A 233,911-nucleotide genomic window follows, 5' to 3' on the forward strand; every position below is an offset into this window, starting at 1 on the left:
TAAAAATTGATCAAATTTACACTGGTTAACCCTGACCCAGAGTCTGAGTGTGAACACACCAAGTGGTCTGAATGTCTATATCAGGCAGTTGTGTCTATGACAACTGTGGGGGGATCTTTGTAGTCAACACTGATTTGTGGGATCATATATCGCAACCATGAAGTCATAAGCAACTGGATACAAATTAACCATTTGAGATACTCACAGCAGGATATCTTTATTACTGGAACAGTACTACACAGAGTTTACAACTAGCTAAGAACAGAATTACAGGGACAGCAATAAGCATAGTATACTGACACTTGCTTGGGTGCAGTCTAACACAAGGTGCTAAAAGGGGCTTATTTAAGGAATGGTCAGTAATCCAAAAGATAAACTTTCCTAATCCTGTACTAAGACAATGATTGGCTGAAAGATAATCCCCTTAGACATTTGGGGAGAAGAAAGTTCTACAAAATCAATTGTAGAGGATGTCCAGCTTACATACTATCAGTACATTCTTGGTATCTCAAAAAATACACCAATCATGGCAATATATAGTGAATTGGGGAAATTACCTCTTGACTCTTTTATTAAGAAACAAATGATAAAATATGCCAATCGTATTGCAAATTCCACAAATACTCTACTCCGAGAAACATACTATGTCAATAAAATTATTAAAAGTAAATGGTTTAAAAGACTTGATTTGATATTAAAAAATATAAACCATTCTTATCTTTTAAATGAAACAAATATTATCTCATTATCAAAACTAAAAACAATTGATGAGAAATTAAAAGAAGAGTTTACAACTGAGTGGAAAAATGAAATAAATAATGACAATAGGAAAAAATCAAAAAAATAAACTAAGAACCTACAAACTTTTTAAAACCAAAATTGAACAAGAAAACTACTTAACAATTATGAAAAACAATGAACTTCGCAAATCCTTTACAAAATTTAGACTTGGCAACCACTGTCTGAAAATTGAAACAGGCCAGCATATAGGTTTGGATTTTAAAGACAGAGTCTGCAATATGTGCGACAATGACCATGTTAAGATGAACAACATTTTGTCATAAATTGTCCTCATTACAACGAAATAAGATCAAAACTTTACATTGTAGCTAATAAATGTATACCAAATTTTGACAAATTTAGTAATGAAAATAAATTCATATCATTACTAAGTAACGAGAAAATGTCAATTCCTTTAGCGCAATATTTAAAAAACTGTTTTAATACAAGACAGCAGCACCTACATAAACTAAGCCAGTAACACATTCCATGTATACAAATTTATCTTTCTTTTTTTTTAATGCTTTTTTGTTCCCTTACTTTTTATGTAGTTATTTTTCTTTTACTAATATTTGATTTGTAACCCTTTTCATCCCCTCCGGGGGATGTTGTGTGTTAATAAATAAATAAATAAATAAAATAAATAAATAAATAAATAAATAAAGTCTAACTAACATTACAATGCTTAATCAAGTAAATCAATTAAGAAAGACAGTAATTCGACAATACATATAAAACAAGAATGAATAAAATCAAGCAAGCATAAGTATCATTTCTAGACATTTAAATGCTACAAACTAACACAAACCTAAAACATGTCAGAGTAAGCCAGCGATAACAACTCATTATAGGGGTTGTTAGGGAAACAATTAAGATGAAAATTACAATATGGCTGATATAGTTGACCAAATTAAAACCATAGCAACAAAAATGTGCCAATTCATTTAGACATTAATTTACTTAACATATTATTCCAAAAACTTCAAAATTGGGAACATCAGAATTCTATTCCATCTAGTAACCAGAGGAAACAATTGGTTTAGGACCAAAAAACATTTTGCATGTATTGATTATTTTTCCATGATGTTTATATGGTAGATCGGAATTTGCAGTTGCCAGAATGTTCATTTCATGGTCATATCTTCAATTCTCTAATTTTGGTGAATATTTTTGTCATTTTTGGTAAAAAGTGATATTTTCGACTTCTTGTTAAAAACCGCAAGTCCAATTGCTTTGATATTACATATATAGGTACTACATGTGGATCTCTCTCAGATTTGTTCATTTTGTAATGATATCTTTAGTTCTCTAATTTTGGTGAATATTTTTGTCATTTTTGGTAAAAAGTGATATTTTCAACTTCTCGTTAAAAACCACAAGTCCAATTGCTTTTATATTACATATATAGGTACTACATGTCAACCACTCTCAAATTTGTTCATTTTGTAATGATATGGTCAATTCTCTAATTTTTGTGAATATTTTTGTCATTTTTGGTAAAAAGTGATATTTTCAATTTCTTGTTAAAAACCTCAAGTCCAATTGCTTTGATATTACATATATAGGTACTACATGTGGACCTCTCTCAAATTTGTTCATTTTGTAATGATATCTTTAATTATCTAATTTTGGTGAATATTTTTGTCATTTTTGGTAAAAAGTGATATTTTTAATTTCTTGTTAAAAACCGCAAGTCCAATTGCTTTGATATTACGGTACATATATAGGTACTACATGTGGACCTCTCTCAAATTTGTTAATTTTGTAATGATATCTTTAATTATCTAATTTTGGTGAATATTTTTGTCATTTTTGGTAAAAAGTGATATTTTCTTCTTGTTAAAAACCACAATCATTTATGGTGAAAAATGATATTTTTGAATTCTTGTTGAAAACAGCAAGTCCCATTGCATTGATACTATGCATATTGTTCATTTTCTAATGATATCTTCTGTTCTTTAATTGAAATGTGCATTGCTAACAGCGGAGCTATCTCAGTCGAGAGGCTGCTTGTTGTTGCTTTGCTTACTAATTACATCCACACTAAAATTAATGTGGTTGATTGACAAGCACATATTGTATGTCCATGAAATTATTCTCACTATTCAAATCGGACACAAGCTGTCATGAGTTAAGGGCAGATAATTGCTGTATATCATTCTATAACTTTTTCACCACCACCCAGTTGATCTGGGATGTAAACTTTCAAATTCTATTGCCTGTTCTCCACTACATGTTTTTGCTCAATAGTAGAACTGTAAAATCTGTATTAGAAACCTTGATTTCTATAAAAATGGTACAATGAAACAGAGGGAATACGGCTTCTATTTGAGCATGTATACATATGAGGAATCGTCTTTTTGGGGTTTTCAATTGTTGACAAAAATGGATGTGGCTTCTAATACAGATTTTATGGTATATAAGATTTGTATGTGGTCGAAATAAGTTGTATTGTACATATGCAGCATATATTTGCTTGTAAATAGAGGCGCTTTTAATGGAGCAAATATGGTATATATGCGTTGATGTTACAAGGCCTAAAATTGATTATGCCCATTGATTTTTTAATCCAGTGTGTGGTCCAAAAATGAGATCGTATAATTTAGGTCCATATGTGATTTTCATATTTCATGCATTGTTAAAAAGACTGGATATATACGAGATGTAATAATGCATGTCAATATGTTTTCAATTCATTGAAATTTGTCTAACTAATAACTAATGTAACAAAATATATCCTCATCAATCTCTCTGCCATGCCTGGGTCAGTATCAGTCATACTTTGTATGTATTATTACACACGGTGAACTACTTGTCTGCATCATTTTGTACTCTGATTAAAAATTCATAATACCCAGTAATTATAGTTAGCTGATGTGAAAAATTACCTCGTAAATAAATAAATAAATAAATATGAATGCATTCAATAGAACAAGGCAGAGAGTGGCTCATCAAATTTTGAATCAAGTTGATGCGACATGTAAAATTGTAGCTGATTGGGTACTCAAACTTAATACTTAGCCATCAAGCCAATAGGAAAGCAGTTTGTTTGTTGACAAATATTTTCAACTTATCACATCCTGCATTTAATAAATGCTTTGACTAATACAAAATATAGTGTTATGGACAGCAATATGTGAGCAATTGAGTTGGTTTGATTTAAAATTGGTCTTAGATTTTGTGAAAATTGTTGGACTAATGTTTTGGTAGGAAACAAATAAATTAAATTAAGCTGCATATTTTTATTCTATTCCATAATGCATATGGCCAACTGCTGCAATGAATTGACCAATCATGTGCCCTGAACCTTAGCAGTTAGATAAAAGGATCCGCTGTCTTAACACTCCTGCATTGGTATGACAAAGGTGTGCTATTTTGACTGCTCCTTCGTCAAAAGATCGATGTCGGATAAAAAACTTAATTCCTTTAGTTTTTTTCCAAACCTCCCTACCCCCCACTGAAACTTAATTGATGAATATTGGTCATGGCGTCAGACTACATTCACCATTAAATACAAATTGATAATCGGACAGTAGTATTGCATAGCAGTTGGTTGTCGGGTGGAGGTAAAAAGATTTTACAAATGCACCTCATTTGACACACAGATTTACACTCGAACCAAACCATTTTTCTGTTTTTTTTCCCTTTTCGGTTATTTCTGTCCATGATTGATTTCTGTCCAAATACTCCAAGATTTTTTTGACTTCAATAAAAAATAAAATCGTTTTTGTAGGATGGAAACTTTTTGAGGTCAAACCCCCCCCCCACCCCCAAACTAAAGGAAATAAGTTTTTTATCCGACATCGATCTTTTGACGTCGTCTGTTGTTGAGTATCCCTTAACCATTGCAGCCATTACAAAAACCGCACTGAGTTCTTACACTAATTGTAAAATGGATTGTTCGCTTATTGTAAGAAGATTATCTTTCATTTGTCCTCTCCTTGAAGAATCTAAGATGCGACTTTTAAAGTGGATTGTTTACGTGAAGTATGTCAGTCCGCACTTAGAGTATTTAAAACTTTCCTCCCTGGTGTCGGCCTAGCAATCACTGTACCTTTTAACCTGTCATATACACACTCAGTGCTAATGCTGAGAGAGACTTTTATCCAAACACTGCCAATTTGTTCACTGGTGCAATTTTTGCCAATGTGCAACAGTAGTGCTAGTTTAAATTAATTCCACCTGTACATGCATCCACTCCACTTATCCTTTCATGGACGTTTTTGTTTAATTTGATAAAACATCAGCATTTGTCATTTTTTGTGAATAATTGAGAGCCAAAAATTCACCATATTTAGATGCTCTAATTGAAGCTCCATCCTTTCTGTTACAATGTACCATTCCATTGTGATGCAGCTTCTAATACAGACTCTCGCCATTTTTGTCCTAAAAATACACAAAATGTCAAGGAAGGCTAGATTTCATTTACCAGTAATGTTTATACAAATGTCACATATTATAGGGGTACTGATGAAAGTTGTTTGTAGATGAATTGATGCATGCATGCTTAGAAACATAATGATCAAATAACTTTGTTTTTTTAGTGTACGTGTATTGCCTCAATCTCTCTGTATTGGTGGTTGTAGTACTTTGGGGCATCCTCAGAACTAATAAGTATTCCAAGCATATTGTCAGCTATTTGCATACTGGCAAACAGTATTTGTATGTTTTGTTCTGCTTCATGTTTTAACATGACATGGCTTCAAGCAGTATGTGTGTTTTTATCTTTATCGTGTTTTGACAGGACAAGACTTTCCAGCAGTATACATGTATGTGCGTCTACATTGATATTCCAAAAAAAACAAAACAACTTGTCTTAACTTGGCAATCAAATCAAAACTATTACTTCTACAATATATTGTGATATTCCAAAACTCATACAAGTAATTTGACTTGTGAATTTTGAAGTGGTTAAATTACGCATTCTGTATTACTGAGCAGATTAAAATAAGGTCCTAGTTAGTTTTTTCTTCTCTTCATTTTTGCAAATATAATTTAATTTGTTTTTTCATATAAATTTTATAATTTGAATAAAACTAGTAAAATGAAACTCAAATTTTATTTGAAAAAATGGGGGAAAAAAAGGATCTTATTTTAATCAGATTGTCACTGATTATTAGTTAGATCCAAGTGGGGAAATTGAAATGACTATAATCTCACTTTATTCATCTATTCATGATGTTGTTGATTGCCATATCATACTTTGAGATAAAGTCACAATATTTTCAATAATCTGAAAATAATTGCATGGCCTTTGTCAATGTATGGTAAAATGGCTTTAAAAATGTTAACTATTTTTTCTTAAAAACTGTTTACCTTCAAAGTATCACATTTATCATATGTTTATTAAAACTAAAATATTGTTTTCCTAATAAAAACATAATCTATTGACTACTATATCGTTAAATTATTGGGACAGGGGTGTTCTGTAAATTTTAAAACTATAATCATTTTGGTTTTAGATCAATTTCATTTGTCAGAATGGGTTCTCACTTGAGGTAGATTACATCTGATGATTTCATATTTGAGGCTGGTTAAATCAGTTTGATGGGTCCATATTTGAGACTGGTTTAAATCAGTTTGATGGATTCATATTTGAGGAAGTTGAATCAGTTTGATGGATTCATATTTGAGGCTGGTTAAATCAGTTTGATGGATTCATATTTGAGGCTGGTTAAATCAGTTTGATGGGTTCATATTTGAGGCTGGTTAAATCAGTTTGATGGGTTATGTTTGAGGCTGGTTGAATCAGTTTGATGGGTCCATATTTGAGACTGGTTAAATCAGTTTGATGGATTCATATTCGAGGTAGTTGAATCAGTTTAATGGATTCATATTTGAGGCTGGTTAAATCAGTTTGATGGATTCATATTTGAGGCTGGTTAAATCAGTTTGATGGATTCATATTTGAGGCTGGTTAAATCAGTTTGATGGGTTATGTTTGAGGCTGGTTGAATCAGTTTGATGGGTCCATATTTGAGACTGGTTAAATCAGTTTGATGGATTCATATTCGAGGTAGTTGAATCAGTTTAATAGATTCATATTTGAGGCTGGTTAAATCAGTTTGATGGATTCATATTTGAGGCTGGTTAAATCAGTTTGATGGATTCATATTTGAGGCTGGTTAAATCAGTTTGATGGGTTATGTTTGAGGCTGGTTGAATCAGTTTGATGGGTCCATATTTGAGACTGGTTAAATCAGTTTGATGGATTCATATTCGAGGTAGTTGAATCAGTTTAATGGATTCATATTTGAGGCTGGTTAAATCAGTTTGATGGATTCATATTTGAGGCTGGTTAAATCAGTTTGATGGATTCATATTTGAGGCTGGTTAAATCAGTTTGATGGGTTCATATTTGAGGTAGTTGAATCAGTTTAATGGATTCATATTTGAGGCTGGTTAAATCAGTTTGATGGATTCATATTTGAGGCTGGTTAAATCAGTTTGATGGATTCATATTTGAGGCTGGTTAAATCAGTTTGATGGGTTCATATTTGAGGCTGGTTAAATCAGTTTGATGGGTTCATATTTGAGGCTGGTTGAATCAGTTTGATGGGTCCATATTTGAGGCTGGTTAAATCAGTTTGATGGGTTCATATTTGAGGCTGGTTAAATCAGTTTGATGGGTTCATATTTGTGGCTGGTTAAATCAGTTTGATGGGTCCATATTTGAGGCTGGTTAAATCAGTTTGATGGGTCCATATTTGAGATTGATCTCATCAGTCTGATGGATTCATATTTGAGGCCGATCCTGTCAGTCCACCGGGTTCATATACAAGGTTGATCTTATCAGTCCTATAAGCTGATCAGATTCGTCTAATGAATTCAATATTGACAAGAAAAATAGACCCCTGTTTACCAAACCTGCAAGTAAGCAGTGAAGTTTGAAGTAGCAATGATCTGCTTTGTAAAAATTATTACTATTTGTTTTTGAAATCAATATGCATCAGTCTGCACAGACCATAGCGATTTTTTAATTAAAGACATTTCTGCCAGCTTACAACAAATATTGCTAATACTTCATTCAGTATTATTACAGTGATTTTTAGTACACTGAACCAGAAACTAGGGCAGGGTTTTCTAATAGAACCTAATACTAATGAGAAAATAACGCAGAATCAGGTGCATATGATTGAAAATAAATCAATCCGGAAATTTACGTACCTGGATAGCAACATGGGAATGTTGAAGAAGTCCATCCATTACTTCCAAGAATGGTTAAGGCCACTTATCCTTCATATGCAGAGGAAGAGATTAGGAAAGTTATTAGCAATTAAGCTTAATCTGAAATTACTGCAGTATTTAATCCATTTGGTAGTTCTGAGCCACATGGGTGAAGTCATCACTGTAAATGTCATTCTTTTCAAATTTGAGATTTATTCATATTATTGTAAAGTACAAGAAGTGATAGGCATTCTGTGGCTCAAAAGCCAGAGAGATTTGCATAAATGGAAAAGAGAACACTAGAGGGCGCTTCAGGTGCTTTGTTTATTTGTCCATGTGGGCATGCTGCCACTTTTGCCTCAACGAGAGGTCAAGTAGAATTCTTGTTTTGCATCTACTAAGTATTTTATATATGGCTATACATTGTGTGAGTGGAATTCCCATTGAATTTAATGTTTTGTTGGAAACTCCTGAAAATATTCATATCAATTACAAATGACATATAACTCAATCAGCCTATTTCACCATGGAAACCAATGAAACACTTAAATAATGAAGAATTTCCTGTTTCTCAGAAATTCAAATTATCTGTCATCTTTTTTTTTCATTTTCCTAAATGTTGTGATTCCATATGGGAGAAAGTAAAAAGAAATATAATGCTATTTTGTTTTCCAATTTTGTCTGAACCTTGCAAAAATCAGAGCAAGTAAATTCATATAATTTCAGGGGGACTGGTATATGCCTCTGCTGACTTTCTGAGTTGGGCAAATTAATTTCAGTAATCTTATTTTTTCAAAATCTATTCATTGAAAGTTTTAACAACAAAAAAACCACAAAATGCAAAACTGATTGTTCAAGCATTTGCCTTAATTATGCAGCACATATTTGGTTAGCAGAAAGCTTTCAATAACATCCTTGCCTGCGCATTGTTACACTTGGGGCAGGTGTTAAATGCATGAATGAAACGATCACGCAGAGAACAAAAAATAATCATTTTTGTTGAGTGTTTTTGAAAATAGAAATTGATTTCAATGGAGCATATTGTCCAAATGAACACTAAATTGTAATATACATATCATTAGAATATTTCAATAGCGTCACTGAATTTTTTAATTCAATTCATTAATGGCTATTAACGCTAGGATATATTTCTAATACATTGATACACTGTAAGTATACTTAATTTGCATAAATTGTAGCTAATTAGGAATAAACTAATTGCCCAAATTTGATGACAGTTATCTTGCTCTAAATTCATCATAAAAAATATTGCAATGCCCTAGAATAAAATTAAGGTTAAATAGACTAATTGTTTTGGGTGATTATGACTGAATTTTACCAAATACTAATTAACTGCCAAGGTTTATTACCAGTATTATTCTTAAATAACTGTGTCTACATTTCCTCTCAAAGGAGGTCTTTTTGTTCCGGTTTTGTGGCTGTTTTTCATTCACCATTAGTTGGTAGGTTCATTCAGGTTATTTATTTGTTGTAATACGTAGAACGAGACACAAATTTTTTTTTATATTAAAAATGCATCATTTAGGAATGACGGCACCAGCATTACAGACGGCACTAGATTTACTAAATGGCTTATTCATATAAAGCCTAATGATCGTATTCGGTTAAGTTTCACTAGACTTATTGTTACATTATTAAGATTGATGAAATATGATTGGTGCGTAATAACGACCTGAATTCAGGATGTGCGTCACCGATTACTAATCTTTTCAACGTTTCACAGCAAACATTTCCCTGGAAAAACAAGATGTTTTCTGAAAATACAGTTCACAGTAACACACTTATAATTTTTTTACATTATTTGCTTTTTCAACATTATTTTAAGTTTAATGTGATAAGATTTTTTTGAGGGGAAATTATGATTATTAATCAGATTATTTTGTTTGTCGTTACGATGTAATGTGATGAGAATACTGTTAATTTTTTTCTCCTAAAATTTTTATTTTTTATTTTTCAATTTTTCATTTTTAAATTTATTTTGTTTGTCATTACGATGTAATGTGAGAATACTGTTAATTTTTTCTCCTAAAATTTTCAAGAAACATTTCATAAATTGTTATGAATTTTTCTATGTTTTATTTTGAACTAAACAGATATAATTTACTACTATCCACATGTCTACTTTAAAAAATTTGAAACAAAATAAGAAGAGGGATCTTGGTATGGTGTTCTATATGTCATAGTGGTAGTGACATTGTTGCAGAGGTAGTGATGTTTTGTTATACATCTCACAGTGGTAGTAACATTGTTGCAGAGGTAGTGATGTTTTGTTATACATCTCACAGTGGTAGTGACATTGTGTCAGAGGTAGTGATGTTTTGTTATACATCTCACAGTGGTAGAGACATTGTGTCAGAGGTAGTGATGTTTTGTTATACATCTCACAGTGGTAGTGACATTGTGTCAGAGGTAGTGATGTTTTGTTTGGTATGTCACAGTGGTAGTGGTATAGTGTCTAATATGTCAGAGGTAGTGATGTTTTGTTATACATCTCACAGTGGTAGTGGTATAGCATTTGATTCATCAATGTGTTTGTGGTATACTTGCATTGCGTGCAATGATGAAAGTACTGGCAGCAATATTTTTAATGTGATTTCTTACAAATATGAATTATTGATATATCACCTTAACCTGTCTTAAATAGGGACAATAGAGTTATACATGTCATCAACTCATCATCCGTTCTTTATAGCTCTTAGTCTTAATATGCTTAGTACCAGTTTCAATGCAGGCACACAATCATACCAATCAAATATGGCTTAGTGGCCAATCAGATTTGTGGTGTTAACTTTTTATTTAGCATAATTTTTTGGCAATTAACAAATATTTCAAATACTTTTCATCAATCTATCAATGTTTATCTGACAAGAAGGGTAATGTACTTATTTTCTTCTTCCAAGAAAAACAGGATTTAGAGAGATTATTTCCATGCTTAAGTTATTATTCCTCAAGGGTATTCTACTTAGCTTACTGTGCCATTGTACGTAGAGCTACATTTTTTTTTGTATCTACGCAATTAGCCTCAAGTACTGACTTATGCATTGTACATGTGATCAACATGTATTGCGGTATTTCAACTAAATTTACATGAGAAGTACAATCTTACAGAGAAGTAGATTGAAGGAGATCAAATAAAATTATTGTACTCTCATGATTTGTTCTGTGTCAAAAGTATGTTCTGCCTTGAGTCTCGTTATAGAGGAGAATTAATTAATTCTGTCCAACCAATGTCTACATCTCTTGTATCTGATCAGATCTTGCTAGAATTAATTCTGTCCAACTAAAAGATATCATAATACTTGTATTCGTACTGATTTTGATATGAAAACTAAGCGTTTGGAGTCCAGTGTCAATAGACCACTTTCCATTCATTGTGAGATCCTACATTATGCGTTAAGTGTACGTAAAAACAATACAAACAAAGGAGATAGCATAGTAGTGACGTCAAAACATGTGGGATTTGACAAATGTGATAGTTTTCGGGGGTATTTTCATGATTTAGAAAATGATAAAGGGTAGCTTAACGAAATATTTCTCCTCAAAAATCATAATTTCGATATTGAGCTACAAATAACAAATTCAAATAAAAAATCGTATCGTTTGATTTTTGCTATTAACAAGATCTCGTAGTGAACAGAGAATCACCTACGGTATTAACTACACTACAAAGTCAGTACTCATTAAATATTAGTTACTTGAGAGAAAGTATAATATTTAGCAACTTTGATGGCAGGTGCATGTGCTTTTCACCATTTATTATGGGTCAGTTTCTTTCATACACACAATTGATTGGTATTTCTGCTTGAATGTATTTTTTTACGAGTTCATTGCGCTTGTATGAATCACATACTAAATGTATGTGAGAAATAAATGTGAACTCTTTCAAAAAAGGCATCTGAATATACTTTTAAACAATAATTTATAATTACCTTCTTCCCAGTTGTTGGCAATTATTTTGTTTTTTTTAAATATATGTAGCAATGAAATGCGGTAATAATCAGTCTATCATTGAAGTCCTAAAATGACCATGGTTTGTATCATAATGTTGCAACTACAATACTTTAAAGTATGTACACTTTATTTGTAAGAACATATCGTAACTGTAAGTTTAAAAACGTTTGACACAAGAACCAAAAGTCTGAAAGCAGATATCATTTTTATGATTAAATAATAGTTTAAATAACCATAATTTTAGTTGGAAAAACAAAATCTACTGCCTGCCAACTTAGAATAATCTGTAGTGATTAATTTTTGTGTGTGTACATATGTGAATTGCCATTACCACTATTAGCGTGGATGGATACAATACCCACGTTATTTGACGACTACCACATTATTTGACGATATCCACATTATTAGAGGGTACCTGCAATTTGAGACATACCTACCTACATTGTCTAATCAATTTTCCATCGAGAGAGGTCAAAATAATGTATCAGTATCAGTAAATGTTATATATAAAGCATCTGTGAAGTACCAAACCTTTTTGTGAGATGCAGTTATTAGCTGCGATTAATGTTTTAATCATTTGTATTTCAATGTATGCTACTCAAATCATAATGACATCAACCTTTCGAGTAATTTTTATCAAAGTACTTAAATGAAATCCATTAACACCTACACTCAAAATGGCTATTGTAATTTCTTTAGAAAGCTTCATTGAAAGCATGCGAATGCTGGTGTTTTTGTATTTTCCCTTTGAGCACCAACATCAACTTCAGGCACCATCCACAAAATAGTTCCAGTTATAGTCTGGTCAAAAATTAGAATTAAATTCAGCGAAAATTACAGAAAATGAGAACTATTGTAATTTCTTTAGAAAGCTTCATTGAAAGCATGCGAATGCTGGTGTTTTTGTATTTTCCCTTTGAGCACCAGCATCAACTTCACCATCCACAAAATAGTTCCAGTTATAGTCTGGTCGAAAATTAATTCGGTGAAAATTACAGAAAATGAGAACTAATTCACCAAAAATTAAGTGGGGGAAAATTCAGCACTCAAAAGGTTGAAATCATGGATCTTCAGCTTTTACAGTGAAAGGAAGAAGGCCCAAAATGAAACACTTGATGTGAAGATTTTGAACTTGCTCATTAATATAATATTGACACACAATGTCACAATATCATTTCTGGATTGGTCGATTTAAATATAAAAATAAATATTTATAAAATATTTATAACACCCCCAATTTACTGCCATTCACTATACAACATTTGACACTATCTTTATAATTGTTATTAAAAAGTACATGCTACCTTGGAAACATGGGACTCTATTTCACAAAAGCCTCTTGCATTTCATTCAATTTAATGTAATTTACTACCATTGATTATTGGTTATTGATGCATGTGTGTTAACTTTCATGGAAGTCATTGTACTCTGCTTGCTGAATGAATTGGGTAGTGTTGAATTTTAGGGGCATTGTGAAACATACATGTATGAGTATTAACATTGATCATAATGGAGAGCAGGAAGGGGACATTTTATTTGTGAGCGTTATAAGTTATGTACGAAATACTATGAGTCATTTTAATTTCGCATGAGGCAAATCTTTGCAAATTTTTGAGTCAGTGAAAAACTTGTGTAAAGTGTAGCAGTGAAAATTTCTCAAGAAACCTATCAAGCAACTTTCGTGATATTTTGTATTCCCAAATGTCATCAAATAATTGAAACTCCTAACATTGAAAATTAAGGTAGCGAGAAGGGTTTTGTGACGTTTTTAAATAAAACATTCTCTGTCTGTTGTCTCGTTTAGAACAGTAATTTAGGTTATATATATCAAAAGACTAAGTATAGAGGTACAAGTTCGCACAAACTGGACAGTCATTGTTTACATAATTATCACGTGACATCAAAAATGGCGAACCTTGTAAAAATGACTAAGTACGCGATTGCGAGAGCACACTGCGGAATTTCCTGGTGAAATTTACGTCATGCATTGTCCGTAATCAAGCCCATTGAAATGCGTCTCCGATAATCAAAAGAGCTATTATTCCGATTTCTATTCAGGTTTGTTTTTTTGTCCTTAAATTATTTCATACTTGGCACCTTTAACAGACTATTATTCTGTGACAAAGCATTTTCTTTAAAAACCCAGACATATTTCGCACCATCATTATCTTTTGAACGATAACTGCGAGTTTGAATGTCCTAGTCCGAACGCACTTGATTTGGCGGCGGTCCCAATGAGTCGTACTCGATCAAAACTTCAACTCAAGAAAAACGCGAAAAACAGTTTTGGTTAATAAAACACTGTAGATTTGCTGCATTATTATAAATATACACTAAAAACGGCCAAACATATTAACCACTGATATCATAGAACTCATAAAGAGTGTCAGATAATGAATAATTTCAAGCTCGAGCGTGAAAAATGAAGAAAACTGCTGGCATTTGAGTCCGTACTCAGGAACGTTCGGGTTTTCCATTGTTATGCAAACGAACAACGAAGGATAATCCTCTGACAAACATTACTGTCCCACTGTACATGCTGACAGTTTACAAACAAGCTAATCCTTCAAGTGTCTCTGATAAGACATCTAATAAAACGGTTTTCATGGTGAAACAAAATGGCCGATGTTTGAAAAAAATTGCTGTGTCAGAGCGCGACACTGAGTGGCAGATTTTTCTTTGCCTCGTCTGTCAACGCTTTCTTTCTTTTCTTCGCCATTGCGTTAGAAAAAAAATGTATTAGTAAAATAGAATATTGACTTGGAAAATAAAACGATTTAAAAGAAAGTTGTGCAAAGTTACAGTACTCCTTTCGCACTACCTCCCGCCCGCTTCCGCTTTCCAATCACCTTTTTCTCTCGCTTTTGCGACTGCTTGTTGAATTCGACCAGACAATTTCCGCTTCATTTTCGACCGCGCAAACCCTGAAATATCACCGCCCACCTGCTCGCTCGCGCGCATTTAAAATTCGGACTAACAGAATAATTTCCGAGGTTCACATTGTCTTATAATTGTCTTTCTGTTTTTTATAGATGTTGAACAGCTGACAAAAGTTCAAATACTTTTTTTGTTTTAACTATCTATAATTATATGCACGCAACCTGACCCTTTGACCTCGATTTGGCCTGGACTGAATATTTTATTTTAAACAATATTCTGACGTGAAATACAAAATGTATTTCAACACAAGTACGACATGGTTGTCTGAGGTTTCTTTCCTGATTGTTGAGTCTTCGCAATGTGTTTTGTATAACTATTGTTGTTTCCCCCCCGATGCTAAAGGACCGTAAATCTAAATGGCAGTTACATGCATGGGCTGAGTGAAAGAAAATATTTCTAAGCCTAAAATAAAACCTAATATTACACCTCTTTGTGTATTTGTTAATTTTACATATGTTTGTCATGACAGTATGTTTGTAAATATCTAGAAAAATCTCGTCTTTCGTTGATAATTTCGATTGTTAGTTTGGAATGTCGATCCCCGTTGGTTTCTCCATACTCAGGCTGAGTTTAGAAAGAGCGTCGATCAACACCGTGACAATCAGCCGAGAGAATACAAACATTGACCGTAATTCATGGGGATCATGTCCGTAATTTGTGGGCTGAAACCCCAAATAATTAAACAAGTATTATTATTTTAATATATATTTTATTTTACATCGCAAAACTAAACCATGCAAAAACAGAGCTAGAGTTGTTCGCGGTGAAACAACCGCATTGAAGACAATGCAACTTCAACTAGCCATTTCTTACCTTGAAATAAAAAAAAATAAAAATTCGAAGAGCATCGGGGAAAATATTAATAATCATCCTTATCAATCGCTTGCTTTATTTTATTCGAATCTATGAAATTCACGATTTTTTTTTACATTTGTTGACAACTTCCGCGCTAAAAAAGTTATGGCTATAACTAAATTTGACACGTTTTTCTTTTAAGCCCAATAAATTATTCATACATGTCAAGCTCTGTTCGATTCTTTCAGGGCATATGGCCGTTTTTAGTCGAAAATATTTGTTGTGGGAACACTTTTATGGTACGTATACGGTATAGACCGAACTCGTTCAATGATCGTGACTTAATTTTAAAAATTCTATGTCAAATTTTACCAGACGTGGATCGATGTGGATTCGGTATCGTTATTTTTGGAATTAATCACTAACATTTCCTCGTTTCTCTGCTCTCTCAAAAGGAGTTACCTAGGCTTTTTTCACGTAACTGTCTCATTAAAAAAAAAATATTACATCTAGAACAAGCACCCAAAACACGTAACAAGAGGTCCCAGTTCAGTTGCTTTCACGATACAAGTGTAATACAACTATTAGATTTGAAGTGTCGTTCAGAATGTAATAATAGTTAATACTAGTTGTATGTTCACACTTTACTATCAAAACCACCATTTCGACCACCCATATGCCAGTGATCAGTATTTGGGCGAGCGGTCAATGTTTTCAATGAGCGAGCGAGCGAGCGAAAACAAAACGCGATTAAAATGCGGTCGGTTTCCGGTCGGACAAGACCGCGTGGTCGGAAATTAAGCGATAAGCGGTCGATGTAAAAGCGGAAGGTTGGGCGAAATGAGTACTGTATGACCATGTTTCTCGGTCGAAGTCTCGACTGACAATAATGCTGACAATGGACGTTAGATAAACACGCATTGTTTGCAACTGGAAGCTTATCACCCGTTATATCAGAATCGTCAACAACAGAGTATACAGATAAGATGTTATCATTTAAACCCTTTCAAAGATAAACATTATGCAAATATCCACGAAACGCCAGTTGTAGTCTTTTCTGCTAGTGTTTTAAAACACTAATTTGAGCAACGTTATTTCGCAATTTCGATCTTTTGTAAACCCGGGGTGATGTATCAAGGTCTAAAGTAACCGTTTTATCAATTTGTGAAAAATCAAGAAAAAAGTGAAAATTTCCCTTCTCGCTACCTTAAGTGATTTTGCAGTAATATACATGTTACTTATGAAATAGTCATGCCTATGTGCAGTACTGTTGTACAAATCTTAAAAACTTAAGAATGGATTTTGAACAAAGTTGCTTTATATTGGTGCTTGAACAACTGATAACCTCTATGCCATTGCTCTTTCACTGACTTTTTGAATTTTCATTTTCTCAATATGTTCATATATTCTATATTCATACGGGAGCTTACAGAGTATGGTATATTTAAAGTTTGATTGGAAAGTTGTTTGTATTCAATGGGAAACATCATTATAGACAAATATTTTCAAAATTCAGCGAAAAAAATTGTAGTTCATTGACCAGAAATTCTACCTTCTAGCCTTACATTTAATGGCTATGTATTATAAGATGCGTTTATATTTAAATTACTTTATACTTTAAACAACAATGATTCTATATATTCTGTATTCCCACGGGAGCATACAGAGTTTAACTTTGATTTGAAAGTTGTTTGTATTTCAATCGGATGCAATATCGTAGACAAATATTTTCAAAGTTAAGGTATTCCACCAAAAAGTATAGTACATTGACCAGTAATTCTACCTTCTAGCCTTCTCCTTTTAATGGTTATGTATTATAAGATACGTTTTTTTAAATTACTTTATACTTTAAACAATGATTCTATATATTCTGTATTTCAATGAGATGCATTATCGTAGACTACCGGTAATATTTTCAAAGTTAGGGCATTCAATGAAAAAATATAGTACATTGACCAGTAATTCTTCCTTCTAGCCTTCTCCTTTTAATGGCTATGTATATTATGATAGGATAGTTTATTTGCAAAATACACATTACATACAAGTACTAATTATTATCACGTAAAAAATAACAGTCAAGCACAATGTAGTGTCATTGAACTGAACCCAGATGTGACTGAAATAATCTCTCTCATAAAACTATTAAACCAACTCTGTAAAAAATGTTATTAGTGCATAATGGTTCAGTTTTATTGTTTCACTGATACTGAAGAATAATCAGGATAACTTCAGGATGGAAGGCTCATCCTGATATTATTTGGTGATAAAATATTGTAAAGTTACACCATAAAATCTCAATCTCATTTCTGTATGACTATTCAACTTTATTCTATGCATATTTTTCCCTAAATGATTTATCTTTTTGTATGTGAACATCACACAGAGCATTGAACTGTGTGTGCACCAGAATAATATTGCTACTGTACTGATAGAAATACTGTACTGTGGAATACTTTATTTTCGCTGGAATTAATTTTCACTGAAAAGGCTTTTTGGGCGTTTTGCTTGGAATTTATTTTCACTGATTTTTCATGAGTTTAATGTGAAATATAGGAAAAAAAGTATATTCGCTGGATTTTATTTTCACGGAATCATCCGTTCAGCGAAAATAGCGAAAATAAATTCCAAGCGAAAATAAGTATTCTACAGTATTTCTAAAAATGCTATAAATATTATTATTATTATATTGCTCTATTAGTAGCCCATGCATTCATAAATTGCAGAGGAGTGTATATGGTCAAAATAAGTCATATTTTAATGATCCAGTTTACAGTCTATGCAGTTGTTTGTGTGTCTGTCACTTGAATATAGTTCTAACCAATAGTGTCGCAGAACACTGGATGCTTGGAAAAGGTTCAATTGCATAAGTACATGTATCGCCACATTAAAATACACAGAATTTGTGAATAAACACAGACACTACCCAAATGGTCAGAGATGCACGAATAAGTGTTTTCATTATATCGTTACTTGGGATTTCTTAAAATGTAGGTTTCTATTGCGATTTTGTGATCATATATAGCATTGCCAATGACTTCATTATTTCATTAATGTGGTCATATACTTGCATACACTCATCTTATGAATCCTTAGGAGTAGTTGATTATAAAGTTGTGTTTTACAAGTAACTCTTGATATTGGATAGACAATCTATGGTACAAATCCAGTGTCAGGTGTATTCACTGAAATATGATCCTCCTCTGTACAAACTGCTTTAATGTTAGCCTGGTTACCTCCCTATTATTTTGCTGGTCCTTCGGCTCTCTCCATTGTACTACAGTCTCGAGTTGTTATCTAAATTTTGCTTTTATGGTCAATGGGGACGGTGACGTGGATTTGTTGATGAAGATAGCACACTGGTAATATATGTCAATGTCTCGAACAATGGATATGACAGTTATATTTTCTCTGAGTATGGGCTATATCATCTGATAGTTGCCATAGAGATGAAATTGGAACTGCACCTTTCTTTGTGATGTTGACATGCCAACGTTTACAGACTAATACGAAGATACCTGAAAGACCCATGTAAAAATAGAAGCTAGCCTAGCATATACCGTAGACCTTATTATAATTGAGTACTTGTTTTCTAATTACGTAATTATCTTTCAGATTTCAGATCTCTGTGGAAGTTAAGACATATGTTACCAGTGGTGTTGTGTTCTACATTGGTGGTTTTGGTGATGGAACTGGAGACTTCACCTCATTGCAGATTGTCAACCGACAGCCAGTGTTTATGTTTGATAATGGTGGTGGGGTGCTGGTGTTGGAGAGTCATAGGGTCATCAATGATGGCCAGTTCCATAGTGTAAGTACAATTTATAGCATCAATGCACTGGTATCTTTGTGTGATTGGCTATTGACTTTATGGTCACTACTAAACCATGTTCTACAATTTGCAATTATTAATATTTTATCTAAATTTACAGAATTATAGAAAGGGGTAAGTTATGGTAACCTGTATCATACCTTATTGATTTCTTTAACTCTAAGCTTCACAAACAACTGTAAATCAAGTTACAATTTATATGTTGTACTGTCTTGAATTTAAATCTGAAATCAATTAAACTCAATTTAAAATGCAACTTTATATACGGTTGCAATTTAAGTAAGTTTAATTAAATTTTAATTAAATTGCATTCATATATATAGGATTGCAATTTAATTTAAAATTGTAAATAATATATCGCAAATTGCTCTTTGGTTGTGTCCTGATTTTATTTGATGCCAAAGGATGTTGAGCTATACCTTACTGTGTGAAGAAAAACTTTGGCCTTCTCTCATCACTTCAACCTACAAGTTGAGTGATATGATATAGTCCATGTCTGGCATTGCTATCGTTGTCATCATTGTTAACAATTTCTTGTGTTCATAATAACTACAGTCATTGCTGCAATAAATTTGACATAGCAGCATAATTGTACAATTGGAGCTTAGAAAACTTCTAGTGGTAATGTTTATATCCCTATTTACATAAAATTCATTGTAAACCTTGTCAACAAACAGATTTGGTGAAGGATTTTACTCGAGTATGACATGAACAGCACACAAATATATGACAGAAACAATGCAACTTGAAACAGATAGAGTATTATAGTTCTTCTTTTAGAGGATGTGGTGGCCCTGAATAGTGTTGTTTAGTTTACGTTGTCACACTCTTATATAAGCAATGAGTCTCCAGACAATAACAAAATATCCAGGTGTCGCTATTGATAAGAACTCCCCTGTGTACTCAACATCCAGTGTGCCTAAATTAAAGCAAAGTGGCCACTGATGTGAAATTGAAACAAAACTGCCAATGATGTGAAATTGAAACAAAATGGCCACTAATGTGAAATTGACTATGCATTTGTATTCGTTTGTCCAATCTTCCATAAACTCGGTGTATATTATCAATCAGTATGCATTCTTGACTAAGTGTGATTTTCACGGGTCTTGCTTATATGTTTTGAGAAATGTGGACAAATGTGGCTTTAAAATTCTCATTAGACGACATAGGTTGTACTCAGTATGTGAAGTATGTATGTATGGAGGCTGTAATTGTATTCCCATGGCAACAAAGATATAATGCTTCTCTTATGAATGTTAAATTGTCATCTGATCATGATTGGATTGAGATTAAGAGGCTAAAGATGAAAATATGTAAGCACAGCTGTGATTGGTCAAGCATTTGATCAGCTGTCAGGCAGCCATTTCTCTAAAGAAAAGTTCACTATGTATATTGTCTCAATATGACATGCAAGAATGCAGAATATAGTATGTATTCTGCAAATTACACTATTTAAAAATGTCATCAATCAATCAAATGAGTTAATTTGCTGGGAAGCAGTCATGTTTTTAGCAAATTTGTTTCATAATTTGACGTAAACATCAATCTCAGGCAGTTAGTTCATGAACTCAAAAAACAACTTTGACTTTATCAAGCTGTATTAAAGAATAATTGATTGAAGGGTTTATTCTTGTACCATTTACATTGATACTTTCAGCACAACAAAGGGATTCCCTTCATCTTTATAAATATTTAAAAATTTCACAATGGAATTAAAATGGCCAATTGAATATCACATTAGAATGTTTTCGCAATGTGCTCGTTGGATTCAACCATATTTTATTTGTATATGTATAAAAAAGCCTCAGATTTGGTGAGCAATTCTCTAATTTTGATGTTGAAAATTTATATTATCAAATCTTTTTTTTTTTGAAAACTACTAGTCTGATTGCTTTGATATTTGACATACAAATGTATTGGATGGACCTCCATTAATTTTTTTTTATTTTGTAACGTTTTTACTTTGAATAATTTTTTTTTAAATTTTTGATAAAAAAAAATTACTATTGACTGCCTTTTGAAAACTGCCAACCCAATTTCCAATAATGCTACTAAATCCTGAATCATTAGACAGTGGAGGTGCCTCTAAAGTTTACTGTTGTCTGAGACTTAATTTTATGATGCAAAATTTGTATTTATTTTTTTAACAATTAGTAAAAAAAAACTTTTAATTATTTATTTTGTGAAATGTGACAAGTTATTTGTGACATTTAAATGATTAGTATTTTGCATAAATATTTAATGATCTGAATAAATTATTATGCATAAATAATTAGCTTATTTGCATATTTATATTGCCGTAACTATATTAAAGTCCAATTACTAATGTGGTCATAGTGTCTGGTTGGTGTTGGGTGCCTTGCAACCATGTTTAAATATGTTATTTGCACAAATATTTAATGATCTGAATAAATTATTATGCATAAATAATTAGCTTATTTGCATATTTATAGTGCCGTAACTATATTAAAGTCCAATTACTAATGTGGCCATAGTGTCTGGTTAGTGTTGGGTGCCTTGCAACCATGTTTAAATATGTTATTTGCACAAATATTTAATGATCTGAATAAATTATTATGCATAAATAATTAGCTTATTTGCATATTTATAGTTCCATTACTATAAGTCCAATTACTAATGTGGTCATAGTGCCTGGTTGGTGTTGGGTGCCTTGCAACCATGTTTAAATATGTTATTTGCACAAATATTTAATGATCTGAATAGATCATTATGCATAAATAATTAGCTTATTTGCATATTTATAGTGCCATAACTATAAGTCCAATTACTAATGTGGTCATAGTGCCTGGTTGGTGTTGGGTGCCTTGCAACCATGTTTAAATATGTTATTTGCACAAATATTTAATGATCTGAATAAATTATTATCCATAAATAATTAGCTTATTTGCATATTTATAGTTCCATTACTATAAGTCCAATTACTAATGTGGTCATAGTGCCTGGTTGGTGTTGGGTGCCTTGTAACCATGTTTAAATATGTTATTTGCATAATTATTTAATGATCTGAATAAATTATTATGCATAAATAATTAGCTTATTTGCATATTTATAGTGCCATAACTATAAGTCCAATTACTAATGTGGTCATAGTGCCTGGTTGGTGTTGGGTGCCTTGCAACCATGTTTAAATATGTTATTTGCACAAATATTTAATGATCTGAATAGATCATTATGCATAAATAATTAGCTTATTTGCTTATTTATAGTGCCATAACTATAAGTCCAATTACTAATGTGGTCATAGTGCCTGGTTGGTGTTTGGTGCCCTGCAACCATATTTAAATATGTTATTGGCACAAATATTTAATGATCTGAATAGATCATTATCCATAAATAATTAGCTTATTTGCATATTTATAGTGCCATAACTACAAGTCCAATTACTACTGTGGTCATAGTGCCTGGTTGGTGTTGGGTGCCTTGCAACCATGTTTAAATATGTTATTTGCACAAATATTTAATGATCTGAATAGATCATTATGCATAAATAATTAGCTTATTTGCATATTTATAGTGTCATAACTATAAGTCCAATTACTAATGTTGTCATAGTGCCTGGTTGGTGTTGGGTGCCTTGCAACCATGTTTAAATATGTTATTTGCATAAATATTTAATGATCTGAATAAATTATTATGCATAAATAATTAGCTTATTTGCATATATATATTGCCATAACTGTAAGTCCAATTACTAATGTGGTCATAGTGTCTGGTTAGTGTTGGGTGCCTTGCAACAATGTTTAAATATGTTATTTGCACAAATACTTTATGATCTGAATAAATTATTATGCATAAATAATTAGCTTATTTGCATATTTATATTGCCGTAACTATAAGTCCAATTACTAATGTGGTCATAGTGTCTGGTTAGTGTTGGGTGCCTTGCAACAATGTTTAAATATGTTATTTGCACAAATACTTTATGATCTGAATAAATTATTATGCATAAATAATTAGCTTATTTGCATATTTATATTGCCGTAACTATAAGTCCAATTACTAATGTGGTCATAGTGTCTGGTTAGTGTTGGGTGCCTTGCAACCATGCTTAAATATGTTATTTGCTGAAATATTCATGTTATATTATAATAATCACCACTATTTGCATATTCCTTGTGTCATGTTGTCCAATTTCTATTGTGGGTTCTTCTAGCCTTGTATGGCTCTGGCTGGTATCTTTAACCTTTTCACCACCTATTTCGTCTTTTCATCACAAATTCACAAAATAGTCTCTTTTATAGTCTGCACTTTCCTTCAGAAGTTGAGACAAAAATAGCCAAATTTCTTGAGTAAAAACAGAAAACAGAATTTGCCTTTTGGCTCCAAAGTTCATTTCCAGAAATGTTGAAAAATATACAAAAAAAATACAAAAAAAAATACAAAAAATTTGGGCAAGAAAGTCTGGTGGCAAAAAGGATAATCTTTTCCCCCCATGTCTTTATTTAGATATCCATTAAACTGCTGTGATATTGAAGTAAACTTAATAATGCTACCTATGACTGACAGCAGGCTCTCAGATTTCAAATCCGTTTTCGGCAAAATTGTTTTATTTCAAAGTTGCTTTAATTTTGCCTCGGGTTGCAATTGACTTCTGATAGATTCTATATATACAATTGTAATGTCCTGAAGTTTATTTTTAACATCTTTAGCATGTATACGTTAACTGGAATTGAACGTAGCTGTGACAGAATGCTACCATAGTCAGTGCTATTTAAATGCTCTTCTTCAAAAATAGAAGTACATTTTTGGGTAATTGGATTTCATTTCATTTGTTTTTGAAAAAAACAAATTACTGTGGGAAAAAGTAAAGTCATTCTTGTGTGAATTTAACTTGGAATAATATTTATCTTTGAGTTGTATGTGTCTTTAAATTTTAAAATAATAAATTCTTTGTAAAGTAAAACTACTTTATAGTTTAATGCGTAATTTGGTGGGAACTAGATTACAGACTTGATGCATGTCATGGAAAGTTAGCTGACTTGTCACAATGACATAGTTATCATTTTTTTTTTTTTTATTAAAAATGTTTTTGTGCCAGGCGACAGTTCCGAACATTGAATGTCACTGTTGTCTCTCCTGACTTTTTTTTTGCAAGTGCTAACTGCAAGTGCTAGTGCTGACACATAGTGCATTTTGCCACAGAAGTCATTTCCTGTTTGGGACTACATGACAGGGCTGTGTGGCCATCTCCCTATCAAATGGTTATCATTTACTCTGAAATTAATGCGAGTTTTCTCGTAAAAGCAGTAACTAAACCAATCATGATTTTTATGCAATGAAATATATTTTTTACATTCATATTTTAATAAATGTTATTGATGCCCGGTAAAAACACCCAGGGCTTATACTCTGGGAGGGGCTTATGCTTGAGGAAGTACGGTATCTGCCTGGACCACACTTTAGTGTGCAAAGTTGAAAAATTCATGTAAACATCTATTTTAATTTCAGAATTGTTAAAGCTTTAATATAGTTTTGATTAGGAGTATATTCATTTTGAGTTCAATATTTCCATTTCCACAGTTTCTATAGATACTAACTATTGATAATAATTTATCAAGCTTCCCAAAGTCGAATAACTTGAAGTTGAATAGATATATTTTTCAACAAATATCTAGCATACTGGTGGATATAACTGTTGCATTCTTTGAAACAGATCTCTACCAGCCTCCCTATAGGATTGTGGCTTTCATAACAACTGGCCTATCTGATTGTTTTTACAAGTGTTTCTACAGACCAGTTTGTGAAAAATGAAACATTCAGTCAGTTTGCTCCCAGATTACAACCATAATGAATTAGCATGGATATATACATGTAGTTGGATAACTCGCTAAGAGTTTGCAAAGTTAAAGCTTGGCAATACACATGGGTGTGTGTTAAACAAGAATACAGATGTCTGTTTCATACTACAGAAACTAGATCTGATAAATCATGTTTCTGATTGGGGACCTCTGAGATTGTAATTTTCCTACAGTGTGAAATTAGATTCCTGCAATACTTTAGCTTAGCCCAAGTAGAGATTAATGGATAAATGTATGATTATACCATAGAGAGTTCTGTCTTTCCACCAGATAATCTACATTTGTATCTGTAAAGTTGTTATAAAAATTTCCTACTGTGAAATACATAAAAGTGATCTGTCATTTTATGATAAATGTCTCGTTTGCTAAATTTAATTAAATCTATCAGCTTTTTTTCATTGACATTTTATTTCACTGCAAAAAATGTTCATGAATTTCCCAAGTCATATACTTATCACATTTTTACCAGCTGCATCATGTTATTATGCTGACATGTGTTCCCAGTTTGTGGTCTGCATTACCTGCAATGATCACAGCATCTAACATATGTAAGGCCGATCGGTAAATTAACTTTGTTTCATGGTGGGAAAAATACTTGAGAATCATTGTTGGCTTTCTGCGGTCTTGCAGCTAGGGATTGATTGTTCTTCATTTGATGTTGTCCAGACTGAATGGGAATACAATTTTTGCTAAGAATTGCAACCAAGATTTTATGATCTAAAAAACAGTCAAACCAAACAAACAGGAATGTACGAATACAAGTCCCAATAGATCAAATACAGTATTTCTGAAACGAGTCCCCCATATGGTAAATTCCATTATATTTTGAATTAAACATTATATTACTAGCCGAAGCGCTGGAGATTTTATCCCTGATATTTAGATGGCAAATAAAGCGGTCAAGTACATTCATCGGTTAACAAAATTGAGACAAACTTTTATTAACATCACATAGCAGTGGTCCGTACAATAGCAATAGTCAATACTTCCTTTCTATTCTATTTCTATTCTAAAACATGTGTCAGATTCACACTATAGTAATAATGGTACAGTATATGTTAATTATAACAAAATTTAAACAAAACTGACCCATTTGGTGGAAACCTGATTAAATTAAACGGTTACCACTAATGGTCAAACCCTGACTGTACTAAACCGACACATTTCTTCTGATGAATAAAACGTGATTAAACCTATTTCTTTTAAAGGTGTAACGCTTATGAAACTAAACTGGCCCAATTTGTCGAATGGTAGAACCCTGATTTGATTTCTAGAAGCATGTCTTCTTTCCCATTGAGTGTAACTTTAGTACAGCAAAGTAATGCAGATTATCGTATTTCAAGAAGTAGACACTATTACACTCTGATCTAACTTGCACTTGAGGAGGATATTACCACAAAGGAGGTCTTCATAAGCTCTTCTCATCTTTTCTAAATATATAAAGATAATCGGTACATTTGAAGCTCTACAGAATAAACCTCAACAACAAAACTGCATTATATCACATAAACTGACGTACTCCAAGGTTCAGGGCGGTGTCACTGACTTCCTTTCTTAATTACACTATTAACAGACCGTTTTCCATTCACTGTGATATTCTGCATTGTTTATGAAATTGAATATATAAAAGGGACAAACAAAGGTCATAGCATCCTAGTAGCATCAAAACATCGCACGACATTTGACAATTGAAAGTAGGCTCACCCACAGTTAAACCCACTGGTGTGACTTACTCACTGGTGTGGGTCACCCACAGTTAAATCTACTGATGTGACTCGCTAACTAGTGTGGCTCACCCACAGTTAAAACCCACTGGTGTGACTTACTCACTGGTGTGGCTCACCCACAGTTAAATCTACCGATGTGACTCGCTAACTAGTGTGGCTCATCCACAGTTAAAACCCACTGGTGTGACTCGCTCACTAGTGTGGCTCACCCACAGTTAAATTTACTGGTGTGACTCACTAACTAGTGTGGCTCACCCATAGTTAAAATCCACTGGTGTGACTCACTCACTAGTGTGGCTCACCCACAGTTAAATCTACTGATGTGACTCACTAACTAGTGTGGCTCACCCACAGTTATATCCACTGGTGTGGCTCACCCACAGTTATATCCACTGGTGTGACTCGCTCACTAGTGTGGCTCACCCATGTGTAGTTAGACCCACTGGTGTTACTCAATATATTATTGTGGCTCACCCACAGTTATATCCACTGGTGTGACTCGCTCAGATCACTAGTGTGGCTCACCCACAGTAATACCCACTGGTGTGACTCACCCACTATTATGGCTCACCCACAGTTAAATCCACTGGTGTGACTCACTAACTAGTGTGACTCGCCCACAGTTAAACCCACTGGTGTGACTCGTTCACGAGTGTGGCTCGCCCACGAGTGTGGCTCGCCCACAGTTAAATCCACTGGTGTGACTCACTAACTAGTGTGACTCACCTACAGTTAAATCCACTGGTGTGACTCACTCACTATTATGGCTCACCCACAGTTAAATCCACTGGTGTGACTCACTAACTAGTGTGACTCGCCCACAGTTAAACCCACTGGTGTGACTCGTTCACGAGTGTGGCTCGCCCACGAGTGTGGCTCGCCCACAGTTAAATCCACTGGTGTGACTCACTAACTAGTGTGACTCACCTACAGTTAAATCCACTGGTGTGACTTGCTCACTAGTGTGGCTCATCCATGTGTAGTTAAACCCACTGGTGTTACTCAATATATTATTGTGGCTCACCCACAGTTATATCCACTGGTGTGACTCACTCACTAGTGTGGCTCACCCACAGTAATACCCACTGGTGTGACTCACCCACAGTTAAATCCACTGGTGTGACTCACTCACTATTATGGCTCACCCACAGTTAAATCCACTGGTGTGACTCACTAACTAGTGTGACTCGCCCACAGTTTTATCCACTGGTGTGATTCACTAACTAGTGTGACTCACCTACAGTTAAATCCACTGGTGTGACTCGCTCACTATTATGGCTCACCCACAGTTAAATCCACTGGTATGACTCACTAACTAGTGTGACTCACCCACAGTTAAACCCACTGGTGTGACTCGTTCACGAGTGTGGCTCGCCCACGAGTGTGGCTCGCCCACAGTTAAATCCACTGGTGTGACTCACTAACTAGTGTGACTCACCTACAGTTAAATCCACTGGTGTGACTTGCTCACTAGTGTGGCTCATCCATGTGTAGTTAAACCCACTGGTGTTACTCAATATATTATTGTGGCTCACCCACAGTTATACCCACTCGTGTGACTCACTCACTAGTGTGGCTCACCCACAGTTATATCCACTGGTGTGACTTGCTCACTAGTGTGGCTCACCCACAGTTAAAACCACTGATGTGACTCACTAACTAGTGTGACTCACCTACAGTTAAATCCACTGGTGTGACTCGCTTACTATTATGGCTCACCCACAGTTAAATCCACTGGTGTGACTCGCTCACTAGTGTGGCCCACCCACAGTTATATCAACTGGTATGACTCACTAACTAGTGTGACTCACCTACAGTTAAATCCACTGGTGTGACTCACTCACTATTATGGCTCACCCACAGTTAAACCCACTGGTGTGACTCGCTCACTTGTATGGCTCACCCATGTGTAGTTTAACCCACTGGTGTTACTCACTATATTATTGTGCCTCACTCACAGTTAACACCACTGGAATGACTGACTCACTGGTGTGACTCGCTCAATAGTGTGACTCACCCTCATTTACCCCCACTGGTATGATTAACTCACGAGTGTGGGTGACTTACTAGTTAAATCCACTGGTGTAGCTCAATTCTCTAATTTTGGTGAATGTTTTTGTCATTTTTAGTAAAAAGTTATATTTTTGACTTCTTGTTAAAAGCCACAAGTCCAATTTCTTTGATATTACATATACATGTACTACATGTGGACCACTCTCAAATTTGTTCATTTCATGATGATATCTTCAATTCTCTAATTTTGATGAATATTTTTGTCATTTTTGGTAAAAAGTGATATTTTCGACTTCTTGTTAAAAATCACAATCATTTGAGGTGAAAAATGATATTTTTGAATTCTTGTTGAAAACAGCAAGTCCCATTGCATTGATACTATGCATATTGTTCATTTTCTAATGATATCTTCTGTTCTTTAATTGAAATGGGCATTGCTAACAGCGGAGCTATCTCAGCCGTGAGGCTGCTTGTTAATTGATTGTCCTTCAGTGTATATTAATATTTTCTTGGATTTTTCAACTAGTTTTTAAAAACTTTGACATACGATCTTGCTTCAAACATCAGAAATTGCAATTTAATCCCAAAAGATGTTATATCAAAGAAAAGACTGCAGGATATCTGTCCCTGTCTTTTCAATTGTCTTTGAAATGAGATTGATGACTTACTGAATTCCCACTCGTATCAATTCTTATTCTTAAACAATGTATGCAAAAAAATTGAGCCATACTCTTCTTTTACTCTTTCTGATCCGTAGCTCAAAACTGAAATTTGAAAAATTATTAGGAAATTTTGAAAAATCTATTTCACAATTTTGTCAGTAATGCTGAAATAAGCTGTGGTTTGTACATATATGAGTGAATAGTCATAGTTACTAACATATCAGTATAATCATGAGAACATTCAGTCATCAACTGACCATACCATCCATGTAGATACTTGTCCCATAATGCCTCTATTATAAGCACACATATTATTTACACCTACATTGAAAAATCTACAGAAATGACTTCAACTACCTACAACTCACCCTATTGAATTATTTTAAAGTTTGCTACATCGTGGGTTTGGTAACCATGGTTACTTGTGCCAAATTTTGGTTTTGCACTTTTTTTAGAAATTTTAATATTTTTTTGTTTAGTTTTTGACCAAATGGATATAATTTCCTGTTTACTTCGGAAAGGTCTTAATCATGATTTTTGTAAAAAATCAAGAAAATATTACTGGTTACATTGTGTCATGTGTAAAATGGTGTATTAGTGCTGCTTAGAAAAACACATGAAAAATCTTGAAAATTACGCATATTAATTGTGCAAAGAATGCTGGGAGAATAAACAATTAAGCAAACAAGATGAAAAGAGGCCAACGTGAATGAGGTTATTGTCCCCTAAGGGCCCTAACTGTCGCAACCTATTTACTCTGACCACCCTAGAAGTGAATATTCCTGAATGCATACCTGTCATTAACAAACACTGATTTTTCTTATTCTCTTGGTGCAACAAAGATATTTCCTTCATCTTTATAAATATTTATAAATGTCGATGGAAATTGAATCCAAATTACCCAAACAAGCGCAGTGAACATCAATGTCATTTGAAATGTTATTCTATCAACTAATATATACTTCTGTTTCAGCTTGAATTGTGAAATATTTATAAAGATGAAGGGAATGCCTTTAAGTTTTAACCAACTGATAACTTTTTTTTTTAGATAATTGCATTGCCTTGACTTGCTGACTATTCATTTCCTTGTGTCTGATAACATAATTCCAAGCTGGACAAAATCGTATTACCCAACACTGCCAGTTTGTTCTTCTTGTATATAAAAATATAAGAACTTAATGTAATTCCCTGCAGTTAGGATTTGTCAAAGCTTGTCAAGTAACAAAATGGTTAATACAACCCAAATTTAAGACTGCTATTCTGCATATACTGGTTAGCATCTGTTAAAAGTGCATGTCTGATATAAATATGTGCAAGCCCCAAAGGTTGCGTAATTTAGTAACCTGCTAATGCAGTCTAAATGTAGATAATAAGTACACTCACTTTAAGGTTATTTTACCACCTAAATAGTTGAATAATACCTCTTATGTAGATGCTTCTATTTCCTACTGGGTAAAATGTTTCCTGAATTACTCTGCCATTCATGTTACCATGGTTACATAATCAGTGTTATTGACCTTTGAACTCAATTTTTTTTATGTATTTTCTATAATTTTTTACGAAATTTTTACAGTTAAAAATATGTTGAAAAAGACTGAAATATTGTAATGGAGGTTTATTTTATGATTTAGTAACTATAGAAACATTTTTTGTGTGCAAAAACAGGGGGACGCATTAATGTAAGAGTTAATGTCATTTGTACATCCTGTCTATAACAAGGTCTGGTGAACAGGAAATGACATCAGAGTGACCCCTCAAATGTAGAACTGTTACTAAAAACATACAAAATTACAATTATAAAAAAAAATTTAAAGCACAAGCTGCGAAAATAAAATGCAAAAAGAGCTTCCCAAAGCTTACTGAACCTGGGGAGGTGTCGCTATCATGAATGTTAGTGGTAGCCGCAGCGAAAATTATAACTATGTGATTGAGAACAGCAGGAATAAACTACATGAGTGTTATAGGTAGAGGTGACTGGCAGAAGTACCTGTAACTGAAATGAAATGATGGATTCTTGGTAGAGGCAGTGTTGATTTGCTGCTGAAGTAGCTTACTTGTGAAAAGAAAATATGGCGGGAGCTGTACCTACATGACTGGTTAATGTTACATTACTAAGAAACCAGTGTGAAATCAACACAGATGTAGTGCATCGATAAAGACTTGGTGCATCGACACTGACCTGGTGCATCGACACTGACCCGGTGCATCGACACTGACCCGGTGCATCGACACTGACCCGGTGCATCGACACTCACCTGATGCATCAGCACTGACCCGATGCATCAGCACTGACCCGATGCATCAACACTGACCCGATGCATCAACACTGACCCGATGCATCAACACTGACCCGATGCATCGACACTGACCCGGTGCATCGACACTGACCTGGTGCATCGACACAGAACTGGTGCATTTCTACAAAATTGGTACGTCTATATATAGAACTGGTGCATCGACACAGAACTGGTGCATTTCCACAAAATTGGTACGTCTCTACAGAACTGGTGCATCTCTACAGAACTGGTGCATCTCTATAGAATTGGTGCATCTATACAGAACTGGTGCATCTACACAGAACTAGTACATGAACACAGAGCTGCTACTTCCATTCAAACATCTATACATGATATGGTGCTTCTACTCAAAATTGATGAATCTCAGTCAAGTCACTTAATTTCAATGTTGACTGCTTTCTACAAAAAAATAGCTGCAAATCACATATCTGATAATGTAAAAAATCGTGTGACTGTTGACTCTGAACCTCATCTCACCTTTTTCGATAAGTAAGGTGCCTGATTGAAATGCAGTTCATTTGCTGTCTGATAGAAACTCATTAGTGGGCCTAATAGGGTGCGGGTGGAGATAACGAAGCCATGAGATGAGCCGTAAATTGAAACAATACAAGTTAATTTAGATTACAACCAGGTGGCCATGATGGACGGATCAAATCCCAAAGGTATGATGTACTCAGTTTTCCGGAAAGTTCTTAAATTCTCACTCAATACATGTCTTAAGTTCTTAGATGAGATTGGCACAGCTGTTATATAAATAACTGAGCATCCTCTTGACTTGTGTTGCTATGTACTAGAATACATTTCTATTTACATTTTCCATAAAGACACAGAGTGAGAAAACAAATTCTATACACTATATTGGACTGTAAGTTACATTAGTTTGGCTAAAAGTACATCCATATATATTGCATTGTTTCAATTTACAGCTCATGTATTTCATTTTCATGGAAACAATTATTTTGTGATTTTCTTATGGCAATTTGTGGTGATGGCCAGTTTGAAAACGTGAAATTCTATCGGCTGTAATTCTTATAACAATAAATCAATCAGATTGTCAGATTTCTTTGAGGTTTACACTATTATAGTCTTGTTATATGCTGTTATTAACAAAAACTAGATAACAAATATATGGTCAAGCAAAATTCTGCTACTACTACAGGTCAAATTCCTTGATTTTTAAGCCATTCAAAATTGGTTCCTATGGTAACACTTCTCACCATACATTGTATCTCAACATTTTTGGTACAAAAATTAAATATAATAGTATAGTATTACTTCTACATATATCTATATATATATCTATCTATATATGTATGTATATATATATTGGGTATGAAATTTTGATGATTATTATGAAATAATGCTTTAACATAACCTATAGTAATTGTTTCAAAAATGTCCTTTTTTCCCCCAACCAGTATTTTGTAGTGATGAAAAACTTGAAAAATCAATAATTTTTCAGCCATATTCATTAGGTTACCCATGATGCACCATGTCATGAAGGAATTAGTAGTTTCTGTCATTAACATTGGTTTTGCAATTGGTTAGTAATTTTTAACCGAAATTGTTTGTGATACACATGACAGGGTATTGAGGCCACCATGTCTAAAAATCAATACAGGATTTGGAATGTTAAATGAACTGGACCAGATGTGATATTGATTTTCCATTGATTAAAATCATCTAGTTACTTTTTCGTCATAAAAGTTTCAACTTGATCACCTTGTTTAAACAGAGTAATCCATCACTAAGTTTAGTTACATTCTGAGTTAATTGAATTTGAAATAAAAGTGTTTGTAGTGTCCGGTGTTGTTTTTATGTGTGACATGAGCGGGTCGTATCAATGAAGGTTGATTAATGACGTACATGTACAGTAAAATAGTGCATTAATAAGCGTAATAAAGGCATGTAACTTCCATCTGAGTAAGGCAATCTCACCTCCACCCCTACATTAATTACTACTGCTGCTTTCATAAATTGACATAATATTGATGTGTTCATCAACATTACACGGTAACATTTATGAAAACTGATGTATGGAGAAGCTTATGTTTGAATATACAGTTAACCCACCAGTGTATGCAGTATAGAATAAGATAGGTGATGTGTTAACCCACCAGTGTATACAGTATGGAATGAGATAGGTGATGTGTTAACCCACCAGTGTATGCAGTATAGATGGATATAGTTGTTAACCCACCAGTGTAGGCAGTATAGGTGATGTGTTAACCCACCAGTGTAGGCAGTATAGGTGATGTGTTAACCCACCAGTGTATACAGTATAGAATGAGATAGGTGATGTGTTAACCCACCAATGTATGCAGTATAGAATGAGATAGGTGATCTGTTAACCCACCAGTGTATGCAGTATAGAATGAGATAGGTAATGTGTTAACCCACCAATGTATACAGTGTAGAATGAGAGGTGATGTGTTAACCCACCAGTGTATGCAGTATAGAATGAGATAGGTGATGTGTTAACCCACCAGTATATGCAGTATAGAATGAGATGGGTGATGTGTTAACCCACCAGTGTATGCAGTATAGAATGAGATAGGTGATGTGTTAACCCACCCGTGTATGCAGTATAGAATGAGATAGGTGATGTGTTAACCCACCAGTGTAGGCAGTATAGAATGAGATAGGTGATGTGTTAACCCACCAGTGTAGGCAGTATAGAATGAGATAGGTGATGTGTTAACCCACCAGTGTATGCAGTATAGAATGAGATAGGTGATGTGTTAACCCACCAGTGTATGCAGTATAGAATGAGATAGGTGATGTGTTAACCCACCAGTGTATACAGTATAGAATGAGATAGGTGATGTGTTAACCCACCAGTGTATGCAGTATAGAATGAGATAGGTGATGTGTTAACCCACCAGTGTATGCAGTATAGAATGAGATAGGTGATGTGTTAACCCACCAGTGTATGCAGTATAGAATGAGATAGGTGATGTGTTAACCCACCAGTGTATGTAGTATAGAATGAGATAGGTGATGTGTTAACCCACCAGTGTATGCAGTAAAGAATGAGATAGGTGATCTGTTAACCCGCCAGTGTAGGCAGTATAGAATGAGATAGGTGATGTGTTAACCCACCAGTGTATACAGTATAGAATGAGATAGGTGATGTGTTAACCCACCAGTGTATGCAGTATAGAATGAGATAGGTGATGTGTTAACCCACCAGTGTATGCAGTATGGAATGAGATAGGTGATGTGTTAACCCATCAGTGTATGCAGTATAGAATGAGATAGGTGATGTGTTAACCCACCAGTGTATGCAGTATAGAATGAGATAGGTGATGTGTTAACCCACCAGTGTATGCAGTATAGAATGAGATAGGTGATGTGTTAACCCACCAGTGTATGCAGTAAAGAATGAGATAGGTGATGTGTTAACCCACCAGTGTATGCAGTAAAGAATGAGATAGGTGATCTGTTAACCCGCCAGTGTAGGCAGTATAGAATGAGATAGGTGATGTGTTAACCCACCAGTGTATACAGTATAGAATGAGATAGGTGATGTGTTAACCCACCAGTGTATGCAGTATAGAATGAGATAGGTGATGTGTTAACCCACCAGTTTATACAGTATAGAATGAGATAGGTGATGTGTTAACCCACCAGTGTATGCAGTATGGAATGAGATAGGTGATGTGTTAACCCATCAGTGTATACAGTATGGAATAAGATAGGTGATGTGTTAACCCACCAGTGTATGCAGTATAGAATGAGATAGGTGATGTGTTAACCCACCAGTGTATGCAGTATAGAATGAGATAGGTGATCTGTTAACCCACCAGTGTAGGCAGTATAGAATGAGATAGGTGATGTGTTAACCCACCAGTGTATACAGTATAGAATGAGATAGGTGATGTGTTAACCCACCAGTGTATGCAGTATAGAATGAGATAGGTGATGTGTTAACCCACCAGTGTATGCAGTATAGAATGAGATAGGTGATGTGTTAACCCACCAGTGTATGTAGTATAGAATGAGATAGGTGATGTGTTAACCCACCAGTGTATGCAGTAAAGAATGAGATAGGTGATGTGTTAACCCACCAGTGTATGCAGTATAGAATGAGATAGGTGATGTGTTAACCCACCAGTGTATGCAGTATAGAATGAGATAGGTGATGTGTTAACCCACCAGTGTATGTAGTATAGAATGAGATAGGTGATGTGTTAACCCACCAGTGTATACAGTATGGAATGAGATAGGTGATGTGTTAACCCACCAGTGTATGCAGTATAGAATGAGATAAGTGATGTGTTAACCCACCAGTTTATACAGTATAGAATGAGATAGGTGATGTGTTAACCCACCAGTGTATGCAGTATAGATGGAGATAGTTGTTAACCCATGGGTTTGTATAACACAGAGTAAAATAGCTCCTGTGTTAACCTATCATTGCATAGGACAAATTGAGATGGCTGTTTGTGTTAACCTAACAATGTACATGACACAGTGAGATTATACTGCTGTGTAAACCTACCAGAATGCATTATGTAGAAGACCTGATAAAAGCTAGGTATATTGTTGGTTACGCAAGGATTGAGTGCACATCACAGTAGGTGTTGTTGACTTATGGAATCAGATTAAAATGCATCTCAGGAAAAAGTACAATGATTGATTTTTAAATCTTTGATTTGTACTGCCTTGTAATTAGAATTTAGCCGACAGGGTACCCCTAATTGTGTATTGATTTTGACGTGGATTTAAAATGTCATGATTGCCTCATACCATTTGATGTTTTTCCATTGAAACTTTGAAACTCTAATCCTGCAGACACCGTAATTGGTAGTGTTAATCCACAGGCTATGTACAATACGCTACATGGTAGATTTGATACGCTCTGTTTGAGGATTCCTCTTCATTTGTATATATATATTGTAAAACACATTTTAGAGAATTTGACTCGATGCAAGAATTAACAATCTTAATTTAGCAGAAGTCCGAAAATACAATGGGTTTCATTAAAGCTTGAATTTGTTTATACTCTCCTTTGCGATGCAAAGAAAAAAAATATTGCTTGCTTGTATCCATACATCCATTTTTTTAATCTAGATTTTCAATGGACAACGTTGTAATAGTCATGCTAAGTTTTATTTTAGGGAACATATTACTTTAAATTTAAATTGAATGAAGCGTCTGGATCTTTCAGGTTAAATGTTTTATAATTATTTATAAAAGTCCCTGAAACAAATTCTCACTTTCATGAAGCCTGGTCTATCATTGTGATAATATAAGGTTATTACGAGAATATCTCAAAGTATGCACGAAGACAGTACAGCTGGAGTATCGTCCAATGCGCAGCAGAGGTCGATGTGCGGCGTACTTTCTGAGTGCATACTTTGAGGTATTCTTGTAATAACCTGATTATTATACATCTTTTTCTTCCAAGGAAACACCATGTCGAAATCCCAAATGTTTAGAACAGAATCAGCGAACTTCTTTGTGCAGAGTCCGGTCAAACCCTAGTGGCAGCCATGTTTGTTTTAATTATTGGAGGACGCTTATTCGTGTAATCATTCCATATTTGGAATTCGCATTTCCTAATATGGTAGCATGAAAATTACGGCACGCTGTAACTTGTTTGGTGTTACGGTGACAGATGTATGATAATAGAAATTATTTTAAATTACGAATTAGCTAAAACGACACGTTATCTCCTGAAGATGGCACTTGATATTCATTTCACTTTAGATGTATATACTGAAGAAAGTCAACATAGTAACAGCTCTCCTCAAATTTCATAGCAATGTGATACTGTGAATTAATTGATGTTGTCACTGCACAAATCTACGAGTTCTTGTAATGTTTGCTTTTGCAATAATAGATTGACTTTTGATGAAATTTCCTATATATAGTTTTTGTGTAATTTCATGAATGGTGTAAACAGTTTAAACATTTTTTGTTGGAGTCCGGCATTATACAGATTTATGGGTTGTGGTCTTGAGTCACTAAATGTTAATTACACATGCATACAATTTGTTTTAAATGATAAAAAGTCTATGAACTTTTTAAATTACTTTTTTCAAATTTATTTGTCTGGGATCTTGGTTGGACCAAACTTGCTTTAATTGTTGGTTCAGTTCTATGCTGCAATGGCAAAACAGAAACAAGAGTATCAGTGTACATGTATCTATACTGAGTAATGGTGGATAGAAGCCATTATTTTCACCATATTTCACCTTGCAAATATAATGAACGAGCCCAGTACAGAGAGCACTCATTCTCATTGTCGTTGCCGCTGTCGTTGCCATTGTCATCACTGTTGTATCTATTAGCTGATTAAAGTTGGAGTCCTGTTGATGATAATTTTCTGATAACCATCGCTCTGAGACAATTATCTTTGCAAAGCTCTGTACATATGAATATTGTTGTGCAGCACTGTCAGCTGCTCCCGGTACAAACAGACATCAACTTGCAATAGTGTTCACAACAGACTGTACATACGGTCACCTTCTTTCAACAATGATTCCCCATACTTATGATCATTACCATGCAGTTACATCAGCAAATCATATAAGCAGCACAATGTAACATGCGTTTATGTGTTAATAATACCTTGTTATATCTTTTCATTTACATATCATAGTTGCTACAAATTAGTTTTTTTCCTGCCACAGCAGTTATCACCTTATCTCATAATTCACTTATGCATGACTGTTGTACGTCCTTCATTATCTTGTGTCCTTTTTTTAAAGTTCTTATCTCGCAGCGTGATAACTGAATGCTTTGCTCTCTATGGACTCTGATTTCAATCAAACATGTATTGGAGTTACTGGCCTGTTTCCGAGTCCCCGCTTTCATTTAGTTCCTGTTTTAATTTTCTGAGACAATTCAATGATTATTGGATTTCTCACTGAACTTTGTCAAAGGCCATCAGCGTTCACCCGAGGACATGACTCTTTGCATATCAACTAGGTACATATATTAAAAAAGATTCTTTGAAGAAACATACATGTAGTTCTGGATACTGAATGGTTTACAACTGTCTGTAACCTAAGATTTTTTTCACACTATCTGCAATACACTACTACTAGAAAAAATACTTTAAATCATTTTAAATGATAGAATACAATACAAAAGAATAATTTATTAGAAAGAATGTTCTTTTTTAGTTATACATTAAACATTAAATAATATAATTTTAATGATAACAAAGTCTTAAAATAATTTTAAGTTTAAAATTACTTTTACGTGATTTTGTTGCTTATTTACTGTATTTTTACTTCAAAGCTCTGAAATGCAACAAAGCGTTGCTACTTTTTAATTGTCTATATATTTCCATTTGTAAAGTTTCATTTATTACTTAGGACAGATTGTCTTATATGGTATTATTATTCTATATATTATCTTGAAATCATCTGATTTACAAACGTCATTCTGCGTGAATTAACAAATGAGCCTCAGGGTATTTTGATCAGATCTCAAAGCAGTTTGCGCTGAATTTAAATTTTACAATGCATTATGGGAGAGAGTCTCCTATTGTATATATAATAGAAAACTATTATATTATCAGCTGGAATCTGGATGAATTGAATGTCAACTTGTTGAAATGTTTTAAAATGTTAGGGCTCATTTCAAAAATAATATATAACTTTTTCATCCCTCGCAAAAGTTTGAGATATGACATAGAAACCAGTACAAAAATTTTATCATTTTCTGTGATATTTTTAACCCAAAATTTTTCTAGCATTATGGGGTTTAATACATTAAACTAATGAAAACATGAGGGTGTGGCTTATAATCTTCAGTTTGACCTAATACTCTTCAAGCCTTTCAGCACCAAAGTCAACTTTTGTCACTATTCACAAAATAGTTCTATGTACCGTATGTGCATATTAATTAGGTAATTTGCATATCATTAACCTTTGAGCACCAAAGTCAACTTTTGTCACCATTCACAAAATAGTTTTATTTACCATCTGTGCATATTAATTAGGTAATTTGAATATCATTAACCCTTTGAGCACCAAAGTCAACTTTTGTCACCATTCACAAAATAGTTCTGTATACTGTTTGTGCATATTAATTAGGTAATTTGCATATCATTAACTAATTGAGCACTGAAGTCAACTTTTGTCACCATTCACAAAATAGTTCTATATACTGTCTGTGCATATTAATTAGGTAATTTGCATATCATTAACCCTTAGAGCACCAAAGTCAACTTTTGTCACCATTCACAAAATAGTTCTATATACTGTCTGTGCATATTAATTAGGTAATTTGCATATCATTAACTAATTGAGCACTGAAGTCAACTTTTGTCACCATTCACAAATTTTAAACCCATATAATGTTTTAATAATTTTTCCAAAATTTGTTCAGGACTTGTAGCCAATAGGAAATTATGTCCATTTGGTTCAAAATTAGCAAGACAAAAATTACATAAAAACAGTCAAAATGTTGCACTAAAATATTGCTCAGAAAAATTATTAAATATAAATAGTTGCTACAATTATAGTCTGTCAATTTATGGCAGGACAATGCGGTGACCATAGTGACGTTTAATTCTCGTAAATTGTCTGTAATGAACTCCCCACTGTGCAATATTAAATGAGAAGTCAACGCAAGCACAGAATATCTGTCATCCTTGAAACATGCTTTTTTCCACGTACTGTATAACCTGTCCTGGCGAACAGACACGTAGATGACCAAGAAAACGTACATCTAGATTGTTATGTTATTGATGTCAAATTTTTTAATAGCTCTGGTATCATCTTAATCAAGTGAGCTGTAATCATATTACTGAATAGTCTGTTGCCGCACACGCCAACTTTTAACATTTTTGGCTACTTCTAGAAAACTTCCTGATACTTAATATTTGTTTATACTGAAATTCTCTAATTTTGATGAATATTTTGTTTTTTTAGTCAAAAATTATATTTTTGAATTCTGTATCGTAACAAACAGGCAGTTTTCAGACAGTATACAAAAATAAAATGTTTGTTTTGATTCTTGGTATATAACTATTTTTGGTGGGCCTCAATTTTGGTGAATAGTTACATGCAAATATGCACAATTGTGCCCTTAGTGTGTTACCATGGAGATCTACTTAAACTTGCGGTCAATAGGATAAAAAAATCAATAATATTTGTATTTTATGATGATGTACGTTGATCAATACAGTAGTCCTTTTTAAAAAAAGTACTTTTATAATAGTTGTGACAAAAGGTCAGATTAACAGTGAATGTATCAGATACAAATGATTTCTGGAAAACCTGAATGGATTTTCCAAAAGTAACCTGAGATTGTTTTCATCAAATATATGCAAAGCACAAAAGGGAAGTAATGAGTCTAGTGTGTTTTCAAAACTTCTGAGCAGATTTTAATGTAATTTGGTAAACAGATACCTTTAGGTAAATGCTTCATGTCCATGCATATTAAGCGGCTAATTTGCATAATCACTTTCCCATTTTATCCTAAGCAAAATCTCTAAAATATCTGGATTTTAATCAAATCTTACACCTATTTGCGAGTAACATGCAGACATGTTTAGTTTTAGGGCTGTGTCCATGTCACCGTCATTGACAGTTATTATGGAGTTTGATTTTCTAATATTTTTTTCGTAAACCACCAATGATTGCTTAATATGCTGTATTCATGTAGAAGCTCTGCAGAGTTAACTTTGATTGATCTGGATAAACTTAGCGTGAACAGTAGATCTAAAATTTGATTTCCTGAATGTTGTGATTTGTCCATCTATTGAATTTATGTGAAAATGTGAACGACCCATGGGATTGACAGCAAAAATAACAAAGTTATTCACAAAATATATAAATAAGTCAATTTGTCATCATTCATCATTAACAGGTTGGAATTAGATTTTCGCGCTCAATGCTTTGAAAATCAGGCTGTGATGGCATCGCATGAAATAAGCATGGCTTCTTTGCACACACAGTAGATTTGAAAATCAGGCATCACATGGAATAGCCATGGCTTGTTAGCTTGATCTTTCATCCCTGTGTGTGAAGCGCACAATGAGAGTCTTTGCAGTTGATCTGTCTGTCTGTATGTGTGTATGTGTGTCTGACTGTTCCACTGGTATCTCAAGAACCATAGGTTGGTTTTTCATGAAACTTGATGCATAGATGCTCTGAGCTAATGCACTTACTTGATTAGCTTTTGGTTTAAATTCTAGCACCTATTTTGCATGATAAAGCTAATTTTTTAGCTGTTCCATGACTGTTCCACTGATATCTAAAGAATCACTAATTGGATTTTGATAAAACTTGGTGCACTTGAAGCTCTTGAACAATATGTAGATTTGATTAGTTTTTACATCACATCACATCTTGGTACATCACATCTTGGTACATCACATCACATAGATGTCATAGGACACTGCATATATTGTGTTTTCTCTGGCTTGCCAAATTAAAGTGGCTTGCAGTAAACATGCATGCATGCATGCAATTCAAATTAATATGAATCTACCCCAAAACTTGTATTACAATCCAATATATTCAACAAAAATACGAAATATATTTATATTAAAGGCCAGTATTTGAAAAACTGCTTTCAAAGGATTTGATTGGTATGTGATTAAAATCACCATGGAAACTGAATGAACTGAATGGACAACTGGTAAATGGGGTATCAGACTCACCTATGATGGCTGCTCTATCCTATTAGTAGGAAGGTGTTGAAGCTGGGGAACTGAACTTTCAATTATTGGTCAAAGTAATAACCACTAATTCTACTGGTGTCACCATAGAAACTATAATGTTAGGATTTTTCACTCTCCGTTTAGACAAAGTCTGTAAAAGGGACTTATGGGTTAGTCTTTATGCATATGTTTAGGACTTTTCACGTACCCAACATCTAGTCTGATATGGTATATACAGGCGATGATTTTGTTTTTAGGTTAAAGATGGCCGACCGGTAGCCATTTTTGTTGGGAAAATACAATAAAATCAGGTATTTTGACATACTGAAGCAGATCTTTGGCATGTTGACTGACTTTGTGGAATTAGAATTAACCATTATGGGTAGATAATGCATGCCACTCTCAAATAATAATTTAAGTGTGCTGCTTGTTTGCTGTGGATATTTGTTTTCTTGTTATAAACATGAAATATTTCATTGTCACATGTACACACTGTAACCTGTGCATCTCCATAGTGAAATATACCCTGATACTTTTATTTCTCACTTTATAACAAACAATAGACTGATAATATAGTCTATAACATGGCCTTTAGCATTAAGTACTCGATAGGGACTGTGCATTGAAAAATACTCGTTGTTGAAACCTTGACACTGACAATATGTGGGCATTTAATACATATTTTCAATGCTGTTATTACATCTGCATACAATTACTGATATTAAATCTAAACATACAAGTAGGTGCATTAGGGTATTTTCTAGATTATATGACATATATATGTGTAATCTATGCTTGCGGATTTCAAGAGGATACTCTTAATCCTTGGGATTGCACTATGGCTTTGTGAGACACCTTTTATCTATAATAAATGGAATATCTTGCCCTGAGATTATAATAACACTGACGTTGTCATAACTAGTACAGTACAACCTCAGCATAACTTAACATTTAGCCTGCGTAAACCTAGCTTAAAGCTTACTAAGTTTGCTTTTAAAGGCATCATATATCTAGATTGTGTTAAGCCTTCTGCCTAAATATGTCTCGTATGTCTTAATAAATTCGTAAATATGTAAGATTAAGTAAAGTTTATTTGTGACAATGATACAGGTTAAAAAACCTGTTAAGTTTTTATGGAAAGGCAACACCAGCTTGGTCCTAGCTTGTAAGTAAAGTAAAGCTAGAATAGAATGGAATAGAATAGAATAGAATAGAATAGAATAGAATAGAATAGAATAATGGAATAGAAAGAATAGAATAGAATGGAATGGAATAATGGAATGGAATAGAATGGAATGGAATGGAATGGAATGGAATGGAATAGAATGGAATAGAATAGAATAGAATAGAATAGAATGGAATGGAATGGAATGGAATGGAATGGAATGGAATGGAATGGAATGGAATGGAATGGAATGGAATGGAATGGAATGGAATGGAATGGAATGGAATGGAATGGAATGGAATGGAATGAATAGAATCTGTAATAAATACTACCATGAGTTTTATTTATCATATTTATGTTTGCCATAATGCATTTGAACTGCATGCATGCATGCAACAGAAAAAAACACAGTAGTGCATGTGTTCTGAGGGTGCTTTTTTTAATCTGATGAGCATATACCCCCGGTACTATTTGGTAGAAAATTTCATTTCAACCTACTACTAGTGAAAAAACTTAGGTGTTAGTACTAATGGGTATTGCAGCCTACTGTGTTCAGGCATTTCTGATACAATCAACCAGCGAACAAAATGCTACAAATAACTGAAAAATAAAGTTGTGCAGCATTGAAGCATTGAATCTTTCTGCTAACAAGGTTCCCAACATTATAATTCTGTGTGCGTAACAAAAATGTTCTTAATTTTAATCCTACTACTATAATTAAGTTTGACAAAATTGAAAAATAAAATTGACTTTTCGCTGTGATTATATGAATCATTAAAAGGTTACTGTGCAGTTATGATATTTGATGACTCCAAGTATTTTCTGTTATTTCTTTTACTTCTCTCTTATTCTAGCTATTACGATTACTTTTGGTCAATTTTATTTTTAATGAACTCCACTGCAGCGGAGAATATTTCGAATATTCCCTCGCTGTTTGAATGTAATCACGGCATGCCATATCGTAATCAACAAATCCAGAGAGAGCAGAATGATGGGAAAATTATCAGAAATTGAATTTGAGAGAATTTTCATTGCATGCACTGTTGAATGCAGATGACTTCATCATAAGCACATTACAGCAGATATCAAAGTTGATCATCTGTAGAAGTGTTATTGCCTTGGAAATGCTACTCAAAATATTTTCAACATGGTGCATTATTGTGTATAATGACATTACGGTCATTAACCTTTTCATCACAATATCACAAAATAGTCCCATTTATAGTCTGCACTTTCTTTCAGAAGATTGGGACAAAAATAGCCTAATTGTTCGAGCAAAAACTGAGAATTGACTCATATTTGTTCTCTTGGATCCAAAATTGAGGTTCAGTTCTAAATATTTAAAAAATATCTAAGAAAAAAGTGCAGAATAATTTGAGTGCGAAAGTCTATTGTTAACCTGACAAATATCCTGACTACTTGCAATATCTAGAGAGCAATTTTTCTCTATTTTAGAAAATTAAAATGCGTTTTCTATAATAAAAGTATTCATGTGAATAAGCTATATTTATTTCATGGCGTCAATTACTTTATTTGTATTCCTCTGAAGAATTTTGATGATAAGTTATAATGCTGGCTATATTGGATTTTACTCATTGTGATTGGTCTGTCAATCATCCAAGCTACTCATGCACACCACGTGATTAAAGGAATCCGTCTTGAGATATATACATGTTTGTTTTTTGTCTGATTAGAGACCGTATGAATGTACATATAGATATGAATTCAGTTCTTCAATATTCTCGCAAGTCTGCAGCGACTCGTGAGAATGTGGAACATAAAAATGTGGTATTTTCTTGTTGGTGCTGTATATAATGTCAATTATTTTTCAGCTTATATATTGAAGAAATGTGCTGATGTAATAATACAGTTACCATGAATTTTATAATGAATTAAAGCAGGGGAGTCACTTACACATGTGTCAGATGGCCATAGCGTGTCATTGTTTTCAAGCAAGCGTCTACCCATGAGCCTTTGCATCTTTTGCGTGTGTTATCATCGTTTAGGACTTGATTCCCACGCGTACACAGGTGACGACTTTCCCGCTTTAACACATCTACTCTGAAAGTCATATGTTACTAATCTAGTATACAATAAATGCAACTGTTAATTTGGAGCTGCAGTTGTAATAGAATAAATATGGTACTCATTAACATTCAGCCTTCCATTTTAGTGCCCTAGAAGGCTATTTTATTTATGCTACCGATTATATTAAGAATGTATTAATAATCTAGTATACATTAAATAAAACCATCTTATATAATATCGCAGTTCAGGGTAATGAAGCAGTTTAATAATTTTCTTTATCTTCACATGTAAAAAGAATCCAGGCAATCTGATTGGTTCGAAACAAGCAGATTGACCTTTGACATCATGTCTTACTATCGCTAAATAAGCCAATGCCAAAAGATATTGATGGTTTTACGCAATATTTCCTGAATTATGATTCGAAATTTCATTAATTCAAAAACGTCTGGTAATTGTTTGCTAAAACATGTGCATGATGTAAAGGTATATATAACATCAAATTTGTGACCGTACAATATCAGTTTTTTGAGCTGTCAATGGTGTAAACTTTTTACTATTTTGGCTTCTTGAAATCTACAAGCTAGATTGCTTTGATACTGAGTGTACCAAAGACCTCACTTAGATTCATTCATTTCATGATGATATCTTTAATTTTCTGATTTTGGTGAATATTTTTGGTAAAACTTTGTATTTTTGACTTCTCCAAATCCACGTTTTTTATATTGTATGATAGTATTGTTCGTGATGATATATTCAATTTACTAATTTTGAGGAACATTTTTGGTTAAAAACTGCATTGATTTGTTATTATACATAAAGATACTACAGGTGGACCTCTCTCAGAGTTGTTCATTTTGTGATGAATTCTTTAATTAAAATGTGCATTGCTACAGCGCAGCTATTTCACCCAAGAGGCTGCTTATTAAACTTTTATTTCTTTCTCGACAAAGAGTCGGAACAAATGAAAATGACTGAATCAGATATTGTAGGGTTACTTGTATCTTCTATGAATTATAAATGTCTGGTGTAGCCCTTATTGTGTTGTGTGCACTCTGAATCTATTTTGTTGTCCCATTGGAATCCTAAGAGTCAGTTAGCCCCATATTTAATCTGAGAAACGAGATAGGCTATTAATATATTATCAAAACATAATAATCCTAGATTATGGATAGGTATTTTTCAGATAGCAGATAATATAATAAGCTTGTATAGGACAGTCTCAGTGTAACTTTATAGGGTGATGGCCGTCGCGCAGCGTCCTGTTTAATACGAGACATATTGCGACGTACACAACACATGTGAAATACAGTATTTACATGAAATTTGCAGACGTGCTGCATGACGACCACTGCCACTGAACTAAACTACTTTTAGCTGGCTTAGCGTTCTATCAAATCAATCATATACCGAAATTTTGCGAGTTAATCTGCCTAAATATGTCGCATATTAATAAATACATGTACTACATAATTGAAATTACTAGTGAAAATGTCATACTCACTTTAAAAATTGTAAATTTGTATAAAAAGGCAAAGCCTGAGTTTTTATCTGATTGTCATGTATTTATAATAGAAAAACTGTACTTAAGTATATTTTTGTAAGATTGATGTACAAATATAAACCACAGAAATTAGGATCACATTGAGGCTGAAAAAAATAATTTTTATGTTTCCTGTTACATAGTACCCATTTTATCAAAAAGTTTATGTTATGCGAATTAGCTATGGTCATTCCAACAAATTGTATTTTTTGATTTCATGAACTTCTATGTAGTGAATAGACCATTTTCCGTTCACTGCGAGAATCGCGCGTTATGCATGAAATCGAACGTAAAAACAGGACAAACAAAGGTCATAGCGTCGTAGTGGCGTCAAACATCGCGTGGGATTCGACAAACGCGAAGTATTTTGGGGGACATTTCCATGCTTAATAATGTGCTGTCCACATTTGATGATAGGCAATTTTGCTTAAGTAAGGGTATTCGGAAGCAATATTCCTCTGTCGAAGATCGGCCGGTCGATGTGAGTTACGAAATAAAGAAATTCTAGTTCAAAATCAAATCGTTCGATTTTTGCGGCAGACGTTCGACGCGCGTTTTTCATACATCTCGCGAGATCTCGCAATTGTACAGAAAATCCCCTATTACTAGCACGTAGTTTTCACATCATATTACCTTAATACAACTCACTTAAATAAAAATAAAAATCCCGACCAACCTACCCAGTATTTTTTTAGTTTGTTGCCAGAAACACCGTTTTTTTGGGGGGGGCCTTAACCTACATGTTTTGTGTTTCATTCTTTCTGAAATCAATCAATGAATGAAGACATACATGTACTCGTGACCCTACTCAAGATTTTTTTTTTTTTTTTTAAATAATCTGTATCAATTTAAAGACTTGTCTCAAGTTATTTTGTGTTTTATTCTATGAAGCAAGTTTCACGTTCTGGCTGGTTAATAAGGTAACAGTTCATAGTCATCATTTTGATAAAGTTTTACTTGGATAGGTAGTCAAGTTACAATATTGAGAGAGCCCAGACTCTCGTGGCATTTGAGGAATTGTTAAAAATTCTATAAAATTCCTGGAGCCTTAGTTGCACTGATAATTGCAGGAATAAATGTTTAATGGAAATACATAATTTATTGATTTCCATTTCCATTCCCAAGTGGAATTTTTCTTTTGCATGGGTGAAATCATTTAATCAATCTATATGTATAATTGTATTATTGAAATCCATTAGGACTTGAAGATTATAGAATTAATCACAGATCCTCAACAAAAATTTGTATAGTTAAATATATTAAACTTATTAATATAAATAATTTAAATCTGTCTGTATTGGTTGCTTTTTGTTTTGACATATGGAAGTAAGATTACAATGGCAGACAGTTAATATTCAGCTGTTGTATTGCTATGTATTATCAGTAAAACAAGAAAACAAATACAGCTATGTTTATCAATAAGTCAATAATTCAGATTCATGGGCCTTAGTAGAGAATCTGTATAATTAATGTTATTGCTCAGATCATCAAAATTGTTTGGTTTTGAATTTTTTCCTATTTCACTCAGTAATATATATTCTACCTATTACTACAGTTTTGCAGTTGTGTAGACTAGTATGTATCGGCATTTTCAGCATCTGTACAAAAAACTATGCGAATCTATCGTATAATTTTTTGTTCGGCATTTTTTTTTCAATAAAATAATATATTATGTCAGTGTTCAAATGGTGAAAGCCAATTTATTCTATGAAAAAAGATTGACTCGTGTTTCACAAGATCTTCATTGAGGATCTGTAGCATAGTTGCATTCCAGGTATCCACTTTCTAATTTATCAAAAGACCCCCTCCAATCACATAAATCAGTGTGTCCTACTTAATAACCCCTCATAGTACATAGTGATTACGAACAGCGGTGCCCACAGTTTAATTTAAATTTATGTGTTTGAACTTGATTCTCCAGAGATTTTTTCTAACTGTTAATAAAATATACATTGAAGTCCAATTATAAATGAAGTGATTGATTAGAACCGGTTTATTCCAGTTGAACCTGTGTTCACTAATCTGAAATCTGTAGTCTGAATACAAGTTAAGAATAATGTCGTGATAATCCTGATTAGCGTACCATTATCTTTTAGTATGCAGAATTACAAAGAATCAAATTCTGAAGGTTACATTCCTAGTAGTTAATGTACCGTAGTGTATCGTGATATGCAGAGCTTTAACATAAAGTTTGAGAGGGTACTCTTCTTCAAGGTCAAATCTGATAAAATCGCAAATAATTTTGTGAATGTCAAAGGGAACATTGCGAATTCATTGGAAATTAAAGCACTTGTGTTCAATACTTCTATGAATGCCAAGCCCTGTATATGTGTGGGTGCTTTAAGGATAACGCCATGTGCAACGTAGTGTATCATGATATGCAGAGCTTTAGCTTAAAATTTGAGAGGTCAAAGGTCAAAATTGCAAACTCATTGGACATTAAGCCAATTGTGTTCAATACTTCTATGAATGCCAAGCCCTGTATATGTGTGGGTGCTTTAAGGATAACGCCATGTGCAACGTAGTGTATCATGATATGCAGAGCTTTAACTTAAAATTTGAGAGGTCAAAGGTCAAAATTGCAAACTCATTGGACATTAAGCCAATTGTGTTCAATACTTCTATGAATGCCAAGCCCTGTATATGTGTGGGTGCTTTAAGGATAACACCATGTGCAAGGTTCTAATAATTTTGCTATGTTTGTATCTTCTTTAATCTAGTTTAATGAATGTTTCCTAGAGTGATGTATGTGTAGATTCAAACAATGCTTTCAGTATTCCCCTTGTATTGCCTAGTCACAGTGACTGATCACACTAAATATCACCCATTCAAACAAATTATAAAAGAAGAATGCAATTTTTTCCTATTTTGATTCAACACCCAATTGCACCAGTGGGTTCCAATCAGGCATTTAATGGGGTAATTTGTAAATGCTTTGAAAGATGCGTATTTCATGTGACGGAGAGGTGTGTATTACTATGACAGATATGGTGATTACTGTCACATTGTCCATGCAATCCTATAACTTTGGGGAATTCCAGACATATCCAATTTCTTTTTTTACTCACACCTGGCCCATACACAACACATAGTTCATAAATTGGGTTTGGCCTGACAAAATTAAGTTTGTGTTTACCTGCATCTTTTTTTTCAGCAGATAAAAAAATAAAAAAATGTTTTATTGCAACTGTTCAGAAAATTGACATTTGTACTGATGCTTGTTGTTTTATTTCTCTCATCATCTACACAATTCTTTGATTAACCTGTAAAAACATAAAAATTAAGATGTTTTTGATTACTCAATGTTCATCATTTGACAAATAGCTCTCTGTGAAACAAACAGCTCTCTGTGAAAAAAACAGCTCTACCTAGCTCTCTGTAAAACAAACAGGTCTACCTAGCTCTCTGTAAAACAAACAGCTCTACCTAGCTCTCTGTAAAACAAACAGGTCTACCTAGCTCTCTGTAAAACAAACAGGTCTACCTAGCTCTCTGTAAAACAAACAGCTCTACCTAGCTCTCTGTGAAACAAACAGCTCTACCAAGCTCTCTGTAAAACAGCTCTACCAAGCTCTCTGTAAAACAAACAGCTCTACCTAGCTCTCTGTAAAACAAACAGCTCTACCTAGCTCTCTGTAAAACAAACAGCTCTACCAAGTTCTCTGTAAAACAAACAGCTCTACCTAGCTCTCTGTAAAACAAACAGGTCTACCTAGCTCTCTGTAAAACAAACAGGTCTACCTAGCTCTCTGTAAAACAAACAGCTCTACCTAGCTCTCTGTAAAACAAACAGCTCTACCTAGCTCTCTGTAAAACAAACAGCTCTACCTAGCTCTCTGTAAAACAAACAGCTCTACCTAGCTCTCTGTGAAACAAACAGGTCTACCTAGCTCTCTGTAAAACAAACAGCTCTACCTAGCTCTCTGTAAAACAAACAGGTCTACCTAGCTCTCTGTAAAACAAACAGGTCTACCTAGCTCTCTGTAAAACAAACAGGTCTACCAAGCTCTCTGTAAAACAAACAGGTCTACCTAGCTCTCTGTAAAACAAACAGCTCTACCTAGCTCTCTGTGAAACAAACAGCTCTACCAAGTTCTCTGTAAAACAAACAGCTCTACCTAGCTCTCTGTAAAACAAACAGTTCTACCTAGCTCTCTGTAAAACAAACAGGTCTACCTAGCTCTCTGTAAAACAAACAGGTCTACCTAGCTCTCTGTAAAACAAACAGGTCTACCTAGCTCTCTGTAAAACAAACAGGTCTACCTAGCTCTCTGTAAAACAAACAGGTCTACCTAGCTCTCTGTAAAACAAACAGGTCTACCTAGCTCTCTGTAAAACAAACAGGTCTACCTAGCTCTCTGTAAAACAAACAGGTCTACCTAGCTCTCTGTAAAACAAACAGGTCTACCTAGCTCTCTGTAAAACAAACAGGTCTACCTAGCTCTCTGTAAAACAAACGACTCTACCTATAACTTTTGTCAAACAAAACTGCACAGAATACAAAATTCATTAAATATATAGTAGTGTTAACTGTAAATATACGGATACTGTGTAGTAAATCAATTTTAGCTATCACCAGTGATTTCTGACTTGATGTTAATGATTTTGAATGTTTTGTAACCTTTGGCATTCCCTACATCCCTGGGGTCCCTGTAAGGTCTTCCCTGTGATCACAGTTTGATCCATGAAAGACAGTTTTTAAACACAAGAGGGCCTAGGTTATTGGCAGATTAAGTTGGATGCTAACATACTTTTGAGATTTAAATTGCATTGCATTTCATTTAAGAAGGCTAGATTATGCTGCACTGAGATTAAGTATTATTGTTCACTGGCCCACGATACATAAAATTAGACTTTAGAAATTTGCAATATACTAGTACAGTATTGCACCTAGACGCTGGACATTCGCAATATTTCCAGTACTATATTTCTCAAAAATACAGTTTAATTTTAGTGTTGGATCTGAACTATAGGTTTAATAATCATTTCGGATACATACAAATTTTCAATTATTTTAGCATGAATTTTATACATATCCTTCTGAATAGTGTTTGCATGATATTGTAAATTAATTTGCAGAAAAATGAAAACAAATTATCAGCAAAAATACATACTAGATGAAAGCTATTTTTTCTCATCACTTGGGAAACCTAAATGAACAAACAGCACCTGATAAATGAGACCGCTATAATTTGTTTCCGATGGTTGGCAGACATCCAAGATAATTCCGCCTATTATACAACTGCAGACTAATGAAAAACGTTATTGAAGTTTTTTCACCATGAAACAAATGAAAATAAATCCCTTATATTTATGTCTTAATGGATTTGGTTAATTTTTCATTATTAAATTTGTAGATTTGGCTCTTAAAACGTCTCCAGTATCTCCTGTATTTGTAGGGCAAAAGGTTAATGACTGCAGCAATTTTAATAAGTCAGTTGGGCTGAAAAGAAAAATGCATTTAATGATTAAATATACAAATCTGTCATTGTATGGATATTTTTTGGTAAGTGTTTCTTTTGTGCGCTTCAATCAAAGTTCTTAAATGGGCAGTCAACCTAATAATAAAATAAGTAAAGGTGGTAGGCGACAAATTATTGAAAATTGTGACAAATATTTGATGTTTTACTGAGTAAGAGGTGCCTATAAAATAAAAGACAAAATACAAATAAAATGATGGGTTACCTAGTTTCCATGAAAAAAAAAATGTTATTTCCACCATAGCATTATGTGTTACTTTAGCTCCCATTTTGAATTGACAATCGAAATAATTACATATAATTACATTTATGTTTCATAATAAGGATTAAGTGTTTCCTGTTTATTCACATTTCTATTGAATCATATGGGTTAACATTGCTAAACGAATGCAAAATCTCATTGAAATACATTGTGAAATCACTATTTTTGTGATAACTTGTTATGAAAACAGACCCCCTAAGCTAATTACTAATTTTTTTTTAGACCACTCAAAGACTGGCTATCGTACAATATGTGTATGCTCCAGTAACAGGGAGTCCTGTTTGGTAGTTTAGACGAATTACATGATCATTTTGCATTACATCACTTTACTCTGTGATTTTATGAGCAGTGAGTTCATATGTAATGCATGCTTGTTCATTTTATCTTACACCTGACATTTTTACGTATACGACCAAAAATCTATAGCTTAGACCTCAATAATTACTGTTTACAGTAATATTTAAATATCTATTTTTAAAGCAGGATCAGAAATGATGAGTATGCCTGTAATATTGATGTCAAATGTGATCAATAATCAATATAGTATTATTATTGATCATGCACTTGTACGATCAACAGTATTATTGATTATTCACAATATTTTTTAGGATTCTAACATCTCTAACAATTTTAGACAGAATTTAATGACTTTGTTTCTGTGAAATTGATATTGAATAGTCATGCTTCTGTGTCTACTCAGAGTTGTTTGTTTGCATGCTGAGGAGTCCTGTCGACAAGTTTTTTTTATGGCAATGTTAAAATATGATCATTGTTTAGTATTGCCATCTTTAGCTAAGAATTGTCATGCTTCAAACAAGAAAAGAAAATGTGTATGTCAATTTCCGTTTGTTCGAAAATAACTTAGTCAGTGAACTTAGTGAAATGAGATCAACTTATTCTAGTGTTAAAATGTTTTCCTGTGTAACTTTGCATGTTCCAGTGGGGTTTCGATTTGAGCTTATGGAAATTTTAGAAATTGTAGAAATACTTAAATGTCAAGCCCCATAGCTTTTCTTGTTTTATGTAAAAATTCTACATAGAACATAACCTCCTGGGGTACAAGAGAAACGCATATATTTGGAGTCATTGAAGTATGCAGTAGACATCACACCCTAGGGGTTTCTGGGTAATCTGTTTTTGTGCAACTTTTCAAAGACTCAAATAGCCTCTAGTAATTGACCAATCACAAACAAGATTGCTACTTAAGAAGCAACGAATCAAAATAATTGTTGCAACACTTCGATGTGTTAATGTCAGTTATGTAATTCTTGCATCTCTGGAAATATTTATAAAATTTCATTTTTTTTATGAAATATAATCTCTCATGTGTCTTGCCGCCTTAATATCAGACTACAAAAATATCTTCTGTACAAGTCAGTGACATGTAATTTCTCAAATGATAGTAAGATGCACATGTTTTGGAAATAAAAAAAATATGTTGTCTTGACAAACCTATTAGTTGAATCTCCTCAATATATACAAACCTCTTACTCTTTGTAAAACGATATACTTTATCGTTTTCAATCCCATTCTTTAATTTTTTTTAGGAAATCATTATGGTAAAAATCATTAAAAGTCTATTTTTGACTCCCATGTGCGAAGCACAAAATGGGAGTCTTTGCAGTTAGTGTGTCTGTATGTGTGTATGTGTGTATGTGTGTATGTGTGTCCGACTGTTCCACTGCTATCTCAAGAACCATACATTGGTTTTTGATGAAACTTGGTGCATAGATGCTCTGGGCCAATGCGCAGATTTGATTAGGTTTTGGTAAAAATCCATGCTCGTTAATTACCTAATTTGCATGATAATTAGCTAATTTTTAGCTGTTCTATGACTGTTCCACTGATATCTAAAGAACCGCTCATTGGATTTTGATGAAACTTGGTACATAGATGCTCTGAACATATGCGCAGATTTGATTAATTTTTGGTAAAAATCCGTACATATTAATTACCTAATTTGCATGATAATTAGCTATTTTTTAGTGGTTCCATGACTGTTCCACTGATATCTAAACAACCACTCATTGGATTTTGATGAAACTTGGTACATAGATGCTCTGAACTAATGCTAGGTTTTGATTAGTTTTTGGTAATAATCCGTGGATACTAATTACCTAATTTGCATAATGATTAGTCAATTTTCGGTTTTTCCACTGATATCTCAAGTACTAATCATCACATTTCAATGAAACTTGGTACATAGATGTCATACGACACTGCACAGACCTGATAGTTTTTATGGTAATATCAGTACATATTAATTACCTAATTTGCATAATTAATTAATTTTCAGCATTTGATATAAGTAGTTAGCATTACATTTCAATGAAACTTGGTACTTACATACTCAAGGACTATGCAGAGATTGATTGTTTTCGATAAATATTTGTGCATATTAATCACCTAATTTGCATAATTAGTTAATTTTCAGCTTTTCCACGGGTATCTCAAGTACTAATCATCGCATTTCAATGAAACTTGGTACATAGATCCTTTAGGACTATGCAGAGACCTGATTAGTTTTAGGGTAAATAATTGTGCATATTAATTACCTAATTTGCATAATTAATTTTCAGCTTTTCTACTGATATCTAAAGTACTAATCATCATATTTCAATGAATCTAGAATTATGCAGACCCAATTAGTTTCCGGTAAATATTTGTGCATATTAATCACCTAATTTGCATAATTAACCAACTTTCACACTGATATCTCAGGTACTATACATCACATATCAATGAATGTACATGGATGCTGTAGGACAATAGACAGACCTGAATAATTGTGGGTTAAAATCTGTACATATTAATTACCTAATTTGCATAATTAACCAATTTTAATCTTTCACACTGATATCTAAAGTACCGTAAAAACTCCAAAATTTCGACTGGTTTTAAATAATTTGTGTTAGAAATGTGACGTGTTTTTAGAGTCAAAATTAAGGTGCATTTTCGGACGGTCGAATTTTTCAGAATAGAAATCAGCAAAAAAAAATGGGGATGATAGACAGTGTGCTTCATTAGTTTTTAAAAAATGCAATGTCCGTCAATTGACGTAAACTTCCTCATGTTTCACGGTAAAAGCAAAGGTCGTGGCCGAGTTGTAACTCAAAATCTAAACAAAGTCATCAATCAGTGAGTATTATGACAAGCAAAACAAAACATCAAGACGCGGAGAAGAGGTCAGCACAAAACTAATAGGTCAAAAGACAAAGCTGTCTCGCACTACCTAGGAAAACTTGTGAATGTTCGAAGTACAGGTACCCATTGGACAAAAGATACATGGAAGTTTAGCAAACGATCTCCCCGACCCAGTGCAATGTATCCGGTTAGAATCAAAGCTCACGTGTCCCTTATTTGAGCACCGTACCGGTGATTTGAGGGACCAAATTCTGCCGTAAATTCGCCCTTGGATTAAAAAATATAATGGGATTTAAGAAAATAAAATGGGACTTTTAAGGTGTATTTTGGCGTCATTTTTCGGACATTTCAATCAATCCTGCCGGCTAAAATAGAGTCTAAGTTTTACCGTAGTCATTGACGTCTGTCTATTCAAGAGTACACGTGTATGATTTTTATCGTGACTAGCGTGAGCGGGTAAGCTTCCTTTCGAGAATGAGCTGTTATCACTGTGAACAATGTTAAATTATTCTTCAGATGACCAGTTTATTTTTTAAAAACAACTAATTTTTTTATTTAAAAAAAATCATGCCGTTTTCGCATCATCCAGCTTTTTGATTGGTTAATTAGCGATTTGACCTATTTGACCTAAGAGAACATGGCGGATATCCTACAGCATCAAACGTTTATACGAGACCGGAATCATTCGCTTACGATGAAACTAAGTTGACTTTTATTTGTATTTCATAACCATTCAACAAATTTATTTTGTGTACATTATTATAATCACTACTGAGTACAGTAATAATCAACAATTCAGAAACGCAGCATGCCGAGATTTTTGTGTTCGTTTTTATTTGAAACTTCGTTTATTTAGAATATATTTTCGTTACCAATAAAATAAAAATCTCTCAGTCAATCAGAAACCCGGATTCATGCCTTTGAGGAAGGTCCCGTTTGAACGCTCACATCGGTTTTTTTTCGTTTGTGGGAAAACTAAAACTGGTCGCAATTTTCGAATAAGAATGAGTCGGCAATTTTTAGTGGAGTCGAAAATTTGGAGGTAAATAAAACACCGAAACCCGGCAAATAAATAGGCGGTCAAATTTTTAGAGGGGTCGAAATTTTGGAGTTTTCGCGGTGTTAATTATTCCATTTCAATGAAACTTAGTACAAAGATGCTCTAGGACAATGTACAAACCTAATTAGTTTGGGGTAAAAATCTGTTCATATTAATTCCCTAATAAGCATAATAATTCATAATTTTTTGGTTCTGTTACATTGCGCAGACCTCATTAGTTTTACACTCAAATCTGGTCATATTAATTTTCTGATTTGCATAATTAGTTTTCAGCTAAGTAATTTCGAATTATATTTAATGTGTCTCCAATACTCTCAGCACATGGGAGTTCTTTCTAAGCTTTCTTTGATTTATAAACGGGATAATGCTCTGTGTCAAGGAGATACCATACTTAAATCTCAAGTATAAGGTCATTGTACCTTTCATTTAGCGTAAACAACTCTTCAGAAACATGACAGGCTTGGAGGGTTGTTTTTGATGAGAAATTGTGAATGGAATGAATCATTGCTCCTGGGGGAAGGAATTAGATGCAAAGTTAAGAAGATGTAAGGCTACAATGACAGACAAATCTTCATGAATTTTGCAAGATCGGAAAATCCTCTAAATTTTTTGTATTAAAAATTAAGCAATTTACAATAGAATTAAAAATATCTTGCATTTTGTTTAAAATTTTTTTGTTGAACTCCAATACTTGACTTCTAATGGATGGCATTATCACTTTAAAATTGTGAACATACATAATATTTCTTTTAAAATATGTAGCATCATACATAATATTATATATATGCACATACATTTGTTTCACAGTCTGATTCAAGATGGCCGAATGGCGGCCATTTTTGTACTGAAAATTCATCAAAATCAAGCATTTCTCGACTGTTTACAGATGGATTTTGTTTGAACTTGGTACATACATTGGACATTATATGATCTTGATGTACATCATTTTGTTTATATGAATGTGGTTCTAAAGCCATATTTCTGTCATGCTTTGACTGAATATGTTAAAATTTTGAACATTCATTATACATCATCTCATAGATATACAGATATATTGGTTTGACAATCTGATTCACCGAATGATGGCGATTTTTGTGCTAAAAATCATCAAAAATCAAGCATTTCTGGCATTCTGGAACCTGATCTTGGTTGTTTATGTTTGGATTTTGTTCAAACTTTGGACATACATTGGACATTGTATGACCTTAATGCATGTTTTTCAGATAAGATTAAAAATAGCCGACTGGTGGCCATTTTCTTTTAATGAAAGCGATTCTAAAGCCATATCTCTGATATGTTTTGACTGATGTTCAAATTTTATATATTCATTATACATCATGTCATAGATATACAGATGTATTGGTTTGACGGTCCCATTAAAAATGGCCGACTGGTGACCATTTTGTTTTGATTAATGGTGCTCCAGAGCAATAACTCCCGAAGTACTTGTACTATATTACTATAAACAAACTAAACTATAATATAACTTGATTTGATGAGATTTGATAACTAACAGGGACTGTGCCATGCATGGCTTGTTTTGTGCCTAATGCACTTAAATTTCATTGCCTATATGTGTGGTTCAATTGAAGTATAAATAAACAAGAAAATAGCTACATGTATATTTTGTGAGGTGTGATAACAAAAACATACTATATACATCAACATTCACTGTAATATTTAGACAACCAATTTGAACTATAATAATGTCAGTCGTTACTTAAATGGCACCTATCATATGAGGTAGTTGTTATAATGATCGGTCTTTGACAAATTGTCTTGAAGTTCGTGAAAATAATGAAATTTAACTATGACCTTCTTTTTTGTTATTGAAAAAAACACTTCTATAAATCCAATAAGAGCAGTCTAGTGTATCTGTGCAAATATTGACATTGAACTCTGCTACTTAATGTTATTAGTAACAATTCTTTACGTGGGCAACTAAATTGAATATTGCTGTTAATATTATCTTTTCCTGGGGCTCTTTTTATGGAGTTCAACCATCAATTTTGTTTTTAAGTGATTGCATTCAATATTTGTAACCGTTATCAGTTGTTGTGTGTTTAATATACCTGCCTGAGTTTTTAAATTGTCTCATTTATTTATCTAAAATATTTAAAATGATATTTGTAGTACCAAATGAGAAAAAAAAGGGATAGGGTACCTAGCAGAACTTGTATGGTCCAGGATTATACCGAGTTGGTCATTGAATTTGAATAGTGTTCTGGAAAATTGTCTTTATGTCTTGGAAAGTCCTGAAAATTTTACCTATTGAAGTTGTTAAAGAAAACTTATCATTTGGACAATCACCGTATGAGCTGTTATAATATTCTCATGTTAACAACAACAAAAATAAATGAACAGAAAATATGATAAATATATGGAAAACTGTTAAAAAAAAGGCCTGGGAATAGGTGATTTTCCGTACAATTGCGAGATCTCGTGAGATGCATGAAAGACGCGCGTCGAACGTCTGCCGCAAAAATCGAACGATTTGATTTTGAACTCGAATTTCCTTATTTCGTAGCTCACACGGACCGGTCGATCTTCGACAGAGGAATATTGCTTCCGAATACCCTTACTTAATCGAAATTGCCTATCATCAAATGTGGACAGCACATTATTAAGCATGGAAATGTCCCCGAAATACTTTTGCGTTTGTCGAATCCCACGCGATGTTTGACGCGACTACGACGCTATGACCTTTGTTTGTCCTGTTTTTACGTTCGATTTCACGCATAACGCGTGATTCTTGCAGTGAACGGAAAATGGTCTATTATTTCAAGATATTAAGCTTATAACATGCAAATAACTAGAACTGATTTATTGGTGGAACTAAAATTAACTTTTCAAATGTAATTTCTAAAATTTGGTGTTACATAAATCTAGAAAATTGACTCTTAGCTACTCATCTTTAGTTAATGTAGAATACTTTATTTTCTTTTGGACTTTATTTTTGCTATTTTCGCTGAAAGAATGCTTCAGCGAATATAACTTTTTCCTATATAGTTCACATTCAACTTATTTAAAAATCAGTGTAAATAAATTTCAAGCAAAACACCCAAAAAACCTTTACAGCGAAAATTAATTCCAGCTAAAATAAAGTATTCCACACTATTTCACAAGTTTACCCGTGTTAATAGAGAAAATAAAAGAGAATACTAGAGTACAAAAACACATCAGCCATCAAAAATTTCTTGCCTATTTTACTATGCACATATGTACAAGTGAAGAAACTCTCTGACCAATAAGATTAGATCTTACACACTCTTCAGAGTTTACAGTCTAACTACAGGTATGAACCCCATATGTAAGATCTAATCTTATTGGTCAGAGAGTTTCTTCACTTTTGCACTTGTGCATAGTAAAATAGGGAAGAAGTTATAAGATGTGTAGACGTGCCGGAAAACTCATTATGTGTGACACAGAGTCACTCTTTCTGGGAAACCTGTTCTGTGAACTTGTACCAAATGTAAACAATTGAGAAAAACCGTAATTATCAATTTAAATCTATGTCATCTGTATTGGTTAAAGCCAGAGGGTCATCACCTTTGCACGCACAGGAATTGAGTCCCAAGCGACGATAACAACACACGCTAAAAACGCAAAGGCTCATGGTTAGACGCTTGTTTGTAAACACTAGACAGCTATGGCCTTCTGACGCATGCACAGGTGACGACTCCCCCACTTTAACTATTGTCCTTAAATGTGCATTGAGTGATGTCATAGCTCTGGTCATAAGTGTCATGGTGATATATGCATTATTAAATTAACCAGCTGACTGCAGGTGTTCCGTATATTCCAATGAATGATAAACGTGTTTTCCAATTGTCTTAATTCTGTATAAAATATAGTCATGTTATAGCTGTGTTTGTCCTTTGCAATACTGCACATTTGTGTCGTACCGGGTATCTTAAACTATTTTCCTTAACTTTCAACCTCTTGCTTTGTGGAGGGTCATACGAGGACAGTGAGAATGACTGGTTCTTTGTGAGGGGGAACATAATGAGTGGCCATTGAGGATATCTGGTGCTTTGTGAGGGGTAAGATAGTGAGTGGCCAGTGAGAATATCTGGTGCTTTTTGAGGGGGAACATAATGAGTGGCCAGTGAGGATATCTGGTGCTTTGTGAGGGGTAAGATAGTGAGTGGCCAGTGAGAATATCTGGTGCTTTTTGAGGGGGAACATAATGAGTGGCCAGTGAGGATATCTGGTGCTTAGTGAGGGGGAACAAAGTGAGTGGCCAGTGAAAATATCTTGTGCTTTGTGAGGGGAAACATAGTGAGCTGCCAGTGAGGATATCTGGTGCTTTTTGAGGGGGAACATAATGAGTGGCCAATGAGGATATCTGGTGCTTTGTGAGGGGGAACATAATGAGTGGCCATTGAGGATATCTGGTGCTTTGTGAGGGGTAAGATAGTGAGTGGCCAGTGAGAATATCTGGTGCTTTTTGAGGGGGAACATAATGAGTGGCCAGTGAGGATATCTGGTGCTTAGTGAGGGGGAACAAAGTGAGTGGCCAGTGAAAATATCTTGTGCTTTGTGAGGGAAAACATAGTGAGCTGCCAGTGAGGATATCTGGTGCTTTTTGAGGGGGAACATAATGAGTGGCCAATGAGGATATCTGGTGCTTTGTGAGGGGGAACATAATGAGTGGCCAGTGAGGATATCTGGTGCTTAGTGAGGGGGAACAAAGTGAGTGGCCAGTGAGAATATCTTGTGCTTTGTGAGGGGAAACATAGTGAGCTGCCAGTGAGGATATCTGGTGCTTTTTGAGGGGGAACATAATGAGTGGCCAATGAGGATATCTGGTGCTTTGTGAGGGGGAACATAATGAGTGGCCAGTGAGGATATCTGGTGCTTTGTGAGGGGAACATAATTCGTAGCCAGTGAGGATATCTGGTGCTTTGTGAGGGAAAACATAATGAGCGGCCAGTGAGGATATCTGGTGCTTTGTGAGGGGGTACATAATGAGTGGCCAGTGAGGATATCTGGTGCTTTGTGAGGGGGACATAGTGAGTGGCCAGTGAGGATATTTGGTGCTTTGTGAAGGGGGCACAATGAGAGGCCAGTGAGGATATCTGGTGCTTTGTGAGGGGGTACATAATGAGTGGCCAGTGAGGATATCTGGTGCTTTGTGAGGGGGTACATAATGAGTGGCCAGTGAGGATATCTGGTGCTTTGTGAGGGGGTACATAATGAGTGGCCAGTGAGGATATCTGGTGCTTTGTGAGGGGGTACATAATGAGTGGCCAGTGAGGATATCTGATGGTTTGTGAGGGGGACATAATGAGTGGCCAGTGAGGATATTTGGTGCTTTGTGAAGGGGGAACATAGTGAGTGTTCAGTGAGAATATCATGTGCTTTGTGAGGGGGAACATAATGAGTGGCCAGTGAGGATATCTGGTGCTTTGTGAGGGGAACATAATGAGTGGCCAGTGAGGATATCTGGTGCTTTGTGAGGGGGACATAATGAGTGGCCAGTGAAGATATCTGGTGCTTTGTGAGTAGGAACATAGTGAGTGGCCAGTGAGGATATCTGGTGTTTTGTGAGAGGGAACATAATGAGTGGCCAGTGAAGATATCTGGTGCTTTGTGAGTAGGAACATAATGAGTGGCCAGTGAGGATATCTGATGGTTTGTGAGGGGAAACATAGTGAGCTGCCAGTGAGGATATCTGGTGTTTTGTGAGGGGGAACATAATGAGTGGCCAGTGAAGATATCTGGTGCTTTGTGAGTAGGAACATAATGAGTGGCCAGTGAGGATATATGATGGTTTGTGAGGGGAAACATAGTGAGTGGGCAGTGAGGATATCTGGTGCTTTGTGAGGGGGAACATAGTGAGTGGCCAGTGAGGATATCTGATGGTTTGTGAGGGGGACATAATGAGTGGCCAGTGAGGATATTTGGTGCTTTGTGAAGGGGGAACATAGTGAGTGTTCAGTGAGAATATCATGTGCTTTGTGAGGGGGAACATAATGAGTGGCCAGTGAGGATATCTGGTGCTTTGTGAGGGGAACATAATGAGTGGCCAGTGAGGATATCTGGTGCTTTGTGAAGATATCTGGTGCTTTGTGAGTAGGAACATAGTGAGTGGCCAGTGAGGATATCTGGTGTTTTGTGAGGGGGAACATAATGAGTGGCCAGTGAAGATATCTGGTGCTTTGTGAGTAGGAACATAATAAGTGGCCAGTGAGGATATCTGATGGTTTGTGAGGGAAAACATAGTGAGTGGCCAGTGAGGATATCTGGTGTTTTGTGAGGGGGAACATAATGAGTGGCCAGTGAAGATATCTGGTGCTTTGTGAGTAGGAACATAATGAGTGGCCAGTGAGGATATCTGATGGTTTGTGAGGGGAAACATAGTGAGTGGCCAGTGAGGATATCTGGTGTTTTGTGAGGGGGAACATAATGAGTGGCCAGTGAAGATATCTGGTGCTTTGTGAGTAGGAACATAATGAGTGGCCAGTGAGGATATCTGATGGTTTGTGAGGGAAAACATAGTGAGTGGCCAGTGAGGATATCTGGTGTTTTGTGAGGGGGGACATAATGAGTGGCCAGTGAAGATACAAATGTATCTGGTGCTTTGTGAGTAGGAACATAATGAGTGGCCAGTGAGGATATCTGATGGTTTGTGAGGGGAAACATAGTGAGTGTCCAGTGAGGATATCTGGTGCTTTTTGAGGGGGAACATAGTGAGTGGACTTTGTTACTTTATATACACTGTACAGGTGACAGTGACCTCAGTCAGATTTGTTCCTTTACCAATGATATCTCCAGTTCTATAATTAAATTGTGCATTGCTAACAGCGGGCCGTATTCAATGCCTCAAAAAGATTTATGTTCAAAATTTAAATGCATGCATTTGAGGTTGATTTTGATTACCATTTCTTAACTCCATTTCCATTTCTTATTGTATATACCCAGTAATACTCCACTGGTACCTGAATTGCAGAAAATATGTGTGAGGTGCAGGTTTTTGACTAGAAGCAACATTTCTTTTTGTCTGATCTTTATTCAATTTCTGGACTAAACACAGACTGTGTTTTGAGTGATTTCCTGAATAACAAAGGAAAGCAAGCAGCATGACATGCTGTATGGTGAATAATTTCTATGTCAGTTAACATTACTCAAAGAGGTTATCCCTATCTGTACACTGTGAATAACCTTGCTATTGGCAATCACATAGAAACAGGCACAGCATCAAGTGGCTTGAACCTGTGACATTTCAAATGTTCTTTTAATCTCAATTTAATACTGGAATAAAAAGAAGAAGAGATCAGTTTCTTTTGAAGCATGAATTTTGAATGTCATATTCTATGGAAAGTCAGACTTAATACTGTAACAGTATAACATTATCTTTTTATAGCCCAGAAACATTCAAGTTTTTAGTACCTTACCAGATGTTTCTAGTCATCTATGCATTACCAGATGTACAAGTTCCTAGTCATCTGTTAATTACCAGATGTACAGGTTTCTGGTTATCAGTGCCATTACCAGATGTACAGGGTTCTGGTCATCAGTGCATTACCAGATGTAGAAGTTTCTGGTCATCAGTGCATTACCAGATGTAGAGGTATCTGGTCATCAGTGCCATTACCAGATGTACAGGTTCCTGGTCATCTGTGCATTACCAGATGTACAGGTTTCTGGTTATCAATGCCATTACCAGATATACAGGTTTCTGGTGACCAGTACCATTACAAGATATACAGATTCCTGGTCATCTGTGCATTACCAGATGTACAGGTTCCTGGTCATCAGTGCTATTACCAGATGTACAGGTTTCTGATCATCTGGTAATTACCAGATGTACAGGTTTCTGGTTATCAGTGCCATTACCAAATATACAGGTTTCTGGTCATCTGTGCATTACCATATGTACAGGTTTCTGGTCACCAGTGCTATTACCAGATGTACAGATTCCTGGTCATCAGTGCATTACCAGATGTACAGGTTTCTGGTGATCAATGCCATTACCAGATATACAGGTTTCTGTTCATCAGTGCCATTACCAGATATACAGGTTTCTGGTCATCTGTGCATTACCATATGTACAGGTTTCTGGTCACCAGTGCTATTACCAGATGTACAGGTTTCTGGTCACCAGTGCCATTACCAGATGTACAGGTTTCTGTTCATCAGTGCCATTACCAGATATACAGGTTTCTGGTCATCTGTGCATTACCATATGTACAGGTTTCTGGTCATCTGTGCATTACCATATGTACAGGTTTCTGGTCACCAGTACCATTACAAGATATACAGGTTTCTGGTCACCAGTGCTATTACCAGATGTACAGGTTTCTGGTCATCTGTGCATTACCATATGTACATGTGTCTGATCATCAGTGTCATTTCCAGATGTACAAGTTTCTGGTCATCAGTGCATTACCAGATGTACAATTTTCTTGTCATCAGTCTATTACCAGATATTCGAAAGAAGATTGTGAAATTAATGCACATGGTTTGATATGTTTGCTTTATAGTGATGTTCAGTGGTATTTACTTAAAGGTGTTCAATTGAATAAGTGTTCAGTAGCTACAAACAAAATAATTATATCTGATATATATCAACATGAAATTATATTTACATAATTCAGTATACCAAGATCTTTACTATTATAAAAACAAATCCATTATTTTATTTTTCTTGCAGATCACAGTGATTCGTAATCGGCTTGATGGAACTATTGTGGTTGATGGTAGTGAGTATGTGAATGGCACAGCTCCCGGTTTGGCAACCAGTATGAATATTGACACCGGGTTATATATTGGGGGTGTTCCACAAGATATTTCTACACCAAGACTAGGAACAGTAAGTCAATGTTTTTTTAGTTCAATTTTTTACTGCGAAAACAATGTTAATATTGAGTATCAGTAATGTTGGTCAAGCTTTTTAGCTTTGCTGTCAACTTCATTGAGCGGAGCTAATCATATTACTGATTGTCTGTTGTCATCAACTGTGTCAACTTTTTAGACAAAGTCGACACAGCGGAGCTGTTCATATTACTGATTGTCCGTCTCCGGCGTTGTCAACTTTACAATTTCAACTTCTTCTTCAAAACCGCAAGTCAGAATGTTTTGAAATTTGATATGCAGGTACCTTGGATGCTTCTTTCTTAGATTTGTTCATTTCATGTCAAAATCTCAAAATCTCTGTTTTTGATGAATATTTTTGTAAGTTTTGGTAAAAAGTGATATTTTCGACTTCTTGTTAAAAAACACAAGTCTGATTGCTTTGATATTAATTATATAGGTACTACATGTGGAGTTCTCTCAGATTTGTTCATTTCATGATGATATCTTCAATTCTCCAATTTTAATGAATATTTTTGGTAAATAGTTATATTTTCGACTTCTTGTTAAAAACGGCAAGTCCAATTGCTTTGATATTACATATATAGGTACTACATGTGAACCTCTCTCAGATTTGTTCATTTCATGATGATATCTTCAATTCTCCAATTTTGATGAATATTTTTGGTAAAAAGTGATATTTTCGACTTCTTGTTAAAAACAGCAAGTCTGATTGCTTTGATATTACATATATAGATACTACATGTGGACCTCTATCAGATTTGTTCATTTCGTAATGATATCTTCAATTCTTAATTAAAATGTGCATTGCTACATGTAACAGCAGAGCTATCTCACCCGACAGGCTGCTTGTTACTTTTTTGGATTCTTCTTGAAAACCGCAAGTCTGGATGCAATGATATCATAGATGTAGGAACCTCAGGTGGACCTCTCTCAGATGTGTACATTTTGTGATGATATTCTCAATTTTGCAATTGAAATGTGCATTGCTAACAATGGAGCTTTACATGGATAGCAGAATTGCATAGTAACAATTTCAATGTTACCATGCTGACATCGTTAAACATATCATTTAGTTAGTAGATGAAACTAAGACAACTTTGACCTGTCTGCTTGACTGTACTACATTAACTCAGGGATTCTGAATCCATATAATGTGATTTAAACTTTAGGAGTTTCAATCGTAAGGCTGGAATCCCAGCCACTACACTGGCTCTGAAATCTTGACTAAAAAAATACAAGATTTAGTGTATATTTTGTACTACTGTAAAATCTGTATTAGAAGACGCGACTTCTATTAAAATGGTACAATATAACAGTGGATGCGGCCTATATTAAAGCATCTACACATATGAGGAATGATGAATTTTTTATTCACAATTTTTCAAAACAAATGGGTGCGACTTCTATTAGAGATGCGGCTTCTAATACAGATTTTACGGTAATATGTGAATATCTTCCCCAGACCAACTTGGTTCAACAACTGTATATATAAATATATGCACATCTTAGATATGGAATTCATTATATGGTTATGTGGCTTCATTATAAATGCATAAATTTCATATCTAGAGCACTATTGCAGATATAGATGTCCAATCAGGGAATCTGTCATCTAAATCTAATTTTTTATAATTAGAGTAAACAAACAAACAAACATCGCTGTTAAATTTCTTTCACAATGTTTGCCCAATTTAATTAATGATGTAGATCAATTTATGTCTCGTACACACATTGTATTAAAAATGATAAATGATATTTGTGATTGTATTTTGAATTTTGCATTGATTATTCCGTTACTACAATAAACTGATTTACATTTAAATGAGACGGAATTACAGTTAAACTATAATGTAACAATGGGAAACCCAGGGAGGGCTCAGAAGACTTTGGTACTACTAGGAAACCATATAATAAGGGGACTTTCTATATTTTGACAAGTAAGTATCAGTAATTTCTAAATAAATGGGAGGATTTCAAAATTAAAAATGAAATCGAGTGGACAGGAAATAATAAAATTGGATTTTGATCAGTTGGTGGTCAGATATAATTGACAATTGCTGTCTAAATGGTGAATGTACATGATTAGATACCACCTGCATACAAATAACTCATATTATCTGACTGGCTTTTATTATCCCATATATCATGTGTATTTGATAAGAAAACTTTGACATTCTCATTTATTGCCTAGGAGAAACGCACAAGGTTTAAAATACGACCGTGAAAGAAATGACATTGTCTTTGCATGCCCTCCTTAATTTAAGTAGCTAATATAATCTAAACATGCATTATGCTTCAATGGCTTGTTGCTGATATACTACATCTACATGTATTTTTAATTCTAGCTTTATATTTGGAATTTGTGTAATGAAAACGTCCTTTTCTTAAAATTCTGAATCAGTAGCTAGCTCAAAATCTACTAAATTGGTGGGTTTTATGCTATACATTGACAAAAAGGAAAATATCAATCAAAATTGTAAAATTTTGAGTATTTTCTGAGCACAGCTGTAAGATATGTATGATAAATAGAAGTAGAGATGGAAAAAAAAGAGGAATTTCTACATTTCCGCCACATAGCAACTTAATATACGGTACCTGATGAAGTCTTGGTATTTTCTGAAAAATGAAAAGAAATTCCCACATTTTTCCCTTTCAATTGATGATTAGCCCTTACATAGTATTTCACTGACTCAAATTTAAAAAAGAAAAGAAATTTCTACATTTTTTCCCCCTTTCAACTGATAGACCTTGCATAGTATTTCACAGACTCATCTGTCAAAACGGGACATGTCGGTCAAAACTACCACATCTTGGTATTTTCTGAGTAGTGCTTTGAGATAAAATTTAAAAAAGAAAAGAAATTTCTACATTTTTTTCCCCTTTCAACTGATAGACCTTACATAGTATTTCACAGACTCATCAGTCAAAACGGGACATGTCGATCAAAACTACCAGATCTTGGTATTTTCTGAGTAGTGCTTTGAGATAAAATTTAAAAAAAAAAAAAGAAATTTCTACATTTTTTTTTCTTTCAACTGATGATTATAGGCCTTACCTAGTATATGTATGTCTCTCACTCGTCAGTCAAAACCGAACATGTCAGTCAAAATCTAATCTTGGTCGTTTTCCCGAACATTGCCGGAAATTCATACATTTTTCACCACAGGAAACAGAATTATATTTTACAATTCTATTAAACATATCTTACATTGCACTTGTACATACATATATGTATTGATGGATGGATGAAAGCGTCATCATTTACTGGTATTACCAGGCAACAATAAATAAACACTTGATACTGTCAATACTATCACGTTTCACATATCAATCACCATAGTTACCACAATTAAAGCATTATATAATTTTAACATTTCAAAACTAAAGAGAAGATTTTATGATAGTAACCATATGTTACTGTACTAGAATTTGTGATTTATCATTGTCGTGGCAACTGGTTTGATATTTATCTTTAATAAATTGTCTTTAATATTTTCCCTCTGTGCACTGATATGACATAAGTACTGTTTTAATTTTCCCCTACCAATCCTGCTTGAATTTTCACACAACTTTAAGGTAAACAAAATAAATGTACCATATTTGCTCTATTAGCAGCACATGCTATTATTAAAATGGGGACAATGTGAAGTTAAGATTGTACCTGATTGGCTACCCGACCCCAACAGTTTCATCAATCAGCATGTTTGTTCTTTCAAAGTATCAAATTGAAAAATTGCTCAAATTTGGCATAAACAGTTCACTTGCAGTTTTCATGTATGTGAAAATCCCATCGGAATATCATATTTTGTTTTACTTGCATGTGTTCTTCATTTGAGATGCACTTCTAATAATTTAAAGCATATACGGTAGCTGTATTAGTATGCGCTTTACCACAAACTATCTCAACCTATAAAGACAATAATATGTTTTAGTCCCCCTTCGGACGCAGTCTGAAAACGGGGACTTATGTTTTGACTTCCCTGCGTCCATGCTTCCGTTCGTGCATGCATGCCTGCGTGTGTCCGGACCTGTATCTTAGAAATGCCTGGACCAATCACAATGAAACTTCACACATACATTATTATATTATACATATGCACATCAATTTGTTCCACGATCTGATTCAAGATGACCGAATGGCGGCCATTTTTGTTCTAAAAATCATCAAAATCAAGCATTTCTCGGCTGTTTACAGATAGATTTTGTTCAAACTTGTTTATTAACACATATCACTTTTCTGAAGGGGTGAGAAGGCTGGGTTACAATTGCAAATAAAAATAAAAATAAATAATTAAAACCTTAAAGGAAGACAAGGTAAAGCAAACTAATTAAAGTGTGTGTTGTTGTCAATGTTGCATATCCAAATATGTAGCTTTGTACATTGAGAACCATCACATGTGTCAGAATGCAATCCTCGGGGGGGGGGGGGGGCGGAGCTACGTCACAAGACGTTCCCCGCTGCTAAGACGCGCACCACTGTACATGCATTCCTAGATGGGCTCTGTGCGCGCTGCTGTGGAACGCCGGTCGAGCCGGTGAAGATTCGAGAAAACAACACGAACTCAACTTTGAAGTAATCCTAAACAACAAAATTTATATATGTTACACACGTAGGGCTAATCTTGTTACACTGTTCAGGGGAGTCTCAACAACCATCCCAAAGTACCGTTTTCTGCGAGTTTTTGGCCTTTGTTTTCACCGTGAGGGTTGCCAGGTGGTGAAAATGCCTGGATGTTCACCCCGAGGATTAGGGCCAAGTATAAACATTCCTGTACTATTAAAAAAAAAAAAAAAAAGGCAGAGTTTAAGGAGCTTCTGGCTGCAGAGATGAAGTGGATGGAAGTAGTTCATGATGTTGTGATTTATTTATGGAGCGCGTGCTGATATGTGGGCCATATAGTGTACTTCAAAGTGGAATTCCAGGTGCTATGTCTGTCTACATTACCACTAAATTGATGTAGTCACAGACTGTTTTAAACATGCCGTGTTGTTCTACAGTTGCTGCTGATGATATAATTATCTAATTTGGGTTGTAAATTGACGGTGCTTTCCAAACTAACAGTCCTACTAACGTCGTTTATGTCTGCTATTCCTAGAAATTTATGATTGCTTGTAAAGTTCCAAGGGAATGGCGGTAAAGTCACATCTGATTCAGTGTAAAATGGCCACATTAAACAAATCCTGTGTTTACACATCAGCATTTTTCTTTAAGTCAGCAGTTGAAGGCATATCAATAATGGATGTATTTAACATTTTATATAATGCATGTACATGTGCTGTCTTAATTCAAGATGTTTCAGTACTCCCTAATTGTTCATTATTGTGACTGACAATTGGGAAGTTTTATGCATCTGTTTTATTTGACTGAATTATGGGAAATGAATGTTACTTAATATCTATACTTACATGTATGCCCTAATTCCCACCATATTATCTCGGTAACACTCTTAAAAAATTTTGTTTTTCAAACTGTCACAATTTATGACAAAACAAATGGTTTTGCTTCTCATTTTAAAACCTGTGCGTCACACATTTTTGCAATTTTGTACATCAGTAAAGTGCATCACAAATGCAACAATGGGGAAATGTTTGTTTTATGATGATCTTTTTAATGCATGTATTCGAAAGGATTATTTGATAATTCATGTTAAAGGTTCAACTTATATCTTGTTGTGGTATTAAATAATACCAAAAAAAATCCCATTTACTGTATTCTGAATCATTAATCTTTTCACCACCAGTTCTCTTTTTTTCATCACAAATTCACAAAATAGTCGTGTTTATTCTGCACATTTCTTCAGAAAATTAGGACAAAAATAGCCAAATTTTTTAGGAAAAACTGAAAATTGACTCAAATTGTGTCTGTTGGCTCCAAAATTAGGGTTCATTTCAAGAAATATTGAAGAATATAAGAAAAAATTGCAGAAAAATCTGGACCCAAAGTCTGGTGGTGAAAAGGTTAAAATACAGTGTTTGCAATGCTTATAAAGCTAATACGATATGTGATTTCATATGTGGTACCAACAATAAAGATAATAAATTACATATAATTTACTCTACTTTTCTATCAATGGTATGCTATAGTTGTATGATTTTAGCTCCCGATTTAGCAATTTAAATACAGTCTGTGATAAATTATATTGTTGTGTGTTGCAGCCGTTGTCCTGTCAAATGCATCCTAGTATCTGTTACATCTAAAAATAACATCGTTATTCAGAATTCTTATCTTGAGATCACACCTGATAGTGACGTGTAATGCCCCAGAAATTGATCACATGATCTAACGATGATTCAGTATGCGTCTCTTGAGATTCATTGTTGAATTTTAGCGCATATCAAATTAAAATATCTGACATTTTGTCCTTTGGGACATCTGCAAATATTAAACTTGCCCAATTTTCTGCGTAAAGTTAAGTTTTTATTGTCACATGCCAATTTCTAAATATTTTGTGTATTAGGAAATCCACAAAAAGTTGTTGTAGTGAAGGAATTCATTCAGCTTTCAAATCTGTATGGATAGTGAACGTTAGTACAGGTTACAGATATTAAAGAAATGTGTGTTGGAATCTGAAGTCTTTGCAAATATCAGATTGCTCTGCAGAGACAGCCTTGTATTTGTTTTTGCAATGATATTTGTTCTAACGTTTTAGATTTCATGATTAAAACAGGTTTTTTTACCCCCATTTGTCTGTTCAATCGATTTCTCCATGCATACATGCCATGTAGTATAACTAATATCCAGTTTATAATAACTGGAGACATAGAAATGTTAATACCCTGAAAAAAAAATCTAAAATATTTCTGTGATACTTTTTTTCAGGTTACTTACAGCTTAGATGGCTGCATAAGAAACCTAAAACTCCAGAATAATGTCTTAGATTTGGAATCGTCAACAACTCAAGTTGATGTCACTCCTTGCACTAAAAAAGTTGAGGATGCTGCTTACTTCAATGGCAATGGATTTTTAGTACTTGGTGAGTATTATTCGATTGATCTCGCGACTATCAATAAAATATTACTATCGTTGTTGAAGTCTGTACTTAGTAATAAAATGAAACTTGTCCTTTTGTAGTAGTTTAAGTCTTATAGAAACGTTGAAGTATAAATATTCTTATATTGAACAATTTGACAGGAGCTGAATTTTCTAATCTTATCTGTATAGAGCACCACTGATCTAAACTAGATATAATCTTAAATCCTCATTTTCCTGTTGTTAAAACTGGTGGATATCCAGTGTATTTTATTGCAAAAATCTCCTGCATGACTCCAACTTAAAATAGCACATCAATTTCATTGAGTTTGGAAACTGAATTGAAGTCTGTATTGAGGTTAATGTTGTTTTTAGGTTGCCATGGTAATGTCTTACTGTTGCCTTACACCTTAGCTGTCCAGTAGCAATTAATATAAATGATTTTTTTTTTCATGACAACAATAACTCATGAATTAATTAGCCGTATGAAATAAAGGTGTGGAGATCACGAAGGTCAATTAATCAGTGTTTCATAAATATTGAATTTGCAGACTTTGAAAATTGATGTGTTTGTTCAGCAGTCACGAAACACGACACACTGTGCCATGAACATTAATTATGTCACAACATTATGCAAACGAAAATTCAAAAGTTATTCTGTGAATGTGTTTGATATATACAGTCGCGAATGATAGATGGATGCAAACACTTGAGAGCTTTGTCTGCATTTCCTGCGACATAATTGCGTAAATGTTCCGTTGTGATTCTCCAAGTGATATGTTTCCAACCGAATGCCAGATAAGATCGTGACTCTTGTTTGGATAAAAAATCATCCTGAATGTTATTTAATAGTTATTGTTATTAGTTATAATATTGGTATCACATGTTTTGAATCATGTTCATCATTTTAAGTGTTAAAAGATTACGACGTCCAGGTCAAAGATCGGTTAGGCTGCCAATAGTGATTTTGACGAGTCTGCTACCGATCACAATGTTAATTCAAGTTTGGAAAATGTGGTGTACATATTTTTTATCTACATACATGTATCTCACTTTGGTGTTTTGTGCATGAGAGCTTTCTAGACCTTGAACTCTGGTATTCTGAGAGCACCCACTTTTCTAGATCGAACTCCTTTAAACTGATTAAAATTTTGAGGGCCATCATAACATACAGGTGGGGCTTTGAGGTAGTGACCTTCATGATTTTCTTGAAATTTTGAACCCCAGAGACGCTTCAAGGTTTCATCAAGAGAAAGCTAAAGATATTATTCAATTTTTTTTCGATCTTCAAAATTTGAATGTGACCTTTGGAAATGATGTTCGAGCTGACCAGAAACCAATGTCTTTTTGGCTTGAACTTGTTTTCAAAAGTTTGTATGAAAAGGCAAAGTCTGCAGATAGTCAGTCTACATTTGGATTATTCTGTAGTAAAATTCTCCTTCAAAACAATTTACAGATGGCACAATTTTTTTAATTTACATTATGTACTTCTACTGGCATCACGTACAGCAAATATTCTTTTCATACTGGTAGTACTTCCATCTGAGATTCAATATTAAACTGTCTTTGTTTCAACGTAAACAACAGTTCACCACCATATGCTACTTGTCTACTTTGATGTATTTTTGTAGGAATGTCAGAAAAATTTGTAACGGAAATGTAAATAACAAGACAGTCTTTTGGGATTGCCAGCTGTTGATTATTTAGTCTTCTGTTTGGTGAGAATGCACGAAAACTTTTTCGTAGTGAAAATATCCGAGCTGTGAGTCATAGTAACATTGTATTGATTAACCTAAGATGACTGCGTCTGAATTTAAAATTACATTTTCACCCCACTGTAAGTTCTCTGGGCTTTTGCCATTCAGATTCAGAAAGTGAACAGAAAATTTGTGGTCACCAAGAAACAAGTTTTTTGCGTTAGATTCTGTGCATATTTTTCAACTTGTCTAGAAATGTTTTTCAGTGGCATGGGCTGAAAACGTAGAATATTTTTACCGATATGAATCTTATGATAATGAAAAATTTTGGAAAACATAATATTTTTCTATTGTGTACATAGAATTTACGTTACGCTAGCAGTATAGACAAGAGCATTGGAATGTCATTTGTTTAACTAAACTTTCTCATCCAAATTTGTCTGCACTTTCTTCTTATATTCTTTAATATTTCTGGAAATGAACCTCAATTTTGGAGCCAACAGACAAAATTTGAGTCAATTTTCATTTTTTTTCTAAAAAAAATTGGGTATTTTTGTCCAAAAGTGCAAACTATAAACATGAAAAGAGGGAACTGGTGATGAAATGGTTAAATTCTTACCAATCAGCATGTGCATGTCTGACAAAAAATGTCATGCATGGATCAGACTACTGTATCTTACAATCTGCTGTGACAACATTGCGCACATGTTGTTTTATTACCTAAGACACATGCATGTATATTTGATAACAGGAGCAGGAACAACAACATCATTATTTTTGTTTGTATTCGAACGACTTTTGGCAACCCTGTCACGTGCAAAATGTACACAGCTTGAATTACTAATGTGTCTAATCTAGCTCATGTAATTTGAATGGGGAATCAAATTTTGTTTTGTTCTTTGAATATATTGGACTCAAAACAGTGCTTCACTAACTTGTTCACACAAAAACTAACCTGAAAAACATTTTAGCCCAGTTTAACATTGATTCACTATATTCCAATTTCTGCTAATTTAGTGTCATTTTGGGACTGATTATCATCTCAGTTTAGCATTGATTTACTAGATTCTGAGTTAATAGTTCTGCTGATTAGGGTAATTTTAGAACTGATTATCATCTCAGTTTAACATTGATTCACTAGATTCCAAGTTCTCATGACTTAGTGTCATTTTAAGACTAATTATCATCTCAGTATAACATTGATTCACTAGATTCTGAGTTAATAGTTCTGCTGATTAGGGTAATTTTAGAACTGATTATCATCTCAGTTTAACATTGATTCACTAGATTTCAAGTTCTCATGATTTAGTGTCATTTTAAGACTAATTATCATATCAGTATAACATTGATTCACTAGATTCTGAGTTAATAGTTCTGCTGATTAGGGTAATTTTAGAACTGATTATCATCTCAGTTTAACATTAGTTGCGTTCACGCACAGCTCCTTAGCACGGGCTAAGAGGTCAAATTCCTTAGCCCGTGCTAAGAAAACATGCGTGAACGCTTAGCACAGGCTAAGGAATGCTAAGTACGGGTTAAATCTGATCCGAATTTAAGACGCGGTCTAGACCTTAGCACGGGCTAACGAAGTATGCGCGAACGCTTAGCCCAGGGCTAAGCGCCCTCTGCGGCGACCTTTGGGTGTGAAAATTGTCCCATGTTTGTATAACGACACTATTTCACCAGTCATGACTCCGCGCTCGCTTCCACACTAATCGGGTCACTGTAGTAGAGTGTACAGCAGCTCCAATCATAGACAAAATATATTTGGTTCGCTGTCTACGACATGCATTAATAAAACTCTGTATTCTGTTACGCCCGTTGTATACTGTTTATGTGCATCCAAATAAGTTGGGTCCGTCTTCTCTCGCGTTCCTGTGCACGTCGCTTCAAAATTAGAACGAAACATGCCAGCAGCAGAAATAGAACCTCGCGCGTGTCATCCATTTTTCGTTCGTAAATAGCGGCTTACCAAAGGTCACCGACTAATGGCACACCTTAGCCTGTGCTAACGACTGGCCCTCCCTGTGCGTGGACGCAATTGGGTCTAGCCGAAATGCAAATATGCTAGATAAGCCTAAATCAGTTTAAATCTTAGCCTGTACTTCGTGTAACGTGAACATAACTATTGATTCACTAGATTCTGAGTTAATAGTTCTGCTGATTAGGGTAGTTTTAGACTTTTAGATTTAGTGTCATTTTAAGACTAATTATCATCTCAGTATAACATTGATTCACTAGATTCTGAATTAATAGTTCTTCTGATTAGGGTAGTTTAACTGATTATCATCTCAGTTTAACATTGATTCACTAGATTCTGTGTTCTTTTCGCAATGATGAGGAAAGTTGCAAAATTTTGTTTAGGATACCCTACTAAAAATGAATGTGAATAGACTACACCAACAACTGTATATTTTTCCTAATCCTATCAGGAAACAAAACCATTAATCTTGTTATTTATTGTATACAGTGTCATTAAATCACTGCGCATATTACGATAATGTCTGAAGTGCACATATTGCTTTAATTACATCACTGCACTTTTAGCCTGTCAGAGTACTATAATATGAAAATGATACATGTGAAATAATTGATTTTTTGATTGTGGTAATGAATGAGGCTGAGTGTGAAATCTATGACCCAAGGGGGAGAAATCAACCGTGTAGATTTTTAATAAAACGGCATAAAATAAATGGCTTGACATAATGTATATCGTATCACAGATGAGAAGTTCAGAGTTGGCAGTGATCTGACGATTGATCTAAAGTTCCGAACAACACAGAATGATGGATTACTACTCAGTGTTGCTAATGACCAAAACGATTGCTTGGGTCTGGAATTGGTTAATGGGAAGGTGAGTAGTATGCCCTCTTGTGGCAGACAGTGTACTATCTATTTTCTTTCATCGTTGTTGGACTACAGACATAGATGCGATAATATTGTACTTTAGCTGATTCTTATTCTTTCCAAGTGTAAGACATTCTTTGTGCCATTTCTCAGCTATTGTGGGTTGCTATGCCACTGAGTAAAAATATCACTAAACAGCATTACGTATTTCTCTGAGGTTTTATGTACTTTAATACTTAATGCTGTGAAAAGGCTGCATGTTTGTCAGTCAGAGTCTTTGGTGGCCTTTCTTTTGACACTCTGCTTCCTGTTCAATAAATCGAATAAAAGCTGTATCAGCAATTTTTGCTCACACTTTCAATAAAGTATTTACAAATGATATTTGGTGACTCGCAAAGAAAATTCAAATGCATGTATGAGGACAAGTCTAGAAATAACTGTCCTACTTCACCACTAGAGGGGGCTATATAGAGATAGAGGGATGTAGGGTTATTTATCTATTAATATATAAAATAACAGTTTTCTGAGTTTTCAATGTTCAACAAAATGTTAATTTATTAATTGTAGTCTTGAATTGAAAGAAATAGATTTAACCGAAAAGCATATTGAAGTTATATTTACTTATATCGTTCCTTCCCCATTTTGTGGGTCTCAATTTAGCAATTAAATATAAAGGTGAATGAATTTGTTGTTTTCATTTCAGCTTACATTACGTACAGACAATGGTGCTGGTGCATTCTCTGCAACGTACACTCCAGAATCCTCCTATACACTTTGCGACAACATGTGGCACACAGTGAAGATTGTCAAAGTGAAAAATGCACTGGAGCTTGTAGTTGATGGTCACTACCAAGGTGGAGCCAATGAAGCAGTCAGCAGTTCAGCAGACACTAATAATCCATTGTACTTTGCTGGATACCCTGGTAAGATATATTATTGAAGAAAAATACACATTTCAAAATGATGATGCCGTGCTGAACATATTTGTCAGATAAAATATTGGTACGATAGCTGAGATGTAGTACTGGTATTAGTGACTCTACCTACTCACAGTAAGCTTGCGTACAAGTGAAAATAAAATAAATGCAATATTTACCTTATGGTGGCCATCATCTTGCATGATGGCATGAAACTAAATAAGTTGCGACAAGTTGAGAAATATATTTCCCGATTCCTAAAATCAGAAAAGAAAGGACCAAACTATCACAGTCAAACAATCTGTTGGGGTAATATTAAGACAACCGCTACCAAATTCATCCGAATTCATCTAATTACACGAACATCTAATTACACGAAAAACACTTTTCCAGGTATTTGAAACCAAAATTGTCATTCCAACTCAGGAGCCAATCAGCGACTGTCTTACAGTTAGATGATAATTTATGCCAGTTGACTGTGTACCCACTCACGATTGGTCATTAGAATACTGATGCCAGGCTATAACAATGTGCAGCAGTTATCACACTGTTTTCTGTCTCTATATAAATGATGCACTGTGTTTTGTCTTGCCAAATTATTTTTAAAGGCAGCTTGATGCACTGTGTTTTTGTCTTGCCATATTATTTTTAAAGTCAGCTTGATGCACTGTGTTTTTGTCTTGCCATATTATTTTTAAAGGCAGCTTGATGCACTGTGTTTTTGTCTTGCCAAATTATTTTTAAAGGCAGCTTGATGCACTGTGTTTTTGTCTTGCCAAATTATTTTTAAAGGCAGCTTGATGCACTGTGTTTTTGTCTTGCCATATTATTTTTAAAGTCAGCTTGATGCACTGTGTTTTTGTCTTGCCATATTATTTTTAAAGGCAGCTTGATGCACTGTGTTTTTGTCTTGCCAAATTATTTTTAAAGGCAGCTTGATGCACTGTGTTTTTGTCTTGCCAAATTATTTTTAAAGGCAGCTTGATGCACTGTGTTTTTGTCTTGCCAAATTATTTTTAAAGGCAGCTTGATGCACTGTGTTTTTGTCTTGCCAAATTATTTTTAAAGGCAGCTTGATGCACTGTGTTTTTGTCTTGCCAAATTATTTTTAAAGGCAGCTTGATGCACTGTGTTTTTGTCTTGCCATATTATTTTTAAAGGCAGCTTGATGCACTGTGTTTTTGTCTTGCCAAATTATTTTTAAAGGCAGCTTGATGCACTGTGTTTTTGTCTTGCCATATTATTTTTAAAGGCAGCTTGATGCACTGTGTTTTTGTCTTGCCAAATTTTTTTTAAAGGCAGCTTGATGCACTGTGTTTTTGTCTTGCCAAATTATTTTTAAAGGCAGCTTGATGCACTGTGTTTTTGTCTTGCCATATTATTTTTAAAGGCAGCTTGATGCACTGTGTTTTTGTCTTGCCATATTATTTTTAAAGGCAGCTTGATGCACTGTGTTTTTGTCTTGCCAAATTATTTTTAAAGGCAGCTTGATGCACTGTGTTTTTGTCTTGCCAAATTATTTTTAAAGGCAGCTTGATGCACTGTGTTTTTGTCTTGCCAAATTATTTTTAAAGGCAGCTTGATGCACTGTGTTTTTGTCTTGCCATATTATTTTTAAAGGCAGCTTGATGCACTGTGTTTTTGTCTTGCCATATTATTTTTAAAGGCAGCTTGATGCACTGTGTTTTTGTCTTGCCAAATTATTTTTAAAGGCAGCTTGATGCACTGTGTTTTTGTCTTGCCAAATTATTTTTAAAGGCAGCTTGATGCACTGTGTTTTTGTCTTGCCATATTATTTTTAAAGTCAGCTTGATGCACTGTGTTTTTGTCTTGCCAAATTATTTTTAAAGGCAGCTTGATGCACTGTGTTTTTGTCTTGCCAAATTATTTTTAAAGGCAGCTTGATGCACTGTGTTTTTGTCTTGCCAAATTATTTTTAAAGGCAGCTTGATGCACTGTGTTTTTGTCTTGCCATATTATTTTTAAAGTCAGCTTGATGCACTGTGTTTTTGTCTTGCCAAATTATTTTTAAAGGCAGCTTGATGCACTGTGTTTTTGTCTTGCCATATTATTTTTAAAGGCAGCTTGATGCACTGTGTTTTTGTCTTGCCAAATTATTTTTAAAGTCAGCTTGATGCACTGTGTTTTTGTCTTGCCAAATTATTTTTAAAGGCAGCTTGATGCACTGTGTTTTTGTCTTGCCATATTATTTTTAAAGGCAGCTTGATGCACTGTGTTTTTGTCTTGCCAAATTATTTTTAAAGTCAGCTTGATGCACTGTGTTTTTGTCTTGCCAAATTATTTTTAAAGGCAGCTTGATGCACTGTGTTTTTGTCTTGCCATATTATTTTTAAAGGCAGCTTGATGCACTGTGTTTTTGTCTTGCCAAATTATTTTTAAAGTCAGCTTGATGCACTGTGTTTTTGTCTTGCCAAATTATTTTTAAAGGCAGCTTGATGCACTGTGTTTTTGTCTTGCCAAATTATTTTTAAAGTCAGCTTGATGCACTGTGTTTTTGTCTTGCCATATTATTTTTAAAGGCAGCTTGATGCACTGTGTTTTTGTCTTGCCAAATTATTTTTAAAGTCAGCTTGATGCACTGTGTTTTTGTCTTGCCAAATTATTTTTAAAGGCAGCTTGATGCACTGTGTTTTTGTCTTGCCATATTATTTTTAAAGGCAGCTTGATGCACTGTGTTTTTGTCTTGCCAAATTATTTTTAAAGGCAGCTTGATGCACTGTGTTTTTGTCTTGCCAAATTATTTTTAAAGTCAGCTTGATGCACTGTGTTTTTGTCTTGCCATATTATTTTTAAAGGCAGCTTGATGCACTGTGTTTTTGTCTTGCCAAATTATTTTTAAAGTCAGCTTGATGCACTGTGTTTTTGTCTTGCCAAATTATTTTTAAAGGCAGCTTGATGCACTGTGTTTTTGTCTTGCCAAATTATTTTTAAAGGCAGCTTGATGCACTGTGTTTTTGTCTTGCCATATTATTTTTAAAGGCAGCTTGATGCACTGTGTTTTTGTCTTGCCAAATTATTTTTAAAGGCAGCTTGATGCACTGTGTTTTTGTCTTGCCAAATTATTTTTAAAGTCAGCTTGATGCACTGTGTTTTTGTCTTGCCAAATTATTTTTAAAGGCAGCTTGATGCACTGTGTTTTTGTCTTGCCAAATTATTTTTAAAGGCAGCTTGATGGACTGTGTTTTTGTCTTGCCATATTATTTTTAAAGGCAGCTTGATGCACTGTGTTTTTGTCTTGCCAAATTATTTTTAAAGGCAGCTTGATGCACTGTGTTTTTGTCTTGCCAAATTATTTTTAAAGTCAGCTTGATGCACTGTGTTTTTGTCTTGCCAAATTATTTTTAAAGGCAGCTTGATGCACTGTGTTTTTGTCTTGCCAAATTATTTTTAAAGTCAGCTTGATGCACTGTGTTTTTGTCTTGCCAAATTATTTTTAAAGTCAGCTTGATGCACTGTGTTTTTGTCTTGCCAAATTATTTTTAAAGGCAGCTTGATGCACTGTGTTTTTGTCTTGCCAAATTATTTTTAAAGGCAGCTTGATGCACTGTGTTTTTGTCTTGCCAAATTATTTTTAAAGGCAGCTTGATGCACTGTGTTTTTGACTTGCCATATTATTTTTAAAGGCAGCTTACTCTTTCACATAATATGTTTAATCAAAGACACACACATTAAAGTATTGAAATGACATTTTTGGTATTTTTGATTGGTATTTACAAGCAATATGTTGCTTGTTTTAGTTTTGAGCCTCTGCCACACTGTTGGCTAGAATGCTATTTGAATGACGCCCACTGGACTCCATGGAATGGTGAATTTGAATTTCCTTGAATAGAACTACTTCACAATTATGTTACAAATGGGTTGAGCATAGTAGGTGAGATGGTAATTGTGCATGAAATAAAAAAAAACACTGAAAAGCAAACAAAAGTTGACTACAACTTCATCCTGCAGAAAATATAATGTATCTCAAAATTAGGTGTGGAAGTAAGTTTTTCTCTACCACACCAGTTATCTTTTCTTTTTTCATTGATATATTTTTCGAATGAAACAGGGATTGTTAGATCTCCCTAACAAGTAGCAATTTTGTGTCAAACAGAATCAACCTCTGAAAGTAATTTTTTTCAATGAAACGCCTTCCCTCCCCAAAGTAGCCATTTTGTGTCAAACAGAATCAACTACCGTATTAAAGTCAGATTAGTTTACTGTACTGTTAAAATGTCTTAAATATTGAGGCTTTACTTTGAAATGAAGGCTTTTATACTGAATTCCTTTGAGATATATTGCAGAGGATTTTAGTTCGATTATTCTGAATACTTTATTTTCACTGTCGTCTCACCTATGCCCTTTGAAGATGCAGAAAAGTAGGAAAAGTAGTACCATATTTGCTTATTAGAAAAGACAGAAAAAATGTAGTACTGTATTTGTTATATTAAAAGATACAGAAACAGTTGTGCTGTATTTGTGTTTTGTTAGAAGAAACAAAAAAATTAGTAACATATTTGCTCTTGGGATATACAGAAAACATAGTACCGTATTTGCACTTATTAGAAAAATAGAGAAAAAAGTAGTACCATATTTGCTCTTTTAGAAGACACAGAAAAAGTAATACCATATTTGCTTTTTAGAAAAAGTAGTACCATATTTGCTTATTTGAAAAATACAGAAAAAGTAGTACCATATTTGCTTATTTAGAAGACACAGAAAAAGTAATACCATATTTGCTTATTAGAAAAATACAGAAAAAGTAATACAATATTTGCTTTTTGGAAAAAGTAGTACCATATTTGCTTATTTGAAAAATACAGAAAAAGTAGTACCATATTTGCTTATTTGAAAAATACAGAAAAAGTAGTACCATATTTGCTTATTTAAAAAATACAGAAAAAGTAGTACCATATTTGCTTATTTAGAAGACACAGAAAAAGTAATACCATATTTGCTTATTTGAAAAATACAGAAAAAGTAGTACCATATTTGCTCTTTTAGAAGACACAGAAAAAGTAATACCATATTTGCTTATTTAGAAGACATAGAAAAAGTAGTACCATATTTGCTTATTTGAAAAATACAGAAAAAGTAGTACCATATTTACTCTTTTAGAAGACACAGAAAAAGTAATACCATATTTGCTTATTTAGAAGACATAGAAAAAGTAGTACCATATTTGGTTATTAGAAAAATACAGAAAAAGTAGTACCATATTTGCTTATTTGGAAGATACAGAAAAAGTAGTACCACATTTGCTTATTTGGAAGATACAGAAAAAGTAGTACCATATTTGCTTATTTAGAAGATACAGAAAAAGTAGTACCATATTTGCTTATTTAGAAGATACAGAAAAAGTAGTACCATATTTGCTCTTTTAGAAGACACAGAAAAAGTAATACCATATTTGCTTATTTGGAAGATACAGAAAACGTAGTACCATATTTGCTTATTTAGAAGATACAGAAAAAGTAGTACCATATTTGCTTATTTAGAAGATACAGAAAAAGTAGTACCATATTTGCTTATTTGAAAAATACAGAAAAAGTAGTACCATATTTGCTTATTTGGAAGATACAGAAAAAGTAGTACCATATTTGCTTATTTAGAAGATACAGAAAAAGTAGTACCATATTTGCTTATTTGAAAAATACAGAAAAAGTAGTACCATATTTGCTCTTTTAGAAGACACAGAAAAAGTAATACCACATTTGCTTATTTGAAAAATACAGAAAAAGTAGTACCATATTTGCTCTTTTAGAAGACACAGAAAAAGTAATACCATATTTGCTTATTTAGAAGACATAGAAAAAGTAGTACCATATTTGCTTATTTGAAAAATACAGAAAAAGTAGTACCATATTTGCTTATTTGAAAAATACAGAAAAAGTAGTACCTTATTTGCTTATTTAGAAGACACAGAAAAAGTAGTACCACATTTGCTTATTTGGAAGATACAGAAAAAGTAGTACCATATTTGCTTATTTAGAAGATACAGAAAAAGTAGTACCATACTTGCTTATTTAGAGGACACAGAAAAAGTAATACCATATTTGCTTATTTAGAAGATACAGAAAAAGTAGTACCATATTTGCTTATTTGAAAGATACAGAAAAAGTAGTACCATATTTGCTTATTTAGAAGATACAGAAAAAGTAGTACCATATTTGCTCTTTTAGAAGACACAGAAAAAGTAATAACATATTTGCTTATTTGGAAGATACAGAAAAAGTAGTACCATATTTGCTTATTTAGAAGATACAGAAAAAGTAGTACCATACTTGCTCTTTTAGAAGACACAGAAAAAGTAATACCATATTTGCTTATTTGGAAGATACAGAAAACGTAGTACCATATTTGCTTATTTAGAAGATACAGAAAAAGTAGTACCATATTTGCTTATTTAGAAGATACAGAAAAAGTAGTACCATATTTGCTTATTTAGAAGATACAGAAAAAGTAGTACCATATTTGCTTATTTGAAAAATACAGAAAAAGTAGTACCATATTTGCTTATTTGGAAGATACAGAAAAAGTAGTACCATATTTGCTTATTTAGAAGATACAGAAAAAGTAGTACCATATTTGCTTATTTGAAAAATACAGAAAAAGTAGTACCATATTTGCTCTTTTAGAAGACACAGAAAAAGTAATACCACATTTGCTTATTTGAAAAATACAGAAAAAGTAGTACCATATTTGCTCTTTTAGAAGACACAGAAAAAGTAATACCATATTTGCTTATTTAGAAGACATAGAAAAAGTAGTACCATATTTGCTTATTTGAAAAATACAGAAAAAGTAGTACCATATTTGCTTATTTGAAAAATACAGAAAAAGTAGTACCTTATTTGTTTATTTAGAAGACACAGAAAAAGTAGTACCATATTTGCTTATTTGAAAAATACAGAAAAAGTAGTACCATATTTGCTCTTTTAGAAGACACAGAAAAAGTAATACCACATTTGCTTAATTGAAAAATACAGAAAAAGTAGTACCATATTTGCTTATTTAGAAGATACAGAAAAAGTAGTACCATATTTGCTTATTTGAAAAATACAGAAAAAGTAGTACCATATTTGCTTATTTGAAAAATACAGAAAAAGTAGTACCTTATTTGCTTATTTAGAAGACACAGAAAAAGTAGTACCATATTTGCTCTTTTAGAAGACACAGAACAAGTAATACCATATTTGCTTATTAGAAAAATACAGAAAAAGTAGTACCATTTTTGCTCTATAACATGTATAACATTTTGACCATTCACACAACTCTGTCATTTACTTAGCACTATCAGTAATATCATATTAAATATAATACAATAATTTGCTCATTTCAGTTTTGTTTAATCTGTGTATTTCTTTTATCTCCTCAGACACTGCACTGCAGCAGAAATGTTTGACTACTGACATTAAATTCATGGGGTGTATTGGAAATGTTATAATCCAAGGTCAAAAACAAGACTTCCGTCAAGCTGCTGAACTGGTTGATGTCAGACCAAGTTCGTGTCCTGTTAAATAAGAACATGAAAACTTAGCCTATCACTTGACTTCTCTGGCTGTCACATGACTTGGTCACATGACCTAAAAACTTCCACTCTTCACAGAATTCATTCAGGATTTTTTTTAAATCCAGAAATGATATTTTACCTGTTTGTCCAATTAAAAAATAGTTGAATTAAAATTCTAAATACTTCCTAAATCAATTTTTTTTAGTTCCAAAGCTTTCAAAAGTAATGTTGTGTTACATGTATATTTCACTGTTGTCATGTGATATTTCACTGTTGTCATGTGATATTTCACTGTTGACATGTGATATTTCACTGTTGTCATGTGATATTTCACTGTTGTCATGTGATATTTCGCTGTTGTCATGTGATATTTCGCTGTTGTCATGTGATATTTCACTGTTGACATGTAATATTTCACTTTTGTCATGTGATATTTCACTGTTGACATGTGATATTTCACTGTTGACATGTGATATTTCACTGTTGACATGTGATATTTCACTGTTGTCATGTTATATTTCACTGTTGTCATGTGATATTTCACTGTTGACATGTGATATTTCACTGTTGTCATGTGATAGGCTATGAAACACTGTTAGGATGACAAAGTCAAATGTACTCAGGAAACATTAACAGTTGTAATAGATACATGGTTAACAAGACTTTTAGAGACCTTCCTTTTACTTTTACTAATATCAATTCTAACAAATTTTGAATTTAACTTCTGTACAGTTTAATTTCAAAACATTTAAAATGTTGTTTCTTTTAAATGACAATGATTTTACTTCAGATCTGTCATTGAGACTAACCCCTCCACCACCACCCTCACAATTTTGTGCACAAACAAAATTAAATGATCGTACACTTTCTCCTTGAATCCCTGTAAATTGTGGACACATTTTAAACTTAGTGATTTTAAAAAATTAGTATCGTTGAAGGTATGTTGTCTCATTTCAGTAAAGTTAGTGCCATTATTAAATTCAAGACTGTTCGAAATTGAAAATGACATTTGCCAAATCTAGCCATCAATTATCCAATTTGATGCTGTTTTTCAATCTTTTTCCATAAGTACTTCTGTAATTGCTAAATCAGTTGACAGGATTTTTTAACCAAGCTGCTATAAATCCTCATTTTTAGTTGTGGATATGTCAATTTCAATTTCGCTGCTACAAAAGCCAACTACCGGTTTATCATCCAAATTCTGTAACCCTTAGTCACCCTATTAGCTAGTCATTTAACCTGGTTGCTGCTTTTAATGGCTCTTACCTCCAGTGGATGGTAGTTACATAATTATGATGGTCCAATAAATTACATAATGGGATTATAAAAACAAAATCCTATTACACAGTATGACAATATTTATATTCATGAGAAGTGATAAACCAAGTTGGTTATAGTATTACTATGGCAACTACTGAAATGAAACGTCAAAACTTTTAATGTGTAATGTAGATTATTAACGCAGACAGGTTTTAACATTAAAAAGTATGATGTCATCGTGTAATATTACTGGAGTGTTAAAAGTTTTAAAATCTTGAAACAACTTGAATATACCAGCAGTAGAAATGTTTAAGCAATATTGAATGTATTTTTGAGGAATGTATTTATTCTTTAACAGGACTTGAACAAAATCTGTATCTTGTACAAACTACAGGCCATTACACATGTTTTATGTTTTGCATGCATGCTCATTGCATGATTGGTAAAAACCGACTAGTGACATTGTTTGCTGTTGTCATTACATGTGTTTGCTGTTCTGATAAAAACAAATTGCGGGCAACATTGTCATGACGACAGCATATCACAAGTTACATGTTTTATAATTCGCATGATGATTGGCAAAAATACAAACATGTGTCGCAGTGTGACTGCCTGTACAGATGTTAAAGATCTTATTTAAAAACATTTGAGGAATTTCCACGCAAGCCATTTCATTAACGATTGAGCAGAAATGCTCATTCAAATAATTTGATGAAGTTTGAACAGCTTTGTTTTCTCTTTAATGAAAAGTAAATATGAATCATGAAAATCTGATATACCTTGTGTTTAAAAGCATTGTTGGTGCTCCTTATCAATAAATAACACTATCTGTCTTTACATTTATTCCAATGTCGAAACAAGAGTCAGCAAGATGCTGAGATATTACAGAGTCAGTGACCAGGAAAAACACTTGTCCGTTTCTATTTGGAATACTTTGATGACGTATGTTTCTAGAATAACTTGTGCCAACATGAGTTTATCCACTTCGCTGTCAGCACTAAAAAACCCACTCTGAATCAGAAATGAAGCAAATAGATAAAACTGCTTTGTCCTTCTAATTCTCTCCATAGACTGCTGCAAATGTAAAGTAATGACTGTATAGCTCCAGTAATTGCTGGGCCAGTATGTGGCATATACAGTGTCTCCATTGGGAAATTATTGTCAGTGAGCAACTTTGATTCATTTCCAATTGTCATTACAAAAATCCTAACCATGGGATTGCTTTTATAATAATAAAACAGATTTTATACATGTCCTATTGCTTTTATATTTGCAATGGATTATTTTAATAATGATTGCATCTTTCATGTTTGTAATCATTTTTTTATTATCTTTCTTAGTGTCACAAATCACTAGATTACATGATGCTTGTTTAAAGGTCATTTTAAAATATGATTGCATAAATTGTGATTCTTATTCCATGAGGGTATATTTAAAATGGAAAAACTTTTTTTTACCCCAAGGAGTTTAAAAGACCAATGGGATAACCTGTCTGTGTGTTTTTTTTTTAAGTAAATAAAATAGTTGGAAGCAATTGATAGTGTGTTGATATTTTTTTTTACAATTGTGACATTACAAAGTATTCACGTGATCAAGATCTCTCTTCAGTGGCACACTGCATCAATTTATTCTAAAATTAACTGTATGGAAATATTTTTTTAAAAAAACATTTACCCCAGAAGAGACATGTTGTATTTAAATCAATTAAAGTTGTCACTGGCTATATAAAAGTGCTTATTTAATATGTCTTGATAAAAATAAGATACAGATAAAAAATGCTTTATTCCAATACTCAGAAAATTGACATTTATATTTGGTTATATTCAAAATACCGTACATGAAAATATATTTAATAAAATGAGATAGCTCAAGGCAAGGTTCAATATGCAGCATGAAAATAAATATTTTTGCTACAATAATATAAAATTCATGAGTCATGTACCAAATGTATTGACCCAAATATTCAGCTGATGTTCAGGTTGGATACCTGACATGAAGTAGAGATAGCGCCCTCTACAGTTGCACACGATCTCAGTTTTCAATTAGTGCCAGCGCCCTCTCCAGTTGAACATTGTAGTTTTATTTCGTGTCTGTTGATTACTGGTAAGAAGGAGCAGCTGTAACCTTGACGACCTCAACTATGAGATGAATGACTGTCATTTCAAGATATGAAATATAAATTGAAAACAAGACGAATTTAAAGCCTAATACAAAGTAAAGTTAGTGCGTTTCTTACCAAATTTTATTAACTAAGTTGCTACAAATCCTCATTTTTAGTTGTGGATATTTCAATTTTTCAGCCACAAAAGCCAACTACCGGTTTATCATACAAATTCTGTAACCCTTAGTGATTATTCTGAAGTGATTTATTATTAATCTGATATACACATTGTGTAGTAGCTGTTGCAATAATTTGGAAGCAAATCTATTCATTCAGAAATATTGTAGTTCCACCACTAGATGGCGGTATGTTTTAGAACTGAGATGCGCCGTGTGTATTGCGCATGTGGTGTCGTGTGCAATCCTCAGGGGCGGAGCTACGTCACAAGACGTTCCACGTTGCTAAGATGCACACTTCGATACGCGTTACTTATCATCACTGCACAAAGCAGCTTTGCAAATAAATAAATAAATAATTCAGGTAATAAATCAATTCAGGTATCCACTTGCTTCTATGCTATCGATAAAGAGCCATTGCTCGAAACGTCTAGCTATTTTTAATAGTTATTTAGGACTACGATTACCAAATATTATCTTCAATATATCAGCTTTGCAAATAACTCGTTTGCATATTCGAATATGTTAGAACTACAAGACCTTGGCGGTTAACAAAGTTATGCGAAAGTCACTTCGTTAATTTAACCACTTTAATAAAACGTTTCACACCCTGACTCCGAATAAAATTTGCAGTTAATTAAATTAAAATATACATGACTTGCTTTAGAAAAGGGCAATATTTTACTAGGTGCCAAAACATTATGTTTTTCATAAATGACTAACTTTATAAACTCACTAAAACCTTTGTATTCTATTGCTGTTAGACGCGGAAAATCGAACCCGTTCAAGCCAGAAATAGTAATGAAATATTCACTAGCAGGCCCGTAGCCAGCACTTTTGAATAGGGGGTTCGAAAACAACAATAAATGATACATTTATTTATAATATTCAAAAAGTGTTTTTGAGCTCTGTTACATACATTTTCATATTCTCGGTTTTAAATTCAATTGGTTTACTTTGTGTTACGTTGGTAAGTTATTCCACATAACATTTTTGAACTACTTTACCATTTTAGAGAAGGGGTCCTAGGCCATTCCCCACCTACAGACAAACACATCCACACCCTTGATCCACTACGGCAAAATGTTGTACACAAAAAAGACAAGACTATACGTATCTTAGCATTATTGTCTAAGTATTTTAAGGTTGAATGCTACTAACGAGTTTTTTTGCTCTTCGCAGATGTTAGCGCACATAAAAGTGACACAATTTCATGTCGAAATCTGTCTACCATTATTCATTTTAGTATTAGTCAATTATGTAATTTTATTTCTGTACAGAGCCTCACCACACCGTACAAAATGTAATGGGTTGAAAAGTGCATATCACGTTTTAAAAACAATACAACATCCATGTAAACATATGGTACTAAGTTAAGCTGAATTCATATTTATCTCGTCGCTTTAAAACTTTTAAAAGATACAGAGCTAGTTGATATATGGTGTGGCAGTTTGTGTAGCGACGAAGTAAGACCAGACTGTCAGTATTTGCATAAATCAGCCCTTAGATCATTATAAAATGAACATATAAAATGAACATATAAAAACAAAGTGAATTTCAATTGTCTACCATGCTAAATTCTAACGTATCACTGCAAAAACTAAAAAAAATATTGATCTAACTGTATTTGTGTGTGTCTGCCTAATTCAACATTATGTTTATGGCCAAAACAGCGAAAACCCGTCAGTATATATTTTAGTCTATAATTGCTTGCCAATAAATATCCCAGGTTATAATACTACATTGATTTTTCCGAAAGTACACAGCCTGGATGATTGTGAAATTGAGGCATGCCATTCTTGCTGACAACATTTTTTTTATTCTTTGAGTAAATATCTCTAAGAAATTTGCAGTATCTACAACTTGTTTTTCAAACCAGGCAATGCCGAAACCATATTTGAACAGGAGATTTTTATGTGGGTTTCCCAAGTAAGTCTGCCGGTCTTGTACAATCGTTTAAGCATGATATAACATGTTTTGGGGTTCCAGCTATTTATTATTTAATTTTAACCAATATAAGAGACAACGCTTGAAATAACCACAGCATAATTGCAGCCTTCCACATTCGTCCAACATCGCTATATTGTTTGTACAACTATTAATGCCAAGTAGATATCTGCAAAATGTTGTCTGTACCCTCTCGATTTCCGAATTTTGGTACCCCCATATCGCTACCATAAGAAATAGCTGGCACAATGATTGCATCAATCAAATTAAATGCACTAACCAATAGCATACTACCAAGTTTCTTGCAGTACGTAAATTTGTTGGTTCACTGTAAATCTGTTTTTAGATGGCGGTAAAATAATATGCATATAGTAGCACTGAGTAAACAAATAAATAAACTTCAATGACTAAATCTCCTTTTTATGAACCCACTAAAAACATGTTTGAAAAATATGATTTATCGCATAGTTTTAGTGCTGAAGCAACACTGTGGGATAGTTTTTTGGCTGCAAGAAGCTCTTCGACCTATACAACTTGTGATGATGAATCTTCGTCATTTTTTTAATGATGTTTTCAACCCATAGCTGTACACTATGTCCAATAACACAGACTACACGTACTAATACAATAAGTTGACTACATTTGGCTGATACACTTGGAACAAAGCAGTATATATGCCATCATTAACTTGAAGAATACAAAACTAATGAACCAATATGAAATCGCGGAATCACCGAATAAAAGCTTGCCCATTTATAACAACCTGTTTTGATTGGCTGCTGTTGAACTGAGACGGCGTAACTTCACGATTGACATTTAAAGCTCGTTGCCACCTAAATGCTCATTACTATGCTATTTCGACCGAGTCTGATAGTTACCTCACTGAGTCAAGTGATTTAAACGATGATAATTATTTTAATTAATACTGTTTGTTTTATTATGTTCTAATCTACGATCATAAATCTATTCACTTCCAAAATTTAGGGGGTTCGACCGAACCCCCCGAATTCCCCCCCCCCAAAAAAAAAAAACTAAGGGCCTGACTAGAATACAAGGTGAACTGAAATGTTAAGAAACCCCTTGCCGTGAAATTAGTCTTTAATATTTCTTTCCCAACTATGTAAGTTAACAAAACGTTTTTTTTCTTCGCAGTTTTAGTGTATCTCGTGTGCCATTTCACTACGATAACATTACTCTGCAAAACACGTTTTTACTGAAGTCTGACATTAATGAATAGTTCGGATGTCACATACGTTTTTTTTCCCACTTTTTGTAGTTCGGTTTCAAATGGCCGTGCGTAGTGAGGTGATTGACCACAAAATTGAAGGCTGCCTGTGGCAGAGGCACTATTGCGTAAAGCGCATTATTAATTATTTAATTGACCTATGACCTGTTCAATTGAGTTTGATTTGTCATATACAGGAGAGTCACATTCCTTGCGTAATACCACTCTACTGAGATGCTCTCACTGGGTGTTTGTTTCTTATATGCGACTCTGATTTTCTGGTCATAAAGCAAACAAATTGTGGAAAGTCGTTAAATAGGTTGAAAAATGACTAAAGTTAGCTGGAAACGTTTGGAACGTCACATCAGACTTGAGCGATTATAACATTAATTTCAATGAATAAATTGACAATATTCAAATTTAGTAACAATTCTGCTTTCATTAAATGTACCAAGGAAACCAAAACTCGCTTGTCTATGCGACCAACCGTTTCTGCACCTGTTAATTTTCGCCTTGCCCATATCATCAAAGATGAAAGGGAAAGGTATATTAAGGGAAAAATTGTACTAAAAAATATGTATTCTGTATTTGACATATACATTTCCTTGTTGAAGTATATAATTTTGAAAATCAAATTTGTTTGAGTTTGTTTCAGATATTCGAATACAATTATAGAACTTTTATAATACGAATTTAAAAACACTTCAGAGAAAAAGTGTTTGAAGAATGTAGATTCTCAGTACAGTTGACTTCTCTCTCCACTAGACACCAAATAACTATTTAAGTTGATTTGCATACAAAGCATAGCTTGCAACATAATATTTATCCATAGAGGGTGTTTTTATTTTTCAAATAATACAGTCAACACACAATGAATATAATGAGGCAGTTCATATCAGTGAATCATGATTTTTTTTGACAGAGATACATGTATATAATACTTGGGCAAAATACAGCTAAGATTTTCTATTAACTTTCATTTTTTACAATTCCGTTCACGTCTAAATGCAGCACATTTTTATGAGATGAGGCATTTGTTTATACACTAAATTATTTTGAATAAAACTGGAAATTGTTTTCCATAAAAAATTAAACAAATTAGGCACAAATGTTTTTGTATGATATTTACATAAATCGAGGATATAATACAGGAAAAAATATTATATAACAAAAGGTGAGGTCACTATGTTTCTACCTTCAAGTTGTAACTGTGACGTTTGGCTAGGGCAAACATGCAAAAATATCTACCAACTGTCAAACATGCAAGGCAATTTCCAAAAAAAAATTTCATCATCACAGTCACATACAACACATATTAAATTGAAAAATAGAAATTCCATGAGTTTGACAACAATTAAAAAATGAAGTGCTGCTAGATGACTTGCTTAGGTGGTACCACAGGGAGTTGGACAAACTTATGTATTTTAATAAATTATTAAATAATAAATTGTTATATAACTTTTCTTTTACCCCCCCCCCCTCCTGGTATCGATTTTAAGTAATCACTGATCCTTGTTTATACCAATCTTTCCTTTATCACAACTTTGTTACGCGCTAATGTTATATGCAAATTTTAACGCGCTTTACTTTTTTTGTGTTTTACTGGCTTTCCATATGTCGCTATCAAACATTTAATTTGTATTTCTACATACAAGTACATGCATTGATTTAAATTGTTCATCACATTGCTGGAAAAATCAAAAAGTTTATTTGTAACAAATTTTTTGGGGGTGAATTTAGGCCCAAGTAGCCACCAGTCTGTCAAAGGTCATCAAAATGAAAAACAAATAGACGTTAAAATTTGGTTGTCAGTTTTTATGATGGGGAAACCCCACCGACTCAATGAGGAGAACATGTTCATGCCATTATTTCTTTATACTAAATTTAACAAAATCAGTAAAGTGTATCTGAGGACTAGTAAGAAACTTCGGGGGTGACTATTTTGAATCAAATTGAGAAAATAAATGTTTATTAGTATTCTTCATCCATTACAGGAATATTTGAGCAAAATAAACAACAACAAATGAAACAAAACACTAATCAACATGCATTTGTATTCCATTACAACTTGGCCATGTGCCAAGCATGTCTGGGGGGGGGGTATGATATTGGATACACACAGACTGACAGACGGAACTCAAAATCCAAGTCACTGTTTTTTAGTCAGGACTAAAATCATTAACCATTCATATGTTATGAGATTAGGCAGGATCTCAGAAAAAAAAAATCGATTAGTAATAATTTCTCTTAACAAATCACATACATATGCATAGAATGTAATTATACAAATACATACAACCACCATTATGTAGATGTTGAATCTATGTACATTATACCTTGTCAGCTGATAAAGCTCTGCTGCTTTAGATGCATAATGTGCAAGGAATATCAAATCACAGTTAGATTAGCTGTTTTCAAGATAATAAGATATTCACAAACATTTGAAAATTGAAGTAATCAATAAATGAATTAATCTGATTGAGGAATATTCGTTATGTAATGGATACGGCTTTTGCGGCCCAAGATAGTGCGACGGGAGTGCCTGAGCTTGCGAAGGTGCATAAGCCGTTCGACCATGGGGAGCAAAAGCCATATCCAGTCCATAAATATTTTAAATTATCATATACATTATAGATGTAATTACAATTTTACCACGGCGTGACCTCAAACACACGATGTAATTTTAGAATGACGCGTTTTGTTTTGAATGATGACAGCCAGATGCGCTGGGCCTGGCATGATACGGGAAATTATTGCCCTGATGTGAGGGCGCCCTTCCAATAGCGTTACGAGGCCTGGCAATATGAGTTGTATGATAATGAATCAAATCAATCAACCTACATATAAAATATAAAAGCAATTGGATTAGTCGTTTTCGATTAGAATTGAAAATAGTATTTGTTTTTACCAAAAATGACAAACATAATCAATAAAATTGGAGAATTAAAATTATCCTCACAAAATGAACAAATCTGAGAAAGAATCAGAGTATAAAACCCACACAGTGACAGTAGAGGCTGAAAATGTAAAGTTGACAACATCAACGACGAACGAGTGGTTATATGACTCCGTCAAATTTGTTGACAGCAGAGCTAATTAAGTATATAAAGTATATTTTCTGTCTAATAACACAATTTAAGAGTTGGTACATGTGGATATACTTTTAGAAATTATCAATGCTCATCTGTTAAATATTTATGAATTGAATAAAATGGTAAAATATTTTCTTATTTAAATTTAAGAAACTAATATTTATGTAATTACGAATCATAGAGTTATATTGATACTTCATTGCATCATCTGATGTAACACCATTCATTTAGCAAACGTGATTTCTTTGGCACCATACTATTGTGTATGTTGTGTACCTACAATACCTTTGAATTGAAGAACAACACATAACTAATAGTACTTAATATCAGATTAAATCAGTATCCATAGCGACAACATACATCAATAATCTGAATAATCACTTACTGTGAATGGTTAACTTTACTCACAAGCAGAACGACACCATTCTGAGAAACGAGTACGTGAATCATGTATGATGCCTTCCTGTGCAGACTGTTGCAGTATGCCCATATATATCTGAGCATTGCCAACTGTAGTAATGTAATCCTTCAACATAGATACAATCTCAGTCTTTATAATATCACTAGCTTCTTCAACTTTTTCATCTGATCCACTGTCACGCAGAATGGTGCCCTCAGCGATATCTGGGAAGTGTTCCTTAATAAACTCAGCAACACTAGATTTCTCAGAGATGAGTGTAGGTACACCAGCAGCCATAGCTGTAAGACTGGTTGTTTCTGATTCACTTGATGGACCAGGAATGAACACACAGCACTGCTTGAGATCGTTGTGGACATCGTGTATGGACTGCAGTTGGTGTGTTATGATCTTCAAGTGTGGAGACAAACCCATCTCAGTAAGTTGACGTTTCCCATCGTCAATGGTGACAGGAGATGTTCCAATCAGTTTCCAAACTGGTTTTCTGACAGCAGCTGACTCGTATTCATCAGCCACCTTTCCAATAGCCTTGGCAATGACCTTGTACCTTTAAAGGGATGATACATCAGAATCCGGGATCACTGTCAGCAACGTCAAATCATGACTCGTATCGGGAGTATGATGCATATCAACATCAGCGGTGTAAGGAAGTAAACACATGTGTTCGCGTAGTGGAGGAGACTGGTACACATGCTGAACTTGATTCACGACACCCTGACCAATCGCTACAACCATATCGGCAGATTGCAGCACTGAATGGCTGGATGGTGTACTTTCTATGTCTTGTATGGAGTGGATGAATGGTACATACTTGGCATCTGGGAATACTTTCTCTTTGATACTCAATGCAGCCTCCGCTGTTGTACCAACATGACCAAACACTATCTTCACGTCTTTGTGATAATACTTTAACAATGGAAATATTTCTAGCCATTCTTGGTCTGGTTCCATTCCTCTCAATTCAGCTTGTGATGTAAGTGGTTGTACATTGTTGTTTCTAGCATCTACTATTTCATCGTTAATCGGGTCTGTCATTGTGCAAATCACTCCATGCCCATTTGATGACAGCAGAAGAGCGTCCTCTAGTTGATTTAAGGAGAGTGATAAATTATCTCTCGGCCACCAGTGAGATCCCACCATAAGTACAGTATTCACCTGTGTTGTAAAACAAAACATGATATTCTCAACATTATGAAACAAAATTGAAAATGAAAAAAAAAGAAAATTAAAATGGGAAAGTAACTCACTGATAAAAGTGTAACAATAAAATGATTTTTGAAAATAAAATGGTGATTTAATAACAAAAGTTAAAATGTTAATCAAGATGTGAAATGAAAATGCGAATTGAAAATGTGAATTGAATACCCTCTAATTTTGTTCAAAATTTTCTTTCTTTTTTTCAATATGTGGCAACATACAGTTTGTATTGACATTTTCACAAATTAACAGTCAAGTGATACAGCAGTGACATTCAAAATAAGGGACTGCAGTCATCCTGCAAACAATTATACTTAAAAGAACAGATATTTTATTCTCATAACATCTACCATTGTATAAAGTATTCAACATATTATAAAGAATATTCATTTATAAACAATATTCAGCGCATATCATTGACCCACAGTATAAATCGTATCAGAATAATACAATACATACATATCATATCTGCACCGGCCGCACATAAAATATCCACCACCTCCGTCTTACCACATCTACGCGCAATACCTAAACATGACTCCCTGTCCTTCAAAAATAAAACACGATACAAGAAGGGTGCAAACAATGGGGTTGATGTATAGAATGCACAATAATTATGATTAAAGGGTGGTGGTCATCGAGCTGCACATGTGCAACATTTGTTTTGATAAACATTGATTTTCTCAGCGCAACATTCACTAATTACTGCCAGTGACTTTCGTTACTTTCCAATCACCAATAAATTACCTAATTGGAGCTTTGTAACCTCTTGTACTTATTGATTTATGGTCAAAGTCGCCATATTTCACGACCACCGTCCGTTAACGAATACCAGCATTCAAACATTTCAATTAACATGACAATAAAACAAGCCATGCATGGCACATTCCCTGTTATTTATCAAATCAAATCAAAGTTTTGTTTATATTAATATACTGGTAGTACAAGTACTTGTCTATATTAAGAGAAATTGCTCCGAAACAGCATTAATTAGAACAAAATGACCACTGGTCCGCCATTTTTAATCAGATCGTCAAATCAATACATCTGTATATCTATAACATGATGTATAATGAATATATAAAATTTGAACATCAGTCCCAGCATCAGGGGCCAATAATGTCTGATGTATGTGCCAAGTTTTAACAAAACCATTAATAAACAACCAAGATCTCGTTACTGAATGCCAGAATCGCTTTATTTTTAGCACAAAAATGGCCACCATTCGGCCATTTTAAATTGGTTAGTCAAACCAATATATTTGTACATCAATGAGATGATGTATAATGAATTTTTAAAATTTTAACATTATTAGTCAAAGCATGTCGGGGATATGGTACTAGAACCACATTCATTAAAACAAAATGGCCGCCAGTCGGCCATTTTGAATCTGGTTAAAAAAACAAAATGACATGCATCAAGGTCTCATACAGTCTAATGTATGTACCAAGTTTGAACAAAATCCATCTGTAAACAGCCGAGATATGCTTGATTACGATGATTTTGCAGTACAAAAATGTTGAATCAGATCGTAAAACAAATTGATGTGCTTATGTATAATATTATGAATGGTGTATGTATGAAGTTTGAATGTAATCAGTCCAGGCCTGTCTAAGATATAGGTCCAGGCGAAAGCACGCACGGACACACAGGGGTCAATCCATAAGTCTCTGTTTTCAGACTGCGTTCGAACGGGAACTAATAAAATTAAGTTGATATAATATAATTGGGGTACAGCTCATTTGTAAACATATATATTTGTTTCAAACAAGTGAGACGTTACACAGAACTACAGTAGATTTGTAATGTACATGACAAAACTACCAGTATATAACAAACAGGTTTCCATGGTAATGTTAACATGGTGCATGGGAAATAATTTCAAAATCACATACACAAGAAATCAAGTGCTACTCACTCTTATGTCTGTATTCATAAGGTCTGCACCCAAACACATTAACAACTTTACAATGTTAGTTTGGCCCTGCCAGCATGCAAACCATAATGGACTCTTTTGGAACTGTATAAATAAGACAAATACACTGACATACTGAGAGAATTGTAAATGCATCGGTTATTTTTATTTTATATATTTGATTACTTCTAGTTCAATCAACTCCTGCTTTCAGAGTTCCCAAAACATACACTGAGAGCACTATATTTACATGTTTTAAATTTGGCATTGAATGGGATGAAATCAATACTGTAAAACATATACCTTGTTATTCATTTCATATTTATTATGTCGCAAACACCACGTAGGGATGTATTGTATGCAAATGCATTGGTTGATGCAATAATTATTCATTGGTTTTTAATTTCGCTATTTTCATTGATAAGCGAAATTTACTAATTTAATTAAATCCTTGTGAGCTTGTGGAATAACAATCAAACTTATTGTGTTCTTGCAAATTTTGTGAACTTAAAATCTATTTAATTGCTCGAAACATTCAATCTAATGAAATTAAATGTCAGTGAAAATAAATGGTTTTACAGTGGTTTAATGACTATTAATATTTGGCAACTATGTTTGGTACAGCAACATATTGTTCATAAAATGACAAAAAGTCATGTTATCTGCTACTTTCAGACGACATTTGTGAAAAAAAAAATGATGTCATCTGTTTTATTTTCATTTCAGCTTTCAGCATACTAAATTCTCATAGTCATATTAACTTCACACTAGATAGTTCCAATCATTGATATGGAGTGCAGAATAACATGGTTTTCATTTCAACAACCATTGGCGTGAGATCTAATATCCAACTCAGTCATCAACCCAATTGACAGCGCACTCATTTGACATAATACATAACTGATATAAATATTTATATTAAGGGAATCAGAAAGCATGAATTAGCTTTACTAAGATTATCAATTCACAATGTATCAAATGATATTTGTCGTATTGACAATAATGTTTATATGTACAAATCTACCTAACACATAACACATCACAGTGAAATAAGTGACATTAAAACACTTCATGGCTATGTGGACAAACAATTGGAATAATATATTCAAACATCACGTACGTTAATAATTTGTCACCAATGAAATCCATTGTATCATTTTGATATAACCAGTGACATCCCATTACAGTGGGTCACATGGTACTGTTATAATAATAAGGGCATACTACCTTGTCTTTGTCTTCTATGTCAAATTTCTTGTCAAGGAAATACTTCACATTGGCATCTTTTCCACCAGCACATGCTAGATGTAAACAACCTGCACCGCTCTATAAAACACAAATCACATTCACACATAAAAACACAGCGTAAATATCACACAATACATTTACAGTATAAATGCAGATTCATGGTTTTGCATGTTTTTCAGTCAGATATACTTCAAGAGATAGGTGGCTTTAATCAGAATTGTAGGTAAGTATGGTTTGAGAAGCCTATTTTATGTAAAATATTGTGCTGATTTCAAAAAAGCACTCTTATTGACCTCACGTAAACAAAATTGCAATTTGGACAACATTTTGGTCAAACAATTGTCATTTTTAGTCAAAATAAAAAAAAAAGTTGACATATGGGGGTCTGATGATGTGTATGTGTTTAAAGTGTAAGGAAACATATTATAGAAGTTGCATTGATAATTAAGAATGAAGATGTTGGCCATCACTTGAGAGAACCAAAAGCGCCATTTTTGGACAAATATTGAACAAATTCAATTTCATTGCATATGGAGATTCTTGTAATGTACAATATACAGTATAATGTACAATATACATTATATAAGGATTTGCACAACATTTGACAGAACATAGACTTGGATATTGCGAAGTTCACATTTAGAATTCTTATTTACATACTTTTAAAAGGGTAATGCAGCAAGGCAATTGAAAGACGTTAATATGAACAGATAAACTTCATAGCTAAGGAAGTCAAATACATGTACGGCAAGGTACATTTAAAGGGGAACCAAGACACAAGAAAAAGGGGAACCTACAACATATACACATAGACGAGAAACAGCTTTCCTAAAATTACATTCATATATAAACTTTTTTTTGAAAGAATCTTGAAAGAAATTGGTTGATGTCAATAAAACCTATATTGAATCTCTCGAAAACGAAGGGTTGGATGAACCTAATCCAGATCCATACCACTTGTTGTTCAAAATCAAGGAATTCTATGGAAGCAAGCTTCAGATTGACCAAGAAATAAAAAACAGGGAATCTATCTCTCAACGATTAGAGATGCAGTGGACAATGAAATAAGGAATGAAAGCTTTGTTCCTCAGAGAAATGATTCAACAGCTCCGTGAGAACAAACTCCAAAATCCAATTACAGTAGAAGCAATTTATACTGATCAGTGTACAAATATACCTCCAGAACTACTAGAGTTTGATAGGATGTTGTACACTTGCTCAAAAGATGAAATGATATATGGAGAGATATGATGAATCATCAGCTGAAGATGATATTTTTAAAGCAACTAATGGAACAGTGAAGCCAGCTAAACACATAACTACGTGGCATGGGTTTAAAAAGTACCACAGGTTCCAGAAATGTACAAGAAATAGTTAATTACTTTGACCACTGTATAGGATATCATAATGCAAAAAAATACTAGACCCATATTGCAGCTCAAATTATTAGACAACTAAAAAACAAAAATTGAACAACTATGATGAATCAATGTATCATGTATCAATGTATCACACAGGATATCTGTATCCAGAACGAAGTTCCTGTTCAATCACCAACTACACCATGACATCCTCCGCCATAAGCTCATCATCATCATCATCATCATCATCATCATCATCATCATCATCATCATCATCATCATCATCATCATCATCATCATCATCGTCAGTATTATCAGAATCCTACTGATATAAACAAACAAAACAAGAGAAGTCTCGAAATACCAATTACTGAGCTTGAACCAGTTAGAAAATGCTTAAGATATCACATTTCAATGTTGGATTTTGAAAATATTTCAAACATGATTGAGACAATAATGAATCCGTTTGCCAGCTCTTTGACCAGAAACATCAATTTGTATTGTTTGGCAGATGGTAAAGAAATGCCAGATGAAGTAAAATCTGATATGCTAAGTATGTCTGTTTTGGGGAAGAAGTGGAAAGACGAGTTTCTCCCGGAATGCTTGACGGATTCTGTTAGGTTTGAAAGACCACTACAAAGAAAAAACGTGAGAAACTTTGCCAATGCTGCCAAAGGAGTAAAATAAAGATGAAAACGTCATTGCGATTTGATGGATAGATTAGTCTATCTTGCTTGTACGAGAAAGATTGAGCTTAAAATGGTGTTTTCTTTTCTACTTACACCAGTTCTTCTATCATTGACCAGTATTTATGGCACGTTGAAATTATACAACACAAATTCTGTCGATTTATATTGAAAGTCTATCATAATGCACCAAATACTTTGTTAAGCTTTTCAAACAGCGATGCTTGGACATTGATATTCAAAACTGGCAAAGTGGACTCGAGCTATTTCCGAAGCTGTGCTTTTATAGAAAATTTAAATATCTATTTGGTCAAAAGAATTATTTTAAAACAGTTCAAAAAGACTGTTACAGGGAAGCATTGTGTTCTATATCTGCTATGACCTATGACCCATGTTATGTTGTTGGCGGCAGCCATTACTGTAAGTTTCAATTGTTGTAAACCAGAGTTGTTTTACTTGAATTAAATGAGTTCAAACCTTCATGCTGCATCAATAACATAATAGCACTCATTAAGTTTTTCATAGAGGAATGGAAGGATGACAAATATGTACCCATCAGTATACAGCACTCAAATGGGAAGTGTTGATCACCTCGAACTACCTGAATACATATGCTCACATGTGGAAGCTGATATCCGCCTGGTGAACCATCTCAGCATGCTGTGACCCAAGACGTTCAAGTTATAAGAAAAGTGACACCCAAGTAGCTGAAAATTGGCGTAAGTTGACTTCTGACTCACGAACATTTGCAAGTTCTGATCCAGACAAAACAAACATGGCTGATAAACTCCCTACCATGAACTGGGAATCTGATAACGTAACAGAGTCATTCAGTTTATTCAAACAGCGTATAGAGCTTTATTTCGTCGTGAAAAATGTGAAAGACGAAGAAAAAGCTGCTAATATCTTGCTGGCAACAGGGGAAGAAGGATTACGTAAATTCAATAGTTGAGACCTGTCAAGTGATGACAAGTCAGAGGTAATATACAAGAAATTTCAAGAGTCAATTGAACCAGCCGAGAATTTCAGAATTAGTCGACTCAAACTAACCACATTGAGACAAAAACCTGATGAATCTCTTGACTCGTTTGTTAGCAAATGTAAACTGCTGGCTAATAAGTGTGACTTTGGAAAAAAGGAGCTTCAGGAGCGAATAATTGAATTAATTATTGCCGCTACACCAATACCAAAATTCCAGAAAGAGCTACTAGCAAAGCCTAGGACATATACATTGAATGAAGCTATTGCCCTTGGAAGGAATTATGAAGCTACCAATGCTCACTTATCTGCACTAAAGTCTATGGAACAACCAACCACATCTAAAATAGTTGACGTTGTAAAGTCAGCAAAATGACCACACAAGGAATGCAGAAATTGTGGTTTAACTCATCAGCCGAGAAAATGTACAGCCTTTGGCCAAATATGCAAGAAATGTGGAAAGCGTAACCACTGGGTAAGAAAGTGTCAGTCTTCAGCCAAAAGTGGAAAAACAAATAAGAAATGTGAAACGAAAACACATGAGGTGAGGACAGATTATGAGTCTGACAGTGCTGAGAATTATGGCTTTGATGAATGCACAAGAGGAATGAAAGACAAATTCGCACTGATCAAGATTAGCACAACACGGACAGAAACTCCTCAAAGCAAAGATTGACACCGGAGCTCAAGCAAACTGTTTGAATTATACAACATACAGAACACTGTTTGGTATAGACCATAAGCCAAACACCTCAGAAGTACGTCTCAGCGAGTATGAAGATATGAGTTGTGGGAAAGTTCCAATTCCTGTTGTTGAACACAAAGACAAACAGGAAAGAAATGTAGAATTTTTCATATCAGAGCATGGAAACAACCTATTTGGTTTAAGATTATGCACATGCCTAGAACTTGTCAAATTCCCTTGTGAGGGACACAAATGCTGTACAGAATATGACGTGGAGGAAACTATAGCCTACAGCACCAAAGAGCAGTTAGTAAAGGACAATCCAGATGTATTTGAAGGTGTTGGCAGGATAAACACAGACTACAAAATTGAGCTGTCTGATGATGTAACACCTGTGATAAATCCAGCAAGAAGAACACCAGATGCATTGAAAATACCCTTAGAACAGGATCGCCTAATACAGCTTGGAATCATCAGGGAAGTGCAAGAACCGACTGACTGGGTGAACAGCATTGTGTTGGTCACCAAGCCTAACGGATCACTACGCATCTGTTTGGATCCCCGTGAGCTAAATAAGTTCATCAAAAGACCACACTATTACGCCAAAACACTTGATGATATCCTGCCAGACCTAAAGAACACACAACATTTCTCAACATTGGATCTATGCAGTGGATATTGGAATATACAACTTGACACAGAATCACAACTGCTAAGAACGTTTAGCACAATCTTTGGAAGATACTGTTTCACAAGATTGCCTTTTGGTCTGATATCCACACAAGATGTGTTTCAAATCGACCTTGATAGAATCTTTGGACAAATGGATAATGTACATACAAGATGACATACTGATTGCAGCTGAAACTAGCACACAGCATGGCAAAGCAGTGCAAGATGTGCTAAAGGCCTGTAGACAATACAATGTAAAGCTGAATGATGAGAAATGTCAGTTCCACCAGGATAAGGTAAAACTTTTCATACATATTCTGAGTAAGGATGGTGTATCGCCTGACCCATCCAAGGTGAAAGCTATCCAGATGGAAGCACCAAAAGATAAGCAAGAATTACTGTCACTCCTCGGGCTTGTCAATTAGTTGTCTAAGTTTGTAAAGTTACGTCCACTTACTGAACTGCTTAGAAAATTACTGCAGAAAGGTGTAGTGTTTGAATGGTCTGCAAGTCACGATAAAGCACTTGACCAGATAAAGCAAGCCATAACAAAAGCACCAGTATTGACATACTTCGATGCTAGTAAAGAAATTGCGATCCAGTGTGACGCATCCAGTAAAGGTCTCGGGGCTGTTTTGCTGCAAGATGATAAACCTATCCACTTTGCTTCAAAAGCCCTAACCCCGACAGAAGCCATCTATAGTAACATAGAACGTGGAATGCTAGCTGTTGTTTGGGCAACAAAGTATTTAAAACACTATGTTTTTGGTAGATCCTTTACCATCCATTCTGACCACCAACGTCTAAATCGATAGCAAAGAAACAAATAAACAAGATGCCAGCCAGACTGCAGAGACTAATCCTACAGGTTCAAGGATATAATTACAAGATAAAGTTTGTGCCAGGGAAAGATGTACCCCTTGCTGACTGTCTATCAAGATGCATACACACCAAACAAACAACCTTCCAAATACCTGATGTTGACGTACATATACACGAAGTGTATTTGTCATTGACCGCATCCGCGAACTCACTGTCAAAGATCCAGTTCTCCAAGCCGTAATCCCATACATCACAAATGGATGACCTAAAGAGAAAAACCAATGCAATGAAATTACTCATGCATATTGGCAGCATCGCTCTGAGAAAGCTATCCACAATGGTGTAGTACTAAAAGGTCATCGAATCATCATCCCAAAGGGAATGCAAGACAGAGTACTCCAAATACTCCACAAACAACACCAAAGTATAGAGAAGAACACGTCTCAGAGCCAGACAATCAGTATATTGGCCTGATCTGAACGCAGACATAGAATACATGATGAAAGATTGTAACCAATGTCAAACATATCAGAGAAGTCAGTCAAAACTCCCAGTACAACCAATCCACAGTACTGAACCCATGAACACGATTGGAGTTTGAAGGCTCCCAATACCTTTTAATCGTTGATTACTATGCTGGTTATGTTTGGGCATATAAATTACATAACATGACTAGTTCAACTGTCATCAGCAAGATTGATGAAATATTCTCCAATTTTGGATACCCGACAGACTTAATATTGGACAATGGGCCCACAGCTTACAAGCAGTGAATTCCAAGAATATTGCCAGACTCATGAGATAAGACATGCAACCAGTGCACCCCATCACCAACAAGCCAATGGACACGCAGAAAGAAATATATACACAGTCAAAATTATGCTCAAAAAGTCTCTTCAGAAAAGGGAAAAAAACCTGAGGGAAATCCTGACAACATTGAGAGACACTCCCATAACAGCTGATATTCCTTCTCCTTTTGTGTTAATATTTATCTATACAAAGGTCAAGACCAATCTCCCATTTCTACAGTATGGACATGATCAGTCTACAAATAGTTATAAGAAGAAGATTGAACAGAGAGCAAAAACTTATGGAAGTCAAACGGACATTATACCACTCAAAACAAATTCTCTATATAGATTTCAGAAAAAGCCAGGTCCATGGCAACCTGCCACAGTCATTAACACATTATCTGACAGAAAATACACAGTACAGACGTCTGACAGCACTCAATACCAACGCGATCTATCTCACATCAAACCAGCACATGATAGGCCAACTATGGATATGCAAACCAAGCATACTGCAAGCAAATTGAACCAGGAACCACAAAGAATAAACAACACACCTAACAAAATTAACTCGCCTGCCAAAGAAAGACCAAAGAAACATTGCAAAATATAAGGATTTTGTATTGACATAAACTGTCGAATTTGAAAAGCTCAAAAGAGAGCTATGTTATTCAATTTCTATTGTGTTTATTGAGTTCCAGAGTTTTAAGTTGATTTAATATTTAGATGTTCCATGTATGTTTATTGAGAAAACAAACAAAATTGTTCCAAATAGAAACTTATTATCTGTATCGATACACGACTATATACATTTCCATCCCAGGACTCTGAACTGGTATTTGAACATTTATTGTCTATAAACACTTCGCAGAATACCACTATTTAGCTTGAGGAGGGGGATGTTATGATATCACATATGTATAGTAACTGTAGTAGTGCGCCCTTTCTGAACAGAGAGTACTATATCTGTTATGACCTATGACCCATGTTATGTTGTTGGCGGCAGCCATTACTGTCAGTTTCACTCGTTGTAAACCAGAGTTGTTTTACTTGAATTAAATGTGTTCAAACCTTCATGCTGCATCAATAACATAATAGCACTCATTAAGTTTTTCATAGAGGAATGGAAGGATGACAAATATGTACCCATCAGTATACAGCACTCAAATGGGAAGTGTTGATCACCTCGAACTACCTGAATACATATGCTCACATGTGGAAGCTGTTATCCGCCTGGTGAACCATCTCAGCATGCTGTCTAGAGCAATACCAAGACAGAATGTTGTCCGTGCCACAGACACTGATATTATGATAAACCTGCTGCATCATGCCATACTAGTGGATGTCAATATGTGGATGGATCTTGGACATTCAAGTAATAATACTAGAAGATATGTAAATATTACAGCACTGCCAAACGACATCAAACTTGTACCGGATTCTGTCGTGAATTCGCCCTGGGCCATTAAACGGCAGTTCGGGTTTTTAGAATAATAAAATGGGACTAAGTTTCACCGTAGTCATTGAGATGCATATTCAAGAGTATTGATGTTTATTGCGACTAGCGTGAATGGGTAAGCTTCGTTTCGACAATGAGCTGTTATTGCTGTAAACAATGTTAAATTATTCTTCAAATGCTCAGTTTATCTTTTGAAAACAACTATTTTTTTATTTAAAAACAAATCATGTCGCTTTCCCGTCAAAATCCAAGCCAAAAGATCGTAGAACAGCATCGGCAAATCTCTTCCGTGCTGGGTTCAATAACATTAACATATTTAAATAACCTATGGTAATTTGAATGCGATCATAATCATTCACTTACGATGAAATATATTGAAATGTATGTGCATTTCCATGATAACAGTTCAACGAATTTATTTTTTCACGTTATTATAATCATTACTAGGTAATAATCAACAATTGTGAAACGCAGCATGACCGGATTGCGCTACGGCGATCATTTGCTACTAAGCAATGCAATTTGGTAAATTTGTCAATGAAAATATAAGCCCCCTCCCCTCATATTTTTGATGATCGTTTGTTGAAATTTTTAGCCCCGGCGATTTTTCGGATGAGCGAATTTACGGCAGAATCCGGTAGTAGGTAAATCATTGCCTGGTTATCATGCTCTGACAGAATGTGATTACACATCATCCTTCTTTAGGAAAGGAAAGGTAAACCCATTGAAGAAAGCTGTGAAGATTCCGCATCATCTTGAAGGACTGAGCATACTTGAAGAAAACATCACTTTTGTTGATGATGGGTTTTGTAGAGCAGTATTGATGTTCACTCTACTATGGTCAAGGGGCATTAACATCCGTCAATGAGGCCAGACTGAAAATCTTCTTACAGAAATACAGACCTACCAATTAATCAAGAAAGTCCATTGGAGAAGATGAAGGGAATAGATGCCGGCATGCTTCCACCCTGCAAAGATGTTCTAGTTCAGAAATTGGCACAGCGTAACTATGCGGCACAACTTTGGAAGCATGCAGATATACAAAATCCACTAGAGAACATCAAACCTACAGATCATGGACGGAAAGATGTAAATGGCGTTTTTCTACATGTCTGGTTTACTGGCAATCAGATGCCGTTTATGCTTTCCAAGATTATTGAACCAGAAGATATTCCAGGATGACAATGATGATGACAATAGTGCTGATTCCGAAAGTGATGAGGACAATGATGAGGACGATGACGATGATGATAAATGAGTTGTGGTAAGTTTTAAAAATATAGCAATATTTATAACTAATACATTTTTAAATCTAAAACCAGTGAAATATACCACAAATCACAGGTGCTGGTTATTATAATGGTAGTAGCAAATAATTTTGTTTTCGTTGTTTCTTTCAGCTTGAAGATGATATAGTTGAACAATTCTTCAAAGCTGTTAATATAAGATGTCAAACCCACTTATGATGGACATTATATACAGCTATATAACAGTGTGTACATAGATCATAAATTATGTTTTGTTGCTTTATTAATTATTGGGTAATCTTTATGCATGCTTGGACAATTATTATCTCTGATATAATTGCTAAAGCTTGGTGCAAATGTTTTCATTAATAAATATATTAGAAATGCAGCATACTGTGTATTTGTTATTTATGTTCTGATTAATCTGTCCAAATTTGTCAAAACAAATACAAATGGATGGCCAACTTAGTCATTCTATGTTATAAACATAACTTATATTTTTTTTTAAATTTTGACTAAAACGCCTCATACATATATGTCGCATAAAGTGAGCTTTTGTCCATTATGGGTTGGCGGGTCGTTCATTATTGTTTAAATTAAGACAATTTATTCATTATCAGTTTTCTGATGAGAATAAAACTTGAAGTTGCTAAATTTACTTTACAAATTTTAATTTATACTACTGTACTAGTTAACATATGTAAAGATTGTGAAATATGCAAATTGGAAATGCTTACTGGATTCAATTTTGATCGACGATATGGAATTTTACGAATATATTTATATTCTTTAAATATAACTGTATAAACATGTAAATAGAGACATGCATGTTATTTTTATATGTTAAATTAAAATTTTCTTATTGTAAATATCACTGTCTACAAATACGATAACAACAATTTTTAAAAATACTTAAATGGTACCTTATATGCATTAAAGATTCATAGCAAGATTTAACATTTCTCATTCATATTTAGATGTTAACTTATACTTCAGAAACATTCCTTGTATTTCAGTTCACCTAATTCAAGGTTTATCTATTCCCATGCTTTTTTTTCTTTTAAAAATAGTAATGTTGTCACCAATATACATTTTTGTAAGCAAATTTCGCTTTAAACCTCAGTTGCAGATAGATTGAATAATTAATTATCCATTAAAATACAAATTAACTTTTCCCAACTTCAAAAAAAAATATTAAACATTAGTAAAATATAAACAATTACCGCAGTGTGAATTGATATAACGTGCACTTGCATATGGCTGTCAGTTGGAGGAATGTGAATCCAATCATAAAACAATATTACATCCCTTAAGATCCATGATGTCCATTGTATAGTCGGAATTCAATCAGTTAATCAGTAAATGAATAATAATAAGATAATCACCAATCAGCCTTTTGGGATTTAATGGTGACAACAATGCATATGCGTTTGTCCAATATGTGTAGATGTGAAGTATAAAGTTGATCGCTCCATGTCAGAGATATGGATGTGGATCAAGAACTGCATTCTTTAAAACAAAACGACCACCAGTAGAAAATTTGTAATAAAAAACTGAAGTGCATTAAGGCCCAATAGTGTTCAATGTATGTACCAAGTTTTAACAAAATCTGTCCGTCCATAACAGATTCATTTCCGGAGTGTGTGTTGTTTTGATACATTTGGTCTTTAAATGGCTGTAATTCGACCATCTTTAATCAGAACATGGAACACTTGCATGTGAACTGTCTATTAAAGTTTCTAAACAGTACAGCAATATATCTAAGCAAAATAGTATTTTGAGTATTCGGTGACATAAATGATTAATATTATCGGTATATAATAAAATTATTATATCAAGTTGCTTTGCTATTTAATAGATATTGGAGATCATATTACTGACATTCTGATTAATTTTAACCAAATGTTTAACCCTTATCTTGATAATTATACAAGCTAGTCATACAAAAAATAAACTTAGTTGACATTTTATAATGCTGAATAAGATTTTCAAGTAAGATTATAAGGCACAACATATTGTGTTATTGTAAATAAAGGAAAAGGACATTTTAAGTGATTGTTTTCATCAAACATCTTGACAAATCTACATACCACAATTAAATTTAACTGATCAATCAATATTATCTTATTTTGATAGAAAACATCATTACTTGTATCAACAAAGAATTCTGCTACACTCATTTAAACTGCATGTATATACACATAATCTTCTCATCAACTGATTGCTCCTAGTCCCTTTTTTTAAATATAATTTAACTAATAAGTTAGGAAATTGTCATTATAGTAAGCAATACAAAAAATCTATTTTAATGTGACCACAAGAATAAAATGATGAAACTTATCCGTGTTGATTGCCTTTTAACAGGACAATGAGCTACATACAAGTAATATGAGGTTATAGCCATACAAAATAGTATGCACGAAGACAATACAACAAGAGTATCGGCCGTCACGCAGCGGAGGTTGATGCGAATGCGTACTGTCTAAGTGCATACTTTGCAGTACCCATGTAATAACCTTATTATTATACATCTTTACCCAGGAATACATCATGGGAATGCCGAAATCCAAAACATTCAGAACAGATTTAACGAACTTCTTTGTGTGGGGTCCAGTCAAAATCCTGCGTGCAGCCATGTTTGTTTTTTATTATTTGAGGACGCTTACATGCGTAATCGTTCCATACTAGTATTTGTAATTCACGTTTCCTAATATGGTAGGATGAAAATACCCAGTGCAATACCGCAAAATTACGGCACGCTGTAACGGCGTTACAGTGACAGATGTATAATAATATGTTTTATTAAATTCATTTATTTGCTATAAAATTCGATATCAGAATAACGAGATTTGATTGGTATGAAACCATAACAGATAAATGGACGAATTACACAACAAGTGCTCAACATATTTCTTTGATTGAAATCTATAAACACGTACATGAAATGAAAACGTTTACATATTAAGTTGCAATCACAGTTAGCAATTAATTTGCTGTTATAATAATTACTGTCCCTTCAATATATAACATGTATTAGTTATTTAACTCTCATACAATAATTGTATGAGATATGAACAAAAATTATTATTTTATTTTATTTTATTGTAATCTTCACCTCATAAAAAAGGGACATACAACATTTTCATAAACTTTAAGGCGGCCTCAAAATCTACCTCAAACCCAAACAATAGGCCACAAAGCAAATACAATATTTTGAAAGAGAACCATTCGTCCTTAGGAAATTTAAATGGACAGTTCCTTAGAATAAATCAAAAAGACAAATGTTTGATTCTGAAGGTTTCATCACAGAGAGAAACATAACCGATTAGTTTACAATTACACATTTATTGGAAGTGAAATCTTTGGTTTCTCACCCAGGTGTGACATGCGGGAGCTTTTGAATTAACACCCTCAACTAGAAGGTCTTCATATCACGTTTAGAGATAGTGACTGAGAAAATAAACTACATTCTACTAATATCAAGTGGGGGGGGGCTATTCAGGTTTAATTACAGTCTATCTACTCATACATGTATTGTACAATATTATGCAGAGTAAACAAACAAACTAACTGAACCTCTTTGCAGTGATACGTAGTTTCACAGAATAATGGCGACATTTTTTGGAAAATCCCATATATTTTTGCTAAATTAAAACATTGATCTGCATTCCAACAGTGAATTTCATATTTCATGCATTGGATCAATTTCAAAACCCATACACATTAATTTTAGCTAATATCAAATATTGGGAAATGCATGTTTATTGTTTGATAACTTTGCAATATTCTCTTGACCAAGAGAATAGTATCATCAGCCACAGACAAAATATATGGAGGAATGTTGATAGATTGAATTATGATTGTGTTAGTACTATATAGAATGAATCTTACCTGAATTACTCTAAAGTTAACACACTATATGTAGATTACATTCATTCTTTTATTACTTCAATCTTATATACAGTACTTACAATCTTACCTGAATTACTCTAAAGGTAACACACTATATGTAGATTACATTCATTCTTTTATTACTTCAATCTTATATAAGTACTTACAATCTTACCTGAATTACTCTAAAGGTGACACACTATATGTAGATTACATTCATTCTTTTATTACTTCAATCTTATATACAGTACTTACAATCTTACCTGAATTACTCTAAAGGTAACACACTATATGTAGATTACATTCATTCTTTTATTACTTCAATCTTATATACAGTACTTACAATCTTACCTGAATTACTCTAAAGGTAACACACTATATGTAGATTACATTCATTCTTTTATTACTTCAATCTTATATACAGTACTTACAATCTTACCTGAATTACTCTAAAGGTAACACACTATATGTAGATTACATTCATTCTTTTATTACTTCAATCTTATATACAGTACTTACAATCTTACCCGAATTACTCTAAAGGTAACACACTATGTGTAGATTGCTTTCATTTTTTTATTACTTCAATCATATATACAGTACTTACAATCTTACCTGAATTACTCTAAAGGTAACACACTATATGTAGATTACATTCATTCTTTTATTACTTTAATCTTATATACAGTACTTACAATCTTACCCGAATTACTCTAAAGGTAACACACTATGTGTAGATTGCTTTCATTTTTTTATTACTTCAATCATATATACAGTACTTACAATCTTACCTGAATTACACTAAAGGCAACACACTATGTGTAGATTACATTCATTCTTTTATTACTTTAATCTTATATACAGTACTTACAATCTTACCAGAATTACTCTAAAGGTAACACACTATATGTAGATTACATTCATTCTTTTATTACTTCAATCTTATATACAGTACTTACAATCTTACCTGAATTACTCTAAAGGTAACACACTATATGTAGATTACATTCATTCTTTTATTACTTCAATCTTATATACAGTACTTACAATCTTACCTGAATTACTCTAATGGTAACACACTATATGTAGATTACATTCATTCTTTTATTACTTCAATCTTATATACAGTACTTACAATCTTACCTGAATTACTCTAAAGGTAACACACTATATGTAGATTACATTCATTCTTTTATTACTTCAATCTTATATACAGTACTTACAATTTTACCTGAATTAGTCTAAAGGTAACACACTATATGTAGATTACTTTCATTCTTTTATTACTTCAATCTTATATACAGTACTTACAATCTTACCTGAATTACTCTAAAGGTAACACACTATGTGTAGATTACATTCATTCTTTTATTACTTCAATCTTATATACAGTACTTACAACTGAGTCCCTTGCTGTGATGTCAGCCCCCAGATATAATAGACACGTAATTGATTCCACTGTATCATACCAACAGGTATGTAGTAGTGATGTAACAGCATTCTATAAAATAACAGATAATTCACTATTACATGTGTACATAGTACATGTTTTATAAACTATTAATAATACAACACACATATTTAGAAAGATAGTGTCACATAATGGTGAATGTAATACAGCTGAGTAATGATAACATGTGATTAGTAAATGATACGTTGAGGGCAGTATGCATATTGACTTTTAGAAAGATAGTGTCACATAATGGTGAATGTAATACAGCTGAGTAATGATAACATGTGATTAGTAAATGATACGTTGAGGGCAGTATGCATATTGACTTTTAGAAAGATAGTGTCACATAATGGTGAATGTAATACAACTGAGTAATGATAACATGTTATGAGTGAATGATACGTTGAGGGCAGTATGCATATTGACTTTTAGAAAGATAGTGTCACATAATGGTGAATGTAATACAGCTGAGTAATGATAACATGTGATTAGTAAATGATACGTTGAGGGTAGTATGCATATTGACTTTTAGAAAGATAGTGTCACATAATGGTGAATGTAATACAGCTGAGTAATGATAACATGTTATGAGTGAATGATACGTTGAGGGCAGTATGCATATTGACTTTTAGAAAGATAGTGTCACATAATGGTGAATGTATTGCAGCTGAGTAATGATAACATGTTATGAGTGAATGATACGTTGAGGGCAGTATGCATATTGACTTTTAGAAAGATAGTGTCACATAATGGTGAATGTATTGCAGCTGAGTAATGATAACATGTTATGAGTGAATGATACGTTGAGGGCAGTATGCATATTGACTTTTAGAAAGATAGTGTCACATAATGGTGAATGTAATACAGCTGAGTAATGATAACATGTGATTAGTAAATGATACGTTGAGGGCAGTATGCATATTGACTTTTAGAAAGATAGTGTCACATAATGGTGAATGTAATACAGCTGAGTAATGATAACATGTGATTAGTAAATGATACGTTGAGGGCAGTATGCATATTGACTTTTAGAAAGATAGTGTCACATAATGGTGAATGTAATACAGCTGAGTAATGATAACATGTGATTAGTAAATGATACGTTGAGGGCAGTATGCATATTGACTTTTAGAAAGATAGTGTCACATAATGGTGAATGTAATACAGCTGAGTAATGATAACATGTTATGAGTGAATGATACGTTGAGGGCAGTATGCATATTGACTTTTAGAAAGATAGTGTCACATAATGGTGAATGTAATACAGCTGAGTAATGATAACATGTGATTAGTAAATGATACGTTGAGGGCAGTATGCATATTGACTTTTAGAAAGATAGTGTCACATAATGGTGAATGTAATACAGCTGAGTAATGATAACATGTTATGAGTGAATGATACGTTGAGGGCAGTATGCATATTGACTTTTAGAAAGATAGTGTCACATAATGGTGAATGTAATACAGCTGAGTAATGATAACATGTGATTAGTAAATGATACGTTGAGGGCAGTATGCATATTGACTTTTAGAAAGATAGTGTCACATAATGGTGAATGTAATACAGCTGAGTAATGATAACATGTGATTAGTAAATGATACGTTGAGGGCAGTATGCATATTGACTTTTAGAAAGATAGTGTCACATAATGGTGAATGTAATACAGCTGAGTAATGATAACATGTGATTAGTAAATGATACGTTGAGGGCAGTATGCATATTGACTTTTAGAAAGATAGTGTCACATAATGGTGAATGTAATACAGCTGAGTAATGATAACATGTTATGAGTGAATGATACGTTGAGGGCAGTATGCATATTGACTTTTAGAAAGATAGTGTCACATAATGGTGAATGTAATACAGCTGAGTAATGATAACATGTGATTAGTAAATGATACGTTGAGGGCAGTATGCATATTGACTTTTAGAAAGATAGTGTCACATAATGGTGAATGTAATACAGCTGAGTAATGATAACATGTTATGAGTGAATGATATGTTGAGGGCAGTATGCATATTGACTTTTAGAAAGATAGTGTCACATAATGGTGAATGTATTGCAGCTGAGTAATGATAACATGTTATGAGTGAATGATACGTTGAGGGCAGTATGCATATTGACTTTTAGAAAGATAGTGTCACATAATGGTGAATGTATTGCAGCTGAGTAATGATAACATGTTATGAGTGAATGATACGTTGAGGGCAGTATGCATATTGACTTTTAGAAAGATAGTGTCACATAATGGTGAATGTAATACAGCTGAGTAATGATAACATGTGATTAGTAAATGATACGTTGAGGGCAGTATGCATATTGACTTTTAGAAAGATAGTGTCACATAATGGTGAATGTAATACAGCTGAGTAATGATAACATGTGATTAGTAAATGATACGTTGAGGGCAGTATGCATATTGACTTTTAGAAAGATAGTGTCACATAATGGTGAATGTAATACAGCTGAGTAATGATAACATGTGATTAGTAAATGATACGTTGAGGGCAGTATGCATATTGACTTTTAGAAAGATAGTGTCACATAATGGTGAATGTAATACAGCTGAGTAATGATAACATGTTATGAGTGAATGATACGTTGAGGGCAGTATGCATATTGACTTTTAGAAAGATAGTGTCACATAATGGTGAATGTAATACAGCTGAGTAATGATAACATGTGATTAGTAAATGATACGTTGAGGGCAGTATGCATATTGACTTTTAGAAAGATAGTGTCATATAATGGTGAATGTAATACAGCTGAGTAATGATAACATGTTATGAGTGAATGATACGTTGAGGGCAGTATACATATTGACTTTTAGAAAGATAGTGTCACATAATGGTGAATGTAATACAGCTGAGTAATGATAACATGTGATTAGTAAATGATACGTTGAGGGCAGTATGCATATTGACTTTTAGAAAGATAGTGTTACATAATGGTGAATGTAATACAGCTGAGTAATGATAACATGTTATGAGTGAATGATACGTTGAGGGCAGTATGCATATTGACTTTTAGAAAGATAGTGTCACATAATGGTGAATGTAATACAGCTGAGTAATGATAACATGTGATTAGTAAATGATACGTTGAGGGCAGTATGCATATTGACTTTTAGAAAGATAGTGTCACATAATGGTGAATGTATTGCAGCTGAGTAATGATAACATGTTATGAGTGAATGATACGTTGAGGGCAGTATGCATATTGACTTTTAGAAAGATAGTGTCACATAATGGTGAATGTAATACAGCTGAGTAATGATAACATGTGATTTGTAAATGATACGTTGAGGGCAGTATGCATATTGACTTTTAGAAAGATAGTGTCACATAATGGTGAATGTAATACAGCAGAGTAATGATAACATGTTATGAGTGAATGATACGTTGAGGGCAGTATGCATATTGACTTTTAGAAAGATAGTGTCACATAATGATGAATGTAATACAGCTGAGTAATGATAACATGTTATGAGTGAATGATACGTTGAGGGCAGTATGCATATTGACTTTTAGAAAGATAGTGTCACATAATGATGAATGTAATATAGCTGAGTAATGATAACATGTGATTAGTAAATGATACGTTGAGGGCAGTATGCATATTGACTTTTAGAAAGATAGTGTCACATAATGGTGAATGTAATACAGCTGAGTAATGATAACATGTGATTAGTAAATGATACGTTGAGGGCAGTATGCATATTGACTTTTAGAAAGATAGTGTCACATAATGGTGAATGTAATACAGCTGAGTAATGATAACATGTTATGAGTGAATGATACGTTGAGGGCAGTATGCATATTGACTTTTAGAAAGATAGTGTCACATAATGGTGAATGTAATACAGCTGAGTAATGATAACATGTGATTAGTAAATGATACGTTGAGGGCAGTATGCATATTGACTTTTAGAAAGATAGTGTCATATAATGGTGAATGTAATACAGCTGAGTAATGATAACATGTGATTAGTAAATGATACGTTGAGGGCAGTATGCATATTGACTTTTAGAAAGATAGTGTCACATAATGGTGAATGTAATACAGCTGAGTAATGATAACATGTTATGAGTGAATGATACGTTGAGGGCAGTATGCATATTGACTTTTAGAAAGATAGTGTCACATAATGGTGAATGTAATACAGCTGAGTAATGATAACATGTGATTAGTAAATGATACGTTGAGGGCAGTATGCATATTGACTTTTAGAAAGATAGTGTCATATAATGGTGAATGTAATACAGCTGAGTAATGATAACATGTTATGAGTGAATGATACGTTGAGGGCAGTATACATATTGACTTTTAGAAAGATAGTGTCACATAATGGTGAATGTAATACAGCTGAGTAATGATAACATGTGATTAGTAAATGATACGTTGAGGGCAGTATGCATATTGACTTTTAGAAAGATAGTGTCACATAATAGTGAATGCTGAATAACGATAAGTTGTAATTTGTGAATGGCACGTTGAGGGCAGTATGCATAATGACGGCAGTGAACTTTGACTAACGAGTACAACGAGCATATGATATGATTTCATTCATTTATTCATTTATCTAAATTAACACAAGGAAAGTGAACTGATCAACAACGCTGGTGCTCTATCTAGTCAATAGACCCATACATATGAGCTATGTTTCACAAGATTCTAGTAATTCTGATTGCAACTTTAGATGACGTATTATAAACAGCATTAAAACTAGAGTGAACACCACTCAGCTTCAAACAAGGAGTGGGCAACAAATATAAAAAGTCGTATTTGGAGTGAAAGAATTGTATATATGTAATTGCTATACGAAAATAATAAATATTTGAACCCTATGAACGTTATATATGTGAACACTGAATTATTTGATCACAAACATACAAATTCATTTCGGATTTGAGCATCCACAACAAACATAGTGAAACATCGGATATGCAAATAATTGCAATAAGACAAGGCCAATAAAACAAACACCACTGAGAACCTAGGAATATTGCAATGTTCCAATGGACATTTATAGGGAGATATCAGTTTTCATGATCAGTTCATTTTGGCACTTGATGTATGTCATATAGAGGAGAAGAATGGGGTTATTATAGAAGGAAATAATTGCAATAAGACAAAACCATTAAAAAAAACACCACTGAGAACCTAGGAATATTGCAATGTTGCAATGGACATTTATAGGGAGATAGCAGTTTTCATGATCAGTTTATTTGATGTATGTCTTATAGTGGACAGGTATGGGGTTATTATAGAGGGCACTAATTGCAATAAGACAAGGCCAATAAAACAAACACCACTGAGAACCTAGGAATATTGCAATGTTCCAATGGACATTTATTGGAAGGTATCAGTTTTCATGATCAGTTTATTTTGGCTATTGATGTATGACATATAGTAAAGAAGAATGGGGTTACCATAGAGGGAACTAATTGCAATAAGACAAAACCATTAAAACAAACACCACTGAGAACCTAGGAATATTGCAATCTTCCAATGAACATTAATTTGGAGATATCAGGTTTTATGATCATTTTATTTTGGCACTTGATGTATGTCATATAGAGGAGAAGAATGGGGTTATTATAGAAAAAAAATAATTGCAATAAGACAAAGCCATTAAAACAAACACCACTGAGAACCAAGGAATATTGCAATCTTCCAATGAACATTTATAGGAAGATAGCAGTTTTTATGATCAGTTTATTTTGGCACGTGATGTATGTCACATAGAGGAGAAGAATGGGGTTATTATAGAGGTAACTAATTGCAATAAGACAAAGCCATTAAAACAAACAACGCTGACAACGTAGAAATATTGCAATGTTCCAATGGACATTTATAGGCAGATATCAGTTTTCGTAATCAGTTTATTTTGGCACTTGATGTATGTCATATAGTAGAGAGGAATAAGGTTACCATAGAGGGCACTGATTGCAATAAGACAAAGTCAATAAAACAAACACTACTGAAAACCTAGGAATATTGCAATGTTCCAATGGACATTTATAGGCAGATATCAGTTTTCATTAACAACGTTTATTTTGGCACTTGATGTATGTCATATAGTAAAGAAGAATGGGGTTACCATAGTGGAAACTAATTGCAATAGGACAAAGCCAATAAAACAAACACCACTGACAACCTAGAAATATTGCAATGTTCCAATGGACATTTATAGGGAGATATCAGTTTTCATGATCAGTTTATTTTGGCACTTGATGTATGTCATATAGTAGAGAAGAATGGGGTTACCATAGTCGGAACTAATTGCAATAAGACAAAGCCATTAAAACAAACACCACTGAGAACCTAGGAAAATTGCAATCTTCCAATGGACATTTATAGGGAGGTGTCAGTTTTCATGATCAGTTTAATTTGGCACGTGCTGTATGTCATATAGAGGAGAAGAATGGGGCTACCATAGAGGGGACTAATTGCAATAAGACAAAGCCATTAAAACAAACAACGCTGACAACCTAGAAATATTGCAATGTTGCAATGGACATTTATAGGGAGATAGCAGTTTTCATGATCAGTTTATTTTTGCATTTGATGTATGTCATATACTACTAGTAGAGAGGTATGGGGTTACCATAGAGGGTACTGATTGCAATAAGACAAAGTCAATAAAACAAACACTACTGAGAACCTAGGAATATTGCAATGTTCCAATGGACATTTATAGGGAGGTGTCAGTTTTCATGATCAGTTTATTTTGGCACTTGATGTATGTCATATAGAGGAGAAGAATGGGGCTACCATAATCGGAACTAATTGCAATAAGACAAAGCCATTAAAACAAACACCACTGAGAACCTAGGAAAATTGCAATCTTCCAATGGACATTTATAGGGAGGTGTCAGTTTTCATGATCAGTTTATTTTGGCACGTGCTGTATGTCATATAGAAGAGAAGAATGGGGCTACCATAGAGGGCACTAGTTGCAATAAGACAATGCCATTAAAACAAACAACGCTGACAACCTTGAAATATTGTAATGCTCCAATGGACATTTATAGGGAGATAGCAGTTTTCATGATCACTTTATTTTGGCACTCGATGTATGTCATATAGTAGAGAAGAATGGGGTTACCATATAGGTCACTAATTGCAATAAGACGAAGCCAATAAAACAAACAACGCTGACAACCTAGAAATATTGCAATGTTCCAAGGGACATTTATAGGGAGATATCAGTTTTCATGATCAGTTTATTTTGGCACTTGATGTATGTCATATAGAGGAGAAGAATGGGGCTACCATAGAGGGAACTAATTTCAATAAGACAAAGCCATCAAAACAAACACCACTGAGAACCTAGGAATATTGCAATGTTCCAATGGACATTTATAGGCAGATAGCAGTTTTCATGATCAGTTTATTTTGGCACGTGCTGTATGTCATATAGAGGAGAAGAATGGGGTTACCATAGAGGGAACTAATTGCAATAAGGCAAAGCCATCAAAACAAACACCACTGAGAACCTAGGAATATTGTAATGTTCCAATGGTCATTTATAGGGAGATAGCAGTTTTCAAGATCAGTTTATTTTTGCATTTGATGTATGTCATCTACTACTAGTAGAGAGGTATGGGGTTACCATAGAGGGTACTGATTGCAATAAGACAAAGCCATCAAAACAAACACCACTGAGAACCTAGGAATATTGCAATGTTCCAATGGACATTTATAGGGAGATAGCAGTTTTCAAGATCAGTTTATTTTTGCATTTGATGTATGTCATATACTACTAGTAGAGAGGTATGGGGTTACCATAGAGGGCACTGATTGCAATAAGACAAAGCCATTAAAACAAACACTATTGACAACCTAGAAATATTGCAATGTTCCAATTGACATATATAGGCAGATAGCAGTTTTCATGCTCAGTTTATTTTGTCACTTGGTGTATGTCATATAGTAGAGAAGAATGGGGTTACCATAGTCGGGACTAATTGCAATAAGACAAATCCATTAAAACAAACACCACTGAGAACCTAGGAATATTGCAATGTTCCAATGGACATTTATAGGGAGATAGCAGTTTTCATGATCAGTTTATTTTGGCACTTGATGTATTGCATATAGAGGAGAAGAATGGGGCTACCATAGAGGGCACTAGTTGCAATAAGACAAAGCCATTACAACAAACAACGCTGACAACCTAGAAATATTGCAATGCTCCAATGGACATTTATAGGGAGATAGCAGTTTTCATGATCAGTTTATTTTTGCATTTGATGTATGTCATATACTACTAGTAGAGCGGTATGGGGTTACCATAGAGGGTACTGATTGCAATAAGACAAAGCCATTAAAACAAACACTATTGAGAACCTAGAAATATTGCAATGTTCCAATTGACATATATAGGGAGATAGCAGTTTTCATGATCAGTTTATTTTTGCATTTGATGTATGTCATATACTACTAGTAGAGAGGTATGGGGTTACCATAGAGGGTACTGATTGCAATAAGACAAAGCCATTAAAACAAACACCACTGAGAACCTAGGAATATTGCAATGTTCCAATGGACATTTATAGGAAAATAGCAGTTTTTATGATCAGTTTATTTTGGCACTTGATGTATGTCACATAGAGGAGAAGAATGGGGCTACCATAGAGGGCACTAGTTGCAATAAGACAAAGCCATTAAAACAAACAACGCTGACAACCTAGAAATATTGCAAACTTCCAATGGACATTTATAGGGAGATATCAGTTTTCATAATCAGTTTATTTTGGCACTTGATGTATGTCATATAGTAGAGAGGAATAAGGTTACCATAGAGGGCACTGATTGCAATAAGACAAAGTCAATAAAACAAACACTACTGAAAACCTAGGAATATTGCAATGTTCCAATGGACATTCATAGGCAGATATCAATTTTCATTAACAACGTTTAATTTGGCACTTGATGTATGTCATATAGTAAAGAAGAATGGGGTTACCATAGAGGGAACTAATTGCATTATGACAAAGCCAATAAAACAAACACCACTGAGAACTGAGGAATATTGCAATGTTCCAATGGACATTTATAGGGAGGTGTCAGTTTTCATGATCAGTTTATTTTGGCACGTGCTGTATGTCATATAGAGGAGAAAAATGGGGCTACCATAGAGGGCACTAGTTGCAATAAGACAATGCCATTACAACAAACAACGCTGACAACCTAGAAATATTGCAATGCTCCAATGGACATTTATAGGGAGATAGCAGTTTTCATGATCAGTTTATTTTGGCACTTGATGTATGTCATATAGAGGAGAAGAATGGGGCTACCATAGAGGGAACTAATTACAATAAGACAAAGCCATTAAAACAAACAACGCTGACAACCTAGAAATATTGCAATGTTCCAATGGACATTTATAGGGAGATAGCAGTTTTCATGATCAGTTTATTTTGGCACTTGATGTATGTCATATAGAGGAGAAGAATGGGGCTACCATAGAGGGAACTAATTGCAATAAGACGAAGCCAATAAAACAAACACCGCTGACAACCTAGAAATATTGCAATGTTCCAATGGACATTTATAGGTAGATATCAGTTTTCATGATCAGTTTATTTTTGCATTTGATGTATGTCATATACTACTAGTAGAGAGGTATGGGGTTACCATAGAGGGTACTGATTGCAATAAGACAAAGCCATTAAAACAAACACTATTGAGAACCTAGAAATATTGCAATGTTCCAATTGACATATATAGGGAGATAGCAGTTTTCATGATCAGTTTATTTTTGCATTTGATGTATGTCATATACTACTAGTAGAGAGGTATGGGGTTACCATAGAGGGTACTGATTGCAATAAGACAAAGCCATTAAAACAAACACCACTGAGAACCTAGGAATATTGCAATGTTCCAATGGACATTTATAGGAAGATAGCAGTTTTTATGATCAGTTTATTTTGGCACTTGATGTATGTCACATAGAGGAGAAGAATGGGGCTACCATAGAGGGCACTAGTTGCAATAAGACAAAGCCATTAAAACAAACAACGCCGACAACCTAGAAATATTGCAATCTTCCAATGGACATTTATAGGGAAATATCAGTTTTCATAATCAGTTTATTTTGGCACTTGATGTATGTCATATAGTAGAGAGGAATAAGGTTACCATAGAGGGCACTGATTGCAATAAGACAAAGTCAATAAAACAAACACTACTGAAAACCTAGGAATATTGCAATGTTCCAATGGACATTTATAGGCAGATATCAATTTTCATTAACAAAGTTCAATTTGGCACTTGATGTATGTCATATAGTAAAGAAGAATGGGGTTACCATAGAGGGAACTAATTGCAATATGACAAAGCCAATAAAACAAACACCACTGAGAACTGAGGAATATTGCCATGTTCCAATGGACATTTATAGGCAGATATCAGTTTTCATGATCAGTTTATTTTGGCACTTGATATATGTCATATAGTAGAGAAGAATGGGGTTACCATAGTGGAAACTAATTGCAATAAGACAAAGCCATTAAAACAAACACCACTGAGAACCTAGGAAAATTGCAATCTTCCAATGGACATTTATAGGGAGGTATCAGTTTTCATGATCAGTTTATTTTGGCACTTGATGTATGTCATATAGAGGAGAAGAATGGGGCTACCATAGAGGACACTAGTTGCAATAAGACAAAGCCATTAGAACAAACAACGCTGACAACCTAGAAATATTGCAATGTTCCTATGGACATTTATAGGGAGATATCAGTTTTCATGATCAGTTGATTTTGGCACGTGATGTATGTCATATAGAGGAGAAGAATGGGGCTACCATAGAGGGAACTAATTACAATAAGACAAAGCCAGTAAAACAAACAACGCTGACAACCTAGAAATATTGCAATGTTCCAATGGACATTTATAGGGAGATAGCAGTTTTCATGATCAGTTGATTTTGGCACTTGATGTATGTCATATAGTAGAGAAGAATGGGGTTACCATATAGGTCACTAATTGCAATAAGACGAAGCTAATAAAACAAACAACGCTGACAACCTAGAAATATTGCAATGTTCCAATGGACATTTATATGGAGATAGCAGTTTTCAAGATCAGTTTATTTTTGCATTTGATGCATGTCATATACTACTAGTAGAGAAGTATGGGGTTACCATAGAGGGTACTGATTGGAATAAGACAAAGCCATTAAAACAAACAACGCTGACAACCTAGAAATATTGCAATGTTCCAATGGACATTTATAGGGAGATATCAGTTTTCATGATCAGTTTATTTTTGCATTTGATGTATGTCATATACTACTAGTAGAGAGGTATGGGGGTTACCATAGAGGGTACTGATTGCAATAAGACAAAGCCATTAAAACAAACACCCCTGAGAACCTAGGAATATTGCAATGTTCCAATGGACATTTATAGGAAGATAGCAGTTTTTATGATCAGTTTATTTTGGCACTTGATGTATGTTACATAGAGGAGAAGAATGGGGTTATTATAGTGGGAAATAATTGCACTAGGACAAAGCCAATAATACAAACACCACTGAGAACCTAGGAGTATTGCAATGTTCCAATGGACATTTATAGGGAGATATTAGTTTTCATGATCAGTTTATTTTGGCACTTGATGTATGTCATATAGTAGAGAGGAATAAGGTTACCATAGAGGGCACTGATTGCAATAAGACAAAGTCAATAAAACAAACACTACTGAAAACCTAGGAATATTGCAATGTTCCAATGGACATTTATAGGCAGATATCAGTTTTCATTAACAACGTTTATTTTGGCACTTGATGTATGTCATATAGTAAAGAAGAATGGGGTTACCATAGAGGGAACTAATTGCAATAGGACAAAGCCAATAGAACAAATACCACTGAGAACTGAGGAATATTGCACTGTTCCAATGGACATTTATAGGGAGATATCAGTTTTCATGATCAGTTTATTTTGGCACTTGATGTATGTCATATAGTAAAGAAGAATGGGGTTACCATAGTGGAAACTAATTGCAATAGGACAAAGCCAATAAAACAAACACCACTGACAACCTAGAAATATTGCAATGTTTCAATGGACATTTATAGGGAGATATCAGTTTTCATGATCAGTTTATTTTGGCACTTGATGTATGTCATATAGTAGAGAAGAATGGGGTTACCATAGTCGGAACTAAATGCAATAAGACAAAGCCATTAAAACAAACACCACTGAGAACCTAGGAAAATTGCAATCTTCCAATGGACATTTATAGGGAGGTATCAGTTTTCATGATCAGTTTATTTTGGCACTTGATGTATGTCATATAGAGGAGAAGAATGGGGCTACCATAGAGGGCACTAGTTGCAATAAGACAAAGCCATTAAAACAATCAGCGCTGACAACCTAGAAATATTGCAATGTTCCTATGGACATTTATAGGGAGATATCAGTTTTCATGATCAGTTGATTTTGGCACGTGATGTATGTCATATAGAGGAGAAGAATGGGGTTACCATAGAGGGAACTAATTACAATAAGACAAAGCCATTAAAACAAACAACGCTGACAACCTAGAAATATTGCAATGTTCCAATGGACATTTATAGGGAGATAGCAGTTTTCATGATCAGTTTATTTTGGCACTTGATGTATGTCATATAGTAGAGAAGAATGGGGTTACCATATAGGTCACTAATTGCAATAAGACGAAGCCAATAAAACAAACAACGCTGACAACCTAGAAATATTGCAATGTTCCAATGGACATTTATATGGAGATAGCAGTTTTCAAGATCAGTTTATTTTTGCATTTGATGTATGTCATACACTACTAGTAGAGAAGTATGGGGTTACCATAGAGGGTACTGATTGGAATAAGACAAAGCCATTAAAACAAACACCACTGAGAACCTAGGAATATTGCAATGTTCCAATTGACATATATAGGGAGATAGCAGTTTTCATGATCAGTTTATTTTGGCACTTGATGTATGTCTTATAGAGGTGAAGAATGGGGCTACCATAGAGGGAACTAATTGCAATAAGACGAAGCCAATAAAACAAACAACGCTGACAACCTAGAAATATTGCAATGTTCCAATGGACATTTATAGGGAGATATCAGTTTTCATGATCAGTTTATTTTTGCATTTGATGTATGTCATATACTACTAGTAGAGAGGTATGGGGGTTACCATAGAGGGTACTGATTGCAATAAGACAAAGCCATTAAAACAAACACCCCTGAGAACCTAGGAATATTGCAATGTTCCAATGGACATTTATAGGAAGATAGCAGTTTTTATGATCAGTTTATTTTGGCACTTGATGTATGTTACATAGAGGAGAAGAATGGGGTTATTATAGAGGGAAATAATTGCACTAGGACAAAGCCAATAATACAAACACCACTGAGAACCTAGGAGTATTGCAATGTTCCAATGGACATTTATAGGGAGATATTAATTTTCATAATCAGTTTATTTTGGCACTTGATGTATGTCATATAGTAGAGAGGAATAAGGTTACCATAGAGGGCACTGATTGCAATAAGACAAAGTCAATAAAACAAACACTACTGAAAACCTAGGAATATTGCAATGTTCCAATGGACATTTATAGGCAGATATCAGTTTTCATTAACAACGTTTATTTTGGCACTTGATGTATGTCATATAGTAAAGAAGAATGGGGTTACCATAGTGGAAACTAATTGCAATAGGACAAAGCCAATAAAACAAACACCACTGACAACCTAGAAATATTGCAATGTTCCAATGGACATTTATAGGGAGATATCAGTTTTCATGATCAGTTTATTTTGGCACTTGATGTATGTCATATAGTAGAGAAGAATGGGGTTACCATAGTCGGAACTAAATGCAATAAGACAAAGCCATTAAAACAAACACCACTGAGAACCTAGGAAAATTGCAATCTTCCAATGGACATTTATAGGGAGGTATCAGTTTTCATGATCAGTTTATTTTGGCACTTGATGTATGTCATATAGAGGAGAAGAATGGGGCTACCATAGAGGGCACTAGTTGCAATAAGACAAAGCCATTAAAACAAACAGCGCTGACAACCTAGAAATATTGCAATGTTCTTATGGACATTTATAGGGAGATATCAGTTTTCATGATCAGTTGATTTTGGCACGTGATGTATGTCATATAGAGGAGAAGAATGGGGTTACCATAGAGGGAACTAATTACAATAAGACAAAGCCATTAAAACAAACAACGCTGACAACCTAGAAATATTGCAATGTTCCAATGGACATTTATAGGGAGATAGCAGTTTTCATGATCAGTTTATTTTGGCACTTGATGTATGTCATATAGTAGAGAAGAATGGGGTTACCATATAGGTCATTAATTGCAATAAGACGAAGCCAATACAACAAACAACGCTGACAACCTAGAAATATTGCAATGTTCCAATGGACATTTATAGGGAGATAGCAGTTTTTATGATCAGTTTATTTTGGCACTTGATGTATGTCACATAGAGGAGAAGAATGGGGCTACCATAGAGGGCACTAGTTGCAATAAGACAAAGCCATTAAAACAAACAACGCTGACAACCTAGAAATATTGCAATCTTCCAATGGACATTTATAGGAAGATAGCAGTTTTTATGATCAGTTTATTTTGGCACTTGATGTATGTCACATAGAGGAGAAGAATGGGGTTATTATAGAGGGAAATAATTACACTAGGACAAAGCCAATAATACAAACACTACTGAGAACCTAGGAGTATTGCAATGTTCCAATGGACATTTATAGGAAGATAGCAGTTTTTATGATAAGTTTATTTTGGCACTCGATGTATGTCATATAGAGGAGAAGAATGGGGCTACCATAGAGGGCACTAGTTGCAATAAGACAAAGCCATTAAAACAAACAACGCTGACAATCTAGAAATATTGCAATCTTCCAATGGACATTTATAGGAAGATAGCAGTTTTTATGATCAGTTTATTTTGGCACTTGATGTATGTCACATAGAGGAGAAGAATGGGGTTATTATAGAGGGAAATAATTACACTAGGACAAAGCCAATAATACAAACACTACTGAGAACCTAGGAGTATTGCAATGTTCCAATGGACATTTATAGGAAGATAGCAGTTTTTATGATAAGTTTATTTTGGCACTCGATGTATGTCATATAGAGGAGAAGAATGGGGTTATTACAGAGAGAAATAATTGAAATAAGACAAAGCCAATAAAACAAACACTACTGAGAACCTAGGAATATTGCAATGTTCCAATGGACATTTATAGGGAGATAGCAGTTTTCATGATCAGTTTATTTTGGCACTTGATGTATGTCATATAGTAGAGAAGAATGGGGTCACCATAGAGGGAACTAATTACAATAAGACAAAGCCAATAAAACAAACACCACTGAGAACCTAGGAATATTGCAATGTTCTAATGGACATTTATAGGCAGATAGTAGTTTTCATGCTCAGTTCATTTGGGATATTGATGTATGTCATATAGTAGAGAAGAATGGGGTTACCATAGAGGTCACTAATTGCAATAAGACAAGGCCATTAAAACAAACACCACTGACAACCTAGAAATATTGCACTGTTCCAATGGACAGTCATAGGGAGATATCTGTTTTCATAATCAGATTATTTTGGCACTTGATGTATGTCATATAGTAAAGTAGAATGGGGTTACCATAGAGGCAACTAATTGCAATAGGACAAAGCCAATAAAACAAACACCACTGAAAACCTAGGAATATTGCAATGTTCCAATGGACAATTATAGGCAGATATCAGTTTTCATGATCAGTTTATTTTGGCACTTGATGTATGTCTTATAGTCGAGAGGTATGGGGTTATTATAGATGGCACTAATTGCAATAAGACAAAGCCATTAAAACAAACACCACTGAGAACCTAGGAATATTGCACTGTTCCAATGGACATTCATAGGATATATCTGTTTTCATGATCAGATTATTTTGGCACTTGTTGTATGTCATATAGTAGAGAAGAATGGGGTTGCCATAGAGGGAACTAATTGCAATGAGACGAAGCCAATAAAACAAACACCACTGAGAACCTAAGAATAATGCAATGCTCCAATGGACATTTATAGGAAGATAGCAGTTTTCATGCTCAGTTTATATTGGGTACTGATGTATGTCATATAGTAGAAAAGAATGGGGTTACCATAGAGGTCTCTAATTTCAATAAGACAAAGCCATTAAAAGAAACACCACTGAGAACCTAGGAATATTGCACTGTTCCAATGGACATTTATAGGGAGATAGCAGTTTTCATGATCAGTTTATTTTGACACTTGATGTATGTCATATAGTAGAGAAGAATGGGGTCACCATAGAGGGAACTAATTACAATAAGACAAAGCCAATAAAACAAACACCACTGAGAACCGAGGAATATTGCCATGTTCCTATGGACCTTTATAGGGAGATATCAGTTTTCATGATCAGTTTATTTTGGCACTAGATGTATGCCATATAGTAGAGAGGTATGACATACATTAATATTGATATACAGTAGCTCAAACCATGATTGTTTATCTCACTTGCTAAATTAATTTTGTAAATTGGTGAAGATGCAAATAATTTATAAGAAGTTAATTTTCTCTTCAATATTTGTCAACAAATCTCGCATGTTTTATCATAAATTATGAATATTTATTCAAACATATTATTTACTGATATATCATTAATAAGATATAGCACAATAATGATAATTCTGCAAAGAGATGGGTTGGACATTTTGGTATTGGTGGAAGTAGTCGGTTTTACCACTCAGGTAGGTAGGCGTCATTTCAGTGTGACCATGGTTGGGGTTGTAAACTCCTTTGCAGGCAAAGGCTATAGTATACAGTAAATATGTCAGAACGTAGGTGACGCACTCATATAAAAAGTCAATTTCATAAACATCAATAGATTACAATCATTTCATAGAATGGAAACCAACGTAATTGATGCAGTTTTGAGTGCAAACTTTCTATATCGTAACTTATTCTATGTTGCACATTCAGTACACAGTAAATACTATGCCTCCCCTTTCCCATGATTTATTGCACAATATGAACAAGAAAAGGATAGAAAAAGACTCAAAAATCATGTTCATAAGGGCTGGGTTTTGTGAAAAGGAACTTGAGATTGGGGTAGTCTTTTTGAAATTTATTTGAAATTGTTCTTCAATTACAATTATGGAAGTGACAAGCAATACAAATGCCATGAAAAATACGCTAGGCAAATTAAATTTTTCACAAAAATGACAATAGCAGTCAAACCACATGATTTAGAACTTTTTCACAAGGTAGACTGTGCTGGCAGAGTGGGAGACATACATCAAGTTTCACATCGATTGGACTAATAGATCATAAGCAATTGGTCATTTTCTGTTAATTACAAAATCCAAGATGATTTAGTGATGCGTTCATGCAGACTTAAATTGCATACTATTTTTCATCAAGGTTTAGTATAAAGCGACAAATATATGCATCTGTGTGTGTTTCACTATAGCCATTCGTAATGGAGTGAAACAGTGTGTGACATTAATGCAAGGATAAGAAACATAAGAAACAATCTGACAATGTTCGTACCTTGTCTCGTGTATCTAAGGTTGATTTATCTGTGGCATGGAGTAACTTCATTATATTGACACCTCCATTTCTAGCCGCATAGTATAGTGGAATCATTTCATACTTAAAATATACAAACAGATTGATGTTGATTATTACATTGAATGCAATCATATCACACATGCTGTTAAAAATACGGTATATTGAATATAACGGGCCACAAAATATGCAAAATGCATAACGTTACATGGTAATGTATTACACAGCCATGTGTTACATTGTTTGGTAATTTGGAATGACACTATATAGAATGTGAATGACCGGAATACTCCATCATGTTATTACAAGTATACAAAACATTAAAATATTTAAATATTTTATGGCAAATTTTAGCATTCATTTATATATAAACTGACCTACAATCTTTATTTACTCGTTGAGGAGCATGTCACGCTTGTCCCCATTTGAACGTACAATTCACACTGGTGCATTCTGGGAGTGGTCAATATTCACTACATAATGTTCTTTGACATTGCTTGTATTATGTCTCATTTACATTCTACATGCCGGTAAATTTACGTATTCAAATATGCTAATTAGTACTTTAGTATTTTGTTCAGTGAATATAATGTGTATGAACTCACTAATAATTTTATGAATTCACAGAAAATATGTGTGGTGCCATCGTCCGCCTGCACGGTGTTGCTCCGTTCGGACATTCCTCCCTCTACAACACCGTGCGGTAATTCTATTCATAACCGTGTATGTCACGTGGTTGCGCGATAGAAAGTTTACCGACCAATAGAAAGCTTTGTTACAATGACTGCCAGTAAGCGCTTGGAGCTTTGCGTTTCCGATGTCTTTGGCGTCATTTCTGCCAATATATGTTGCAGTGACATCATGAGCTTTGAAATATAACACCTAGTCTTCTATAATACTCAGCAGTGGCGACAACACTATTACCACGCTCGATTGTCGAAAGGCCGGTAAAGCATAATAACATAAGGATTTACTATTTCCAGTGCGACAAAAAACGAACACATCAGACTCGGCACTAAGTATAGTTTGAATAGCTTTGGTCTGAATATCTGTGAGTTGCATGATGTATGGACGTCGTCGCTGTATTGCCTCGACATCCAAGCCAAAAAAGCTTCCACTTTGCGCAGCGACATTCATTCTCAGGTCAGGCATTTTCACCGCCTGGCAGAAAACGGTATTTTGGGACGGTTGTTGACACCCCCTGAACAGTGTAACAAGATTATCCCTACATATGCAACATATTTAAATTTGGTTGTTTAGGATTTCTTCAAATTTATGTTTGTGCTGTTTCCTCGATTTTAGCTATTTTCACCGGCTCGCACAGAGCCCATAGAAATACATGGTAGAGTGGTGCGCGTCTCGTGACTTTGCCCGCCTTGAAGATTTTGAGAGCTTTCCAAGCGCGTTGTAGAAAGAAGCAATATGATTGGCTGTTGGTAAACTGATTCTAAACTGTGAGGGCATTGTCACATACACATAGTACCAATGAAATACTTCAAGGTGATAGTGGAGTGCTTCGCCGGAACATTCACCTTGAAAATTCAAGATGGTGTGGTGCAATCAGTTCTCCAAATGTCTATCAAGGTGTATTACCATTTTTAGTTATTTTTTTTTTCATTCAAATATTTAACCAGGAAATCGGCATGTACACATTTATTTGCCACATATATGACTATCAAGATAATTGTATTAACCAGTTATTATTTAAATAATGTACATGTATGTTTCTACTTTTTTATATGTTGACAGTCTTGAATACACACAGTTAAAATGTCAGAGCACTTGAGGTATTTATGTTTCAAAATGATTTTATTTCTGTTTTTTGTCCATCAAATGACAAAGAAGTCTCCAACTTAAATAGTTCATAAAGATGTTGTCCATTTGATTTGAAATTTCACACTTGGTGTGAATCTGAGGAACATTCATGTGTTTATGTACCATTTTTGTCGTTTTGGGGCTTAATTATGTGACAAATACAAATATGTGAAAAATTTACACATTGTTACAGGAGAACAAACACACACTTTTGACACGGTCTTTCATAACCAAACGTTAATTTTCAACTGCATGTATTCATTTTTCAAGTTTGTTGTTGTTATATTAAAAAATATATTTACTCACCCTTCCACCCCCAATTTTTACATCTGCTCCATGTGATATCAGCAATTCAGCAATATTCTCATAGCCATGCAATGATGCCAAATGTAACAGAGTATCATTATACTATGTAACAATACATATATTATGTGTGTAAAATATTACCGTAATATGCAAGATATTAGTCATATCAACAATGATGGGAATTTAATACTTTTGTCAATACATTCTTTTAGAAACCTCATAAAAACAATGGTAGGAATAGTTTTGTGCAGGAAATAGTACTTGTCATGTGGGGCTAATAATATTATACCTTGTTGATGTTGGTAGTGGTGTTATTGTTGTGCTTTCAAATATATCTGTTCTAATAACTACATTTATAAAAGCATGTACATGTACATGTATATGTCTTGCACTACTCAGCATTATCCTGTCAACTGAATTATACCCATAATCCACACAACACTATAACATAGTGGTCAATGCTATGTAGATGCATATTTCATGTTATGTAAATTATATATGCTAACCTCATCCTGTGCGTTGACAAGACTTCAGTGATATTACCATCCCTGACAGCAATATGGAGGTCAGTCTGTATACAGTATAAACATAACACAATTAGGAAAGTGGTATTTTAATAACCTAATGTCTATTGTAAATGACTAAATGCCATGAGTTTTACATTTGGCAACACTCTAGCACCAAGCACTCGTATAGGTCGTATTCGTACTTGTTTATGTCTTGTGTACGTATACATAGACAAAATAACAACATTGTTCGCGGCAGGTGGTGTTATTAAATATACATACATTTACAGGCAACAATGTCACAGCAGATTGCTGATTAGTGAGCGACATTTGTTATCAGACATCCACATAACGGCGGGCAAAAATGTAAACAATGACGTCACATTGTGAACGACTTTGAAAAGAAACAAAATACATACAAGATATGGACAAATTAAAACAGATGGCAATTACATCAGTTACATATGTGTTATTCATACCAAATTAATTTGAATAACATCTGCCAAGGCATGCCTGGTAAACTGTTAATGATATGTCCAAATAACCGCCTGTCCGTCAGAAGTTATCAAAATAAAAAAAAAACAGATGAAAATATATTATGTATACCATTATGTCTTCTCTTACTACCTAAAAAATCAGTCAATACATGTTTAAGGACACATGAAAATATAACCAACATGGCCGCTAATTGACCTTTTTAAATCAAATCACAAACAAGCAGCCTGTCGGCTTAGATAGCTTCGCTGTTAGCAATGCACATTACCATTTAAAAAAACTGGAGCTATCAATAGAAAATGAACAATATGTATTGTATCAAAGCAATTGGACGTGCTGTTTTCAACAAGAATTCGAAAATATCACTTTTCACCAAAATTAGAGAATTAAAGATATCATCACGAAATGAACAAATCTGAGAGAGGTCTACCTGTAGTACCTATATATATAATAGCAAAGCAATCAGACTTACGGCTTTCAACAAGAAGATCGCTACATAAAGTCCTTCTAAAAGAACACTAGACTCAGCGAAGTAAGTTATTTTTCTGAATTTATTGACTCATGAGTTGATCAGGCCACCTTAGCTCCGAGTGTCGTAATTTGATAAGTGTATTTTTCGCAATTTCCATAAATTTTTCCGTAAGTCGTTCACGCTCGTTCGTTCAGTCAGCGATGACGTCATTTGAAATGTGATTTCTTTATCCTGTTATAGTTTTCACCGCTTTCTTGAATAAACTGGTTACCCTAACGCAACTGTGTACGAGTTATTTGGGAAGTGGTTGACACCAGTACGAGTACTAATGCACTTGGACCTCGGAATACTTGTAGTTTTCAAAAAGCAGTTGAAAAAGTAAAACCATTGACACAGACGACGATGGACGACGGACGTCGACGGACGCCGACGGGCAATCACTCATACGATAAGCTCCACTCGTAAAGTTGACAGCAGAGCTAATAAAACAAACAGGTGTTCATTAGTCATCCAGTATGTGAGATGTTCATACCATACTGCAAAATAAGATGACTGGTGTCATCACCAGTTGGTCATTTTGAATCTTGTCAGGAAGCAACTTGACTGGCACTAGCATCAAAATTCGACAGAATAAAATACTAATAGACTTGCATACATCGCCATCATGTCCCTAATTTTGACCCCTCTCATGGGGACTATACAAAGCCCAAGTTTACATGAAATCAGTCAAAATTCAACAGAATAAAATACTAATAGACGTGAATAAATCGTCATCATGTCCCTGATTTGGACTTACCTGAGGGGGTCTAAAAACTTTGAAAAATAAATTAGATTGTACATCCATGGTTTTCAACTGTGATATCCACCAAGTTTAATTTGAATAAAAATGGTATTACTGTTTTCCTTTCTTTCTCTAATTGTCCAATGTCACTTCCACCTTTATTCCTGCCATATGTATCACTGTCACTAGGACTCCTGGCTGTAACTCCTTTATCAGTATCTGTTGTTTCCTCATCAGTCACCTGGATCTCAGTATTTTGGACTTCAGTCTTAGACAGTTGATATTATAGGTCATTGGTTTATTCCTCCATCTTGTGTATCATCCCCTCAAACTCTTGTATTTTGACAGTCTGTAATGATGCGTTTTGCTGTAAATTGGTATTGTCAAACTGTAAGCTGGCTACCAATTTGGCAGTTTTCTCATCGTACTGCTGTTGATCAGCCAGATGTCTTTCTAGTTGCTCTAGTGCTTTAATCTTTTTGCATAGCTCATTACGTAATTCTCTAATTTGGTCTACGGACTTAGTGAGTTGCACATCTTTCTGCTGAATTTTCTCTTTCAATTCTTCTATCTTGGCTGTGTTTGATGACAGGGTTTTCTCCAAATTAGATTTGTCGATCTTTAGATTGGCTACCACATTCGCGTCTAACTGCTTCTTTAGTAGGACACACTGATCATCTGTTGACTTAAGTAACACTCTAGTGTTTTGTTCTCCCACGATCTGTTTGATATCCAGAAGAGATTGATACAACAGTCTGTAGAGATCTGTAAATAAAAAAGTACACTGAAATATTTTTACTAAAATTATTGAACGTTACAGACATTGAGTTACGAACATCGAGTTATAAAATGATCACGCCCATGTTATAGAAACCACGCCCAAATTGTAACTCGATGTTCAATTAACAGTTCACAAAGCTTTTTGTTGAACGTTCACATTTAGTTACTTAAACGCAAAGCTAAAGGGTGGTCGCTGTCATGTCATTTGTGTTGATAAACATTGATTTTCCTGTGCTCTTCTAATCAAAATAACGAGTACGAGATTTGATCTGGACGTGATGTGCACTGAGTACCATCGGTGACTCATTTGATACTAATCACCAAAGAAAATATCCAGTTAAAGCTTTGTAACATCTCAGTCTGTTTATTATCCAGTTAAAGCTTTGTAACATCTCAGTCTGTTTTCATTGGCCTGCGCAACGGTCATATGAGACCCATATCTCACTAAAACTAAACTTCAAGTTACGGTCAATATGTATTTGTGTTTGAATACACTTTTACTTTATGTACATCTACGGCAGTGATCGAAATCGCATAAAATAACCAGGAGATTTAGATAGATAACTGATCTACGACCATAACACACTTGAACATATAAGCAATAATTAAAAGAATGTTCAGTAATTATGTCCCTTAAAGTCAGACGATTTGAACACATTTGAAAATGTATTAAATCATCCTTGACTTATTTCAGACACATTGATTAACATCATAGTGAACAACAAATACATTCTGTTATGTGTGTTATTCTTACTATCATCGTCATATGGAGACACTGAGTCGCCATCTTCTCTGATATAAGATTGATGAATTCTGTCTATCTGAAGGATTTTCTTTACACCAAGCTGGTCAAATTTCTCTGCATTCTTCAAGATTAATGAAGACAACATGTCAACATTGCATTTATCTATGTTGAATAAACCAATCGACATGTCACTCTTACTTTTTCCCCAGTATTCAGATTCTACACTGCCGAATTGATGGAGGCTGTTGATAATGTCACCCATCGTTGTCTGTTCCGGATCAAAGTCCATTGCCAGTATGACTCGATCTTTACCTACATAAAAACAAAAGCATTAATTAATTAATTGGTTTACCACAAAAAGTTTACATACTGGCCATATCCCATTGGCAATATGTGACCTAGAACATATAATGTGAAATGTAAATGCACAATTTACCAAATCCATGCTTAGTCATTGAAACCTCTTCTAGGCCACTTCCCTCAGCTACATTCTTTGATTTCTATATTAGAAAAAAAAATCTTTCAATTTATGGCAATGTAGGAATCATTTCAAAATAATATCATTCATATACATATACATGCACATAACTGCTGCCTGGCATATTGGACGATAATCCTTATATTGAACTGAAAAATGGTGACATTGTGAAGGACATGCAGCTAGTGAATTTTTTTTTAAATATTGTGACTTTCAAAGACAATGACATTTTTATGTCCTCTTACATACTATGAAAAAAGACACAAACAGCAATTCGTTAGGATATTATGGTAATCATCTTTTAAAGTAATACTAGGTATACCATTGTTGCAGCCATAATTGATACCAATTCATTGTCTTTTGAGTATTCATCATCTGAAACAAAACATTGAAACAGATACTTAATGGAGGCAAATTGGGATTACAATATACAAGTGGTAAAATGTATATACATAGATACAAATGTGATTCAACACCCGCAATGTTCTGTTTGCAATCGTGGTAAACTAAAAATAGGCCCTGGAACCAGCATACATCGATTATATATAGATTGGGTGGTGGTACAAATTCGCCCTTAATTTGGTCTTGCAAAATTTATTCAAGTATTTTTTGTTAGCGGCAACGCTAATATTGTAATATAGTTTTTCTCCTACATATTTCTGTCAATTGCGTATACATTGAGCAAGTTTGAGAAACAATTAAAAGGTAATTATTAAGTTTTGTAAAATCTACAATGCAACTATAAATTCTTCACATGGAGATGACAGAAAATTACACTTGATATAATTTCGTTTTTTAATGATGCATTCAAAAATGGCACAGACCTTACCGGACGGTCGTCATTTTAAAAAAAAATAGTCACTTAACATCGATTCATACAGAACAAATACGTCACTACAATATCATGTTATGTGACAATATCACAACTTGATGATATCATGCATATATTTGCATATTATTACCTCCAATGACATGGATCAATTGTGCCCGACGTCTTTTGTATTTCCAGATTAGTATGTTGGTTTTCAGAGTAACGTCTACAGCATCTACGCTTTGCAGAAACTCTTCTGTTACTATCTCTTTCTGAAATTCAGTTCAGTTCGCCCGACCGCATTTGAGACCAAATCGTATCTAAGGCACGTACACGCTTGCAGATTATTGGCAAAACTAGACTGTTGCCCTCGACGGGAAGACACTTGGTACTTCCGATTTCTTCTAAGTGTGCAACAACTTTAGGGACAGACCTTATTTTCGACAGAACTTCCTCGATCTTTGATCTGTTTTCTTCATTATCAAGCCTATTGACAAATACTTTCACGTGCAAAGATTCGGGCGTAACTACAAATAAGACACACAATTACAAGTTAATTGTATATTGTTGTTTTACTATTCAAGACGGGAAAAACAAATATCCCATGCATTTTTTTTTTTTTATTTAAACAATATTTTTATTTTGTTTCAATAATGGACATACAACACAAAATATTACATCACAAAATGGAAAAATAAAGAAAAAAAAAACTAAGAAAAAAAAAAGAAAAAGAAAAAGAAGATCTGGTATAACATCTAAATTTACCCATTATCTAACCAATTAGTTAATGGTTCCCATTTCTGATAATGGATAAGCTCTTTGTTTTTGTTTATTGCGATTTGTAGTTCAATATTTCTATTTTCCCTGATCCAACTTTTATATGCGTATTTTGTTGGATGAACCTTTTGAACCCTACATGTATATACATATTTTTTAAATAATAAAATAAAATGATTTAACAGTATATTTTCCGGTTCACATAGACCTATAATAATATTTTTGACATTACAAACCAAATTGGCAATAAGTTTGCAATCACTTTGCAACAGTCTCCACAGTCTCTTTACAACAATACAGTTAACAAATAGGTGTTCTAATGTTTCTTCTTCTTTTTCACAAAAAGAACAGTGGGGGGAATTGATTATTTTCCATTTATACAGTTTTACGTTAGTTGTTAAAACTCTGTGTAGAATTTTGTATTGGAATGCTCTAAGATCTGTGGAGATTGTTGTCTTGAAAGGTAGTTTGAAAATTACATTTTGTTTCATCCCATACAAATGTTGGAAGTCTATGGCAATATTTGGCTCTTCAATAATGTTTTCACACAAAGACTTGTACACCTTTTTGCTCGTCAGTGTATTAATTGCAACATACTTAGAATTCCATTTGACTTTGTTTTGAAAATCACACCACTCATGGGTATTAGCATGAATGTTCTCTCTCCATTCATCTGGTATTGCAGAGATTAGGCCTTGTATAGTATGGTATTCTGTCAAAGTGATACCTTTTACCTTCCAATATTGCCAGTCATGAAAGTTTCCATAGAAATCGATTAGGTCTATTATTCTTAATACTTTTTTCCTTGCCAAACTTTTCAGATAGACTGTACGAAAGCCAATTTTTAAAAATCTATTGTTCCATAATATTTGTTTATCAATTTCAGATGTTGTTTTTGGAGTGTATGATGTCAGAGATGACCATTCCCGGATGATATCATAATAAAAGGGTGGGATTTGATTTTCAAATTCTGATTCATCATAGTTGCAAAAAAACACAAGGTCCCCAAACTTTTTCAATAGTGCCTTCAATATATCCTTCCATCCGGCTTGGCTATCAGAAACAAACCGTTTCACCCACATAATCTGTTGTGCTTTAAAAAAGGAGTCCACCTCAATCATATTCAATCCACCTCTTTCAATATCTGAAATAAGGATGTTTCTTTTAATTTTATCCTTTCCATTCCAAATAAAATTGTAAATAATACTATTGATTTTTTTTTATAATAGATTTTGGCACAGAAATCATTGATGCTAAATATATGAATTGGGAAAGGCCAAAGGTTTTAAGGATCTGTATTTTACCAATTATTGAGAGTTTTCTTCTAGACCATAATGAGCATACTGACTTCAGACTGTTAATTTTCTTTGAAAAATTTTCTTCAATAGACATGTCAGATGCATATGTGAAAAAAACTCCCAAAATTGTTATTCCATTTGACCATTTAATATTTATTTTCTCTTTTGGTCTGTGACCATACCCCAACAAAAGAGCCTCAGTTTTACCCTTATTTAGATTTAATCCTGAACATTTTCCAAATTTGTAAACTGTATTGAAGAGCGGTATCATTGAGGTGGGCTTAATTGTACAGGTTATGTCGTCTGCATACATTACTAACTTAATAAATTTTTTAAAGGTACCAATACCATTTATAGTTGAATTATTTCGAATACTGATTGCAAGTAATTCCACTACTGTTATAAACAGATAAGGGGATAAGGGGTCTCCCTGCCGCACACCTTTTGCAATGGGAAAGTAACCAGTTGACTTTCCATGATTCATCACGCAGGAAGAGATGCTACTGTAAAATGTTTTTACCCAATTTATAAAGGAATTACCAAAATTAAATACCTCCAATGTTTTTATCAGAAAATTGTGATCAACAGAATCAAAAGCTTTTTTGAAATCCAATGATATTAACACGCCATGTGTATTTTGATGTCTAGTTAGCCACATTACATCAAAAACTGTGCGAATTGCATCACCTATAAATCTGTCCTTCACAAACGCACATTGGTCTGGGTGAATGATAGTTGGCAGGATGGCATAAATGCGTTTTGCAATTGCTTTAGAGGCTATCTTGACATCTGTATTAATGAGGGAGATTGGTCTATAGTTTTCAAGGAATGTTTTATCTTTGCCTTTTTTTAGCAATCAGGATTATGACCCCTTGTCTTTGCGACTCTGTTAACTGTCCCTTTCTATGAGAGTAATTTAAGCTATTGAGTAAATGTGAACTAATAATGTTCCAAAATGTTAGATAAAATTCAGCTGACAAGCCATCATTACCAGGTGTTTTATCTTTTGGTAATAAAGTTAAGGCTCTAAAACATTCATTCAAAGTTAGTGCTCCCTCACAAGACTGCTTTGCTTCCTCACCTAGGCAAGGAATGTTAGTACTGTATAAAAATTGTTGAGCGCCCAGTTCTGATTCTGTTAAATGATTTTTCGCATACAAATTTGAGTAGAACTCTTTAATATAGGACATGATGTGATCAGTATTTGTTTCCTCAGTATTGTTAATTTGTAAGCGTTTCACAGTTGTTTTAGTTTTGTTTGATCTCTCCAGATGCAGAAAAAAATTATTACTTTTTTCTCCCAGCTCGTAATGATTACATCTAGATCGTATAATGGAGCCCTGTACTTTATCATTCCAGATTTTTTCTATTTTCAATTTTGTCTCATGATATTGTTCTGTTTTAATTTCATTATCAAGATTATTTTCCAAGTCCTCAATCAATGATTCCAGTTCATGAAGTTTTTTGTTTTTTTCTTGAGCTTTTGATTTTGAATAGGTCATTGTAAAACGTCTTATTTTATACTTTAGATACTCCCAGGAAATCATTGGGTCTTTGCCTGAAAGCTCAGACTCCCACTGCTTGATTTGATTTGATAGCTTTAGGAAATAATTTCTATCTTTACACAAAGAATTATTAAATTTCCAGTAGGACCGACCATGTCTGCCCCATGATTCACTTTGAATACAGAGAGTAATAGCTGAGTGATCTGAGCAGATGGATGGTTTGATTTCTACTGACTTCACAAGATCTTGTAGGGTATCAGAAATGAACCAATAATCAAGACGACATTGTATAACAGGAGATTTTTGTCTCCATGTGAAGCGTTTGCTGTTTGGATTTTTTATCCGCCAAATGTCCACCAGATCAAAATTAGACAGTTTATCATTCACTTTATCTATTAATCGTTTTTTGTATTTTAGATTCCCTCCTTGTTTATCCAGTGTAGGGTTAAGGCATACATTAAAATCTCCTCCCAAAATTAATTGCTTACCCTCACCTAACATGTTATTAAAACTAGAGCCCCACAAATCATAAAACAGAAGTTGTTCACTGGAGATACTGGGTGCGTAGATGCTTCCCAATACCATTCGTAAATTTTGGATGGTAACATCCAGATACACAAATCTCCCTTCATCATCATTGATGTTATCATGAATTGTAATATTGGCTAATTGTCTAAATAAAATACATACACCCCTACTGTGATTAGTACCATGTGAGAAAAATATTTTGCCATTCCATTGTTTTGTCCACTGCTCTTCAACCTCTTGAGAACTGTAAGTCTCTTGCAGCAAAATAATGTCGCATTTTTTGCGTTTCAACCATGCAAATAATTTGGTTCTCTTTATATTGTTTCTAATACCCCTCACATTAAGTGAGAGTAATTTAATTGGGAGATCATTCATGGCAAACTATATTCAATGCCTTAATTGGTTTACAGTATACCAGATCATAAATAAAAAACAAAAAAAACGAGAGAGCGAAAAAGCAGGCAACAAAAGCAACGAGGAAGGAAAAACAAAAAAGGGGGACCAGACCAAACAACAGAAAAGTACAAAAGTTGCAAGTGCCAACAGAAAATGCAAATGACTAACAAAATACCAGTATTGCACAAACAAACAAAACAAAATACTAGACGCTTCTCAGGCATCCAAGCAGATGAACGTTTGGAGGAGCATGCTCGTGTCCCCACCCGAGAGATAAAACACAAATTATGTATTTATATAGCTCAATTATTCCCCTTATTGTGGCATAGCAACCTCAAATAGTTTCTGCCCTTTAAGATAATATCCAATAGGCAATTTTCATGACAGCAAAAAAACCAAACAGAGGTAGATAGAAAACTATACATATACGTATACTAGCTTATGGTTGAGCTATTTCCGGTCTGTAAATATCATCGATACAGTATAACTTAAGCTTTTACCAGTAGACACCCTTGCTTTCAGTGGCAGCAAAAACAACTCTATTCAAATCAAGTATTGACTACATCAGTGTTAGCCGTATATTTTTTACCTTCAATAAATAGTTCACCGTTAATAAATCTTGTACGTTTTCCTTCTTTAAAAGCTGCTTCCATCACAGGCCGTAAGCTTTGTTTAATCTTGTAGTCTGTCATGCACAGGTCTGCCTTAATGAAAATGCCCGTACCTTCTAAAACTGAGCGCCATTTATTCATTAGCATTTTCTTTTGGTAGCGGAGTGGTAGCTTGACAATAATATGTCTTTTATTTGAGTGTCTTTCCATTCTAGTGTCCGTCTTTTTTTGAGTGAAAGCGCGATGAGCATCGTTCACGAGTAGGTCCGCCATTTTGAACTTGTCCGCCGCTAACTGTTTTACAATGGCCACGCAGTTTTCATTTTTTTCCTCCTGTATTCCTCCTATTCGCAGATTGTAACTACGCGAATAACGTTCAAGGTTCAATGCCGCATTCCACGCAGATGAAAATTCTCTTCTCGATACTTCTTGATTGTGGCGTAATTCAGTTACATGGGATTCAGTCTCCTTCTGCCTTTGATGTAGGTCTTCTAGCTCGTCACTGTGGTACTGAATCGATTTTTCAAAATTCGCGGTCTTTGCTTCGATTGATTCTATCCGATTATATAGCTTTCGTTGCTCACTAATTACAGTAGATACCTTCTCCGATATGTCCCCGACATCTTTCTCTAGATTTTGAAGACATTCAGTTAAAATGTGTTTTACGGCTGTCAAAGTAACAGCCTCGGTTGTCTCTTTTCCCTTACTACCATCGGTTTTGGCGCCGCCATTTTGGAAATACTTCGATGTATTTTGGCTTTCGGTTGTCTGACTTCCAACTTGACTTCTTGTTCCACTCGCCATATTACGCAGTTCAAAACACTTCTTTTTGCATAAGAAGAACTTTATAAGGAAGTATTACTACTCAGTACAAACTTTATGAAAGACAGTTTTACGAGCTCTCTCGAGGTGGAGACATCGACGCTGCGCTGTACTCAGCCGTGTTGCATGCTGGGAGGTATGCATGCATGATATATCTACATAATACTGGTTTCGTCATGTGACAATTATTAAAAGTAATGGCGCATTTAGCACAATTCGAATGGCTGAGGGGCAGTGGTCGCCGTGCCACGCAGGTGCAAGATATAGGACTCATATGAACAAAGATGGCAACTTTAACTGTTGCGCTGATAAATGAGAACGAACTGAGATGTTATAAAGCTTTAACTGGGTAAATTCTTTGGTAATTGAAGGGTATCGGCGGTAATTATTGCACGTTGTACCCAGGTCAACCCCTGTACTCTTGAATTACATTAGAAGAGCACATTGTATTGTGGGAAAATCAATGTTTATTAACACAAATATCGCATATACGCAGCATGACGAACATCTAAATTGCTGCTTTAACGCTTAATTTTAAAGTACTATTTCACCATGTTTACATTTTTGCAGTTTAGAATACGAAACTCAAATAGGGGCAAATACAATTTCATAAAATATATACAAGCATACACTATGTCAAAGCATGGTCTGTGAAAAAATGAACGTTTTCGTCAATGTAGACTTGGTAAAGGAATGTAGAGATGCAAAGTTCAAATCGGCCAATAGTTAAATATTGTAACTGTGTACGCTAGGGCGGACATAATGGGCAGGGTTCCAGAAGACGTACCTACACTTTATGCATTTTTTTAATTATGCTAATTTATTCATGACGTGGCAATTTCTGTGCTAATGAATATATATTAATTAGTGGATCAATACATTCTAAAAGGGGCGATATATTATTTGGGGAGAAAGAGTTAGAAAGGAGGAATTAGCAATCCTTAGGGGGTCAATACAAAAGAAGGGGCCCATTTGGAGAGCAGCAATGATCCTCGTGTCTGCTGTTGTTGTTGCATGTGACTTGCAGCTATGAATGGCTTCCATGTGAAGTAATATTCTTGTGTTCTGTTTTTCTGACTTGATTTGTTGATATACTGAAGCTGCTGTTTATGTTTTTAACGTTTTTCATGTCTTTTGTCCAGTCCGCGAATAGATCTTTGAGTTCTCTGCGCACTGTCTTGTCTAATGTACTACGAGTGTCTTCACACAAGTGATAGGACTGTTCTCACTAGCATTCAAAAATGGTACTTACCTTACTGGATTCGAACCAGCAATGTCTCACATTGCTGACATTGTACAAATCCACTGAGCCATGTGGGTAGTCATGCAAATGAATAATTTGTTGTCATATTTAGCTTTATTGCAAAATAGTGTTTGCGAGAAAGGACAGGCAGGCATGGGAATTGAACCCAGGTCTTTCTGATCACTATGTAGACAACTGACCCACAAAACCACGATGGATTGACTGGTTGTGTTTGCATTTAATGAAACTATATAGTGTGTGTATATATATAGAAATACAAAATATTTCTATTATTGAGTTACAATTGTCAAAAACATTGCCAATTTTGTGTTTTTACTTGTGTCAACTATATGCATGCCATAACCTGTTAGTGGAAATCTTGCCAATTGGGTGTTTGCCATTTGCGTTGCCCATACCTGACCCGACCCTAACCCTAATGCCAAGACACGTTCCTGTTAATAATTCCGTTGCCCATACCTGACCCGACCCTAACCCTAATGTCAAGACACGTTCCTGTTAATAATTCCGTTGCCCATACCTGACCCGACCCTAACCCTAATGCCAAGACACGTTCCTGTTAATAATTGCTCAATAATGATATTCTATTGTGCACTGTCTGCGGGTAAGTTGCATTGATGTCAACTGATTAAACAAGTCGCGTTTGAGTAATTTCCACTATTAACAAGTGGTTAAATTGCGACAATAAATGTGTGGACATATATTTGAGACTTGTTTTGGCGTAGACAAGTCATGTTTAATTAATTCCCACCATTAACAAATGGTTAAATTGCGACAATAAATGTGTGGACAAATATTTGAGACTTATTTTGGTGTAGACAAGTCGCGTATGATTAATTCCCACAATTACAAGTTGTTAAATTGAGAGAATAAATGTCTTAACAAATATTTATTACCCCGGTACTTATTTTGGTGTAGAAAAGTCGCGTGTAATTAACTTCCACCATTACAAGTTGTTAAATTGAGAAAATAAGTGTATGGACAAATATTTGAGGCTTATTTTGGTGTAGACAACTCTCGTTTAATTATTTTACACCATTACAAGTTGTTAAATTGAGAAAATAAGTGTATGGACAAATATTTGAGGCTTATTTTGGTGTAGACAACTCTCGTTTAATTATTTTACACCATTACAAGTTGTTAAATTGAGAGAATAAATGTATGGACAAATATTTGAGACTTATTTTGGTGTAGACAAGTCGCGTATGATTAATTCCCACAATTACAAGTTGTTAAATTGAGAGAATAAATGTCTTAACAAATATTTATTACCCCGGTACTTATTTTGGTGTAGAAAAGTCGCGTGTAATTAACTTCCACCATTACAAGTTGTTAAATTGAGAAAATAAGTGTATGGACAAATATTTGAGGCTTATTTTGGTGTAGACAACTCTCGTTTAATTATTTTACACCATTACAAGTTGTTAAATTGAGAAAATAAGTGTATGGACAAATATTTGAGGCTTATTTTGGTGTAGACAACTCTCGTTTAATTATTTTACACCATTACAAGTTGTTAAATTGAGAGAATAAATGTATGGACAAATATTTGAGACTTATTTTGGTGTAGAAAAGTCGCGTTTAACTGACTTCCACCATTCCAAGTTGTTAAATTGTGAAAATAAATGTGTGGACAAATATTTGAAACTTATTCTCGTGTAAACAACTCGCGTTTGATTAATTCCCATAATTGCATGTTGTTAAATTGAGAGAATGAATGTATTGACAAATATTGGCCATATATTTGCGAGTAAATACCTGTCGTTTAATTAATTTCAACATCTACAAGGTTGTTAAATTGAGAGAATAAATGTCTCAACAAATATTTAATACTTATTTAGGTGTAGAACAGTCGCATTTAATTAACTTCCACCATTACAAGTTGTTAAATTGTGAAAATAAATGTGTTGACAAATATTTGAGACTTACTTTGGTGTAGACTCTCATTTAATTATTTTACACCATTACAAGTTGCTAAATTGAGAGAATAAATGTATGGACAAATATTTCATACTCATTTAGATGTAGAAAAGTCGCGTTTAATTAACTTCCACCTCTACAAGGTTGTTAAATTGAGAGAATAAATGTCTCAACAAATATTTGATACTTATTTAGGTGTAAGAACTCGTGTTTGCTCAACTTCCACCATTGCAAGTTGTTAAAATAATGAAATAAATATACTGGTATCATTGGATATTTGATTTAATTATGAAACTTTCTAACAAAATGTTAACTGCTGACTTCGAACCCTCAATCAATAATTCCGCAGACAACGTATAAATACCACAACACCACAGAAGATATTCGTCTGTTGCCTGAATTGTTTTCGTAATAAAGGGAACGCCATCAACTTTAACAACACTTAACACCTTGACTTGGGTCTTCTGTTTATCTCTTGTCACAATCTGGAAACTGTTGAACAAATTGCGCGTCGTCCAGTTTAAGTCGTAAGTTATTTTATTATTTATTCATTTATTCAGTTTTGCATGGTGAAGTTTCGTGATATTTATTATTTTTTCGCGAATTTCTTTGTTTACTTTTATGGTTTGAGGGATTTTAGTTTATTAGATTTACGTTTTTACAGTAGCTCTGAGCGGGACTCGAACCCACTGCCTTTTCAAGCTAATTTTATTTTATTTCGATGGCACACTTGTGTACCACGTCACGACGATTGAAGATAGTGTATTTTGTGACGTCACCACTTCGTGTGTAGGCACGGCTTCTAGAACTGTGCCGCATAATGTAATAATAACTGAATTTCTCATTATGACTCACCATCTTCGCTGTGTTCCGAAGGATTTGCATGAACACCTGGATTAGAACCATATTCACTATGTTCGGAAGGATTTGAATGAACACCTGAATTAGAACCATCTTCACTATGTTCCGAAGCATTTGCATGAACACCTGGATTGGAACCATATTCACTATGTTCGGAAGGATTTGAATGAACACCTGGATTAGAACCATCTTCACTATGTTCGGAAGGATTTGCATGAACACCTGGATTAGAACCTTCTCCGCTGTGTTCCGAAGGATTTGCATGAACACCTGGATTAGAACCTGTCTTGTCATCATCATTATCTGCAACTAAACAAATCAATATAACTAAATATGCAGCTGTTAAAACGTTCTATTGTATCAGCTACAATATGCAAATTTGTATATCTTAATTTAAAGACTTCATAAAAACAATGTCTTTCACACTTACCTTGTTTTAATGGCAGGACTTTGTAGCACCAATTCAGAAAGTTGGTTCTTGATTTTCCCTGTTCAGCATACCGCTCGAACAGATCTCTAGTTAGTTCTACATCACAGATAGCCTCCTGTATACGTTTTGACCATTCTTTTACAGCAGTTTCATCTTTTGCGTTAATGCCAACATCAACGATGACATTTCCAGCCATTAAATTAAACCCTTTTTTGGTTATAATAAACTGGGCTAAACCACAGGAACGTTCAGTAACACTGGAATTCCCATTGCAATACAATGAAGTGCTGTTAGACTAAAGGGCTTTCTAACATCACATTCTACAAAGAGGTCATATTGTCTAAGTCGTGTAACATGACCAGTTATTGAATTGCAATTTGTTATGTCTACGTTTAAATAGCTGGACGCGTTTGCACTCTTGATATACTCTTTGTATGCATCTTCTTGCTCTTTGATAGAACCAATCTCTAGTTAGTTCTACATCACAGATAGCCTCCTGTATACGTTTTGATCATTCTTTTACAGCAGTTTCATCTTTTGCGTTAATGCCAACATCAACGATGACATTTCCAGCCATTAAATTAAACCCTTTTTTGGTTATAATAAACTGGGCTAAACCACAGGAACGTTCAGTGACACTGGAATTCCCATTGCAATACAATGAAGTGCTGTTAGACTAAAGGGCTTTCTAACATCACATTCTACAAAGAGGTCATATTGTCTAAGTCGTGTAACATGACCAGTTATTGAATTGCAATTTGTTATGTCTACGTTTAAATAGCTGGACGCGTTTGCACTCTTGATATACTCTTTGTATGCATCTTCTTGCTCTTTGATAGAACCAATCTCTAGTTAGTTCTACATCACAGATAGCCTCCTGTATACGTTTTGATCATTCTTTTACAGCAGTTTCATCTTTTGCGTTAATGCCAACATCAACGATGACATTTCCAGCCATTAAATTAAACCCTTTTTTGGTTATAATAAACTGGGCTAAACCACAGGAACGTTCAGTGACACTGGAATTCCCATTGCAATACAATGAAGTGCTGTTAGACTAAAGGGCTTTCTAACATCACATTCTACAAAGAGGTCATATTGTCTAAGTCGTGTAACATGACCAGTTATTGAATTGCAATTTGTTATGTCTACGTTTAAATAGCTGGACGCGTTTGCACTCTTGATATACTCTTTGTATGCATCTTCTTGCTCTTTGATAGAACCAATCCCTATTCCAAGTGATGTTTTGTAATCCCATTTCCTATTGGTGTCTGCCACTTCCCCCATCGCTGCTACAATTACACTATGCCGTTTCCAGGACTGTGTGTCCATGATTGATGTATTTTCCAAAGCAAAGATGGCAGCCGATTTGCCACACTATGTTTCTTTGGATTCTCGTCCTCTTGTGGTCTCAACTATCTCATCTGGGTCAGGCATATAGCAATGGAAATCAATGTGTCGATCCATGGACTCAATTATTCTACGTAGATCATCATACACTCGCTTGTCAATGCCTGCTACAAATTAAGCGTGGTTTGCACTTTCTTGAAGCAGATTATCTACAGTCTCAAGTGTACAGGACATAATGTTTGGTATGTTATGAACAAATAGTGCCATATGAGGTTTTTTGCAGACGGTTTTGATTATACCGCATGCAGCATTAGATGTTGTTTCATCTTCAGGACCAATATGACCTATTACCAGCGACACGCCATTCTTAATTGCGTCATCCTTTAAGACAGGAAAGATATGTTCGCAACTCGCATCAAACCAATCATGGTCAGGAGTTTTACGTTGGTAACGGTCACTAGGGAGAATCAGCTTAACACCGTGTTTCTCAGCATCTTTGATAACTTCATCTGATGCGTTGATCGCCATAGAGTAGACAGTCTTTCCATCTTTTACTAAAAGTAATGCTAGTTGTCTATTGATAAACGGAATAGAGTCATCTAGATTGGTCGGTAGCCACCTGTCACATACTAACAGAACCGCACCCTCTTCTTGCCGAAAAATGGCAATCACATGGAAGAAAACAAAAATATATGAAATGCAACAAAGATATATGTGAAAAGCAAAGATGATTTTGTTCATTTCAAATATGAATATATTGTTTACACACCTCATCGTCCAGCTTGATTCTCTTTGCTTGCGTCTCCATATTACAACAAACAAATTTATCTAAAAATGTAAAAGATAATAGAATGTGTATTATTTGTTGTATTTTATCAGTTTTACATTTGTCATGCAGTGATTTTAATTGAAACATTAAATATATATTCACAAGTTACATTTGCTAAATTAATTTACCTAACTCAAGTGGATCGGCAAGACCTATTTTGAACACATTTTTATTTAAATATATCATAAAGATTACCAAATATAGTTTTAGACACAATTGCATGGCCAAAGTGACCTTACACAAACCTAATGTGACATAAAATGCACTGTGGGTTGAGTAGTCGCAACCACTTTGAAATCGGTCACATGGTTATAACACACGACGCTCGAATTGGCGATATATTTATCATTTTACCCAAGTAGTTGTTATCTGTTACTGAAGTCTCTAAGGTTTGCTGGGAAAAATATATTTAGTCACGGCCTTTCATCTTTTGAACACATTATACAGCCTGAGAAATTATCTTTGTCCAATTAAACACTAATCCTAAACTTTATTAAAAGCTATGAAACAAATTGAAAATTCACCATCAATAATAATCATACAAAGAGTTAGTAAATTTCAACATCATAATAACGAAATTATAGCTCACAAGTCACCTCTCATCTTACAAAAGTAATCCAATCACCCCTCATCTTACAGAGAGCCATCATATCACCCCTCATCTTACAAAGATCCATCAAATCACCCTCATCTTACAAAGAGTAATCCAATAACCCCTCATCTTACAAAGAGACATCATATCCTTCATTTTACAAAGAGTCATACGATCACCCCTCATCTATTGAGTTGAAAACTAATGTTTGAATGTCAACAACTGGTGTTGGGAATACCATCCTTAGGAGCTGTTAATTTGTCCTTACAATCTGTGCAGTTGTTCTGGCAGGAGTTCCTAAATAAGACCCATGTTCTGATATTGCCCCTATTATTTTACTTCGACCAAGAACCAAATATAGAATTATATTATGCACCATGCACTGTGGCGTGCATCCAGTTCATATAAATATCAGTCGAATGCAATGTAAGATTACAGAAATTTGCGTTTTATCACTGTCTTAGCAAAGAGGAACATGCATTTCCGTCCACCAAACATTGTTAGCGATTTCAATAACGAGTGCGACATTTGTGTTGATAAACAGTGATTTTCCCATAATCCAATGCGCTCTTCAAATGGAAATCGCAAGAATGAGGTTTAACCTAGGCTCGACTTGCACTAATTACCGCCGGTGACTCCTTTAATAACTTTCAATCACCTAAAATTGCTACAATATGCTAGAACAATGGATAACTGAATCACACACACACAAATTGTTTGGCAGAAAGGAGGTACTTTAAAAAAAATCTAGACCTGAACATAGGCTTAAAAGTACCCCAGACCAAGGCGCAGCTGCCAAACAAAATGATTGGTATGTAAGGACAATGTAAAAATGTGAAAATACAAGGCAAAACGCTGACAAGAAAACGAGGACAAAAAAATGACAAGCAAAAAAATTACAGGCAAAAATGAAAAGCTGGACTAAGCACGGAATTAACTAGTCAAAAAAACTACCCATGGCAGAAGTGATGTGAAAACGCTCTGTCGCTGGCATGCTTATGTACTCCTTATAAACCATTGAGCGCCAATCACCCTGCGCTCTAATCAAAGAATCTGGTACACCAACCATAGCAGCCACAGTTGCACTCTGTGAAAGAAGTAGTCTGAAGGATTTAGACCAAGTGTTTGTGAAGCAAATACTGAGTAAGTGGAACAAGGCTACCAGAACGAGTCTCAGAAAAGGCTGATGACGATGCACTGGCTGGCTGTAAGGCAAGTATATTACAATAAGCCCAAATGGGGCAAAACTCTGACTGAGGTAATGCTGAAACTGGAATAACATTAACGTGGTCATGGCACTGCCTAGATTTAGACATCTGCACATGAATAAGTATGCACAAACCTAAAGTCTGTTCTACACAACTGTTCCTGGGATTGAATGGCAAGTGTGAAAGAGGTACCAAATTGGATTTTTGGAAAAAGGCAAAGAAACTGAGAATAATGCAAGCCCAAATGGTGGCCTCAAAAGGGGAGGTGAGATCCAATCTATGTTTAAAATCCAAATAATGGTGAGGTAGAATGGGGAGTCTGGCATGAGACAGATTAGTCATGGTTTTATCTAAGCCTTGTAAGGTAAGCATGAGCTCTATGTCTGAAAAGCTGCAAAGATCAAAATTTAGAAGTTTGTGCCATGTGCCTAGGAAGAAAGCAGGCAAACATACTGAGTGTGATGGGGGAGACAGGAAAGGGAGTATGCCCAATATTGTCGCAGAAAGTGGTGAATGGATTTAATTGGGACCTGAGATTTTTGAAAGTGATTTGCCTAAACGCTGCCCATTGAGCTGTGCTTACTTGTTCAAGCAAAGTCTTGATTTCTCGAATTCTTTGGATAAAACGTTTAATAAATGACGAAATACACCATCCCTGGAAATTCTTTGTACAAGACAAAATTAATAAAATTGGAGGGTACATAGTAATAAAATGCAACTTCTCAGCCAGACTGCTCCCAGTGAAATTTACGGAATTTATATTAGATTGTTTAAACATATGGCAAGAAATAAACGAGCATAGAGAAGTAGATCAGATTCTATGGAACAATAAATTAATCAAAATTGGGGGAAATCAATATATTACCACAAGTGTGATGAACTAGGAATTAGATACATATCTGATCTATACAGTGGTAAAAGAATGAAACCTTGGGTTGATTTTCAGAGGAGAGGTCTAGAAATGATAGACAAACTAAAATGGATTGGATTGTGTAACACTATCCCAGAAGAATTAAAACTGGCAAGTAATCTGGAACGTAAAAAATAACAATTAGAGTTGAAAATAAACAAATTCACCTGGAAAATATAACAAGAAAATCCTTAAAAGGAGAGCTAATCAACAGAATTTTTATGAAACCCAGAAGTCAGTCAATAATTGAAAATAGATTCACTGATGTAATAGAATGGAACCAAATGTATAAAATGGTCATCAATTTAACAACAGACACGAAAACCAGAGAATTTCAATTCAAACTGTTACACAATATTCTGTACACTAATTATCAACTGCACAAAATTAACCCACAACGCTTCCCAGAAGAAAAATGTACAATGATCACCCAGAAACGCTTGAACACCTCTTTATGTTATGTAAGTATGTGGTGTCCCTATGGCAAGATATCTTTGTAAATCTATGGGAAGCACTTCTGCTCAGTAATGTGCCAAATAAACTTTGTTTGATATTGGGGAATCCTGAATATAGTTGGCAAGTGAACTTTATAAGTCTACAGCTAGAAAACATATCTATTTCTAAAAATTCAAAAAAAAAAGTGCCAAACTACCTAAATTTCAAGCATTTGCTGAAAAGATATTTTGAAATTGAAAGACAAATTGCAAGGCAAAATAATAAACAAGAGGCACATTACAAGAAGTGGTCTCCTTGATTCCTTGTATCACATAATGTACACTTAGAAAATACTAAGGTTTCATAAGTTTTATATGCTATGTAACTTCATTAAAGAAGCCCAATAAAAAATGTTGTAAACACAAAAAAGAAAAACGTCTTGATTTCTCTTGTTCCTGAAAAAGATCAAATGTCTTTGTTTAGTTTAGTTAAAGTCTTTGTCACATATGGTAATTTCCTTTGCTGCAATACTACAAGTGAGCTTGTGAAAATTGCAAATATGTTGTGGGCCAAGGTGCCAGTGTGATAGATTGTCGGCTATGGTATTCTTGATTCCTGGAATGTGGGTGGCTCTGATCTGAATGTTGACATTGGCGGATTCAAGCCATATGTTTCTGGCAATTGACATAAGTGTTGGGTCTCGTCCAGCCCCTGTATTTAAAATGGACACACAAGCATTATTATCGCAGTTGATCACTAATCGCTGCCCAGCAAGAGAGTTACCAAAGGCACGTAATGCAACTAGAATGGTCAAGAGCTCTAGCGATACAATGTTTGATTCAACCCATACAGTGGGGAATTTTTTGTGCAAGTACATGGCCAGTGAGACATGCATCTGTAGAGAGTTGTTCTGCATTTGACCAGTCTGTATTGGGTATCATACACACACCATTGTAGCCAAGCATGAAAACTATCCACCATCTAATGTCTTTGTGGACTTCTCCAGGTAATACCTAGGAGATGAAAGTCCTGTGGGTCTACTGGGATACAGCGATAGCATCACTGAATATCACATTTGAATAGCAGGCATTCATGTCCACTGGAGTTGATTAAATTAACAAGGTTATCAAAGGATGGGTAGCGAAGCTTGAATGGTTTACTTGAGTAAAGATCTTTTGGTATGCCATCATTAACTGAGGTGTTAGTGGGAAATGATATGTTCATGATTACTCTGCGTACTTACGAATTTTTCTTTGGGACTGTTGCAATCTGATTAAAATCTGATGTAGTGTACGAGTTTTAATTATTTTGGCTTTAACTTATTTTAATTTTTTATTACTTTTGTTATTAATGCCTTTTTATTTTATTATTTTACTTTGATTTTGATTTTGTGATTTTTTTTAATTCCGCCCTACATACATCTGACCCGATGCCTATGTAACGAGATTTCAACGAGACCCACTATCGACGATTTTAGTCAACTAATCACAGACCTCCTTCTATAACGCACATGATGACATCACCGGGCAGAGTCAGGTGGCAAACACACTCAAATAAAATGGTGGATTATACCGACGTTAGCGACCGAGAAAAACACGGCTTTTCGGTAAGTTTATCGTTGTCAAATGCAACGAGAGTCATTTTTTATGTTTATATTGTGGCTTGAATGGTTCGAGTTTAGATCGTTATTTTGCGTAGTTATTCTGGGAGTGACGATTTTGTTTCCACCGGTTCGACCAAACACCGGTGTCTTTTTCCAGTCGCTTGCCCTGGAGACGGGTGACGATCGGGCCAAAATCGTCTACGGTATTGAAGCCGTAGCTGTAAATATTCATCAAAAATGTATCAACATTTTGTACATTATACAATAACTTTTTATTAAAGTAATTGAGCTGATTTGGACTGGAATAAAATATTTTTTTGTTTTGAACACATCTCAATTGATCAGGAAATATTTTTTTTCTACAATTTTCTGCTTCGATGCCGTGGCCGGTGACCGTTATATAATTTAAAATCAGTTTGCATTGTTTACTATAGCTGTTTACAGTGTTCTAATCATTACGATTTACTTATTTTTTTGCTTCCATTCTAGATATTCATGCTCAGTGTTTGATGTAAAATTGAAGCGATGACTGAATAAACGAACCATTGCTGGCGAAGATGTGTCAGGAAATGTACACATTTGTTGGAAGTGAAAAAAATATTCAATGTAATGACAAAAATTGTAAAATGTAGCGGAATTTCTTTTGTAAATAAAAATATACTAGCAATTTTCTATTAATGGTTTATTCAAGTGGGCAAAATATAATGTACAGAAAGATTGCCCGCAGAGTATCGCTACTCTGAAAAGTAAGCAACCGACAGCCTGTATAAAAGGGGGGCTGTGATTGGCTGTTACTTACGCGAGATTTGAACGGGACTTACATAGGCGTCGGAGCAGATGTATGTAGGGCGGAATTAAAAAAATCAAAATCAAAGTAAAATAATAAAATAAAAAGGCATTAATAACAAAAGTAATAAAAAATTAAATTAAAATAAGTTTATAGCCAAAATAATTAAAGCCCGTACACTACATCAGATTTTAATCAGATTGGGACTGTTGATAAGGGAGAGTAGGCTAGTTGAATGTTAAATGGGTTTGTCTAGCAAGGTCCCAGGAGTGCACTATAACTAACTTCTGTCAAGACATCGTTGTCAACATGAGATGCAAATGCTACTGATGAATTGTGATTACGTGCCATCGTAACTGGAAGCTTGTCTGCCACATAATTAATAGGCCAACCATATTCTAAAAAGTCTGCTATGATACTGTCATGGTAGCCGTTTAATGCTTTTTGCCACTGTGGAACGTCAAATGTAGATGGCACTGGTATTTGACTGCAACAGTAATTTGGTTGGTGTGAGGCATAAACAATATTGTGTGTGTTAATAAGTTTGGCTGCATTGCTCTGTAAAATAGGTGGCCAGCCTGATAATGGATCTGGCAAATGGTGAGTAAAAGTAGCTGCAGATGTTGTAGTATTGGGTTGACAAGAATCTGCGCTGTAGTGTGGATAATAAAACGATGTATTGGCAAGATGGTCTGTTTTTAGTTGTTTTTCACTGGAGGCCATGCTATCAGAGGTAGGTTGGTAGGCAGCATCGGTGGCTAGATTGTTGGATGAGTGCATAGGGCAGCAAGGGTGGCAAGATGTAACAGTGGTTCAGCAACAGTGGCTAAGTTATTGGGAGGAGGTAAAAACAGGTTGGCAGCAGCAGTGGCTACATTATTGGATGAGTGTATGGGAATAGCATCAGTGGCATTATGTAACGTTTGTCTAACAAAAGTGCCTATGTTATTTTGTGGTGGTAAACGTAAGTGGGCAACGGTGGCAGAATAAATTGTAGTAATGTTAATGTCATTGGATGGCGAACCCAAGTGTGCAGCATAGTCTAGAGTAGGGAGTCAATCATGCTTCGAATGGTGTGGGCAGTCTTTAGTCTGGTAAGAAGCTTAAATAGAGTGGATTTTTAAACATGGACGGCAGATGTGCTTTTCCAGCTCGCCAGCGTAATTCTTGTGGACCAATGAACACTTGCCTTCTTGATATGCAGTATAATATCGGACTGTAGAAGATTTGGGTTTCTTTGTGAGCTTGCTATGTAAACATCTTGCCCTTTCTCTTTCAAATATATCATCCCATGACCTTCGACCTCGCTCAATGGCACGCAAAACTTCAGCATGGAATTGGCGAATTTCATCCCAGGCAAAGGTTTCAGAAAGGTGTAAAAGTTCCATCAAGTACTCTGTGCGTGCTTGTTTATGTTTCTTACTTTCGATGTAGCTAATTATATACAATTCACCTCTGGTTAAGGCTGTCAAGCTGAGTTGAGCATATGGAATTTCATCAGAACCTGTGCATTCTGCTTTGAATGCATATTCATGTGGCCAGGGAACCATATAGACAACTTGGTCACTAGCTTTAGGTGCAACACCGAATTTGGGCTTTCGCTTTTTGGATTTAACGTGGAAAACTTCGTAATCTAACAGCTTACCTTGGGTTTGTTTGGTGGTAGTCTCATCTTGGCTGGATGTGTTCGTTGTACTGGATGAGTCACTGCTGCTGTCTGATGATGAGTTATGATCCACTAATTTGAGCTGTTTTTTGGTTTTCTTGATCGTTCAAGAGATGGAGTCGTCATATTTAGAACGGGTGGTTGAAGCTTGGATGGATTTGGCGGGAGCAGCGGTTTCTGTTAATGTTGATTTCAAATTGCTGTTTTTGAGCATTTGTGGTTGCAATTCGATTTCCAGTTTCTTTTTGTATGGAATCGAGCATTACCTTCTGTTTTCGGCTGGTCGACCGGGAGTCGTGTTTGTCGGTTTTGAGGACCGATATTCATGGTGTTGAGTCACGAGTCTTTTCAAAATCGAAGATAAAAGAACTTTCACTGTTGAGTCGGCAAAATCTTCCCTTCGGACCACTGTGTGAGCTTATAGGAACTGAGCAGGTGGAACAACTACGCATAGGACGGGCTGCCATCGCCATAAATGGACTTCTATAAAAGGAAAAAATACACGACAGCCGGAAAACAAAATACTGAAGCAGACTGAGAATCTGCTGCCACTAGGTGGCGCTAAATACTGGTGGCTACGCTACAACAGAGATAAACTGAACAGGCCAATCTATATATGTGCAGCAATTAACCAAAATTATACTAAAATCAAATTTAACACAATTACCTAATAAAAGCTTGGAAACGTCTCAGTTATTACTCGTTGATCTGCGCAACAGTCAAGTCGCCATCATTGTTTATATGAGACTCATATATCTCACGCATGCGTGGCGCGACGACTACCGCCCTTTAAACTGCGCTTAACTCCATGATATTAAATGAAATTGAAATGCACGTCATGCTACGACGTGGGTGTTTACGTACTGGGTAACACAATACTGCCCAAATGACATAAACCGAAATTATGTAACGAATAGCAGATGACCAGACGTAGCTAGGGTTAGTGCTATGAGCGTGACGGTAAACCTTCAACCCTTTAGCTGCTGCTAAGCAACACTATAATAACAAAGTGTCGCTTCCGAAGTTATGCGCTGGACAAATACTGCATTCAGACGGTCGTTGTACGCATGAAGCACATCTCATTAGTAATCTTATCACAAGTTCTGACAACAGTTACCATAGTTTCACTATTATTGTCACGTTTAGTTTATTGTTTATGCTATTAATCCATACGTTAGACTTTACCCTTGGTAAGGTTTGGACACTTAACGATACGTTGTCGAGGTCAAATGTATACGTTGCCTATTGTACCCACTAGCAATTTGGTACAGAGATATATGGATCACCAGTCAGTGGGCAAATGTGCTATGGCCAGTGTATGTGAATGACAGACTAACATCATGGCAGTTGTGCCATTGAGTTAAATGTGCAAACACCATTTATAGACGGTTTAAATGTTCCATATTGTATTTACTAGATGTTTACTCTAATGTCAAACGCTCGATGAATTAGTGTTAATTGGTTGGAGGGTATTCTAGGCACATGAGTGATCTAAATCGAGCCATTTTTACATGATATACACAAAACAAATTCACGGAAAAAGCGGAAGTGCTTAAATGTGACCAGAATAATACTATCTCACTGTTTGTTGCGATGACCGACACACTAAAATCCTGGAGCTAATGCTGTAATTATGGCTATTCGTTGTGTTGTTTGTTTATCCAGATATTAACGACAACAGGAAATATTGTATACCTGTGCAAGTTGTTCCAAGTCTGTCTAGAACCAGTGGAAATAAAGCTACGACGAATTGAAGTCAGTGTCTGAATAGTCAATCACAACCTCGGCATATCGATCATAGTTTTATGTAAACGCCGTTTTGTAGTGTATTTCTATATAAGAGACACACCGTAGTAAACGTACGCGTACTCCAGGTAAGGTCAAACAGTTCGGGTCATAAGGTCAAACAGTTTGGGTCACCTGCACTGAATGCATAAGGCTACACTGATTTAATTTTATGGATGACATCTTCTGAAGACTCCAAAACTAATGCGAGAGGGCGAAAAAAAAAATCTTGCCAAAAAAAAAATCCTGCTAAATCCACAGGACTCTCCCTGGCCGACGTCAATTGCGTACCAGTCAACAACAATCCCTCCGTTTTTTCTCTGAACTTTTATGCTCACGTATTTTGGTGGCGCAGTCGCCATGTTGGAATTCCCGGCAACGCAATACCCATGTGCAGAAGATCATTTACGACAAAATAGGCACGTTTGGAGGTAGTCCAAAACGAGTTTTACGACAAGCCGGCGCTTTGCGACAATACTATGAGTCAGCAAGTTCCGGACAGAAAACCGATATGTGGAGACTCGTCGTCGGATTTTTTTTTTTTTTTTTTTGAGAACAGGCTAAAACTAATGCGCGCGCGGATGTCATCCATAAAATTAAGTCGGTGTAGCCTAAGGTGAAACTTCAGGTCATGCTATCAACTCATTTGCGATAGGCGTCTTCTACGACACTGGTGCTGATAAAGCAGTCGTTGATGTGAGTCCCATGTGACGTATACGGCGTGTATAAAACACACTGTGTGTTTACACGAAATTCAAACACGCGCTGAGGGGACAAGCCACACAGTCAGTGTACATAAGCATGTCGCTGGGTGTAGAGCGAACGGTGGACGGACGTTTCGGCCGGGGACATTTCGGTCCAGAGTTTCGGCCAGAGCGGACGTTTCGGTCTAAGTAGAGTTCAATGGTCAGATGATCTCAGAGCAACTATGTATTAAATATTTCTGTAAACAACAGAATGCCGATATCACGTAATAGACCATGTATTAAATATTTCTGTAAACAACAGAATGCCGATATCACGTAATAGACTGTGTATTAAATATTTCTGTAACAACAGAATGCCGATATCACGTAATAGACCATGTATTAAATATTTCTGTAAACAACTGATGCCGATATCACGTAATAGACCATGTATTAAATATTTCTGTAAACAACTGATGCCGATATCACGTAATAGACCATATATTAAATATTTATGTAACAACTGATGCCGATATCACGTAATAGACCATATATTAAATATTTATGTAAACAACTGATGCCGATATCACGTAATAGACCATGTATTAAATATTTCTGTAACAACTGATGCCGATATCACGTAATAGACAATGTATTAATTATTTCTGTAACAACAGAATGCCGATATCACGTAATAGACCATGTATTAAATATTTCGTAAACAACTGATGCCGATATCACGTAATAGACCATGTATTAAATATTTCTGTAAACAACTGATGCCGATATCACGTAATAGACAATGTATTAATTATTTCTGTAACAACAGAATGCCGATATCACGTAATAGACCATGTATTAAATATTTCGTAAACAACTGATGCCGATATCACGTAATAGACCATATATTAAATATTTCTGTAAACAACTGATGCCGATATCACGTAATAGACCATGTATTAAATATTTCTGTAACAACTGATGCCGATATCACGTAATAGACCATGTATTAAATATTTTTGTAACAACTGATGCCGATATCACGTAATAGACCATGTATTAAATATTTCTGTAAACAACTGATGCCGATATCACGTAATAGACCATGTATTAAATATTTCTGTAACAACAGAATGCCAATATCACGTAATAGACCATGTATTAAATATTTCGTAAACAACTGATGCCGATATCACGTAATAGACCATGTATTAAATATTTCTGTAACAACTGATGCCGATATCACGTAGACAATGTATTAAATATTTCTGTAACAACTGATGCCGATATCACGTAGACAATGTATTAAATATTTCTGTAACAACTGATGCCGATATCACGTAATAGACCATGTATTAAATATTTTTGTAACAACTGATGCCGATATCACGTAATAGACCATGTATTAAATATTTCTGTAACAACTGATGCCGATATCACGTAGACAATGTATTAAATATTTCTGTAACAACTGATGCCGATATCACGTAATAGACCATGTATTAAATATTTTTGTAACAACTGATGCCGATATCACGTAATAGACCATGTATTAAATATTTCTGTAAACAACTGATGCCGATATCACGTAATAGACTGTGTATTAAATATTTCTGTAAACAACTGATGCCGATATCACGTAATAGACCATGTATTAAATATTTCTGTAAACAACTGATGCCGATATCACGTAATAGACCATGTATTAAATATTTCTGTAACAACTGATGCCGATATCACGTAATAGACCATGTATTAAATATTTCGTAAACAACTGATGCCGATATCACGTAATAGACCATATATTAAATATTTCTGTAACAACTGATGCCGATATCACGTAGACAATGTATTAATTATTTCTGTAAACAACTGATGCCGATATCACGTAATAGACCATGTATTAAATATTTCTGTAAACAACTGATGCCGATATCACGTAATAGACCATGTATTAAATATTTCGTAAACAACTGATGCCGATATCACGTAATAGACCATATATTAAATATTTCTGTAACAACTGATGCCGATATCACGTAGACAATGTATTAAATATTTCTGTAACAACTGATGCCGATATCACGTAATAGACCATGTATTAAATATTTCTGTAACAACTGATGCCGATATCACGTAATAGACCATGTATTAAATATTTCTGTAAACAACTGATGCCGATATCACGTAATAGACCATATATTAAATATTTCTGTAAACAACTGATGCCGATATCACGTAATAGACCATATATTAAATATTTCTGTAACAACTGATGCCGATATCACGTAGACAATGTATTAAATATTTCTGTAACAACTGATGCCGATATCACGTAATAGACCATGTATTAAATATTTCTGTAACAACTGATGCCGATATCACGTAATAGACCATGTATTAAATATTTCTGTAAACAACTGATGCCGATATCACGTAATAGACCATGTATTAAATATTTCTGTAACAACTGATGCCGATATCACGTAATAGACAATGTATTAAATATTTCTGTAACAACAGAATGCCGATATCACGTAATAGACTGTGTATTAAATATTTCTGTAAACAACTGATGCCGATATCACGTAATAGACTGCGTATTAAATATTTCTGTAAACAACAGAATGCCGAAATCACGTATAGACCATGTATTAAATATTTCTGTAAACAACAGAATGCCGATATCACGTACTAGACCATGTATTAAATATTTCGTAAACAACAGAATGCCGATATCACGTAATATACCATGTATTAAATATTTCTGTAGACAACTGTATGCTGCGAAAACGAAAACTTGCGAAATCGAAATTTTAGTCTATAATAATAACAATAGTAATATGCCGTAAAACATACATTGATCGAGTACAGTGACCCCAATTTTTTTATTTCGTTTACTTCATTCTTGTAACATCATTTTTTACATGATATATCATTTATGTAAAAATGAAGAAACTGATTTAGGCATATCACACAATACATTACATAAGTTATCCTCCTTAGATGTAGATATAACGATCAATATCGATTTCTCGATGAATGTGTAGTAAAGCTAAAGATGCTAGAGATATATTTTGCCCCATATATGTATTCAACCTTCTCAATGTATATAAACTGCACTCACATTCACAGCTTGTCACTGAAATGACAGCAAGCAGTTTATGTAATAAAACAAATATGTTTGAAACGTATGATTCATACTTTCAGTGCTGAACTTGATGCAACACACTGGAGTAAATAAGTTGATTGCAACAGGCTCTTCGACCTATACAACTCGTGATCGAACAATTTTGCTGATGGTAAATTTTCAACCCGTAGCTGTACACTAGTATTGTCCAATAAATAACACACTGGGCTACACGCAATAATACAATAAGTTGACTACATTTGCTGATTTATAAAAGGTTGCTATTCATTAAAAAAATGTCTTTTGATTGGCTGCTCTTCAGCCTCTCAGTTCAACACCAGCCAATCAATGCCGGCATAACTTCACGATTGATATTTAAAGCTCGTTGCCACCAAAATGCTCATTATTATGCAATTTCGGCTAAGCCTGATAGTTACCTCACTGAGTCAAGTGTTTTAAACGATGATAATTATTTTAATTATTACTGTTTGTTTTAATATGTACTAATCTACGATCATAAAAATATTCACTTCAAGAATTTAGGGGGTTCGACTGACCCCCCCCCCCCCGAACCCCGCCCCGAACTACATGCCTGTGCCGGTCTTTGGTCTTTGTGGTTGTATTTTAGTCATTTCTGGTATATTTTTTATCATTAAATTAGTTATTTTCAAATACTAGGATTTTATCGACACTTGTGGGGGACGATACGTTGCGGTTATGGAAATGTAACGAAATATAGTATGCAAAATTATCTGCTACACAATCAGCACCAATCACCACAGAAAAACGACTTAATGAAAACTCAAAATATATTCACTGCTGGCAATCCGGAGACTTACAACTCGATATCAACGATATAACACAAATTGTAAGAATCATACAGAATTGGCAGTATGCCCTTGATATACATCGATAAATTCTTGGCCGTGTAAGAAAATTAGTGGGAAAACTTCTAATTGGATGAATATAAAAATTGAAACAAAAGAACACACTGCGGTGGTTTCTACCACGTTCGCATTCATGTCGTCTTCTCACTTCAGAATCCGTATTTTGCAACAATGTTATTGTATAAGTCAGAATACAGTATTATTGAACTTGTATAAAACGTAATGAATAAAGCGATTAACAAATATTGCATGTTTTAATTACAATGCTTCACAGATAAATGATTCAGAAATTACTCCGACAACACTGAAGAACTATGGTTTCTCCCATAGACTTGCGTAACACAAACGTTCGACGCCAAATGGCATAGCAAATAAAAGTCGATAAAAGTACACCGTTTACGTAACACTCACAAGCATTTATTTCTCGCTTTAATGGTTGGGATAAACGTGTTTGAGCTGTCATGCTACGGTATTTTTACATTCGTCATTGCGAATTGGTTTGTTTTGCCGATTGTACTATATAGTCTATGTTGTCTCACCTCAGTGATGCGAATTTACACAACGTACATTTCAAACAATACTTTTAATGAGAACCACTGCATAAACTTTATTAAAAATATACCTACAATGTATAAGACACGAGACGCTCTAACTACCTGTGTATTATAGAACATGTTCACTCTATGAAAACCGGTATGAAAATAACACGGTTAAACCTGATCATTAAATCGAATGCTTTGCGACTGTTGGATGTAAAATACTCACAACAATTAGAGAAAACTATTCCAGGAAGTCTCACTACTTACTCATTATTGAAATTAAATAAATTAGATGAGAAAAACATTTCATTTTCACATAATGTACTACCGTTATTTTGGTGTTGAATCGTGTAAACTGTGATGCTATCAAACAGATAATGAGCATCCATGGCGAGATTTCGTTCAGCACTGCGCCCCTTACGGGCTAAAGTCGTAAACCTTTCGACTATGTCACATGTCAATGTTGACGATTTCTCATTGGCTCTTCATTTTAAAGGTGGTAAATTCGTATTTTGAGTTTGCTTCATAGATGGTTGTTTAGTTCGTGGTTCCATACAAAGACATTTAGAGTATCTGGTAAGTTGAATATGTTCAGCAAGCTGTACGGCGTAGCTGCATTCTGCGTAACATACATATTATTATTGTCGGTTTGCTATTTTTAAAAGATGAAATCTGTAACTCCGTGTTCGGTTTCGCCGTTCGCTAAATTTCCCGGGAACAAAACAAAAAGAAATAATTCAAATTTACGCCGATGGGTTTATGTTCGTAGCCCCGAACTGGACAAAGACTACGTCACACGAGTGAATAGCGATGGGTCTTTCGCCGTCGTGGGTGAAAGACCGAGAACTCCGGAAGTCAGTTATTAGGAAAATTTTAAAAAATATATTCTCCATGGGTGTTCGCTTCGCTTCAAGGGACTGTGGCACAATGCACTGAGGTTGCAGGCTACACAGCTGTTTCTACTATCAATGCATCGCTGTTTAGCCCCGACTGTTCTGCATGCAGTGTTTTATTGTTGATGTTGTAACCATATCAACGAGATGTATCGGCTGGTATCTAGTGTAAGAAATAAACGAGGGATGAAGGCTCCAGTGAGCCCATATTTTTTTTCAACTTTGGGGGGGGTAAAAACAGACGAAAAGAATGCACTACAAGTCTAATTTTAAAATGCAGAGAACAAATGCAGTTGTTGCAACATCGCAAATAATAATAATAATAATGTATTTTGTAACTGCAAGTAGATATGCTTGCAACTCGGTTTTGTGAATCTTTGAAACTTTGATATAGCAGTGAATTGTTTGTATTAATAATTGTAAAATCATTTTGAGCATATTCAGTGTTTTAATTTGTCAAGAAAACAATGAACTGTATTGTTATTTTTCAGCAAAAAATAGTGAATTTAAAACCCAGTGAATAATTAATGCATTTTACAATAACTATTGATTTCATTTTTTGAAAAGCTTACTATATTATATTCCAAATATAGTTACAAGCTGTATTTGTTCAATTGTCCACAAAAGTGTGTATTTGCCAGGGTGACAGTTATAACCATGTCGTAACTAGTTTATGTTATCAGCTATTCAGACAGTCAGTTAAAATCAGATATGGTAACAGTAATTATTTTATCTTATCTAACGTTTTTCACTGAAATGATTGATAAGCGTGTTTGCATAAATCATTCTACAATACACATACATGAATATAATCTGTCTTTTTTTGGTGATATCAGAATTTGCCAGCATGGAGGTAACACCAGTTTATTATGTTCAACTCTTGGATGATAATTATCTGACTGCTACTTTGGAAATGTTAATAAACCGTCCAGAATTCACAAGCTCAATAGGTAGGTTGAATACGTTCACTGGATTGGGACTTAGGCCATCAGTACACCAGGGTAATTATTCCTATGCCCTGCCATGTTAAGGTTGGGAGAAGAAAAAAAATGTGAAGTCTGTACTTATCTGTAAATTATCGTAATAATAATATAGCAACAACATGAATATTTATTTGAATCCAACTAGTTATTTCAAAACAGGTATTGTAAAAAGTCAAAAATGAGCCATGTTATGGTATCTTTGGAGATGACATCGCAATTTTGGATTAAGAATATTAACCAATCAGTTCATTGGTAGTCCATTGTATTTCGGAAGTGTGGTATTAAAAGTATTCAATAGAATTTATCAATAGGCTGGATAAAGATAAATTAACTTATGGAATTGTCAATATCCATAGCAGTCTGTGTTAAAGTATTATTTCACCAAAATTAAATAGTTTTTATCAAATTTTTGTTGTAAACCCACATAAATTGTGGTATTCAGCATAAAACATTTTTACCATAGAAAACAAGCTTAAATGCGCCAATGTGTTAAGCTCACTTCAGATGTTGAGTATTTAAGCTGCTCTGTTTTAGCTTTACACACCTCTTCATTTAATAATCCTGTACCGTTGTCTTCTTATTTCAGATACAAATGTAATTATACTAAGCGATACTACGATAGAAGAAGATAAACTCGATAACATCAAGACTTTTACTATACCTGGCTATTTTATTGACTTGTATCGTAGGCATGATTTAGGCAAAAATGAACGGGAAACTGTTTTAAGCCATGAAGATTACTTAATAGCAATACAATTGATATTAGCGGAGTACAATAAGCAGGTGAGTGTACAGTGATCAGTCGTTGATACATTTGCACCATGAACAAACGTTGATGACCTTTAACCGACCTCGTCTGTGCAACTGTTCCTATGTCATTTACTAAGATAATATATATGTGTAGTGTGTAACCACCAAAGTCGTTGGCATTCCTAGACTTGATTAATTTGTCAATTGGTAACAGACATATTTCCAGTGTCATAATGTTTAATAAGGCTGCCTTTAAGAAAAAACATTTAACCTTTATTGGGACTCGTTATTGGTGACCTTTATGTACAGGTCAAAATAATGTACATTACCTTAAAACAAAAAAAAAGGGTTTTGCTTCTCACTATCGCACATGTTTGAATCTGCACCTCACAGAGGTTTTTCTAAACTGCGGAACAGTGGCACAGCGCCCTGATACTCGTGGCTGGCATCCTCTTATCAAATTGTTGATTGATTGAACTTTAAGTCATAAATATATTTCTTGAGCCACGCACTTCCGTGCTGCCGTACAACATGAAATTTTCTCAAATATATTTTTCTTTGTGAAAACTTCCCAGCAACACAAGCTGACAATGTGTCGGACACCAAATACACTAAAATTACTCCAAAAATATTTCAATGGCAATAAATACACCATTAAAACAGCGCAGAAACTTTCTGGTATGGCGTTCCCTCTTGTTCATTTTTCCTTAGAAAACCCCCTGCCTCATGTATTTTTTTTAGCAATTTTGTGTACCGGGCAAGCTTGTCACATACGAGAGAATAGGGAAATATTTTGTATTCTCTGTTTCAGGGGATGTTATGACAACTCAAATTAAACATGAATGCACATATTGAAAAGCTTGGTTTAATAAATGTTAAATATTTAAACATGTACAGTACAACCCATGCATAAATAAAATTTAGTTAGCTTTCAAAATTGACATCTAAAATTGTGTACCCCAGACCATTCGTCCCGGTGTTATCGCTATCGCCACACGAGACTCCAGCTTGTCTCCTATACAATTTTCTTTCCGCCCACTTAATTTTAATATTCATATGACCTTTGCACTGACATCGATAGCCAATCGCATTCGACCGCGGACGTCACTCTAAATAAACAACTGAATAAATTAATATACCATATTTGGAAGATAGCGGGTAAATTCAACGTTGTTGGTGTGTTCCTTCGGGTTCCGAAGTCGCACGAAACGAGTTCATGTTCCGTTATCTTTCGCAAGTAAAACAGGTCGATATGTATTAAACATGGCATTTGTTTTCTTGTTTTAACCCCCTTATTACGCAAGCTTCCGTCGAAGTGGTGTTTTTTTCGACGATTTGTGGCATGTTGCAAAACGAACGAAACATTGCGGCATTCTTAGCGGTGGATAAGGGATCGACTATGTCGTCACATTTATGTCTCGTTTGAAAGAGAATAAACAACCGCTCAGAAAAATATGTTGCTAATATTTAAGTGTGGTGCCTTGAAATCGCCTGCCCGACGTCCAAATTTCAAAAGGATGTTCGATTTGCAATGACGACCGTTCATATGTACTAGGCGACGTTACTAATTACTACTAGGGTCGGTGTTTGCATTAAGAATTATAGAACAAAAGATCAGCAAAGCGGTGCTTTTGTCGGCGATTTTGTCAAAGGGAATATTGATAAAATGTTGCAAAACAGAATCGCGAGTTGGGTGAAAAATTGCACCGGCGGCATTCTCAGCGATGGCGACACCCGAGAAACACCGTGTCACGGTGCATTCGTGCATCAGTACACCGAAGAAATACATACATATTGTTGCGGACGACTATGTAGACTGTGTTCATGTAGTCTTCGAGTTTGTGGACAGTTAAAGTCGTGTGTGAATTTATTCAAGCCAGGAAAAGCAGGAGGGATAACTTATGGAAATCGTCTTTCCAATTTGATCCAGTGCGACGTTGTGAAAGGAGCGACTCTGTCGTCTCATCTATGTCTAGTTTGTAAGAGAAAGATTGATAGCGCAGAAAAATCCGCCAATAATGTAAAACAGTGGCGTGAAATTGTCAGTCATTCTAATATCTCCCAACCAGTGAACGAAAGGGTTAAGCGTGCTGCCTTGAAATCGCCTGCCAAAACTAAAATGGCGTGTGTCACGTGACTTTGTTTACTAAAGATAGCGTAGGCGTTTGATTGACACTCAACTCATTAGTATTCCACCAATCACAGCTACATCTACTTTCTGGATGTGCGCAGTCAAATTGTATAGGAGACAAGCTGGAGTCTCGTGTGGCGATAGCGATAACACCGGGACGAATGGTCTGGGGTAAAAATTGTGCTGAGTAATTTACTGTAGAATATTTTACTTTCGCTAGAAATTAATTTTTGCTATTTTCATAAAGAATGATTCAGTTAAAATAAAATCCAGCCAATGTATCCTTTTCCTGTATTTTACATTCAACTCCCCAAAATTCAGTGAAAATAAATTCCATATAACACACCTAAAAAGTCTTTTTAGCGAAAATTAATTCCAGTGAAAATAAAGTATGTTAGAGTGTCTGAATATGTCTCCTTAGTAACCTAGGCTAATACCACAAAGAGTAAGTTGAAATTTTTAATGACAATAATACTAGTGTTAGAAATTATAAATTTTTATGTAAAGGCGAAGTCAGCTGATAGCCATCTTGGAATTTAAGTTACACACCACTGTACTGTGGCTTGTTGTATGTATTAATCTTAACACATTTTTTTTTTTTTTAAATTTTTTAAAACAGTGTCATTCCATTTTTTAGATCCGCTGTCGACTTTGTCGAGTGGAGCTTATCATACGAGTGATTGTCAGTCGTTGTAGTCCGTGTCAATGTTTTACTTATTCGACTTCTTGAAAACTACAAGCCTGGATGCTTTGATACTTAGTGTATATGTAGCTTGGGTGGACCATTCTTAGATTTGTTCATTTCATGTTGATATCTTTAATTCTCCAATTTTGATAAATATTTTTTTCATTTTTAGTAAAAAGTGATATTTTCGAGTTGTTAAAAATCACAAGTCTGATTGCTTTGATATTACATATATAGGTACTACATGTGGACCCCTCTCAGATTTGTTCATTTCATGATGATATTTTCAATTATCTAATTTTGATAAATATATTTGGTAAAAAGTGATATTTTCGAATTCTTGTTGAAAACGGCAAGTACAATTGCTTTGATACTATACATAATTATTGTTCATTTTCTAATGATATCTTCAGTTCTTTAATTGAAATGTGCATTGCTAACAGTGGAGCTCTCAGCCAAATGGCTGCTTGTTCAATTTACCCAAAGCTTTTTTTCCTGTTTCAATATCATCACCATAATTATTGAGAATGTAAGTAAAAACAATCTTTCCGAAAAACAATGCCATATTGAAACTGCAGTGATCTTCTTGTTCAAATATCGCTTTTTGTGAGATTTCAGTATGTTAGATATTGACATATAATATATAAGGTGAACAACCAGGTAATTGTTTTTGACTCTAACTAAATAAGCACAATGTTAGCATTTCTTTGTTCCTGAAATGTTTTTTTTCATCATACTAAATAACGCCACATTCATTTGTTTTTTAACAGGACAGTGGTGATTTTGATGTGGACACCAGTGATGTTTTACAGACTGCAAAAACAATCATGAGAATGAAAATGGGATCAAATACTCTGAATACTGATGAGAACAGAATTGCTGAAATAAAGACAATGTACCATGAATATTTAGTGAAATGTAACAGTGCTGACATGGCAGACGTTTACCATCGCATTAAAACATACTTACAGGAAGATGTTACTGCAAAAAACAAATACATTTTGATTGGTGGAACTAAAACAGAATTAGAGGTAAGACTATTTGTCATCCTGAAAGTCTGTGTTTTCTTGATCTTATGACAGTGACTGAGTAGGAAAACAAAAACAAAAAAATACATTGTTGAGAGAGTGGGTTGATTTGATTTTATATTTTCTTGTGTAATTATTTATATGAAATTATTTATATTTCAGCAAAGTTTTATACAGCTTCTTTGTGGTGATCATGAAGTTGCTGTGGTAACCGTTGAAACGCCACTGGAGGAGAGTAACAACAAGCCATCAGGCATTGAACTACTCTTTGATAGACAGCCATGGTCTCAGTTAAACCTCTGTTCGTCCTGTAGTAAATCTTCCCAAATGCCTGCTACTGAGGTAAGCTCTCGTAATTTATTTATAGGTTATGATTCTTCTGAGAACTGTTTTTGTGATGCTGCCCTCTATAGTCTTATGAGGAGGACCTAATCGATCCCACAGTTAAAGGGGAACTGCTCAATCCCATGGATTGCACCACATGCTCATTGGTAATTAACTCTGCCTCTGTCCACTAAGTAAATGAATGCTTATTATGCTCGCTTACTCAAACTGTGATTGACAGGCATTTTGCATATATTAGCCGCCATTTTAAACACAGGATTTTTACTTGTCGCGGCATGTTTCCACCGAAAACAACAACATTTATACATCAAAAGCCCAACCAGATGAGTGTAATCGCTAGAGTACATATTCATGCCCCCATAGAAATGTATTTGGAATCATAGCTTGATTGAAACATCATAAATGGCACATTTCCCGAAGCTCCCCCCACAATGTGAGCGGCTTGGTTCGAATTAGCCTACTAATTGCGGTGGCCATCTTGCCCCTATTTATAGTATTGGTTCTCTTTTAATTGCTGCTACAACACTAATCAGGAATGCCAACTAATGCAAAATACTTTATTTTTGCTACTTTCACTGAGAGATGATTCAGTGAAAATAAAATCCAGCGAATATAACTTTTTTCCTATATTTTACGTTCAATTGTCTTTTTTAAGTATACACCACTTAAGTAAAAGGACTTTACAATCTAAAATTAATTCTAGAGAATATTAAAAAAGTTATTTTTTCTCCCAGGTGTTTGTCAGAAGAGTGATATTTGCATACTTGACGTTATTGGTCAATTCTAGAAATGAGATTGCTTTAGCCAGGTGTTTGAACATACCAGACAGGGAGCTGGACCATCTAGCTTTTACAGCATTAAAGAAAATGGCTAAAGAAAAAAATATGCCAATGTTTCAGGTAAGCTGTTCTTTTATTTTTGCATTATTCAGTTTTAAACAAGGGAACAGGGGCGCAGCGCCCTCATGTCATGCGCCCCCCTTACCCCTGGGGAGTAGATCCTCTGGCAACCATAAAATTGTGAATGACCAAGGATCACATGTGACCTGTCTGATAGTAATTTTGACCCCAAGGAAGCCATAGAATGCTCTATTTTAACTTAGAATTATCAAAAACTCCACACCCTGGTAGGGAGAACCCTATCTGCCCCACTTGGTGGCGCCGCTGTATTGCTAATATGGTTCAATTAATCAAGTCTGAAAGGTATGATATCATAGTTTTGAAAGACTTGGTAAGTTCTTAGATCAGTGGATTCTTTTAGCTGACTAACTTAGAATATTGTTGCATATCAAAACATGTTGGTACCATCATAATTGCAACAAATCAATGGATAATTCTTTAAATCATGAATACTTTCTAATTTATCACAACTTGTAACATACAAAAGAAATACTTTGCAAATACCATGCTCTAGTTCATATTTTGGAGAAAGGATCATATTTTTGGCCTCCGTATTTACTCCAAAACTTTGCCTGCCGCAAAAAACGAACGATTTGATTTTGAACTCTAATTTCTTTATTTCGTAGCTCACATCGATCGGCCGATTTTCGACAAAGGAATATTGCTTTTGAATACCCTCACTTAATCAAAATTACCTATCATCAAATGTGTACAGCACATTATTAAGCATGGAAATATCCCCAAAATACTTTCGCGTTTGTCGAATCCCACGTGATGTTTGACGCGACTACGACGCTATGACCTTTGTTTGTTCTGTTTTTACGTTCGATTTCACGCTTAACGCGTGATTCTCGCAATGTACGGAAAATGGTCTATTGTGACCAATAACAGATTCTTTTTTACCTTGCAGACTGCCATCTCATTTGTGATGAAAATACGTATCAAATGTGCAATAACAGACGATCCATTGTCTCCTTATGTCAAAGGAATGAATGAATTTGTTAATATGATACAAAAATTACAAATAATCATAGAGGAAGATCCAGATACAAGGTAAAATATTGCTTCAACTACTTTAGAATACTTATTTTTCGCTTGGAATCGATTTTCGCTGGAGGAATGATTCAGTGAAAATAAAATCCAGCGAACATACCTTTTTTCCTATATTTCACATTCAACTCGTCAAAAATCAGTGAAAATAAATTCCAAACAAAATGCCCAAAAAGTATATTCAGTGAAAATTAATTCCAGCTAAGGCTGGGGGGAAAAATTAAAATTCTTTTTTTCCATTAGATTTGTGTGATTCTCAAAGAATTGTAAGTGAGATCATTGATCGGAGAGAAGAAATGAAATAAAATTGTATTCCATGTTGTATTCCATAACCTTGTTTCTATTCTGCGCGAGACTTCAGTACTTTGATCATCATACTCCCACAAAAATGTAACTTGGATTTGTTATGCGGCGGGTGGTAAAAAAATGAAGATAAAAATAATATTTTTTTACCATTTTTTTGCGCTTACAAGTCGGCGGGCGCGAGAAATTATGCTGAAATAAAATTATATTTTTATTTCATTTTCGGCTTCTGTTCATTTGGCGGGTTCGCGAAACAATGGATAATAAAAGTCTGGCCTAAAATAAAGTATTTTTTACACTACTAAAATATCAATGAATTTGGGCATTGTAACAGTTACAGGGAATCTATGTAGAATATAAATGTGTACTTGATTGAACCGGTCATATTGATGTCATATGATGCTTCATTATATATACACATGGCTAATATGGTAGAACTGGTTTGTGTGCACACTCAACTGTTATTGTTGTAAATAGTGTGCCCTCTTAACAGGAATGATTTTGTAGGAATCCTGAATCAAAATTGTACGAGTATATGTAAGTGATTGAGGCACACACTTAAATGTTGTAGCACCTGATTTTTTTTTTAGTTTTACACTTGTCTTGTTTATGAAATGTGAATTTTATTTTACCAAATTACGAATTGCATGACTATAGTCAAATGACTACATCAATGTACAATTTTCTGTTTCTATATATATACTATAGTTGCATCACAGCAAATCAGTGGCATCTGGGCACACTGGTTGTAAAATCATTTGTCACTTGGATGGACATGCCTCTAGCTTTGCTCTTATTTGTAAACTTAGAATGAGTGATTTATTGTAAACTAAGATTCTTTAGGGTCTCTGGAAATTAACCATATTAAAGTTTCTAATCACTCCTCATTAATCCTTTGATATGAAAACTTACCAGCTACTTGGATTTCACCTCAAGTTAAACTTATTTGTAATTGATAAAATGTGTGATTAAACAATATTTTGTTTTCTGGACCATAGAGCATAAGGACAAATATGTAAAATATAGGAGTACCGTAAAATCTGTATTAAAAGCCGCATCCCTAATAGAAGTCGCACCCATTCTTTTTGAATAATTGAGAACAAAAAATTCATCATTTCTCATATGTGTAGGTGCTCCAATAGAAGCCACATTTCCTCTGTTGCATTGTAACATTTTAATAGAAGCCAGGGTTTCTAATACAGATTGTATAGTAGGTGATCTGTAAAAAAAAATCCAATCAAGACCACAAGTCTATAAAACATATTTTAATAAAGTTTCTTAGGCTGTTGCCTTACGCAGGTTTGACTGTACAGAAGTTTGATTGTGGATTTTAGTATCAAATCTGATTTCAAAAGTTCAACAGCTTCAGCAATTGTGCCAATAAAGCCAAAAAACAGAAGAATATTTTTAAAATATTTGTGTTTTCTTTATTAATTTTGTTTCAGTTCAAGTTTGAGAAGAGTTCTAAATGTCATCAAGAATACGATATGTAAATCAAATGATGTGAAGTTGAGGAAATCCAGTGTAGAGGCGGTAACTAGGAAACTACATGATGAGATTGATCAGTTAATTGTCACAAATAAGAATGCCAACTCAAAACAAAGCCCTCAAGTTGTAAGTAATATTCAGGAATTTTGAGTATCTGCATAATTGTTGCTAAAAGGGTACTGTACTGCAGAACTGTTTCTATGTAAACAACTTGGATATGCTGGTGTCAATTGACAAGGGTGTTTCTCAGTTGATTATATATATATATATACAAGCCAGAATTTGATGCGTTAACAAACTTTGACAAACAAGCTGCTCTCTGATTGGTCTATTAGGCCAAAAAAACAAAAAACAACTTATATTGCCCTCAAGTTGGGAAAATTGGGTCGGTCGGTCGTTTTTGTTGTTTTTCTTTAAACTCGTGAAAACTAAGTGTGTCGTAAATAGCCAAGGTGTGTGGGGATAAAAAAAAACGCAACCCGATATTTCATATTTTTCAGTCGGTCGATTTTGCTATAAAGAAATTACAATTTAACAGTCTGCACCAGATTTATTCCAGTTTTGCGTAATATTGGTTTAGATAGATTACCACTACAATCTGTCATTCTGTGAACAACTCCTTGCTGCTATTAGAAATATTTGGAGTTTGATATTTTGAGGCTATCGAAGTAATTCTTCTCAAAAATGAACAAGTGAATATTTCATTGCTATCTGGCTTGTGAAAATGTCTCACAAAGTTAAAATGATTCACAATATCTTATTTTTATATTATTTTTTGGGGAACTCGAAAACTTTTAGATCTTGGAGGTGAATCTATTGCCACTAAAGCAGAGACAAATTTAGCCACCGGAATGAGCTCAGTTTTGCATCTTGTGTTTCATGGTTGTTATTCAATCACTATAGATTCCAGATTTGATTTATTACTTTTCTGTTATTAAAATGAAAATATATTCTATTTTCTAGTCTGTTTCTAATGGAGGTAGCATCGCTGGACGCCAGAGTATTAAACTTTTGCGCTTACTGTTAGACCATGAATGTTGCCAAGATAGTGGTAATAATTCAGTCTCTGTGCTGAGTGATTGTTATTCCAGTCAGAAAACACCAATAAGATTCCCCTCACTTTTATCACAATTTAGGTAAGCTATGTCACTTGCATCGGTGGTCATTGTTAATTGTAGAAAACTTTACTAACACTTTTCTACTTAAAGTGTAACTGAATTGGGACAATTGACTTTTTTTGTGTGCAAAATTTATTTATAAACAACATTATGAAAAAAAATCAAGTGAAAAGGATATATAAATTGGGTAAACAGTCAATGATATTCCGAAATCGCGCCATGCCCCCCTCTCCCATCACCTTCGAGTTTTTTCGGCATTACGAGTGTAACCGAAATGGCGCCACCAACGGGAGCATAAAGCATGAGCTAGCTAGCAGACAGGATTGTTTATCATTTTCCATACGCACGCGTTTCGTAAACATATACAACGAGTTACCAAGATCGAGAATTCTTACGAGTTACCATCATATACAACGAGTTACCACGATCGTTTTCATGGGGAAACGCTGTGTTGTTGGCGGGTGTAGTAACACACACGGCGATCGCGTAAGTCTTTATGGGTTCCCAAAAGATTCGAATTTATGACATCAGTGGACCAAAGCCGTCAAGAACACCAGGAAACATTGGGATGGACCTTCTCCATATACCGTTATTTGCAGTGTCCATTTTACGCCCGAATCATTTGTTGATCCACCATCTGGATTCGTTATGAATTATTTGGGTTTCGGGAATAACTGTGTAAATAACCAGAAGAATAATATTTTCCATGTAGAATATGAATATTAATTTGCTTGAAAAGTTTAGAATGTATTCATGTTATTATGCCAGAGTCGAAATAACTAGATCGATCGTGGAACAACAACAACAAAACACAAAATGGCGATTGGAAAATGTAAGCACTGGACGCATTCACCGTTCACGTACTTTGTGTCTTTACATGATTTCTTCAGAAGATCAAGAAACTGAAAATTGCACACTGATATGTGTTTAGAATTTGGATGAACAAAAGACAGAAACTGGAAACCAAGCCGGTCACGATGTTCAAACTCTGTGTCACGGTCATTTTGGGAAGGTACACGATCACCCACATCGCGTACTTTTCTTGCAGGTTCAAACCTGTATGGGCCAATTTGTCCCTGGCACTCTAAAACAAAATCGTGACATCTCTCATTGTCATCATACTCTTCGATTTCATAACTCTCGTCAGACGATAACATAGATTCCGTGTCGCTTTCCGAGCACTGCATACGTATAGCGGCCATTGTGAGACGATGACAAGTTCCCCCCATGACGTCATAAAGTACCCTTGTATGCTAATTAGGTACTCCAGTTGGAGCCTCGCTCTGAGTCGACCAAGAAACTGAACGTGGGCGTGTCCTTATCCAGAACATTATTATTGATCGTTTACTTAATTTATGTACATTTTTCACTTGATTTTTTTTCATAATGTTTTTATAAATAAATTTTGCACACAAAAAAAGTCAATTGTCCCAATTCAGTTACACTTTAAAGGGGCACTTCCAGTTAAGCCTAATCTCACAACAAATTTACTTTCTGGATTAAAATTACAATGGATAACAAAAGGTAGATTAACTTTAAAAACAACATAAACAATAGTGTCCCATGATTCTTTGGTGCAATCCCTGGGATTGAGCGGGTTCCCCTTTAAAGTATTACAACTTGATGCACCGAATCATGTTGGACCCATAGTGGTGTATACAACACATAAAAATATAGCTGAAATTTGAGCATGTACCTTGCGATCACTGTAGCATTTTAAAGTTGCACTTTGACAGCATTCCGAGTTTTATTGGCATATTGGAATTATGTGAAATATTTGATGGTCTAAATCTGTGCAAATTGTGAGAAATGAATAATAAAAATATAAATTTTATGATTATTTCAGTTATTTTATTGAATACTGTTCCAACATGTGTTGATTTACACACTCACTCCAGGCTACAGTGATTTAAAACCAGGCAGAATCCTGACTGATTGTGTGTTTTGTTTTCCCAGAAATTTATGGAAATTCAGGCATGATGCTTAAAGGATGGTGGTCGTTGCATGAATTTCATGTAAATAAACAATGTATTTTTACACACATTGTATACGTCGCTATGAGTCCCATATCGAACATGAATCGGCGTAACGACCACTGCCCTTTAAGACCCAAATTAAAACTATGAATTCTCTCAGAATGCAATTTCAACACCATACAGAAATGAGCAGCTATCTTGGTGGGATGTCTCATGTCTAGCTCTGTGTCAAATGAAAAAAATCCTGTTTCACTGCACAAAATGTGTGCTGTGCATTTAATTAATTAATTAATCACAACAGTATTTTGGGGCCACAAACTAAGACTACTGTACAATATATTTTCGCTTGGAATTAATTGTTGCTATTTTCGTTGAAGGAATGATTCAGTGAAAATAAAATCCAGCGATTGTACTTTTTTTTCCTATATTTTACATTCAACTCATCAAAAATCAGTGAAAATAAATTCCATACAAAACACCCAAAAAGTTCTTTCAGTGAAAATTAATTCCAGCTAAAATAAAGTAGTTTACAGTAGTTTGAATGAACTATATCTGTGGTCCTCACTAGAATCACTATTATGGTGTATAGGATTATTTTATACATTTCCTGGTGAAATAAACAAACTAAATTCTGCTATAAATGACACAGAATCGCTATGTACGAATTAACACAATTTGCATATTACCATTTCTTAGTTAATGTTTGTTTCAAATATACAAGTGGTGTAGCTGTAACTTGAATTGTTAATATTTCTATACTACTTCATAGATCTCCTGATCAGTGTTCTCCAGATGAACCAGAAAACCAGACACTGATTGAAAGAGTTTCCCTCAAGGTCAACAAGCCTCAGGTTAGCAGTGTTATTATTCACTTCCTGGTCGTCATCACTCAGGTGGAATATATCAGTGTAACTTTGCACAAGATGGGGTCTACATGTCTTTTATTAATCGGGGGAAAAAACAATCTGAACAAACAGTACCAGCTGTGATTGGTACATGTGTGCACAGAAAGCAAATCACAATAATCATACTACGATGGGTAGTTGGATACCTTGGTTTATGCAAAGGACTTGGGTCTGTGTTTTCCATCTATTTAGCTTTACCTGGTAGGGTAAACAATTGTATTGCCAAATTTTTTGACTAGTAGTTAAAAATAGGAAGGAAATATTTCATAATTTAAAAGGTGACGTGGTCATCTGAGCAATAAGTTTTAGTTGAGTCAAAGCACATTTTGAAAGAACCTGTCAACAAACTAGCTATTCTCTGATTGGTCTGACTGTCAGGTGTAATGGTTGGGTAGCCAATCAGACACAGTCTTGTATGTAGCTTTGTATTGAATCATAATCAATGGATTTAGAGACCTGTACTAATAATGCTTTCACTAAATGTCTGTTATGAGCAAAGTATTTGGGAAATTCTGGGTCTGTCTAATCAAGGAAAATCAGAACTTTTTCATGTATATTCAACATATCACTTGCTAGATGTTTTTCCCCCTCGCTCATTTAGACTATCGGTTGAGGCTTTCAGTAGGTGGTGTTAAATACCTGAAAATATTCTTGAAATATGGAATTAGTAAATACTATTATACATCTGTCGCCGTAGCGGCATAAGTTACAGTGTGCCGTAATTTTGCGGTATTTACGGGTATTTTCATCCTACCAAATATGGAATTATTATTACGGGTGTAAGCGTCCTCTAATAAAACAAACCATGGTTTGACCAGACTCCACACAAAGAAGTTCGCTGATTCTGTGTCTAAACTTTAATTTCGTCATTCCCATGATGTATCCTTGGTAGGATAAGATATATAATAATAAGGCTATTATGAGGATACCTCAAAGTATGCACTTAGGCAGTACGCCGTGGCGGGAGTATCGATCAATGCGCAGCGGAGGTCATTACTCCTGCTGTACTGCATACGTTGAGGTATCCTCAAAATAACCTCATATTAATATTAATTGTTGTCTTTTTGTGAGTGGTTGGTCTCATGATTGCTGCCAACTTTTGTCAATCATTCTGTTTTAGACTCTTCATTAATGATGTGCTTATATATTGAATTACAGAGTTCATTCCAACAAATCAGTCACCAATCTTGTATGGCATGGGCTGATGAAGACATGCTGAAAAAACCAGCACTGGATCCTCTGATGATATACCAAGATGCCCCACTGTCTGCCACGCATGATGTCACCAGTGATGTCACAGCCAATAACATAAAAAACACTAAAGAAAGTTTTCTAATTGTGAAAAAACAAAAAGATTTGAAAAAGAGAATTCTTGAAGAAATTGGAGATGATGAAATTGAAATTGAGGAACCACCGGTCGAAAATGCTAAAAAAAAATCCAAAAAGAATAAAGAAGTCAAGACTAACATTGTTAAAGAAAGTAAATCCAAGAAAACTAGTAGTGTTACGAGGAATAGAAAGAAAGCTATGCCATTACAGAAAGGACAGAAACAAATGACACAGTTCTTCAGGCTCTAATGACCAGACAATTAATTCAATTTCTGTGTTGCAATTGTTTTATACACGCATTCTTGCCATAGAAACATTTTTGAGTTCTTGTGCACCAGGATGAGTTTCAGCATAGTTAAGCTGCTAATTAAATTAGTTTAGATGTAAAAGCAAATATCTCAAACAAGCAAAATATCACAAGTACTACAATTATCAGATTTATGAATTGTGATTCTATTTGTTAATAAGGTGACAAAATATAAAGAACTTTTGATGTGTCATATAAGTTTGCATGGTATATTTAAGTTTGGGAAGTAATTTCTTGTCTATCAGTTTTTGGATTCTGAACTATATACAGAGTAGAGGTTTAACAATTAAGACAAGTTTTATTCTGAGAGTTTGATTTTCTTTGAATCTTAAACACCCCACATTCTCACTTGAGAATTCAGAAAGTAGATTGACTCTCTGGATGTTTTGGTACACCTGTTTAAGCATTCATGTCATTACCAAAAATGTTGTTGAGGGTAAATAAACATAAATTTGTACCATTTCAGAATAAAAATCTGACATTGGTAAATTTGTTACTATTTAATCTAATCATGTGTATAATTTTAAATTAGATTTATTCTCAAGATTTAATATTTGAGCCAATAGTCCTCCTTGTGTTGGTGGTGCTCTTGAAACAAGTTTGGAGTGAGTTGACTACAATTTTGTTGATTTTTAAAATATGTTAAACTGTATAATTTTATTAGATATTTATTGAAAATTTTTATGTCAAAATTGTTACTGCCATTATATAATTTCTTTTTATTTAATGAAATTTTTAATCAAATATTGTGAGTTAAGGTCTATGATTGCACAAAGCATGGTTCACTTTACCCACAATGCTTGTATACTACAGTATACTTGGGAGAATTGAATGGGGGGACTCACACACTTTGTACTGCAAAATATTTTATTTTCGCTTGGAATTAATTATCGCTATTTTTGCTGAAGGAATGATTCAGTGAAAATAAAATCCAGCAAATGTACCTTTTTTCCCAATATTTTACATTCAACTGGTCAGAAATCAGTGAATATAAATTCCATACAAAAAACCCCAAAAAGTCTTTTCAGCAAATATTATTTCAAGCTAGAATAAAGTAGTTTATACAGTATTAGCCTGGTTAGATTCCTGTTATTTTGTGGGTCTTTCTCCCGCCATTTTGTGACTGTTTATGAACCACAAAATAAAAGGAAGATAACCAGGCTAACCATGTTAACTTTATAGTGCAAGAGCAATTCTGCTGGTTACAATATGGCTCTGTACAGTGGTCAGGATTTTAATAATTTTAACATTTATTTTGAAGCTGTATAACATCACCACGGTTTGATTGGTTGATATTGCCTTGACATTAATTTGTTCAATTGATGTATACTGTAAAATAAACAAGTTATTCTGATAAATGTTTTTGTCCATTATTAATTGACTATGCAAGTCATTAGCAGTTATGTTAGATGTAGGCAGTTGTCAACTCAAAGTAATTAGTTTCTGGCTCAGTAACGTGCCTAGTGTATAAGGAAATTTGTCCAGTAGGTTGCTGGTATCCAGTTGAGTGTCCAATTGTCGCTGGTCAACCACAATTGTCACTGGTCAGCCACAATTGTCACTGGTCAACCACACACAAGATGCAGCCAAGTTGAGCTGTTTGATTAATAGATTTGCTAGTTCTTTAAAAATTTCAGAGACGAGTAATTTTCTTTTTCAACATGCTTGTGGTCTGAGTGTTGGAAGGCGTTGCTGGCTGTATATGCACAGGAATTTCCCTAAATGCCAATACCAACACCAATTTTTAAGACCTAGTCCATAGTTTTTGCACATGGGACAAGAAACTGAAGTAAACTTTACTAAAATGTATAATGGAATAATGACATTCAAGGCGTGTCAAAGAAAACCTAACCTACAAGCTTGGAATAAGTACAAATGCTGACTGGGATGGGGAAAGACCCCCCTCGGAGGGTGGGTAATGTAATGTAAAGTAGGCTAACGTAAAATCAAAAGAAATCGTAGATTCTGAGTAAAGTAAAAAAAAAAAAAGATTACCAGTCTTTTTTTTTTTTGTAGATTCTTAATTTCTAATTAATTCACATTGCCATGAGGTAATTGTGTTTTGTTCATGCATCCACAAGACACAAGTTGCTTGCATGGGTGTATCCATTCACCCCCTTCTCTCTCGACGAATATGTGGAGGCAGTAAGATGGAACGTTCAAGATGGTTTGAATAAATAAAATAAACTTGTCCCAAAATAGTGTTTCAAATAACTTGATATTATTAGGTTTTTTTTTATAAAATGTCTTTATAGAAAACAAAATATTTTACAATAAAACAAACATTTTACACAACATTAAACATTAATCGTTCTATGATTTGAACTGGGTTTGTTGACGTCATAGTAAATATCAGCCGCAGGTATTAAAAGACACTAAATTGTAGAATTTCAATATTTGTTCTCAGTTCCAAGCTATACAAACTTTAGTCGCTTCGTTTTTTGGCCAGCAATGAAAACAAAGTTTGCAGCAGTAATATTCATATTTCCTATAAATATAATAGAAGTGTTACGAAATATTACGTCTATAAAAATATAAAATGGCAACAAAGTGTGCCCTTACTGACGAGACATTACACCATTCTGAATGAGGACGTGCGCCCTCTATAGTTTTTATGTATTTTTTTCCAAAACAAATTATACTGATTGTTCATATAAATAGTTCAGTCATTTCAACCCAGTAAGAAACGTCTGTTAGCCAAAGACCGTATCAGCATTATTGGAAGAGGACAAAAACGTGTGCAGTTGCGCCCTCAGTGTTCTACATAATAGATTCTGTCGTTTCAAACGAACAAGAGTTAAGTCGATATTGCCTATTTGGTGATTTTATTGACAATTGTGACCGCAGTGGACATTCTTCTAGTCCCGGCGATTCATACTCGTAGTCAGGAATCGTGTGACCATTTTCAGTCCCCGTTTGTCTGTCCGTTATTTCATCTTCTGGGTGCATACCACAACAGAGGCACGTTTCAACAAAGTCATCTCTGGTTCTAGCCGCTCTTCTCGACGCTGCCTGGCACCAGGTCTAGAAATAAAAAATTACGTAACTGCATAAAAATGTAAATGACACCAGACATCCAAACCAGAGTTACTTCAATAAGGTAGCAACAAGATAAGGTTTTAAAATGATCTGTGATTCAGGTGAAAACGCTGTTTTACACGCGTTGTGTACGTCGCTATGAGTCCCACATCGAACACGCCGCGGCTCGATGACCGCCGCCCTTTAAAGCGTGTAAGGAATTTCTTGAGTGGATACATAAAATAAAATAAAAAACTAGTAAAATAAAAAAAACATTTATCAAAATATCATCAAGTTCATTAGCATATACTGTATATAAGCCAGTGGAAACATACCCTTACCGTAAATCAAAAATTGCATAGCAAAAACACAGTTATGAACGCAACTACAACCAAAAACATGGAAAATGCATTTAAAAAAATAAGTGCATCAAAGTATACAAACAAATGATGATGTTTCGAAAGACTTGTACTGACATCCACCGTACTTCATTCTAAATACCAATGCGAAAACGCCATGTTATAATTGCTCAACTATCGCCAATAGTCTGCTGCCCTCTACGCCAGTTTATACGTACCATTTGTTTGTGGTCACGTCTTTCTCTATATGCAGCCCAACACCATTCAATAACCACTACTAACAAACCAACAGCAAACCCGCCAAATAAACAGTAGAACACGCCAGCCATACCATGGAAATTTAGCGTCGTTTCACCGGGCGTGGACCCATCTAGGAAAAACAGATAAACAACGGCATATAACATTAATGTAAATAATTATTCAAGTTGACAAAGTGTATATTATATTGTTTCTGGTAATTTTGTTTCAAAAATAACAGCGAGGCATACTTTCTTATTACCAGCGCCCTCTAGCGACGAAATTGGATGACGTAAATGGGTGAAACCTGAAAGAAGGCCATTCACGGCGTCGATATTATTTTCACCTGTAGCTACATGTTTTAGGGGAATTAATTATTTTCTTTAAAAAAATATCGCTTTGAAAGATATTGCTTTCACCAATTTATATCATATTGACGTCACAGGAGAACGTTGTCGCTAGAGGGCGTTTATTTGCAGACTTCTACTGGTGGTGCTGCCATGCGGATTGATTATAGATAAATATACATGTATGTAATATTGCTGCTCGACTCGGTAAGCATCGGTTCGTTACTTGAGTGTGAAGCGTGCTGATGAATACATCACAAATCGACTGGCGTTCGTGAATACGGCTACATCAGACCAAACTTTTAGACCTAGGAAAATAAAGACAGATCTGGTCAATACATACACTATACAATCATATACTGACACAAACATTACGTACCGCCAACATTCTGACAATCTCCTTTAAAATATTTCTGGTTCAATTTATCAATAAATCCTTTTTGACGTAGTCTTAAAATTTCCAGTGTAACCCTCTCGGTATGCGGAGAATTTAATTGTAGACCAATCCCGTATCCAATCTTAGCGAATGTCGCCCCCACCGTTCGCACATCGCAAGGTGGTTTACTCGCTGCGTAGTCCAAAACTGCAGAGTCCCAGATAAATGCGTATTTCCCATTACGGACTTTGTTGATTCCCGCCACGGAGTCGTCAACCAGGGTGTCGTAGGCCTGCATGAGGGATGACATTCGTCGGTAAGGATCGGAGTCCGATTGTTCGAAAAACGACTGCGGTTGACTGTCAGCTACGGTGCCAAAGTAGATATCAGAATTAGCTAAGTCGTCGATAGAATTAATACCTGGAAAGAAAACAATGCCAACATTTAGCGGGCAACAAACTGTGCTGTCTACTCGTATGCCTCTGATAAAGGGCCTTTGCCCAATACGTTACACGCAACAACAATTACCAAACGGCGTAGTTGCGTGCTCACAGGTATGGGTTCCGAAATTAGTTTCTGATAAAAAGTCGCACTTCAAAATATTTATCGTTTTCCGGTTTATATTTGAAATATATTGTTAGTACGATCAGTTTTCGTGTCCTGTGTCCATTTCAGTTCAATGTGATCACAACCAGTATCGGTATAAATATGCTTTTAAAAACGGAACACAAACACACGTGACTTATGACAACTTACCGCTGTTCAATCTCGCCGCAGTCAAATACGCTGCTAAATTAGCTGTATACGTGGCGATGATGACAGTGACAGCTAGCCACCAAAACCCTCCAACTACGCGACCAGATAAACAACGTGGCGTGTACTCGGCCCCCTAAAATCAAATATGCTCAAATATTATTATTACTTAAGATTTCTCGAAATTTAATTTTTGCAATTAATGACAATAGATTTTTTTTTATTTTACATTATGTGTTGTAGAACACAAAACATATATATGTTTAGTGGAATAATAAACCACGCATGCAGGTGGAATTAATAGTACGTACCAGTAATTCGAGCACATGGTTACTTAGTATATTAATTGATGAAACAAATACTTTTTTATGCGTGACTAATTCGATGTAATTCAATAGATGTAAGTTAAGGATAACACAATAACGATTTACCGACCTGATGGGTCCACGAGGCGAAGGCGAACCAGAACGCCTGGGGAAGCGACATCAGTTTGCGTGAGCTATACGAACGCTGTTCACTCAAATCAATCCGCTGAATATACATGCCATGGAAGCCGTACGGACTGAAATAGCTACATAGCGAGACGCCCACTCCACACGCTACCATGGAGACGAAGATAGCGATCCACAAGTCGGTACTGAACGGCTCTAAAAACTGAAAGAGTCGTCTCTCTTTTTTCTCGTGTCCGAGTAAAATAGTCAATCCCAAGTCCAGATAAGGTTTGGTGAAATCGATCGTTTGCTGTCGCTCGTAACTAATGGTAAAAGGAGCAACAGCCCAATCGACTTCCTGTAAAACAAATCAAGAAACAGGTGTTAGCAACTTTGTATCTATGACAACCAGTATTTCGGAGGTAAAATATTTCTCAGTGGTTAACATTTAACTTCAGGCGGTAGAGCTCGTCGCCATCGACAGTTCACTCTACGCTTACACTATTGAAATTCAATTATTATTTTCATATGATCTGCCTCAAAACGAACATAATTGCCATGGCAACAGAAACCGGTAAAGGTATATATTACAGCGCCTTACCCGCTCTTTCAACTGCCGCACCATACCATTCCACTCGCCAGTTTCAGGGTCAAGTGATCCAAAATTCCCATCAGGCACCAGTTCTAATTCGTACTCAAATTGTAACGCCATTTGTAATTTGTCCAGTAAATCTTTGCAAAATCCGTGAAATCTGTCATTTCCGGTTGTGTTATCGCTTCTGACCATCATAAACGGTTCCTCCTGAGACACGAATACATGTATTCTAGTGAGCAACTCTTCCGACTCTGAACACAATGTCTTACAGCGGGTGCCGAAATAAACAAAGTACATGCACTCAGAAAACAGGATTCAATAATACACCGTCATCTTTTTTGCTCGAAATCTGATATCGGTTTAAATCAAAATCCACGCAAAACATATGAAAATGGTTCCATTCACTCATTGCGTTTGAATCTGAGTGGCTTTCACTGTACACAGCGTGAAATAGGACTGTCATTTTGCTGAAATTGACACCGTTGGAGATGTTCTTAAGAATATACTGCTACGTTGCAAAAAAATTATAGGCTGGTCTATTATTTTCTTGACCACTTCCAAGTTCGCCGATATAATTAACTTATTATCTATCGTGCTATTGAAATATTTTGTGAGTGATGTTGACTTCATATAAATTACGAATCATCATCTTCTTTTAGCAAGTTATCTGAATACTGTATTTGTGGATTAACTTGTTGTTTCATTATTTGTTCTTGGGCTATGTTTTGGTAATTTACCATACTATGCCCTCAGTAGTGTTGTAATAAAGTTGTAATACAGTTATCGTAATCCTGACAGTTATTCAAATTTGTTGTTATTTCTCGTAGTCTCTTTCAGGAGTCTGACCTAGACAATGGCATCACACCACAGTCACTCTCCTAGTAGAGTGACTGTGATCACACAAAGCAATGGATGCTGGGAATGGTTCGCTTGTAGAAACAGAACTGTTCAAGACTGTCTATCAAAATACTGAAACACGCAGGGGCACTGGAACCAACAGCTTGAGACGAACACTGACTGTTACTTTTTACGGACTCGAACTTGTCTTGCGATTGTGGGATTATCACGTAAGTTGAGTGACTCCAAATAGGCATACCACTCCAATTTGCATACCCGTAACATATACATTTTTGTAATACATAAAAGTCACTAAATGTATTTAAAAAAATCATCAAACTCACCAATATGGTCGTAATAATCAGTGTAGTATTGCTAAGATCATAGTCGTTGTCCACCGGTGCTTCCTCTGTCGCACCCATGAACGTTATCAATGAGGAGTTCACGTCGATATCTCCCTTTGTCCGCCACTCTCCAATCTGGGAAGATAAAGTTACACTTATTGGATGTCGTTGAACTAATTATGCATAATCGCTATGATGTCACAACACTTTTTTTATTTTGTATAAAACGTTTATAACGTTCACCACTGCAGTGTTCCAGTGTGGAGAGATAAATGTCTGTACAGATATGAAACCATGAGAGCGGACGATGAAAATTAAACAATTACGATTCTTGTCTATTCTAATATGTATATATCTATTGTTAATTGTGGTCACTGGTACGGTTTAGTACCTTACAGTAATTTGCTGGATCATTTCTATGGTCTTACGGTATAATGCCCTAATCTATCGATTTAGTGTGAATATTGTAAAACTTTATCTAGACACATTATTAAAATTTTAATATCAAAAATTATGATATTATCTACGTCTCCAGTTTTCTCGGAAACATGTGTGTATTTATATGTACTCGCTAGCATTCCCAGGCTCGATTAGGGGGGGTATATTAGGGGGGGTATGACCGTGACTTCTGTTGTTAGTGAAATTGTAAAATAACTTTAAATGGAGACACTTTAGAAGAAAATTAAACTCTGAACCAGAAATATTTACGCGAAAACCCATATTAAGAAAAGTGTTGCGTCACTCCCGAGAGATTAATATTGTTATCCTGACATTTTAACGCGAGCGAAAGATAGTGATAGTATCCCACAATGCCATGCTGGAACTCTTGGATTATACTACCTTTAATTAATGTTACTGTACTTACCTGTATTGTGCCATTCGCCTTGAAATTAACAATATCATACACGGTGACAGCCGGCGTCCTTGTATGGGTGAAATTCAAATATCTAGCTGTCCCTGGGCCACTAACCTATAACATAAGCAATACTTGTCGTCAGACTATTTAGAAATGCTGCAAAATATGAACGTGTCCGTTATACAATAGCCATAACCATTCACGATATTGCCTAGGAACGATGCCAGAAATAGCTCATTGTACATTTAGATTATGTAACTGTCACATACTATGTGACGTCACAGGCGGTAGTGAAAAAATAAAATACTAATTGACCATTGATCAGTTTGAAATATGACCGCGGTGATTCACGTGGTGATTTGACGCCATTTTTCATTAGCCAATCATATTTAGGGTCAATAGCTGACCCCAGTTAACAATTACTAGCATCGTTCCTAGGCGTTGGTTGTGTGCGGTTTAGTGCGTGAGGGCGGCACATAGATTATATACAATGGTAGGTATTCGTGTCAAGCTTGGGTAAGGCAACAACTGTTTTTAACAACTCATTTTTTAGCCTTGGCTCTGTTAAATACGTGGCATTTTGTTTTGTTTTTTGATATTCAAATGATGTTTTTCAACGATCCGAGTCAGGGTAATAGTCTTGCATACACTTTTCCATCAGATAGTCAAGCCTTTAGGGGCCATACCTATTCGAAGTTACTAATTCGGTTTAATCTTGTAAACCCGTACAATTCTGAAGATGCCGAAAGGTGAGTAACACTACCTGTTCTAAATACTGCATCAAGACTGATCCGTGTACCCATGGCAACGACTCCTCATCAGCACAAACTTTTCTAGTGTAATTTGGCGGTGACCATGGCAACCCATCTTCGAAATACTCTGTCAGAGCATAAGCGACTGCTAAGATGGCATCGAATATATGGTATACGAATGGCTGCAACGAAACATAGTGTGCAACGGTAAAACTCTGACAAAAAACATCATTTTTACTTGTACTATTACTATACATTTTTAATTAGTGTGTATAAATGGGTATCTTAGAAATTTTTGTCCTGAATTAACAAAAAATGCCCTTTTACTTAAAAATAGCGTTTTTTGGTAATTTTTAAGACCAATATCTCCCTACAACATGGCCGATGTTTTCTGATCTTTTTTAGAGATTTTCATTACACTATGATCAGTACATTTGTTTACGATTTGTGGTAATTTTATTATTATTTGCAAAAGGTTGCTGCAGGTGAACGCATAATGATTGTATAATGAATTTAAATAATAAATACTGAATCAATTTATGATTAATCATGATCTCATTCTGAATATAGTCGAAACACTCGTATATTGCCTGAAAGGTGCGGATCGGACGTCCGCAGCAAAAATCGAATGATTTGATTTCAAAATACTGATCATTGAGAGGAGGATATTGCGTTGATATACCATTACGTCATCAAAATTGTACATCATCATCAAATGTGTACAGCTCATTATTTGTCGAATCCCACGCGATGCTTTGACGTCATTACGACGCTAGGACCTTTGTTTGTCGTGTTTTTACGTTCACGTCGTCTCAATCTGTCAATATGGTTCGTCTGACGGAATGCGCTGCATACGTGTTGCGCCTACGTAACGCGGGAACTCATAGTATACGGAAAACTTGTCCACACAACTTGTTTTACTTAAATATTGTTGAATTAAGGCCTGCGGTAGAAATATATTATCAACTGTAGCGTGGTTTTTACAGAAGCCATTCTCTGTAATTGCATAAATAGAGTTTGACCAATTTGCAAATATTTGATTTATTTTTAAATATTGACGTGAAAATCTTACTTAGAACATTTAAAAGCCTCTATGCATCTATATTAGTAATTATTCACATAATTTCTAACACATTGGCATTATTATCGCGGCAGTCCATTTTGGTAAAATTGATTGCGCCTAATTTACTTGTTTTCAAACATGAAACTCCTAACTTAATTCTACATCACACCTCGCGAAAGTATTTGCGACATCCATCGGCGAGGGCACTGTCACACAACATCACTGCCAGTTGTAGACCGTTCGTTTCCCAGTGAGTTTATTCATTCATATTTACATTTACAGTCCTCGCAATGCATACATAAATAGTATTTATCAGTTCTGACTAAAGGTTGAAGAATACATCGGGATTTGAAAGGTTTACAAATAATCGATATGCCATGTTGGCAATGTTAGGAAAGGCCGATGACATCATCGCTGTTATTTTATAACACAAGTGCGTTAAAAGATAGCGACGTGGTAAACTAGCTAGTCAATCCATGTACAGCGGCCGTGTACCAGGAAATTATTCAACTCCTTCGGGGGAGCTGGATTAAAGAAATGAAGCTGATTCACATAAGTACAACGTAATTGGGCGATGTTTATTACGTTGGTGTCAATTTTGAAGGGGTTATAAATTGCATGTAGCTTAGGAATGTGTCAGTTAGATTCAGGGGGTATTTTGAAATAAACCATACTGGAGTACATGGCGGAGAGTAATCACTTTTAGCAAACTATAAATGACGTCATTCCGCACTGCATTGTAGGTAAAAGAAAGTACGTCCCAATCGCCCGCCCCTATAAATGTATCATTGGTTTTGACGTTTTTATTTCGCCCGTGCTTCCAGTTGCTTCTCATCACCACAGTGTTTTTAATAGAGATACACAATCAACGCAAAATATCATGCATCAAATAGCGTACCTTACGGTGGATTATGTGCAGCAACCATATAATTTGTGGGAGGGGGGGGGGCTAAATAAAAATAAAATAATCAGACCTCAGCGTAAATCATTTTAAAGGGACAATAGCTGTGATTTTGAACATTGTTTTGTTTAAACAAGTATAATGTTATATAAAATGCGACGTGGAAACTATGGGCCCAGTAATTGCTCTTCCCTTCCTTCGCACGATAACGTATAAAATCATCAGTGAGAGAACGTCAGATAGAGGCTAAGCCCCTCAAGATGGCATTTATCCCAGGGCCACGGTAAGTTATCATCGTAATTCCGGACATTCGCTTGATGAAACTAGATTTTAATAGATTGTCACGGTGCCCTCTCAAGTTGCAAGTGGTTTAATGTACAACGTCGGTATATGTCGCATAAACTATGTTTACAACTTGAATGTCCACATTTCAGTAGTCGGCGATGCTCGTTACAAATTTACACTCATGAAAAAGGAAATGTTTTATTAAAAATAAAAATCGGAAAAGAATGATCGATAGTTAATACTTGGTGTACGATGGTGATTGGACTAATTTTATTACGTCATGTTGTCAAATGAACATTGACAGAAGCGAAACTACGTAGAAATGATGACATCATGGACGCTGGTTATGTGGATATGACGTCAATAGTATTCGTCTTTTATAAAACAGAACGTTTATGCATGATGCATTATGGGAATAAAATGGTCGTCCATTTTTAGTATGCTGGGCATTATTACTGAAATTAATTCCTTCTTTTGCTTCAGAATTCAACTACTTATTCATACATAGTAAAACAATTACAGCATTAATACAATTAACGGAATGACGTAAATCGGAATTACAAATGTCTGTACATAACACAATGACTGATGGCGATGGCGGTCAGTACAGAAAATCACAGGGAGTTACGAAACACCAGATCTTCTGTACTTGCAGCTTTCTGTCAAAGTCGCTAACAACGATGACCGGTAAACGTTCTGGGGTGAGAACCAAACTCTTCGACCCGACACCCTCCCGTGTGACTCCCTCCAAAATGTCACTAATAATGTATTTTTTATACCAGACTCAATTATTTCCAGACATTTCAAGTCTCCCTTGACGCTTTTATGTAAAAACTATTAGTATGTAGGTGTAACACGTATACATCGTATTCTGCCACATGAACCATATTGACAATTTGGGGCTTTATGACCGTAAATGCCGTAAACGTCATTTGTTCATTGCAACCGCGTCCAGTTGTGACCTCATTATTATGGCATTATATCCCTGTATTTAAAATATGTAACAAATACATTACTGAGGTAATAAAGAAATCCGGTGCCGTCATAATCGCTTTTTTCATCCCCGCAATGGAGTGACATATTTTCTTTTTCCTTTGACCTTGTCTCCCGCCAAGGATACCATGACACGACAGTTTTGTTGAGTTCTAACTATGATTGTATGCAGACATAATTCGTTCAATCTCTCCCTTTCATCGTCTGACTAATAAATTCCCCATTTGCCTACTTCTCCTCGTTACTGTATAATCGTTGCTCTGCGCTCATTAGTATTCAAGTCATGTGGCGTTACACCCGAGGCTCTTTACATGCCATCAAAACTAAGCAGAGTATGCCGTAACATTACCCGGGGACATGTGTAGTTTATTTAAGCTTCCGGCTGTTAATCCATTGCATTACGGACGCAACTTATTCTAGAATATACAGAATTTCCCTTAGCTATTTGAATTTTTGAAATTTAGTTCATTAAATAGCCTATAAACTGCCCTCGCTTTCCATTCTAGGCTTCCTAAAAAAAGTGACCCACAATGTCTACATATTCGCAAAGCACCATGGGATGCAAATGATAACAAACGCGTCTCTGGCAAACGCATACAATGTTGCAATCATGATCTTTATTACCACGATTGAATGCGAACCGTCGTAGACACGTATCTATGTTCCTGTTATCGCGTTGTACAGCGTTGCTTATATAGCGTTGCACTCACGTGACAATGATGACGTCAATCTTTGAGTTTATCTAAGCATGTGACTGATTTCAGTTATGATTTTTAATAATATGATTTGTGTTGTCCTTGTTTTTTTTTACGAACACTATGTATGGAAATAGTACTTTGCATACTGGCGCAGACCACACTACGCTATCTGCCGGCCAGCTAATTTCTAAACGCAAATCGAACTTTCCCCAGATTTTATGCTTCAATGACTGCGATAGAGTGGTCATTATACAAATTCAAACCTAGTTAACTTCCTGTTGAGCAATTTCAGATCTGACTGCATATCACTGAATATATAAATTAACTTGTGTTTGCCGTCATAATTGAATCTACTGATATAACAATGCAACATGGGAGATCTAGATCAATTGTAATTGAATGCAACGAGTATCCATTTGGTAATTCACAATATTATTTGTAATTTTAAAAAAAAATTCAAGTTAACAATATTAAGTTTCATATCAATATTAATAATATGTGACTTTCCAGTTCATATCACCAAAGCAGAAAATATTGATGTAAAGGATTACCGTCACCATAGAAACCAAACGAGAATGTCGTCATTTCCACAAGAATATTGTTTCTCAAAATGTTCAGCGTTGGCTATTTTGTTTTCTAAATTGTCGGTACATGTATCCCAGTAGCATTGACTCCAATTATTGAAATCAGGGAGAAAACTACATTTAAATGTAAATTCGACCAGAAAACCCTCCCATTGGTGATGCACAGTGCGGTAAATATCAAATCTATAGTATCTGGTGTGACCTCTGACATTTAAGATACGATCACTAAATTCGACATGTGACCCACACAGAAAATGTCACAGAATACTCACTGAACTACCGGCATTTTGTAATTCAAATTTAATAATTTTTACTAAGTGTATAATATTTTCACGATATGCACTAAAATGTTTTTACATAATGAGTAATTTCACATGATATCTTATGGGCGTATACAAACTTGGAAAAGCAATTACAAACGTTTTTTTTTTTATTAAAATCAACACCAATTCATGTATGGGGTATTGACCCATTTTTATCAACACAGACAATCGTAGTCTCGAGCTGTAGACAACCACAATTGGCGACAGACGCTACTAAACCGGAACAGAGAAAAGACAAAAATCAAAAGACGATACGCATGCGCAGTGACAGAGTCTGCCAAATAAATTTATGATCATAACAATCACATTTAATTAAAACGTTGCACGCAACAATTCCACGTGAATAAAACAGTTTCCGATATATTCATTTTTTATTGAGATTGTTCTCACCATAAAGTTACTTAAAAAAATATTACTGTGGCGTGATATAAGAGAGAATGTTAGAACGTTGGGTAATCGTATCTCACAATAGGTCAGCTATATTTGCACGAGCACGTGTCGGTGCCTTATTTTGTTTGATTAGCCTTCAGTATGGAACACGCATTTGACGTTTCATTTGAGAGACGACCATGCTGAATGTCATGGGTCATCAACCTGTGAATTACACTGACGTTAACGAGTCTTAGATAAAGAGCTACTAAATAGCATTACTGGGCATTCTTTCAATGATCCATTAGTCTGAATACAGCGAGAACAGCACCGTATGCTAAATAGGTCAAATTTACACTTTGTTGTCAGGAATCTATTTTACAGTTCGATGTATGTCACGTCAGCACACATCCATCTTGCTATGATAACACCGAACAATATTGCCGGGGTTTCACAGGCTACATTTGTCCAATACAATATATTACAGGTTTGTCAATATTTCATTTTATAAACACATATACATGTAGGTTGTGTTTGTTTCTATATTTGTATTCTCAGAATAAAAAAAATGTGCACGACAAAAGCCAAAAAACTGACACGATTCTTGAATGTGGTTTAAATTATTAAATCTCATGCGCGATAAATCGATTTGTTTACAGGATTCGCAGCTCAACGTCAATATCATATGAACGGTATCGCGATTAGAATGGAACACCGTGACGACCGACGTGGTTATACACCACCCCTCCTCTCACCTCTCCCCAATGTCCTGCCACCAATAAATATATCACCGTCGTTCGACACGTTGAAAATAGAGTAAAAATATCTAGATGATATCTTCATGCGTTAAATTATATCACCCTAAATAACCAATAAGATTGTTCGACTTACCTGTATTGGAAACGTTCCATTGTACACATTCCAGTATTTATGTAAGACTTCTGCTAATTCGCCATTCCCAATGGACGGCCTCGTTCCAACCATTCCCAATAAAAAAGATGGTATCGTGCCATTCGTGTCGTACAGTCCGGGCTGAGTTATAAAAATGACAGTTGTGAGTAAATATAAACAGCACGGTCACGGGAAAACATAGCGTAACTATTACAACCTTTCCCACTGAGAATCTAGATATTATATACCAAAAAATAACTCAATCCAATAGCGGATACAAATTAACGATGTACTTGCTTCCTGGTACGATCTTTTCCTTCAAAATCGAAATACAAGTTCAGAGACAATAGAATAGAATAAATATATCTAAAAAAAATTTTGTACGGGAAATACTGTCTACAATTTACGTGCGAATAATTCTGACCAAAAATTGTTATCATAATAACATTATTTAATATACATCTTCCTCAATTAATATTACTGCAACAGTAACAACTTTTATGTGGCATATTTTCATGTGTTGGATATTAATATTCTTATCTATCAACGAATTGTGCTGTTTTAGGTTCACCAAAAATTTTTGAAGTTCTACTAGCATTGTTTAATTTTGGGTTAAAATAGTCGTCGTTTGGTGTGCGATGTATGTAAAACAACTTTGGTTTATCTTGAGTGAATGTTTTGGCACGTTCGATTCAGTTTGGATAAAAAGATACTGACCAACTTTTGGCATGAAGAGTTCTTGTCAAGTTTTGGCGAGAAGAGGGTGATTTACACTACATAAATAAAATGACATATCGTATTACTACACTATCTAGTATTGGACTTTGGAGAGTAGATATACTACTACATTTGTGTTTCATCATTAATAATGTATAAATGTCTAGATTATTTGTTATTATTTGTTTTGTTTATAGACTGAATGAAACAGAAAGACTGTAGCCCTAATAATAAACTGTACTGTTAGAGTGAACCAAAGAAAATGAGGTTTACGCCGAATAAGACGACGACGACAAGAACAAAAACAACATCAACGATGACGACGAGGACGAGGACAGACATTTCCTCCTCATATGCCTTCACCTAATGATGATCGGGCAAGGTAAAACAACCATGGCTCCAAAATTATTTACATTAAATCAAGTTTTTGTGCGATATTTTACCAATCCGAGAAAACGTTTTTATTGTTACCTGCACAGAGAAAGTGTTATGAACATGTCATGTGATCTTTTTTAAAATTATGCTTTGAAAAAATATAAAGAGAGAAACAGGATGTACAGCGAGGTGATTATGCAAATAAACTATCACGGAGGCCGATAATCCAATAAGCATGAACACTTCTCCATTCGTATCATCAATGCATCGACGCTTATCCCCGTGACGGAGTTCATGTTCACGTGCCACGTTCACTGTCATATTGCAGATTTTGTCACGCAGTTTTCAGGATTTATTCACCGACGCGGAAATGTATGCAAACAAGATTATCGTGAAATATTTCGTGGTTGCAGATGACACCAAATGATAATAATTTGTATATCTGTAGTGTGAACAAACACACATTCACCGATTCTAGATTACATGAAAATTTCATTACGATTAACAGCGTTGATCAAAAGGCGGCTCAAAAAGGAAATGTAAATTGGCGAGCAAATAAAATTATTTTAATTTTCACATTGAATGAAAGTGAAAATGATAAATATGCATTTGGACATTGACAATCAGTCAGTTTTCCATAACGCTATTATTAGCTATGACAATTATAGGCGCTATTACTCGTTTTCTGACAACGGGCGGAAGTAGTATGGCGCCATCTTGAAATCGGCAGGCATCTCACGCGCTTCGACGTTATATGGTAACATTAGTGTTGTATTTAGCAAATAAGATGTACGATTGCCTGCTATATGTGATCACTGTTACTATCTGGAACTATACACACTGATTTGTCAGTGGAAATTATTTCACTAATTGCTGAATAAATTCAGTAAAGTGTTACTAACATTTCAAGCTGAAAATCCATTGTTGAATCATTTTTTTTCGTACTATATATATGTGAAGTAGACATATTTTACGAATCCAGTCATTGGTGATGCAGATAAACAAATCTTATTATTTTGTTTATTGGTAATATTCTAGCATACACCAGACACTGAATAGTATATTTTAGTAGCAATGTAACCATCATGCAGTCTAGCTTGAACCATGCAAACACACAAGCTACATTCAATGTCTTTGATCCTGTCACATCAATTTCCACTTCCAACCAGTGGACATCTGCATAATCATTTCGAGATCACAGTGTATGGGTATCTGGTATGAAGAATTATTGATACACCCCTTACAAATGGACCTGTTGCACAGTCTTTCAACTCAGAAGCCATCACGCCAATTATTAAGAAGTTATTTTTCGATAGTAAAGTTTTCAAACATCATAGACTTGAGTTCAGCTTGCCCTTCCTATCTACAATTTTTGAGAAGGTTATCGTATCTAAACCTATTGAATAATTGACTACCATCTCATAATGTTTGGCCCTTATTCAATCAGTGTACTGGAAATACTATGGTATAGTACAAAGATGGCGCTTGACTATTACAATGCTCTCTTTCAGAGTCTACCAGCAAAACATATCAAGCCACTTGACCATGCCCAGAATATTGCGACTAGAATTGCGGATTTAGATTGAATGCAGAATCTAGTAACCAATTATGTTGTTAATACTGCGCATGTCTATATTGTTGATTTGCTCCATCCAGACCCACATTTTGTTTAAATTGAAAAAATGCCTACTCCAATGTTCTCCTCTGTAAGACAAAATCATATGGTGTACAGACTTTCTCGCATGCAACAGTCTACCATTTGTTAGTATTCTAATATTAAACATTTTGTTCATTGTCTTTAAACAGTATCACATTGGATTCCATCGCTATATAAGTCTGATTGATTGATCATTCTGACAGAAAAACAAAAACTTGCGCAAAACTTCCGACCTGTTGCTGACTTGCCATTCTCAGCATATACCCTACAGTAGATAAGTCTCAACAACGATTTGGACATTTTTATTCAGCCTCATAGGTTATAACGTGTCAGTTCAGGAATGACTAAATTTAGATCATGGACATTTCTTTTTCTGTCCACTTAATACTACAGTGAGTCAGTTTTTGCTTCACGCCTTTTGGCAGTAATAAACAAAGTGGGGGAGGGGGTTAAGTTATAATAAGAATAAAACGTTTTCATTTACTCATTATATTATGAACAACCCCCTAACAAGTAGATGCCTTATAAAACACACTCAGCTGAATTGTGTTATGTAAATGTCTACTTTGTCGACCTTTTCCCATGATGCATTATGCGAAACAAAATGAAAACGTTCTAAAGACGCGCACGTTTGTAGTATTCGAGGTAATGCGAATTCTCCAAGGATATAGGATTGTGTGCAAATAACATATTCTCACCATTGTTGTAACAATATCCGTTGCTATCCAAGCCCATCCTTTACCCGTCATGCCCAACCTCTCGGCCTGACGTAACACCACATTTGCATACAGTGCATGACAATGAAGTAATACAATGCGGACACCTTTTGAACGAATATTCATTAGCTGCTCTGTCACGTCCAGTTCGGATCGATTATTGGTTGGCCAGAATTGTTCCACGCTAACTATCGACCAATCACGCTCCACTGCCATTGTATGAAACTCACGAACAAGACCGTTTACACCTAGAAATAATAATGACGTTGTCATGGTTACTAAACATAATTTGAAGAATACAGAATTACACGTGTTCTTCAACTTCAAAAACTCAATGATCTAACAGTGAATTGAGCAGCAGGTTTCTTCAACAAAGAGTTTATACGTATTTTATGAAAATTTGTTAACCAGGAATTTGTATACACCACAATTACAAAGATGGCGTGTAAAAAGTGAGGATTAAAACTAACCGTATTCTGCATGTGACGTCAGAATAGCAAACCTCGTCCACTTGAAGTGTTCTACTAAATCTACCAAAACAGCGCTTTGAATATAATCTGGTGACGTCATCTTCATCAAATATGGGAATGTAGTTTGGTGTAAGGACAGCAACGAATCCGTCGCGAGGATTGCGATCTGTGGTATATGAAGCGCTGATGTGATTGGATACGATGCTCTGACTCCTTGTGAACTTAGGGGGCCTACCATAGTTACAATCTCCTTAGAAACCTGTCGACAAACTGGACAGAAATGACTCGTAAATGATGGAATTAAAAAATTCCTACAATTTGGCCCTGCTCGATAACTAAAATATATTCCCGGAATTCGTTTTTATGCAGCACGCTACCTAATTCCAACCTTAAAGGTGAAACGGAACATTTTTTGTGTTATGTACCCCAAGCTCTCTGGATTTTTGCATTTGAATTTCAGATATGTTCACTTCTGATAGGAACATCATAAATACGAAAACATGGTGACATCACATCCGCTACTTCAGATGCATTGTGGGGTCAGATAGCGCTGCATAAAATATGTATCCACCCGACTTGTGAGTTATATACCTAAATACGAATGAAGAGCAGTATTTAGACCGCGCTCTACACGAATCATTGTATTGTGGTTGTCGTCTGCTGAAACAACTAAATAAATACGACATGCTGAAGATATTCAGTTGACTAAGTGGTGTTTTTTCTTTGCAACTAACCGCCGACAACTTCAAAGAACGTGTACCGACAAGCTACTCAAATAACAACAACTGTCGTTCAAATGACTTTGAGATTGACGTGGGCAGGTTATTGCAATTTGATAATAACATCGCCATGAGTAAAAAAAACAAATGAACAATGAAATATTTTCGAGTTGAGATGGTTTTCTATTTTTAATTAAACCCGTGTATGTTTTAAATCTCGCAAACGTCAGACACTCACATCAATACTAGTCTCATTCTTAAAATCAAGCTAATCTTTTAAAACAATTATTGAATATAAACGGATAAGTAAGATAATAATGAAAAGAAACGTAACCATGCGTTCTTGGTCAGCGTAATGCAGTAATACCTACAATGATTTCAGGTCGCTAAATCATAAACCGATATTTTAAATCGATAAGACAAGATTTATGTCAAAATGCCCCATCCAAACTTTCCATCAGATTCAACTGTGTTTTGGTTTCCATGGTAACATATATTCGACGGTTATGTAGCATTATTAGAACCTTTTTGTCGAATAATGTCGTGACGAATGTCATTTCAACATGTATAATTCAGTGAATCTCGCCAGTTCTACAATACGCACATGGACAGACGGTCTCAGGAGTTATCGGCACCATTCATGTTGGTCATGTCGGTAGAATAATGGGTCAATATTCTGGCACGCTGTCCGTTTGTCCGCCGATCACATTAAAATAAAGCTATTCCCATCATGCAAGATGTTTGAAATGTCGCCGCATTGACCGCCAGGAAGAGATTGCAGCGAAGAAATCATAAAATCATAACATCCGATAAAACAGTTCAAGACATGACTTGTCTTCATTTGTTTACGGATTGTAAAAACTATAAATAAAATAAAGCCAGACTCGTTTCCATGCAACCAGGATGTTAATCTCGTAGCTGTACAGCGGCCATTTTTACAACAACTATGAAATTATACGATGTTGTACTTTGAAAACAGATTGAACAATTACAACAATTTCTTAAGAGAAAATATCGGCTGCTATTATACGGAAAATTATACTTACCATTTTGGATGTATTCAAAACTATCAAACTGTCGTGAAATTCTTGAACAGAAATATGAAAATTTGGTAAAAGGCAGAATGGAAGGATTCTCATTAACATATTTTGCGGCTAGGACTAAAGCTAATATTTCCGATTCACTCGGGTCTTCTTCCAATAAGACACCTAGAAAAAAACAATGTAACAATTATTAAATCAACTTGTCGACTGATATGAATTTCATTCATTCTGTCTTAATGAAATTTACAGTTGCTTTTGACTCACGTAGTTGAATCATAACAATTTGTAATACCGATCCGCATTGGGTAGTTCACTGCTGTTCAGCTGGGGGGTCTTAATTACATCCTCGTTCGTCTGCATCAGAAATACAAACCTACTTCTGCATGTTGTTTGTGACGTCAGACATTCAAATTGCGCATGTATCTCTTAGTCACTGTGAGTGCGTGTTCATCTGCACGCTATTTCAATTAGGAGGGACAATGCGCTATAGCTTAACAGTGAGCGTGTATATCCGGTTGTCTAATAAATTGTACATGCAAGCAAATATTACAATGTAAAACACATGATTCGAATTCAAGATCACGGCAATCTCATTGCTACTGCAAGCAGACGCGCTGTCATTTTGTTGTACATTTAGTATTCTTAAAGTTGATATCTTCGAAATTCGGATAATTATGTTATTGACACAGAATAATATATGGACGTTCACAAACACGATAAATAAATAGTCAATAAAAGCACTATTTTTTTCATACCAGAAATGTTCAAACTATCAACAACAAAGATTCAAAACCGACAGAAAAAAAGCTATGGATCCACAGCGCGCGGAAGCTTACAGTAAAGGTAAGGTGTATTTGCCGTGTCGTAAGTTCGAATCTCTTTCGGTGCTCATATATTGTGGCGTAAAAACCTTACTTATGGTGGCGCGACTCTCATTCAAATAATAAAATTGACACTAACCAAAAAAAATATTGCAATAACAGACTATGCGGTTTAAAATACAGGTCCAATTCAAAGCGCCTGCACAAGAGAGTTATTATAAACTTATTTACATCTAGACTACGCGGAATCACTTAAATTAAATCCTTTACTATTTGTTTTTTTAATTTGAAAGTCAGAGAGACGTTATTCATAACTTGAATGGAAAATATAATGGAATTTAGTGTCATTAATTTTGAAAAGCATTTTCTCATGATCAAAATAAGAACACTTTAATTTCTTGATAAGACAGTAAAGCGAATAAATGTGTGCAATGAATGTATACACTGTGAATAGCAAGTTTACAAGCTCAAATAGAGCTACGTATTATGTTCCTCATCACAGTACAAACGTTGGTTCTTTAAACTGTACTATTAATTGTAATACTTTATGGTTTAAAACAATTATACGTGCAACGAATGGTCATTTGCAATCTTACACTAATTGTGCATTCGCAGATTTTATTGATTCTGGAGTAGATATGCATCCAGACCTTTCAGCGAGCCTGTCATCGTTAAATACGTCACGCATGCGTGGAATAACACATCCACTGACCCCATTAGACGTGTAACCCCGCCCAACGCGTGCTTCGAGTTGAAATCTCACCCTCCAGTCTTACTAATATTAATGTCATAACTAATTCTGAATCAATATTCGAAACAACAGAAACTAACACATAATAACGATAATCAAATTTGTTTTTGAAGTTCGAAAGTACTTGCGTAAATACCGGTTTCAACTAGTTCGAAAATAGAACGTCATTGAACGCGATAAAATCACGCGTAGAACGCTTTCCGAACCAGAGACTAGCAGCGTAAACTTATTACAATTTGCGCAATTTGGGCCCAGTATGTTCTTACAAGTTTTCTAAGTATCATTTATCATTATTTAGTAAACAGGGCCTTGAAACGATTTAATATTTCTGTGAAATACGTGCCAACCGACGACAGACTTCGAAGCGTTCGAGTTTCGAACAAACTCCCGGCACACCTTGCGCGATATGCGTCAGATCGGCGTAGAAGTCGCCGGCCTGCAGCGTCAATGATATTCACATATATCTAAACTTTCAGATGAAGCATGGGTTGTTATAGTAGCATGCTTGGTAAGGAATGTCTGAATCACAGATTAATTTCTAACTCGTTTTCACCCTGTTGCTACCTTAAATAAGTAATTAACTTGTTAAATATAAAAACGTCTGGGGTTTGTTTGATCTCGCATTTTGGGTTAATGATCCCAGTACAGTCGGGTATAGATCAATGGATCATACGAAGAGGATAACACGTCACGCTGCGAGCAAGGGAGTAGAGCGTAACATTGCGTTTAGAACGCGATAAACCCGGGCCGTAGCTTGAATTAAATAAAACTTGCCGACACATAGTAGTACAATTCAGCAGACACCATACAATAGAATCTAAACACAAAGGAATATAACAACGCATATTAATAACTCTGTTGGGGTGACTATACAAACATAAGTTTGCGATCTACCTGCCGGCATGTTGTTACAATACAATATCGTATGGAGTGTGGAGCTCTGTTGAGTCAACGACACATATAACCTCCCCTTTTTACGACAGAGCGATGAAAGGACTACTAGTGTTAAATGTCGCTACTGTCTCGTATGTGTCGGTGTACAACGGTGTACCATGTTTTAATTGGCAAGAGCGCATTACCATCATTATAGCATGGTTGTAATCAGTACCCATACGTCAACCAGGAACAAGGTAACTTGAAAACATGTGGACATTAATAACCACAGTTCGATATAGAGCGACTGTCTCATAACAAAAGTGAACCCCAGAGCTAGAGAATATGGAAGTATTCGGGCCACCAAATTAAATAATATAATTTATTAAATTTATAAATAAATAATTAAGAGAATTTCTAGAGAATGTATCAATTTCGGTTAGCGTAATACACCCCCTCTCAACATACATACATTTGGAAATGGCGGCCATAAACAGCTGTGATTTATTGAATCCTTAATGGACTGTGAACTCAAGAAAAGTAAATCCCTGGCGGCAATTAATAATGATTTACGACAAGACACTTTTTACGATAAGAAACCCCGGAAGCCGTGAAATAAAACGTTATCCACAGAAAGTTGAGCGGTACGAAATGTAAATATACAGTCATGTGACTGGCTCGGCGTCCGTAGACTATATCTGAAAGTGCTTTGCTATCGACCATATCAAGCAGTCTATGCAGTAAATGTGATTTTAAATTCGTCCTTGTAGATGTGTCGTTTTGATAGAATCATCTTAAGATCGGTTGTAAATGACTGTACCCGTAACCCCTGGCAATGCATGTATTTCAACGATCGTTCATGCAATCAGATAGGCATACGTAAGTAATCCAATACAGACCGTGGCTTGATATAATGCAGCTTTGGGATACTATATGCACTACGAACGATTCAAACTGAACCGATGTCGATGCAATATTGCGCAATAGTGCGGTGTCATTGCGCAGTGCGCTCGTTGGTTGGCTGATTGGATTCAACTGCCTTTTATAAAGACGTACACAACCCTTGTATACACATTTTTACTATTTTTTCTTTATGCATTTTTTACTTTTTATGTAGTTATTTTCTTTTTACTAATATCTGATTTGTAACCTTTCATCCTCTCTGGGGGATTTATGTGTTAATAAATAAAGGTAAATGTGAAATGCATTGTTTGTGAACACTCGTTGCGCGAGAGTATGTATAGTACATGTATTTAGATTTTACCCGATTTTTATCACATTCATGGCAATTAAATTGATTGTGATCAGAATACGGGTTTTTATTTGTGTTGATATGTGCCTGCAAAATAATAGTATGCCTGTATTTCGCTGATATACTAGTATATACCAACATTCTTAGGTTTATGTTAGTAAGGAAAAAGGATCAGGAACAGTTCTCGAAATCGACGAATCCAAACTCGGAAGACGTAAATATAATCCAGGATAATAAGTGGACGGGCAGTGGGTGAAAAACCAGTGACCCCTGACCCCAAAAATATGAGGCCCTTAAAGAGGAAGGGTCGTCACCAGCGCACGCGCGGGAATTGAGTCCTAAGCGATATTAACAACACACGCTAAAAACGCAAAGGCTCATGGGTAGACGCTTGTATGTAAACACTATGACCATCTTGCGCATGCACAGGTGACGACTCCCCCGCTTTAAGAAACTTTCCACCAAGCAACCAGATTTTCGACTTTTGTTCCGCCATGTTTTGGGAATATGGTTTCAATACTATTGTCGGCACAACACGATTGTCATGTGCGCCCGAGTTAACACCAACTTTAGTTACATTAATGTGTAAATAACGGGTCTATCATTGATCACATGTACAGAACCGCAGATCATTTTAAATCCACGAAAGGGGAAGAAAACATTGCTTGATCATTATGTTCGAGTGCCCACCCCCAAATTTAAATTGGATTTCCCCTCAGATGAATTTTGTTTTTCTTCATGGGTGCAAACAGGTGTACAATTGTTGATTTGAGTAATCTTCCTAGCATACCCAACATTTCAAGTGCTACATCCCTGAGAAAGGAGCTGCCATGAATTTAATGAAAGCGGCAGTGTATTTAAATTAAATGACTGAATTGTCCTGATTTAGTCCGCAGTGAGAGGATGCTTTATGAATAATGGATGGAGACATAAAAGGAATGATGTGATTTCCTTTCCAGTGTTCTTGAATAAGTTGTTATAAAATCCTTGCCTTCTTTCTATTTGTTTTTACGGATTACCCGGCAGTCTATGGCTATGGGTCATTAACCTTCTCGTGGCCGATTTAAGTAGCAGAAAGTTATGTTACTTTGTTTCGCATTTATAGTATTTTCCAATATTATGGTGTAGATAAAACCATAATTCTGACAAAAATACCGTTATGAATTCTGCATACCAACACAAGAAGGGTTACCGACGAGGCACGTATCATAATGTTTCACACTGCATAGTAGCCGATGCCCTCACAGTTGTCCCCACTACACTGCCAGCTATATTTAGAGCCCCTTTTAATGAACGGGGTCGATTCTGGTGACTATGAGGTACATGTGTGTTCTCAATACTAATATATTATATATACCTACTGAATAACGTCTGCCGTCTCACCACGCATGCGCGCACCACGCATGCGCGAGATATGGGTCTCATATGGACAACTTGAAAGATGGCGACTTTGACTGTTGCACAGACATTACCAAGCTTTAATTACATAATTTTTTTGGTGATTGGTATCGAAGTAGTCACCGGCGGTAATGATTAGTGCACGTCGCGCTCAAGTCATACTTGTAAATTCCATTAGAAGAGCGCATTGAACTGCAGGAAAATCAACGCAACGCAAATACCAGACATGCGCGGTGCGACAAAAACTTCCTGACCCAGTCTGGGACTTTAACTAACGTTATTATTCAATAGGCATGGTACTTTGTGAGAGAGGAAGAATTTCATTATCAAGTGAAATTTTCTTAATCAGGTCCCTTCAAATACAAGCATTCGTCACTTGAGTTCAAGAACATTTGAACTTGGCAAAACATTATCTATAATATTGAAACTAAATGTTGTAGTAAGACAACACTACCCACAGACAATACAAAAATATGTGACCTTCAGGGATCAGACATTAAAAAAAGTTCAATATTTATTTTCATAAATAATTAACCCATTTGCGGTACAATTGTGCCGTACTAGTATTCCCGCTGTTGAGTTGTACCACGCCCTCGGGGGGTCTTTTTCATGCCTTGTTTTGGAATAATGATTTACGAGTCAGTGCTTTATTTTGCGATTTACCATAGTCAGCAGACGACAGTTTAGAATATTAATAACCGAATCACGTAAACAATTACGGTGGATGTAACACATGGCGTGTAACGGCGATTTCTTCACAGTTTGAATCATTTGAATCATATCGCCTGGCAGTGATAATAGAATGTCTATGAATAGACCGCCGTGGTGGCAGCTTATCGAGAAAAAAAAAGAGTATTTCAGATTAGACAAACTTTGATGTTTTCGGTGCAAGTATTGTAAACCAGAGAACTGCATACGACAGAGATTATCGAGTTTTGCAATCGTCGTCTGCCGATGGAAACATCTGTTTGCTATCATAACATTTGCATTTTATATATATAGCCAACGAAAACGTAAATTCTCAATAGTTTTTACGCAATAAATTGTAGGAAGTCATTGAAACGATGTTACGATTTCGGACACGAGCCACATTCATTACATTCGGACACTCGCTTAGGACGTTCGTACTCTGGTTCATTCACATTCACACAGCGTTCGTGAACATTCATTCGTACAGCGTTCGTACGTCTCGTAAAACGTTCGCACATATTTATACGACCCCGCACACCGTTCGTACATCATTCGTAAACATCATCATTCACATTTTCGTATAACAGTTGTAAATATTCGCACACATTCGTACACCCTCGGACATTTCGGATAACAGTCGTACACACTCTTGCAGTCTCGTACACATTCGTACACCGTCGGACATATTCGTATAACAGTCGTACACATTCGTACAGTCTCGTACATATTCGTACATATTTGTAGCCAGTTTGTTCATATCCAGGGTCCATATTCACGCGTGATAGTGCAACATTTGTACACATTTCTATTACATTCGTATAACTTTGATAAAATGTTAATATTTGTCGTACTGACTCATTTCGTTATTGTAATAATAAGATTCAATAAAAAAGGATGATATATATACATTTAACGTAAAATATTGGTCATTGTTGAATATTTGATTATTATTATATTTTATAAAATTTTTTTTTTGTATAGTGCTTTCAGGGCAATGTAACATACATATATTTCCATTTGTTTACACACAGACGGACTGCTTTTTGTCTGTCAGTCGTCCAGCGCTTCCATGATCGTTCGTTGTTGCTAACATTTTAAACACTATGAGATTGAAAAGAGGGGTTTTCCGTAGGTTGGAAGTGCGACTAAATCAAGTAAACTATCATTATTTTAATGACGTTTTAGTCAAAAGTGGGCAATTTAAACATGATATATCTACAATTTACTACGATGAACTTTACGGTAAATGATTTTTATTATACACACATGCATTTCAATGTTTACTAGGCGACAATTTTTTTTACCATTTTCGGTAATTTCTGAAGCAAGAATCGTGTCGATGATTTAAGTTTCATCTACAGTGTGTTGTTAACAAATACACGATCAAATTATTAAACATGGTTTTCAAAAAGTTCGTGAAACGATATTTTCGTAATGTAATCGATGTTCTGCGCATGCCCGCTAAGCATTATTCCACTTATATTATAAGATCAGTTGGTTTGGCAACAAATCCAGAAATTCTGGAGCAGTGAAACTAGCTTGTACTGATTTCTCATAAACTGTACACAATCAAAATCCAGTATGATACTTCCAGAGGTCAGTGAGAGTATTTTTTACAGATCATACGAAGCGGGAATTTAACTTTACCAATCTAACATGGAGGTTACTAGCCACCTATTCCAATTATGCATAGCTACTAGACGGTGACTGCATAATATGATGATATATCATAGATTGACGGTCAAGGTCTTTATTTCCAACGTTGCGGTCGAATAGAGTTAATAGTTTTCAAAAAATGTGGTACTGTCATTTGCTGTAAGTAGGCAGGCAATTTAAAGTTGTTATATTACAACAACACTTACTTTACCATGAACGTCGCGGTCAATGGTTTTTATTATGTACGTATGTTTGGGAGTTTATGAGAAAAAGCATTGGCACATAAAACCGCGCATGCGCATAACTTCCTACCTATAGTTCCTGGCAAATACATGATTTTCCAGATCTTTTGATAAAACATAGTCACAGTGGTTATTCCGAAAGTTTATTTCCTGTAACCGATCATTGACCCGTCGGCTGAATCTCTCAACGGCCAACAAAATAATGCAGTTAATTTTGGCTTTTTTTTACAATGTCTCTTTAATGTCAACGCTATTATGCAAATTGAAATGGTGGTGATGGAAGATTGACGGATGTTTCTTGATGTGTAAGAAATTAATCCGCTTGAGAGACGGAACGGTCGTGAGTGGTCCAAAATATAATTTGGCCGCAAGGTATTATATCCCTGCAACGAACTGTCCTATTTTCCGCCGGATTACGTTCAATTATAAATGCAACGTCCGTACACGGCTTATTCTGACCCAGTAACACTGCGCGTGTGACACGTTGCTATGTAACCAACTATATACTTTGGCCTCTTTCTAATAGATCGCGTTTCATTGTTTCGACGACTAACAATTGATGGTATTGAAAATCTGTCAATGTCAAATACCATTGTTCCACCTGTCGATTAAGTGAGATGTATGAGAGGCATACTCCATGATTGGTGTTAATATACGAACAAAAATAACTAACTGCTTAATCGCGGTCAAAGGTCAAAACAAACAGTTGTTTGCAGAATTGAAAAACGAAAAGTAGAACATAAATTGCAATTCAGTATATACTAAAACAAGGAAATTTGTAAAATGGCTATCACATTGCCGAACTGGCCAACAGTTTGCGTTTATACTATAAACACATCGTATCGAGCAATTTAGTGAAAACCACGTCCTATTTGAAGCTTTCAATTCCGTACAACAAAATCTCTATGTTCAAGCATAGGGCTAAACAAATTGTATCGATATGAGTTCACTATCTTCCTTTTGTTTAGCTCCATGATTTTACCATAAGAGGTTAATTAGTAACCATGTACTATGGTGGTAAGTCATTAAACTTTTGTGACAGTCTTTCTCGCTTGCAAACGTCTGTTCGTTATATTACTACACCCATTACATCAGCAATACACCCATCTACGTCGCAGTTCAACATAACTACACCCATTACATCAGCAATACACCCACCCACATCGCAGTTCAACATAACTACACCCATTGCATCAGCAATACACCCATCTACATCGCAGTTCAACATAACTACACCCATTACATCAGCAATACACCCACCCACATCGCAGTTCAACATAACTACACCCATTGCATCAGCAATACACCCATCCATATCACAGTTCAACATAACTACTCCCATTACATCAGCAATACACCCATCTACATCGCAATTCAACATAACTACACCCATCACATCAGCAATACACCCATCCACATCGCAGTTCAACATAACTACACCCATTGCATCAGCAATACACCCATCCATATCACAGTTCAACATAACTACTCCCATTACATCAGCAATACACCCATCTACATCGCAATTCAACATAACTACACCCATCACATCAGCAATACACCCATCCACATCGCAGTTCAACATAACTACACCCATTACATCAGCAATACACCCATCTACATCGCAGTTCTACATAACTACACCCATTACATCAGCAATACACCCATCCACATCGCAGTTCAACATAACTACACCCATTACATCAGCAATACACTCATACACATCGTAGTTCAACATAACTACACCCATTACATCAGCAATACACCTATCTACATTGCAGTTCAACATAACTGCACCCATTACATCAGCAATACACCCATCCACATCGCAGTTCAACATAACTACACCCATTACAACAGCAATACACCCATCCACGTCGCAGTTCTTCATAACTACACCCATTACATCAGCAATACACTCATCCACATCGTAGTTCAACATAACTACACCCATTACATCAGCAATACACTCATCCACATCGTAGTTCAACATAACTACACCCATTACATCAGCAATACACCTATCTACATTGCAGTTCAACATAACTGCACCCATTACATCAGCAATACACCCATCCACATCGCAGTTCAACATAACTACACCCATTACATCAGCAATACACCCATCCACGTCGCAGTTCTTCATAACTACACACATTACATCAGCAATACACTCATCCACATCGTAGTTCAACATAACTACACCCATTACATCAGCAATACACCCATCTACATCGCAATTCAACATAACTACACCCATTACATCAGCAATACACCCACCCACATCGCAGTTCAACATAACTACACCCATTACATCAGCAATACACCCATCCATATCGCAGTTCAACATAACTACTCCCATTACATTAGCAATACACCCATCTACATCGCAATTCAACATAACTACACCCATCACATCAGCAATACACCCATCCACATCGTAGTTCAACATAACTACACCCATCACATCAACAATACACCCATCCACATCGCAGTTCAACATAACTACACCCATTACATCAGCAATACACCCATCTACATCGCAGTTCTACATAACTACACCCATTACATCAGCAATACACCCATCTACATCGCAGTTCAACATAACTACACCCATTACATCAGCAATACACCCATCCACATCGCAGTTCAACATAACTACACCCATTACATCAGCAATACACCTATCTACATCGCAGTTCAACATAACTACACCCATTACATCAGCAATACACCCATCCATATCACAGTTCAACACAACTACACCCATTACATCAGCAATACACCCACCCACATCGCAGTTCAACATAACTACACCCATCACATCAGCAATACACCCATCCACATCGCAGTTCAACATAACTAGACCCATCACATCAGCAATACACCCACCCACATCGCAGTTCAACATAACTACACCCATTACATCAGCAATACACCCACCCACATCGCAGTTCAACATAACTACACCCATCACATCAGCAATACATCCATCCACATCGTAGTTCAACATAACTACACCCATCACATCAGCAATACACCTATCTACATTGCAGTTCAACATAACTGCACCCATTACATCAGCAATACACCCATCCACATCGCAGTTCAACATAACTGCACCCTTTACATCAGCAATACACCCATCCACGTCGCAGTTCTTCATAACTACACCCATTACATCAGCAATACACTCATCCACATCGTAGTTCAACATAACTACACCCATTACATCAGCAATACACCTATCTACATCGCAGTTCAACATAACTACACCCATTACATTAGCAATACACCCATCCATATCTCAGTTCAACACAACTACACCCATTACATCAGCAATACACCCACCCACATCGCAGTTCAACATAACTACACCCATTACATCAGCAATACACCTATCTACATCGCAGTTCAACATAACTACACCCATTACATCAGCAATACACCCATCCATATCACAGTTCAACACAACTACACCCATTACATCAGCAATACACCCACCCACATCGCAGTTCAACATAACTACACCCATCACATCAGCAATACACCCATCCACATCGCAGTTCAACATAACTAGACCCATCACATCAGCAATACACCCACCCACATCGCAGTTCAACATAACTACACCCATTACATCAGCAATACACCCACCCACATCGCAGTTCAACATAACTACACCCATCACATCAGCAATACATCCATCCACATCGCAGTTCTACATAACTGCACCCATTACATCAGCAATACACCCATCCACATCGCAGTTCAACATAACTGCACCCATTACATCAGCAATACACCCATTCATATCACAGTTCAACATAACTACTCCCATCACATCAGCAATACATCCATCCACATCGCAGTTCAACATAACTACACCCATCACATCAGCAATACACCCATCCACATCGCAGTTCAACATAACTACACCCATTACATCAGCAATACACCCATCCACTCATCGGGAAGCAATTTTTTATTAATATCCTAAAAATATAAAGTAAAATGTAGAAAACGTTGTGCCCTGTCGTCTACTACAGATCTGGTCACGTGGCATTATCCGCGCCTATAACGAATCCACATATCTTATGTAGTGTTGTATAACTGTTCTTGTCTGCAGTACTCTATGCGTTTACATCACATCCCAAGCACGCTAATGCTCTAGGCAACATATTGGCGGAAATCTGAGTCATTATGTTTTCTGCACGATCTTACTGTAATCAGCGAACTAATTTGAATTAATTCGAAAGATCAGTCACTTGGGACATGTTCGTGTCGACTCGTCTTTAATATATTAGTCACGTGATTAGTATATAACTGATAAAGCTTAGTGGCACAGAGATTAAGACATCAAAACACATTGGTGGCAGTCTTCACTAGATTGTTGTATAATAAAACACTCTCGCACCGCAACACCGACATACAGACAGGAACACACATTCACACAAAAATTCGGCATACAACAACATGACAAAGGTCGCGTCATAAAATACTGCAAAAGAGCAATGGATTCCTCTCTTACTTAGAATTTGTTTAGTCTACGCCTGGTTTATCCCCTTATATCTGAAATGATAACATATTATGGCCTGTGGCAAAACGTGTTGTTATCATATCAGTGGCATTGTGGATTTTGATGAATATTTTAATGATTCATGGAAATCATTAGGTAAGTATCCCCTTCTGTGCCGAGGGGCAGAAGTCACAATTGGGAGCACATTGCCAGACGATCGTAATCACCATCTCACTGCTAGTTTAATATTTAATATTCAGAATATCTCGGATAACAGAGGATCGACTTTCAAATTAGAAGAACTATTATTTATTTAAATATGATCGTTACTTAAATCCACGGATCATCTACTGCTAAATTGTGTCTATTATGTATTAGTCTGGCCTTGCGACTATTGTCTAAAAGAAGAACACGCTTCTAGATGAAGTAATCATGTTTTATTTCCAACGTTCACATCCTTGTATCATAACACATCATGGTATTTATTTCAGTCATCAGCGCATGCGTCAGACGGCCATAGAGTGTCATTGTTTACAAACAAGCGTCTACCCATGAGCCTTTGCGTTTTTAGCGTGTGTTGTTATCGTCGCTTGGGACTCAATTCCAGGTGACGCCTCTCCCGCTTTAAGCGACGCCGACAAGGCCTGTGTTTGGAAACAAACTTGAATTCTAATGAGTAAACGCCATAAAACCAAATAGCCAATCAACGCGTGTCTTAGAAAGAGGGCACGGATAGTCTGCTCCCCTGTTATGAAAGGGAGGTACAATGAATGTGATAACTACCATGCGCCGTTAAGAGGCCAGGATGCAAGAGTATACTGTAACAAGGAATTAAATAGTGGGTTGATGGAGACGGACATACAGACATACAGACAAATACGCATGTAAAATGTCTGACTTTTTTTTTTTCATCATTGTTCCTATACAATCCGTATGTTCCTACCCGTCCTATTTATCGTTAGTACATTGTATGCGTGAACTTCTCAGTTTAAATGAAATCATCGGGTTAACGACCACCATCCTGATTTCATGAGGTGAGCAACGAACAAGACAACCACCGTCCTTGAAAACTGTTGTGAATTATGCAATATTTCCGGCTTTCTTCTTTTTGGCTGAACACATACTCTCATACCAGAGAAGTGTTATGTTTACCAGAATTGAATAGTTAGTTTATCCAACATTCCAATGGTTTTACACTTGATTTACATGATTTATTAGTGCGTATTTCTATTCCCGAAAGCGACAAGCTTTTCAATTTTATTCATAAACTGTAACTGGAAATAAAATTATCAAGAGCGGCAACTGACATTTGCTAACGTTCAGATAATATCTACGACACAGCATAATACCGTGACTGCACTTTTCGTTGTCACCCAAGGATTGCTTATGATATATCGATAAAGTTGTTACGCCGGATCATGGCGAAGGGAAGTTAGATACGGCATTCGTAGGAATATATTAAAAAATGACAATGTAGATGCAATCTGTAAACACCATAGCTGCGAGAGAGGGTGATCGTCATCTAAACAGTTAGAATGTTTGACGTATCGACCTCCACGTCACGCCATAGTTGAATATTTTGGTTCCTATCGGTTTCACATTTGGATGTTTTGATTTGTTATAAGATTACGTCATATGCAGCATACCACGTTGCACATCGTAGATGAAAGATAATAAGAGTTATGTTATGGCAGAGACTCTATACAGAGATCTTTTTATTGTGTTCCACCAGACTTTTTATGCAGTCGCAATTCAGAAAAGAAAAAAGATCACATACTTTTTCTGTCTGAATACGTAGGCTCGTTCCAAGCTTTTTTTTGGGCCCTTGTGAACAAAAATTGAATTTTGCAGTAGATCTAACGCAATCAAGGTTAAACTCTACAAAGCTTCCGTGTGAATACAGAATATATGCAATAATTGTTGTTTTATAAAAAAAATTATCTTGAAAATGAAAATTTCCAACAGTCCGTGAAGGAACATCGGCATTAGAGGTAGGGGTAAAGATAAGGACCATCAGCTAGAAGACACACACGGATCACAATCCATTCTGATGTTTTTGAGATTACGCTTACAAAGACTCAAATAACGCAATATGCAAATTAGCTATCTAATATGCACGGTCGCGCCTCCAAGACTAATCATGTCTCTGTGATAACCCAAGGTGCTTATGTACCTAATTTGATTAAAACTCCTTAAAAAATATATGTTTTTGGGATTTTGCTTACACTGACACAGACGGGGAGGGGGCTAAAATGCTCGCGAAGTCGTGATGTGTTAAGTAGATATATGGGGGAGGGCATTTTAGTAATTATAACACAGATAGTTAGGAATTTTGTTGAACAAAATGGCGGATAGGATGTTGCACTTAGCAACAGATGTCGCGTGAAAATAAACGCCACTAATGGTTGATCAGGTTACTATAATGTTTATCTTTGATAAAACAATAGAATACACATAGTTGTTAAACATTACCACCAATGTGTACCAAAATATAACGGTTTGTACAGCGATATTTTTTTAATCCCCACAGAAACGACATCAATCGCTATGTTTTCGATGTGTTAGATGTTATTTTAAAGACACTGCCCAGCATAATAATACAATTAACAAACAAACAAGTCATTCACTGTCTTGGCACACGGAGCTCCATACTGCACACAACCCCCATAAAACCCTGAACCACCCAACGCCGTTCTGTACTCATGCAGTACTGGGGAAATATGTTCACAGATATTATACACTAAGAATATTCGCATTAAAGTGTTCATAATAGAGAAAATAGCAACATATAAAATGAAGCAGAGCATCATGGGTATTGTCTAGTTAACCCACGTTAAAATCAGCTGTGATTGACCATTTTACATAAACGTCTACAATTTATAACACACATAATAATGCAAAGTACATTCCTTCATTCATAATTGGGATTAAAGTGGGAGGGTCGTCACCTGCGCACGCGCGGGAATTGAGTCTCAAGTGACGATAACACACACGCTAAAAACGCAAAGGCTCATGGGTAGACGCTTGTTTGTAAACAGTAACACGCTATGGCATGCGCAGGTAACGACTCCTCCGCTTTAATTATTTCATGGCAAAATGTTATGGTGTGAATGTATTCAAAGACGGAATGTTAGTTTTCTGTCACTATTAAAAGGAATGGTTGAGCTTAATCCCATACAATAAGGCAAAATAATTTCACATTTTGTTTTTGGAGTAACTCACTGTTTCATGTGACTTTTTCGTCTGTTACATATCCAAGAACATATCACGTACAGAACATTTATACAACGTTGTGTTCTCTGGTGGAAAGTCAGTTGATGCGCATTTTTAGGAGTTGCGCACTGACCAAACGTTCAATATCAGTGAATGACTTGTTTGTTTGTTCACAGTACTATAGTGCTAGACATTACATTTAATTGTTAGTCGCTACAGTGCATGTTATGATATCCCATTCGAATATGTAATGCTTCATTTGGTAAAATGGCGATTGTGAAAAATACATTTAAAGGGCGGCAGTTGTCGTGCCGCGTCCTGTTCGATGTGGGGCTCATAGCGACGTATACAACGCGTGTCAAATACATTGTTTATTTACATAAAATTCGACACGCGCTGCGCGACGACCACTGCGCTTTAACGTAACATCGTGACTCGATTAATATTTGACTGAATTTCCCGCTTCTTAGTAACGGTGCATGACAGCATGGTGTGGTATTTTTTACAAACTTGTAGTACTAGTAACACCAAACATCATGACGACAGATATGAAACCGTACTTGATAATGGACAGCTGAGGACAGTGTGTATTCGCGATGCATTAAAGTGGTTTGTTTAACAATATTGTTTTAGTACTGATGTAAAAGTTCCATTATCATATGTGGTTACCCATCACTTAACAAAATACTATTTCTAAAAATGGTAAATACGAAGGAATAGCTTTTTGAAAAGTCACATTTGAGGCGTGTTTTGGGAACCCCTGTGTACTCTGATATCAAGTCTAAGTGGTCTTTGCTGATTGCATAAAAGAAATTAAAATAAGAATGACCAAAAGTTCAACAGAATAACCACCATGCTAAGCCGTCTGTTGGGAGGGGGGGACTCCGGAATGTACACTCTATTACGCAGCAATGAACACACATATTCGAGCAAGAGGAAAACGTGATTTTGACAATTGTTCAGAATTTCCACCCTGCTCTAGAAACACAGTGGTCCTAATTGACGTGGTTTCTTTTGAAATGATGTTGTTTTAACAACATTTACTAACATAACGCATGTGGTTCTATATAGTTATCTAAATTGAATATAAATCAGATATGTTGAATTGAGCACTTTCCGTCCCACTACTCGATTGGTAATAATAACGCCGAACAAAGATCATTGCGGGCGACCTTCATTCGTGTCTAAAGCAACAATATCATTGAATCAAGTCAATTTATTTCATTATTTGTACATTGTATTGTTATTTTACTTTCCGGCATTTATACATTCCGAGTCAGTTTTCTGTCGTTCTGGTTCCGCTGTTCCGGTAATTGTTGACAACTCGGCATTGTTCACAACAGGTTTTTATTTTGATTGCATAGCAATATTTGCAAAGGAATCTATTTACTCTGTTATAGTTTTATCTAATTTCTTCACTCGAGAACCTAAACGTAAATTCTACAAAGCCACTAACAGCTTGAAAAACACATTTGGTAAACATTCGGTTATTGTGAACTTCGTTTAAATTGACGTCAATGCAGTTCACTGACCTTTCTCACAAATAAGGCAAGTATACATCAGTACACATCCTATGAGCCCGGGGACGAGCCTGAAGCTATTCCGTGCACACAAGGAACGATCCTGCGACTGTGGCTATCCCATGCACATCTGGAACGAGCCTGGGGCTATCCAATATACACCGGGAACGAGCCCGGGGGTTATCCAATATACACCGCGAACGAGCCTGGGGCTACCCAATATACACCGGGAACGAGCCTGGGGCTATCCAATATACACCGGGAACAGCTTGGGGCTATTTGGCGAACGAGTCTAATGCCATCTTGTGTGCGTACTAGTAGATTGCGTAGTTCCCCAAGCAGACAAGTCACGACTCAATACCTCCGTTCTGTTTGCATATCCCACCGGGAATGGTAATGCTTACATTAACACGTACCACGCGTGATATACGGCTAATAACAACCTTCTCTGGGCATTTCAAGTTTCAACACAGAATTCATACGGAATAAGACAAGCACGATCGCGATTATCGTCGTACAAATCATGCACGCGTTCTCCCATTATGATCTATACTGTATACCGGGAGAGAAGCTTTCCGGGAAAATCATTGGGATGTGCCACAGGCACCCCCAGATCCCCATCCTTTTCAGGACAGCACAAAATGGGAAAACCAACACCTCTTTCAAGGCATGTTTAACTGAATGATTGTATATGGTTCACTAACCTGTCTCACAATTCACATTATATATTTTCTGAAAGCATATTATGTGTTTTTTTAGGGGCTTATTATGTTATGCATTTAATGAAAACTCATCATATTATTACTTGTTGAAAGATTAACATATTATATATTTTCTAAAAGCTTATTACGTTATGAATTTTCTACAAAAAATAGCATGTTATGTATTTTCTGAAAGCTTATCGAGTTGTTATGTACTCTAATCATACTGTTATGTATTTTCTAAAAACTATGTTATGTAATTTTCTTATAATCGTGAAACATTCTAGTCAAGTGGTATATTTCTGATTTTTAATCGTGCTTTTTTTTAACTCTGGTAGATTATTGTCTAGACTAGCCCATACATAACAATATTATTGTTGTATATGATAATATGACATCATAAGTGATGCGGTCTATCATTCGCGTCGAATCAAAATTTGAATAGAAATTATTATATAATAAAACAAACAAAAAATACCACAGACAGACCAGCCTACGCGGCAGATTGAATTTATTTGAATATGTACTCTGAAAGTCAAACGCCATTACGATGTAACAAAAAGTTTACCTAGTGTGTCCAATAATTGTAATAACATGTCAGGTCGGTGACACGGGGTAATGGTTATTCGGTGTACATATCACACCGGGGACTTGACTCAGTTGACATCTGACGAATTTAATTTGAAATAAATTGTCTGATGAAATTCATCAACCAGATGGTAATAATTAGCCATTCCAGAGAATGTTAATTATCAAGTTCTGATTTGTCGCAGTGCGATGAGACAATTGATTAACGCTAGCGAGTATTTAAATCAACTTATACGCCATAAATTAGACCACCACTAAACCGTGATTTGCGATTTATTAATATTTAATCCAAATTTGCATCTTTTAGGGTTATAAAAAGAGTAAAATAACCTGTTAGCTGTACCATACATAACCTTCTTACAGTTATGATTCGTATTATGTTATTTCTACCTTGAATTTAATTCAATTAAACTTAATTAAAACGCAACCCTGTATAAAGTTGCAATCTAATTTGATTTTAATTAAATTCCATTCCTATTTAGGATTGAAACTTGATCCTAAATCATAAATCGCAAATCGTGTTAAGGTGATGACCGATAAAGACAATACGCTGCTGATGGGGGAGGAGATTCTTGCTTAGAACCACCGAGAACAACTCTATCGTATAATTACAATGCAGTACAATAACGTCACGTCCTGGCAGTGGTTTAAATAATATGTTATCACTTACCATGAATTATTAGAATGTAAAAATTACATTACGTGTGGTAAAAGTGAATAAATAGATAATACATCTGTCACCGTAACGCCGTAAGTTACAGCGTGACGTGTTATTGCACTGGGTATTTTCATCCTATCATATTAGGAAATGCGAATTCCAAATATGGAACGATTACGCGCATAAGCGTCCTCTAATAATAAAAACAAACATGGTAGCCTCCAGAGTTGTGTCGATACTCCGCTGTTCTTTCTTCGTGCATACTTTGCAGTATCCTCGTAATAACTTCATAGTATGTATGATTATTCACCTCACCAGTCGTACTGATTTAAGCACACGGTGTTTCGGATAGTATAACAGAACCAAGCGTTTTCTGTTTCATGTAGCTGTACCATGTACAGCAACACGTGTTTTTTGTGTCCGAGAAAGTCATCAAATTTATTTCAGGCTCGTTCGCAGCGACTAAAGTGGACCACCAAATTGATCACACCGCAATTGTGCAGCTAAATGTTGGCTGTGACGTAGCAGGAATTTCTTAAAAGTTTGTGTGAATGTAGTATGTGCATGAATCAACCTCGAACGGACCTACTCATCACTGGTGTAAGTACTAGTAAACAAATTATACGGTGCATTTTGGATAGATTTATGACGCAATATATATATATTCCTTATTGATTTGTTTCATAACAGCTGACTGTCCTAGCACCCAATGGTCACCCATTCACAGCATAACGAACCACACTACAGAATATTAATGAGTTTCAAGAAAGTTTGGGGGTTATATTCAATAATTGCTAGAAATTGACATACTTGACTTTTGACCTACATACTTTCCGCTATATCGTAGTATTGACAGATTGGAGATTATATACAAAAGGCGGCAAGCACGGTGTTTCATGTCAAGCCTTGAACACACATCACAATGCAATTTTAAAAATCCAGGCTAATTAACAGAAGTGGTTATATTTAATAATTGAATTTATCAGGATGAATGAAATATTTAAAATTTCACGTTGAATATCGAATGACAATCGATTGGTTGACGAGAATGTAGCGAGAATGTAGTGATATGTACAAACATTCACGCTCGAGATATATATGCGTATATAATACATAATATAACTATTATTACATGTACATTATTTTGTGTATAATATATAGACTGTTTTTTAAGATTACCTCATACCAGGCTACTCCTACAGCGGAGAACATATTACGAAAATGATGTCGTTCACTTTGTGGGTATTTGAACACGCGTTAGATATGTATATGATTATAATTTCCAATCTGATTTCAATCTTTTTTTTTTCAAGTAAATAAATAAAATATATAATTTAATACGTAAAAAACAATGAATAAATAAATAAATAAATAAATAAATAAATAATAAAATAAAACTAGGATTTTAATTTAATCAAATTGTAATGATTTACATTCCAATTACATTTGTCCTGAAGCTTTCCTAGATATGGGTCAACTTTTTCAGGAAAAATATTTCTAAAGATAGGTAGATTTCGATAAACTGAAAAAGTAGTGTTGGGGTAGTCAAATTTTGAAAAATTTCCTGATATAAAGAACACGTTACACTTCCCCACTTATAACAAACCCCAATGAATTACGTGCTTCATTGTGTAATGAACACTTTACTATATATAACAATCTAATTGTATGTTCCCATATGAGTTTGTTAAAACGTTCTACAGTGAATTGTTCTATTGTTACAAGAATTCTAAAGTTGTATATTTCTAAAGAAGTTTATTATAATACTGCAATGCCTAACTCACTACCAGACACGATGCATCATATAGCATATTATGGTGCTTGGTAAACCCATTAAACTAAACACCTACAGTAAGCACATACCACTAATACATAATGATAATTGCCTTTAAGATGGCGTACACCGACCAAGACAAAAGAACATCGTGTTTCAATTTCTGAATTTCTAATAAACAGCGGCGCAGGTGAAATGAACAATGCATGTCAATATATATGGATATATTAATTGGGTTGGCATGTACTTTTTGATTAAAACACGAGCTGGGCAGAACGGCAATTGTGTGCAACCGGTACTCGCACAGATGGAAAACATGTTTCTTTAATCTAAAATCTCGTACTCGATCGGGTCAGTACGAGTAATGAACTGAACAGAGATTATAGGGAGACTAATGTTTTGGGGTTAGGGTGACCGATTTTTGTGCAAGCATCTTGCGGAGGGCTACAGTACCCGAATAGGGGAGAGCTACAAGAATCTGTGTACACATGCATGCACCATTTCATTGCAAGCATTTGATTGTATGAAAATTTGATATTTGCACCCTTAATGATTTTCTCTTTATTTGTATTCAATATGTTTGTCAATATTTACTAATGTCTTTGAATCATCAGTGTTTTCATGCGTGAAAGCAATTTCAACTGTTACAAACACTACAAATCGTTTAACTTAATTAAACATATCAATTCTTGTATTAGTCAGAAGGGTTTCCATTAAAATACAAGTGGCGTACAATACTATCAAAATAAGGGACTTGCTCATGTTACAACATGGTGTTTTGAAATAAAAATATACGTGTGTGTATATCTATAAATTTAAATGCAAATCAATGTCGATAACTACAAATCAAAAACGCCATAATCTTGCCGGTCGAGTGTTGGAAACTTTCACGTATAACCTTAGGAAATTTATATTTTTTAATGAGTTAAATTTCAATATTACTCGAGTTTGAGTTAGTGGATGGATACACGAGTTTAACTCTTATTCAAAAATGAACAATTTAACTTTCTGTGTTGATTTTATGTTATATATGAAGTTGAAGTTATTAGAAATTAATATTAATGTTTCGTCTTGGACACTTAGTTCTCTTATATCTCTTAATTCAAATGGCGCATGTTGGATAATCAGAATGTATTGAGAATGTAGCTGCATGGATTCACACTAACGACTTGTATGTGACACAAACACGTGTCTGATTATTTGTGTCAGCACCGAGACTTACGGTGTGTCGTTGTTGAGTAAGTGTATACAGACTAACCATTAACACCCAGTCTCGTTGTTAGGCGCAGTCTGTGTTAAAACAACGTTTCCCGTGGATATACGTAGCATGCTGCAGAAAGGGCAAACTTAATAGACTTTAACTTATCTGGAAAATTGGTGAAAATGTTGATGTACTTTGTGAGCAAGGCTACATGACATCATACAGAAAACATCTACAGATGGCAATTCTATTCAGGGAGATAATTCAGCATTATTATGTCCCACTAAGTAAGTGAAAATTACAACTATCCATCAACGTCATACACCATACCTTGGTTTTATAGAATCGGCACTCTGAGACGAGGCTAGAGTCACGTGACTTTAATTAAAACCAGGCAATACACATTCTTCGTAAGTCTGTCATTTCCGTGACGAAGTGCTTCTAGTACGTAAATTCTATTTTAAATAACCATCGACCACAAAACACAAACACAAGTTCTGTTTGAACTACATTGCTAATATTTATGTAATTTTGACGTCACGGGCGCGTTTTGTCGCTGGAGAGCGCGACTTATTAAAAAGGGTTGTTATCACAGTTTAATCTACGTTTAGCATTCCAAGGTTGCCAAGTTATACGCTCACATACAACTGTCTAAACCAATTTGATCTCATTTCTGAAAGCGGGATGCCATGTAATCTCCTAGTGGGATTCAGCTGCTTTGTGCATCAAAATAAAACGCAATACTCGCCTGCTGAGCCTAGCGTTCAAACCTATCACATACCAATTACACGGACTCGCTTTGTTTGGACCCATACGAGATCCGCGATATAACCGGGGATATAACCAGCTGGGATGCCATTCCAAGCGTTCTCGGTCACTAAAACAACAATCAGTGAGAGAGAGAGTGTCTTCGTAATCTTCATTTGTATTACACACTGTGTACATGGCCACCATGTCGATTAGAACACGAGTTTGCCAGCGACAACAATATGCGATCAGCGAGCAATACTCATTGACGAATGTATCTCGTGTGTGGACACACTTATATACTGATCAGATGTGTAATAGTAGTAACCTTAGCCTAAGGCGCCGACGCATATAAATACCTCGGCCCATGCAGAAACACTGGTTAATTACAACTATGGTAGCGCAATTTCAAATTGATGCCTCTTCATTGTTTGACCGTGACCTGCCAAAAGATTAGTGACTGTGATACAACTTGTCAGGGTCAGTAATTCAACAAATATGTGACACTGGCATAAATGTTGACACCAAATGATAATGACATGATGGTGTGGCTGGGCGGTATTATTTGAATAAACAGTGTTAAATATTGTCGTACATATTTGGTCTCATTCGTCGTACACAAAATTAAATATGGAATTAAAAATGCACATGCGCAAACGCTTTAAAGGGCGGCAGTCGTCGTGCCGCATCCTGTTCGATGTGGGACTTATAGCGACGTATACAACGCGTGTAAAATACATTGTTTATTTACATGAAATTCGAACACGCGCTGCGCGACGACCACCGCGCTTTAAATTACATTGCAATAGCACGCACCAATAATATAATTACATATCTAGGAAAAAAACTAAAGTAGGATGAAGAGTAACCACAATTACAGTTAAAATGCATAGTGGCATTAGAACAGTGCTGTTTTAATGATTAAAACAGTAGCGGTGTCTACCGTAACTCTGCTCCACTGAATTACGTAACAGACCCTGACGGGGCAATGTGCCCATGCGACCAGAATTCCGTAAATCAATTCAGAACGCATGGGTGTCATTGAATCTTCCACACAAACAGTGCAAACGCTGAATAGAACACGATGTTAAAACAGACACAAATTAGTATTGATGACCATCATGGTGTATAGATTTCGCGTAATTTACGGTCTAACCTTGAAATTGAAGCTGTCGCGTGAGGATGAAATTTACAGTAATCAGAACAGTTTCCATTAGAGGGTCGAACACAGTACGTAAAATCGTCATCACTACATTGGTAATATATATTCTATATATGTTGCCCTTCCCATAACAAAAAAGCACCGAAAGAAGTACTTTGCCATAACAAACTGAAAATTATATATTATAAAAAATGAACAGTTTACTTTCAACTTCATTTCCTAGCGTCCCAGTTTGGTTTATATTAGAATCAATGTTGAATAATTGTTCCAATTCACATTGAAGGGAAAGATATATTTTCACACACAAAAAATAACCATAAAGACAAAAACAGTATTCAAGGGAAAACATTTGCAAACAAAACAAAGCATAAATAAAATACCTATAGCAGTGTTCGTTTGTTTAATCATTCAAAAAACTCATTTGTGACATACTAGATAAATTCAGATTTGTTAATTAGCTATTGTGATTCATCTAAGTTTAAAGAAGTGTTTTCGATTGATATTTGATACTGATTTCACAACATACTAGACATATCTACACTCCGGTCAAGGTAAAGCACACTCGATCTATTTGATCTATACATGCCTTGGAAAGAGATAAACCGCTAAATATGGAACAATAACAAAAACACTTTTATTCACGACAATCATAATATCGGCAAGTTCTAATGACAGTTATTAATGCGTCAGATGTGTGCGTCCGCTGATACTCGTAGTGACATCAATTATGACGTCATGTTAGGTGTCCAGACGCAGTGATATGGTACAATCCTATCACGCCATCTGCGTCATTCATATTCCTTTTAGTGTACAAATCACCAAGAGTCATAACTGTACCTAGCATTCATGTATGTATATTTCATGATTACTACCAAACAATTGTGTTTTACTTTGTTAAAATAAAAGCTGAACGTGACAATATGGACTACAGCACCGGTTCAGTTCAGTATTACATGATAGTGGATTGTTACTACGGTTCCCCAGTCCCCATTTTTCGTCAAGGGTCAAACATATCGATTTCCCGGGATGCTGAACATGCATGGTATGGTTATACACAATTTATCCTGAAAAAATATCGCACGACAATTATTTGTTGATGATATCACATCGTGTTTTAATTAACGAAGTAATTATGACTACATCGTGTTCAGATCTATTGTAAAATAATTTATTTTAGCTGTAATTTATTTATTTGAATGTAAAATAAAGGAAAAAAGGTATATTCGCTGGATTTTATTTTCTATGAATCATTCCTTCAGCGAAAATAGTGAAAATTAATTCCAATCGAAAATAAAGTATTTCACAGTATTTTCCTGATGTGGCGTGTAATAACTTGAATGGCACACAGTAGTAACCCTGGTTATGTATAGGATCTAGGCTGTTCTTTTTTCTTCGAGTAAATAATATTCTACTTTTTCCAAATATGTATTGTGTTTTATAAATGTATTTGATTGTATCATTAAACAAATGATGTCCAAACTCTATGCTAGTTCTATAAATAATATCCGGGGATTCCTCGTGTAACGTAAGCAACGAATTGATCGTTATTATAGCCAGTTCAGACGTTAACGAGATGTCGGGTTTGATTGTAAACGGCGGAACGTTGGTCGAATCAGCGGTTAAATTACTCACGCTTTAGTGGGTAATCACGAACAATAACATAGAACAACACGAAGTATTCACATAAAGCATCGCGAACTGACAGTGACCGTTTTATTGGTTTATTCCTCAACTCCTGAGAGCGAGTTTATTTGTAGTTAGGCCAGACTTTTTTTATCCTTTGTTTCGCAAACCCTCCAAATGAACAGGAGCCGAAAATGAAATAAAAATTAAATTTTATTTCAGCGTAATTTCTCGCGCCCGCCGACTTGTAAGTGCAAAATATTGCTAAAAAAACTTGTTTTTATTTTCATTTTTTTCGCCCGACGCATAACAAACCCAAGTTACATTTTCGTGGGAGTATCATGATCAAAGTACCGAAGTCTCCAGCAGATGAGAAACAAGGTTATACATGGAATAAAATTGTATTTCATTTCTTCTCTCCGATCAATGATCTCACTTACAATTCTTTGAGAATCACACAAATCTAATGGGAAAAAAAGAACCAATTTGTTTTCCGCCCTCCTCAATAAATTTTTCTTATAAAAACTCGAGAAACAAGGAATAAAAAAGTCTGGCTTATGATGTTGGCTATCGCCGCCGTGTCTGCCATGGGAGATTGCATGATGAGAGTGAAAAGTCTTTTGATCAGTAAAATAATTTTCGAAAAGTGAAAACTATAGTGACTGTGAAATAAAGGTTGGTTTTAAATATTAAATATCATGGAATCTGGATAAAATAATGAAAGGAAATTGAACTGGTATACAATGTACTACATGTAGTTTATCTCATTCTGGCTCAGTGATAAAAGCAGGCACACTGGCTGGTTTGCACTGAATTGAACAGTGCTTGCTGTCTTTTTCTTTTCTTTTTTTATTATTATTATGAGTTAATTTCATGGGCATATCGAAAATGAAAACATTTTTGGGGGGAAACAAGAGTCAAAGAAGCCACGGTATGATTTTTCACTTGTTTTGCAGCCATACATGCCATTACACGCCATCTGTCTGATTCCCACAATGCATTATGACGTTTATAATACCGGAAGCGCTCGAGCGAATCCATTTACAAGTACATGATTTCTGACACACTGTAATATAATATGAATCCTGATTCAAATTCATGCTGATTACAGATTACTGTTTGATTTTAGAGTTGGTTAGATCGTATTTTCACGATTCTATGTGAGAAATATGAAGATAATTCCCAATATTTGCGATATAAATCGTTCGTTTTTGTATTGGCTGGAAAAGCCAGTGTCAGACGATAAAAAATACAAAGTGTAGCGTTCGTCGGTTTGATTGTTTACTATAATGCGAATCCATTTCACCGATACAGATCTCATTTCCTGTAACAATTGAACAAACTAAAAGCCGTAAAAGGTAAAAGAGAAGTGAATACATTTCTGGGGGGGGGGGTGAAATTATACAGACCCTTTTAGCATTATGTCTGTTGTACTTGAGAAATTGTAATTCTTAAATTTATGATGTACCAGGTGAAATATGATTACAATCACAAGAACAAGAACAAGGGAGCTTTGTTGATCATTTCAACTAAGGGGTCATCCATTTAAAATCAAGGGGGTGGCTAAAAAGGGGGGTGCATTTTTTCGCAGTGCATTATCCATGAATTGTTATTTTATCTTGAATGCACCAACCTTTATTGCATGCAATTACTGTCTCTCAGTGTTTAGCTTGTATTTTGTATTTTTTAACAAGCTTTGCAGTCACCCACCATGATGTCAAATGATCAACCCTTAATCACAATGATGGTGACGAGCGTTAAGAACTGACGAATATGCCCATTTCAAATTTTGGGGTAACGATAACGTGTATTGCATTTATGTGAATTAAATATCATCTGAATAACTCATGAGAAATTATTCTCGAAAATTTCCAGCAAAAAAACCCCACTTACTTGAGACTATTGCTTAATTTCATTCAGACGCCCGAAATTATTTTGAAAGTATTTTGAAAGCAACGCATTATACTTTAAAGCGCAGTGTAATGTAGAGCCACGCGACGCAGCGATGCAAGAACAGTTTCTGATCATGGTGTTATTAGCTTCAACATTAGCATAGTAATTTTATTTTATTCCTCAGAACCACGTGAGGCCAGACTGGTCAACGAGCCATGCACAAAGCTTCATTTAAAACAAGCCAGGTCTGTTTTAAATTTGATTTGATGTGAACCCTTTCTCTGATTACTAGATCGTGTCGACATTCAATCTTGATTAGATGACGAACACAAATCAATCAGAATACGTTATTTTTGATTATCAAAATTAAGTTGAGGTCTCTTTTTACGCGGAGAGTTCGATGAGATCAAATTCATTCCATATTTATTAGTTTAGCTACAGAACGGCTGCGTTTCAATAGTAGTTTCAGTTTGTATCGCAGTGCTGTCAAGAACAACTAACGTTCTATACTACTACGAAGGCGACTGGGAATACATATCGTTGTCAGCGTTGACGTCTATTACATCACCAACACATTACTGTGCACGCATGCAGCCACATAGACTAAAGAAGCCTCGGCTGGTGCGATTCCACAGTCGTAGGCACGAATAACAAAGAACTGGGCGTGTACAATTGAAACATTGTGCTCATATCCACAGTTTTCATTTTAAAGGCCAGCATGTATGAATTCGATCGAACAACGATAACGCATGAAACCAGCGCAGCGGGGTAGCATGGCATGACACCCATACACACAGTTGTGACAAATGAGAATTGGAGATGACCCGACAAGATGTTACCGATTAATTCCGACAATTTAGCCTAAAACCCAAAAAAATCACATGCAAGTTTGCACATTATGGTGAACAGCGAGGGGGGATGTGTAGACTACGTTGACGTGTTTTATGTATGTATCTATGAGCGTGTTAGTAATCTATCACCGTATAAATGGGAACATGCGAACACAGAATGAGACAGCCTCGCGACAATCTGTTTGCGTGGGAAAATGTAAAACTTTTAAATTTAGATATCAATTTTACTCTCTATTAAAGATTGTATCGCCGCTTCAGTGCAGCTGAAATTGGTTGTCTAATGGGGTCACTAAATGCAATATAAGCAAACAGCATTAAATTACATAGAATTGAAAACAGCTCTGTGGTGGGATATATTCCCGGGTTGTACGTACGCAAACCTTAATAGATTTTGTTGCGTATATTGAATGACTGCGGTTCACTGCGGTACATCAATCGCTCCGGTTACGTGATATAATCAATATAGTCAGCGCAGTTCTAATATTAACGTTGTTCTGAAATTAATACTGCTAATAAATGAAATCAAGCGCGGATCTTGCGTATATTCTCTCGGGTTGTTCTTACGTTTCCCAGGTATAGACCTGATGACTGTTCACATCTCGTATTGCTGGTAGTGTAGATGTCACCGTCAGTTCGGCGCTGACTCATGATAAATTGATAAAATATGGATGTATAAATAAATAAATAAATAAATATACGAATAAATAAATAAACAAATGTGATATGGATACCTACCGATTTTTACTTCATCGGGGGGCACTCCATCTGAGGGTTGCTCTGTGAACAGACAATTGGCGAACAGCATAGTGGATAGAATGAAAAGAGTAATATGAACAGTACCCATGGCCAAGCGTGATGTTATTTATCGCATCCCAGCGTCCGATTAATCAAGTCAACAGATAAAATCCTTAATTTGTGATGCGATGACGGTTGTGACTGTAAAACAACGATGCACGTCATCCGGTAAACACACCCGACTCGTTCTCCATACCACTTGGCTCGCGCACTCCGACTATTTGAATAATTTATGTGGTTTACTTTTTTTTAAAACGCCGACAGCCTGGGCATTGAGGGAGAACCCAGCGTGCGTGAAAGATTCCCGTTTTGTTGAACAGCGCCCTCGTTATACGTGTATTTTGTTCTCGTGTACGTATTTGGACTGAATTCAGGGTAAAATCACACTTACAAGCGCATATTCGAGCAAAAACATCGGTTTATTAATAACGTGTTGATATGCATAACAATATCATAGTAAAATGGCTTTTCAACCCCCCAACGTCCGGTTCGTAAATCCCTCTCTCCGTCCGTTTATGTTCGTCTATGATCTCTTTTTTTTTATTAAAACATAAAACATGGGATGGGATGGTGTGAAGTATTACAAGGTCACATTGACCTATATATAGATAATAGAGAATAGAGTGTTTGTTGTCGTGACATTATGTATATTTATTTTCATTTGAATAACATATTAGTATATTGCTTTATATTCTGGTGTACATTTCATAACACGAATTGCTAGTACATTGTTACAATACTTCCTACTGAATACTGGCGCGATATGAACAACTGCTAGTACGTTGATTAATTGAATGATTGATTGGAATAATATTGGCGTATAAGCGCGATGACGTAATTGACAGACCACGTGATTTAAGTTTTCGGCAAAGACTGCAAAAAGTGCGTGGTTCTTTGATGCCTTAAAATAAAAAAAAAATCAATAAAAACTTAAATAATTTGACAGTAAAGAATTATTTACGTTTCACATTGTGGAAATTGCGTGTTGTCTTATCAAACATATCTCCACCAGTCAAGGTTTGTTATCCTTCGCCCCTGGATGGTCGGCTTCGGCGAAACCGTTCGAAACGGATGTTGTATCCAACAGGATATTTTTATTTAAAAAAAAGTGCAGTGAGTACTTATTTAAATTGTTAAATTAATTATTTTACGCGCGAGTTCTTACAAAAAAATATTCAAACACGAATGTCATTCGGCTGTAAATGCATACTTGGTTTGAAATATCGGTGTACTCGGGAGGGCAAAACACGGTCAAAAAACTGAGCAGGAAAATCAAATTGTAAATTTATGCACTACACATCCGGGTCAGCAATATTATATTCGTCATCATCTTCGATTATATAATAGTACGCCACATGTTCTGGTTGACAAGTTATTTTCCGAAATTAGGACATTTCAATATTATGGATTATCGACAATTGACTTTAGAGGGCGCACTGTTTAATAATTTCACATTGGTACAGCCAAGTGGGGATAGTGTAGAATACAGAAGGGGTACAACAATGGAAACATAAAATGTATGTGCGCTAGGATATTTAAATCCCAATCCTTTCCATACAGCCGAAATACAAAAATTCCCCTCGGGGATAAATTTACCTTACGAAAATGTCCTACAGGATTTCAAAGTATTCCTATAAGAATTTTCTTAAGTATTACTGAATTTTATTTTTTAATTATAGGAATTTTAAAAGTTTTAGATTGTGTCTTTCATTGGTAACAAAACTCAACTTAATAGCTCAAAAACAC

The 233,911-nt window shown here is 35.0% G+C and overlaps 7 protein-coding genes across 9 annotated transcripts; 2 read left to right on the forward strand and 5 right to left on the reverse strand.

Annotated features, from left to right (window-relative positions):
• Positions 1 to 7,959: 7,959 nt before the first annotated feature.
• Positions 7,960 to 86,250, forward strand: LOC102802072 (laminin subunit alpha-2-like). The gene is made up of 7 exons (XM_085492976.1): positions 7,960 to 8,081; positions 19,267 to 19,462; positions 65,970 to 66,128; positions 72,954 to 73,107; positions 77,524 to 77,654; positions 78,351 to 78,570; positions 85,943 to 86,250. Exons 1-7 carry the CDS (start codon positions 7,960 to 7,962, stop codon positions 86,086 to 86,088), a joined length of 1,128 nt encoding a protein of 375 aa, XP_085349102.1. The 3' UTR covers positions 86,089 to 86,250.
• On the reverse strand, positions 78,167 to 96,710 carry LOC146731643 (uncharacterized). The gene is made up of 3 exons (XM_085493238.1): positions 96,264 to 96,710; positions 78,744 to 78,821; positions 78,167 to 78,567 (listed from the first exon to the last, which is right to left on the reverse strand). The coding sequence occupies exon 1, from the start codon at positions 96,708 to 96,710 to the stop codon at positions 96,279 to 96,281; it is 432 nt and encodes a 143-aa protein (XP_085349364.1). The 3' UTR covers positions 78,167 to 78,567; positions 78,744 to 78,821; positions 96,264 to 96,278.
• On the reverse strand, positions 93,608 to 134,751 carry LOC146731644 (ankyrin repeat domain-containing protein 16-like). 2 transcript variants are annotated; one of them, XM_085493237.1, is made up of 7 exons: positions 134,455 to 134,751; positions 132,316 to 132,417; positions 114,648 to 114,749; positions 100,636 to 100,734; positions 99,412 to 99,513; positions 97,953 to 98,040; positions 97,267 to 97,451 (listed from the first exon to the last, which is right to left on the reverse strand). In XM_085493237.1, the coding sequence occupies exons 2-7, from the start codon at positions 132,409 to 132,411 to the stop codon at positions 97,405 to 97,407; spliced, it is 534 nt and encodes a 177-aa protein (XP_085349363.1). In that variant the 5' UTR covers positions 132,412 to 132,417; positions 134,455 to 134,751; the 3' UTR covers positions 97,267 to 97,404. The 2 variants fall into 2 exon arrangements, with proteins under 2 accessions (XP_085349362.1, XP_085349363.1); XM_085493236.1 differs by lacking the exon at positions 97,953 to 98,040 and having other exon boundaries at positions 93,608 to 97,451.
• A 2,129-nt stretch (positions 134,752 to 136,880) lies between these two features.
• LOC144357383 (uncharacterized) lies at positions 136,881 to 149,954 on the reverse strand. 2 transcript variants are annotated; one of them, XM_085492791.1, is made up of 7 exons: positions 149,932 to 149,954; positions 149,496 to 149,810; positions 139,674 to 140,049; positions 139,034 to 139,086; positions 138,670 to 138,733; positions 138,432 to 138,545; positions 136,881 to 137,473 (listed from the first exon to the last, which is right to left on the reverse strand). In XM_085492791.1, the coding sequence occupies exons 4-7, from the start codon at positions 139,046 to 139,048 to the stop codon at positions 137,007 to 137,009; spliced, it is 660 nt and encodes a 219-aa protein (XP_085348917.1). In that variant the 5' UTR covers positions 139,049 to 139,086; positions 139,674 to 140,049; positions 149,496 to 149,810; positions 149,932 to 149,954; the 3' UTR covers positions 136,881 to 137,006. The 2 variants fall into 2 exon arrangements, with proteins under 2 accessions (XP_085348917.1, XP_085348916.1); XM_085492790.1 differs by having other exon boundaries at positions 138,243 to 138,545.
• Positions 149,955 to 151,446: 1,492 nt separating this feature from the next.
• LOC146731645 (uncharacterized) lies at positions 151,447 to 152,103 on the reverse strand. Its single transcript, XM_085492829.1, has 2 exons — positions 152,051 to 152,103; positions 151,447 to 151,928 (listed from the first exon to the last, which is right to left on the reverse strand). The coding sequence occupies exon 2, from the start codon at positions 151,807 to 151,809 to the stop codon at positions 151,456 to 151,458; it is 354 nt and encodes a 117-aa protein (XP_085348955.1). The 5' UTR covers positions 151,810 to 151,928; positions 152,051 to 152,103; the 3' UTR covers positions 151,447 to 151,455.
• A 14,727-nt stretch (positions 152,104 to 166,830) lies between these two features.
• On the forward strand, positions 166,831 to 183,886 carry LOC100366640 (PCNA-interacting partner-like). Its single transcript, XM_085492838.1, has 11 exons — positions 166,831 to 166,914; positions 168,068 to 168,181; positions 168,801 to 168,997; positions 172,551 to 172,811; positions 172,971 to 173,150; positions 173,888 to 174,052; positions 174,963 to 175,105; positions 176,851 to 177,019; positions 177,857 to 178,029; positions 180,757 to 180,838; positions 182,051 to 183,886. The coding sequence occupies exons 2-11, from the start codon at positions 168,079 to 168,081 to the stop codon at positions 182,468 to 182,470; spliced, it is 1,893 nt and encodes a 630-aa protein (XP_085348964.1). The 5' UTR covers positions 166,831 to 166,914; positions 168,068 to 168,078; the 3' UTR covers positions 182,471 to 183,886.
• Positions 183,887 to 185,108: 1,222 nt separating this feature from the next.
• Positions 185,109 to 232,377, reverse strand: LOC100366790 (glutamate receptor 2-like). The gene is made up of 14 exons (XM_085493410.1): positions 232,106 to 232,377; positions 203,241 to 203,402; positions 201,476 to 201,745; positions 200,988 to 201,253; positions 197,541 to 197,681; positions 191,445 to 191,615; positions 190,691 to 190,795; positions 189,826 to 189,960; positions 188,651 to 188,851; positions 188,054 to 188,407; positions 187,622 to 187,754; positions 186,869 to 187,285; positions 186,124 to 186,275; positions 185,109 to 185,552 (listed from the first exon to the last, which is right to left on the reverse strand). The coding sequence occupies exons 1-14, from the start codon at positions 232,212 to 232,214 to the stop codon at positions 185,289 to 185,291; spliced, it is 2,880 nt and encodes a 959-aa protein (XP_085349536.1). The 5' UTR covers positions 232,215 to 232,377; the 3' UTR covers positions 185,109 to 185,288.
• Positions 232,378 to 233,911: the final 1,534 nt, after the last annotated feature.

Source organism: Saccoglossus kowalevskii, chromosome 18, assembly GCF_978046115.1.
Source record: "Saccoglossus kowalevskii chromosome 18, keSacKowa6.1, whole genome shotgun sequence".
Classification (NCBI taxonomy): domain Eukaryota; kingdom Metazoa; phylum Hemichordata; class Enteropneusta; family Harrimaniidae; genus Saccoglossus; species Saccoglossus kowalevskii.

Excerpts from the sequence above, each read along its gene's own strand:
- LOC102802072 (XM_085492976.1), top strand. The coding sequence starts at position 7,960 with ATGGGAATGTTGAAGAAGTCCATCCATTACTTCCAAGAATGGTTAAGG. Across the intron at positions 19,463-65,969 it reads ATGATGGCCAGTTCCATAGT|ATCACAGTGATTCGTAATCG; the intron begins GTAAGTACAATT and ends TTTTTCTTGCAG. Across the intron at positions 78,571-85,942 it reads GTACTTTGCTGGATACCCTG|ACACTGCACTGCAGCAGAAA; the intron begins GTAAGATATATT and ends TTATCTCCTCAG.
- LOC146731643 (XM_085493238.1), bottom strand. The coding sequence starts at position 96,710 with ATGGGTTTGTCTCCACACTTGAAGATCATAACACACCAACTGCAGTCC.
- LOC146731644 (XM_085493236.1), bottom strand. The coding sequence starts at position 132,411 with ATGATTCCACTATACTATGCGGCTAGAAATGGAGGTGTCAATATAATG. Across the intron at positions 114,750-132,315 it reads CCTTAGATACACGAGACAAG|AATGCTGTTACATCACTACT; the intron begins GTACGAACATTG and ends GTTATTTTATAG. Across the intron at positions 99,514-100,635 it reads ACATAGAAGACAAAGACAAG|TTCCAAAAGAGTCCATTATG; the intron begins GTAGTATGCCCT and ends TTATTTATACAG.
- LOC144357383 (XM_085492790.1), bottom strand. Across the intron at positions 138,546-138,669 it reads AATGACTAAGCATGGATTTG|GTAAAGATCGAGTCATACTG; the intron begins GTAAATTGTGCA and ends GTTTTTATGTAG. Across the intron at positions 137,474-138,242 it reads GTCTCCATATGACGATGATA|ATCTCTACAGACTGTTGTAT; the intron begins GTAAGAATAACA and ends TTTTATTTACAG.
- LOC146731645 (XM_085492829.1), bottom strand. The coding sequence starts at position 151,809 with ATGGCGATCAACGCATCAGATGAAGTTATCAAAGATGCTGAGAAACAC.
- LOC100366640 (XM_085492838.1), top strand. The coding sequence starts at position 168,079 with ATGGAGGTAACACCAGTTTATTATGTTCAACTCTTGGATGATAATTAT. Across the intron at positions 172,812-172,970 it reads GAACTAAAACAGAATTAGAG|CAAAGTTTTATACAGCTTCT; the intron begins GTAAGACTATTT and ends TTTATATTTCAG. Across the intron at positions 173,151-173,887 it reads CCCAAATGCCTGCTACTGAG|GTGTTTGTCAGAAGAGTGAT; the intron begins GTAAGCTCTCGT and ends TTTTTCTCCCAG.
- LOC100366790 (XM_085493410.1), bottom strand. The coding sequence starts at position 232,214 with ATGGGTACTGTTCATATTACTCTTTTCATTCTATCCACTATGCTGTTC. Across the intron at positions 190,796-191,444 it reads TGATGCAGTATTTAGAACAG|GTTAGTGGCCCAGGGACAGC; the intron begins GTAGTGTTACTC and ends CTTATGTTATAG. Across the intron at positions 188,408-188,650 it reads TGCGGCAGTTGAAAGAGCGG|GAAGTCGATTGGGCTGTTGC; the intron begins GTAAGGCGCTGT and ends TTTGTTTTACAG.